The 288,358-nt window shown below is 33.6% G+C and overlaps 16 protein-coding genes and 1 long non-coding RNA gene across 47 annotated transcripts in view; 6 read left to right on the top strand and 11 right to left on the bottom strand.

Moving 5' to 3' along the window:
• Ec (ubiquitin specific peptidase echinus) overlaps positions 1-4,425 on the bottom strand; it is a 62,914-nt gene extending 58,489 nt beyond the window's left edge. For all 3 annotated transcript variants that reach the window (XM_070304097.1, XM_070304096.1, XM_070304095.1), the window contains exon 1: positions 3,887-4,425. The gene's annotated coding sequence lies outside the window, so the exon portion shown is untranslated. The remainder of the gene's footprint in view (positions 1-3,886) is intronic.
• A 4,054-nt stretch (positions 4,426-8,479) lies between these two features.
• Gint3 (GDI interacting protein 3) lies at positions 8,480-10,613 on the bottom strand. Its single transcript, XM_070304009.1, has 5 exons — positions 10,451-10,613; positions 10,195-10,341; positions 9,675-10,080; positions 9,218-9,513; positions 8,480-9,135 (listed from the first exon to the last, which is right to left on the bottom strand). The coding sequence occupies exons 1-5, from the start codon at positions 10,525-10,527 to the stop codon at positions 8,748-8,750; spliced, it is 1,314 nt and encodes a 437-aa protein (XP_070160110.1). The 5' UTR covers positions 10,528-10,613; the 3' UTR covers positions 8,480-8,747.
• On the bottom strand, positions 10,509-11,313 carry LOC138937602 (uncharacterized). Its single transcript, XM_070304010.1, has 2 exons — positions 10,728-11,313; positions 10,509-10,630 (listed from the first exon to the last, which is right to left on the bottom strand). The coding sequence occupies exons 1-2, from the start codon at positions 11,047-11,049 to the stop codon at positions 10,596-10,598; spliced, it is 357 nt and encodes a 118-aa protein (XP_070160111.1). The 5' UTR covers positions 11,050-11,313; the 3' UTR covers positions 10,509-10,595.
• Positions 11,314-11,503: 190 nt separating this feature from the next.
• On the top strand, positions 11,504-19,355 carry Retm (real-time). Of its 3 annotated transcripts, none has more exons than XM_070304006.1 (16): positions 11,504-11,965; positions 12,322-12,471; positions 12,804-12,935; positions 13,087-13,215; positions 13,333-13,436; positions 13,746-13,825; positions 13,915-14,217; positions 14,365-14,453; positions 14,535-14,672; positions 14,800-14,920; positions 15,006-15,130; positions 15,617-15,688; positions 16,431-16,677; positions 16,806-16,921; positions 17,292-17,434; positions 17,561-19,354. In XM_070304006.1, exons 1-16 carry the CDS (start codon positions 11,903-11,905, stop codon positions 17,628-17,630), a joined length of 2,082 nt encoding a protein of 693 aa, XP_070160107.1. In that variant the 5' UTR covers positions 11,504-11,902; the 3' UTR covers positions 17,631-19,354. The 3 variants fall into 3 exon arrangements, with proteins under 3 accessions (XP_070160107.1, XP_070160108.1, XP_070160109.1); XM_070304008.1 differs by lacking the exon at positions 11,504-11,965 and adding an exon at positions 12,036-12,114 and having other exon boundaries at positions 17,561-19,355; XM_070304007.1 differs by lacking the exon at positions 15,617-15,688 and having other exon boundaries at positions 11,507-11,965; positions 17,561-19,352.
• A 459-nt stretch (positions 19,356-19,814) lies between these two features.
• On the bottom strand, positions 19,815-22,581 carry LOC138937598 (tax1-binding protein 3 homolog). Its single transcript, XM_070304005.1, has 3 exons — positions 22,202-22,581; positions 21,821-21,949; positions 19,815-21,727 (listed from the first exon to the last, which is right to left on the bottom strand). The coding sequence occupies exons 1-3, from the start codon at positions 22,256-22,258 to the stop codon at positions 21,539-21,541; spliced, it is 375 nt and encodes a 124-aa protein (XP_070160106.1). The 5' UTR covers positions 22,259-22,581; the 3' UTR covers positions 19,815-21,538.
• A 351-nt stretch (positions 22,582-22,932) lies between these two features.
• Positions 22,933-25,912, top strand: Mrrf2 (mitochondrial ribosome recycling factor 2). Its single transcript, XM_070304541.1, has 4 exons — positions 22,933-23,359; positions 23,432-25,203; positions 25,511-25,657; positions 25,749-25,912. Exons 1-4 carry the CDS (start codon positions 23,206-23,208, stop codon positions 25,908-25,910), a joined length of 2,235 nt encoding a protein of 744 aa, XP_070160642.1. The 5' UTR covers positions 22,933-23,205; the 3' UTR covers positions 25,911-25,912.
• An 83-nt stretch (positions 25,913-25,995) lies between these two features.
• Kay (transcription factor kayak) lies at positions 25,996-59,153 on the bottom strand. 4 transcript variants are annotated; one of them, XM_070304543.1, is made up of 3 exons: positions 58,792-59,153; positions 28,202-28,633; positions 25,996-28,058 (listed from the first exon to the last, which is right to left on the bottom strand). In XM_070304543.1, the coding sequence occupies exons 1-3, from the start codon at positions 58,921-58,923 to the stop codon at positions 27,483-27,485; spliced, it is 1,140 nt and encodes a 379-aa protein (XP_070160644.1). In that variant the 5' UTR covers positions 58,924-59,153; the 3' UTR covers positions 25,996-27,482. The 4 variants fall into 4 exon arrangements, with proteins under 4 accessions (XP_070160644.1, XP_070160643.1, XP_070160645.1 ...); XM_070304542.1 differs by lacking the exon at positions 58,792-59,153 and adding an exon at positions 49,795-50,161; XM_070304544.1 differs by lacking the exon at positions 58,792-59,153 and adding an exon at positions 34,410-34,922.
• Positions 59,154-68,296: 9,143 nt separating this feature from the next.
• On the top strand, positions 68,297-190,733 carry Mtd (TLD domain-containing protein mustard). Of its 15 annotated transcripts, none has more exons than XM_070304115.1 (20): positions 80,714-80,934; positions 93,011-93,092; positions 93,370-93,682; positions 142,295-142,363; positions 143,673-143,779; positions 151,600-151,688; positions 156,777-157,005; positions 160,061-160,218; positions 160,308-160,697; positions 160,792-160,989; positions 161,106-161,462; positions 161,554-161,708; positions 162,378-162,536; positions 163,275-163,441; positions 165,275-165,437; positions 168,643-168,871; positions 169,638-169,724; positions 183,955-184,236; positions 184,856-185,025; positions 185,113-190,733. In XM_070304115.1, the coding sequence occupies exons 3-20, from the start codon at positions 93,537-93,539 to the stop codon at positions 185,246-185,248; spliced, it is 3,291 nt and encodes a 1,096-aa protein (XP_070160216.1). In that variant the 5' UTR covers positions 80,714-80,934; positions 93,011-93,092; positions 93,370-93,536; the 3' UTR covers positions 185,249-190,733. The 15 variants fall into 15 exon arrangements, with proteins under 15 accessions (XP_070160219.1, XP_070160223.1, XP_070160216.1 ...); XM_070304116.1 differs by having other exon boundaries at positions 80,718-80,802; XM_070304118.1 differs by lacking the exons at positions 80,714-80,934; positions 93,011-93,092; positions 93,370-93,682 and adding an exon at positions 68,297-68,909.
• LOC138937650 (uncharacterized) lies at positions 156,520-158,806 on the bottom strand. Of its 3 annotated transcripts, none has more exons than XR_011447545.1 (4): positions 158,511-158,806; positions 157,944-158,006; positions 157,422-157,790; positions 156,520-157,263 (listed from the first exon to the last, which is right to left on the bottom strand). It is a non-coding gene; the product is annotated as an uncharacterized lncRNA (long non-coding RNA). The 3 variants fall into 3 exon arrangements; XR_011447544.1 differs by having other exon boundaries at positions 156,520-157,080; positions 158,511-158,804; XR_011447546.1 differs by having other exon boundaries at positions 156,520-157,080; positions 158,528-158,804.
• A 1,524-nt stretch (positions 190,734-192,257) lies between the features above and the next one.
• Positions 192,258-194,126, bottom strand: Syx8 (syntaxin 8). 2 transcript variants are annotated; one of them, XM_070304108.1, is made up of 6 exons: positions 194,088-194,126; positions 193,773-193,840; positions 193,375-193,569; positions 193,010-193,269; positions 192,824-192,916; positions 192,258-192,734 (listed from the first exon to the last, which is right to left on the bottom strand). In XM_070304108.1, exons 2-6 carry the CDS (start codon positions 193,805-193,807, stop codon positions 192,574-192,576), a joined length of 744 nt encoding a protein of 247 aa, XP_070160209.1. In that variant the 5' UTR covers positions 193,808-193,840; positions 194,088-194,126; the 3' UTR covers positions 192,258-192,573. The 2 variants fall into 2 exon arrangements, with proteins under 2 accessions (XP_070160209.1, XP_070160210.1); XM_070304109.1 differs by having other exon boundaries at positions 194,073-194,091.
• Positions 194,127-194,413: 287 nt separating this feature from the next.
• On the bottom strand, positions 194,414-195,569 carry LOC138937860 (uncharacterized). Its single transcript, XM_070304508.1, has 2 exons — positions 194,930-195,569; positions 194,414-194,682 (listed from the first exon to the last, which is right to left on the bottom strand). The coding sequence occupies exons 1-2, from the start codon at positions 195,555-195,557 to the stop codon at positions 194,414-194,416; spliced, it is 897 nt and encodes a 298-aa protein (XP_070160609.1). The 5' UTR covers positions 195,558-195,569.
• Positions 195,570-196,129: 560 nt separating this feature from the next.
• On the bottom strand, positions 196,130-198,555 carry LOC138937634 (glucose dehydrogenase [FAD, quinone]-like). Its single transcript, XM_070304085.1, has 4 exons — positions 198,249-198,555; positions 198,005-198,175; positions 197,238-197,893; positions 196,130-197,064 (listed from the first exon to the last, which is right to left on the bottom strand). The coding sequence occupies exons 1-4, from the start codon at positions 198,442-198,444 to the stop codon at positions 196,204-196,206; spliced, it is 1,884 nt and encodes a 627-aa protein (XP_070160186.1). The 5' UTR covers positions 198,445-198,555; the 3' UTR covers positions 196,130-196,203.
• Positions 198,556-201,865: 3,310 nt separating this feature from the next.
• On the top strand, positions 201,866-203,763 carry LOC138937858 (uncharacterized protein PF3D7_1120600-like). The gene is made up of 2 exons (XM_070304507.1): positions 201,866-202,053; positions 202,457-203,763. The coding sequence occupies exons 1-2, from the start codon at positions 201,866-201,868 to the stop codon at positions 203,751-203,753; spliced, it is 1,485 nt and encodes a 494-aa protein (XP_070160608.1). The 3' UTR covers positions 203,754-203,763.
• Positions 203,764-203,800: 37 nt separating this feature from the next.
• Positions 203,801-207,488, top strand: LOC138937689 (RUS family member 1). Of its 2 annotated transcripts, XM_070304203.1 has the most exons (10): positions 203,801-203,991; positions 204,090-204,241; positions 204,406-204,566; positions 204,677-204,869; positions 204,937-205,052; positions 205,135-205,331; positions 205,410-205,672; positions 205,786-205,972; positions 206,046-206,135; positions 207,265-207,488. In XM_070304203.1, exons 1-9 carry the CDS (start codon positions 203,928-203,930, stop codon positions 206,114-206,116), a joined length of 1,404 nt encoding a protein of 467 aa, XP_070160304.1. In that variant the 5' UTR covers positions 203,801-203,927; the 3' UTR covers positions 206,117-206,135; positions 207,265-207,488. The 2 variants fall into 2 exon arrangements, with proteins under 2 accessions (XP_070160304.1, XP_070160303.1); XM_070304202.1 differs by lacking the exon at positions 207,265-207,488 and having other exon boundaries at positions 206,046-206,264.
• On the bottom strand, positions 205,789-207,517 carry LOC138937690 (RWD domain-containing protein 4). The gene is made up of 5 exons (XM_070304204.1): positions 207,330-207,517; positions 206,892-207,001; positions 206,618-206,813; positions 206,328-206,532; positions 205,789-205,959 (listed from the first exon to the last, which is right to left on the bottom strand). The coding sequence occupies exons 1-4, from the start codon at positions 207,432-207,434 to the stop codon at positions 206,365-206,367; spliced, it is 579 nt and encodes a 192-aa protein (XP_070160305.1). The 5' UTR covers positions 207,435-207,517; the 3' UTR covers positions 205,789-205,959; positions 206,328-206,364.
• Positions 207,518-219,579: 12,062 nt separating this feature from the next.
• LOC138937691 (uncharacterized) lies at positions 219,580-252,285 on the top strand. Its single transcript, XM_070304205.1, has 14 exons — positions 219,580-219,763; positions 240,603-240,806; positions 241,477-241,554; positions 242,927-243,112; positions 243,193-243,231; positions 245,113-245,304; positions 246,848-246,942; positions 247,972-248,205; positions 248,349-248,777; positions 249,049-249,305; positions 249,926-250,101; positions 250,438-250,566; positions 250,651-250,842; positions 251,212-252,285. The coding sequence occupies exons 1-14, from the start codon at positions 219,580-219,582 to the stop codon at positions 252,255-252,257; spliced, it is 3,441 nt and encodes a 1,146-aa protein (XP_070160306.1). The 3' UTR covers positions 252,258-252,285.
• Positions 252,286-255,599: 3,314 nt separating this feature from the next.
• The window catches only part of Rho-6 (rhomboid 6), a 154,552-nt gene continuing 121,793 nt past the window's right edge, over positions 255,600-288,358 (bottom strand). For 4 of the 6 annotated variants that reach the window (XM_070304234.1, XM_070304237.1, XM_070304235.1 and 1 more), the window contains 4 exons: positions 267,661-267,917; positions 260,343-260,513; positions 259,392-259,547; positions 255,600-258,333 (listed from right to left, as the gene is read on the bottom strand). In XM_070304234.1, the coding sequence (XP_070160335.1) occupies positions 258,013-258,333; positions 259,392-259,547; positions 260,343-260,513; positions 267,661-267,917 (905 nt within the window). In that variant the 3' untranslated portion in view covers positions 255,600-258,012. Of the gene's footprint in view, positions 258,334-259,391; positions 259,548-260,342; positions 260,514-267,660; positions 267,921-288,358 lie in introns of all 6 variants that reach the window. The other 2 variants (XM_070304240.1, XM_070304239.1) reach the window with 1 other exon arrangement.

Raw genomic sequence — 288,358 nt, 5'->3', positions numbered from 1 at the left:
CGAAATATCTGCATTATGTTCAATGCAGCGCGTCTTGCGACGAAACAACAGAATCGAGAAACGATTTATGCATTCAGTGGGAACTTGTATGAAGAAATGAATGGATCTTTCGTCGCTGGGACGACTAAGAAATTGATGTATGTCTCCGCCGTGCGTTGAAAGCAAGGCAAATATTCCGCTGTAATGCGATAAATGAGACAGGGGCTTTGTCAGTGAAGTATCTTCTAAATTGTTTCTAGCTATGTAAACTATGTGAAATAAAATAACTATGCGACAAAAGAGACCTTATAAAACTTCAACAATTGTAACTGCTGAATTGTATTTCAATATTAAATACATATAATTGTAAGAAATGAAAATGTGGGTCACAAAGAGAGAAAAGTTCCTTTCAATTTAAATAATTTTGCTTGTACTTTATTCTAGTTAAAACAACGCCGTTTTTGAAGAATTATGAAATCAACGAGCGTTAACGAAGAACTAAATCTTTAACATCGTCTCGTAAAAGACAGTAGCCTTCTGGGTGTCACTCCCGCGTCTAAAGCTCAACGATCAATGCACTCTCGTGACACCCTGTATATACCCATAGCCTAAGGCAATGCGTAGGTGGGCATTTCGCGACGAGGCAACGTATACAGAACCGAGGAACGCCAGCGTCTCTATGCAAACGCAAAGTGTGCACAGAATGGAGCGCCCTGTACAAATTCTTTACTTAAAAAAAAAAATGTTCAGCATGAGTCAGACTGCAGAGAACGGAGAGGATGCTGCGTGAATATTTCGACACACGACTATTTATACATGTACTTAGTTATAGTCATATGTAGGTCTGACTCAAAATTGCACTTGAACATTATTATCAAATAAATTTTAATAAATTTTTAATAGGATTTAGGACACACTCTTGATTAAAATCAGGTAATTCTTATAATACAGATAACTCTTATAAGACTTTTATAATATTTATCATTCTTAATGTATTTAGTAAGTACATTAAAAAAAAAAAAACCTACATCTTTTTAGTATCATAAAAATAGAGTAGATGTCAAAGTTTAATTATTAATTGAATAAATACAAAAAACATCAAATAATTTTAATTATCATGCCCTTTGATTATCAATTCCCGACTTCTTAGTAATTATCAATAACTCAACATCCGTAATCGCTTGTTATATAGAATAATTTAAGACTGAACCAAGCTTATCGACATCTAACGGTAAATATTGTATCACGATAAGAGCGATAAAGGCGCCACACACACGCTCGTTTGATTTAATTAGATTTTAACGAAGACGATATCTGGTATCGCCCTTGTAACCAAATGACTCTTCTTTATTCTCTATTCTGAAACGCTTCAATATCGTGACATCCTCACAAAAATTCTATTCGATACAATCTAGTATTCAGAAAGAAATAAAAAAATAAGCGAGAAACGAAGAAAATGGTAAATCGTAGCGATCGCATTAATATCGAATAATTACGGAGAGATTAAAGAGAAAAAGTCATTTCCGACAAAGTAGTTATATAATTTTTTCGTCCATATATTATGATTCGAAGAAATATTATAATAATATTACATAAAATAAAATGTTATAATAAATGCAAAAGATAATATACAAATTATATGATTCTAAAATCTGAAATGCATTTTTCGTAATTCAATATCTTAAATTCTTCCAAGAAAGCATCTCAAGATATCACCAAAAGCATAGTTTATATTTACAAAAAAAAAAAAAATACTATATCGGCAGTTTTACGATAAGCAGTAAAACAGAGAAATAAAAATATGTTGTTTAAAATGGAATGTTATTTGCAATCAATATGATTCAATGTATGGTTATTGAAATTTTCCATCTGCTTCAAAAGAATGTAAATGTAAATCGCTATATGTCTCTCAAAAACTTTCGCAATAATGGACTTTTGTGACGGTTTGTCAAACTTGCGATATATCGTGAAAGTATGAGAAAAGTTAGAAGCGAATATATATAGTTAAAAATATACCGAAGTAGATATTATTTTTAGATAGCAAAGCATCGTCTTTTCAAACTTATTTATGTCATAAATAAAAGATGTAAAAAAACGATGAAAAGTACAAAATTCAATCTGTATCTTTCTGAAAATTTACTGTAGAAAAGTTAGAAATCGCATATATCGATATAACGTTCTGAAATATAACGTTACGATAAAACGGAATTTATCGTATAATTGAACAGAATAGGTCATTTGCATATGATCTGAGGAACTGTCATCACCTCTATGCGAAGCAAATTCCATTCATCGCATTTCGTATGCGAACGACGAATAAAAGTACACGGTGGTACACGCTAAACGGCTCATTGTTTTCGAGAAGAAACAATGATGCGTGGGAAAATCACTGACTAAATTTTCTCGATGACAATGATTCAAAAGATTGAAAAGAGGTTTGTATTGCAAAAACGGTCGATTCGCGCGACGTGCTCATCTATCATAAGTACAATACATCGTAAAAAAAAAAGATACTATCCTTAATATTTATATCTTTGCTACCTTCGTTAAAGCGTTTAGAATACGTTTTTAATTGGATGTCTTAAATCACACTTATCTTTTCAACGGTATCTCAAGTTGCGCGTACAGTGCAATGGCAGTATCGTAAATTGGAATAAGATTATACGTTAACACAAATGATTTTACATCACGATAGAATTTCAGAGATTTCAGATTCATTTAATATCTTAGAAAATAATCTGCGCGCTTCTGTTTTAACATCGCTTGTTTTTCATTATATTTTTATATACTAAATAATTTTGAAAGCCAATATGTGGCTACTAATTATCCATCATTTATATTTAATAGTTGAACAAATAACTTATTTTTAGATATACTACAATTATACGCGTAGTTAGACTAAGCAATTACGGCATTAATTGCGCAGACCGCGGACTAATGGAGTTCTTTCCGCGCAATAAACCGGTTATAATCGCATTAACTATCTGACAGTAATCTTGAGGTTGAAAAATTGAAGTTTGAATTAGATATTTTCGATCGAAATGTGTGATGTTCTAAATCGTGAAAAAAAAAAGGATTTATAAATATATAAAAGTGTAAATAATATGATTTACAAATTAAAATATTATTTCTTAATTATTAATAAAATTAAATCTTTTTAAAATATCAAAACAGCTCTTTTACAAATATTATTTCCAAAAATAAATTCTAATCCTTAAATTCGTCAAGAATACTTTTTCTTATCAGATTTATACAAAGTATCAGTTTTCTTCATTGTTCATACAGCTATTCCGTATCGTATATTCAAACACGACATCGTATATGCAACAAATAAACGATGACAATTCACATGTTGCCGAAAATGCAAAATTAAATTGAATCAATCTTCCGTGCCGGACACGCAATGCAATTGCGTGCGACATGCTTTCTGCCCTGCGAGGATATCATTGTCGCACTACGCAATCAAGGTCGCTTATCATTGTGATAGGATCATGCAATTTAAATTCTTGTCATTTTCGCGCGCAGATGATCCTCGCTATTTACGCGGTTACGTCCTTATTAGCGCCTCTTCTTACGCAAGTATATAACGACGCAATCTTTTATTGCAAAATTACAGCCATTATACTTGTATAAACGATAATAACTTTCGCGTATTTCTTGTGTGCGTTACATACTTAAATATAAATATTTGAATCGAAGAATAATATTTTTAATTATTACATTCAAAATATAAATCTAAGAATTTACTCAATACATGAAAAAGTTGCTTCGCAAAATATAAATAAGCGTACGCGTGCTTATCAATATATAAGTAATACGTTTTCCTGAATTGTTCTCAAAATGATTCGAATATGCGAATTTTCTTGTACAATATTATATGTCAATTTGATGAAAACGACACGCTTACCTTTACTGAATTTTCATCCCGCGAATTCAACGGCTCTCGTTATCGAGCTTCTACGTTGCATCGATAATCACCGTTGATAAAGCGGTTGATTAACAAGCGGACACGTCGTGGACAAGCTGGACAAACTGGCTGGACCTCAATCGCAGTAGTACCGTTTCGCCGATAATTCAAACCACGACTAACTCGTGTCTTGCCGAATGATCGATAAAACCCGCGCGTCGATCGACGAATCGCGCGAATTCGCACACAGATCTTAAGGAAATGTCGCGAATTTTACGAACGTTAATATCGACTCTCGCGTCAATCGTCACTGTCACTAACAAGTAAACGACGCTTTCGCGATTAAAAGTTTCGATATCGAACTCCGAACGTTATCGTTGTTGTATCGCGATCGATTTTTCGCGTCGATTTTAATCCATTAAACGCGACAATCTGGAAAATCCAACTCATTCAATCCCTAACCATACGATCAGCCGCGGCAGTCGGCGCGCACTGATGCGGCCGCGGAGAGAGCCACGCGACTCGGCGCGAAAGCGAGGCCGCGCAAAATGGCCGCCGGCGGGCGCGCGCTCGCATTGGTCACATGCATATATATATATATATATATATATATATATATATATATATATATATATACAGAGTGTCCCAGATCATTTGGGATACTCGTGTGCAGATAGAGCGGATCAAACTGAGTCGAAAAGTCCTGTATAATTTTTTTCTATAACACTTAATAAAAGAGTTATTATTGAATAAAGTCTGGCCAATCAGCGCCAACCTTTAGCCGAGCGAACGTCGGTGAGTTGCGCGCACTGCTCTGCACACTTCACAGTGCGCGGCTAAAGATCGGCGCTGATTGGCCAGACTTCATAATGACTCCTTTATTAAGCATTATAAAAAAAAATGATAGAGCTCTTTTCGACTCACAAATTTAATCCACTCTATCTGCACACGAGTATTGTCCCAAATGATCTGGGACACCCTCTATATGCAAGCATACATTTTTAAACTTTTCACGAGCGTAAAATAAATAGGTAAAATTAAAATGTTAATGTTATACTGTTATCAATATTAACACATTGCGAATCAAAGTTGTGAATCGACGTTTTGAATTTTTGAAGCATTGACAATCGGAAACGATGATTCACGTCATTCGAACATTTTTATGGAGCTTTGTTTTGAAATTAAAAATATGTACGACGTGTGCAGCAGAGGATTTTTAACAAAATATTATATACCTTGCTCTTCTAGAAGGAATATTTTGAATAAAATATTCCAACTAATAATAAACTTAATTACAATTTTTTTAAATTAATGCGTGCACAATTTACGATGGGCTTTAAAAATGTGAAACTAGGATTTTACAATTAATATAAACTGCAGTGTGTTAATATAGTGAGAGACAGTTGAATCATAAATAAATCTTAAAAAAATATGCATCATTATCTTTTTCAAACATACAAAGGGATTTTCACGTGTATGCTCTTTTATTAATAATTATTCACGACTAACACCATTTTTGATCGACAAATCTACTTTCCCAATGAATGAAAATCATCTCTACAACGGAAAATCCCGTTCGCAGAAGCGATTAATGATCCTCACGGATCGGAGGCATTTCCGACGTTCGATCCTGCAAGGAATGCGAGTGTAAATTTCCGGTAGGCAAGATTCTAAACGGGATGGGCGTATACTCGTTCGAATTCACTCTATCTGTCTCTCTATCAATCTATCTCGCGTTCTTTTACTATCGCTCTCGCAATCGCCTCAGGCATCATTCGCTTCCGATATGCAGCTTCTGCTATTTTATTTCATTATTCGATTGCAATTACGCGGCGACGCCTTATGCGAGATTATCCTCTCTCATTTTCTTTCGCTTGCGTAAGCTAAATATCACCTTCGTTGGACTTCGTTTCGCACATTTCGATATCATCGTGCGTATAATCACAGTGTCGGAAACATTCCGTTATACGGAGTATCTCTAAAAAAAATCTTTCAAATCTTTAATTTTGATTGATTCAGACTTAAAATTAAGACGGATTATATTCAATTTATTTTTATATTATTCATAATTTTGCAATGATATTATAAATTTAAATTAGCGAAAACTAACTTTTAAGAATATAACTGAATAAAATAATTATTGTGCAATTAAAGGTTTTTTCTGTTTTTACGGGAGAGCGCAGAACATTTATTTTTCTTAATTTTATGATTTCTTGACAGAAATTCCACGCCCGCGATATCGCTCTTCCTTAATCGAGAAAAATTTGCTCGACATGATCATTACCATCTGTTTCTGCAACAGGTGTGCCAAGATCGTTAAGTGGGTTGCAAAAGGGCGACGATTCGCGGTATGCGAGATTATATGAACAAGTGCACGCTCGTGCACACGAGAGCATTTATATAAACGCATCCCCCGCGGCCATGTACGCATTCTAAATACGTGGCTATTATATCGCACAGTCGAACGGATGCTGAAAATCATAAACATATTACGTTCTGTCATTACGGATCGTGCTAAATCATGTTTTGCTCCGCAAACGGACAGAAAAATTAAATCATGTCCCTATATCTCCCCTAAACAAGAATACGATGAGATACAATTACGCTACGATATCTTTATAATCCTATTCATTATCAATCAAATTGTTGAACAATTAACTGACAAGAATATTATTTATACGGATAGGAATGATCGATAAAACAATTCTAGATAATATTTGAAATATGACAACATATATATATATATATATATATATATATATATATATATATATATGAGGGAAAAAAAAATATATTTACATCCTTCCCCACCTCTGTTTTGTAATAATTATTATAAAAATTAAGAAAGCACACATATAAATATGAATTGTTAAGAAAATATAAAATCTTGAAATAGCATTTTTTTGGTGTTAAACTCTCGTATGATAATAATATTCTAGTATATTTACATGTTGTAATAAATTCGTCGTATTCTCGAAATTGATAGCCATCCACACCTTTAAGATGAAAACAGATCAGAGAATCATCGACACATCCAACCACAATACGTGATGCCGATCGGCACGAGAAATTGACCACAAAGTTGCGGTAAATCGGAAGACAATGTAAAAAATATCGACAAAAAAGTCTATTGTTGCATACAGAAGTTTCTGCGGAAATTTATTTTGTATAAAAAGAAATATAATACAATGCAAAACCAGCCAATAGTTGTAGCATGAATTAAATACCTAAATGACAATAATGATTAATAATAAATCTTGAATAATAAAAATATGAGATAAAAAATTAGTAAATTCAATAGTAACAATATTCAGTTTACGGGTATCAGTTTCATAAGTAATCTGTAATAAATTTTTCTGACAATGCATCAGGAAATCTAAAGCGTAAAGATGCAAAAGAATATATATCGTCTGAATTCTGGCAAAGAGAAGAAATCTGATTGCAATACAATCATATATTACATATTTTCGATATTGCGAAATTTCTCGATTTCCACGTATCATGTATGCATGTGAAAGGCAAAAATTCCTTGTGCAGAATTGCACGCGCCTAAATGCAATGTTAAGCCCCATTCTTGCACGCAACAGGAAATGCGAGCAGTCCGCGGTTCAAACAATATGCTTGAAAAAGCGTAAATATAACAATAGGCGCGAGAGACAGCCGGTACGTATTGCGTTTTATGCGTTGCACGCATTTGGGAGTGTCAGTCGATTATTGTATACGACATGCGGGTCAACCCGTGAAATCGCGTGCGAATCGAGCAACTGGAGCGCTAAACTTGCGTATATTTCATTAGCCTCGTACGTTTTATATACATTTTCAATTTCAAATATTTTCTCTAGCAAGATAAATGCATTATTCGTTATATACTTGCTTGCCGCACATAAAAAGATACGAGTTTTTTCTCTATGATCGTAGATCGAAGCGACATACATATATACGTATATTCATATACTCTGTTTTTGTACGCGACATTACTGTCATGGTACCGTTACAAGAAAGAGAGAGATTATCATTCCATACACCTAAATACTATTGAGGGCGGTAGAGGAGATGTCCAAACTGGTTTTAAGTAATTGCCGAGGGGCACAAAACTCTGTGGTTTAGCATGGCTGTACGAACAACCGGTTTCCTCGAAAACAGAATAACATCTAATATTGTACATTTAAAAGCGCATAGCATGCTAAAATATGGATGGACTGTCAACGTGATATAAAATACAAAAAGATACAACAAATATAAAATTTGAACATAAAATCCGATACTTGATATTTACATGCGTAATCATATTTGTTCCAAATAAAAATCAATATATACTCATCATTTGTACTTTTTGTTCTCCGATTAAATAAATAACACAGTAGACATATTTCAAGTAAGGAAAAACATATTGCAAGAAAATATATAGAATTAAATGTTATTAATACTTATTTACAAATATTCTTTTTTTAATAACATTTTAAAACATACATTATATATACTAAAATTGTATAATAAAATAAAATGGTTTTTTACATTTTATTTACATGTAATAGATAATTTAATAGATAAATTTAGATAATTTAGATAATGTAATATAAGATAATATAAATTTATTTGCATTGAAGATCTAATCAATATACTTCGATCAATTTTTACATACATTGCATGGGGTTTTAATATAAATACTAGTACATGATAAATTGGTAAACTGGTCAATATCAGAAAAATCTTTCACAAAAATTGGAATAGTCACAAAACTATGTGTGACTATGATATAATCATATTTTTTCATTACTTGTCAAAGTGCTACAAGTGATAAGAAAATTTGTGTTAAAAAGATGCGTTTTTAATTGGTTGTTATCTGTACCAGAATATATTTTCAAACAGCTTGTATATAAGAAAGTACATCTTCTCTCAAATATCCCTTAGGCATATTTTCCTTATCAGTAGTATTCCATGAGAATTCCAATATAGCTGTGGGAATTAACCGTAATTCTAAAAGCGTTTTATCATAACACTCTTCTATTAGCTTAACCCCATCTGGTGTCACCAAGGAAAAGAACACTTTATCATCGATTAGATTTTCATCAACAAATTCCATTACATTTTGGAATTTCTCATGTACCGAAAAAGTACCTTGTAATATTATTCCATCTGGAAATTTAATACGAAGTATGGCAAACTTATATCTTCTAAGTACACGCTGCTCATCCTTCTCTCTCATAGCCTTTGTTCTTAGCATTTGATTTCTTTCTACAGCTTCCGATCTGATAATAATTCATTTAATTACATGTTACATCAATGTTTTTCTCATTTTGTTATATCAAAGATAATTATATGTATGCTTACCGCAATTGTTGCTCTCTTTTTATTTCTTCTGGAGTTATAGTGAAAAAACTAGGTGGCAATTCATTTTTCATGCGAGCTTGGCTAGGCATTAATACTTGCAGATTCCTATCCAATTCAAGAGGAATAGGTTCTGCAGATTTCAATGCTTCACTCAAGATTACAAGATTTTCAATATTACAATTATTAGGACTCCATACCAAAAAATCTTCTTCGTTCTCATTATGTAATAACTTCTTCTGCTCAAAACCAGCTGCTTTTAAGAAGTCTAGTGCTCCTTCAATAGGTAAAACTTTTTCCTGTAAAAATATGCATTTATGTATGTATGTACATAGATATACATTTTGTGTGTGTGTGTATGTGTATGTAAAAACTATTTTATATTAATTTATTAAAACTATATTTTATATTAATTTATCAAACTACTATAAATATTCTACTATTAATATAATATAATTACTTGGAATATTCTATTACACATCCTGATTTTCCAGTACTTCTCAACATCGAGATTATTAACGATATTGTCTAAATATTTGCCAAGTGTTTCTACACAGCTTTCAATCTTTTCTTTTCCAGTATTGCAATTTTGAATAATTAAACATGCTGTTAATCCTGCCTCTTCTCCCTTTATTTGCTCATATAAAAATTCTCTAATTTTCTTTTTCCATTCGTCTCGAAGCAATAATTCATCAGATAAATATGGACAACGAAAGAATACATCAGTAACTGCAAAAATGGAAGGATCTTCAACTCTATTTTTTTCATCTTTCAATGGTGTATTTTCTGTCTGTTGTAAATTTTGCTGTGCTTTTCTTTCCAATTCCAATTCACGTTTAACACATGCTTGAATGGCAGCGTATGATCTGTAAATAGTCATAAAATTTATCTTTAATAAACCAAAAATTTCATTAAACTTATTAATATTATATAAAGATACTAGAAATAACAAATAAAAAAATAATTTTGATATTACATACGTGTTAAATCTTGGTTTATCATTCTTTTTTGCTTCTAATCTTGCTAAGGCAGCTTGGCCTGCAGTTTTGGCTTCTTCTGTAGGTTCCGCTCTCTTAATTGGTTCTTTAGACTTTGTTGGGATGCAAGTGCTGGTAGAATCTGTCAATCTATATACAAAAAAAATGTCATAATTAGATATTATTAACTTATTAAAATTTTTGTTAAGTGTATTATCATTAAACTTGCTTTAAAAATTTATATTATTATTATAATTACTTGTATCCTTTTCCTGCTTTCATAAACTTTGCGCTTGTCTTCTTCTTTTGAAAAAAAGACTTGATTTTATCAGCCATATTTATCAGATATCAAATTGTTGCTGCTATTTATATGAATAAAGTCTAATAATCGAATATCCAATATATTATTCAGTTGATGTATTACAATCTTCAGCTGCACCTAAAATGACATTTCATCACATTACTTTAACCTGTTTAAATTACTTTTTGTGTTAATCTGTATAAAAAAAGATAAAATATTATTCAGGCGACCATACCTGCTTTCATAAATTGCTCCGTAATTCTAGCGCCGTAAATATGCCAAGCAACAAAGATCAATGCCACACTACTCAGGAGTGTCAACAGGAAGACTTTGAGTAGCTGAAGTTGAAAATCGTCGAACGCTAGCAACGCTATCAGTTCGTGAAAAAATTCGCGTAGCTTCGACGACGTCTCGTCATCGAAGATGACGATAGCGTCGGAATTAAAGGTTAGTCCAAAAGTCGACGAGAGTAACGATAACAAGTTGTGCACGCATTTATTGATCGCCTCTGACAAATAATTCGTCCAAGGACACGAATCCTCATATGCGCTGCTCATCACATAAGGGAAAGATATCCAAATATCCCGATATATAAAGTATTACTCTCAACTCGAACTTATTGAGCGATTCTGTCACACTCACGGGATTTATGAAAAATCAAGTTTATAGGACATTTATAACTATACACAAGTTTTCCCACAGTCATTACGCCGATCCATATACAGATGCGTTCATCTTGACGCTGTCAGTGATGAAGCATTTCATTGACCAATCGGAGCAAAGATTTCTTTATCCTGATTGGTCAATCAACGCTTTCATCACTTTAAACGTCAAGTAAATGCAGTGACAGTCGAGAATCTAAAAATTATAGCAAATCTCGATGGATTTTGCAAAATCGTAAATCGTTTCAGCATATCATGTAAAGAATATTATACATACACATATAATATATCTCTGAATGAATGTATAAATATATTAATGATTTTTCACACAATATTAGCAGATTTTTGCGCGTTCCGAAACTAATTGAAAGAGAACTTCTTCCTATCTGAATGACTGGAAGGATTCGAATTGAAAGAGGAGTGTTTCAGTCATAGTGTATAAATAGACAAGATGTATCGTATCGCGTAATATTTTAGTTGTGGCGTCACAAGATGGCACTAGGAGCAGCGTTCGCCACTTATGCTCGCAACCTTCTACTCTACCTGTTTCTCGATAAACAGTGACAGTACTTCTCTACCCCTAATTGGATAGCATTCCGTCTCCGTCAGTCACCGTCTGCTTCCGTCTGCCAATTGATTAGCTGTAATAGCTAAGTGTATATAGTGTGATCGAATTATCATAAATTTTGTGAATATATAATAGTGTAAATCCGAGATATACAAAAACGTGTAAAGAAAATAAACAAACATGGTTCAACAATATCAATCACCTGTGCGAGTTTACAAGCATCCGTTCGCTCTTGTTATGATGGTATGTTTATTATGTATTATACAACCTTCGAACTTGGCCGTCATAAATTATTTATTGAGCACTCCGTATTCTTATATCCTTCACAGCACATGTGTGCATATCCCAGATAATCCAATAACCGATCCAACAGCCGAATCAGGCGAATACCTGTATTAAATCATATATATACATATATATATATATATATATATATCCAGAGCAATTATCTTATAAATGTCATTCTTTTTTTTTTTTTACTTTAACAATAAATTTAAACATGCAAGTCATTTAATCGCTTTTAGAATTTTGTCTCATGAAGCGAATTAATAATCATGTAATGCACAAGGCAAACAAGAAAATATTTTATTTGTTCACAGGCATACGAACGTAGATTTCCAACATGTCCACAAATACCAGTTTTTATTGGATGTGAAATTATGCTAGATGAAGAGAGCGAGAACGGTGCTATTAGAACCACAGAAAGACGATGTAAATTAAATGTTGAAGCACCTTATATTTTAAAAAAGGTTTGTTCATATATATATATATATATATATATATATATATATATATATATCAGATATGCATCATATATATATATCAAATATATATAATTGGTCTTATACTTATTATGACATTTAATCTGTCATTTAGTTATTGTGAAAATTTATTATTTTTATTGTTATTAATAGATGGTTTATATTAGATCTAAGATACTTGATATTTCTAGTTTTATCTTATTTTATAGATTTTGAGGAGATATATATTAGTAGCTATGAAATTAAACATTTCTAATATTACTAAAATAGTTTCTGTTGTATTCAGGAAACAATGTTCAGTAATATATCGTTTATTTCAGATAATTGGTGTAGATTTTGTATACTTCATTCAAAGGAATGTTTTAGATAGACGGAATAATGTTTTAGAAATAGAAGCATTCAACGAAAGTTTTGCCAATAGAGTAACAGTTATTGAAAAATGTAGATATTTTGTAAGTATGACATAAATTCATTTACACATACATATACACAGATATTTTATAAAACTATACTTTTTCTCTATGTTAGAAATATTGTATTGCATATTTTCTAACTTAATATATAAAAAATAACTAGATTCTACTTTTGTTTGTCTTTCTTTAGATTCATCCTGAAAATTCAGAATGGACTTGTTTTGAACAAACGGCAAGTTTAGATATTAAAAATTTTTTTGGTTTTGAAAACTCGATGGAAAAATTAGCAATGAAGCAATATGCTCAAAATATTGCTAAGGTACTATGCACAGTAGAGTTTCTAAACTATTCTACAAATAATGAATGATTATAATACAGTAACAGTATATCAACTTTATTATCACATAAGATATAATTACATTATGTTTAATTAAAGGGTAAGGAAATTATTGAATACTTTGTAAATCAATTGAAAGAAGAAGGCATTACCTATGTTTCTCCTTGGAAAGATCCACAGGAAGAATCTTCTGAAGAAGAAAAGTAAGTATATTTGTGATAATATTAAATTTTAAATTATAAATATGTTAAAATCTATACCTCTTGACTGCATAAATTTTGCATTGCTTGTAAGAAAGCATCATCATGGATAAGCACTTCAGACATCAAGAGCACAAGTGATTGTCTGTATAAAAAAATAATATTCAGAATCTTCCTAATTGTGTGTAACATATTACAATTTTAATTCCAGCAGTAAACATTTAACACATTTTACCTAAAATTATAAATTCATACTAACAATTTATATTGAACAATTATTTTCGGTTTGCAATGGTTACTTTTTTTATATAGGAAAAATGTGGTTGAAAATAATGAGTTATATAATGACAAAGAATTATGTAATGCCGACAGCAAACTGCCCAGCAAAAGAGGTATGCATATTATCTTCTCTAATATATATTATTTTGATAAATAATAGAGTGCATATGTAATAACTTATTTTTATTTTTCTTATTCTCAGAGATGCAACTATCTTCGGATTATATAGAGAGATACTTAGGAAAACTAGACATGATACAGGAAAGCAAATTAGTGCAACTTAGACATAGTATAGAGGAGCTGAGAGGAAGCTCAGTACCTGGTTATGCAACGGTTCTACGATTCCTGAGGGCTACCGAATTTTCGGTCGAAAAGGCTAAAGAAATGTTAACACAATCCTTACATTGGAGAAAGAAACATCAAATCGATAAACTTCTTGATGAATATGAAATGCCACAAGTAATTAAAGATTATTTTCCTGGTGGTTGGCATCACTTTGATAAAGGTAATCACTCAATAAGAAAATTGCTACAAATGTCATACTATATTGGACTATGCTGTGGAAAATAATAATATTAATATATGTCATACATAAAAAGATGCATCAGAGATATACCATATTTTTTCTAATTATGCATCCTTTGATATATAGATGGACGACCTTTATATATTTTAAGACTGGGTCAAATGGATGTCAAAGGTCTACTTAAATCGATTGGGGAAGATGAATTGTTATTACTAGTAAGTTAGATTTATTTGGAAGTATCTAAAAAAAAAATCGTTTAAAGTGATATTTAATAGTTTCATCTTACTTTTTTGCAGGCTTTACATATCTGCGAAGAAGGTCTACACTTGATGGAAGAAGCTACTACTGCTTGGGGACATCCAGTCTCGCAATGGACTTTATTGATAGATTTAGAAGGTTTAAATATGCGTCATTTATGGAGACCTGGGATAAAAGTATGAGTGTTTTAATAAGAAACAAATATAATTTATAGCTAGAATATATTAATTTATATATTTCATATGTCACAAATGATGATATATTGCTTAATATAACAATTTAAATTTGCTTAATTTGTTCTAGGCATTATTGAGAATAATAGAAATAGTCGAAGCAAATTATCCAGAAACAATGGGAAGAGTTTTAATCATACGTGCTCCTAGGTGCTTCCCTATTTTATGGACACTTATCAGCACTTTTATTAGTGAGATTATATAATTATTAATTCAAATTATAAACTGATTATTGTAAATATTTTTTTACTAATTATATATTTATTAAAATTGCAGATGAAAATACTAGGAAAAAGTTTATTTTCTATTGCGGTTCAGACTATCAGGAACAGGGTTCCGGAGGTCTTAGTGAATACATTAATCAAGAGTTTATTCCTGAATTCCTTGGTGGTTCCTCAGAGGTAAGACTACAATAATATTAGCAAAAAATTGATATATTTATTATTGATATGTGGAGTTTATATAATAATATATATGCATTAATATACAATGTATATATATATATATATATATTGTAAATATTGCATATATTATTGAATTTCACATTTCAATAATATATTATTAATATTAATATTTTATATACAAATATTATACGTTATGTACTAACCAAACGCTTTTATATATGGCATCGTAAATAAGCATTTAACAGATTCTAATATAATTTATGTATTGTATAAACAAAATATAATACAATATATATTATAGTACACAATCATTAATACTAGATTATTATAATAATCTTATGGATATATTTTTACTTTATGGCAATTAAGTATTTAGTTTATAAAAAAGTTTCAATACTCTCTTTTTGGAAAAATACACATACAATAGCGTCGTTTCTTGAAATATACTCATACTGTTGTAATATATTGCATGTTGAACATTAGGAAATGAATATATGCGAAGTCTATAGTATGGTACCTCGAAGATTTTACATTTTCGACACAACTGCGAACAGTGTAAGAAAATGATAGAAAATTAATGTTCAATATATTGTAGAAATTATCCTTTGCAGCTAACTAGCTTTAGTGGAACAAAAAAATGTGACGTTCTCATATTTATTAATAATGCACATTATTATATTTTGGTATAACAAAGAAGCATTAATCGAAAATTATTAAATGTAATATCAGCAATTGCTAGATACATAAGCATTGTCTGTATCACATTTGTATGTCTCTTTATCTTTCTGTCATATGTCATTTATATCTGAGACCAGATTAGTTCATATACGAATCATTCACTCTCTCTGCTATAAAATTTTTACTTATTTCTAAATATATAAAAATTTGAAAAGTTCATTGAAACACAACATTATTTATGTGTATCATTAAACATGATCAGAAACCCATGTAATGCACGCAAGTTCAAGCACTAATTAAAGAATATAGAACATTAGTGGGAGGGGAGGGGGGGGCACGAAAAGTGAAGTAATTCTGCGTGCTTAAATTTTAGAATATTTTAAACAGTTTTCATCAAAGATGTATAACTAAATAATATAATTAGATAAATCTAGATTTTGAATGTTTAAAAACCATTAAGCAGCTAAAATTTGATTAGCTATTAATTAGAATAAAAATTTATTAAATATTTCATAGATTTATATGTATATATCCTCCCCCCCCCCCCCCACTCTATAACAAAGATATAATATAAAGTATAAATATATCTATAACTCTTTTATTTCTATTAAAATGTCAGACATACATAATGGAAGGTAGGGTAGTCCCGAAGAACTTATACAAAGTGGACTTGGAGGGTACCTCCGGTGAACATGAGCATAGTTTATATCACTCCATCAGTTTGAGTCGTGGCCAAACGCATCATGTGTTCATAGAATCAGATGATCCAGGTGCTGTTCTAACATGGGATTTTGATGTAATGCGGCATAATGTTGTATTTACAGTACTCCACAAATCACGAAATAATGAAAATGGTGATATAGCAGGTAAAATATTAGAAACACAGATTATAATGAAATCACATATATTACACATAAATAATATTTTTGAACGACTTAAAATAGAGGTATTATATACACATTACAGTGCTAAGAAAGCGTTGATTGTTTTGTAGAAATTCCAGAGCTTGCAATAGGTGGTGACCATGAAATCATTGCTGCAAAAGAATTAAAAGATAATTATGTTAAAGCCGAGCCTAGTATAGTTTGTCATGATGGTGAAAGCATTCAAGTATGTATTCTTTTACATAATTTATGTATTGATATTTGATATGAGAAAATATATCGATGGATTCATATATGCAATCACTGATGAAAATATTTGGGCAAAAAATATAAAAAAAATATATATATATATCTTTTTATATATTTTTTAATTTTATTATGCTAATTTAATTGTAATAATTTAAATTATATTTGTGTCCTGTATGTTAAAATACAAACACACAGATATATTTGTCATAAAGTAAAATTTCACATTTTTATCTTCCTGTGAGATTTATCTAAATATTTCCGTGAATGATTCTATATAGTGTATGTAGACATGCTAGTACAATTATATAATTATTGCTACTTTTATGGAATTATTAATCCTTGTATAGGGAACACATATCATGCAAGAAGCAGGCACCTACATATTACAATGGCAAAATCAAGAAGACCAAGCCGAATTTCTTCCATCTATCAGCTCTCACAAAGCTCAACTTATGTATTTTTATGAGACATTGCCATCTGCACATTACAGGTGCATAAAATATTTGAAATAAAATAAAATGAAAATCTTACATAAGATGCACATATAATACATATTTTTCACTTATCAGAATAAAATAACATTTTCTGTATTGACATTTTCATTGGTTTCTTTTAGAGGTTCAATGATGAGTTTGCAATCTGCTATGAGTGGAAGATCAGAGGCTAGCTCATCATTATCCAGATGAAAAGCGATGGAGGTGAACGTTGAATTGCAAGAGACATGAAGTCATTTCATTTTTAATGTTTTAGTGATATATGTTATAAAAACATGAATCTTTAATTTGTGTTTAAGGAAACTACAATGCAATTCAGATTTTAATTAATCTGATATTTTAATCTTTTTTTGACGCAGTTGCCTCTATGTACACATCACCAATCCAATTCTCAAGCCTAAAATACTCACGTTGACAATTACAAAGCCAATGATACATTATAGTTGTTAAACAATAATATAATATATAATAATGTTATTTACTTAAACTTTATTTTCATATAAAGATGAAATGTAGAGGAAATTTAGTACTCAAAATAAAAACTTGTACATTTAATATAGATCATATTGCAATATAAAGAATAAGGATACCGTTGGAAAAGCACATTATAATTTCCAGCTCTAAAGTAGACGGTAATACAAATTGTGCAATTGAATTGTGATTTAATATTAATTTATAAAAACACATATATTTACACATAAACAACACGGGTAACGAAAAATGTTCTTCCCTCATAAGATTACATTTTACTCAAATTATTATTAAGGAAAGTTGCATAAAAAAGATATATTTATAGTAATATACTATATTAAACAACATTCCATTGCTCTGAATAATGGAACATGTATCGTATTTAAATTATTTTTTATATATTTCCACAAATCTTTTAATGTAGTCAAGGAGATTAATAAGTTGTACGATCACAATATAAATTATTGTTTCTAGTATGTTAATTTATTATTAAATAAATTACCTGCGTTTTCTATCTATCTAAAAATTAATGAAAACATAATACATAATATGTTTTTAGTAATCTATTATGTGCCAATGATGAAAATACTTTCAAGTACAATGGACCGAATGATCAGAAATTAAACAGAGAGAAAATTAATTTTGAGAAATTATAGTATAATATATTAATACAGAATACAATTCATATTCACTAAAAAAATTGTGAATAAGTTTCGGCAACAAGATAATATTTTAAAATATTATTATTAATTTTTAGATATTTTACAAAAATTCATTAACTTTATACATAATATTTGTATAAATTATTTAATGACAAAATACTGTTAATATAATTAAAGTGTAATAATTAGGTAAGCTTAATTAATTCTCTCTCTCTCTCTCTCTCTACAATGCAGGATAAGAAAAAATAAAGAAGAATAAATATTATATAATAAAATAGTCACATAATTAGGATGAGAATAATATAAAAAATAGAGAAAGTGTGTTGAAAGAATATACTCATACTTTCTAAAACGATATAAAACATTCTATGAAAATACATAGAGAAAGCTTTATAAGAAATTATCTTTAATCATCAAGATATAATTTGTAAGATTACAAGCTCTATTTATTAATTAACTATATCACAATGAATAGAAATATTATTCCCATGTATTCTTAACAAATTCCATCTTGATGATGATTAATTGCAATTAGTAATAGTCCAGTTAAAGAAACAATGTATTTTTCAAATGAAGATTTTTAGAATGAACACAAAAAACAGATGTGTTTTTGCTAGAATAGTATATGGTGTAATAACATGATCAGTCAGTTATATTTGTTAAATAGTTGATTAAAAATATGTTTAACAGTTATTCATTTTAACAGCATCTACAAAAATTTTTAGAATGTAGTTGTATAACTAGTATGTATGAAGAATATATGTAGTATATTATTACAACAAAGAAATATAGAATATGTATAAATTTATCATTTGTGTGTATGTGAATATTAAGAAGATATTCATAAAATTTATTACTATTATTATCATTTGTATGTGAATATTAAGAAAATACTCGTAAAACTTATTACTATCTGATAATGCAATATGCATCTTTATTTATAACTAGGAATTATGATATTTACTTTTGAATTGAAAACAAAACGACATAATATGCTGCTGATTTGAAGTATTGTGTATCAAGTATTGCGACCTAACTAGTAGTTGTTATTTCTGTTGTCATCATACATTAATATTGGAGGCAATAAAGTTCAAACAAATTGATTCAGTTATTATTATTATTGAATATAAAAAAATCTGTTTCCAAGTTTTGACATTTACAAATAGTAATCATACATTTTGGGTAATCTTTTCAAATTAGATTAGGATAAATAAAATAACAAAAAGAGTGGTTTTAACAATTTCTTTGGCTTTTCATAACATTGTATTCTACAATTCGTACATATATATTCAAGTATATACATACACTTTGCAACTGTACATTTTACACGTCCATTGTACACATAAGGTATATATGAAACGTTTCAAGAGACATTTTACTAGACTAGGATATATATACGTAATAATAATGTTCCCAAAGCTATGTGTCTTTACATACATCATGCAAGAACTCTCGATTTTTCATCATATTTATTAAAATCCATCTTAAAAAAAGAAATAAGATATAAAATTATTTTTATCTTTTCATATTGTATCAAAAATTACAAAATACATAAAAATTCGTCCTTTGGATAAAAACAAAGAGACGAAGTACAAAAAAGAGATGTTTGCTATTTCTATTTACATATAGTATCGCATTATTTCGTAGCATGACTATTTGCTAAACAATGTTAAAAATGCAATTATAATCTCCTTTTATTTTCATAGAAAATTAGGAAAAATTATATGAATATATTATTTTTATCACTCCTCATGAAACATCTTGATATATCTCATAATAATTGAGACTGTGCTAAATAGATAAAAAAGACATGCGAAAAATACAAAATCTCATAAGTAAATTTAGTTTCTAATTGGTAAAGATTATTAATATTTAATAATACAATATTAAATCTATAAATGTGTTAGGCAGATAGCTTGGAATGTTTCACTCCACATTAATTTTAGATATACATATTAAGAAGAGTAGATTAATTTATCACACAATAATTTTATAATAATATGAATAAAAAATATAATAAAATAACTAATAATATAGATCTGAATTGTTCTAAAATTTTTCTAAGAAATATCATACTCTTTATAAAGAGAGAATAACTCTTATAGTATGAATATTTGGAAGGTTTCAGAATTTTCTCTTAAATATCTTTTTCTCACACACAAATATCAATTCTCTTTGCTCTGCAGTTGAACTTAAAGAATATATAGTTATAAAAGTGGATATTATGTATCTATTACGCATATCTTTGACTATGAAACTGTAAAGCAGTCATATTTAGATTTATTGACTAAACTGACTAAAGAAAGGATACATAAATTTATTTTTAAAATCCATAAAATATAACAAATAGACCTAAATCCTTAATAGTGCCCTCTTTTATAAGAAGAAAATCAGCAATTTATGTTTCTATAGTCAAAGATATATATAATTTAATGCAATTTTATTATACTTTGGCATTTCTCTTTTTAAACTTTTTTATAAAGATACTTTTCTAGTATTCCTCTGATCTCATTTTTTCTCTATTATAACTCAATTATTTTCTTCTAAAATAGAACTCTATTCTTGCGCCGTTTTTCTCGAAACGTTTGTCATATTGGAATGAAAGACAAAGCGCACATTTTCATTGTATATATTATTAGAATAAGAATGGAAATTAAAAAGAAATAGTGGATTAGAGGAAATACTCGATCTCGATAATTCCAAGTCAGAAGAAACTGACTATGTTAACAATATTAACTAACAATATCAGATTAGTTTGACTTCTTGTCTCAGTTTTAAAATAAACAGACAAACTTTAACTTCCTTAACTACATGATTTAACAATATCTTCATATTGATGTAATGGCTTAAGATTTTCCTAATATCTACTATAATATTTGGCAGAAAAAATAGATTGGATAGGCAAACACTTCCTTAAAGTATATTAAGAAATAAATATTGATCGGTAAAATTTCTTTTGGCATATCTTTAAGTACTGGTGACACCTTTACGAGCTACTAAAAGATTTAACACTGGATGCTTTCTTATATAAGAAACTGCTTTCTTGTGAGTTACCATTGTAAAGTCATACCCATTGCATTGTAAAATTTTATCATGCATTCTAAGACCACTTTTTGCAGCTGGTGATCCTTCGTGTACTTCTGTTACATATATACCCTGAAAAGAAAAATTGATGTCAAGTTCTTACGTTATCTTAAAATAATAAAAAACATATCTAAGCGATATATTTTCAATAATATAATATCTTACATTGTCCGTATAACCCTGTGGACTTTTTGTGAAATCTTGATCGATTCCACCACCAATTTTAAAACCACATTTCATTACTTCTTCGCCATTCTCATTAATTTCTGTTTCTTTGTGTAATGTAATTGGTATCTATAATTAAGTAATAAATATATACAATATAATATGATGCACAATAATGTCAAAAGCATTAACTATTTGAAGAATGTTGCCAGTTAAACTGTATTTAGGGAAAGTAATATTCCCTTAGTAACTCGGGTTTCCCGGGTTCGCTAAGCCCGTACTCACTATTGTGAGCTCTTGAGACGTCCTTATAGCAAAAGGTTTGTATACAGGACGTGAATAACACAATTACACATGACAAAATTAAAGAATAATACGTACGCTTAGGCACTCCATTGCGGTACCCGGCTGATGTTGAAAAGCCATTTTCGCGCACATAATAAGGAACTTGGGCTCTGCTACGCGTTTTCCTCTTAATAAATCTTTCCGATGATTCACGTGCAATCGCTCACACCAATAATGCACGAATAATAACAAATTTATATTATATCGCGATACGAGTTTCAACTTGGACTTGCGAATATAATATTCGAACAGACGAAAAAATTCGTTTCTCGTGCGAACGATCTAATGCGAGTGTTGAAGTAACAAAATTTTTTATAAATTTTGGAGTACGAACAGATGATTGCTAACTGGACTTTCTAAACGAGCAATGACGCTCTTGACAATCATGCGCGTTATCGAGATAGACGTATGAAAGTATGAATCGCATTGAAATCTACAGTTTGTTGAAATGAGCCTCTCCTATACGCCTATGTCCTATACCTATACTATACTATCTAACTATCCTTATCCTATAGAAAATTGGGGCCATAGAATTAGAAAGAGACATGTATATTCTTAATTTGATTTCTGTCTCTTTTATATTTTATTGGATATTTTTCAAATAAAAGGTGTCTTGTAAAACTGGAAAAAATGTGTGATGCTTTCTTTTTATTATCTAATAAATGCAACAGTCTATTCTAAACTTAATATATATCTATAATTTTTTCGATTCGAACAATATAAGTATTTTTAGGTTACAATATTATTAAATGTATTAATTCCATATATCTTTTTCTTTTATAACAATATTAATAAAATAACAAAAAGTGATTTTTAAATACACATTTGCTCTCGAAAAATAACAATTGTTTACAAAAAGAAAACTTATTTACATTATTAAAAATGTTTTTCTGATAGTAACAAATAAAATATAAATATAAGAAGCACAAAATATGAAAGAGGAAGAAATTGGATTTAAAAAAATGATTACGCTCAAATAGGGACAGAAAGGAAGTAATTTATAAAACATTGTCAGATTCTGTGAGTGCATCATTAAAAAAATGTTGAAGAATAATTTGTTAAAGACATCATGGTGTAAACTACGCGTCCGATATATGCACAAAAATGTGTCTATACCAAAGGAAGAATTTAAAAGGAAAGAACGTAATATTGCAAAGATACGAAACATTGGCATATTGGCGCACATAGATGCTGGTTCGTATTTCCACTATGCTAATTATCAATTTATTTGGTTTCTTTGAACACTAGTGTATTTTTTTTTTCCAGGGAAAACCACCACAACCGAGAGGATGTTATTCTACTCTGGTCTTATCAAAAATATGGGAGAAGTGCATCATGGCAATACAGTGACTGATTACATGGAACAGGAGCGGCAGCGTGGAATAACCATCACCTCAGCTGCTGTTACATTCAATTGGAAAGATTATCGCTTTAATTTGATAGATACTCCTGGTCATATTGATTTTACTATGGAAGTTGAACAAACTTTGCAAATATTAGATGGAGCAATTGTAGTCTTGGATGGTTCTGCTGGTGTAGAAGCCCAGACATTAACAGTTTCCAGACAAGCTGATAGGTATAATATTCCTCGAATAATTTATATTAACAAAATGGATAGAGCTGATGCTGACTTTGACATGAGTTTACAGTCTATTGAATCCAAATTAAATATAGAGACATTACCTATTCAAATCCCCATGAAGGAAGCAGGAGTCTTAGAAGGTATCATAGATATAATAACTATGGAAAAACTGACATTTGATAAGAAACATCAAGGTATAAACCTAATAAAAACAAAAATAACTGAAAAAGATAATGGAAGATTATGGGACATAGCCAGTGAGAAGCGACGAGTGTTGACTGATAAATTGTCAGGCTTGGATGACAAACTAGCTGATATTATTATAGAACAAGAGTCCCTGGAAAATGTGCAATCGCAAATATTGGTCGATTCGTTACGCAGAATCACCTTAAATAGGAAAGGTGTGCCTGTAATATTAGGGAGTTCCTATAAAAATATAGGAGTACAGCCTTTAATGGACAGTGTCATTCTTTATCTGCCATCGCCAGCAATTGTAAAAGATTTAAATCCATATCGATACTTCGAGAATAATCTGGCAGCCAGAGTCTTCAAGATTGTTCACGACAAGCAGAGAGGTCCGATCACTTTTTTCAGGATCTATTCTGGCAATATGAGAAAAGGCCAGAAGCTATACAACATGACACGCGAACAAAGCGAACAATGTACTCGCCTGTACATCGCCTGCGCCGATGATTACGAAGAGGTAGCCGAAGTGGGTTTTGGCAATATCGCGGCTGTAGGTGGATTAAAGGGCACCATCACAGGTGACCTAGTGACGACGAGCTTGTCCGTTGGCAGCCGCGCTAAAGACGTTATGCTGAAGGAGAATTTGAACCGACCGGGCTACGTGAACAATTTCTTCGCATCCGGAACAAACTTGCTCGATCCTGTCTTTTTCTGTTCCATAGAACCGCCCTCTTTGTCAGCGCAATCTGCCTTAGAAACCGCACTTCAGGAATTACAGAGAGAGGATCCTAGTTTGCGCGTAACAAATGATTCGGAAACGGACCAAATCGTACTTGCAGGAATGGGAGAGTTGCACATAGATATCATTAAAGAGCGAATCAAGAGAGAGTATAAGATTGACGTAGATTTAGGTCCTTTGCAAATTGCCTATAAAGAAACAATTCAGGAAGCCGTTAAAGATACATTAGTTGTGGAACACAGGGTAGGCCAGACGAGTCACCAGGTTAATATTACTATGTCCTTGATACCTAATTACGAAGGTAAAGAAAAACTGCTTCTGGACAGATCTCCAGATAACGCATCGAATATCGACAGCATTCATCCGCGAGTACTAAATGCAATTAAAAGTGGCGTGAAATCTGCTTTTTTACATGGCGTCAAGTTAAGCTGTCCAGTAATTAATGTTGGCGTCAAGTTGCACTGGCTAGAGGTGGCACGCGGTACTTCGGACACCATAGTTTCCGCCACTACTTCACAATGCATCCGAAAGGTCGGGATCTATACTTTAAATTATATATGTAAATTCTATTAGTTAATATATTGCTTGACAATATCAAAATCAAATTTATACTCTATTATCTTTAGTAAATGATACAATATATTTAAGATTCTAAGAGAGGTCAGTTATGTGTAGTATATAAGAATTGAAAATAAATAATATAGATATGGAAAAAGCTAGATATATCGTAAATTTATTATCACGAATAAACAGACATCAATCATTCTTGATTATCTATCTAGCAAAATACTTTGAAGATATCTTAATAATATATATATATATATTTTTACATATATAGTTGCTCCAAAATGGAAATAGTATGTTACTAGAGCCCATCATGCAATTGGAGATTGTTGCACCGGAGGAATATTCCCCAAGTATTAATGCTGATCTCACTCGTAGAAGAGCGGAAATACAACAAATCGACATGCGAGGCAATAATAAGGCGAGTATAAATTCTCTGCTTCTTACTCCTAATAAAATGTATAACTATTTAAATTACGCACATATTAAGATATTTGTATTACATTTTATAGGTGATTAGAACTCTTACACCATTATCAGAATTATTGGGATATTCAACAGCATTGAGAATTATCACGTCGGGTAGCGCTATGTTTTCATTGGAATTTAGCCATTATCAGCTCATGACTGCTGCTGTCGAAGACAAAGCAATTTATAAACTTAAAGGATTTTAAAATATATAATTACAAGTAATAATGTGAGAAAATATTACATACAGTCCAAATTGCTGTATATAATAATAATATTATATACACAGTACAATTTCACTTCGTTTTATTCAATCTAATCAAAATATATTGCAACATTATCATTGGTGCGTTACATCTCCATACACGATTCACAATAGCGACCACTAAGTATGATGGAAAGCTTTTAATCAAATTTTATTAATCAACCGGAGCAAAATAGTCACTCTGTAGCTGTAATTAAAATTATTATATATTATATAATTATATTTAATTAATATATATAATATATAATTAAATTAAATATTATATGATTATTATTATCATGATTTCCATATATCACACTAGTAGTCGCGCATAATATATTAATATTGCTTAAGATCATGCAAAAATGTCATATATCGTAAAATATATGTATGTGTATATATTATATCATATGGAGGGATTAAATGTTATAATATCGTGAGATTGACTGGAAAAAACGACAGTCGCGTATAAAAACTTATTCATGTCAACGCGGATAGCACAAAAGCGAGATAATAATCTTTCATTTTATACATACCAGTGTACAAAATATCAGTTTATAAATGTTGGACAAAATATAGAAATTCTCGCATTTGTGTAATTTTATTCGCTTTATAATATTAAATATATTTTTCAGAATTATGCGAACTGTGTTATTGATCAATGTTAAGCGCTCGATTCGAAGAACACTTACAATTCCTTAACATATTTAGAAGTTTTGAGCTAAACTTATTTTTTTCCTTACGATCTAAATTTCTATTCTCAGTATAATCATAGTATAAAATTTCATTCATCTTTTGTTGATTTGCTTACAAAATGACAAATCTTTATATTATATATATATATATTCCTAATGTATTATTTTACATATATTCATATCACTTGTATGCAGATAGCATTATTACTTATATCTGCGATAATTTTCTTTAAAGCGCAAATAGTTGGCGCTTTTTCTTTTCAAATGTATAATCTTATTCTTTTACAATTTATCTTCACAGTAAATAATCATTTCATCATAGATCAATACAAAGTTTCGAATTGGCTCATCTGTTGGCCTTTTCATCTACAAATGGGCAAAATACTGAGACTGCATCCATAGGATCATTAAAATCTAAATACAATAATTTTTTTCTTTTTTATTAAAGATCAATGCACTTGCAGAGTATCATATATAAACAATTGTCTCAATGACAAAAATTTTCTTGCTTTATTTCTTCTTCTAAGAACAAATTTGATTTATGTTTGTGTTTCTTTTTTACAAGAACAAATATGTAGAATTGTTTACAATTTCATAGAATTATGCCGATAAACTGTCAATAAAATGCTTTGAAAACTGCGCTTTCTAATAAGCAAAATTCACATGAAAGAGCTTTTAAGAGCGATCAAAAATTTCGTTACAAAGAGCACGCGCATAATACTTCTGCTTTCCCTTCTGTTTTCTAAAAAAATTAAACTTTTTTCGCGTCATGGTCACTTCCATTCTCATTCGGGATCGTTCTCCTCGTTCGATCCATGCTTTGCTATATCATCGTGGCGTCACAAGCTCACGAGTTTCGGTGGATTCGCGTCCGGGGAGCTGAGATCCACGGCTGACAGATTGTTCCTCTGTTGCGTCGAGCACGATGGTATCAGAGGCGTCGAGACCGGTGTGAGACCGGTGCCACCCTCCATCAGGGATTCAAAGTTAAATGGTATACCGCTGGTCGGGGTAGTAATTGGCATACCGGCCACGTCCATTGACGGCTTCATAAAGGCTGGTGTTTCCACTGTTTTAAAAGCAAGCGTATCCGGTCTCTCCTTGGGTTCGGCAAACATCGGCAAAGAATTCAGTCTGTTGTTATTATCCAACCCGACCGGCAGTGAATTAGGTCTGTTCGGTCTCGTTGCACCCACTGTCGTGTCGCTCTTCACGGGCTCGGTAGCGAAATGATTCTCAGCCGGAAGATCAGGCTTTATCACGGGTTTCACGTCTAACGGGGACGAAGAGCGCAGCGAATGGCGACAAACGGCTCTGTGAGTTTCTAAAATGTATTCCAGTTCTTCTTTAACCTGATTCAGGTGTTCTATTTCATCCTGCAAGCTCTGCTTCTTCTGTTCCAAACCCTCGGTCTCCTGCAAAACCGACATTTTTTTTAAATTTTTTGACGACAAGTGGAAATCCATAATTTGTGAAACGATGTTTCTCGCTAAGAACAAGATGAAACTGCGCAATGTTTCAATTGTCACCGCAGCTGTGTTTATAAATCAAAACTTACTTCAAGTAGGGCATTGGTATGATCCATTCTTCGCTTGCGGCATCTCGCCGCTGCCATCTTGTTCCTTTCGCGCCGGATTTGTCGCCTCTCCTCCTCCTCGGGGGTCATCCCGATCGTTCTGTTGGGCCTTCTACCGCCCATATTGCGTTTAACTGGCTGTTGCTGTTGCGGCTGCGTTTGCTGCTGGCTCTCGATAAGAGTGGTCGTCGTCGGTGCCGGAAGATGGGCCGCCGTCGTGTTTTGCGTCTGTGCCGGGGTCGGCTGTGACGGTTCGACCAGCGGTGGCACGAAGCCGGCCTCGCGACCGTGCGTCGTCGCTGACTCGCTCGTCAGCTCCAAGAACGTCTGCTCGATGCTGCGGAGGGTGGTCGGCGTCAACGTCGGCGTCGTTCTGGTCGGTACACCGCTATGCAATCCGTCCAAAGATACCAACTGTAACATAGAGATAACAAACGTGATATTGACTGACAAGAATATATAAAAAAAATCTTTTTTCATAAAAGTATTTATCTGTGTAATAAATGAAACAAATAAGAAAGAACCTGATTTTATATTAAAACTGTTTCAATAGTGAGATTAATAACATCGATTATAAAATTCTGCTCTATTTTTATGCATTCAGATCAAAAAACAAAATAACGAAGTTATACAGATTATTTGTATAAATATCAGTAAAAGTTGACGAAGAGACAAATTGTGAAAATCCTCTTTGTCTATAAAAACAGAAGATAACAAACTTTGATTCATAGAAATGTAAGATTTTCCGGCTGGCGTGATTTTGTGTTTGCGAGAAAGAAACTGTTACTAACATAGCAGAGGCATCGTTATCTTCGACTTTCCAGACCGATATCAGCCAGTCAATCTGGCCAAGATGACTCGATAAAAATATCCATGATCCAATAGTCGATAACATATCATCGCACCAATCAGATAAATCGTTAGAATTACCATTCCAGAGACGCGTATCACTTTGTTGAAATCATGACAATGTTTCGCGATTCGCGTAAATTTTCATATTTATTTTTTCGTTTGTCTTAGTTTGTTTTAAATAGCAATTTAAAAACACAGTGCAGCGCACGTGCGTCGAGTTACGCAATGCTGTAATGACGCTTCGAATTAAAAGCGTCGTTTCCACGCGGCGAGCGACTGCGATAAAAAAAAAAATCAAAAAAAAAATCAAAAAAAATCGCGGTCAACCGAACGTGATTTTATTACGAGAAAGAGAGAGAGAGAGAGAGAGAGAGAGAGAGAGAGAGAGAGAGAGAGAGAGAGAGAGAGAAACGGACTGTTCTCGAGTCAGTCTCGCTACGATGATATTTAACGAGCATCTCGAATCTCAGCTCACGTAGCGACAGTCTCGCGTACATTATCGCACCGTCCAATCGCCAGTCGGGGACGTAATCTATACGCGTTGCGCGTTTCCCAGAAAGCACAAAAGGACGCAGAAAGGAGAGGACAAGCCGCGTCCTTCGCTCTCTCGCGAGAAGACGCGCCGCGCGGCTTGCTATCATTTCTAAAATTACAAATCGCCATCGCTGCCGTTAACGAAAGCCTCTCCGCCGTCTTGGCCTCTCGGCGATGAAAAATGTCGAGTTATCGCACGATTAAATCTGTATTATATAATATAATGTAATGTATCGAGAGAGAAAGAGATAGATAAACGATACATCAACTACAATGAAAGGCCAGAGAATCCTGATGCGTCTTTTATTTTCAAACATACTGAGAACACAAAGTTATTTTCTTGCTTCTCATTTTTCAATATCTAGTACCTAGTCAATCAGAAATATACATTAATAAAATATACAAGTAATAATTTCTTACGAGAAATTTATATCTTAATATAAATCATAGCCACAAGTCACATTTCCTCAGACATCTTGAAAACAAAGCTATATAAAAACGGCCGCATTGAAGAGATATATTGTTTCTCGTCAATGTATACGAGCGCGCGTGCAGTATCGAATTAATGCATCTCTTTCGGTGAGATTAGACTCCGCGATGAAGGAAAATATCGTAGGCAAGCAGGCGCTCTAAGTGTCATCGCTAAAATTACTTTGTGTAGCTCCGAACGACCGATTTCGGCCACCCACCGACCGGCCGATGCTGCTCTCACCCATCGCGAACCATCGCGCGGGAACTTCAGGAATGTCCGGAGCGTTAAACTTAGGCGTTACCAAATCATGTCCATGCGCGTAGCAGCGTCACGGTCATCGGAATTTCTCGCCATACCGTGTGAGAAAACGTCGAAGGTGATCTTGAGAATTATAGAAATTTTCCGATCGATCAATAATGATCGTTTCTCGAATTTAATATCGGAGATATCTCTTAATTTGTTACGTTGTTATTTGACATTTCGCATAATGATATGAATTATCGTGCCAATCGTGTATTAGAGACTTGAAAGATTTTTTCAAGAAAGATGTTGCGGAGTAAAAAAAAAATGACTTAAAAGTGACAATTATAAATTCGACATGACAGAGTATGCACATAACATGTATTCTACCGGTTAATTAGTTTTATAGGCTTATTGGGAAATTATAAACATTAATATTATAAATACACATAATTATAATATTTTTTTTTTTTTTAATAAAAATTAACGTTTTTTCGATTCTGCTTTTCGCGATATAATTAAATAATTATGTTAATAATCAATCGTCTTACATGAAAATGGACGAAAATCGTCGATCACTTTTTTGCTGTTCCAGTCAAATTTTTCGGATCTTGATTAATTTTTTCGATCTCCGCAGGCTACAATCTTAATTTATTGCAGTATTCTTCTACGCGGTTAGTTCTCCCCTTCTCTTCTTACGATTTCGCACGGAAATTTACGATCACAGAAATAGATCCCGTTACATTGTATCGACAAAGTTATTACAGAAAAACAAATATATCTTGAGAAATTTCGAAAGCGATTGAATCCCTTATCGCTGGACGCTGTTTGCTTTCCCTGATCACCGAAAATGGAACAAGTATCGCGTGACGAGATCGATAGGTGTGGCATCGAACACGTGTCAATAGGATGATCGTAACTTTAGCGTGTGACCAGGGCCATAGTAGATGAAAAAATGAAGGAATTTTCACTCCATTAATTTTTTTATAAATAAAAGATAAATTTATAATAATAGAAAATGTAAAATATTACAAAATAGGATTAATATGTATAAAAATATCTTTTGCTAATGGCGAGAAAAAGAGAGAGAGAGGGGAGGGAGAAAGAAAAAGAGAGATAGAGAAATGTCTTCTATGATAGTCGCTGAATTGACAGTTTCTAGCCATTCTCCATGATCTTCGGGCCGTTCACCTTGCTTCGCATTGTTCATGAAATTACTTAATTCGAACAAGTCATATGCGCATATATCACACATGTTAACAAATCTTCCCTCGCTTAAAAGCACGTGAATCATTATCGTACACTACACGCGACGATCCCCCGTTTCGACAGTTTTATATCTTTTGTGTGTGTGTGTGTGGAATATATTTTAATATATATGATTGAAAAACAGAAAGTTTTAAAAATCCCTTGTTTAAAATCTTTACGTATTAACTACATCAAAAATATTGAAGTCTAAAAAAAACCAAACAGTAGTAAAATTTTGAGCGATAAAACAACTAATTTTAAATAACAAAATATGTTTACGAATGAGAGACTACAAACATAAATATTACAATATTTATATATATACATTAATAAAATGTTAATTTCTAAGCTGTTATATCGAAATATACGTTAAAATGTAATAGAAAAATATCGCATCTGATTAAAATATTTTTTAAGAAAAAGTCGGCTTCTCAAATTATAGAATCCTACATTCATGCAAATTTGCATACGATATAACGATTGATATTCAGCCGTCGCTATTATCACTGCCCCCCCCCCCCCAAAAAAAACTCATACATCAATTTCACGCAAAGTAAACAGAATTTCGCGAATCGCTATCAAACCGCGTTTCAATAAAATTTTCCCTTCTGCGACGGATCGAGACGCCGCGCTTTTTTTCACAAAGCTGTTGGCACGCAAACGCGTCTTCCGTTTTGCGATACTGTTGCTCGCACGTTCGTTCGTTCGTTTTCCTCCTCCACGTAGCGTTGCACACATGTGCGCACACATACACGCATATATACGACGATCGCAACGAGACACACGCACGTGTATGCCGGACACGTACGGCGCACGCGGTTCGCGGTTCTATAAATAAATGTGTATTCGCCGTTCTCTCTAATCTGCCCTGAGTGCGCGTCGCGAGTCTGCGGACAAAGGGCGATATGAGCCACCAGAAAATCGTTGCGAAACGCACATCCAGATAATAAGCCGCGATCGTTCCTGCTCGATTTGTTCCGAAAGACGATGAGAATCGTCGCCGGCGTAATTCTATACCACGGAAAATAGATCCTCGCTTAGAGCTTCCAAATCAAGGACTAATTACGCGATCGAATCCGAAAAACATATCCATTCGCGATCGAAATATCGTGCGACTTTATGGTGTTTGAGATTGTTTTGACAAAACAAGCTTTATAGTTCTATTTTACAATATAATTCCTTTTTTTCTTTTATGAAAGAATATAATTTTTGATTATGTGTGCTAAATATAATATGTACATTAAAAATTCAACACATTAAGTTAACACACACGTCCATTCTGTTACCTGTGCTCTGAAATTTAAATATAAAATATAATTTTATGTATATAGTTATGGAAAAAGTAAGACTTAAAATCTGTTAGAATTTATTACTGTTATAATTTGTAACCATGCCAACGTCAGATTAATTGGCGATATTTGTTAGGAATGTCCCGTCGTGCAGATTAATGGCCCTCACATGTGTGGGTCTAATAATAATTGAAACGTTTTGCAATTTTGAATCCTTAACATATTATCTCCAGTTAGATAGTCTTGAGAAAATTCGAACATTAATAACTTGGATCGTATTTCGCCTATTCGAGACTAAATATTTTACTAAATAGTTGATTCGAATTTTATTAAAAATCAAAATCACATATGATTTCTTACTTGAAATCATAATGTGTGCTATGTATGCAAACATTCAATATATTTCTATAAAAATTAATATATTTCCATTTTTCCATACGATCGAGATGATCAGTATCAAACAATGATTTCGAATACTCGACAGTTTATAGAATCCGAACGTAATGGGACAGAGTTCGTCTAAATTCGTCCCAAAATCGACCACGAACGACTCAATCACGATACAATTCGAATCGCCATCAAATAGTCGCGTAAACGATACGCTTGCGATAGTTTCACCGAGGCAGGTGAACTTGCAACGATATTACACAATATTGCACAACTGCCCGCTCCTTCACATCGCAATCATCATCCCGCATAAGCCGAGCCGGACTTGGCCGAACGTTTGTGCGCTCCGAAAAGCGGGCTTTCTCTCCTTCAAATACGCAGAAATTGCGCGAATAGATTCGCCGGTAGATTCCGCTTACTCGCGACCGGGTGATTCGCGATTACACGACGACGGACGAATCGGTCTATCTTTTCGAAGAGAGCTTTGCCGCGATCCGCCGAAATTAATCGACCCGCTCTATATGAATGAAACGCTCTCTCATCGCGCTTCTCAAACGTCCGCCAGCCGACGCGTTTATTTTCAGATTAGAAACGATCCTCCTTTGAGAGAGGAAGAAGATCCTTCTCTGTCTCTTTGGAGATCTCTTTTTTTCGAGTCGACAAAGAGCCATTTTATTCGCGCCACATGATCACAATGAAATCGAATGTCGATCAACGTCCACGGGAAAGAGCTTGCACGGATCGTCAATGTAGAAAAAAAAAATATTTTTCGAATACATCGCGATGTATCGGGATCATCTACAAAATAAATATTAACGTTAAATATGAAAACATATGGAGATCTTAAGGAATAAAATCATTGATTTCTAATTTCTTTGATTATTTTCAGTTGAAATGGATCAAAATTGCATCTCATTAAATAATGAAAAAAATCTTTTATTTATTGCATGGAGAATAAAAATACTATGAAAAATTTAAATGCGACTCTGCGACTCTTGCTTTATGTAATCGTAACACATTCCATGTGTTAATGGTAATAATTTAATTATTATCTAATGTATTCATTCACAATGCGTTTCGCTTTCGTTTATTTTTCCAAAATAATTTTACAATTCGTTTCGCGTAGAAATTGGGAAGATCTCCGTGCTCCGAGAGATAATTTTCTCACCATTACCTGCTGATAAAGCAATTCTTGCGCGAGTATATTCGCAATGTCGACTGGGTCCATAGCGGTGGCTGCCATAGCTCGAAGGATCGGTTATTTATTCGTTCAGTTCGTTTGTTCGACGTCGAAAATATTGACGGTGAGATATAGCGGAGGGTAGAAAAGATATCGGGAAATTCGAGAAAGGAAATATAGGAGGATGGGAGAGGGGAGGACGAGAAATAACGAGAATAACGAGATCGGAAAAGTAACGGAATCAAGAGAATAAATGAAGATTAAATGATATCTCAGTCGATCGTTCGTTCGTAAGATCGTTAGGGCGTCGGTGTGTATGCTTCGTGTTCCTATCTTTATCTCCCTTCGCGTGCTCCCTCCTTTATATCCGCACCGCACTCGCATAAAAGCTCGTTTCTTCTCACTTGTCGGAAAGTTCGTCGTCACCACTGCGTCCTCCACCGACGCCTCTTTAATACTGAGCGAGCGACGTCGACGTCGCTCGTCGTTCGTGGCCTTACGCGACGACCAAACTTATCCTAAAAATAACCTTCGAATTTCGAGTATGTGCGCCCCGCGATGAACACGAGATGAGAGAAAAAGAGAGAGAAGTGAATGTATGGGGGGGAAATAACATTTGCAGCCTTGTGCATGGACCATTGACCGCTAGAAAAAATCATCACGCTTGTAAAAGTGTTGAATATCGAGTTTGAAAATATCGAGTCGATTGCAATTTACATTTATAATTACAGATTATAGAAGAGAAGAGATAATTCGTTATATCGTCACAATATAAATAATTATAATCATGTTTTTCAAATTAAATATTTAATCATTAATAATTGTTATATATAAAAATTAATTTATATATTTTACGATCAAATTATATTTGTTTTAAATTTTGTACATATTTTAGTAATACATAATTATATCGATCGTCAGGCGCGCGTTCTATGTAAAATAATAGAAATTTTCATTCTTTATAATCTAAATTAGAACATTTCGAAAATGAGATGACGTTTCTTGTTGATGCTGTTTCCCATCAGAGGTTTTCCCAGTACGCAAAATTCCCTATTACGCGGTTGCTGTTTAGAGAGCCTTAATTAGTCCGAGTTCTAAGTTTAACACCTGTGTAAAGTCATTTGTCGTCGGTGCCGGCACTCGCGGGTTCGTCGACTTGGATTTGCGCCAAAAGATCTCTCACCTCGACGACAATCTCGAGCATGAAACGCTTCAATCTCGAGAGATTAGAAAGAGATATTAATTAATAACCAATACATTTATCCTGTATTCGCATCAATACTCGCATAAGAGAGAGAGAGAGAGAGAGAGAGAGAGAGAGAGAGAGAGAGAGAGAGAGAGAGAGAGAGAGAGAGAGAGATTGGCTACATCATATTAATGATTTCAATCAAATATTTATTTATCAGATTTATAAGTAGTATGCAATTAATGCAAACATTACGTAGTGTTCGACATCTTTGATTAATATTTAAAAGAAATATATAATGTAAAAAAAAAGAGATATACATATCTCAAAAAAGCTACATATGTATACAAAGAATATAAAATTTTTATCTTTGATTAGAATTATAATTGCAAATAGTTGCAAATTTTCCTGGGCGAACTACTACTCTCTTTTGATTTATATGCTGCTTTTAATGCTGCGGAGAAACCAACGAAGAAACGAAGGCTTAAAACGGTCACGTCGTGTTGGATGAAGTTGTTTATCTGTCATGCTGGACATTTCCAGGATGTGGCTCTTTGTATCGCGTCGTTAAGAAATTGATGTAGCACCACCACGTGTGTGTGATGTTGATAGCGAGTTTTATTTTAGAACTATATATATTTTTTCGAACTCTATTGTTTTTTCCCTCTTTTCTCTCTCTCTCTCTCTCTCTCTCTCTCTCTCTCTCTCTCTCTCTCTACACTGTTTTCAAAAATTATTTTAATATTATAAATGTCGATAAGCAATTCAATAAAATCTATTAAAATTATTTGTCCACGATTCATTTTTAAGTATTATAATGATCGGAAAATCAATAAGTCTCGTCAAAAATCTATTCGCTTCTATTCACAAGGGAAACTCTATGAACACTATATGGGGACATTTAAAACCGGCTTATCGTGCCTTGATATGAAAACACGTGGCAACCAGGTTATGATAAACAATCCCTGTGTTTGACCAGCCGAGCCTGTCACAGGCTTCGCCAACACTAAACACTCGTCACCGTAACGATCATTTTTCTACGCGAGGGATTACTATCCTATACTATGTTAACAAAAAAATTCAACGGCACGTATGTCAACAATTTTTCAGATCGCTTTAGGAAAAACAGACAAACTTTCAAGATACTTGTACACATTTATGATACACTTATATAATTTGTAAAATTAAATTTTATTATCTTTCGGAACTTTATATGAAAGAAATTATTATTCACAGATTTTTTTTTAATTTTTAAATATTGCATTTCCTTTTCCTTTACGTTTGAAATAACAACATGCAAAATATTGAATTTATTTAAAAACAGATGCATACAAAAAATATGATCCATTCTAGGCGTAAACCTGGCTCTGTTATCGGATCAGTTTTTTTTTCTTTTTTTTTTTATCGGATCGTGTTTGCAACCGAAGATTGCGCTTATTTCGATATAATATAGCACGAGCGCGGTTGCGTAACGAACAGTTCGAGTAAATCGACATGGACCGAGAACCGTGTCGTATATATTATTTATTTGTACGTACGTCTGTCTAATGCATTCTCTTTTTCCTCCTCCTTCTCTTTCCATCGCTCTTCGCACATGCGAAGTTAATCATGCGACTGGATATTACGCGGTAAATAATAACGCAATTATGTCAGAATAGCACGAGCTCTATACAATTGCCGGAAAAAATGCGGTCGAAAGTCGCCGCAAGAGAGCGCAACCTTGGATAACAAAGAAAATCTTTATCTTTACCTCCTTTTTTACTGTTCTTAACGCTTCCGTCTGCTTTTGTGCCATCTTAAAAATTCGCTAATAAGTTCCCAATGAAAGATAATGAGAAGCGATAAGTGAAATAAAAACGTATTTTTCTGTTGTTTGTATTGTGTACGACGTATTAATTATCCGCCTCGCGTAAAGAAAAATATTTTTCTTATTCAAGCGTCAAAATTACGCACTAGTAAATTCATTAACTTTTATCGATGGAAGAAAAATTTCAAGTTTCGTACCAATAAATACATTATTTTAATCGTAAATATACACGCGCGTATGTATTGTGTAACGTGTTTGTGTCGGAGTTTCCGCCAGTTGAGAGAACAATTTTCTTTCGACGGCGCGAACGTGTCGATGCCAGTGGCACGCCGGGAACAAAGAATGTAAACATGATAACGGTCGTACATGTTCCGAATGCATCGCAATGGCGCGGCCATCTTTTTTTCTTTTTTTTTTTGCACGCGCAAATTGCTGCGTATGCAAATAGAGAAAAAGTGCGTGTCGCGCAGAAGAAAATTCAATCATTTTGTACGATATGACACGAAAATTAAAGTACACGATCGAAAAAATATATAATTAGAACGAGAAAGAAAAAGAGGGAGAGAGAGGGGGGGGGGGAGGAGAATACAAATTTATATCAGAATTGTTTAAAAACGAATGAAAGATACTGAGAAAAGTGCTATATTCAACATATTAGAAAAAAAAAGGAAGCGACAGATACTGCGCTAAATTTCTGTGAAAAATCTGACGTCCATTCTAGTTGCTTTATCGTGTTCAGGGCAGGAAGGGACTGTTGTGTCGAGAGTAGTTTACGTGATAATCAGCAAAATATAGATCCACAACACGATTGGAATTTCCCGGAAAACCTTGTCGGGCTGCTCGACATCTACGAACGTTACGATTCAAAGTAGCCGAATGTTATCGCGAGATAATTTTTTCAAAAAATTAAACCGTTGCACCAATGTTTCGTGCAATTTATGAGAAATATCTCGTGATAGTAGTCGCGCAGATGTACGTGAGATATATCATTATGCGCGATGCGATTATCTAGCGTGATGTGACGTCAATCAGCGCGGCGATGTCATCATAAGGCTGTTTTTCAAATCGACAGTAAATGTTATATCGCGGAACCGCATGTCTGTCTGCACTGTCGAACAAATATTAGTGTATAAATTCGATGTATAATTCATTTGTTCCATCGATAAATAAACTGTAACGACCATTTTACATTAATAACACAAACGATTAAAAATTAGATTTTTATATATAAGTAAATAATAAAAATATATAATGGAAAAATATTTTTCTATTTATATTATATTTTTTTCTTACACACGTGTTTTAGTATGCTGTTATTTGTCGGCAACTGCAAAATTCTTAATGGTCAAAATGGTTAAAAGCAATGGTCTAAAAAGCACGTTTACATACACGGACATGCGCGAAATCGAGCTAAGTGAGTCTAAAGTGCGAACCGCCCGCACAAGAAAACGGAGAGGAACAAAAGCGGGAAACAGGCAATGGAAAATACAAACGCGCAATAATTATCTTTTTCGCCGATGCACGGACGGAGATTGATCGGGCGTGCTTGGAATTTCCCCGACATACGTAATAATTTTCTGCCGCGGTTGAAGCGCGAAATGACGGCAGTGGTTAAAGAGCGAATCGCTTTCGGCGCGAGACAAAAACCCGCGCCGCGCGAATTGCAACGATCTGGAATCGAATTTGTGTCGTGATGGAAAGCCGCTGCTAAACAGCCGAGAAATAAAGCTTCATTATCGGCACTCCGCTAAGAGCGTAGTAGCGACCGAGTCGCGCAAGGACGTGCCGTTAAAGCACTTTTTATTTCGCAACGACCTAAAATGGGAATGATTTTCGACTCACCTTGCGCGAAGAACGGATGGACGACCTCGCGTTTCGCGAAACTATCGTCGGGGATCCCGGACGCTTAACCCGAACCGATCGCGTTTTCTTTCACAGAAACGAAGCGAGGCACGTTCCTTGCGCGTTTTCCGACAATCGTCTTGACGTCACACGCGAGCGCGTGCGAGAAAACGTCGCCACCGTTGTCGACCTTGCGATGAATTCGATAGGCCGTCCTCGAGAGCGAGGCGAGACAGAGAGAGAGAGAGAGACAGAGAGAGAGAGGAAAGCAGGGAGGAACGAAAAAAAAAAAAAAAAGAGGGACACGAAAAGAATTCAGCGGCGAACACGCGACATAAAATTTCCGCGCGACCACGTCGGACGGCAGTCGCAGTGACACTGACAGTACTTCTGCCATCGTGCTATCGCCACATGGTCGCACCGCTTCGGCTGTTCTCGGCCACGCTCGGTTCTCTCTATCGAGAGAACTTTGCGCGCCGGAGAATCTTCGATTGTGCAGCGTGTTGGGATACGGGAGCCACGGGAGGGCGGAGGAGAAGTGCACGGCTGGTAGGAGATACAAGGGATGACTTCATTGGAGTCTCATTGTGTCGCGCTTAACTCGCTACCAAACGACACGATGACAGCTATTTTGCCGATCGACTTTGCATACGCGTGGAAAAACGCGTTTCTCGCGCGTACCACAATCCGGGAGATTAGGAGACATCCGCTCGATATATGTACATCCGCGATCCGATTGGCGCCAGTAGCGTGAATGATTCACGTTTCTTCGTGTCAGAACGAATCATCGGTACCGAGAAATGCAAAATTGAACGCGAGACGTTGCGTCACATACACCGACTACTTCCTGTGTAACTATCCTACTATCAGTCGAGGCTAACATTTCATGAATTTATTTCGTAGATAATTGCTGGATACGAGATGCGTTTCGGAGTAAAACTAGTTTCTTGCGTGCGACAGTTTTATTTCTTACAAGAAAAATGCATTAAGCGATAAATTCAAACGCTATAGAACAATATATTAACTAATATGAATAATTTATAAGAGAGATCAAAGATATAAGATGAAAGAAGAGCTTATACTATCAAATAAAGAAAACGTCACACTGTAGAATCAATGGATATTGAATTTCCATCTTTTCAGTATTTTCAAATCACGTTTAAATCATCTCGACGTAACGAATTCTTGAGATTGTGCCTAGATTGCCTAATTTAAATCTGGCCTTTCCTGAGTCTCGATTAATAACTATCATTGAGAACAGTGACTCGTTGTAGGTCACACGCCGCTCTTCTGTCATAACGATATAGTTTAAAAGTTTTTTCGAACATGCATTTTTATATCGCCCCAAAAGACATTTATCACGTTATTCTTAGCAAAAATACTGAAAGTAAAAAAAAAAAAAAGGGAGAAAATTCGGAAAAATTCTGTAAATCTATCGGATATTGTAATATGCATAAGAAGATTGCATATAAAATTTTAATATTAAAACAACAACTGATTTCTGATATTGATTCTGAAGTTTCCAATATAATCCCTTTTTCTCATCCTTTATTTTCAAATAACTTTTCATACTATAAAAGTTTTAATTGCAGATAGATATAGAAATCTCGTAATCGGAAAAACTAATTTTAAAAAGCCCGACTAGTTTCTATATGTTTCTACGCAACACTCACGGCGAACGAAATTGTAACCTGAACTATTCCGTCGGCACTCAATAAACACCGAGATAAGCCCGGAATGGTTCGACACCGACTGTTTTTAGCACTAAAGTCCGAGAACAAAGGCCGGCAGAGTGCTGCGACGTTGCAGCGTCACGATCGAAGGTGAACGACACTGAAGAGTGAGTCGCTTGTTCGGCGTAATTTTGGAAATTCCGCGAGCGACGCGCCACGACGACCTTGTCTGTGCCGATGAAATCTTGCGCCAAGATTTCGCCATCTCGCTAAAGATGTCACGATTTCACTAAACGGATCCGTCAAAAAATTCCAGAGATCACAACCAAGGTGGTCTCTCTGTATGAAAATTTTGCGTTTCCAATTCATGATTGACGAGCCAGGCGTGTCTCGGCTATTTCAGATGAAATTATTAATCCTGACAGTTTTCGTTATAATTTTCAAGCATGAATTTGATCTTAACAATACCTGTATCAATCAATTTCACTATAATTCAAATTAAAACAATTCCAAATGTTGCGATTCTTTAGTACTTAATTTAGTGCTTTAGTACTTAAATTAGTGCTTGTCCATAAACGAACATCTCCCATCATTTCCCACACATGACATGATTCAAACTTGATCGCCATGCTTCTAGAAATGATTTGTGCACCAATTAATATGAATAAAGTATTTTTATAGCATAGAATATGATTTTCTCGAGAAAAATTTAATAAATATTATAGATCGACATGATTCTTATATATGTATATGGCGACGATTCTCGTCTCTCATTATCGTTTTACCTTGTTTGCTGTCGCGGATAATATGCATGTAATCGATCTCTCGCGATGTAAAAGATATAGAGGTCTGAGGAAACCCGATGCTTTGATTCAAGGTCGCATGATCGCTCACTTTTCACCGAGGATGATCGATTAGCTTAGATTCGCTAACGTCGACATACGTCGCGTAATATAGAGTAATTGACTGTTTTGCTAAATTATACTGCGATTATCATAATATCTCTCAAGATTACGATAAATCTATCATTTTCCACAATACTCTCGATTATCGCAATTTTCAATTCTCGCATCGTAGGTAATAATAATGCTGGGAATAAATCATCAATGGCATTAGCAATAAATAATGGAATAGTAGAAATTGTACGAGAGTTAATAAAAAAATAATATTGAATTGTTTTTAATAATTGAAAAGAACCAATATAGAATTTTGATGAATCCAATTTTCAATTCCATTGCGAATAAGGTATAAATTAGCCAAATGTCGTTTCAGAGACGGATAAATGTAGAATTTTCGCTTTATTTATAGTATCAAAAATTATATTTAACAATATTGCATCAATTTCAATTCTATGAAGCATCCGTTTAAGAAAATAATCTACAAAGTAAAAGGAAAGTTTGGGAACAGATCGATTATCGTAATGACTATTTTAACAATAATAATAATAATAATAATAATAATAATAAAAAAATCAATTAATGTTATTTCTCGGAAATTCCATTATCAGTCCTCGTACTGAAAAAGACTTCGGAAATATCCTTAGAACAATGAGCATTAAGGACGATGGAGATGGAGTAAAAAAAAAGGGGGGGGGGGAGAGGGCGACCTCCTATATAAAAGGAGAAACTTTGAGGGCACAACGGTCTGTGAATTCCTGACTAGTGACGTAATCATAAAGGCATTTCCGACTGGTTGCACTCTTCGACAGCCTCTCTTGAGAAAGGAATACCTACATAATCGCGTACATAATGCGAGATGGACCTCGTCTTCCTCTTTCTTAGAAATCTGATGTAAAAGATGTATTTAATCGAACCACAGCCTGATCTCTTATCTATCTCGTTTGAAGCTCACCTATAATCTTGAAAATCACACGCTTAGATTTCACACGTCATATGTTATATATAAATACGCATTTTTGCGTATCTGTATTTTCAGTCGCGGAGTTAAGTAACATGTTATCCAGCCTAATTTCGAACTATGTTTCGTTATTACATCTCTGTTTTCGCTTATCGAATCGTTCTCGTTTCTCACGAACTACATATCTCATATCTCTTGTCACGTGTATTGACTTTATCTCCTTTGTCTCCCAGGAACAACCGGTAACATTATGTATCGATTAGTCTTGAAAAATGGGACGACAGTAATGTGTTTTATATGCGACAATTTCTGTATTTAGTATATCGTAATTATAACTATTATTTTTTTTTTATAGAATCTTATCTTATTATTATATTTCTATTAACTCTCAAGTTTCTCGAACTTTGATTACATACAATTATATTTTGTTATATTTAGAAGGAGAAAGAAATAGAGAGAGAGAGAGAGAGAGAGAGAGAAAAGAAACAGATTTAATTCTGCTGTATATATTTTCATTATCTTCCTTTTTAATCAATAACAGAATTGTCACAGAAATATGACATTATGAAGAAATTAAAAATGATAACAATGAACAAAAAACTAAAAAAAAAAAAGTAAATTATCCTCTGTTATTTTATAAAATATTCTCATTTTGGTTAAGAATTTAATATCATAATTCTAATTATAATGTCATAAAATTATACATAAAATTCCTAAACGCCTTAGTGACACTATAGAATTAAATTTCCACCGTATTGTAATCCTCTCCCACGTCGCGTGTTTCTTTCGGTTTTTATACTAATCCATTTGACGATATCCGGACAGGTCGGCCCTTTGTGTCGCCTTTCGAGCTTTTTGTAACCTTCGTGTCCGTCGCGAGCGCGGACAATAGTTCCACGAAATTGGATACGTTTATCCCACGCGTCATAACGCACTCTTTAAAAAAGGGGGCCCGCAGAGTTCTACGACCTCTCGAACTCGCGAGCGCATCGCCCTGAATAGCCGGGGGCCAGTTTATCATGCCATCATACTCGGGAGAGCTCGCTTTGAATTATGGGCCCGCGGTCTCCAACTCCTCGATTCACCTATTTCTTTCTCAGGAAGTGTTATGAATGTTCCTCGATTCTCGACACAATGTAAAGTTCTCTCTCCCTCTCCTTCTATCTCTTTTAAAGAATCCAGATCTTATCGCTTCGAAATATACCACGTTTTCACGTACAAAAGAGAATCCATTAGACAGCGAATAATGGCCGGTCGTTTCTACGCGACGGATTATTATGTGGAAACGACCGCATTAGATATTCATTAGTAAATCGTCATCCGAGTAAGAAGCGTAACGTTGGAAAATTTTTGAATATCACGTTGTGGAGGATAATATGAGAACATATATTAAATATTCGTATCTCGATCAATGTTAGTTAATTTTAACCGCCCTTTAATTATTAAAAAAATTTGTTTGAATAATCGACTGATAAAATCATCTCATTATGTTCATATGAAATTTTTAATTCAACACATCTAGAGAGTTTAAATTAATTATATTTTTAGAGAGAGAGTTACGACTATTATATTTATATTTTAAGTTTCTTGAACATATTTCAACAATGTATACGTATAATAAAACATACATCCAATATTTTGCCTTTTGCCGATAGTATTTAAAATCTAATGTCCATCAGAAATTTTTAATCTTTATCTTATGTTCATGATATTTCTCTGGTATTACGACTCGCGTGGTATTAAAGCGGTACTCGTTCGTACCAGAAACGATGAGAGAAACGGCGGGCTTTCGTTTGACGTTATTATAAGCAGATATAATTCCGAGTGAGCACGACGCACGACGAGCACTATCACGTCAATCAGCCATATACTATAAGTCTTCATCGGTCTCAAGTAAACCAAGACGCAGTTAACGGGCATTATTATTACGTTTAATATAAATGACGTATTATCGATGGTGTTATGATCTTACATCGCAGAAATTCGCTCGCCAAGCAAGAATCGTGAGCGATAACTTGATCGACGCATAATATAAAATATACCAACTTCCGCGTGTCTTTTGAAACTATTCATTCGGCCGATATTGATGAAATAATTAAAAGAATGAAAAGATTTTAAAATACTATGGATATATAATTTGAAAGAATTTAAATGTTAGTAAAAAATCTAAAGATATATATTTAATACTTAATTCGAGATACTTTAAAATAGTGTATTAATTTGCTAAATGATGTTGAAATATTGAGATCAAATTGCATGTTTCTCAATATATATATATAATATATAAAATTACATTTAAACATGAATTTTTATATTATTTAAGGCGTTCGCTATCTATTCCAATAACACTGTATGATTTATTCAGTACATATGAAAGCAATTGTATGGATCCTTCATTAAAGCAGAAAAATAGTCAATTAATACGTTTAATGCGAGACAATTTGCCAAAGTATTTTAACATCTGGACAATATTTTGCAAGACAAGAAAGCACTCTTCGAGAATATAGGAAAGTACGCAAGATTACGCAAAGAGGTCCAGCGCTCACTCGGGGGAAAGTGTTAAGCCAATTGACGTCATTCATCATATGTAAGATATCATTCTGCGGAATCGAGACCTCCTTTCGAGGTCGACCACACCGGATCACTAGTTCGTTACGCGCCACAAGAAAAAATCCTTACAAGAGACTTAAAAGATATATACACACGCGCCGTTTCCTGTTTCGCAATCGGCGTCATAAAACATAGAGTATTGCGATGAAGAACGTAAAAGAATCTCGATAGATCAAAATGAATCGTTAAAAAATCTTTTTTTCTCGAAAAAAAAAAGAGATCACGCGAGTTCTCTTTCTATATATATATTTTTTTTCTATATTTGAAATAAATCTTTAAAATAAGTTCTCCCTACGCGAATGTTTTAGAGGGGCAAAAAAAACCGCAGTTTTTTTAAAAAGAATTGATTTCGTGATTTATTTTTGTGTGATTAATCTTGATGTCAAAGTAGTAGGTTGAATTTAATTGAGAGAGAGAGAGATATATTACTTCGAGACTTAATAAAAAACAAAGAAACTACTTTGGCAAGAACCTTGAACAAGTTTTCCTCCTTGATGGAGCGATCGACTTCCCGGAATGCGAAGGCGAACTTACGATACATCCTCCTTCCCGGTATCGGTATATCTCGCGCTCGGGCACAATCGACATGTTTATGACTCGCGAATAATCATGGCGGGCGTCGCATGTCACTACTACGAGGCGGCAACGTGCACGCGACACGTGCGGCGTGGATTTTCATTCATAAATCGCCGGCGGACTACGCGCGATGACTCATCCTCGCCCCGCCTCTCGCGAGACTGAGGTAAGCACGGCAAAAATGAAAAATAAAGCAAAGGAATAATGAATACCGGAAATTTCCATGCGCGGCATCGTTTCTTGAACGCTGTCGTCGTCAGTTTGCACGATCCATATTAAAGAGAAAACAAAAAATGTCAGATACATAAATGGTCATGCATGAAACATTAATCTCGAAAGAATAGTATTTCGTAAAAATTGATATAAAATAAATGTGAACAAATTCTTTATTCATCGATTATTTTCGATGTATAAGCAAAAAAATACCGTTGAGAGACAAGAAATACTTATAGTAACGAAAACAGGAGTTTTTCGAACCATGTGACTTTTTTGAGTTTCAAAGTGAATAAAATAAGCTTAGTAGTTTACTAGAGAAACGATTTGTAATAAATGATAAATGTAATAATCTCAATGAATGTCTTTATAAAGTTTATGACGGAAAATATAAAGTATGTATTTTTAAAGGCATAGAAAACTCATCTACATATATTTAGATTTACGGGTTGTCACTTGAAATAACGCGCTCTCTCTCTCTCTCTCTCTCTCTCTATCTCTGGTGATTATATCTTACGGAAGAGATAAATAATAAGGAAACACGTCTAAAAAGTATCCCCTTAATATTGAGAGCAGAATGACACCTCTTGCCTTATGACCTATCCGTATTGCTCTCGCTAGACTTAAGCCTGCCTTCAACGAAACCTTCTAATTGGCGGGTTAACGAGCGTTAACTGTTCGCTTCCTGTCAGATTTAACTGCTTTTCTTCAATTTCTTGCAGACAACATATGCAAGAATTCTTATAGGAAGTTTTTCTCTTAATGACTTATTAAAAGCGAAAATATTTTCATCTACTTATATGTCGATTTCTACAATCATTTTATAATATAATTTTACAAATTATTTTATTTTGATTAATATCTAACGATATACATCAAAATTTAATAAAAAGATAACACACACTTTGAATTTCTATTTAATATTATCTAACTAGAAATCAGATGACATTTAAGTAAGTTCATAAAAGTGAAATGATTCTTAAAAATTAACCCCTAATAAATCAGTTAATTTTATTATTTAAATAAATAATGCCATGATTGTTCTGAAATATTTAAACAGGAATATGTTAAATGTGTTAAATTCTTGCGTTCAAGGATCAAAGACTGAAATACGTTTTCCTCAAAAGGCGGAAATCATTTTCGAAAGCTTGGGCAGACCTCTTATATAATAGACTTTGATAAACATCAATTTCGAGGAAGACCTTCGCTTACTTTTTAGTCGTAGAAAATGCTATTACAGCAAAAATATATTCAGCGATAAGAAATATTCTACAATACTCAGACAACATTCCAAAGACTATTTCTTTAAGTAACTTAAAAATTCCTTTGAAAGTGAAATAAATTAAGGAACGGAAAATATTTTAAGAAAGAAAAAAATGTGTGATTTTCCAAATCCTTTTCCTCCTAATTTTTGCTATTATTATTTTCAGAATTTCGCTAAATTTCTTTATAATCGCTGTAAATATAAATTAAAATCACTATATCTATCTACACATCTTTATTTCCTCCAATATAAATAACTTTTATTAAAATATCTATTTTTTTTTTCTATATTGTTATATTCGAAATATTCATATTTTTATACATAGTCAGTCTAACTGTGCAAAAGTATCAAGTTATTTTGAAAGATTATGAACACATCCTTTATATGCTTTCTTTCTTTCACGTACGTTGAAATTCTTTTTTTTTTTTCCCGTTATTATCGTAAAATGTCAATTTAAATACACAATTCTTTATTATATATTGTGTTATTTTCCTTTATAAATTATTAATTATTTATCAAGGCGAATAAGAAATTAGCGATAAAGCGAGCGAATAATACGTACGCCGAATCAAAATTCGTAGAAATCGGAGTGGAATAAAATCGGTGGGATCGGCAGGTGAGAGCCGTCGAGTCGCGCGCGCATTAAATGCGATAATTCTCTCTATCTCTATCTCTTTATCTCGCTTCTTGGAAAATTTAAAATAAACATGTCATCACACGAACATGGCCTCGATTATTAACTTAATCGTAAACCGTCATTATATAAAGCTCTGTTTCTTTCTCTCTCTCTCTCTCTCTTTTTTTTCCTTCCTTTATCTGTTTTTGTGATATTATTCGTCGACATGAAAAGCACGCAATTATTAACCGTTTCTTATGATTGTCCATATTGTCCACTCGTGCATATTAAGCGGTGGATTATTCGTAGAAAGAGTATAGAGTCGGTTTAAATAATGAGTTCACAGAATATAGAACGATAGATTACAAATTGCGATTAGTCGCACGTATCTTTGAATTTAAAGCCAAACTTATGATATGCATAACATTAAATACGTAAATATATCATCATGTATGTGTTGCTTATGTTTTTATTATTTTTTACTACTTTATACAATATAGAAGACAAACTTTTATAAGAATTGTGTTTCTGTAAAAATGAAACGTTCAAAATTATTTTCGTCAGACTATCGTCATTTGTGACAATTAATTTTCAGCTTTACTCGTTTCTTTGTTCAAATGTAGGATTACAATGTAAAGAATATATAGATTTCCTCATCCTCGACACGCGTTTTCACTTACGAGTGACTATATATCCATCGGTATATCATCTCTAACAATACAACTACATTTATCTAATCAGTGCGTTATTTTTGTCGATGTCGAGCACCGTAGATTGCCTCGCAGTCACGCCTAAAGCTAGCGCCAGACTATACGCGTATTCGCAATTCGTGAAGAAATCTGATTGGTTGAATTTGACGAATCATCTCTATCCACGCTATTCATAAATTAAAAGCAAATCGCTAATAGTCTGGTGCTAGCTTCATAAATGTTCAGGAAGAGAATCGCACACGTTTAACGGTACTTTAGAACATTCGATATGAATCGCCAAACGAACTTCTCAGACAAAGACATTTGAGGAACAATCATTTTTGTTTAGCTAGTTAATTTTTTTTTTCCCCCCAAGTCCAGGGAGCATCGACCTGTATAACTCGCCTAATCGCGATTCAAGTTTTGGAGCGCAGCCATAGTTTTAGCATTATCGAGCCAACCTTGAACTGTGACACCTGCACGAGGAGCGCGTAATCGATGATTTTTGTGCGTCAAAAATCGATCGTATTTTCTTTTACATGCCGTTACTGACGCGCAGCATGATAATGCATTTCATACAATCGTAATATTATATTAAACATACTAAGATTATTCAATTTAAACATCATATATAATATTTTCATAAATATATATAAAATTCAAATAATTCGAATAGTTTTATTACAACGAGATGTGAAAATGTAAAATATTTAAAACGTTCCTATATACATATCGAGAAATATCGATCCAAGCATTTTATACATTATATATATTTCAATATATCAATATTTTGCGGAAGAAAGACACGCTTGTTTTTGCACGAAAACATAAAATAATGTGTCTAAGATATCCAAATCACACTTTCGGTACTGTATCAATTTAAAAAAAAATGATAAAGATAATAACCAAAATAATCGTCGCGCAATAAGCCGAGATAGACAATGCCGCGCGCGCGCGAGAAAGAGAGAAAGAGAGAAAGCAAGAGAGAGAATCTAATTCCCTGCCCGAAATTCTACCGCGATCGATAGCATCCTTCTTACCATGGCATTCTCCTCCTTCGTGAGCTGCCAGTGATCCGCGATGGTCATGGTCGGCGGATACATGGAAAACATCGTGTAGCTGTGATCCTCGATGATATTGTCGCAATAGCCAGCGCTGGGCACCCGTTGCGTCATCATATGATTTTGCGATTCAATTAATTTCACTCAGAATCAAAGTTCAAAATTGTTTTCGAACGAACTGTTGACTATCTCGGATCGAGAAAAAAAAACTCCGTCCGAGAAGGAAAGTGTCACGCTCGGAGATCTCGTCGCGAAGCGATCTTGACGCGACGACGGAGAACTAGACACTGTCACAAAGAGCTCGGTATGTATCAACGAGCCTGTCTAATCGCTCGCTTAGCGTTACGCGCGCTTACGTATTGCCTGTCGACTGAGCCCGCCAACGTGACTGAGTAACTATATAGGAAAGCCGACCGTCGTTCTCCCCCCACCAATTCGCATACGGGCGCGCTCCGCCGTGACGTCATCGCCATCTTGATTGCTGATTCGCGCGATAGCGACCGGCCAATCAACGCAGCCTTGCGCGTCGCTGCTCGCTGCTCGCTGCTCGTTTCGACGACGATTTCACAGAATCGAGGAACGCACGGAGAACCAGATCCCCCTTTCTAGGTAGCGCGATTATACCGCGCGGCTAACTTGCATAATCCGATAAATCGAGGGGATTCATAGGGGATTAGGGGGAATTTTTTGACGGTACGCCGGAAGCGTGCAAATTACGGATGTTCAATTCGCACGTTCAGGATATGCGTTCAAGTTGGTGAAATTGATTGAATCGATGAGGGCGATACGAAATTTAAGGTTTCGATATGGCCGGAAAAAAAAAAAAAAAAGAAAAAGTAACCAGGCATTAACGCTGAACAATCAAATTTTATCATTGGGATAAATTTTATTAGACCTTGTCTCTCGGCGAACGTGCGTGATACGAGTACTCCCTACGTCAAATAACGTATTACGCGATGATTAGCGATGATTCACTGATGCTGACTGCAATTTTTAAAATAGGCGTGCGAATGCATTATATCGCAGAAACCACATTTAACAATAACAATGCGCCGCGCACGTGCGCAACTCTTCTCTCTCTCTCTCTCTCTCTCTCTCTCTCTCTCTCTCTCTCTCTCTCTCTCTCTCTCTTCGTTCTCTGCCGCGTTTCGCGAATGCTTATTGCACTCTCTCCGTGCAACGAACCCTCATGAATGCAATAAGGTACGCGTTTTCTCCATCGTATTCTACGCTGTAATTTACAAGCTGTTTGTACGCGATCGGTGGATATTTGCCCAACGAGTTATACATATACATCCGTTCTTAAAATCACAAACCAATCAACGGAGGTGGAGGGAAAAAATTATTTATCCGGGGCAACATATCGCCAGATCTGTTTATGCAACAAACGAGTGCTCTTGCGCTGCAACGCAAGCGAGGAACGTCTAATGTTTGGGACATACTGAAAACAATTCGAATGCTCCACGTGTTCTTCGAAATGTTAATTCGATTAATCCCTTTGCAAATATGAGACTATCGTATGAAATAAAATAAACGATTACATGTATCTACACGCAGCGCGAAAATAACATGTTTCACGCGATACAGTTTTTATATTATTAAAATTTAACACTTTTTTTATTTGTTAGTCACGAGATATATATATATATTTTTTTTTATAATCCAAATATTTAGGACGTACTAATAACAAGATTTTTTTATGAAAGACTGTAGAAATCAATTCGTCTTCGACAATTTAATTTATCTTGGTTGTCTGAGAGAATAAAAATAATAAATTCTAGAACTGTAAGCTCTCTTGTGTTGTATAATGATTAATTTACTCTTTATATATATACTGTGTTATAAATTATATTAATGATAATTTTTTCATTTCATTACAAAAACATTTAATTGCAAATTATATGCAAGTCGGAACACACACACACAAAGATTCTCGTTTCTGATATATTATTCTCGAAAAATATTTCAAATAATTAAATCACAAAATAAAAAAAATTCTATTTTACATACTTCTATACGCTTTCAAATGGTTCCTCCAGATAAGAGATCCCGATAGAAAATCTTTCGGTTTGTTTAAAAATTGATACGGCTTCCGAAAGAGATTTATCGTTTCTAAACAATGATAAAAAATGCGCTTGTAAATGTCGTGATGTATCAATTCACGTAATTGTTTTTAACGAACAATAGCGCGGTCTCGACCTAGTCACCTTACGATACCTTTACTTTTCCTGATTGCATTTTAATTGTCCGCCTAATAAAGACAGCTCCGAGTAATGGAAATTCGATTTCACCCCAGACAAATATAACATCTCAATATTGCCTATGTTTAAGAATAAAATATGAAAAATCTTTTAAAGGAGGGGAAAAAGATTTCTAATAAATTATCTGAATAAGAAATCGGAAGCACCATATTATATATATTATGACCATGCTTTTAAAAGAGAATGCTATTTGATTTAGCTGTTAAAATTATCTGGAGTCTATATCGATTAAGATAATGTGAAGAGATAAGAGTTTTTCTTATTATTCCCTTTAAGATAACAGACAAAAGAGTAAATTTCAAACAAACTGATAAAGGCTAAAAATTTCTTTAATATAGAGTAAATAAGTAAGATCTTTTATCGAGGCCATCGACGAATAACTTTAGATGTACTATTTTTTGCAATAGAAAAAAATCCAATGAGTTTAATTTAAAATAAAAATCAATCTAATTCGTAAAATCAATTTGGATATGGTAGTAATGTAGAGATTTGAGAAGAATCGCTTTGAATCCGAGCAACCTACTGTTCGAATAATCCCTATCACGTTTCAAACTTACACAATAATATTCGATCAGTTATCTATCCCATGACCCCTATAAAGTCTCTCTGATTTATTTACTTTGAATTTAAAAACATCTGAGCATATACTTGATTGAAATAGTGTTCATCAAAATAGTATGCATCAAAATTTCATTAATTTTTAAATATTTATTATGTTATAATTAAGATCATACATATGTAATTGTGCAGGGATAACGATATATTATTGTTATTTATTATTAAAATAAACGAGAATTTATTCTTGTTTGCTCGTTTGCTTTGTGGAACGGAAAGTTCATTGTCTTGGCGCGAGTTGATAAACGGAGACCTAACGCGCCTTAACGAGCACAACGGGGTAACGAGAACGAGGATCCACCGTGTACCGGAGAATCGGCTTTGTTCACGCGCGACAAAGAGACATTTTAATGAGGAGGGAGATTGCGGCTTGGTCGTTCAAGCTGCCGATGTTCGCGCGCGTGCGCGGATAACAAACGATGCCGAAATTCGTGCGAGGAAAAAAGTTACAATCTCACCGCACTACCCGGGAAAGTCCTGTAGACATTTTCGATATTTAAAGCGGGACAATGCGGAATAAATTATATGGCGAAAGGCCATGAATTAGTAAGTTTTTTTTTGTGCGGCGCGAGTGCCTGTATTTTAATTATTACTCGCACGAAGAAAAATCCACGATGTACACGTATGTATTGAATCTTTATGATCTCGCGAATATTGATCATTCGGAAGTCTAAAAATCAATCGATTTTTCAAACTTTCTCTCAGAGGTGAGAATTTTTACACGAATTTGTCAGATTTTACGAAATATAATAATATAAATTTTTTTCAATACGAGAATAAAAAGAGAAAAGATTAGTACTAGTCTAACACAGCCAGATGTACTTTCGTTCTCCCGTAATCATTATAAATATTATTTGCATTTTATCGCTCAACTTTTCCTACGAACCCTGTAATTAATAAGAGAGATAATTAGGTGATAACAGCTGGCGCGGGAGTTACTATCTGGCAATATAAGCGTTATTGCGCAGCGGTAGAATGTGATCCGTGTCGCGCGCGCCGAGTGCGTATGCGTGCTGGCCACACGCGTGTTTTTAAATGGTCAAGCTGTCACAAGGCGCGCGCGGCGGCTCTTTATAAAACAGCTGTTGAAGGCAGCCAAAGCCGAGCACGCCGAGCGAAATGCTAGATCAATACACCACCGCCATCCTGTTTACACGCGGGGAATGTATAGGGTGTCTTATACAATTAGTGGACGTAAGATTTTATTCTTTTCAAGTTTAAAGTTTTATCTTATCAAAGGAATTTCGAAGAACGATTATCGTTCTGTATAATATTTCAAATTAGAAATTTTGTTGTTATAGTATCTTGCAATTGACTTACACTGAGAATAAAAGGTCATTAACTTGACTAAATAGATATATCTTTAGTTAGTTATCATTTCTTTATTTCTAATGTTTAAGTATTTGAAACTTAAATATTTCAACTCAAGAAATAATAATCCACACATAAACGCATTTATAGTTATGTTAATGACTTTTTTTTCTCAGTCTAACAATCGCCACAAAATAAGTTTTGTAAAATAAAATTCGGTTCAAGTTAAATTATAAATAATGCAATAGTCATGTGTGCTTTTGATACTTAATCAAGAAAAGTCCCTAAATTTCGATATTTATGATAGAATTGTCTAACTTGCGAGAAGTTGAGCGAAGAGAAAAACACAAGCGTCCAGTTAAATAATTCTAAAACTGTTTTTATAGTTATAAAAAAATTAATTAGCGCTTCAACATTTTAGCGAGAGAATTTCAAATTTTAAGGAATATATATATATATAGATTTCTTTTCCGTCCAATTTGGAACACCCTATGTAAGGGAGAGACAAACGCACTGGCACTAACCCCCGTCGATGCCATAGAGATATTGTCTGTCGCGACAAAGAGAATTTTCTACTTCCTGTCTACATCTATAAATATACATGTCACGACGTCGTAATAAATCACGACGAAGATAGACGCAAATACTGTTATTATTAAATAAGTATATGTTATACGGAACGATAATGGCGCGATTGACATGCTTAATAAACATTTTTACATAGAACCGAGTCCTGAACTCGCGTGCAATTTTGCTGAAGCCTAGATATCATAAAAAATAAAATAAATAAAGGGAGCAAAATAGTTATCTCAATATATATTATAATCGTGAATCAAGGAGCTATAATAAAATTTTCTATCTAATCTTATCTTTTTTATAATGCCTACAAGTGTTTATATTATATAGATTATATAGAAAAATTATGTATTTATATGTGATTTTAATAATATAATAAATATGCGTTCTCTGAAAAATAAAAAATGCTATACAAAAATTACATATACATATAAAATATAAAATATAAATTATGAAATATAAAATATAAAAATACAATATAAAAAATTAAAATTCAGAAAAAGTGATAACATGACGAATGTAGTATATATATATATATATATATATATTTTTTTTTTACATAAAAAATATATATTATAAACAAATATGAACATAATTTTCTCTATTCTAATATTACAAGAAAATTCATAAGTACCAATCTTGGATGCTCTCGTATATTGATAAATAATTTATTATATTATAATTAATTATCTTTCTGTTCTCCCGATAGAAATATTACTATATATAAAATACTGTATTTTTTATTGGAAACAATCAAAATTCCTTTTGATGAAACTCTAAAGCTTTGACGCATGTCTAGACACCAGAAAAGCAAACAAATTCGTTATCCGCAGTTCAAGATCAAAGTCGCACACTCCTTTGTATAATGTCAAGACTGATCATCGAACCACGTCGTATCAATGACACGACATTCATAAAACGCAGCTCGATAATTTACGGAATAATTCGCGGAAAAGAGAATAATCTTTCATCGACATCTCACGTTTTAAAGTTCGCGCGAAGGCACGTTCGTAAATGCAAACACTCGGCGATCTGGAAAGACCATTGATCTCTCCCGATCGGTGAATGGACGCAGCAATAAGAAAGATAACGCCCGATTGGATCGTTCCGTAGTAACTCGGAGGTTTGGCATGATGCACGTAGTATGCATCTCAAAAGGACATGTATGCAGAACCGGAATGAAAGTTGTATTTTATCTATGCACAGGGGCGTGTTTAATTTATTTGCGAGATACTATATAGATTGGAAATAGAGTATGATAATAAGAATTCAAGATATTTACAAACATATTTTTCAAATTTTTTTTTTTAAATAATAAATTATTATATTTATATATAATAAATAATAAATTATTAGACATTTCAAGTATTCCAAATTTTTATAGATAGTTAGAGTCTTATAAGAGCTGTAGTGTTTTGACTTTATGGATCATTAGATAATAAAATATTCCTGTATCTATGTATATAGATATCGCATGCGTCTTATAACGTGTAGTAAGCAGTAAGATGCAGTTTGCTTTTGATAACGTTGGTGAGATTTTCACGCGACTCGTTCGTGGCACACGAAAATGTCTTTTTCATTCCAACTCGAGTTCAGTTTATAGCGATGACGGCACGCGCTTTATAAATTTAGCAGCAGGCTACTTCTAATATTCTCGGATAAAGAAGCTCTTTGAATGCAAACAAGAATCATGGTTGACACGTTGTATTGCATTGTAATGCATTATGTGTGTGTATGTGTGCCATGTTGAAGGATAATTTAACTCTTTGTACTCAAATGTAATGATGTTGATAAACGCAATGTATTATATGAAATTTTGTATTAAATCATAGGAATATAAATAAATTAAATGTTAATTAAATTAAACGATATAAAAGTAGGATGATGTAAATTTTCACAAGATAAAAACGATAGCGTTAATAAAATTCTCGAGAGATTAAATTTTATGAATTCTTTAAATGGTTTTAAATAGAGCAAATATAGTTAAAATATTTTATAATGTCTTTCATAATTGTTATATGTCAAATATCGCAGAGACTAACCAAATCCAAGCACGAATATAAAATAATACTAGGTTGAGCGGAAAGATCGTTCCGTTTTTTACTAACAAGAGACAAAGACCGAAAAAACGGCACAAACTTTTCGTACAATCCAATGCAATAACTTTGATCTCATTTGAAAGATAATTTAATTCTCTACAACTTTTGTTTCGGTACTTTTTGTTAAAAGATGTATACTTTCCCTGATATTTGTAAAAAATGTAAAAAATAACCGCGATTTCAGAGGTTTTTGGGCGCTAGCTTTTTAAGGAAGTATTTTTCCCGACCCATCTTTATAGAAAACTTTTTGTTCGATATTAAATTATCTTTCAAATGAGATCAAAATGATTGTAGTTCGTTCCATAGGTTTTGAAATAAATCAGTTAATAACCAATTTCAAATGTACCGAAAAGTGTTTTTTCGGTTATTGACGATTATTCGAAAACCTACACTGAGAAAAAAAAGTTGTTAATTTGACTAAATTCGTCCAACTAATTACTATTTCTTTGTATTTCTTTAATTGAAATATTCAACTATTTAAATCAAATATACCTCATGTTAGATTTAATTATTTAATATGTCGTATTTGACTTAAAATATTAAAATATTTCAATTAAAGAAATAGTAATTAGTTGGACGAATTTAGTCAAGTTAACAATTTTTTTTTCTCGGCGTATAGAACGAACTATTGGATTGAACGGAAAGTTCGTTCCATTTTTTATTAATTGTAAGAGATGAAGACTGAAAAAAGGCACGAACTTTCCGTTCAACCAATATAATAATTAATTGATAATAAATAAATTGAATATAAATAACATAATAATTAATTTATTATATTTCATAACATGATCCTGTTGCATAATAAATATTAATAATTTATTTGATTTTATATATATTCGTGTTTAATGTAAACGTTTGTTGAAATCGATCTCGAGAGAGCATGCATACATGATATTATAAAGCTACTAATGTGACGAATCATCATAACAAGCACTTGTATATCTTGTCTAAGAATTTATGTTTCTGTGAAATAGTATGCATTTTCCAGACGTGCTCCCGCTATTAATATGCGTCATAATAATAGCTTATAAGCAATAAACCATTAACTTTACGTAACTTTAAACGATTTTGCTACAACATTTAACAAACACACACACACACACAATCATGTGTTTATATAATCGTATGCATTGTTTTCGATCGATTTATAAAAATAACATTTGATCGACCATTCACGATTTATATAATATCAATAAATACTTCAAATTTAAAAATTGCGATTATGCATGCAAGTTATTGATAAAATCTTATCGTTCAGTATATTTGATCAGATGAATTTTAATTTTTGAATTTTATGTTAGCAAAAGTTTGTGGCTATATTTTCGATGATGAGCTAATTTAACTCGGTATACAGTTGTTAAATTAAAAATGATATAATATTTCGAATGTTTCGCTGCTCGAATGAGTTGAACAATAATTATCGCAAGCTTTATTTATCCGTGACATACGTGTTAGCGAAACGTTTCAAGAAACATTAAATTGCTTTTTATCTCTGTAAACGAGATAAGATGCGTCTATATTTTTCTTGAGTTTCATATATATCTGTGAGATATCTATTATTTATAAGAAATAAAAGTGAAGTTAATATGAATTTATGTGCATGGGTATATTTCAAAAATATAAATATGCATTCTATTATATTAAACACAGATATATATCTACTTAGCTATGCGAAATTTTTATTTTATTGAAAAATTTAAATTATAATATTCTTTCTTATATATTCTATCTCCCTCGACATACATCCTTTTTTTTTATCGCAATTCAGTTTGCGCAATAGAAATTATTTATAATTCGTGAAGATTAGAATAGAGAAAAGTATAAATCGCGCACGCGAGTCGTCTATCTTCTCTTCCATTCGAATATCGAAACTCATCCTTTCTTGAGACACTTTGATCAGGTGCGATGATAAAGGCGGATAGCAGTTTTAAAACATTAACGCATTATTGTCGCGCCGTGCAACGTTACGTAACGCGAGCCGCGATGAGGCGTCGATCGTTTCGATGGAATTCAACGCTACGTAATCGACGATACACGATCGATGCAGCATCGCATTTGCATTGACGCGAAAGACAAAGACACGTACAACGGCACATTTCACGCACGGTACTCACGTTATTAGGCAGCACGGCCGCATTCGCGATGCTGGAAAGAAAATCATGGCTGACGCGGGAGCTCTGCGAAGTCCCGCTGTCGCTGGACACGCTGGAGCTGTCATAAAGCACATCGGAAACGTCCAGTTTCATCTTGCCGTTCACTTCTACGAACCCGCGTCAAAACCGAGAATCAGAGTACGTTGCGTTTATAACCTCTCTATGCTCTCTTATGACGAAGATGCGGAGAGTGGCGTAGTCTGTGTGTGTGAGTGAGAGAGAGAGTGAGAGAAAGAGAGGAGGAGGTAAAACGAACGCGAAGATCTTGCACAGGATCTTAGCTAATGTACGCGGAACTCGAAGACGGCGCGCACGAATCGCAGGTCCCTTTGCTCGAAACTGTGTAAAACTGCACCCGATGACTCATACCGTGGGGGAATACCTCGCGCGCGCGTTCGGTAATCCGCGTTCGAACAGCGGAGAGAGTCGAGGCTGCTCGAGGTCTCTCGAGCGCGGATGACGTCATGGGCTATTCCCAATCGGCCAATCCCCGTTCGAGCGCGACAGTACCGTGCCATAATGTTCGATAACGAGGCGCTATCTGCACACGCGGCGCCCGGATTATTATTAAAACGCGTTTTTTAATCACTTCTTATCTCCGTTCCTTAGTCCATATAATTATTCACGACTCTATGTTTTAATTACATAAAAGTCTACATATAAGGACATTAATGTGACATACGACACGGTTGCCTTTGAATACGTAATACGTAAATTGCTGAACGAAGATGAAAAATTGATTTTATTCATACAAGAATTTGATTTTGTCGTTGTGAGTTTTCTCTTTTTAAAAGAGTTCGTATAAAATATATTTCACACGTTTATCTTTGTTAATTATAAAAAAGATTTCATATATACAAACATATCGAATAAATATAGTTAAAAAAAAATTCTAGCTAATGAACCGTATTTTTGTAACTTGACGTCTCTGTCGAATACCTAATAAAGATGAAAGTTGCGCATCACTTTGTATCGGTATGACCAAGCAGACGTTCTATATTTTTTTTTTTTTTTCGAAACAGGTTGAATTCCAAGAAATCTTTACATCCCGCGTTAATACTTTATTACTTTCTCCAATCATCGAACGAATAGTATCTTAATCTTTTTTTCACAAAGATAGAGAGATAATAAAAAAACGATAGATGTCAATTTTTGTTACAAAAAGAAATTTATATGAAAATGAAATTAAAATAATAATAATAAAAAAAAATTTCTCTTTAATATTTCTTACGAATGCATCGAATACTCAATCAATCAATTCTATTCAGAGTTGTGTCATTTCACACAGGATAATCTTATTACACTTTCAGCATTCCCGCGAAGGACGCATTAAGAGGTCGTACGCGTGAACGTCGTGATTTATTCGCGCGATCCAACATTTCATTGGCCTTCCTTTTCGCGAATAAAAATAATGCCACCTGTGTTTGTTCGATGCTCGTCGACTAAAATCGAAGGAACGGCGCGTGATCGCGTCTTGAGATAGATCGACTAGAAGTGACATAGATTTTATTAGAGAACTATGTGAAGTATGTAAACTATGCGATTAGATCCATTACATTTAATAAATCAATAATAATTAGATAATATTGCAATTATTTACAGATTGGTATTATTACATTTTTTTCTTATTCTTATCAGTACAAAATATATGATTGTTGTGTAATGATTTATTAACGCATCTCTCTCTTTCTTTCACACATACATATATATTTAATTTTTTGCGATAAAAAATCCAATATTTTACTCGCAATTTCGTCGATGCTTGACTGAAAATGACGGATAGTTCGTACTTGCGAGCTTCGAATGGATTGAAAAGAATTTCTAGCTAACGGTTAAAACCGGTAAAACTCGGCGAAAATCTCGAGCGAGATTCCAAGAATGGCGGCGCGTTTCCGAGAATGACAGATGAGTCACTCAGTGGTCGCGTGGGCGCGAGCGTTGCGAATGGGGTAGCCGGAACATATATCGAACTAGATGCGTGACTCAACGATCTGATATGTGGAATATTCGTGCTCGTAACCTGCTGCCTAGATCAAGGGTGACCAACCTGTTCGCGAGCTACCGCAAACCGCTATATAACACCCTCTAGGCATAGAAAAAGCAATAGATTGTAATATCGTAAGTTTCTCCTCTTCTTCTTCCGTATGGCTGATTAGGCTTGTATACAGAATTCGCCTATACGCCAGTTGATATATTTTTATTTATAAAAACGAGCTAAAGACACATAGCAATGCAACGAAAGAGACGGCGGCGGTACTACATATTTTTCTTCTCTTTTTTTAAAAATAGAAAAATCAAACGTTTCTAAAATCAACGTCCGTTAGAAAAGAATAGCGAAATCTGTTAAATAGTATTATCCTTGTCGTTCACGATGCAGATTGAATAACGACAGTTTACGTTTCTCTCTTATATCTATAATCTATAATCGACGAAAATTTCACCAGCGAAAACTTTCGGGGAAAGAGGGTCGCTCGCGGTTGGTATCCGTGACGCGAGCGACAACTAGGCAACGATCCACGTATCAGGCATCGGTGTGAAATTTGTCGCGCGTTTCAAATTTTTCGCTGGAAAAATTCTGTATCACTTCGCGCGTAACGGACATCGGGTGTATCGTGCGACGCAACAGAGGATCCGGTCGTGTTTCGCGTGATTTATTCACGCCCGGCGACGTGTATCGTGTATCTCGCGAGTGAAGTGATTATCGGGAATGTCGCGCGAACTGGCGTACCGTTATCGTGTCGCATTAATTCGTTTCGTATCCGCGTGTGAAGAGGTGTACGTACGGAAACGATGGAGCGAGCCGAGAATGGCAGCGGCGGTACATTGGCCGGTAAGTAAAACGGCATCGCGGCAATTAATTCGTATTGTAATTAGCCATGTTTGCCATTGTCTCGCCGATCAATGCATATATGTGTGTGTTAAATATATGATTGTGTCAGAGCGACGCAAAGATGGCGGGAAACGATGGGGGGGGGGGTGGAGTCAAAAAGTATCGAGCTCCGTTAAGTAGTTCTATCTTTCTCACTCGCGCAGATATTTTTTACTTAAGCTAACGGCGTCAGAAGAAGTGAGTAAGAAGAAAATACGCGACAGGCGAATAATATATAGCAATAATAAGATAGATCTCATATATATATATATATATAAATTATAAATTATATAGATCATAAATTTCAAAAAAATTGGAAAGCAGAGAAGAAAGAATTTTTTAGATACATCTTAATAATCCTTATAGTTAGTCTATTTTAGCATGATTAAAAATTTTATGAATTGTGCTTTTTGTACAATTATAAATAATATTGATAAAGCAATTTATTTTCGCGTAGTCTCCCTCTCTCTCTCTCTCTCTCTCTCTTAAAAAATGGAGGGACACGCTCTTAAATTACAGAAATTAAAATTTGATAATTTAGTTTAATTATCGCAAGTATATTTTCGCGCACGATCGACTTTAATCGGCTAAAAAATCCTTCCAGCTCTGCTTGAAATAATTAGTATACACACATATATACATTTACATATATATACATACTTGTTTGGTAATTCAAGCATGTAAACAGAGTATGTAATAGCCATGTTTTGATAGTAACCGTGAAATGCACGAGCTTCCTTTATAGAAGTGTTCGTAATTGTATCTCTCGATATCGCAGATATCATACGAGGATTAAAGTTGAGGAAACGGTAGATCGAGGAAAACGTGTAACACGCGGGTTTCTAATCTACTCAAGGTCTCGTGTAATTCTGGAAAACATCTAACGACGACTTTTAAAATAACTATTTTTCTTACAATAGATAAGAAGAATATTTTTTTTTATTTATATAATATATCGATACATCCACTTTTTCCAATACAAAACTTCTATATTTCTTAATGAAAAATTTCTAGCATACATAATCATTAACTGTTATCTTATTATTTTTAGTATAAGTTCAAATGTTCGTTGTTGTTTTGTTTTTTTCTCGAACGGATCAAGTTCCTCTCTCTAAAGTTATTACTTTTCAACTATCTTTATAACATATTAAATTCTGTTAAAACACAATCGATACATTAGCGTCGAATATTTTTTATATTACTTTCCATTTTCCCTTTTTTAACATGAAACATGTTTTCGAGAGGATCAGCAAATTCGCGCGTACAAGCTATCTAAAATTAAAGTCATCTAAACAAGCAGTGGTGGGACATTATACAGTAAAGATAATACGTCTCGTTACGGGCGCGTAATGAAACTCATGAGACTCTGACATTCACCCGTTTAGCTTTGTACCATGATGAAATTCGAATAGAAGGCAGCCGTCATCCTTGAGCTAGCTTCTGCTTGCAGCCAAGGTCGCCTCGGCTTAAGCTACCCGGTATCACATCTCAAACATTGGTCCGATTGGAAAAAAACAGACGACGCTACGGAATGTCATTGCCGTTTAGTATATTGTACGTATATATGCGTATCGTACGCGATCGCAAAACACATGCAAGAACCCGCCAGGAGGGAGGGAGTCAGCTGCAAAAATAGAGAGCGCGAACTCGCGCCACTTGCGAAACATACGCGGCAATGTGCAAATTTCACTGGGAAACTCTTTGTGCATCCAAGTGTATGCTGTACTCATACACCTGCATATTGCACTTACGCTGAAATCGCATTATCGCGATCGAATCTAATTGTAAGCTAGTAAAAACTCCCGTTATATACACAATATACTCGCTTTGAATATAATCCTCTCAAAGTATTATTTATAATTTCTTTTAAACATTTCAATAAGAGAGAACGTAGAGTAAGCGAAGAAAAAGTCGACGATATAATTTTTATTTAAAAAAAAAAAAAAAAAAAGTTTTTTGTTTCGATTGTTTTCAGTAATGATCAAAAAAAAAATTTTTTTATTTTATGTATAATAATTATTAAATTTACGTGCCAAATTATTCTGAAATATAAAGAAAAAAAAAAAAAAAACAAAGTTCAGATTTATAAACGGATTAAATATATAAAAAGTTTAGATTAAATTATAAAAAGTTTAAATTAAATTATAAAAAATATATATATATATATAAATCTAAACTTTTTAATAATCCGTTTATAAAATCTAATTTTTCATTAATTTTAAAAAATTACCTTTTCTTTATATTTCAGAATAATTTTATCTTTAATAATTTTTTTTTATTATATATATATATAGTAAAGTTATATCAAGATTTATAAAAATATATATTTTTATATATTAAAATTTAAAAGTTTAAAATTTCATTTAATTTAAAATCTTATTATTTTAATTAAAATGGTAATTAATAATATTGTAAGTAATATTCATATATATTCATGAACATAGAAAGACTAGCTTTTAATTGCTCAATATGAAACTTTTGTCTAAACGCGCGCAAGTTTATGATATTAATCTTCAATAATATATATATATATATATATATAATCGCCGATCCAGATACAAAGAACTCTATATTATATGGAAATGTTTTTTTAGCGACGACAACCTCGCGTCATCGGTGGTATATCGCACACAGATTCGCGATGTTATCTTATCGACATTTGATTTGGATAAAAGAGTTCTGTCGCTCATACACACACACACCAACTGCATCTAATAATAACGAAACAGCGCAGTATGACAAAGTGAAATATAAATCAATGTCCATTTCTTCTTTTTAATATATACGTACACTCGGTGATATAAATTTAATTATCTATTAGCAACAATTTGTGTACGTATACACTTCATAAAAAAAGATAATTTTTTTCTAAATAATTAATTTAATTCAGATATTTATTCATTTATACATCATTTATTTATTTAATATGCAATACAATTTTGAGTATCTAGACTTGTAAAATATACAAATTGAATTATATAAACAGGCAAATAATTTAAATAAATAGAGAAAAATATTACTTGTCGATAAAAAGTATAAACAACCGGTGCAATGTCAATGTGAGATTGCTTACGTAATAAATAAATATCGCTGGTTGCTGCTAGTCTTTGTTTCGCAAAGTCACGTGCGTGCTCATCTCTTGCTGCGCACGATCGTTCTTAACGATTATTCCATTGGATGGGACTTGTCACTTTTTTTCTACTGTTTATGTCGATCGAGTCACGTGTCTGCTGATTTTGCAATGTTTTTTCGAACAAAGCGGGACAAAGAAGGAAGCAGAGCGATATGTGCCAAGTTGCACTCTCGAGTCTCGAGCGGACTCTGCTCTCACAGCTGCGAGAGCTAACCGCATTTTACGCGGAAATTACGCGAAATGTGACTCAAGCGACACTCCTTGTCTCCGAAAATACGCACGTGTGTATTCGGTTCACTACGCGGCGAATGCGCTAGATATAAAATGGACCGGATAACATTACATATATATTTACGTATATAATATATTTGGAATATTTATTACTAAACTTTATCGTTGCATCGTATGATAGTATAATAAAAAGATTTAAAAGTTTCTCAGATAATATCTCGCTATAAAAAGATTTTTGAAAAACAAATTTTTAAAATTATACTATATGTGCAATCTCTCTTAAGAGCTGAAAAGAGTTGCCTTATTATTTGCATATTAAACTAATTAAATGTATGTATGTATATATATATATATATATATATAATATTTTTTTATCTCATTGTGTTTAAAAAAAGATCAAAACTCGAAAACCTGTATGACACAGACGAAAAATTGCACCAGACGGCGTAATATTATTATTCGTAAACAAATAAAAAAAAAAGAGCTCGCATCTCATTTCAAATTCTGCAAATCCTACGTACCATGTGAACATGTGACAGCATTGACGAGTAGTTTAATGCGTTCGTCGCTATGTATGTTTTATTAACAGTCTGCGACAATGTCACAATTTCTCGCGTATAGATGGGAATATTAAATTATTGTCGGCAAGTATTTTACATACAATGGGCCTCCCCTATTGTGTGATTAGGCCCTGAGCCGCACAAAGAGCCGCGGCTCCATTGTTTTCTCAGCTTCGTCTTTTCTGAATAATAAAGCAGGCCGACGAAATTTTGGACGTGTCATCTTATATTTATTAATTCTGTGATGGAGCATGTTACTTGCGTTTATGGGGATGTACTTGATTCATAAACGTTGTAATATTTTACACGCAAGAGAATGCTATTTCATTTTTATCATAATTAAATAAGCAATTAGCGAGTTAAACAAATTTACATGATATCGTATGCTAAATTGCCACAAGATTTCTTTTTAATTAAAAATTTATAATAATAATATAATAAAAGTATGTATATATTTGAAGATGGTTATAAAATTTCGACTTTTAAAGAATTGTGAAATTTTGTAAAGAAGGAAAGGATTTATATTTTACGATAAACGACCATTTTCACTTTAAAATCATTTCGACTTTAGTTAATCGAGAAAACCTTGAAAAATCTGCATTCCTGCGTTCACTTTCAAAGGCGAAGTATTTTCCCAGGTACAAACAATATCTTTGTTCTCTTTTTCCGTCGACCACTCGACAGTTCCATTGTCTTCCGCCTGCAACCTTGATGACAACTTGTTACAAACCGGGACAATATCGAGATTCGTTTTTTCCATTTACCGCGTAGTAACAAAAAATTTTTATTATTGAGAAGCATATACGGAAATAAAATGCAGCTGCCTGATACTAATATTTGCATATATTGTTATAATGGTATTGACAGGTTTCACATAAGCGACATGGTAAACATGAGTAGTACTAAAAAAAAAAAAAAAGTTTTTATCTTCTATTCTAACTGTGAAAAATAAAATAATTTATCAAATATAGCGTATAGTTTTAAATAAAGTTTAAAATATAAGATTTTATATTATTAATTAAGCTACGTATATATATATATAATTTTTTTCATTTTTCTTTATATTATGTTCCATTATGTACTAATATTGATTTTTCAATCGATATACTATTAATTTTGGTTATTGAAAATGGGACCTACAGATTCCATTAATTGTAGCTATGATTGTATATTTTTATCTATCATAATTTTTTCAAGTTTTATTTGAGAAGGAGAAAAAAGAGAAAGAAAAGAGTATAGAGTACAAATATACAAATATATATATATATATATATATATATAATTTTTTTTTTAAATTGTAAAATATATAACTTCTTTTAGGATGTATTTTATTACTCTTGCAACTTTTTCTTTCTAATTTCGATTCTAATTTGAATAAATAAATTACATTAATAAACTAGATATATGGGAAGTGTAATCACTCACGTAATTATCACGTAAGGATGAGTAAGATTTGTTTATAAGTGATGAGATAAGGCACGGTCTATTACGTTTTACATTATACTCTCTTCTTTTCTGACAAGACTATCGAAGACTATCGTCAGATGAGCGAATAAATCATCCTTTTAAATGCAAATCAAACGCGTCTTATGATGACAGAAAAATCCATGATGCAAAGGTAATCCAATATGTTCTTATACGTGAGCACTAATTATCATAATACTTAGAAATAATAGCGGCCTTGGACTAATTAAAACAATTTGACTCGTTTGCATCCACCTACCACGTACTATCGCTAATTTTAATTTTTTGTGATACATATAATATCCCCACACACATCCCAGATATTTAAATATTTTATTTTTACCAAATTGGTTCATTTAAATCCATAATTAAATCTTTTGTATTTAACATTAGTTTTGTATAAAGAAATTTTGTCAAAATAATTTTTAAAAATTTATCTATCTATTTCAGAATATACATAGTCATAAAATGGTCTATAAATAATATGGAAAGTTATGTAATAAAAATTTTATACATTTTATTTAATAGATTAAAGAATACAAAAATGTGAGTCGAAAATTAACAACAGGATTTTTTGGAAAAAACACATTTGTTCTTATAAAAATTGTTTAAGATGTTGATTCGTTTATCACAAATTGATAACTACATTCTGATTAATGCAGGATTTAATTATCAACTGTAAATACTCATAATGTTACCGATATTTCACTTTATGTTTCGCATCAATTTAGTTTATCATGACAATGTTTATGTTGGATTTTTGTTTCTTTCTCTGAACATAAATTACTTATTATTATTTAATGTCATCCATACTAACTCTTTTCTATTTTCAGTAAAAATCTTTTTTCGTTTCTTGTCGCAATAAGCGCTTTAAGCTTGTGTATATTGATACATGTGTATATGTATGTGTTTGATTATATTACATATATTTTATCGTAAAAGAATATATATATATATACGTACTTATTGTTAAAAAATAATTTTTAAATAATTGTTAATATTAATTACAAATATTTATCAAGCAATTAATATTGATCGTTATATATTTATTTATTTACAATACGAGTATATATCATGTGATATTTATGTCTTTCGTTTTCCTTACAGACTTTATCGACTCGTCCGTCATTAGCTTCTGTCGCTGTGGACAGATGTCGGCAGCGTTGCAGGCGAGCCGCTCGTCAACAATCGATGATGGTTCGTGCCGCGCGAGTCGCGAGTGGTCGCGAAGCGTCCCGTGTAATCGCATTTTAACCGGTGCGTAAACGCGTTTCGGTTTCCGCTGAATTGCGTGCATCGCCTAGTGCCGGGATAGTAGTTGTCTTCCGTGATATTTCGATCGCGTGTTACGAGTCGTCAGGCGAATTTTCGAGCCGTGAGAGCGTGAGAAATTTCGCCACACGCGGCGCGTTCCTGTCACTTTTCGCCGCCGTCCCGTCTACTCCCCCCTCCCTCCTACCCCTCTTCCCGCCTTCCTACCTTCCCACCCCTTTTCCGCCCGCTCTCCCTCATTATTCGCGTCGCGCGGTGTTTCGTGTGTGTAACCGGCTCGATGCAACCGCGTCGCGATCTTACCGCGTGATCATTGCGGGTTTTTATCGCGTCCTCGGAGGACGGGATCCTCGAACGTACGTCGTATCAGACGCGACTGTCTGGAAGAGGTTTGTCGTCGGGGTGTTCGCCGAAAGGCACCGAAGCTCCCTCGAAAGAGGCGGAAGAGGAAAAGAAGGAGGTGAAGGTGGCTCTCGACATCGTCAAGAGGGCTCGGGAGGACGATCGGCAGAGGATACGGCTAATCGGGCATGGCAGACCATAGCAAAATGTGAGTCTGTCTTTCTCTTCGCTCTCTTTTGCGTTTCTTGCATTGCGACAGGCAAAACGTTGCCGTAAAAGACATGCTAATACATGCGATTTGAATTTCATCGAAAGCTTATGCTCGCGATATCGACCACATGGGTCTTCTCTTGATTGATGCTAATGGTCGATGCCAGCACCCACACATACATTAACGTCGGTTTCGGCGCATTAATCAGTATGAATTAATCTGCAAGTCACTCTAAAATGTTGGAAATTATGTCTCATGATTACCCTTCATATTATCTCCTTTTTTATTTTATCAAACGTTCTATTTATGACACCAGGAGATGAAAGCCTTATATTTTTAAATTAAATTTCTTTGCTGAAGTAATCTTTGTTAAAATAGTTTATTAAAATAATAAAAATAGTTATTTTTGTTAAAATAATTAAAACTAAAAAAAATTTCTTACAATCAACATACTTATAGAAATTTGAAACACCCTAATGTCATTCAATGGAAATATATAAAACGATTTAAAAATTAATTGATATTCCATATGTTCATTTAATTTTAGCTTAGTAGAAAGAGACGAAAATTTCCTTAAATATTGATTAAGCTTAACCGACATTGGTGAAATAGATTGTAAAATGAGCTTCCAAATTCGTAATGTATGTGTGTTCCGTTGAGATGTATGTTATTATCCCTGACAACGAAGAAATGTCAAGGAAATAATAGACAAGATAATAAAGTTGAGTTTGTCAATTTTGCATCGGACATTTAATTCTTCTACCATTATTTTTTTTAATGCTTTTGATTTAATTTATCCGCGACCGGAAGTGAATATTTATTTCAGTCATTTCGATTTCTTTTATATAAAAATATGTTATGATCGATGTTATCGAATTAATTTCGAGGAGTGAAATATTTCCTGTTTCGTGTTGAAACCCTGACACTTCGCTTCGATAGAAAAGTTAAGCTGTCATCCGATTAATGAATTTGATTACGTAACTACGTGATTCCACAAGTGTGCAAATGTATACAGATGAAATTTTGTTATATGTAATTTTGTCTGACATTTCATTATATCTCAAGTAATGACGCAATTCAAAACAAAAATTATTCCATTGAAACGATTTACCCTGCTCGATAATTCTAAAACAGAGAAATTCTACAGAGATATAAATAACAATACCATAAAATGTGCAGCTAATGGCATAAGGATCTAACAACAGTATAAAATATTAAGTATATGGAGTTAACAGTATTGAGATATATCATGTTTATATTCGGAACGCGAGTATATTAATCAATACAGATTATCATTACATTAACTAGTGACAATTTATTTTTAACTACACATGTTTGTACGATTGTAACGTAATGCTCTCTGCTTACGAAACTATTTCTAACTAATAAGTTTTTGCTATTCTATTCAATGAAAAATAATAAAAATTGTTAAATGAGACATTTTGTTGTGATATTTTTTTCGTAACGGCAAGTATCGTAATAAAAATAATGCAAAGTATCAATAAAATGAAAGTAATGTCCAGTATCAATAACATTTTACGATTATTTAATTGAGTAAATTTTATAGGAATTTCCTGTCCGTCAAATTATTATTCCGAATTCATGGCTTATTAGAGACAAACTAAAAAAAAAATTTATTTTTGTTAATTTTAATTGACGTCATTAGAAAATATTTTTATATATATATATATATATATATATATATAAAAACGTCACATATATAAAATTAGTAATCTTTTGCGCGCGGAATGTCATTATTTATCACTTATCATTGTAATATAATTCCATTTGTAAATTACAACGAGAATAACTCGATTGCGGATTGAAAAGCGCTTCGGATTTGTACAGACGCCTCTTGTTGAAAGCTGGTTGGAAGCGTCTTCCGTGCAAGGATCACCGTTTTCCTACGCCCACGTAATGAGCGCGAAATTATAGGTATTCGCTCACGCAGGATCGGTTGCAAAAAGTTTGAGCCCGAGGCAATAGTGCATGATATAAAAATAGATATCACACACAGAAAAGAAAAGTTCAAAAGATATTGTACGTATTATTAGAAATATAATGTTCAATGTCATGGTAATAATACGAATTTTATATAAATGAAATAGAGTGGGCTTTATTTAATTTTTTTTTTTTTTTATAGCAAAAGCAAAAATTATATTAAAGAATTCTGTGTGCGTGTGCGCGTGTGTGTATATATACGTAATTTTCAATTTTTACTTAATTTATTAATATAATGATGATTAACACATACACATGATCGTATTTCTCTCTATTAAATTTAAAATAAACTTTATAGTCATTTAATTTCTCTGTTTTACAAATTCTATGTCATCAAAAGTTTTAATCGTTATTCTTATTGTTAATAATAAGTTATAAATTGTGATAGTGGAAAGGGTATAATATACAGATGTGTGGAAAACATATATATCTATCTTTTGCTATGGTCATGGTGATCATGCGCGTTTTATTAGTTCGTACGCGTGCATTTTTCTGCATTTCGCGTATATACGCGATAATGTAGTATCTGAAACGACATTTTGTTATGAATGTCGTTCTCTAGGTAGTTCCAGCACTTTACATTTTGTTAAACATTTACATCTCCGGTAGTGATACACGGTACCATGTTTATTGACATACGTTTTTCTGCAACGTATAATGCATCAAATAAAAAACCGATCTTTATTCCTCGAGAGAAAGAAAGAGATTTTCAATATACTTGAAAAAAGTTTCAATCCATTGACGACTCGATTATTTGATTACTAAGTCATTAGATTATGCGATATATTTTGTTTGTGATAATCAATAAGAGTTTTCGTAGTCGCGTAGACAGGTACATCATTGATTGATTTAGTAAATCAGATTTCTACTTCGCAAATTTGAAAGAAATCACAACGATCGTTAAATCTTACGATATATGTCGTTATAATCGAATCGCATTACATATTACGCTCTGCAAGTATGGACTTATAGCGATCGATGTTTGGGCTAGATTTCTCGGAAGATGTGTATGATACCGAGACCGAGACGATACTATACGGAAATGTATAGTATACCGGGTGTCTCGCGATGAAATATTGAGAGTCAAGGGGATGTTTCGTGTTTGATTCCTGTATGTTGAACAAATTTTAGAAATTCGTCATCGCGAACATACATATACATATATAATAATCGCGTCAGAAATAACGTAATTAATAATAAAAATCATCTTATTTTATATGATCCTTCGAATATTTTTTTGTGAAATTTTATATAATATTTTTAATGTACATCTTTCTAAAATCTAATCTCTGGTTTACTTTATAAATATATTAAAAATATACATTTGCCTAGCGAATTTTATGTTATTCATTACATCGATTTTGTTAATATAGATATAATTAATATTTTTCTACTTGATAATTAGCGAGACTCAATTCTGAAAACATATTTCCGAAACTACGTGTAGCCCTGGCCTATATCATCATAAGTCGTAATAATTAAATATTAAGATAATGTTTATTCTGGCATTATCTCCTTTTCTTAGTTTTTATAATTAAAAATTTTTATTTGCATATATTTATTTATACAGATGATACTTTATCAAAGCAGTTTCTGTTGAAGATTAAATTGTTTTTTGTTTTTTTTCGCGGAATTTAGCACGTGTGTACCAGAGAAAAGATGTCAAAATTGTGGATAAATTTTGCCTTTCTGTTCACGCCACTTATCTTGCTGTACAGCTATTATATGATACCTTAATTACGGGCGCCGTTTTGTGATTCTGCTATCGCTTATCAGTGAATTTTCAAGTATATATGCGCTAAAGTTCGTCCTCTGATTACAAAGACTGATAAGTCCCAATTTAGGAAGCTATCAAAAATACACATCAGTAACTCTGTCCATCTAGAACATCCCCGCTATTTTTAGAGATACAAAAATATTGTAAATTGTAATTACGAAAATTGTACGGTGTCAAGAGAGCCATAATATTCAGACGTTTCAGAGATTTCAAAGTCACTTCCATTTTTTTAAACCTCCATTTTTATTAAGAATAATCTGATTCTGCTCATTTCACGGTCACATCCTTTACTTCATTTACAGCGAAGATATTCCAAGGTACACAGAGTTACTGATTCACCCTGTATATGTTAGAACAATTAGTTGCTCAATTCGCAAAAAAAAAAAAAAGAGAGGAGAACGACGTACTTAACAATGTATCGGTCACATTTTGTATTTTATTTTCTGTAGAAACGAGTATTTATTGCGGGAAGAAAGTTTGCGCGAAAGAAAGTTTACGTTATATTTTAAATTTTTCGAAAGGGAGGATATTTCTTTTTGTCCAGGCTTGTATTGCGTTTCTTATCTAAAATATTGCATCGTCCATGTTTCGTGTAATGATGGCGTGAGAAAAAAGAAGAGACATAGGCATAGACTTAATGGATATTTAAATGTATATGTAACACGCGATCTCGTGCGCGCAACGAGTGAAGATGCATATTAATGATTTTGTCGCTTAGCTACGCTCATGGAAATAATTGTTTTTAATGCGCTAGCTACGTGTATTATATTGCCCGAACATTATTCGAATTATGGAGTTTTTAATTAGAAGCATCGTTGAAATTTATTTGTTTTGTACGTTTGACGAAAATGAAGAATGATGAGGCGAGAAATAATTTCTCCGTAAATGACGTGATTAAGTCATGATTCTATTTGATAATTTGCTTTCATAGAATTTTCCTAGTTGCTACAGCGAACCGAGAGATCATTAAGATTTATGGCGAATTAATTTAGAATAAAATAAATCGAAGGAAAAAATAATTGAATTTATAAAAATATAAAAATAATAATAAATTTATATTAATCTTTTCTAAATATATAAAATTAAATTTGAGAATAATTCTCTTTTACTGTACGTCTTTTTTTTTTTAAATCTTATTCAATAATTAGTAAAAGGAACAAAAAGATCAATTAATTCGTGTACTTTATTTTGGACGGAATTTATTAAATTAGTTGTTGCCTGCATGCATTGTTGCACGCAGATGCAAAAGAATTAATATTATCGTTACATTATAATAGAGATATATGATTTTAATCGCATATATACGAAATGATCTCTATGTTTCATTCGCGACAATAAAATAGCGTAAGATCTAATTTCCCGTATCTAGCGTTGAAAATTGAATTCACCGAGATTATATTGTTTTTTATGGCACGCTATGAGATTGCCTAATTCGATTCCTTTGATTTATCGACATTGGAATGGATAAATATACTTTTCTATCGCGCCTACAAGCGACGCGACACGGATGTAGGACAAAGCGTAAGCGATTTTTCGTTTCGCGGTCATTCCGCTTGATTTATGCAAGGGCGAACCGTGTGTTCATCGCATACAGTGTATCAATGTGTGTAACAGTTATTAATGCCAGGTTACTGGAACCAACCTAACGCGAGTGCGGCCGCAACGATCAAACGGCCAACCTATCCCGACTTTCGAGCAATACTGGGGTTTGTCATCGCGATATATGTACCATGTGACAAAGTGATCTAGATTACATTACCTTCTGCCACTCGGTCTCCAGAGTAACAATCTTCGTATCAAAGATTCGCCACGGCGAGAACTTCCAATCTGGGGGAAATTTGACGCGCTCGATAAATCGATATTGGTAAATAACGTGTGTCATTGAAACATATCGCTTCTTTAAATATATAAAATTTAAAAAGGTTTTAAAGTAAAGTTTTGAAATAAAAATAATGAGATGTAATATAGAAATATCTTTTCTTTTTCTTCTTCTTTACACTTAATTTATTACTTTTATTATTTTTGACTGGAAATTTTTAATAATTATTATGGAAAACATAATGATAAGTTTGTGACGAAAGACGAGTCGCGACAAAAAGAGGCCGAGAGATAAGACACGGCATGTTTTGTTTGCGGCGTTCATTAAGCTCAGGCATTCGCCGTGAAAACGATGGGGGGGGGGGGGTTTCAATTCATTTGCTTAGGTACGCGCGTGGCTGATTATGTGCAACCGCAAAGAGCCGCACGTGTCGCGTATGGGATGTGTATATGTTTTCACAGTCGGATAAGCTATCGTATCAGCTTCCCTGTAAATCGGTTCTTCTCGTTATATAATTCTTATCGGTCGATCTCGTCGGCGATGATCTGCATACGACATGAGACGAACGACATTTTATCACCGTTAATTTTCCGCAATTAACTATTAATTGTTTGCAGTAACAATTCGATCGACATTATATGAGATATTCTGAGCTAAACTGGATCAAGTTTATAAGTTGTAAATTCTACTTTAAATATGAAATTATATCGAACGTGTTTCAAATTACAAATAATTCTAGCTTTGTACGACTCTCATTATAAACAAAACAAGATCATGCGGAACAATGTAAATAAAGATAGGTAAATTATAATTAATTGATAAAGTCTCAGTAATATCTCGATGAGCTTATTCTACTTCAGTAGATATTATATCAACGTTATATTAATTATTTTTTAATAATTACAATTTTTCGGGATTTTTCCTCAATTTTGAAATAAATACCAATGGAAAATCTTAAATCTTTCGTTAATTATCATAAGAAATCATATGCGAATGTATAGTATAATTAGGTACTAATTTATTGCTAATTTATTGATTTAAGCCGAAATTTAATTTTATAAGAAACAATTAAATTAATAAAATTTTGATTTGCTTACCACATGGTTTCCATGCCGTTGTCCAATGCGTCCAATGGGTCTCTTTTTCTTTTTCTTGTCTTCAGTAATTCTTTATGGCACTCACATGCGAAAATACTTAATTTTGATCGCAAGCGTACTAATCAGAATACGATTGCTCAACAATTTACATAGCATTCTTGATTTAATTACGTATGATATGTATGTTATTTCATGTTGGAACGGATGAATGCGAAAATCATAATTACACGAAGCTTACGATTCGCCTGGTATTGAAAAATGCTATCTCTGTTGCTAATGAATAATATAGCATCCATTTCTTATTGTAATACAATTAAATAAATGTATACTAATTAAAATTGAAGATAGATATTTGCAGAAAATGAAATATACAAGAATATTTTATCACTTTGTTGATTCACCCGATTGATTTTCGATCAAATAAAAAATAAATCATCGCGCCGAATTTATGATACGCAGTTAATATTAAAATACGATTAGGTCAATAACGATTATACTTATCAATTAAAAGCGTTTCAATAACGCTCGAATCAATTCATTTTATGCGCGATATTATTTTGTTAATGAGTGAGGAATTCGAAAATGACATCGACAATTTTATCCCGATACCGGGCGATACTATACGGGTTAATGGTTAGTTGAAACACGATAATCGTGAAAACTAATTAAACGCACGAGTTGATAATTGCTAATTGTAATAATCGTAGCGAAGGATCGTATTTGATATCTTTTACGATTACTTCTGTATGATGTATAGTTGTTGCGATCGTACTTTCAGGGATAATAGGATGACACACGGAACGCACAATTATTAATAGTATCGCAATAGCGTATTATTTTATTAATTAAATGCGTTTCAATAATATTCGCGTTATTTCGTTTTACACATATTTTATTAATAACGGAAAAATTCGAAAACAATATCTGTAACTTTCTGATATTATGCGAGTTAAAACGCGATAGTCGCAAAAATTAATTAATCACGCGAGTTGCTAATCTTTAATTGCAATACTCGGAGAAAATAACCGCGTTTAATATCTTCTTTGAGAGATAATATAACGAAATAATACGTATTGAACACACGCGACATTTCCTTCTCGTTCGGGTCTCGTCGCGCGAATGACAACAAGATCATCGTATGTAAACAGTAGCGTGCTATACGACGCCGAATTTTTCCGACATAGCACGATGTTTATATCCATGAGCGGCAATGTTGTTGTCATTCACGCGTCGAGACCCTAGGTAGCAGGAATTATCTCTGCTCCATATATTGTATATTATTTCGTCGTATTATTTCTCGAAGAAGATGTTAACTTGTATTACATATACGATTATTGAAACGCGTTTAATTAATAAAATATCGTAAAACACATGCGTATGCTATTTGTTAGTAACAAATATAGCATTATGTGAATTTGGCTGCGCGAGTTTTTAATACCGAGCGAATTGTAACTTTGTCTGTTATTTTTACGTTCTCTCGTTGCAATTAATACGCCCGAAATCGAAATTAACGTGTTTTTACGAATGCCGTGTGAGTTTCATAAAGGAATAACAAGATAGGATAAACAAGAAAAGAGTATGTCATCTAAAAGGTAAGAAATTTGTACTATTTTAAATTTATTATTTGTTATAGTTTTAAACATTAAATAAAATTGCTCGCTTATCTTCACTTATCAATTCTCTGCTATCTAATAGAATAAAATTGAGATTAAAACAATAAATGAACAAAAAATCGCATTTAATTCCGCCATATATACGCATTTGATTACTTATGATGAAAACAGTCAGATTAACAGAGTAATCTTATATACTTAAATGTATATTTTGAATATTGTTGATAATATGAGAAGTTCATGAATCGAACGTTTATCGATCTATGAAATAATATTTGTTCATAAACTTTATCAAAGATTTATATACATTGAGAAAGTTGTGGGATAAAGCAATAATTTCACAAGCAAGCATTTAAGAAAATAATAATCAATTAATCTTCGGATTGAATTCTGTTTTCGAACTTTAGTTACAATTTCGAGATACGGATCGAAAAAATCGCTCGAGTTCTCATTAAAAATGGCCTTGTCATTTCATGACACGCCCCCTTCCCCCCCTTTTTTTTTCAAGTTCGCCGAGTTTCACATTTTCATTATATCCCCTGCTTGCGCTGATGTCTCAAGGTCTTTTATGAAACACGAGATACGCTTTTATATAAAACTCACGCGAGATATTCAATGGTATGATTATAATTAGTCGTTCGTCGGCTAATGGCAGATCGATAAACGATCAATAGCAGCGCGCAGCTGTTTTCAATCGGAACGTCGAATGTATAAAAGTATATATATATACCGGCTTACTCATTCTGATGCAAAGGACACATACGTTAATATATGTTAACTTATTTTTATTAGGTATTTACTGATATAGGTATTCAGCAAGAAATATATCTAGGCAGAGATATTTATATACTGCGAACTACACGAAGAAAAAGAATTTTGCCATCGTAAACATTTGCAAAACATTTCGCTGCGTATTTGATGTAAAAGCGAGAAAACTTTGCTGTTCGATATTATAATAAAATTGATTTTAGAACGCAAACATCTTATTGAATAAATTTTTATTTGTTCAAATGCGAAATATTTGCTGTTGATGCAAAATAATCTAACAAATATATATATATATATATATTTTTTTTTTTCTTAAAATTGTATTTTTTGCTGCTTTGATGATACAACAGAAACTCATTTGTTTTTATAGTGAAATTATTTTTTTGCAAATTTTGCAAAATTAGTTTTAACAAATAAAATTAATATTTTTGACAAGTTTTCTTTTTGCTGTTTATATGTATAATAATTGACGAAATTTGTGAGTATAAATATATATATATATATATATATATATATATATATATATATATATATATATAGAGAGAGAGAGAGAGAGAGAGAGAGAGAGAGAAATACAGAAATTAGCTTTCCTATATGCATGCATCTATTATACATACATTTATTTATATCATTTTGATTAATTGCTAATTCATTATTCGCCGCTATATATATATATATTTTTTTTTTTTTTTTTTTTTATTGTGCATCAATAATATTCGCGGTGAGAGGTCATGGATAAGCTGACATTGACAGATGTGTATGCACACCGGTACGATAATGATGCGAGAGTATCATCGCAATTCCACTATTAATAGACAGTAGAGCATGACTGTTACTGGTTAGATATGTGAACGATACCGGCGAATGTTTTAAATTATAACTTTTTAATCACAATTATATAATATAATGACGCGTGCTATCGATTAGCTAATGAGCTTTCTAACATCGAGCTCTATGAAACATCAAATTCGAAATTGATTCTATAACAGGTACCTATGTCGATTATAATAACGGGAATATTAGGATTAACTCTCTCTTATCAGGGGGAAAGTCTTGAAAATTTCAATTAAAGATCTGTATTAAATTATTAGCTTGAAATTTAAATTTTTTTCAGTTATATTGTTTTTTCTTCTTAAACATCTTTATAATACACGAATTCTCTGTTAAATAGGAAATTGCATTAAATGAAGGAAAAATGCAATATTTTATATTAAGGTTTTAAAATATATTTTATATAATTGCGTTAATTTGATATTTTTTTAAATGATATAATTGGCAATTAATATTTTTTGCGATATAAAATCTGTATTTAAAAAATTAATTATAATTATTAATTATATTTTTTAATATTTTTGTAACGATTATTGGATTTATATTTCGTTGAAAAATATCGTGCGGTCGCAATTATCTCTGATTAAACATTGGATATGTCAATACCTTGGCTTCGGAATAAAAAGAGAATGATAAGATAGCGGACGTAGTCGCACCTTTGGGAGCATCGTGCGTACTTTATGCCGATAGTTAAAAATGTCTGTCATACACGCCGGTCCTCCATGAATCGTAGTGGAGTAACAAAACGTCGATTGGATCGGGACACCCTGGGTTAGGAAGGGGATCGGAGAAAATCGTCGATACCGAACGACCTTGCGGCATCGACCAACCCTCCGCTTTTCTCTTGGCTTTTCAAGTCTATGTACAGTGCTTCTTCGTTTACTACGCCCTCTTATCGCCTCTCCACTTTCTCGGTTTCCTTGTCCCTACCGCCTTCCCACGCTGTTTGACTCGTCTACATCGAAATAATTCGTCTACTTGATTTGCGCATTATCAAGAATAAATCGAATATTTATTTGCTTCAGTCAGATGACATAGCTTCGCTTCTGTTATTGCATCATTTATGGTATGCCGTTTTTATCGTTGATGTGCATGGGCGTACGTTTGTTGATCGTTGAATCAATACGGGAAGTTTGATTGATTATTCAATACATTTGCTAATGTAGGAAATTATAGCTTGAATGACGATTATTTATCGTAAGCGTTGAGAATATTATATGTTTGACATAGGATTTAATGCTGAAAAATCGTTTATTTATCGCCATGTCAGAAGCGTACTGGTGCATATTTTTCGTTAATGGAAAACATCTTGACTTTGAATCATTTATTTCTCGATTTTGAATTCAATATACTATTTTTACAATCCAAGTTCTTCCTCTTAAAGCGTTCTGCAATTTCATTTTTTCATCGCAAGCTAATGCGTTTTATAAAGCCGTTGAAAATATAACGATAGTAACGGCGAAGAGTTTTTCACGATGAAATAAAGGTTGGAGCAATCCATGAATGTTCAAGAATTAACAACGTCCTTTTTTTCTCCATGCTATTTTTCCATGCAACGTCGCGACGACAGTGACGAGTAAGATAATGGCGGGTAGACGAGGAGGAGTCCATTCGGTTGGCAACTCGACAACAGATCCCGTCTATCTGCGTCGTTGAGGGACGGATGGACGAGACATACGAGCAACGAAGGGGGGGGTGGAGTCTCTACAAGGTGGGGTGGCTACAGACCTGGGGTCGCCGAGGGTGGGTTAGGCCGTGACGCGTTCGATCTGAGGGGTGGGAAAGGTTACCGCGTTGGTAGAGCGGGAGGGTGCCCCCGAAGCGCGGAGGGTGTGCGCTTCCGTTTAAACATCGGTGAAACGTCAGTTACCTCGCGACGATCCTTCCGCGAGGACTTTGCCCGAAACGCGCATCACATCCGTATTATCTCGGTCGCGCACGTCGGGCGCGATTATAACTCTTCTCGTCGGAGGGTTAACTTTATGTAAATTGATTAATCTTACCTCTCAGTGTGCTACGATCTTGAAACAGATCGCAAAGTCATTTATCTCTCCGATAACTTTATTCCATCTCCAGTATTAATTAATACAGATATGAGGGAAGGGTTATACTGAATGTGCGTATGTTTTTCTCAGAGTCGATTAACTATGTCCGTATATTAATTAAAGCTTAATTTTCAATGTTATAATTTCGAAAGAAACAGAAATTTGCCATTTTATGCACGTAACCTTATTGAAAGTTAAATAAAAGAGAATATGCACAAAAGCATGAATTACGCTGAATGCATATGGTTTTCTACAACTTGGAAATATCTATAATAGATGATTTAAACATGAAGAAATCGTGATGTTATCGAGAATATTAAATATCGAATAGAATATTAAATATATATATAATATATAAATTTAAATATCGAGAATATTATTATCTATAAATATAATTTCGTTTCGTTGTTTTTACGGATTTAGATAGCGGAATTATTCATATTATCTTTTTCGGTGCAAACATGAGATTTATTTATTTTACCCATGAAGCGAGTAAATCTTTACATTACAGATTTGCATTTTCTCGTGACCAGCGAATATTTTGCGAGAATTTCGGAGCTTTGATATTTTAATTGAAAATTTAAATTGGCTAAAGAGTTTTGTCATTAAAATTCACATTCTCGCATTTACGATTGCAATTTTCTGTTGGTTAATAGCGTAGCGCATATAATAGTAGACAAAATATTATTATATTAGCACATTTTTTATTTCATGCTGATTATTCGATAAAATTGAAATAAAAACAGATTTCTTTAGTAATTTAGATTAAATATCATCTACGTATTAATCATATATATTAGAGGAAAATAAAATATTTAATAATATCTCAAGAACTACATATCGGGAGTGCCCGTTGAAATGTTAAAGGCGAAGGGACGTATTTGCATGTAAAGAATGATATTAGAGAATTGATACGTTATTAACATATACCATTGATGCGGTTATCATTGACGCGCCCGCGAATAAATCTGAAAAGGATCGGTTTAAACACGGCTTTTGTTGAGAAACGAAGTATTTCTTGATTAAATAGGCGTTAACAAGCTGTTAACACGCGTGCGTGGGCGATGGCGGGACCGATAAAAACGATTTCCACGCCGACACGACGGGCAATTACGGCGACGATAATCACTCACGCGCGCGAGCGCGCGTAGACTTTTGTTCATTGACTTTTAAGCCTCATCGGTAAAATACTTGAAAAAATACACGTCGCTAGTGAGAAATTTCGTGGTGAGCGAGCTAGGCCTGCAAATGCTCTGCGATTGTAATCGCGAAACCGGAGATCGTTAATCCTTTCGAGCCATTTCATTTTGTAGTTATTCGACTACATATTATACGTATATATATTATCTTATTTCATGCCAAAAGAAAGACGTAAGCATATTACTTTAAATTAAAAATGAGGCAAATATTTTTGCAATTATCAATTTATGTATTTATTAATAATTTAATTTAATTAATCAGTTGATTAATTTTTTTCTGCGTGTAATGTATTAATATATGCTCGCTAAAAATTAAAAAATTACCAAAACACTTTTTCTCTAGCTTTAATATATAAATTTATAGATATCTTTTCTTCTTTTCAATAATGTTGTTTGGAAAAAGAGTTTCACGAAATATATAAGTATTTTTGCGATACGATTATCATATATCTTGATAAAAATATTTTTATGAGCACATAAAGATACTTTACTAAAGAAGATAAACTAAAGCTTTATTTTTATCGCGAGAATAAAAATTAGAAGAAGAAGAATAATAAATATAATTTTGAGAATCCACAGTTTATTCATTTTTTTTTTTTTTTTTTGATCGAGTAAATTAACTTTTTAATTTACAATTAAACTAATGAAATTATTTTTATTAATAGAATTAAATAAAAGTCTATATTGCAAACATGCTAGATATTGATGAGACATTGATAGTATTATATGAATTGTCTCTCTACCCTTATTTATTCGATGTGTGGATCTCTCAAAAGCATAAGTCTCAGCTATATACTTTTGAAAGATTCGCAAATAAAAATAAAAGTAAGCAAAGTCAGTACATTGCATCCAATGTGTTTACCTTGGTGTAAAGTATTATCTGTATTTACGATATTTGTGGAGATTTATCCCGACAATCTTGGACTTGGTTTTCTTTCTTAATCTATTCTCTTTCTTTTTTTCTCTTTCTCTCTCTTTCTCTCGTTCTCTCGTTGAATAAGTTAACGACAAGATATGACGTAGTAGTGGAAAGATTTTATTATGAGCGGTCACGGTGCAGAGATAAAGAACCGAGTCGATCTATCCAAGATTGAATAACAAGATTCATTGAGGCGCGCATTGTTGTGACGAGCGTTGAAGGGAAAGGATGAGCTTTATCGTTCTTCAATCTACCGAGGGTTAAGTATGTTGGGAAAGTACTCTTCTCGAATGCACTCGGTTGTTGGAATCCTGCCAACGAAGGATAATAATCTTCACCCTCGTCGGGGATCACTCAAACGCTTTGCGTTTAACGTCGAATCAAAATAGTGCGTCACATCGTATCGCGTGGCGTCAATTTAAGACGTGTGCTTTCACTTTCCTTTTCGCGCGATGATATCGTATTCTTTAAGCACAGAAAAAATATTTTCTGAGTTTCTTTCTCATATATATTTTAACAACGAGAATTAATATTATAATTAAAAATGGGTCGTTATTTTTATTATATAATTTCTAAATTTGTTTTGTTTAGGAAATTGATTCTGCAATACGCTATATCGAAGAAATTAATACTTTATTACAATAATTTTAATATGTATATATATATAATTTAGAATCTAATTTGTTTCGTCTAATTTAATTTCATACATGCTTAGATATGCTTAAAGGTTACATTCGCCCTATTAAAACTGCGCATTGCAATTTCCTATTCTAATCCACCTAGAAACAGATTTGTTCCGAATTAACGTCGCAATTTCGAGAAAGCGAAATGACGAATTCAACGTTAATTGGAAGGCGAGTTAAACTGCTTTTACGCAACGCAGATGGTATACGTGATTCTCGTTAATAGTTTTCGACTGTCAAGGGCTAAGTGTGCACCAAGTGGAAGCTCGCGAGATTCTAAGGCATATATATATATATATATATATATATATATATATATATATATATATATAAAATATACAAATAATATTATATGTTAAATAAGTTTTAATACGTATGTTGTTCTGACCTTGATTTTTGCACCGATGAAATAAAACATATTTTCTTTCTGCGCGTAAGTTATTAAGTTACAAAATATTCCATTACTAGCAGCAAATCATTTTTCTCGTTGCGGTCTTTGCTCGTGTCGCTTTGCATCCTTGTATATGTCGATAACGAGAGCCATCCAGATCCAACTAATTAAATTCATTAAATCGAGATATAATGTCGAGATAATCTCGAGTGATATTCAAAAGGAGCTTAACGCGTTTATTTCGATGTTCAGCTATCGAAATTTCTTTGGAAAAAAAAAAAAGATTGACGTTATCAAAGATATTATCCAGCTGATAGCATTGCATAATATCGCGCGAAAAAGCGAAAAGAACTGGTGCATGAAATGAGATACATTTGAAATACTTAATGGCAGAAAGCATTGAAGATTTTAATTTTTTTATTTTTACGATTGATTTATAACGAAATGTTAAATTTATACAAGGGCAGAGTTGTAAATAGTGGCATCAAGATTGATCTAAATTTTTAATTGATAGTTCTATAATTCTTGTACATATTATGTCGTTCGATTTGTCTCGTGGTCTATATCGTATGTCTTCTAATTAATGGGATTCTCCACCGGATGAGAAATACACCGGCTGTGGAAATTGGCGTAGGCGCGGTCGTTTGCGAAATTATCGCGATTAATGAAGCCGCCCTATCCAGGCGATTAATCCGTCCAGATGTTTCTAAGTGAGATACTGCTCGCGACTCTGTTGGAAATAACACACGAACGTAGAATTTATTTTTAATAATGTACAACGTCTGAATTTTTATTTCTATGATTGTATAACGCGTTGTTTTAAGTATTTTATTTTTAATCTGAGTGCCGACGATTTTATATATATTGAATGTTAATAGAATTTAAAATAGAAGAAAATAATGATCTCGAGAAATTTAATTTATACACTGCGCAAAGATAATTAACGCTTAATATGAATTGTCTAAGGATAAATCTGTCGTCAAATACGAGTAGCATGAAAAAATAGATACTGCAAAGTCTCAAAGCAGCGCTTTGTAAAACATTATTTTTCAGACAAATAATAATTTTTTGAATTTGCGAACTTTTACATATCGAATATACATTGCTCTAAGATTTATCTATTGTGAAAAATGCATATGTGATGTCAGAGAGAAAACGAGAAACTGACAGTCATGTTTAGCGCGAGATGCGTGGTGGAAATATACGGGACTCCATCTCGTTGTTTTCCCCCTTTCGATACCAATTAAAACGCGAACGAAATGGGTATCTTCTCTATCTTTTTTGGATATTTTTATTTATTTATTTATTTATTTTTTTTTATCGAAACGAGCATTGATATAAATGAATGAGACTTTCACGCAGAGCTGTTTTGATGTTATTTGTAAAGTCCTTGTGCACACTACAGCTATACATCGTATTGATCGATGGGAGAGATAATAATAGCGACTCGGGGCACGATGCTGTTCTGATTTGATAAGGAAATTCATTAACGCGTCCCACTTTGTCCGCATTCACTGTCTCTTTTTTTTCTTATCGACCGCAGACAAAAGAATCGATATTGCGGCGCGTTGCATCGCAGCGATTAATGTATGTAAATTTGGTCGATGAAAAATGAGTTGTCAAGCGTGTGACGGTCAGAATAAGAGTAAAAATATAACGTTCTTTTTTTCATGAGCATTAAATTTTATATACAATGTCAGGATAGAAACGCAAATTCTTGTAATAGTTTACATCGCCATTAAATTTACAATTTGCCTTTCGTTATTAACTCTCCGAATATTGTATGTGAAAAATTTTATGATATTATACAATACAGCAATATTATTGAATATTACTAAATCTATACTATATTATGGAGAAAGAGAAAAAGCCAAATTTCTACTAAGATTTCTACTAACTAAATATAGTAATAATATGGCAGAACTTATTTCAAAATTAACGAGAAAAAAGATCTTTGGGATATTGCCGATAATACAACTTCTCATTCGTAATAACGATCTCGAAAATTTTCTGTTTGAAAGATTAATTTCCGCTATTTATTAGAATCAATTTTTTATATTAAATTTATTTAATATAAAAAATAAATATTAAATTTTCATTTTTGAAACACATCTTCTGTGTGTGAAAAAAAAAGTTTAAAATATGTATAACGCACATGGATTTTTTACATTTGGCTCGACAACATGCAAATATATTTCTGTAAATGTTAGTGTAACAGTGACTTTTTTTTTTTTTTTTGTTTACCGATGCGTCTAGCATGGATACGAAAGATTTTACGGACGCAGCTGCGTCACATTTTTATATTGTCGCGACATCTCGTATAATAACGAGGGGCATTTACATATAAACCTTGTCCGCCTGCAAGCAGATGCAGCTGTAGGAACGTTCGTTGCATATTTCGTTACAAGTCGACTCGCGCATCGCGTAAAATCGACTATGCTGTTTCACTTATTATTTTTTTCCCGCGAATAATGCGACGAATCCGACGAATCCGACACGTCAGAGATAAAAAGGAAATATACTTAAAATTTTAGTCGCGACCGATAAAAACAAATACTTTCAAATTAGCGTGGCATTGATGAATGTATTGTAAATTGACCTTTCATTCGTATATTATTCAAACTATGATTGATAACTGATGATACAGATAAAAAGACTTAGTATGCGAAGCGCATAATTAATATAATAATAATTTAATAATAATATACTAAGAAAAATTATGATAAGTGATAAATATATAATAATAATAATATAAATTGCACTATAATATAATATGAACAATACTTATCGTTTGCATTGATATTTGTGCTTGTACATGAGTTGTTATATTAACGGTCGTAAGTAAACTCGTCTATGCAACATTTTGGAATATATATTCGCAGTGCACCGAGTTGGAATAAAGTGAGAAACGCGAAGGAAGGTGCCAAAGTTTCGAGGATTTCTCGCAACCGAGTTGCATAGAGAGGGCTTATCTTTTCGGAATTCTTTGTTGATAATGGCAAAGGTCATGATGCAACCTTGAGAGCTTTTCACCACGTCGTAAGAGGATTCATTGTAATCCAATATGTGCTACGTGCTATGAAACATTGCACTGCGCCCGTATATTCGCGATACGTTTGTGTTATGTAGGCACGAGATAGGATGATAGGCAGTTGTGCATGATAGGGATGCCAACGATCGAATTATTTAATCCTATATGTATATATTTCTGTAATCTATTTTTTTCCTATATTTCACGAATCCTATATTTCACGAGAAGTTTATCCTTGCGATAAAAGCATCCGATTTCACTTCTATCTCTTTCTCTTTCTAAATATTACATATATATAATAATATTTATTATTATTATTATGTATACTGTTAGATTATTGATATATATTACTATGATATATACGGAAGTATAATTGAAAAAGATATGAAACTAGGCGTTGAGAAATGTTTGAAAAATCTTGAGGAATTCGCTTCACATATCGGCCTTCAATGCGAGGCAACTAGCATTTCGATTTTGACACGAAAGCTTCGGTGAACTGTATTGGCCAGCTGTATTTCTTTATGGGTTTTTATACGAATACGTTGTGTGCCAAAAATTGTCGACGTAATCTGTATATATTTTGCGATCATATCGTTATACTTTGCTCAATAGTGAATCGTAGTACATAGGCGCTGCTTCTTATCTAAAATTGGTCGATGCTTAAAAAATTTAGTTTTCTCTATTTCTTTTTTAAATTTTTGTAACGAGAGAGAATCATAGAGAGAAAAAGCTTAAAATGTTAATCAAATCTATTTGCAGAAAAATATATATGTTTAAATATATATATATGTCTTTTTTGCAATTATGTCATTATTGAAACGTTATTTTTAATCAGATATTTAACACTCTTTTTTTAACACGCTTTTTAATCAATAAATTATTTTAAAATTTTATTCCTATTTTTTATAAATATTTTATTAATATAATAAAAAATAATACTAAATACTCTTTTTCGGAACTTAAATTAAAAATTTTTTTATTTTTACCATCTCAGAGAATAAATCGCGCCTAGTACTTTTAGAAACTTAATTCGTCACTGAATTATGAGACGGGTTTGTATACGCGCGTAGGCATTTTTTTTTTCTTCCCCAAGGATAGCTTTGCGTGTGATTTACTCGCAGGATAGAATACTTGTGGGCTTGATACGAAACCGAGACACGAGATAGGCCACTAGAATACTGTTACATGATAACTACGAAAAGTTCTTATCTGTACTGACGTAGCGCAAAGTCTACTCAATTCTGTTGCGCTTTGATGTGCCATATACGATAGGATACATAGATGTGACTTTAAAACAAAGAGAAAATTGCATAAAATCATATAAAATTGCAACAGCAAAAAAAGTTGAACAATAGTAAAAATGTTGTTTAATGGAATGAAGGGATAGATATCGTTTTTTTTTTTTTTTTTTTTTTTTTATTCTCAGCAGTAGAAGTTTACAACTTCATACATGCATTTGTGAAGTTTTCAATATGCACTACATATTTTAATATAATGCAACATGCATATTGCATGATATTTCCATTTATCTTTTTCAATTGTGTGAATATATACATAATTATACAATTGAAATGGAACTATGGTGGTTTTTTATAGTGTACAGAGAGCTTAGTGTATGTGTATTCATATTTATCAAATTTACGATGCGTACATTTTTATTTTCTTTTTTGTATATAATATACACTTATACGTAAAGACAGAGAGAGAGAGAGAGAGAGAGAGAGAGAGAGAGAGAGAGAGAGAGAGAGAGAAATATTTATTTAAATATTATTTATATAATAGTAGATATTGCGCGGAAATGGAGTTTAAGTGATCTTAACTTATAAAAAAATATTTTTTGATATTATCAGTAAAATGAGCAAATTATTTGTTACGAATTAGACTTTGATTTTATACTTCTCATAGCGTTATTACCGACACGAAACGGTTATTCATTGCGTATCGGATATTGTGCGAAATAGATGTTTTCGCGTAATATTCGTTTGTCGCATTATATGTCCGCATAAATCAGCGTAAAAAATTATTTAAGCCGAAAATCTTTTATTGATCTTCATTTAAGTAGCGATTAAATGAAAAATTTTATGTTGACAAAAAATACAAATCATGCTCAAAATTGTTGACAATTATTATTGTTTTTAATATGCAACCGATTAATAAATATTACAAAATTTTGGTTCAATAAAATCTTGCTATCAGAGGGTGCGAGCATCCTCAACAGCTGCACACGAAACTGCGACGCGCGGTGTTCTTACGATTGCAGTAGACCGAGTATGGCCTACTTTCAGAAACAATCGCACAATGTCTAGAAGATCTTGATGGGCCAATCGTAAGTGTTGGGAGCTTGAAGAGGGTGCGTGAGAATGACCCGCTTTCGGTGTTCCAGATGCCGTCAAGGTCACGCTTTGTCTCGTTGTTTCGCCTAATACGAAACTTTACACGCGCATCTTTTTATATATCATCACTTGTATAAAAGATGATACTGCGGGTTTGAATATTTTTACGCTGTTTTGATCATTAAAAAAGCTAGAATTTTAAAATCTGCTTATCTTTTAAATTAATCAAATAATTAATTTATCGTATTTATATTTCGGACTTTATGCATATTTCAATTATCTTTATTCAAACTCTACTAACGTCATCATATTAAGATTTTTACATAATTTTTACTTTTTCGAGTATTTCTATCTTTTCTACAACTAATAATAATATTGTACCTAATTATTGTAGAATATATTTGTATATTATACATAATACATATATTATACATAATAATTTTTTAGCTCTAATTAAATTACTAATTAAATTACTAAATAAAAAATTAAATAACAGTTGTAAAAAGTAATAAATAATTGAACAAACAATATTTGTACATATATGTGTACCGAACGTAAATTGAAAATCTTTTTAACGGTGATCGCTACGCGATTTTAGCGAAAGTCGACGACGCCCGGGAATACGCATGAGGAGAAAAGCGCGGCCTTAGTATCGGTTATCGCGGAATTTTTCGGATGTTCAGATAGTAGTAGGGACATGAGGGACGGTTGTTGGTTCTTCGGAAAACGTGGCGGACCGTGTTGGTTACCATGCAATGCCAGCTGGGATTGGTCGACTTTGGTGGGCGAAGGGAGATCAATACTGGGAGGCTTTCGACATGGAGAGGCGTAGGCCGGTGTGTTCTCCACGAGGAACGAGAACCGGGATTAACCGACATGACCTTGATCGTGACCTTAACCTTGATAACGCCCCCTGAGCGAGATACAATAGGCTTGTCGTTGTCGTGGTATCGGCAACGACGGGAATTTCCGCGCCGGAAAATTTGTAGCCACATTTAACTCCCTGTAGAGTCGAGTATTCGCTGTAACGTCGGCGGATTTTATAGGTCGCCCTTTGTATATATTACAAGGCCATTGAAGCGGCTCTCGAAACGCTGACGTACAATAGATACCCTGGAATAGGGTAGACAAACGTACGATGATTCTGAAAGCAGATAGTTACCTTGAAACTTTTCATTTTATAATTCATCGAGCATTCTTAATAAACTTTCTTTAGAAATTAGCAGCGCGTCACGAAATTAACGTTTTCAAAATGCCCTAGACATTTTAATCATTAACTCTTGGGTTCTAATTTTTTTTTTTACGTAGTATGTTATATACATACATATAGGTATCTTAAATTGCGCAAAGTGCAATCCAAATTTTAAATTATGGGTATCATAAGTATCTCTAAACAAATAATTTTTTAAATTTTATATTACATATTTCCTCTCTCTCTCAGAACTAACAACGGAATTATTGTTAAAACATGATGTCATTGAACTAATAACATGATTGTAACAATTCCTCTGATAAACATGTGTTTTTAAATTTTAAGATCAGATATTTAAAATTATTTTAATAAGCACATTTTTAATATTTGAATGAATCAAATATTATTTTATTGTCAAATTCAAGTCATTATTCTTGTTGAATAATGATTCGAATTTGACAATAAAATAATATTGGTCCAGAACGAAATTGGTCCAGTGAGAATTGTTGTACATCAACGATAATAAGACTCCGCTTGATTTCCATATAATTAAGATCAACCGTTATCATTGTCGCGGCCTTGACTATGTGCGCAGCTCGACGTAATAAAGTTTAAGCGAAGTCGTTATGCTCGATTTTATCACCGTGCCTTTAGAATCGAGATGGTCGTGTATATGTCGATGCATCGAAAATTATCCCGCTCTTCATATGAAATGCCCAAAGCAAGAGAGAAATCTATAATTGATACGTTTAATTAAAACAATCCACACAAGATAACTTTATATAATTCATAAGGAACTTCATATTTAAAGAACGCATTGTATTACATAATACACAGATTATCGATTCAATCGTAAACTCAATTCACTCTCGCCTTGAAAAAGCCTCATATCGTAGTTGTAAGAACATCTGTAGATCGTTATGTTATCCCGCGAGTGTAAAGCTATTCATCGATAGGATCGGTTGATTGATCATCGCGAATGTTCGCGATGTAGCTTCGTTTACACAAGGGTGTTCGATCCATCTTCAGCGATCAATTACCCTTGACAGGTTCTCCCTTTTCTTCTGTCTCTTCTTCTCTGTCTCGACACTTCTTTTATGCATTACTCCTTGGCCATCGTTTTTTTTTTCTCCAATTCTTCGAACGCTTGTATATTCTTACGAAGAATCGACGATATCGATAATAAAAAACGAATATATGCGTTTTAACAACCATATGGTGAATCATATTTGTAAAAACGATTAGCTTTCTTGGAATTTGCGAATACATATCTGAAAACTATTTAAAAATACTTATGAAACAGCGCTCCTTTTTTTTTTAAAACGTCGGATTGTTCAGTGAATGCAATGTTTCGAGAAACAATGTGTTTTGTAACCGTACCTATGGATTTCTGACCGTGATGATTAATGCATTTTTCGACACACGTTTAATATTTTGGTGAGTGCGCAGTTTTTGCGTGGCGTCGACGACGCGAGATAGCGCAAAGATTAGAATACATGGTGATATGCGAGTATTATACGACGCCGGTATTTTCAATATCGCTGTAACATCTCGCGCTATTATTTTTTTATACAGACCCCCAATTCATGTGTATCGTACATATGCGTCCTTCTCGCGATTGCTTCCGATTTTTTATTTTTAAACGTTATAATAACCATCAATGCTATAGAATAAACATATTGCATCACGATGGAATAAAAAGGATTGCTTAATAAATTCTATTCAGCAATTTTCTTCTCAATTGTTGGAGCGAAAAACGGAAGAAAGAGAGGGAGAGGGATGCGAATACTTTTTCAACGTAAAATAGTTTTTTTATTTTATGCGAGTAAGAGAATAAATTTTGCGAGAGAAAGAGAGAGAGAGAGAGAGAGAGATTATAATCTTAAGCCTTTTATGAAATTTTTTATAAAAGAGAAAATCTCATCTGGTTTAAAATATGCATCAACAAATTTCTTATTTTCTAATTATACTATAATTTATTAAGTAAGATATATTTAATTAAAGAAATAATGCTCCAAAATTATCATTGATGATAATAGATTAAAATATATAAATAGATCTATAAAATATACTACCGAGGAAAAAAGCTTTAAATCAAGAATATTATTATATAATACTTGAAGAGACGCTAATTTTAATATAATTAATACGTAAAAAATTTTTTCGTACATATCCATTTGAGATAATTTCTTATCGCTAAACGTTTATTATTATTTACGCGAAATGTCAAAATATTTCATTGTCAAAGGAATAATAACGGTTTGTGGTTTTCTTCGACAATTTTACTAGTTGAATTAAAACGAGACTCGTGCTCGTCCTTGTATGGGACGATATGAAACGATTCCGCTATCTGGCTTACTCTGATTAAGTAGTTAAGCGAATTTGGTCCCTCCTCGTAGACTCGTGGTGTGCCGTGGGGTTCGCGGCAATTGGCACGATGTCAGAGGCACCGGCGACGCGGCGGAGGGAAACGTGAGAGAGGTGAGTGACGTCGTTTGCCAACGGTCATCATCGGATGCCGTCTTGGCCGCGATTAGTTCGCGCTCGCTCGTGCCTGTCTGTGCCGCCGATACACTTGTCATCGTCGTCGGCGAGATCAGTGAGATTCGATCGATCCGTCGATCGTCACGGATCGATTGATGCTCGCGTATGATTCTTCTGGTGCGCGCGCGACAATTCGCTATTCGTGAAAATCGGAAAACCGATTTCCCCGACGTGATTGAACCCAAGTATCAAACACTTGAATCTCTGAATATAGAGAGAACGGGTCTTGAATAAACTTGACGATTGATCGGGACAGTGTCTTCGATCATGATCGTTCGATGCGCGATATGATGAAATTATCAACGTAGGGAGGTCAAGAAGATCGCGAGTGTCCGTCGCGGGTGTCATTTAGATTCGAGAATCAACGGTTATCAGGATAGAATGGCGTTATTCTCCGGTGGTGGAAGTGGTGCCGGCGGCGGTGGCAGTACCCCGCCCATCAAACCGGAAGAGCCGACCGTCCCTTCCAGACAACGGAGTCTCAAGGATCGGTTGCGGGAAGGCATCACTGGCGGATTCGCTTGGCAGTGAGTATTTTCACCGGCGTGATTTATGAAATTTGCGGATCGCCGGGGATTTGGGTTTATTTTTGCATCCCTCGTATTGTATTTTGCCTGTCACTTGTAACGGACCTAGAATGTTAATAAAAAGATACTACCGATCGCATTACACTATTAAAAAAACTGGCATCGCTACATAAAATTACAAGAATTATAACGTTAAACGTTAGATAAAAGAAGTGTATGATTTATATATTTCTTTTATTCTTTGATGGCAGAGAGAAAGAGAGAGAGAGAGAGAACAATGAAGTTATTCTACAGGAGAATTAATAGATGTTATTTGAATCACAATTTCATCGTAATATATCACGTTGAATAGCAGCTTGATTGAAACTTGTTTGTTTCTTCTATTCGAATAAATTAGTAGATTATATTTCGCATTCGATAAGAGCATTTTACAAAGTATGTGATATTTAATATATAATTCTCGCAATGCAATGTTGTATTATTTGCAGAAAATATTGATTGTCGCATCGAAAAAAGAAGCACAATTATAATACCGTAGAAAGTTTTATAAGCTCAATTTGCGGCGTACAATTTTTATCCAAGAATTTTCATTGATACATTTTCAAGACAGACTATCGTATCCGATTCAGTGTATGGCGTATTTATATTAAAAAGTAAGAATTATCGATCATTTTAATAAATGAACGGTGTAAAATCGCCGTTACCACATAAGACGGGATAAACCGCACATTGTATAGTATAAAGTATGCTCAGCAGATGGCAGTCGTAGATACTCCGATTATCTCATTCACTTTTTATTTACATCAGCACTCTTATTGTTAGAGAAGAGACGACGATATCTAATAAATCAGGATATTTCACATTAAAACGGCTTAAATGACAGAAACAATGAAAATATTATTTCAGAAAAAAATACGCGCGCTCGTTAAGGACGATGCGGAAATAAAAGTAGATCTCTCGTATATAAACTCGAAAATTTATATTACAATTATTCCTCAGGGATTTTTCAAGTCTTACTTTTATTGCATAAATATTGTGGCGACGTGATAATTTCAAAATAATGATTTATCTTCCGGGCCCGTATAATCATATTCGACGCGCGCGTGCGCGCGCGGCTCGCGGGCTCGTTATTCAATCTTCCTCGCGATCTGTTTTTTTTTTTCACCATACAAAATGAGAGGGAAAGTTATTAAATAGCCGTCACCCATATAGCGGCCGGCGAACTCGTTCCTCCGCACGACCCTGACCCCTCACTGTAAATCGCCGGATTTGGGCCAGTTTCGCGTTCTGACACCATAAATTATCCAGCGTTCGAGTTCCAGACTCGCATTTATTTGCTTTATCACCGGGACCCGTACGCTTTTTTTCTTTCATTTTCGCTGTCTCCGACAGCGCATTTCCACCTTGTAGACTTTGTAGAGCGTCGGATTTATTTTTCCACTTCAAAATTCCACGCGGATAAATTGATCGGGTATCTGACTTTTATATTAATTCGCTCTGTTCTTAGACGTTGATTATAAGAATTAATTAGCCTGCTAATCCATGATGTAGCCCGTGTCTTCTTTATTTTCATCATTATTGTTGTCGAATATTGTGTGTGTAGTTTTATCTTGCTTCAAGTTACGGTATCTTCTTTTTTTCTCTTTTAAGCATTACATAATATTATAAATATTAATTTTGCAATATTACATTTGTCATTAATTGCTGTTTTTCGTAAAGATAGCCTCATGCTATCTATTTATTTAATCTATCTATTTAAAAATATAATAAAATATTGCATGATCTTTTTTTTCTTTTGCAAATATATTATACTCATTGAAATGAAATGTTGGCGTATTTTATTACGTAATAAGCCGTGATCTAACGACCGTTTATAATACGATACATTATGGATTTCCGAATCGTCTCATGGATACGATAGATTCGGGGAACAAACGACCGAGGCGTCATATCCGTATCCTAATTTCGATCAACAAAATAGTCGCTTTGAATAGACGATTGATGTCGATGTGACGCACTTATCGCCCGTATGAATGGAGACATTCGGTAAATGTACAGGTGAAATAATTCGACGCATGTCTTAGCGCAGAATAATTATCCGATGGCCCAATTTCACTTTTTGACGTATACACATATGCCAGAAATGAATTATCGCATGTTTGAAATCTCTAAATCTAGAAACTTAGTTCTTTGTTTCTATAGGTTTTATTTTAATCAATCTTTCTCGATTGAAGATTTTTTTTTTTTAACAAACGAAAAAGATTTTAGAAAAATAACTATTTATTAAAGCTTTCTCTTGAGATCGCGATTTTAAATTTCACGACTTGAAGTTTGCTCTCGATATATTTAAGTATCTTAATTTGCCACTGACAATATGTATCGCGTATTCCTATAAGCCATTTAGAAGAAGAAATAGTTCATAATTTTTGCAAAAACTTCACTTTATATACATAAATTTGATATCTGTAAAAACGGCCAAGTTATATGGATTTGCATTATTTTTATTTCGAACGGATGTGCGTTTTATATATAAATCGTTCGCGTGTACCTCTTATAAGATACGAAATCGTCGAGAGAAAAAGTTTCTTTACTTTAGTAAAGTTGCGATTCTATTTACTTTACTAATGCGTGCAATAAACTTTTATTGTACGCATCGAGCACTTTGCAGGATTACCACATGGAACATGTCAAAGATTACAGTGATTCACAAAGATTTGACTGCAGAAAAGAACAGAGATTGCTTTTATTTATTTATCATTTTGTTGTAATTTTAAGAAAATGGACAGACTTTACACGCAATCGTTTTACTATATAAAAGAATTAAAAATATTTTCTCACGTAATCAAAATAGAGAAAAACGACTTTTTGCTCTTATTCAACTCGCGAGGAAAAGTTTACCGCGATGGCGATCAAGGTTACGAACAATCTCGAGTTCGAATCGATAACGAACATATCGATTGTTCCGGTAGACCCTCTCTTATATCGAGGGAAAACAAAGGAGCAGCCGCCGCCGCCGCCCTTTATGCACTCGAATGTATGCATAGCAACGGCGACCGGGATGTGCATCTATGCTATCGAGTAGTTGCCGTCTGCTATCGGATACGTATGTATACATACGTACGTTACATACCGTGGATACATATCGGCGCACATATTCTCCACAATATACACGATGATGCATACAAGATGACCGCAAATTTAGATCACATTCCCGAGATCCTCACCTTCGCGAAAACATTCGGACGACCGATCTGGAAATAATGTCGCTATTGTATCTTCTTGTGGCATTACTCCTAAAATTCTTCCTATGAAATGACGATATTAAGAAACAAATGGAACGGAATGGTATCTATTTCAATATGTTTCATCTCCCTCTTTGCCCCTTTTTTTTTTTACCGATTGATTATTTTCTTTCTTTAATAAATCGTAATCGATTTAATAAAAATTTAATACATGTTAATTTTTTAACGGTAACATGAATAACGCATTAGCATATGATAGATTGCACACCTCGCGCTTTATTAGCATTATTTATCATGTTATTAATATTTAAAAGTGAATAATCTTATGATGCGTTATCTATAATACTTTTTTTTATAAAATTCTGTAAGGTGACCAATTATTATTTTTTTTTTCTAGCAAAAAAATTGAATTAGAAGACAAGAAATATTTTTTTTATAGAAACAGTTTGTAACTAAGCGTCCGTAAACACATGTCGAATCGCAGATTTTTGATAGAAAAATCTTTATCGTAATCTTACTTGTATCAAATCTAAGACATTTGCTCCCGGTGCATATCTACGGAATTATAGTACAGATACGTGTCCAAGATCTCCGTGAAAATTTCTTCCAAGCACGTTTCTTCGGGACGTGGTGCTTTTTTGTAAGAAATGCATAGTTCGCTGCTGGCAGAAGTTTCTTGATTAAATTATCGGATGCGCGTTCGTTTCATACTTCCTGCTCGAACGTATCCCTAAGCTAGAACGTTCCTCGGACACGTGAAATCGATTTGCCTGACCGATTTACTAAGGGACAGTAAGAAAGATATGACATCGCCGTATCCTACTTCCCTTATTTCTAACAGATTTATCAAGAATTTATCTATCCCCAACGGTATTAAGAGGCTCGAATATAAGAAATGTCGAGGATATCTCGCAAGTGACTTTAAAGTCTACGCGAATTTGCACTTAATTTTATAAGTTCCGGCGCTGACAAACTTTGAGGTCGACTTTAGATGGAAACTTATGTACATCTATATTCATACAATACGATATAATTTCTAATGACACATTTTAATTTGAAAATAATATGTTTTATATGAACATTCAAATCCCGATTTTTTTGTCTTTATATTTTTATTAAACTTACTAATTTTCTTATACTTATTATATCTCCTTTTAAATTTTTTTTTTTTTTGTTTAAAAAAATTATTTTTCTAGATCTATCGAGGGAAACTTTCGCGTTATTATTACGCGTAAAATTATAGACTTTTCGTTATAAATTTTTTATGTAACCTTTACTGTGTAAACTTTTTTGCTTTATAATTCAAGTGACGTCGCGTTGGCGAAATATAGAATACATGTATAATACATAATTCTGAAGCGCATTGTCTCGTTCGCCGTGAATCTGTAGCATTGTTTCTTAAAATGTGGGAGAAAAAGGCGGGATAATCGGCTGGAGTTCTTGACTCGGAGAGGAACAAGATCGGCCGCGCCATTAGGTAGATATTATTCTCTTCAGGGATTTCCTCGTCTGCGACGAGGTCATCGGGTAAATGGGTCAAGTAGGTTTACAAGCACTCGCCGCGTGTACTTAGATATGCAGATTGCACGAGGCAGTCGCGTTTGTGAAGCATCACTGTGTGCACGCAGTTGTATTTACGTCCATTTACGAATTTACGCCTGGCTTTGCTCAAGTCCCCTTAATTCTAATAGCGACCTACGTTATCGTGATATATACAGACCCAAAGAGCATATATATCGTAATTCAACGTAAATCGGCGGAAACTTGAAAGAGAATCGAGAATGTCGAAATATACAGAAGTTCGAATCGCGTAAAAAGTACGCAAATTTTTTATTCACGTTTCTTTACATTTATTCTAGACATTTTTCTCGAGTTTTATATTCTTATTTCGGATATTTACTAAATTACACAAGATTAGATAATTGATATCTTTAACCTAAGGGAGAGATTATATTGATGATCTACAAAATGATTCAAATATTTCTTCTCTCTTGAAAAGTATTTAATTTGTGTCGAGAGCAAATTATATTATTTCTGAAAGTGATGATAATAACATGATTATATTAAGAGATAGAAAATTCACTGAAATTAAAATATAATTATTATACACATAATTATGAAATTGTTGATATTTTTATTTTTTTTTATTTCGCGATATACGGATATTCTCGATAATTAATCTTCAAGTGTTTACATGTCACGGATAGCGTGGTTAGTAATACCGTTCCGTATTACGTAAAGCGGCGCTCGTACAGGACAAATAATGAGCGGGCATGATTACATTAATTGGACATATTAAACTAGTTTATTGCATTGCATCCCGCGTTGCGTAGCTTTATGTCGCGCCGATTCGCGAAACAATTCTAGCGTTGCGCCAACTCCCTTGGATCGTGCGACGAAAACCGCAAGAAATAAGATAAAGTAAGAGCTATTCCGAAATCATTTTCGAGTAAAAACTTTTCGGAGTGAGATCTCGTATTGCTTGGTGTGGTGACTCGAGCCTTTTTTTTTTTCTATAATACCGAGATATTGATCATTATGTATTATAAAATTATTAATCGTTATAATTAATCATTAATAATTATAATTTATATATAATTGATTATAAATAAAAACTAATTAATTTCTAACAAATTATAATAACGGTTAATATGTATATCTCATGACATATAATAATTAATTAATATCTCAGCATTATAGAAACGAAACTTTTCGAGTTATTGAATCAATCAATAGATCTCGCTTAGAAAAGTTTCTTTAAAATTATTAATATATCTTAATAATTAATATAACATGGTTAATTAATTGTAAAGAATATTATAAAGCGCTAATGATAAGTGTTTACATATCATTATGAGCGTTGCATAATTATTGGTATTTTAAGAGATTTACTTTGCTTCTACAGAATTCTTACAGATAATAAAACTAGATTATTTATTTATCAAGAGGAAGAGAGAGAGAGAGAGAGAGAGAGAGAGAGAGAAGGTTAACAATTTATTATTCATTATTTAATTATATATAAACCATTATTATTCGTGACGATCAAAAATTTCGCGATAGAACAGGAGACCGGTCCTTAGAGATCCAGAAGAAGGTCGATTTGGCCGATCAGTGTAAGATTCAAGGATTCAAAGACTGGACGTACTTGCTCTGCTCTCGGTGTGCTTTGTTATTATTAACTTTCGAAACATCTCGGCCTTCCACGCGGCGTCGACCTTCCTCTTGTCACACAGGAGCGACGTTCGTCGCGATACTTCATCTCTTACGGCGCCTGTCGTCTCGGCACGAAAAGATTATTAAGAGAGCAATGCCCGCCGCGAATGTCCTCGTATTTTATCAGGTGCCCAGTCATTCGAGGAGGGATGGGGGGAGGATGGTGGGTGGAATCTGGCTTGCGCGAGAAGGAGAGCTCGCACGAATAAAAATTCGTATCACACCCATAATTGAAACGCGCGTGAAATGTAATGGTTATTTATAATTTAAGGAACGATGCGGGAAACAATGTGTGTGGCAAATTATTGTTTTATTATAAAATAAAATAATTTGTGCATTTAAAAATATACATACATATATTATACATATAATTATATTATTATATAAATATAAATATAATTATAAATATTATATTATTGCATTATAACTTGCCGTTCTTTAAAAAGATTTACCTAAGACGTCGACGATTTTGAGAAAAACAACTTATAACGTATAACTTGATTATACACTTATATTAATCGGAGTGTTGTTTACATCATCAATATATTTATCGCGAATTTGTATGGGAGAATCTCTTTTATTCTATTTGCGCCGTCGAAAATTAAGCTTGTTATATCAGTTCAATTCCTAATTAAAAGACGATCGCATTTAGCGGACGTCTTTCTATCGGTTCTCTTCCCCGTCCCAATCAAATACGTACTCTGATCAACGTTCCCGAATCTCGCTAGGGATTGTAAAGAACGCCATTTGCCCTGAACAGAAGTAGAACGATAGAACGTCCATGTCCCGAAGGATAATCCCGGATAGTCGTCGGCTGTTTTATGGTCGCGTGTAAAAAAGGAGAGACGCTTCTACTACTTTTACGAGATACACCATTTTAACGGCCCATTGACGTATCGATGGGCGTTGCTTCATTTTGTGAACAAATATATGATGCGTAACTTTACGCATTTTTCTTTCTTCCATTATACAATTAGGCACAGAAACTAATTGACTAATTAAAATATAAATAAAGATAAGATAAAATAAAATTTCATTGATTTTCTTGGAAAGATTAAAATGATGATGTCAATACGAACTATTGATATAATAATAATAACAATAATAATACTCAAAGTAGAGTTATTACATTGTTTTTCATAGCGAACTGTTCCCCGTAGTGTGATATATTACCCTATTCAGATTCTCCTTAATTAAAGGAGTTGGTGTGACTAACTAATTCATTAAAATATAATTATCCAATAAAAAATAAATATGCGCGTTGCGAAATTAATTGCTTCTTTTTCTTATTTTTATTAAAATAATCTGAATTCTATTTTGATACATCGTGTATCAAATATTTTATTCAAGACTTATATATGTAACTTGAATATGGATGCTGGTCACGTGTTATCTGCAACGCTTCTGTCGTTTTCGATTATGTCCTAAATTTTTTATATTGGAATAGCGTGAAAATTGAGGAAGCTGGAAGAGTGTTCGCGCACGTGTGTCTACCACGTAATCTGTAGAGTCTACAGTTGATCGTGGGAAGATAATGGGTCAATGGCATATTATGCCGTGCCTATGCATTTGCATATAAAATTGTTTCTCGGCAATGCGTTTGTGTAGGTTTATTAACAAAACTACATAATTTACTTGCCGATGTAATAACAGTATTCTCTCGCGCGAATATATTTACCGTAATTAAAAGTTTCATTAATAACGTAAAATATATATTTAATGGGATTTATAAAATAGAAGAAATTATATATACTTTAATAACACATCTCAATACAATGATAAATACATTCTATCAATGTATCTTTTTTACAGTTACATGAATATAAAATAACGGTAATGGAATGCAAGAGCGTAAATATTTTATTATGAATAAATAAAGTTGTCAAATTTTTATTATAGATATAAATACGCGCCTCCGTAAAAACGATTTTATTTTTAGTCCCACTTTAGAAATGTGACATACATATACAGAGTGGCCCCGAACAATCCAGCCAGACTTTGAGATCTTATAGGAAATTTAAGTCTGAACAAAAAAATTTCTATAAACATGGGTCGAAAAATGCTTCCTTAAGAAGTTATCGCTCAAAAACCTCTCTAATGCAAAGGAAGAGCAAAAGATGAAAAGAAAATGAAACTTAATAAATTTCTTGAAAAAACGATAAAAATAAAAATCTTTTTCTTTTATGAAAATAAAATAATTTTGCTTAAACTAAAATAGCACGTAATAGTAGAAAATGAATAAAAATGTGAAAAAACTAACTGTTCTCAAAATGTCCCCCCCTAGCTCCAATATACTTTCGGCATCGAGTAATGACCGATCTAGTCGCTTTACGGATTTCCTCCTGATTCAACTTTAATCGATCTAACAATAAGTAACAAAAGCACTTTTTGTATGTTTGAAACTGGTTATATCAAAATCTATGGAACGTACAACAATCATTCTGATCTCATTTGAAAGATAATTTAATTTTTTACAACTTTTGTTTCGGTACTTTTTGTTAAAAGACGCACATTTTCCATGATATTTGGAAAAACGTGTAAAATAATTACGATTTCAGAGATTTTTGAGCGATAACTTCTTAAGAAAGCATTTTTCGATCCATGTTTATAAGAAATTTTTTGTTAAGAATTAAATTTCCTATAAGATCTCAAAGTCTGGTTGGAACGTTCGGGGCCATCCTGTATAGTAAATTACTCGGCGAGAATTCCTGCATAATTTGAATCGCGTGAAGAAATTTCGTTCAATATGTCAGTCTCGCTTTGACGACAAGGCCGCATCTGCTGTTATCAATTGATACAACTGTGTCTGATAAATATGTAGATGTACAACGTGAAATTCGATTCTGTTACGGCTTTCTCGATCGGTCGTATTCGCATAGAAAGAGACTCTTCGTCATCAACGCGTTCGAATCGATTCGTTTTTCTTGCTTTATAACATAGACACGGAGCGCTTTTAAGACCTTCGTGAATTCCACGGTAACATTATTTCATCATTGATTGGCCGGAAATGAGATGAGATCCTCAGGCATTTAAGTCACGATCGAGTCTCGTTGAGGTCGAGTACTCGACTTAACATTGAACTAGACAAAAGTGATCGATATCGTTACAATGAGAACGCGCTGTTTCTCGAGATGGTATTTAACTCTTTTAGCTACATCTTTATAAATATGTAATATTAAAATCTAATTAAAATTATTTATAAAGATATTTATATCGAATAGGACAAAATAAGCAATATAAAAATTATTTTATCGTATGTTTTTGTTCACAATATTGTTTTTTACATCGATAGAAATCGCGAATGGCGCGGATTTCTTGCATCGAGATGGAGCGAGGGCAAGTTGCGGCGTTCAGTTGGACGCGTGTCTTGCAATTTGCAATAAACTCTTATATAAGTGAGTTAAGACCGACACACACTGATGTGACGGAAACGTTTAGATCCTATCTACTAGTCGGACAATGCAAGCTCTCTTTTACGACAGTTTAATCGTTTAACGAGGATAATTAGCCTCGTTGAAACACGGCCGAATTGCCATCTTACGTGACGTGCGATTGATTTTATAGCGAGCGCGAATTCGAGGTACAAATTTACCGACGTGAAAAAAAAAAAAAAATTAAATACTGAACGCATCGCCATTAAAAATAATAAAATTATAAAGCAGTTTATATATAGTTTATAATATTATGTTTTATATTATTGAGATTCCTATAATATTATATTTCCCATTTGGTGGCATGCAATTAATTTAATGGAATAATAATTTGATAGATTACAATCTCTCTTTCGTCTTCATATATGAAAAATTTCTATCTCTTCTTGCTTACGAGATAATGTTTTATCGATATAAATTTTATGACGTTTAGTGTTTAAAACGTGTCTATGCGGGATTAAGAGAAATAAAAGAAAAGATTACGAAAATAAAGACGATAGGTAACAAAAAAAAAAATCAAGTACTAAATAAGAAGGATTGAAATGAATTTAATCGAAACAATTTTTTTCGCGCGATACAAGTTTATTCTACCTAGTCTATCTGTTTTCGTGAATTAACTATCCGACGCAATTAACGCGGCGCACACATGTCGTTCGCGACACGAGCGCAAATGGCATGCGACGCGAGCTGCGACGCACGTTGCATATAATAATACACATGCGTACGCACGCACACATATACATATAGGACATGCAGCTGCATAATTTGCTGATATTGTCGAATGCCAATTCGCAAGCGTCGCGAGCTCGTAAACAAATTAAACGCGCCCTCGCGCGTGATCTATTCATGTCCGTGAACTTGTAAGATAGGACGATGAAAACGTATGCAATGCATAGAAAGATCATTACGAATATATATACAGGGTATTTACGAAATACTTGGGCAAATTTCTAGGACGTATTCCTCACATCGAAATAAAGAAAAAAAGTTTATATAAACTCATAGTCAAATATCAGTGGTCGCGAAATAATCAAAGTTTATGTTAATGTTACTATTAAATAATTATAGGTAAATATTTAAATTATAGCGAATGTTCAAAATGATCGCCGTTTGATCGAAGACAGACAAGGCGAAGTAAGAATTGTCAAAACATTTCAAAGGTTCGCGAACGATTCCCTATAATCTCACAAGCATTAATAATGTCTTGGCGAAGCATCTCTTCGTTATCAATAGGTTGCGAATACACTAAATGCTTTAAATGCATTAAAAGTATAAAATAATGGTTTTGATAACTCTTATGCCACATCATAATAACGTTAACATACTTTATTTTATAACTTCGCAACCATTCATATTTGACTATGAAATTTGATTATATAAACTTTTTTCTTTATTTCGACGCGAGGAACACGTCCTAGAAGTTTGTTCAAGTATTTCGTAAACACTTTATATATTATAATAGATGGAATGACATTATACGGCCGATGTAACAACGGATAATTTTAGACCTTTGTACTACATATGTTTCTTTTTCTCGAGAATAATTATATGTGTAACTTGAGCAATTATACAAAGTATTTTAAATGCGCTTCTAGATTGATTATTTCTCTTAATAACAGAGTTGACAGAAATAATCTAAAAATATCTTTCTTTAAATATACGAAAATGTTAATATCTCGTAATATTTTACGATTTAGAAATTTAATTCTTATCCAAGTAGGCCATCTCTCTACAAAATTTCGCGCACGGAGCTACGCGCTTCGCAACTATGATTTATCTATGCGATATTCTCTGCGTTAGCAGCGAGATAAAGGATTGTTGCTTTATTTATTCAAAAAATACGAATGCGAAACGGGAAGGCGCCGACCAAATCGCGCTATAAATAAAATATAAGCGAGAGCCGCGGTACCGACCAGTGAATATTTAGCGTGTGGGCAAAAATTAAAATTCATAAACCGTACATTGCATTCTAACATCGTGTCCTGTCCGCGAAATCAAAATTGTCGACGCGATTTATCTGCCGAAAGATCTATCCTCGCGAAACGAAAAGTGTCGCAATTTTCATCTTCTCGATTCAACTCGCGGATCGGATATTTGATTTCGGAATTTTCTATCTGAATATGAGAATGCAATAGGAGGGGTGGAAACGGTTGACACGTGAAAAATGTAATTGACTGTCAATCAATTGATCCGCGAATTAATTCGATCGTGTTATATCGATACACAATCTCATTTCCTTCATTAACGGTATGTCAAATATATAGATGATCAACGAATCGGCGAATAAGAATACCGCCTGTCATAATGCAAGCGCCTAACAATAACGCAGCTGCACGCGGACGTGTGTTGCGATGTTCGATCTCGCTTCTATTGAACGGGCATATCCTTGAAACGTGACATGCTCCAATTTCTCGTCGCAAAAGCGTGCCGTTACGGGCTCGGCAAAAATACTTTTCCCGAGGAGGAGAGTCCTCGTTATCTCGGGACGAGTTGGGACGAGTTTGGGCGAGGCTCGCTCGTGGTCTTACAACCGATCTTACAACAGGATACAACAAAGGGGATGCTGCGCCGACGACAATCTTGTGGAAATTCTCTGGAATGCGGTTGTTCTTGAGCGGTTCGACCGGTTCGACGTACATCGTATTCTACGCCTCCGGTTTCCCGCTTTTTACGTATCTTTCTCGTCTCTCTTTTTGTTTAAACTTTTTTATACTTTTTGATTAAAATTTCTTTTTTAAACAAACATATTTTGTCTACCTATATATTTCATGTTACTGCTATATATTATATTTATTCTACATAATCCGCGAATTATTTAAGTGATATTTTCTTAGTATTGTTTTTCCGATACAAATTATATTCTAATACTATTTTTGTACCATCGAGTTCACATTATCGCAATGTTATTTCGTGTTTATCGCCGCGCTTAAAAGAAATTGTGTCCAGAGCGCGCGAGATGAATCTATACTTCTCTCTCTCTCTCTTCTTTTTTCCATTTTTCAAGGAACAACATTTGTGCATTTCTTGAAAGGAAAATACGTTTTTATTTTGAAATGGAATTTTTGTCAGAAAAATGGGATTTTCTTCTACGCCAATATTTTCTCTCCGATTTTCGCATGATCGATTTCTTATCGACAGCTCTCGATTCGTCGGCCAAGCACAAATGAACCACGGTCGCGATTAATAATCGTTGATTTCATCCGATTTTAATGCGAGAATACATACCGTGTGATTTCTCTAAATGTGGTTTACAAGCGATTACTTAGTTGCCCCTCTTATCATATCATATTCTTCTCTGAGATCGCAGATTTTGTTTGTACGCAACGCGCGAATGTTTTACACGATTTGTCGTACTACTACGGTGATTTTCGCTAATACGATAATCGCGTGCAACGATTTTATATCCGTAGGAACTATAATAATGCAATGCATTTTTACCTCACATGATATCGCATGCAGTTAAAAAATAATGCGTGCAACGTATATAACGCGGCACGGAATTATCGCGTCGTTTAATATAAATAAGGTAAGTTTTTCTTTTGTTTCTTTTCGTTTCTTTGTGAGCGGCTAATTAAGATTTGTTCAGTTTCCTTAATCGAAATGAGTATTATTTTAAAAATTTTGATATCATAAACACGCATGTTTGTTCGATCTCGAAACAAATACAATTTCTATCGAATAAAACATTTTCATTATCAAAAGTAATATAGAGACTACTTTTACACGGCTAAAACCTCGAAATATCAAAGTTCTATCGCTGTCAATGAGTTACGATCTTTGATCGAGCGTCATGTACGAGCGTAAAATCATGTCGTTTGAAAAGCGCTTTGCTTTAAGGCAAGGAGAAGAAGATCGGCTGTTGCAGCCGCCTTCCGGGAATTCTATTTACAGCCAGACACACCTGAATGAACGAGTCTCTCTTTCTCTTTCTCTCCCCCTCCCTCCCCCCTCCTCCTCCTTCTCTCTTTCTTTGATTCGCGTCCATGGGGTTTCAAACAGGTTTTACAAGCCTCGTCTAATCATGCATGCGAGAAAGCTCTGTCTCGCGCCGGTCGGTCGTTGCTTCGAAACCCCGATGAGTTTCTTCGTTCACGCTCGTCGATCGTCTCTCCACCGACTTCGCCACAAATTCTCACTCGTCGTCAATATAATCGATAATTATCCCGTACTAGGTTGCCGAGATAATCGCGAAAATCCGCGATCTTTCCGTAGTCGGTTTGACAAAGTACTCCAATTTCGAACAGCCCTTCCCATCCGGCGCGGCGAGTGAGACTCGCGTTCAAGGATACTCTCGCGACAAACAAGTCTACCAGCAGATCTTCGTGCAATTCGTCGTGCATACTACACGGTGCTGTATCGTGTATCAGCGCGACTTTTGCCGCATAAGAAAACCGGAATAACATTATCTCTTCTGTATTGTTAGAATTTGCAATCTCCTTCTCTTTCTCTCGCCGTTTCATTTTCATTCTTCGCGAAGGATATTAAAATGCTTGATGGAAAGATAAGCGTTTCGCACATTTATACAAGACAGGAGACGTAAAAGCTGTACGGGATTACTATCGTTAAGGGAATATCTAATTGGCGCCTATGTAATAATGCTCATTTTTCGTTAAGCGAGATGAGTTTAATCTAGCAGTGATATATAAAAGAAGCTTATTTTTATTATAAATTACACATTTATCGATGAATTTTTATCGGATGAGAATTTATTTTAAAAATCTAAAGATAAAGCATTTATCGAGATGACTAAAAGATCTTTTATATAAAAAAATTTTAATGATGTAATATATTTAACACTTTTTCAAACTACATTTTAAAATTTCTCACAGCATATATTTAAATATAGGATCTCGAAGAATCAGTTTGTGGCCTGGGTATTCAATATTATTTTCTTCCATCCGTGATTCCATTACATTATCATTTCTATCGCATTATCGTTTCTATCATGCCAATGAATCGAAGTCGTGGTCCTTCGACCACGGTCTCGTGGAATTCGTCACGTTTCCTTGCGCCGAACGGAAGCGACCAAAAAACGGCGGGCAATGCGCTATGAATACAAAGTGACGAGATAACGATGGCGACTATTGCGCTTTTATCCGCGCGATCGGAAGCGTTTATCGCGCAGTCGAGCCTTGCGATGAGAGAGAGGACGATCGAATATCTCTTCTTTCGGGAGAAAAAAAAAAAAGAGAGATTTCGCGCTTCATCCTCGTTCGGTTTCCCGGCTCATTCGTATCGAATCGTGGGAGATTGAATGGTGGACGCGAATAACTTTCCTGCATATCTCTGGTGCGAAAGCACCGACAGAAATAAAGCTAACACGCGCGCGAGATAATCGCGCTTGTGAGACACGCGTCCGATACCTCGCAGGAGACAATAATGTACATTCTGCGCTCATGTTTTGCACGCTTAAAACGAATGAGAAAACCGCGTTTCATTGAAGCGCAAACATATTCTTGAATATCGCATAAGCAATAAACAATTGCTCTGCGATTTATCGATTTACCATTGCAAGCGTTTCTGAAAATTTTGTTGTTGCGCATGAAATACGCAAGAGTTGCAATAATATGCAACGCATCTTTTTCTCTTTTCTGGTAATAATAATCGATAAATAATATAACATTTAAATCACGTAGAATTTGAAAAAAAAAGAAGTGAAGAATTACATTGTAAGAAACGTGTGGAAAACATGTAGAATTCAAACGGTGGGGAAAAAATTTCAAGTCTCTCGTAAAACTTCGTTTTATGAGTTTTCAATAAGAGCTAAATATACTTTACATATTTTGTTCTATTTAACTTTTTCAATTAACCTTTTGCCTTGGAAAAGCGCTGAATGTATAAACTTTTATAGGAAATTTTCAATGCTACTACGCACGGTGACTTTAAATCCTTTCAAGTGCCAAGAGTTAAAAAAATAAACCATCTATTTTAGGAAAGTTTTGTGATTGAGAAAATGAAGAAAATCACAATATTTCTATTTCACAATTAAAAATTTACGTATATATATTAGGTGTGAAAAAAAAAATTAACAAAATAGCAATTATCAATTTATTTATTTAAAAAAAATATCAAATATTTTCTTATGTATAATTATGTATAACTATTTAATTCATTTTTCTTATTTTTACAGGTGAGTAATCTTCATGCCATTGTTTCTTTCATATATCTGTAAACAGAACGACTTCTTGCATGTGAGTACCATTACAATTGAAATCTATGCATTTTCACGTAGTAAAACTGATTTCTCTTCAACTATGAGGTAATTATTGTGATAAAAAACGCACGTAGTGCACGTATTTAAAATCAATTAGTTAAAAGCATACATTTGAATTTATAAAAAATACTTTTTTTTTTTTTTAATATAAAATTGATATTAAGTAAGATAGTCAAATTGGATTAATCACGTTAAAAAAAAAAAGACAACTTTTATAATCAGTTTTATAATTTACAAAGGTTTTTATTTCTTAAATCATAAATTCTTATTGTGTGTACATGAAAAGTTTGTTTTATACAACAATGAAATTGCGATGTATAAATAAATGTTGCTTTTAGAAACGAAAGATAATATTTAGACAATAGACATAAATTCCAATATATAGAGGATATAAATAATTTATATTACATAAATAGCTTGTTTTCACTTGTGTAGATCTGTGTAGATTTGTAATACATTTTTATGACGTATTTCGTAAGTTCAATCCCGAAAAGTATAAACGTATGTTGTTTTAATATTCAACCAAAACTTTTCGATGAAGGATCGAATTGCATTTTTCTTGAGGATAACATAAACAAAGATCGATGGCTTTTATATCACGCCGAGTTTTCTTCATGTTTACGAGATGTTTTCGCCTCTTTGGCGAAAACGTGCGTAAACATTAAACATCTTCGATCAAGCGGGCAATTTCGCTTGCACACGCAAACGAAACCGAAAAAGACATACGAGCGAATTTGCAACGACCGAACAAACCGTTTCCACAGATAAACTGTTTGCGTTTTCGTCTACCAGGTATCGTTTCTGCAAATCGTCCGCGGCGATATATTTTCGGCGCGATAGGAATCTGCGCGGATCGCGTAATTCGCGAGCAATCGGATATTTTCGTTATAACGTATACGGAAAATCATGCAGGCTAGTTGAGTTTTCATAAATTCAATTTTGGCAGATTGCGTCGATCTATTCCCGATTCTCCGCGTTCTCATTGCTTCTCGATGCTTTTCCATTCAACAGCTGATACCGCTACGTTAAGTGATGAGATCACTTGGTATTACGATCACAAGCTCGGAACCTTTTACTGTCTCGTACAAGCGTCTATTGACGGAAGGAATGCGGAGAATAGTAGTATCTAGGCCAAAGCAATGTCGTCTCACTTTAGCCTACCGGAAACCGGCTGTAAGACACGATAACTTCTCAATTTCTCTTATGATATGTGTTCGTGAAGTATTTCTTTCATAAATATAAATATATAATCTTTTTATCTATTTTTTTTAATACAAAAGTGCAAGCATGTTTATAGTAATTAAATAATTACGCTTACAAATACGAGAAAGAATTAGAATAAAGCAGTACTATTAGTATAGATATCTGATATTCTTAGAGCAAAAATGAAAGGCTAGATATTTGTACCATATAAGATTTACTTTAAGTAGTCGTATTCGAAATAGATTTTACGAATTTTAGACGCGTTTAATTCATTTCTTTACTCTGAATTTTATTTATTTTATATATTTTATAAAGTTTGTAATTTTTACAAGGTTTATCTAAAATATAAGATCAGATCTAAGATAGAACTTACGAATCGCGAACGTGATCGACCGTTGTTTTCTTTCAATCTTTCAACTTGGGGAGTGTCCGAGATATTCGAGAAATCTTTGATACTCTATAGGAGATCGCTAAAAGCGCAATCCGATAGTATATGGTCCAAGAATTCTGATGGCCTGTCTTAAGGCCATAAAGAATCGAAACAACGAAAATGAAAGAAGCAAAGGGGGAAGGGTGGCGGCATTTATCTTTCTTGACCGATAGTTCATTTCCTCGACACAGTGGAAGAAACGCTTTCGCTTTCGAATCGAAGAACAATGATTTCAGTCATTGGCGCTTCGTGAAAACTACAAGAGATCGCGGACAGGGATGAGCTCCTTGTTAAAGTCTGTGAATGCCGGACGGACGTTAATATCGTCGATGTTTATCAACATCCGGAAAGGTGCGCTCGATATTTTAAAATTGCAAGCAGCTAATGCAACTGAACGAGTCCGCCTTGAGTCCGACAAATAGGTCAGAAGGAAATCGAAAGTTTTATTTCATCGTAAAAGTCCATTGAAGATTAAGATTAATTCCCGATGTCTGTCTATGTCGGTTCCGTCGAGTTTGCTAATTAATTTTTTTTTATCTTAAAATTTTGACAAAAAGATTATATATTTATATTTATAAAAGAAATATTTTACGAATATACCATAAGAGAAATTTGAAGATTATCGTGTCTTACAGCCGGTCTCCGGTAGGCTAGAGTGAGATAAATTTTTTTTCCTACATTCCTATCGTCGAATATTTCTAACAAAATTATTTCTAACGAAAGATCGATATTGTATTAGATCGTAAATTACATCATAAAGCTCGCGTTCGATAATAAAGTTGAGAAAGGAGCGATCACGTCGACTGGGAATTAGAAAGTCGATGATAATGCATAACTGGCACGCACAATATGCATTTTTTTTCTTTTTTTTTTCATACTTACGTTCCCCTTGTCGGCTCACAGCAACCTCGAAACTGCACGTTGCTCGTTGGTGTTTTTCAAACAATGGAAAAGTAGCGCGAATCATACTGAATGATAAGGAAGGCCTTGATCCAAAAATTCGTGTAGTGTTTATATGCTTACATAATTACTACATAATTTACTATCAAACGTGCTCCTTTTGACATCTCGTTATCGGAGAAGTGGCTGCGAATCATCATCCATATTTCACTAAAAGCGATTTTATCCGCGCCAAACTTTCCTTTCTGCATCATTTTGTCGGTTTGTGAATACTTTAGACATTATCGGCAGGATGACATATAGCAAGGCGATCTAAAAATTTTAACGCGAATGCATTTTCTGAGAAATAATAGAAATCGATTTAATATCTATATGATGCGTATTCATCTTCGAGATGCATGATACATTTTACCGAATGCATGCTTGGATTGACTTGTTTATTTTACGCGGTGGAGAATAAAATTATTTTTCTATTATAATATTTTTTTAAACGTATATACATATATATATATAACTGAACACATTACAATATATTCTATTGAACATATATATTTTTACAGTTAATACTTTCTGTTGCTTTCTTTTTCTCTCTTTTAGGAATTGTATATATCTTATATTTTCCATATGCTTGTATTTCGAGAACGTTTCTCAAACGTCTTACATAGAAATAATGTGTTTCTTTTTTTAAATAATAAATTTTTTGGTCACTGTATAATCGAGTATTTCGAGGTTCTGAGTTATCGTTCTCGTGGAAGAGAAGGAGAATTTTCGTTGCATACTAATGCAAATTCCATCTGCCAATCTTCTTCACACTCGACCAAGCATACTGAGCGATAATCGATTCAGGCAAGTGCTATCAACCTTGAAAGGAAAGCAAGAGAGCATCGCTATCGGCCAGTTATAAAATTACATTCTGTCAAGCGATATTCGTGATCGATTTACGATTGAAACCAATTCGTATTGTTTGTTGTGGAAGTTTCTCGTGTTTAATATCTCGTCTCTCGATCAATCCTTCTTTTATAGGCTGTCAAAACAAGAAACGTTTCAGAGATCTATCTCGTCAAGCTTATGCGAAAGTTATTCGAGTTAGTTTATTGTTAGATTTTTTTTAGCTCCAGTGAATCAACGTGAAAAAATTACAGAGGAAATTAATCAAGGTCTATATTTTGAATTCTGTTAATTTTTAATTTAATTACTTCGAGTTATTTATTAATTAAAGATTATTGATTTAAGAGTACATTGTTCTCGTAGTTATTTTTACATCATGTTTAGCGAAATTTTATAACTATAGCCGATACACATCAACGTTTATGCAGCAATTTAAACGCCATAATAATTACAGTTCAGCGATATCGACTTAATAACGAAGTCGGCGTCGCTGATTATTGTTACATAACTGTTTGAGTACAAATACGTTATTTAATTGGCTTTTATTCGATTCTGGCATTAAAGATGCAATCAAGGCAAATTGTGAAATAACAATTAAACGCGCGCAGCTTGATATTTGTGTTTAATTAGCTGACGGGAAAGTAGCGGTCGGGGAAAAGAATCGTCGTGACGGAAACGAGAAAATCCTTTCTGAAAAATTGGCTCTTACAATTATAAATTATATTTAATTACGCGCAAAGTTTTCATTAGCGTGTTATTAATTGGGGACCGAAATTGCGAGTATCTCTTTTGTTGGCGATTTTGATGCACGCGTGAAAAGGTGAAAGTTTACGGTACGGTACGAATAATTATAATGGTCAGTTTCAATTATATTTTAATTAGCTCGTAACACGATAATTAAACTAACACAAGTTTAGATTGTATCTCATACGGTAGCATGATATACGATATATTGTATATAATGTGCTATTAAAATGATTTTTTTGCATATAACGTCCGCACTATCCGTGTCGGATGTTGCTTTATTTCTTTATAAGAGTTAATACTGTTTATTCGTCACGTAGTTTTTATCGGTAATCATATTTATAGTTAGAAAAAATCAATATTAAAAAAAAAAGAAAAAATTGGTCAGTAAAAAAAAATTCCAACGATCAAGAATTTTTGATATATCAATAGTGTTTTCTTTATAAAAATCATGAAAATTTTGCGTATTATACTTACATATATGTACTCTCTATCATTTATATATTTATTGAACACATAAAATTTGTATATTTCTATATATTTATATATATCTATATAAAAATCTATGAGACAAATTATTTTACATATCTTTTCAATCAATTTAATATATTCGATATAATTCTTTACAAATTGATTTTAAAAGATAAATAAATATTTGTTTTAAAATTAATATTGAGAAAAATCGATATAGATTCTTCAGTAAAGTCTATTCCTACTTATATATAGAACGACTTTATTGGATAATTTGTTCTAATGTATGTAAAAGATAATTTCACAGTGGTTTTGAAAACAGCATACTATGCATATATAATGTTGCAATTAGGATTTTCCGACTATGCGCGTTGCTAATTAGTATTAGCTTGTGCTCGCGTCGCATCCGCGCCGGCAATTAAAATCCGTGGAAGGTAAAACCGGCGAAATATTTTGGATCGAAATAAATCACGTCGACATTAAAATCGTATAAAACAATCGGCGCAGCTAGTGGGGTCATCAATTATGCGAAGCATAATAAATAACGTCGAAAGATTCGATTGTGTTGTTACACACGCAATGCGAACACCGTGCGTTCGTCTGATATAGGCTGTGGTTAGAATACTTTATGAAATATTCTGTGACTAGCATACATATTATAATCAGGTGTTTAAAGAGGAGATGGAAATTGAATATCCTAAACAGTTGCATGCTCGTCAAACAATAGATATTTTTTCGGACGTGATGGTATGCAAAAACAAAAAATTGCAAACTACTTTGTAAGATGTTTGAAAATCACACGTTAAACAACATATATGCACACGCTAAATACATATAAATTTTGAAAAATACTCGAGAATTTGAAACATTACTTCTTTAAAAATCTTTTCTATTCGGAAGATTTCTGATATTCTCAATCCTTATAGAAATAGAGCAATTTTTTTTTATGATTTTAAACATTATTTTGAAATTTGTACATGTTTGTGTATGTAATGTGTTGTATGTGCTGTTGAAAAAATATATACTTGACTTGCTTTAATGTGACAACCATAATGAGAGAAATTTATCGTAATAATCGTACATGAATTGCCTAAATGAATTGTCGGTTCATTACACAAATAATACGTAAATGAAGATATAAATCATGTGAGTAAGAAAATCTGTTCATATTTGTCTCTAGCAATTTTCTGTAATTACAGAGGATATATATATATATATATATATAATTTTTTTATATATCACGAAACGTAGAAAAAAGAGGACAACTTAAACTCATTTTTGTTAGATTAATTATCAATAACAAGCGCGATAAGAAGTGCTGAAGTAATCGCTATAAATATCTAGATGAAATCTTGATTGTGAATTTAGATTGTAGGATATCTATTTTTTAAGAATACGGAGAGTTTACTAAGAATTACACATATTATTATATACATCAATATTATACTGAAACGGAGTTCCAGTTATTTTAAGAACGTAGTGTCTCTGCGATAAGAACAATGCTTATAACTTTTGAAGAGTAGAATGCTTTGATGTTCTATATGAGTTTTAATTTTTGAGTTTGTATTATATTTGAACAATCTTTACGAAATGAATTATTTTCTGCCCGTCGCTAAAGTACATATGTAAATCATATTATGATGAAATTGTAGGAAAATATTTAGTCACACATTATTAGAAAGATCTAACATATATATATTGATACAGATTGGTACAATTACTTATACAAACGATTGATCAAGATTAAACTTATTAATATCTGTAATTATAATGACAGTTGATAATTGTGAAATTTGCGATAGATTATTAAAATTAGCAGATATCGACATTTTAAAAACATTTTTTCTTTATCATGTAGAGTCACATCAATGAGCGTTATATTGATACTGCTAACGATTACAAGGTCTTGCTCGACGTTTTTGTTATGCAACATTAATGCACGCCTTTCATACTTTTATATGATGCGTTGCCATTAATATTCCTCGACAGGTGTTGCACGTGCGGAATGTCAAGCAGAAAGCGATGCTGGTTGGTACAGGCTTTCTCAAGCAGCTGGTCGCGATACACTTCTTTGTCTTTATCTCGTTATCGACTAACGCAAGGACTCTGAATAATCCGAACGAGGAATCGAGGTCTCCGGGAAGTGTTAGACGAATCGTTTTTTTGCACGTACACGAACGAGCAGCCGTTAGCTGTAAATACGCGGACGGATTTCACCCCTCGTTTATCGCAAATAGCGCATCATCCGCGATATGGGCAATATCTTAATGAGAATTGTCGTCCGATGTTTACAAGTCGCTTTTCATTATGTGAAGTGATATCATACAGGGAATGACACATTAGTCTTTATCATATGAATCAGAGGACACATTTTGATCTAATAAGATAACTATATATATGTTAAACGATAAAGAACGTTGGACAGATTCTTGTTATTATATATTTAACTTTTTATAGATAATTGATTTTAAGTTCGTGCAATACGTAACGTTTTTTTATTTTATATTTATTTATTTATTTAATGTGTAAGTTTAAACCAAGAATCAGATATTATATTTACTGAGTGAGAAGAGAGAAAACGTATATAGGTATATAATAATATATTAGTATTATTTATTTTTCTAATCTTGTTCTCTTTGACAATTAATATAATAATAGCATGTATAATATACTCAATTGACAATAATATTATTTAAATAAAATACAATTCTTTAAAAATAGTTATTAAATAACCATGTACAAGAAAAATTGTGTCGAAAGAGAACGGATTTTAAACATTCGATTATGCGAATTACTAGAGCATAATTATGGATGACATCGTGTGACGAAAAATTCAACAATCAATCAACAAAGCAATTTTAAATCTTTTTATTGATCGGTGGCTTTCACTAACTCTTACGCGTCTTTCATCAATTTTCAATTATTTGATTGATAGTAAGCATTATAATCTCTATTATTGTATTGATTTATTGCACTCTTTCTTCTTCTCTCTTTCTCTCTTTATCTGTATCGACACTAATGATTAAAATCGATATAATTTCCATGACCTTAGACTTTTGCAATATAAATAGGCGAGCATTATAAAATTAAATTTTTATATATACGTCTTTTACATTTTTGAAAATACTTTACTAGATATACTGATAAAAAAAGTATGTATATATAAATATATTTGAAACACATGAACTAACAATTATATCAGAATTATCATATATTTGAATGTCGATTGGAAATGTAAGATTTACGAAAGAATTACGAAAAGCTATAGGAAAAAATATCCTTTTATCCGACCATACATATACTCGCGCAAATTTTAAAGATGAACGTTTATAATCCCTTCGAGCGCCGTTAAAATCGCCGTTTTACGACGAGATGCATCGAGCAGATACGTTACGAGTTTTACCGATTTTTTTTTATCCTACCTACATACGGAGTTTACGAAGATCTACCCAATAATATTCCCAGAATGACGTTTAATACGTAGGCACAATAACGGAGAATATAATTTTTTAGTTTTCCGTTACTCTATTCTTCAAAAACGCATTATAATATGTGAAAATATTGTATATTTACCTTTTATAGTTATATATATATATATAAAAAAATACACTTTTTACAAATCCGATTAAATTCATAATGAAAAAAAGTATAAATAGTATAAATTCCAGAGATAATATCTAAATTACTTTATTACCGGAATCTGTAATAATTTCTATGGTTGTAAAAAATTGTATCATAAAGTCAATAATTTTTTTGCAATTGGCAAATATTAAAAGTTTGATGTTTCTTTTTAATGAATTTAAATACAAAATCTAATCTGAATAATTAAATATATTTTTAAATGTATATATGTACAATTTGTGACATTGTGAAGAGATTTTAACATAAAGATCATTTTGTCTTCGTCATTCTCGTCAGCTTATTTCTTTATATTCAATCGTGGTACGTTTATTGAATATGCCGATGGTCACGTAGAAAGATACAATTTGCAATTTCGAGTTGCTATGTTTCAATTTGTGAAACGGTGAACGTGGAGGTAACGTATTGCGGTAAAAAATAAGCGATTTTTATCACGACGCTCCGCCAAAATATACGTGTGACTTATCGGCTGAAATTGACACGTGACACTGTTGCTTCCAGCAAATTTGACATAACCGATTTATGTATTGCTTTTTAATTCGATCAGATATCTTCACCAAGGACACATCTGCTACGACTTTTCTGTTTCTTGATCGACATAGTGATTATGCTGAATTGCGATTAAATAAGAGAAGTTTGAATAAGTAAGGAGAAATTTTATTCGATTTATCCTATAATACAAATGTAATTTATGAATAATTTTATTTGTAGAATGTGATACAGATAATTCTTAACAATTAATAATACTTTGATAATTGAATTAAATTATATTATTTAAATCGTTAATGTCTTTTCAAGGAAAAACATTTCAAGTCAAATTTATATTATATGAACCAAAGTTATTTTTATAATTTTGTTTGCGATAAATTCTATGTTTAGAGAGAAAAAAAGAGATAAAAATCTTTTAATCTAAATATAAAAAGAAGAAGCGTCGTGTTTTCCGTCATGTCTCGAATGGAAACAGATAGTCTCGTTTATGATTTCAGTAGCTGTATCGTAAATCTGTCTTTGTTTTGTGCGATACGCGATGTGAGTATACATATACGCCTGATAAGGTGCGTTCGGTTGACAGAGGTTTAGCTTTGTAATGCGCGAAATCATTCCCTCACCGTGAAGTACTTTTCTACGAGTAATCTCAATGAATGCATTTAGCAAAGATAACATTCTGTGTATTTTCCACTAGACCTGATTATGTCTGGGAAAGAGAAAGAGAGAGAGAGAGAGAGAGAGAGAGAGAGAAAGAGACTCGCGTAAAAGCTAAGTTATTAATTATTGCAAAAATATCGGCAAATTGAATATTTTACACATAGAAGTATAATTCACTTAATGCTAAGAAACTTTTACTCCATTTTCTATACATAATCTTAATATGTTATATTAATAAATTTTTATTTTTTATTTTTTATAGATATTTCATTGTAAGCTTTTTTGTTCCATTTTATTGAAATAATTAAAAAATTGTAACAATTTATGGAAATTTTTATCTTAAACCCAAATAAGATATTTACTTTTAATCGGTATTAATTATATATTTTATTATGTGAGAAAAAACGAAAAGTTTAAACATTATACTAAATAAAATTATAACTAAATAGAATTATAATTTATAATTTTTTTTTGCAAATAAATTTGTTGAAAAATAATTTTCGAGTATTCTTTCTTTCTCTCACTCTCACTCTCTCTCTCTCTCTCTCTCTTTCTCTTTTTCTCTGTTCGTCTTTCGCTTTCGCTAGCGAGTTAACATCGCGATTTCGCACGCGCATGGCGATCGATCGTCAAGCGTGGGAATGTCACTGCGCGATCAGCTGTCTAGCTGCAAGGCCGCCACAAGAAGATATAGAACATTTTCACGACATTTCCGCTCGTTGCTCTGCCATCGAAGCGAAATTTTCGTCGTGCGTCCGCGTATTTTCCTAACGAAGGCTCCGTTTAACTAGAGAGATCGGATAGATGTCCAGCGCGGTGTAAACAATTGGTCAATTCAACCGCGTGTCCAATTACGAAATTGGCAACGATGAAAATACCGGGCCGGACTCTTAATTCGATTCAGCCAATTAGAATCTTCTCATTGTCCGTCCGTAAAGGGTTGAATGAATACGACGCTTCTTGCTCGTTGAGAGTAAATTTCTGCGGCAAACAGCATCGCTCGCTTTGTTCGAGAGATGACGTCTCTCTCGCATCCTGCAAGTTCTTCCGGAGCACTGAATATATGGAACTGTTATCGCCGAAATATAATAGTTGATTAACAAAGTTTCCCGCAACTTGAATCCTTTCTCGGGAACAGATCTGAGTTGCAATTAAAAAGTAATAGACACGGGATATATAGAATGAAATAAGAGCAAGTAATACATGGCGAACTCGTAATTTTGCGCAAAGATCTTTGCAAAATGCTTCCTCGTTGCGCAATTGAAAATTTAATGTAGTAAGAAAAAAGATCTGACGTTTACTTAAAGTTTATTTTTAATATGACAGAGAAGCTACGTCAAAGTTTTTTGTAATTAGTACAGTGAGAAACGTGTAATTTGTCCGTCAAACCGTCAAGTCCACTGGTACTTTTACGAAATTTCTTTTTCTTGTCCTACTCTCTTTCGAAATTTAACCCTACAAAATAAGAGTAAACTAAAAGAGTTGCTGCGCGATAATATCATTAATGTAAATAATTATTTATAAAATTAGCTAAATTTACCGATACATTTATATGTGTAATACATTTGTTAATTTTATTAACAACATTTATTTAGCAGACATTTATTAAGATTACAGTTGCATTTTTACTCATAATAAAGTTATAAAATAATATAATAATAAATTGATATAATTAAATAATAAAATTAATATTATAATAGATAAAGTATCAGTCAATAAAATAAAATAATGATAAAACTAACAAAATAAATACTAAAATTGTTTTATGTTTTTGAAGAAGTACGCATATAGAACGGAAATAAATTGTTTAAACACAGAATGTTGCTCTCGTTTAATTACCATGTGATGGTTTGCAAGATGCAGCAGACGAAAATAAATTTAATAAAGTATCGAATAAACAAACGGCGGGTGTAGTCATTTTCTTGTCGGTCCGGAAACGGGTCAAGATCACGCGGGATGCCGAGATGTATTATGGGCGGTTCGCCGGAAAAAAATATCTCGCAGCCGACCATGAATTTAAAACGGCTGCCCGATATCACACAAATTGCGTAATTAATCTAATTGTAAGTGGTGGTGCTCGAACGTGATATCTGGAATATCGAGTCTTGAGTCTCGATACTTGGATGCACAATCGAGGTTCTCAGAATTCATTTTATTTTTATTCGCGATCTTATCCCGTGATAGATCAATCGCAATTAATGACACATTGTTGCGATCTTTCTTGCTTTAATCTTTTTTTTCCACTTACATATATATCACACGGGGCATTATTTATCTGTTTATCAGTGAGCTCACGTGCTCCTAAACATCGATAAATAGTGAATTTTACGAACGTTATCGATTAATAGACTTATCAATTCTAGAGATAATAAAAATCTGTATTGTTTTTTTAACACGCGATGACAGTACCTACTCAGGATGTTACAATTATCTATTTATAAGTATTTATAATCAATCTATTTCTAGATATTTATTTATCTTTTATAATTTTGCAATCTAAAATTGAATTTCTTTTCAAGTCTCTTTAAGCTTACAAAAGTCGAGTAATGCGTTATAAAATAACCTAAATGATGCACAATCAGAACCTTTACATTTTCCCTTGGAAATCAATGATATTACTTGCGCAACAATGATTTCCATGAAATTATCGATGGCTCGTTACCGAATGATCGCCGTTATTATCTCTTGCCTTGTCCTATCGTTGGGTGGATTATTATTGAATTGATTAACTCGATTATAGATTACCTTGTTAAAGCGAACTCGCAACGTGATCTCGAGACTTTCGATGTACGTTGAGAGTTTAAGGTCGGTTGGGAAAGGTTATAAAAAAAGTACTCGACACTGCAGGATGTAACAATGCTAGAAATTGAAGTTTGAAATATGTCTACAGATAGACCAGAAATTAAAGTCGATTTGAATATAACTATTGCTTATATCGAGTGGTATATATATATATATATATATTTTATAATTCTTTTATTTTTTTAATTTAAGTTTTTCTCTTTGTACCCTTTCTTCTTTCTTTCATAATATAAATAATGCGTGATTAATACATAGGTAATACATAGGTAATGATGCAGAAAAATAAAATCTTAAAACAAGCTATTTTAATGATTCTGGATATATATTGTACTTGCAAAAAATAATTTATTTTAAATTTAATTTAAAGATATCAATGAATTTTTGGTTGATTTTGTTTAACCTTTGGCATATGTATTTGCGTTCTATTTTAAGCGCTGGAGGTACAAGCTGGAAAACAATTGCATTCTTAATAATCTCGTTATTTTTCTCGAAATGCAATACTTGAAGAATTAACATTTGTATCATAGCACTAAAATGACCGTTTGCATCCCAAGTTAACATCCTTCGCGATTCTCTCATACGAGGAAAATAATATCTTGAGTTAGACGTTTATCGTTTAATTAAAAATTTATCGTTTCAACGCACGATGGGATATTAATATCCCGGCGCGCGTTAAAAGCTAAGAGGACACGCGTGAAAGATATTTGCGGAGCAGATGGAAAAATTTTACGGGATGTTTTTGCGTGGTATTTTTAAAACGGTATCGCGTAAACGTCGGGATCAAGGAATCGCGTAAACGCGATATATCCGGGCTTCTTCTGGTCCAACGACGATTGAACCGCGGGATCAGCGAGATCTTGTGCGTATTCTCCCGTCCGTGTACGCGTCTTCATCGCGACATTGAGTGGGGGATGCGGCGCGAAAGAGAGAGAGAGAGAGAGGGAGGGGGGGAGAGAAAGAGAAAGACAGACTGTGAGTACGCGTATAAATACAAGCGGTCGCGTTCATACGCGCTTAGTTGCTGCGATACTCGATCCACGTGACAGCCGTCGATCGAACGTGCCTTTCGTTCGACGCTATCTTGCGGCTTTCAACGTGCGAATTCGAACTCGTGTATACGTGTGCGTGATGTACGTGCGTGCGTGCGTGCGTGCGTGTTCGTTCGCCCGATAACGAGAGCGAAACGAGAAAGGAATAGAAAAAAAGGGGACGCGAGAAAGAGCCCGCTCTTGGTCGCCCGGCCTCATCATTCAACCTATTTGCGTGCGTGCTCGAAGAAAGAAAAGAGCGGAGAAAAGGGATTATATTGAATCAGAGAAGAAGCAGAGAATCAACTAGCGAAGATTTGCTTATACTTAAAAATTTCTCGACACTATTTATAAAAAATAGAACGGGACTTGTTGATGACCGATTAGATCGATAGATGATGAGAAGCGGAATTTGTACGCCTTAAGATTAGATATACGTAAAGAGTGAATATATAAATAAAAACAGCTGATTGTCTCTGTGGGGCGGACGATCGCGTATAGAGATTCCCCTACGCGCTCTCCTCTCTACGGGCGTATCCGCCGATCGGAGCGAACATGCGTACACGCACATAAACGCGGTAAGGCGTTTTCACGAGAGTGACCGCGTCGTCGGCGTCGCCGGCGTCGGCAGTGAAAAGGCGGTCGACCGCTTTGGCTGCTTTCACCGACGAGCCGCGCCAGGTGGAATTAACGTTGCCGATCTCGCGCTTTAACGTTCCATTTCGTCATCCGTGCCTTCTTTCTTTTTATCTCTCTCTTTTTTTTATCTACGTGAAAAATGACGCTCGCCCGTGATCGATAATCGTCGTGGAATAATTTCTCCGTTCGAACAATGTCAATGTGGTTCGACGTGAAGAGTCGATTATCGAAACGCCAGGATCAGAATTGTGAATTTTACTTATGTTAGTCCGCGAATCGTTCGGTACGCACGACGTTAAATCGACAGTGATCGCGAGAGATTCCTTCGGTGTTTTGAAGTTTGCGGACACGGCAACGCAACCTTCGGTAACCTCGTCGATGTATAATATCGAATTGTACAATATTGAAACACGCAACCGCAAAACATTCGTAGCGAATACTCTTGTGGAGTATATTCGTTCGCGTATACTTAAATTCCCTTAAATTTGGTACACTCTCGACGTGGATATCTAATCTACGAGTAGCGTTGTCTTCGGCGATTAAATCCGGTCAACGCCATCGCGGGATAATCGAAGCGATTCTTCGCAGAACTGATTTATAAAATCAATGAAGATATATATATATTCCTGTATCTCTTTCCGATTCTGCTAGTGTGTAAGATATATTAACGAAATTTCGCGGAAAAGATCGATCCTTTCGACGCGGATTTATCTTCCCCTCGTCTGATCCTCGACGATCTCGCTGTCGTAAGACGTTAACCCGGCATTAACGATATCAACGGGGGAAATCAACGTCTCTCATCGCCGGTCGATGTATAAGCCGAGTAAATACTTAATCTAGACGCGAGCTGACCTTCGACGTGATCCCGATACAAGATACGAGAGAGCTCGACGCTCTCCGCGATGCGTAGTAGGCGATTGTGAACTACTGGTCATACGGGCGACGTGGACGTTAGAATGGAAACAGCCAAGATGTACATCAGCAACGAGCCGCGGAATGGTCATACGACTACCAAATTCGCCTCGACGAACTCCATCCCGGCGATGATGGAGCAGGAATCGTCGTTGGCGAGAATCCTTGGCGCAGTCGGCAGGCAACGCGAGAACGCGACGATTCTGCGGGATTCGAAGAGTCGCCGGCACAGCGTCCTCGAGGATCTGAAGGCTCGACGAGACAGCCTCTTTCAGAGGGCTCGTCGGGCCAGCGTATTCGACGAGAAGGATAACAATGCTAAGGACAACGTCAAGAACAACGCCAAGGACAATAATGCGAAGGATAAGCCGAAGGACATGAGGAGGAGCAGCGACACCGGCAGAAGAAGCTCCGTGTTTTACGTATCCGAGGATTTATTAGAGGAGAATCAAGAGGTGACGGAGAACGAGGATTGCGACCGCGCGATCCAGGAAGCCAAGAAGGGACGCCGCAAGTCCTGGCATCCGCTCGTTAAGCCGCCCAAGTTGGATCGAAAGAGGAGGAAGGGCGTAGCCGGTATTTCCTCGCAGACCGGCAGCACGGAAGGGCTTTATTCACAGAATTACGCGCGTCAAAAGAGACCGTCCTGGTGGAACATCTTCGTACCGGATTCGGTCGTCAGGTATTTATTTATCTCGCGATTACCGTATCATTATTGCGCGAACGTGAGTACCCGTTGCTTTACGAACAATCGCGGAATAATCATTGGAATGATCCTCGGAAGATAATCAAATCGGTGTAATTTCGTTTTAGAAGGATAATTGGGGTCAAAAAATTAAGCGCATGAATTTTTCTGGATAAATGTTATTTAAATTTTATAATTAAAAGTATGAACTTATGAACATTATATTTTTTTAACATATACGTATTTGATAATAACAGAAAATAAGGGGAGAAAAGAATTTGCAACCCACATGAATAATATTACTTTCTGAATAATTTATTTTATATTTACATGGCTTTTAATTATTTGATAAATAAATGTCACGGTTAATTTTAACGAATGATTTACGTTACTCATTTATAAGCGATAATCTATAAACGATTAATTCGTGGCGTAATTTGCGTAAAAACATTTTTCGCAATAGCCAAAAAGAATTGCCCGATAAAATATAAGTAAGCGATACTTCGAAATGCTATAAACGACCGATACACGCGATAATCTCCAATATTTAATACCCAATAACATTTATATCGATATATTTGTATGTATTTCTATCTCCAATTCTGATAATTAAGATAGCGGTGCAGTCTCGATATTGAATTAATTCTCAATAATTTTCAATAATTTCATGAAAATTATCTTCCACAATTTCATGTCGATGTAATTTTAAACCGTGATATTACAATCAATTTGTATTGCCGAATAATTTCAGATTATCATCGTATTATAATAATTGTATCGTCAATAACGCCAAATCGTCATTATATTTTACGCAGATATAGATAATTTACAATTCATTTTTTAACTTGTATCTCTTTATCAGTGTTTTGATATTATTGCGTGTTGATATAAATATATAATCGGACCATCTAATTTTAAAGGAAAAGGAGTGTTGTTTAGGTAAATATTTGGAAATGTCGCTCGAAATTATTATCTGAGCTAGAGGAAATCTTTTGTCGTCGTCATCGTTACCAGACGATGAGAAAGCATCACCGTTTCAGATAACGGCATGTTCGTCGTAACGGTATTTTGCGAGAATAACGACAAATCATAGGTGTTTGCGTGACGCAGAAACGGCGCACAAGAAAATTTCGAAAATTTCGAAAATATTAAAAATGATACTTGCCAGAAGAAGAAATATTACAGTATAAGATTTTTTTTTTTTTTTTTTTTTTTTTAAGTTCAAATAGCCGAACCAATATCCAAAATTTGAATATAAATGTTTAAACGTTCAATTTGTTTTTCCGTCAAACACACTCTTCTCGATACCGGGTAGAGAATTTATTGGTTTTAAAGTTAGAGTGAAAAGTAAAAATATTATTAGCAAAAGCAACGAATATTTCGAATGAGAAATGCCACAGAGATTCATCGTAAAACAAAAGTAAATAAAATTTTCGAGATTCCAATTAGGTCGAGATTAAAATCTGGCGTCATCCTGTTTTCATTCAGTATTCCAAAACTAATGTGTGACGTTTTTATTACGAGGAAATGGAATTTTCGACACTTTAATATTTCCACGCACATGGTGTCTCGAGAAAATTTCACGAAAGTTTCCTCGTTGCGTTGCGATCTCGCGATTTCTCTACGAGAGACTTATTCGCGGAAGTCATCGTGAAAAGTACCGCCGATTTGCCTTCACAATTCGCTATAAAATCTATCTAAACTGGCGGAACCGAACGATTACTCCGATGAACATGCTTGGCGAATAATCGAACGTAGAAAGTTTCGATTTTAATTGTATTACATAACTTACGTGCGATTTCTCGAGTATTATGCAAATCTGAAAAAAAAAAAAAAAATAGATCTTATTCTATTTCTTGAGTTAATTGCAGGTGTATTTGAGAAATGGTCCAAACCACTCTTTTGAAAAAGAGAAGATTAATCAAATAAATTAACTTTTTATGTGAAATATTACATAAAAAGTTTAGCAATTAATTTCTGTCTCATAAAAATGAATTTGATTATTATTATATTTTCAGATTATTTTTTTATGTTACAGCAAAACAAGTATTAATCAAAAATAATTCCAAGATTTTCTTTAAAGATATAATTGCACATAATGATCTATGTATCCGTAAAGTTTTGTACATATTTATTTATTGTATTTATTTATTTATTATAAAGTGGTTTTAAATTTCTAGCGAAACACTGAAATATAAAAGCGATATATTTCATGCGATAACTGTTTTCAGAAATCATAAACAATTCTTGTTTGCAAATAGCATTCGATATTTTCTCTGTATATTAAAACCGGAAACAATAATCATTTTTAAATATTTCGTCATCGTACTTTGAATCGTTAACACCCCGCAATTGCGTTATTGACATCGTTTGATAACAAAGTTTACATTATTTAATCAGCATAATGCTGATAACCTTTGTCATATATATGATTCATTACGGTTCTTATTGTCAACGCTACCGTCGTTAAAATTTCACGTTAAAAAATCAGTTTAAACTTCGAAAATTCGGTCGTGATCTTTTCAACTCTCTCTCTCTAATAGATTTTTTTTTTTGTAATTTTTATATAGAGGAATTAATTTTATTTGTTATAATAATAACATGATTCATGCATCTTTTTAATTTTCTAAAACTATTCTTCGGTTGGTACACTGATTAAAAGCTAAAAATGAATTGTCTAAACTGTCTAAAGAATTAAGTGTATGTCTGTTTATTATACATTGAATTCGAAACAAAGAAACATTAGTCTCGACGCGATCATTTAGTACGTTTTTTTTTTTGCGACATTTTTCTTGCGTGAATGAAAGTCGGACAACCCAAAAAATTCCGATTCGTCAGGATGTCAGGATGGATCACTCGAAACAAGGATACAGACAGACGAGCCTCTTTATGATTCGCACAAACCGGTCGCGAACCTCTTAAAATAGCCTTCCCTTTTGTTATCTTTTTGTTTTTTTTTCGCGGCTTCTCATCGCTTCTCTCCTTCTTTCACAGGCAAAGAAATGCTTCAAATACGAAATATTTTATGAGATTATATTATGCTTCAATACTTTCTCATTAATTAAATTATCTCGGTGCATGTAATTATACTTTATATAATCTTTTTTTTTTTCTTTTCTTTGATATAATATAATTCAATATTTTTTTGAGATAATAATATAATCAGGTTTCTGAGGTCGTTATCTTATCATATGCAAATGTTCTTTTATTTTTGGATTCATTATTATTTTAATTAAAACTGTCGCGGAACATTTGGTCGTACAATAACGGTAATTTACACAGACACTTCTTTTCGTGAAATTTTGTTTACATTTTGTTCGCAATGTATATCAAAGGTATCATGAATGCATCGCATATTTATACAGCGATTATTTGTACACAAAAGCCAATGCGATATTGATCCTTGAAGGCAGATGTTACACATGTATTCAAATACGATCTTATATAATTCGCAAGCTTCTCCGACTGTCTTTTTATAGACGGACACGAAATTACCGGGTGTCATATCCTGTTCGCATTTTATAGAAAAGATTTTGCATTATTGTGTTTGCGCGATTATTACTTTTCTTTCTCTAGTCCCTTTAGATGCAATAGCAGTTATGTATTTTATTCGAGGACCTTATCGCGCTTTGGCCACATGTTATGCAAACGACAACGATTATTGTCATACGGAGTATCAGTGCTGTGCTCGATGAAGCAACTAGCCGTTTCGATAAGAGAGAAAATGAGGCATTTCGTAGGATTGACATAAAACCTCGATAGAATATTTTATGGCGAATTTGAAAACAATGTTTTCTCTTTAGCAATCTTTATATTATTCTGGAATTTTTTTAATTTAATTTTCTTATTAAAATTGAGAGTGTGTTAACTTAAAGTTTATTTGAGATTAAATAAAGGGGATAGTTTTCTACTTACGTTTAGTAACACACATACAATTATATAGTCTAATAAAATATATAGTCTAATAAAATTGCAAAACCCTTTTGTTCACTTGTTTCTTTTTTACTGTAATTTATTGAAAAGCAAATTCTGCTGTTAATAATAGTGCGTATAATTCAAAACCTAGCTCAACGTATAATCGATGAAACTTAAAATTATTAAAAAAAAGCGTCAAAAAATTTAAATCATTGTAAAAGAATTGATAGAGAGAAGAGAGAGCTAAGTATCTAAAAAATATTGTGTTAAATAATTTTTCTTACATTTGTATTTTAAAACGTTCACAATGTTGTTATTTCATAATATTTTATAATAAGAAATACGAATTGTGTATTCTTGATCGACGGATAGACAAGCGAATTGACAATGCTACCTTAAGCAGTTGTCCCATTTATCACGAGACTGTCGTCTTTAAGCACGCAAGGTGTGTCCTTATGCGCCGGTCGCTTGCGTAAAGTGCGTGCGACGCAATTGAGTGAGACGGGACACGCCGTTACGCTCTGATTCCGCCATTTCTGATCGTTCCGATATCTTTTATGGCGATCCGAGCAAGTACAAGGCATCCGATAACGGCTTTTAAGTTGATGGCCTCTCCAGCTATTTTTCCTCCTTTTTTATTTCACCGGATATGAATTTCATAGCGTCGCGGAATCGCACAAAGAGCGTTACATATCATGAACGGATTAAACTTTCCATACGGAAGTTACCCTATATATATTAGACCGCGGTTTCCCTAATATTTATACATATCAGAATTGAAGAGCACATAATTCTTAATAAATTTCGATAATTGTTTCACATTTATAATTATTATAATTTATAATAAAATTAATATATTTCTATTATATATATATTTTTTTTAATAATAAATTTTTTCAATAAAAGCTCACAGTGGCTTTAATAGCGATATAGAATTTTTTTTTGAGTTGAATATACAAAGATAAACACGTACGCAGCATTCACTTTCGTTCCGTGCAGTTTTCAAATTTAACAGTTTATCGAACCGGAACATTTCACAACGATAAATAAATATCGCAGCGGCAATAAAACAATTTAATAATTTCGGCATTTTCTCGAATCCACGCTCTAATATGAGTTTCTATATTGGGAAAAAAAAAAAAAAAAATCCTCGAGATATCTGGTGAAATTGTCATCAAGTTTAGTGGCGGACGTAAGAAAGAAAATTATTTTTCATCGAGAAATTGATAATTTAGGTCAGAGCGCCGCAATGTGTTTGCGCGAGCACGGAAGTAAAATCGTTCTTAAGTACCGCTTCGCTTAATCATTAGAGATGAGAGAAAGAGCCTCGCGTGCGTTTAAACTTGGTTAACGGCATCTGCATCCTAGAAACGGGCAGATGCTTTCGGTCGACGACAGAAAATAAGTCAGGGAAAGAAGTAGCAAAGAACCATCGAGGATCGACAAGTCTGAATATCTCACTGTGATAAACCGCAGTTATATTAAAAAATTCTATATAATTTTTTAAATTATTTATAATATATTATTAATTTATATTTTTTTAATTTAAATATAGTTTTCCCACATGCCCCCTAGCTTGTGTACCTATATGGTTATTTTTGGAAATTTTATTTATGTTTTTCCTTTAAATGGCTTATTTTCAATCTTGTCAAAGTCATTATCACTTCCTGTACGTACAATTAACCTCACTGAATTTTCGATGAGCCTTTTTTTGCCTCGTTCTTTTACGAGTCGGCTCGAAACCGGTCTTCGACTGCGGTAAATGCGCGAAATGCGGTTGCATTTGCATCGAGCGCGGTTGAAAAGATGCCGAAGACGCGAGGTAACGAAATACATAAGCTCTCTCACGTATTGCGACCGGCAGAGCGAGCGGTAAGAAGAGATTACGCGATATCTCATTTTTACACGTTGGACGTAGACCGACTTTCTCAGGGACGGGCGTAAGTCTCGCGACGCATCCTCGCGCGACGTGATTCTCGACTCAGCGTTTTATCATTTAAAAAAATGCAGTCGTGATGAGGGAGAGCTTTTATAACGGCGTGTAACAATGTGCATCTTTACATAACGACAAACTCAGAGAGAGATAGATTATAGATGGTACAACACAATCGATCAATTTAATAAAATAGGAAGTGTATAGGGAAAGCGTAAGTAAAAAGAAGCCAAGTCACCCAGCAAATATTATATTACAGAGGCCACGTGCGGCTATGGTGTGTAAATATAATTTCTCACCTACTGGATATAGTTTATATATTTTATATTATTCAAATCACTCGAGCGTTCTATTTGCGACACAGCACATTAACGCTTATAATAATAATTCGTGAATGTTTTGTCGAAAAGATTGAAGCGTATCGTTAGGTCACGGATTGAATATTAATTAATCGCAGAAGGTATCGCGAAATTCCACTACTTACCGTGACTTTTTAATAGAATCCTTAATACGAATCGTTAGAAACGTTAATACGATTTCTTTATCATTACTTAATTTCGACTCTTCTATTATGTATCCTATCAGGTACATATAATGGATGAAACGGTGATAAAAACGCGGATTTTTATTTAGATTAAAGCGCGATGGAAAAAACGCTTCGTTGGCGTATACTCGGTATATCGACGTCAATAATCGAATGAGATTATCGTCGACGATAGTCTGGCGTCAGAGCTTCGGCCCTGCGTTTGCACCGGCATGATTCCGATGGCGGAGACTATTAGAAAGTCAAGCCGCGCGCGTGTTACGAATGCGGCGAAATACACGGGTCTCCGAGCAGTGAATTTCATAACGAATGGCAGCTCGGGAAAACGGATCCGCATCGTCGCCACGAAAATCGTTCGCACTTCTGCAGTAAAAGAGTGGGGGTGGGGGGGGTGGGGGGCAGGAGGAAAAAAAAGCTACAGTAGGAGATATGTGTTAACTCGCGCAAAGATATTTTTTATTTGTCCCTACTTGCTCGTGCGTTTTTTTTTTTTTTTTTTTTTTATTCAATATATCGTCGTCGTTTTTCGAAAATTGATGCGTGATAAAAAATGCAAAGTTACGATGAAGAAGATGAGAAATTAATTTCCAACTATTTGCTTGCGAATAATATGAGAGAAATATTTTTACAAAATCTATTTCAAACGTCGCGATCTAAATATTTATATATGTATAATAAATATTTGTTGAATGTAGTTATATACACAAATGAGATATTTTAACAAGGATATATCAAATTGAAATTTAATATATCGCTTACAATCGAACCTAACAATAAGATGAGAATTTTCATGTATATATACAATATATATATATATATATATTGCTATTATTAGTACTATTTGCAGCGACTGTTTTATTCGCAACAATTGGTTTCGCGAGTTCTAAGAAGAACAATGAGACCGCGTGTATACACCGCGAGTGTATTGTAATAATCGAATAATGACGACGGATGACGTCATGGGTAACAAACACGCACGTTCGTTTGACAGCGCGTGAATTTCGCATTTACCGGTGCGCGACTATAAATATAAATGAGAACGGCGATGGAATTTTTTCCATCGCCGGTTGATTAACTGGTGGCACTTGGGTAGAGAACACGAAACTGATGACGTCAATTATGACGTTATCACGAATGTAAAACTCGCGTTGGAATTTTTACCTTCTTTCTGACAACGCGCCAAGAACAATTTATGAAGAAAGTGTGAAATATTGTAAATGCATTATGAACGCGCATAAGAATACAATGGACTCTCTTGTGTTTCACGTTTTACCTGAACAATAGCTGATAACTGCTAACGACTAACGGTACTTACTCGATCGTTTTGCTATCTCTTGCGAAAATATTGAAAGTCGAACCGAGTAAATCTTGGATCGAATAAATCTCACCGTTTAATAATAAGAATGAAGCAATCTAGCTTTTGCAACACTTTTAGAAATTTATATATGTTGAAATGTAACTTTTTATATCTTAAAATTTATTCTATGTTTTATATGTTTTTCACGCTGGCAATTTATTTTTTCGGATTAATCAGAGAGCTTGCCAGCAAAAAACAAGATGAGAATGCTCGATAAAATGTCGATTATATGCAAGGCGGATGATAAACGATTTGGTCAATTAAGAACAACGGGAAACTGTTGAAGGCCGAAGGGATCGAAAGACGACATTGACTATGAGTTAATGACCGATCTCAGTAATTAATCTAAACACTATCATTGTCGCACTCGCGCGAGCGATAATTCGCGCCATCCGCAGATTATAAATAAAAATAGCCACTGTAAAACTGCAGTAGGGCGTGCCTTTATATATCTTATTTCTATATCACACTTGTATGAGTGTCCGTTCTGTCTTTCTTTTCATTCTAGCTTTGTTTTCTAAAACGTTCATTAAACCTGGCCGCGACCCAGACTATAATTCTATATCTTTCCTTGTATCTCGCGAATACTTGGCAGCCGATACCTCGATCGGGAGACGGCACGTCGAGAATAAGGCGCCAAACAACGCAACAGCTGCTGTTTGTTACTGTTGCTTAATAGCCAAGCCAGGCTTGTCGATGGGATGGCTATACCTCCAACGCGATATAAGTTTATTGTCGCTATGACGTGAGTGCATTTTTGCGTCGTGATGCAGTTAGTCTCGAGATTTAATCAATTTTTTATTCTCGTTGCCGTCATTTTTTAAACGCGCGCGAGAAATAGATTTTTTTCCTCGTGAAGGGTATTTGCCTCGACATAAGATTTTTTTTTTTTTTTTTTTTTTTTTTAAATCTCTCGATATATAATAAAAAATGCAAACTGAAATTCTATTTAGTATCGATATTTATATTTTGGAATTTGAGATAATTTTAAATTATATATATATAATATTTTGTTAAACTAATTGTGAAATGATATATATCTTGGAATCGACGTTTTGTGTGTGTATAACACTGTATATATAAAGAATTCCAGATTTATCATTTTTTAGAATTATCTCTTCTTTCACTTGCCAAATTCTTAATTTATAATTCGACATTCGATTTTCGTTTAACGGAAATATCTCGCGATATAAATTTCTGAATAATCAGATAACAAAAAATTGAGTGCGTTTCTACGGATTAAGATCTAAAAAAATATAAACGGATATGAAAAGCTGACTCTTTCTTCCGGATATCCGCGAATAAAAAACGAAAGCGAATAGCAGTAACTTCATTATGTCTCGTAATACATTCACTTTTCGCTCGCCGCGAATCGTTTATTTTGCACGCGGAAGTTACGGTTAAACGTCGATTAGTAAGATAGAAAGTGAGTCAGCGATTGATAACAATGATTATCTATCTAATAATGTCCAACTAATTGTCAAAGAAGTGATTAAAAGATTGTCGCTTGGCGAATGATAGGATTGATACACGGCACGGGAGGTGACAACACGGGAGTAATAAATATTATATATACATGTAAAAAATTATATATTATATATTAAAATTATATATTGTCGTATAAACATATTAAATTTTTTGCTTTATTATTGATGCAGTAAAAAGTACAATTTAACTCTGATCATTGAACTTTTCGCATCGTAAGAATAATGAGAAATTGCAATTGATTAGCGTTAAAATAACATTATATTATTATTAAATAATAATATAATTATATAGTTTTTAATTATAGTTCAAGCTATATATACCTTATGTTTTGTAGCAATATTGCTAATTCATTATAAATAAATATTATGTAATTATATAACAGTTAATATTAAAATTAATTAATATCACTTTGTTTATGTATAATCAATCTTATATATGGTGAATATTATATGTCGAAATATATTTATATATTTTTTTAAAATATATATATGGTACAGGATTTGATAAAAATAAAAATAAAAATTATATGTTCGAAAACGAATCATCAGATATGAAAAGTCAAATATTAGATCACATTATGCCTCAAAATAGGATATTCAACTCATAGAAAAGATACGACATCGTTTTTATGGCTATATAACAATATTATAACGCACAAACGCACCGCATATTATTTACGATTTATTAATTTGTAATTATCACATAATGATTATCGCGGCGCGACTTGGCTCGTGTTATGTGCGCCGTAAAACGCAGCCGGAAAATTAATCCCTGTTTAATTTCAGTTTAATGGCCTACTTGTCTCTCTCTCTCTCTCTCTCTCATCGATGAAGGTCGCGATTTCGGCGGGTGGGCTTTAATTCATGGAATCGATATACATAGAGCCGTTTGTTTGCCCACCGGAAATCATGCGTGCCAAATAAGTCGATCACCTCGAAGAATCGCTCGTTGCAAATGGTATTACGGATCGATAAAACGCGTCAGTTAAAGATACGTATAATGAGACGTGCGTTTAAATTGCGCAGCGATGTCGACGTACGCGCTACGAATACGTATATGTTTGTTTCAAATTATATCGTCGACTTTGATCACAGGATATTGCAAAAAGGCTAAGAATATTTCAATAGACTTTTTAAAAATTCCCTTAAAATATATGAAATACTACGATTTGTAACTTTGATAATTTTCAAATTTAAAAAAAAATTTTTATTTTAATTTAATAAATTTTGAATTTTTATTTTATAGTATTAATAAATAATGTACCGAAAAGCTGATAATCAATAGTGCGTTTATATCTTTCATTTTAAGAGTTTAATTAATTATCTGAATTATCTATGAACTTTATTCATTTATATAATGATGCAGTAATTAATTAAATTAATTATTATATTTAATCTCTCGTCTGATCATTTTCTAGAAAATATATAACAATTATAGCTCTAAAAAAATCAATGGCGGAACAGTTTCATTAATGATATTTACCTTCAACCTTCGCACAATCTTCCGATGGAAACAGTAGAGTGTTGCTTCGATCTCGTTTGCCAGTTTCTTCCTGAATTAATTGAACTGCTGTCGATTAGACGGAAGCTAAGATGTCCTCGGTTCATGTTGTTTTTCGAAGCGGAAATTTATATTTTCATCGAGAAAAAAACTCACACCAACAATACGCGATTTGAATAATTTATTTTCTCTCTTTGTTTATTTATATTGAACATTCCATTCGCATCCAACTCGTATAAGGATTTATTGCAGAGAAAAATCAAATTTATACAAGAAGAGAAAGAGAGAGAATATTTAATTAAATAAATATTTATTTTATATATGTGCATTCTACCTTTTTCGAGACTTATCTTGAAGTATTCGGAAAATATTTATTTGGAAATCTATAATTTATACAATTATTAAGAAAGAGTAACGTACGCGCATATGATTGAAGACAATTAATAAAATATTGACAATCACGCTGACGTATTATACGTAGAATGTAGATTGTGCAAATGTCAAGTTTCCAATGTAAGAAGATCTTTGGTATCTCCGTGAGAACGAAAACAATTTCTTGTCGCGTTTTTCGTTTATCTCCTCTTCTTCCGTTTACTATTATCGGCAATTCCGCTTAATTTGTAAGACGATAACACGAAGAATACATTGTACGCCTGGACATTCCGTTTACAACGGAATTTCCACGTTACTTTTGAATCACAGCGGATAATCAACAAGGAATCCTGTGCAGTATTATTTAAAAGCGATTAGAATGTTAATTCTAGACAGAAGAATTGTCTGACGAGAGAATAATAGCTACATAAGAATACATTGCATTCTAGAATAGAATTGATCGATTAGAAAGCAATTTGATATTATGATGTGAACTTGGAATATTTATTCCGTCAAATATTCTGTAAAAATGTTATTATTATTTAGAAATAATTAACTGATTTCTCTTTATTACATTATCTCTTTAATTATGAGATAGCCTTTTTTTTTTTTTTTTTTACTAATTCGTTTAATGGATATTTATAATATATGTAATATAATTATATATATGGATATTTAGATTTTTTCTAGCGATATTTTATATCGTATCCTTCTCTTTCTATTTTTATCAGCCGTGCGTGATTAGGCTATTTGCTTAAAAAAATAATAATATTTGCGTCGTACATGTGATACCCTATAATCACATTTTTTGTTTCTAAAACAATGGATATTTCGAATAGCATTTCCGCGACGGTACCGTACAATACATTACGTCGATTAAATTATACGGGCGCGGTTATGTCATAAAGTAACGCGGTTGGCGGTATACGAAGCGGCACAAATCGAGTTTATCCTTTGCGAATTCTCGAAACCCCGCCTCGTTAAAACAACAAGCCAACAGCCGGCGGAATTTTCGTCTCGGCGGACAACGTTGTCCTGAACAACTCGATTGCTCCACACACATATATGTACCCACACACATACACACGCATCTATACATTTCGCATTCTCTCTCTCTCTCTCTCTCTCTAAAGTTTGTCTTCCGCTAACGAAGTTTGGTGTATATATCGATCCGTCGTCGTTGAAGACGACGAGTTTCATCTTTGCGGTTCCGGAATGATCGTTAAACGAGTCGGACACGAAGGGTAAGAACATCTTGCCGCGTTGTTGCTCGATGGAAACACACGGTATTTGCTTTGCTGGCTCGTTAGCCGAACAACTCCTCGGCGGGAAATTCTCGGCTTTATTTTTAATCGAGTTTCCTTCGTTTATACCAGTGACGAATTTCGAACCTCCCAAGCGCATCACGACTACGTGTGATTAATGAAATTTTCCTTTACGAAGATATTTTCCATTTTATTTTTAAAATATGAACGATTTATCTTTTCGATATGATAATCATAATAATTAAACACATACAATAACGTATTCAAGACAATGATGGAGAAACGGATAAGCGGACGCGCAATAATACGAGTCGTTTCACGAGGTATGTAAAATATGGGCAACTACAATATATTGATTAATTCGCGCGCTACAAAGGTACATTACGAAGTCCCGTATTATTTAGAAAAGAAAAACACAATAACCGTATGATAACAACGGTATTATCGCTCCCGTCTATCGTCGGGAACGTCGTTATTATCACGTCCACGGTGTAATATTGTTTATCGCCTATAAATCTTACGAGAAACACTTTCGAGTTCTCCCTCGGAAAATAATAACGCGCGTCTGTGAAATTAAGATTTTTTGCGATTGCTCGTATTTGCGGAATAAGCGTGCATAATGAAGTCTCGTCAAATGATGAATTTTATTTCGAATCGCACGTTCAATTCGAGATTCACGGGAAAGGAAATCATTTTGGCACGATGCCCCGGTCTTGCCAATTTGGCGACGCGGCGGTTTATGAAATATGGTAATAGGGGAAAATAAAGTCAATTCGCGCGTAAAACTTCGTGATTTAACGGCGTATTTATTACATAGTTGAATGAGAAAATACACCGTTCACCAGTCGCGTTATTTCATACGCTTCGGTAAGAACTTGAAACGCGTAATTTCGATAAATTTAATTCTTCCACACATTCTCTTTCTCTCTCCATCTCTGAGCGATGCGTTTTAGCGCAAATCGATTATTCTACTTTGATTATTCATTCATAATTTGTATATTTTCTCGAAAAAGAGAAAGATTAAATTGTCTATCAATTTTAAACACTACGCAAATATGAGTAAAGTGTCATAATGCCCAATATTATTGCGCTTTCTTCCTCTTCTTAATAGAAATGATGTGACGCGTCTCATCGAAACGAGCGCGGTTACATCGTAAAAACGTATTGTGAAATAATTCCTCTGCGATTCCCCGCTCAAACAAATGGCTTAAATCTAATTGCGATTATCATCATTTAACGTCACTCAATTAATATCCGCCGACAGTGAGTCGTCTTGGCGATTTCCTCATACGAGGTATAGCCGTAGAAAGGAATCCCGTGTTTATTGCGTATTTAATAACATTCAAAACATCGTGAGTCACCCGGAGAATACGGCGGACGCAGATGAGAGAGAATTCGCAAGAAATGTTGAAATGTAAGACACGCGTTCGCGTTCGTATACTATCTTTCTCCCTTTCGATGGAAGCTTAAAATTCCATCGCGTGTAGAGGAGGCGCCTCGTTTCTTTTTCCACTAGTTGCCGCGCGTGATCTCGGTCACGTAGTACTCGACGCAACCGATACTTGGCTCAAGAAGTTGCTCGCCAGTGAACGTATCGTCTGTTACTACTGCGTTCAGCAGTGGCGGATTATCGCACGTACACGAGAGTTGTTTGATGAACGCATCTCGGGATAAGGAGGTTATCTTGAGACTCCTGGCTGACGGTAATATTAAATTATGACACGAGAGGATGAAAGAAACGCGATATTTATGAATTATGAAATTTTTTGAGAAAATATTTGACTAGCGAAAAGAGATGTGCGCGATTAAAAATTATCAAGAAATTGTATCTTATTGTTGCTCTCCTTTATAATATCAGTATGACAGATACAATGCATATTGTCATCGATCTGTCTTTCATCATCGCCACGGTACACGAATAAAATTGTATGAAGCTGGAAAAATTTTAACGGAGAACGCCTGCAAAATTATCGCTCCGTTGCTTACATTGTACATGCATTTGTTTGCGGTTGCCTATTTTTAGGCGCGATTATTCAGTTGTGATAATCGAAATAAGATAAATGAAGATGTATTTTTCAAATACATCGATCGAGATTTATCGCATAATTTTTTCGAATAGATATTTACATTATTTAATCTTTTTATTATCATTCGATTTATACAGCTACATAGAGTTTTAACAAATTATGCCATCTCATCGATAAAAGGAGATTTTTATAGAGAAATATTGTATCTTGAGATTTTATACAAATTTTTATAAAATAAACAGCACTCTGAAGAAATATCTCAAATTTCCGGCTTTTCATGCTTAAAAGGAGAGTTAGAATTTACGTGTCGGCGAGTAAATATTTCCGAACGCGATTGCGCCTTAATCGTTATGTTTTCGTTGGAAGTCTGGTCGATTGGAAGGCTTGGCCTTGGTGCTTTTATTATTTATATCTCCGATGGTCGAGAATTCGCAACAGCGGTTTATTCATTGTCGGTTTCTCGACTCCCACATCGATTTTCACGAGTGAATTACGCGGTATCTCATCGCGCGTGTACGAGATACAATCTCGCCGTACATCTTGGCGTCGACTTTTAATTCCTGCGAAAAATCGCGAACATTATCCGCGTGCGACGTCGCCAAGTATTACGCAAATATTTGTTTTTTGGCGAAGTAACGCGGCGAGCGTGAAAGCGGCGAGCGCGTAAACAAGAATCGTCGAGAAATTGTGCCAAAGCTATTTATACCCGTCCACCTATATATATATTTATGCGGATCGGCGAAAACGTCGCACCGTTAGGTCGCCTAATTAAATATCGTTCGATAATTCATTTTCATTCCCATTCTCGAAATTTTGCGCGATAAATTAATTTCCCTGGCCCTCAGATTGTTTCGACGACTAATTATTGGCACATGGTGCGACCAAATGCAGTAACGTAATTTACATCATGCCGAATTGCATCAATGAAATGTATCTTTCTTTTTTTTTTTTTTTTGCACACGAGTCATAGAAGTTCATGCAACTTTTGTGCGATTAAAATGAAATCTACATCCAAAGGTACAACATTATATTATGTACGTTATTATTCTTGGTTCGCCTCTGTATTCGGATATACATCATGTAAAATTCCTATACTTGTATTTTCCAAAACATGAACCATTTCCTCAATTTTATTTGACGCCCACATGCGCATCTTCTTGGCGCGTTTATGTTTTGTTACCGAGTTGTTACTGAGAAGGTAAATACTGCACTAGCGCTAAGTGCTGAGATGACCGCAATTTTGAAAGCTTTCTTAATTTTTTGCACAAATTTGCTGTTTGAAAAGATACAAATTTTCACCGCTCGATTTGTCATCGGTAAATAAGTTGATCCCTTGCCTGATATAGAGAGAGACAATACATTTCATTTCACATTTTTTGTTCGCAATATAATTTTATTGACGAAAGACAGAAGAATCTGTCAGTTGCATATCTCGAGTTACGCAGTTATATCTGAAGCTTTTTTTTTTTTTTTTAATCGAACATTGATAAAATCATTCATTTCTTATTTATTTCTTTTTGTTTAATATCTTTAGGAATAATTATCTTAAATCGTAATTCTAAAAAAGAAAAGGAGAATTCCTTTTTATTAATTAAAACTCAGTCCGAATTTATCATGAATAGAAAATTTACACCAATTCTAAGATTTTTGTAAGTTACATTTTATTGCGAGAAATATTGTAAATATTGTTTCGAGGAGAGAGTGAATTTTCTAGCATTTCATAATTGGGAGAGACGCTGTTTCGAAGCGTGTCCCCGATAACGAGCAAACTCGCTAGACCGCGCCAATGTAATCAAATTAAAATGTCGGATGCAATTAGCGCGGGCAGAGACATAGGCACCACCCATGGGCGCACGCAAGGGCACGCAGTTGCTACTTCTCTCAAATTGACCGAATCGAGTGCAGTGGCCGTCGTTCGAAGTGACTGCATTTTCGAGTTCGTTCCCCTCAGGAACGAAGCCTAATGAAGCTGCATGTGCATCCAATGGAATGTTGCACTGTTACCATTCGATCGATATTTCTCTCGCGATTATAATTTGATTTACATATGCCTCGTTATTAAGTATGATTTTTTTATTTTTTTTTTAACGGCAAATGCTTTTTACGCAATCCTTGCTTATTTTTAATTTAATTTTACGATTTCTGCGTATGTTGTTGACGTTTTTATTTAAATGATAATGTTTTCACGCTAAAGCGAGCATTTTAGAGAGTTACGGTATTAATGCGCATTTCTACTTGATTATGAAAATAATAAAAAAGGGAAAATATCGAATTATTAGATAATTTAGTAAAATTTGTACAAAGAAATAGAGATCTGTTTTTCAAGGAAATTAAATTTTTTTATACTATAAAAAACATGTTACGCTTATAATCGCATGTTTGCACATTACAAATTAAAATATTACGCATGCAAAGTCGTTTATTAAATTTCGCGAGAAGTTAAAATATTTTTAAATACTCTATGCGGAAGATTGTTTCTTCGGGGAAAAAAAATTGCTTTTTAAGCATACGCAAGCTTCTTTTTTCGATTTAATTATAATTTAATTTTTCTTTTAAGCTGTGCCGCGCATGTAGATTGCATGTATTCTCACCCTCCTTGTTTTGGATTGTTTGTTGCATCTCAGGTCCAGGCGAATGTCCCAGGATGTCACCACTTCGAAATCGACGGAGAACCTCTCAATGTCTTATTACAGGTATGCGAAACACATTCATCGTCATTTTATTTCATTTTCCTCGGACTTGGACAGTATGAGCTAATTGTAAGTATCGTAGATAGTTGTGATCCCATTATTGTCGTTGATGTTCAGTAGTTACGGATTTCTTTTACATCTAAAAGAAATATAAATTGTACATAAAAAATACCGAGAATTAAGATGTGCATTTTAATATTCTTCTTTTTGAAATATTTAATAATAGATAATTGAAAGAAATATTAATAAATAAATAAATAAATAAAAATATTAATGAGTGTTTTGAGAACATTTTTTTTTTTTTTTTTTTTTCATCGATGTTAAATAATCTAATGGTAAGAAATCTATTTAGCGGTTATTATACTGATATGTACGTGTATCTCTTGACAATTTATTAAAGTATACGTGTTTTTGGAAAATAATAATTTGTACGCGTTTTTAAATACTTAATAAATATGAATCGACAAACGGTTTCAGAGGAAATCACACAATTGAAATATTTCGACGAATTTGACGAATGAGTTATTGCTATGACACGATACAATTTCATTCACCGACTATTTCATTCATGTTCGTTTTCCTTTTATCTTCCTTTTTTTCTTTCGCCAGGCGTTACGTTATGTCGTGTTATTTAGATCTATTCGCAGAAATTTCAGCAGATTTTATCTTTGTCGGCCACGCGTCCGCAGACTATTCGACTTATGGAGGTAATTCGCATACGATTCGCATGGTTCGTTGCATCGTGAAATTGCGCGAATCGCGTTTTGTTATGGCTCAAGCGAAATTGCCTTTACACTTGAGTATTTTACAAATAGCGCCGCGCCAAACTATTAACGTCTACCTATCTACCTACGTATATGTCCCGCAATATGTTCTGCGAGAATAAATCGCAACGACTATGGACTCTCTCAACTTTATTTACGAATGTACTAGAGACTTGATTCCGCATTTCAGACACATAAATTATGAATAGAAATATATTTCCATTGTATATGATATTGCATGTATAATATAACACTTTGTGCGTTTGTTTCTATTGCACTAAATTCATTTACGATTTTTTAAATTACTGTAATTTCTATAAAGTGTATATATATATATATAAAATTAATATTTTGTGATTTTGTGGAAATAATAAGAAACTAATTATTAAAAAATGTTTGGAATAAAATACTTATATCTCGATTTATTCAATTTTTTTTTTCGATCTATTTCTGCAAATTTCTCTTTGCTTAATCAAATTTGTTGCACAACGAGCTCAGCTTATAAACAAGAGCGAAGTTAATTAACGATCATGTTTACTCTATTACAGGAGCAAGAGCCGTAGCGTGGATCATGGATTTACGCCACCCTTCGATTTGGATTCTTTGCGGAACAAGGTCGAAGGACGCTTCGAGTCTGTGGATAAGCTCGCGAAAGGTGAGCATGCGTTATTTTTTATTAAATAATTGAAATATATAATGCCATTGGTTTTTTATATAAAATCTTATCGGGTTACATATGTTATCCCATCAGCGTCATTATAATGATGGAATCGTTTTACCATGGATATTAATTAATCTTTCTGTAAATAAATTATAAAAGTTAATTAGATTTTTATTAGAAAAATATATCTAAGCTAAGAACTATCTAGATCGTATTTTATCTACCGTATATTTTCTATTACACGGTGGATTTAATATTAAGCAGCTGCGACAGCTTTTTATTATGTTTGAACGATATGTCATCTCATGAAATATATGCTCTTGCCATAATAAATTCAAGTCAATGTGCCGCTCTATCGAAAGGGGAGATCTTTTAATAAAATACGAGATATCCGTCAATGTCACCTATAGAAGATTTGCGCGTCCAATGATCCGCGATAGATCCGATACGAAAGTTTCGAAGACACATACGAATCGAATAGGCTGACCATGATGGCCACGTAACGTGAACCAGACGAAGGTCTCGATAATCCGGGCTGTTTCGGGCCGCGTGCAACCTTACTCGAGCGAGTTACATTGACTTACTTTCCCAAAGTGGTACAACGTGCCACGTGTTATCGATCGCCCTATCTCGCGCGTACTTCGAATCGACGCATTACCAACACCGGCGAACCTAACGGAGAACCTAACGAACGCTAATTGACGCTCGGGATTAAGGATAAAGTGGTACGGTAATTAATGAAACATTGTTTCGGCGATCGGTACGCCGTGATCCGTGAGAAATCGACAAAATTACAAGCGAGCAGCGAAACACAGGCGTGTTGATTGTCATCCGTAAATAATTTTTAATCGGGATGAATAATTCAGGAACAATGAATAATTTATTTATTCATTTGTTCAATGTAACTGGACAAGATGCGGAATGTATATATTATTAATCTTTGAAAGTGTATTTCTATAATGATTGTCTATCGAAGTATGCGCATTTATCGATCAATATTATATTATAATCATTACGTGAGAAAGACATCGTAAAAGAATGCGATTTTGCAATAATTTATCTTTGTAATAGTTTATCTAAGTTTATCATGATAATTAGTTTAATTAAATATTAATATTTATTTATGTATGTATATATATTTGTATTATGAGGTTTATGATATTGATTTGATTTATTTAGAATATTATATTTATATTTGTGGCAGAAATAAGAGAAATTTCTATGTTTGGAATCAACTCATCGCGCTACGCTCTATTTCTCATATATGAAATTGCCATGAAAAAATTTAGATTCTGTCTCGATAGCCCCGCAATCAGTTTATTAAATTTGCTTCAAGCATGCGAATAACGCAGATAGCAGTGCGAACATTTAAATCATTCACCGTACATAATGCGCACGCGCGGGCGTAGCTTTGATAGGAGCCGAGGGTTCGCCAAGAGGGGGACAATTGTTTTCAACTATCGCTAGAAATTTATCTCATTACCTGCGCCAGCCGTTTGCGGAATCGCACATCTGAGAAATAATACAGTCGACAGTCTAGTTTTCCACGCTCAAAATAATACAATTGTGCTCGCAACGATATTATGGAATAAATATCGCGGAGAATAATTCTTATCGTATAAATTTATTATTATTATTATTATTATTATTGTATATTTTATTTCGCGAAATTAAATTAATCCGATTTTAGCAACTCAAGGTAAATTACCAATTATTAATTATTTCGTGTTACATTTAATATTATTAAATTAATATATCATTAACATTTTAATTAAATCATTTAATTGTGATAATGCTTTAATGCTACAATATCGATTACATATTTAATTTTAAAGACGATTATAGGCAAAAATTGTCCCTTAGGAGAAAAAAAATTAAGAAGAGCTCGAGAATAGCGATATTCCAAGCTGTCAATTATATTGACGTTTTTATTGGAATCATCTCTGGGAATATGTATGCACATGTGTGCAACTTGTGTTTACGCTGTAACGACACTAGTTGCGTATAAACTGTACAAATATTTATTTGCGATTATTAGGCTGTACACGAATATCAAATCCGCGAACAAGCGAGGCTATGAAAAGTTTCTTTTTGGAAACCGGAACTGCGAAGAAATAACACCGACGGATATTTATTCGTATGAACACATTCGCCATGATTAACAAGCACATTCGCCGAATATATAGTGTTAACCTTCATCTAAACGCGTTTAAAATATTCCATTTTGTTTCTTTTTCCTCTAGCTTTCAAACTTCAAACAGCAGGATCTGACTGTTTTATGACTAGACGAAATATCCGATTATTTTTAGCAATGTTCAGACGTCATTGCGAAGATGATAATAATTTGATACTATTAACAAATTAATCTAACAATTTCTATTCTATTTCTATTTTAATTCGAGAATATAATTATATATTTAATATATGGTATTTGTAAGAATATAACTCAAATATAATATTTCAAGAAAGTCACCTCGCATATACTATATAATATCGTAATATCAATAATAATTTTACATCTGATGACAATATCTTAATTATATTAATATTACTAATGTAGACTAACATAGCCATGCATGACATTTCATTCTGTAAAAAAAATTGTACGGTTGTTATTACAAATTGTCTCGTAAAGTTATTATTGATTATTATTCATTCATGGATGAAGTGAAGTGATATTAAAATCTAATTTGTTTTTTATCCTCTCATATGGTATATTGTCATTAAAACTCAGTAATTTATTTGACGACGACTGATGACTGTATTGAACGATTTAAAAGCAATTTATAGGACACTAAAATTTTCATGTTTGTTACATAATAACTATATTAGGTATGTTTGCGCGAAAATTTGATTAGTTAACAAAAAATAGGATTACCATCTCTCCGAAGTATTTTATCATAATCTGCATTTAATTATTGATAGATTATCATTTATGCAATTCATTGTAATAATAATATCCGGAAATATTGATTCGCAAGAATTGAACAAAGCCAGTTTGGCCATTTCGCAATGTGATCTGACCTATTCTATCTGTTTGGAATAAATCTCGCAATCAATTACGCAATTTATCGGCGCCGAGAAGCGCGATCGAATAGTCCCGCCAAAAGTGACGTCAACGCGATCTATCATGGCGATCAGCTGCGCGGAATTGTTGGAGTCGCGACCGTGAGTTTATCGTCGTATTCGTAAATTGTGAAGCGTCTGTTGTCGTGTACCGGTCATCATCAGCATCGCTCGGACTCGGACAACTAGTTACATCGCGATCGTTCCTCTCGTATGTCGATCGGCGACACCGAATGGCTTTCCCGAGTACGCGCGCGTTTATTAATCATTCACGTGATCCCGTTTGACCTTTTGCACAGTTTCAGCCGCGCGTATATAACGTTTTGCACGTCCGAAAGTCGTAAGATCATCGTAAACAACCGATGTCAGAATTCTTATCTTGTCTTGATTATTATTTTCGTGATGAGTGTCACCTGTTAAATCAACTACCGATTCTCTTCGCGTAGTGCCATTTTTATTACATTATCAGTCGTATAATTTTATTCTCAAGCAGTTTATGATTCTATAAATGGACAATGCGTATAATGATAAATATGCAATGACGATTATGTCGTTCTAATTGACATTCAAAGTTTTGAATGAATCATTGAGTCCAACGGGTAAACAAGAGATTTTTGAATTATATAAATTTATTATTAAAATTATTAAATTCTCTATTCTCAGATTAATGGTTTGGTGCAAAAATGTATCTATTATTTATAAACTACATTTTCTGCGTATAATTTTATATTTAGAATATACCTTATAAATTTTATGATTTTTGCGCTCTATTTTTGCACTCTGAGCTCGTTAATTATAAAATATATGAAAATAGTAAAATTGGAAAAAAGAGCAAGAGAAAGATATTTTATCTACACTCAAAATAGATATAGAAATGTAAGAAAGAATACAAATACAGCAATGAATTTTATGATTTTGATAAATCCGAATCAATCTAAACGAAAAAGTTGATAAAATTCCTGAATGAATATTTCCACTTTCTTTATCGCACACATTTAGTCTATTGAACGAGAAAGTTTTGACACAGTTTTTTTCACCGTAAAACATATCGAGTTTTTTTACATACTGTCAGTGACAAGGTCGACTATGTGCCGATAAGAGAAAGTGTTTCCTGTTTGAAACTTCGATTGTCAATCCGTGTAAGAGACTCTTATCATATGATAGGTCAATTTTGCCAAAAACCTATTTAAAAAAAAAAACAAAAAAAAACTTTTAGTAAAATTTTCTGTGTTATGCGAATATATCAATTTTAGGAAAAAAAGTACAGGAATATGTTCTAAAATAAAAAAAATACACCTGAGTAAAACTCGTAAATGTTAGGAGATAATTGTTTAAATAAAATTGTTGTGGGGTATATAGGGGATAAGCTGTGGGTATGATATTATTACCCCATTACACTACACACACACACTTTATATTTTGGCGTAATATATCCGACAGTTTTTTTTTTTAAACGGAACCATCATAATTTTTTCTATAAATCGATTCCTCGCAATATTCGACGTAAAAAGTTATGAGGACAGAATGATTAAAAAAATTGAATAGTTTATAAAATATTTTATACTTTAATTTGACATAACTTTACATAAAATATGAAATATCTTGTGTAAACTATTTAATTTTCGGCCATCCTACTCTTATAACTTTTCACTTCGAATATTGCGAGGAATCGATTTATATAAAAAAAATTAGTGAGTTCATTAAAAAAAATTGAGTTGGATAGATATACGCCGAAATATGAAATGGTGGGATGGTGATGACATCATACTCAGCTTGTCCCCTATATGTCCCATAATTTTTATTTGAAAAATTATTTGCTAACAGCTACTATTTTCGAATTATTCAGGTATATTATTTTATTTAGGACACATTCCCTGTATATTATATTATATTTTCTTGTATTTAAAATATATAATTATAATATTTACATACACATTTAATTTATGAAATATTTAAATTTATTTTCTATTTGAATTGTGTATTAGTGTATGCATTAGAGAGTGTATTAGTATACTAGTTAATGAGCGAGATAACATTGAGTGTAGGTAGAATTCGCGAGAAGCGAATAAATCAACAATTTCCAATAATCTGCAATTTTGATTCCGACAATTGACATTTATCAATTACGAAAGTAAAGAATATATATCCACCGATACTGGTTAATCGAGGCATATTAAACGAAGTATTAAGCGCGCTCGCGCAAAACAGATCGAGTGAGAAACAAAAAGTCTTCCGAGGATCCTAAAAAGAGACGAAAAATGTTTCGGAGATATTGATGACGATGGAATTTAACATTCCGGTCATGACAGACTCACAGTGGGAATATACGGACTACGAGCCGAGTAACATTCATATTTACGAGAAGGAGTTCAACGACTATGTCGTATATTACGTGGCACAAGAAGATTCACAGCTCTATTTAAGCAGTTTGCAGAATTTTTCAGGTACAGGTATTCGAAAAATATAAAAAAAAAAATCTAAAGAAAAATACTTTTAAAACGAGTATGGCGCGTATAAGGTATTTCACGTTATGACTGTGTTTCTCATGTTTGTCCGTACAATAAAAGTATCGTTAACTTTAACTTTTCGAATTATTTTATATCGAAGATGATCTTTCGTATAAATTTTGTTTTATCTTTTAACTTAAAAAGATACAAACTAATTTATTTATATTAGTTAGCGAATACGGGAAAAATACTTTAAAGAGACATACTTGATGAATTATTTGTTATTTGATTAAAACGCATATTTATTTCATTATGCAATTAATATAAATATGTAATTGAGATATAAAAGAAAAAATGTATATGACAGTAGTATATATTTTTTTTCCAAAAATCTGATAGAATGAAATAAACGCATTTCTCGTTGAATTCAAATAGCTTTAAATGAAAAATAATTATTTTCAGTTGAAAATTTCCTTTAAGATAAAATATATTGGATTTGCGAGGAATAAAAGAAGTTTTTTTAAGAAATATTTATTGAAAAAGTTATTCAGGTTTATGCGCGTATGTCCTATTTCTGTCAACCGCTTTAATCAATATTAATTAATCTCACATGTGCGAATTGAAATTATATTTGCGCTGTCTGCGCAGAGGGAAAGAGAGAAAAAGAGAGACAGCGAGAGACGCAATGAAATATGCAAATCTGTAAAAGTGTCAAGTCCATGTGTCGGATCATTAGGCCGGATAAAATAACATTCCGTAGTTATCTCAGACATTATTACGCAATAGCAGGAATTGAATGCCAGTTGAAATTGAGTAAAGTGTCTGAATCATTTATCGAAGGCCACGAAGAAAAACAAATCTTCGTTACTCTTGTCACGTTTGCTTGTGGAACACAATAGAGAAAACCTATTATTCCCCACGACCGTCGCAGGGAATAATAGGAAACGCGATCGTTTAATTATAATATGTGAGTAATTTGACATTGACGTTTTTAATAGCTCTTGTAATTATATTAATTACACGCTCGCGAAGTACCATGTGAAACACACATTCTACCATGTATTTATTTTTTTTAAAATAATTATTTCGATTTTACTAAAATACTTTGCGGTCTCAAGCTACGTATATTTTATTTCAATAGGAATATATAGTTTAATATGGTATACATATATAATGAAAATAAAAATATATTAGACTCATTGCCGATATTACCGATTTTTTTTCTTTTTTTTTTTTTTTTTGTGCTATTAGTATTATATTTATGGTATATATAATGGCTACATTAAATCGAGAGAATACGATAATTCCGCTCATTTTTATCTCAATAAAATAAATTTTAAAAGCAATGTGTAAAACGACAGAAGCGTCATGCTTCGTTATTTTTTTATCGCGCGTATTCTGGTCGCGATGCTCTGATATTGAACCGAGCATTTAAATTGACAATGATTAACCGCGTTTGTCTGGCGTGCAAGCTAGTTCACCCCCCGGAATGATTCTTGCATTAATTGACACGTGTTTGCCATTTCGTTTATCATTGAGTCGCTGCGGTGCACCGGCGCTGACAATGAGTAATGCAATTAGATAGGCGGACCACAAATTAAATTTAACCAATACATCTTATCTCTGTAAAATATGTTAAGTAACTCATTATCTCGCGTTTCGCTTTTTTTTTCGTTTTTTTTTTCGTTTTTTTTTTTCTCGTTTTCTTATGAGCATATATCGATATCGATGATTGGCTCTGACACCCCAAGACTCGAGAAAAATTTATCGTTCTATCTGCTAAGGAAAAATTTCACTTTTATAATGGCGTATATATATATATATATTTTTTTTTTTTCGTATTATTATTATTTCATATTATTATTATACATTTTGTCAAAGTGAACTTTATTCATTATATACCTTGTGACTATGATATTATCATAGTATGCCAATAATATATTATGTTTGACACAATAATTATCTCAAAATTATCGGAACTTTCTGGAAAAATAAGATAAATATAAACAGGTTATATATTTCCTTGGATATTTTTAAGCTTAATATAGTGAAATAACTTAAAGCAATTTGAATTTTAAGTTTCTTATAAGACTATCTAGTGTCTTTTTATAAAATAAAGTAATTTTTATAAGTAAATTTAATTTTAGACGTAAAGGAGAGGGAGAGAGACATATTTATGATGAAGGTATCTACCCGATTTAAACTAGTCAAGATAAATGCGTATATTACATCCAGAGACATTTTGTTTATCAACGCACTGTTCAAGGATGTAACGTGATTAAATCTGCCTTTTATGCACAGATTTCGATAACGAGAGCAAAGATGGTTCCACGTCGCAGGAGAAGAAGCACGGTCGCGTCTCGCAGCCCATCAACACCATTGTCTATACGGTAAGTGTGTCTATCTATACATATATTCATGTTAAACGCCATAATTGAGTGCGTATTAAGCTTTGGTACGCAACCATGCACTTGCACTATTTCAACGGGCAATCGAGTGTCGAGACAAGATGATTAGATGCCAAGGAGAACAAATGTAACCTTTGCTCGAATGAATAAATATTCGTTTTATTCTTTTAGTATGTGAACATGTAGCTTAACATACTTGTTTCCACGTCATTTCAAAGAAAGATACTTCAAGATTCAGAGCGACTTTCTAATGTATTTTATATTCCAATTATAAAAGTTTATTATATAAAATTATTATTATAAATAATATAAAGATTAATATAAAAAACTGTTTAAATATACTTACGATAAGGTCGATAATCCAAACGTGAATAAGAATACAGTTTTAACATGGAATAACAAGTGTTGCATAATACCGTAAATCTTTCGAAGAACATAATCTTCTTTATGCAAACTAAAGTTCCCTCTATCTCTAACATGGTATTTTTTGGGAACCGTTATGTGACTATGAAGGAATAATTTTTCGAAAACTTTCCTATGTTACATCGATAAAGATACCGTTTCGTTCGAAGAAATATTTTTTCATGCTAAACATATTTAAAAATGACGTGTAGAACTTGCGCAGAATTTTGCGTCTATCGAAACTGTTCCAAAAGAACCTGTACAAGATGTTAACGAGAGAATCCGAATTAACCGCACCTATCACTCGCGCGCTGCTACGTTTATCAACCGCAGTTATCAGCGCGTACGTATTTCTTGAAACGAGGTACTTTGGTATGAATTCCAATTACTTCGCCGTGCCTGGAGCCAGCTCACTCGCACACTCTCGCTAGCGGAATAGTTTCTTCCACGTCGGTCGTATTCGTGGCGAAAAGTCGCCCCGAGAGTTCGCAAGGATCCTGGACATCCGCTATACGTTCCCTTGGAACTTCGTAGACACGGGACGACACGAGATTACACAACTTATCCGCATCGCTGGAATTCTAGAGCCACGTATACATATGCAAAGATCTCAGTCCGCACACGTTTACAGATCGGACACCTTGTATAGGATAAGTTTATAATGTTGAGTCTCGATTCTCGAATCTTTCCCATCCCTGTAACAGGTCTGATGTTTAGATCTTTGGTTCTTATTTTAAAGAACGTGAATCTTGATTATCTCTTTTACTTATCGAAGCTTTTCTGTAATCGAATAATGGATAAAAACAATAATAATAATCAGTCGCATGGTGCATGAAAAAAAATGAAGCATAAAACATATATTAACAAGTTTCGATATCCTTCTTCTTGTTTTCTTATATTATATTATATTTTTTTTCTGCTCGCGGGATAATCGTACATTGTGTTCTCCACTCTGTTACTATCATGTCGATTGTCGATTTTGCGCGGATATATAAGTCCCCAGAGAAATTTCTTGATCGTACAGCACTCTAGAAAGAAAGCATCCATCTCTTTCCTTCTACCTTTCTCTCTCCTCTAATCCTAATCCTAATCTTTTTTTAATGCGGCGCTTGCGAAAGGCTCGCTCCAGGGAACCGGAAGTCCGCGCGACATTCATCCGATGAGGAAATGAAGTCGCTGCACAAACTGCACTTTCTGATTCCCTTTGGAGCGGATAGAGCGAAGCGGAGCTTCGTGAGATCGGTCTAGCTTGTGATGTCATGGTGCATTCCACATTCCATTCTCTTCCAACTTAAATGGAAATTCTGTTTTTCTCCTGATGGTGAACGAAATATTATTAGTTATTTAATTTGATCGGAACTAAATTAACTATTATTACCATTTCGAAATAAGTTCTACAGAAACTTGATTAATTATCATACCTATAACAGTAAATATACACAAATGTTCTGCAAATATACATCTCGTTTAATTTGCTCTCTCTATTGATTCAACTGATGATTATCTCTAAATACAGTCGGTTGTGTTTTATATCGATGAAATTTATCAATATCTCTTTTAATGTTGCATATATTAACATTTTTTGATAATTAACACAAATTAATGTAACGGTGGAAAATGAAAATATTTCAGAACTTGAAAGAAACAAATTTATATTAATTTTTAAGAACAAATTATATCGAGAATTATTTAAAAATTAATGATTTCTATCTTTATATATATATACACATGATATTAGCGACGCACTTTTCGTGAGCCACGTAATGTTAATTTGTTGGTTGGTCATCCGCCAGTCTTGGCAGCTGTTTGGCGTTATTCTGTTTGACGGTAGCGAAATCACTAACGTCGTAACGTAATCCCCGTATCCTGATAATCACGGTGGCTGTAATCCCCGCTCTAATAGAACCCAGCTTATGTCGTCTATTTCGGCTGCCTTGCATCCAGTTGATCGATTAACGTCTGTAATCTGACAATCCCTCTTATCTTCCTCGAACTAGCGACCTTAATGACGCTCGCGTACATGTTGAACAACAACACTTTCCAAGTTTTCGCTTATCATTTTATCAATTTTCAAGCGAAGTTCTAAAATGTGTGTTTGCCCTCGTATTAATATTACTGCAACTTTGAATTATAATAGGATTAATGTGGAGAATTAGTTCTGCAGAAATTTCCTAAAGACTTTGTAGAAACGCATTTTGTGTGCCTTCGTTTAACTTATCGACATAAATTTTCTTACTTAAAAGTTAGATGATAGTTTTTAAGTTAGATGGAACTTTTTAATCAAAATTATCACGCTTAACACAGTGCTATTTAGCACAGTAAAGTATATTGAAACGTGAATGGCAAAAATCTAACAGAATTAATAGAAATATTTTATCTCGGCGTAATTAATATATGTGTATATAGTTTGTATGTGATGTTATCATGTAGACGAGATTAAATGAAAAGTTTCATAATTACGAAAGATATTAATTTCGATGGCAAAATATTAATTGCAACGTTAAGATTAATTGTTGCATAAAAAGATTACTTTTCGATCACGAATGCAGAAATGCGCCATCAGAGGCAGACTATTCAGTATTTTTCTAACTGTCAAGATAGGTAAACGGACGAGGGAGATCGGCGAGCACGAAAGAAGATAGAAAGAGAGAGAGAGAGAGAGTTAAAATGAGAAGAGTAGAAAAATAGGGGCACACGAAGATGAGCTTCTCCCGCGCGAGAGACCTTTTGTGGTCTGGCAGTTCTCGTTCAACGAAAACGATGATGAAGATTATAAAGCCGCGGCTAAAAGACGCGGAAGTGGAAACAATAGCTATCTCTCACTCGCCTTCCTGCTCTTCTCGGTTTTAGAAAGCATCCCTCCTCTATCTCGTCTCCCTTTTTTCTTTGCCTTTCTCGGCAGTTTCATCATTGCGATTTTCGCTTTTTGCCCGTTTTAATCGATCTCTCTTTTTTAATCGTTTCCTCTTCCCATCGCCACCCACGCGTCTAATCTCTGCCAGAAGAATAGTCGCTTTTTTTTGTTTGGTTGCACTACTATTAATGAGATACGAACTAAAGGAGAGGTCTTGAAAGGCTTTCCCCATCACTCGCCTGATATCGATTTTTCTATATTTATTTAAAATAAAAAATGTCAAAAATAAAATGTAAGAAACGAAAACATTACATATTCCGTTTTATTGTTGGAAACCTTAGTTTTTAATTAATCGTTTGTTTATAAGTCATAAATAATCAAGATAAAAATTACAAAAGTGAATTTTTATTTTGAATAATCTCGGACAGAATTTGTTTTAATAAAAGTTTTTTTTTTTTTTTTTATGGGAAAATATTGAGATTTGGAGACTGAAGATAGAGAACGATAGAGAATGAAAATTTTCCGAGATATTTTTGAGACGTAATAAATGTCACGTCAAGAAAGGAAATAAAAATCACGTTTAAAAACTACTCTCATTTAAGACAGTAAAGAAAATAGAAAATTGCCACATACGATGGCAATATATATATATATATATATATATATATATATATGAGTTTTCTTATAACATTATATATTTGAAATGCTTTGGAAATAAATTATTATTTAATTGTTTGAGCGCGAGTAGCTTAAGCTCCGGGGAATTTCGCTGAAAAATGATAATAGCGAGGCAAGATTCCCGTGTCATGGTATCTAATGGAATTACGAGAGCACTAGGGAAGACAAGGCGCAATTGGAGAGAGAGTTGAAGTGTCGCAGAATAATTAACGAATTTCCCGGTGGGACATAAATCGCGTTTTAAGCGTCGGAAACCCTATTTTCCGCCGATGTTCGTGGAAAATTGCGAACTTTCCGACCGCGAGGTGAGATTAGCGTCCGCTCGCGCGGCAAGAGACGAGCATTTTAATTGATTTATGCCGATTATCCTTTTCCCGGCGCTATTGTTCAAAGAGAAAGCGATCGCGACAAATAGCCCGATTAGTTCGCGCAACAGTATTACATCGCTCGTGTGCAGATCGTTGCACACGGATTTGCATAAGAGACGTACAAGCGAGCGTGACCTCCGCAATCGCGCAACCAAGGCTGTTTTTCCGGGAATTTAGTTTTCTGTCGTCTGATACTCTCTCGAGCGCGTTTCTGTCGGCTTATGTAAATGAGGCTGATGGCCTCATGCGCACTATTGCGGACACATGTGCACGAAAAAATGCATAGAGGACTCAGATGCATCCAGTAACAGAGATTTTTATCAAGTGATTCTCTCATAGCGTCGTCTCGAGTATCTATATATGTATATATTTAAATACATTCCCGCGAATCTTCGTGAATGCGTGGTAGAAAAGTGATAAACGGGGATTTATTTAGAGATCAATGGTTAAATAAATACACGAATTTTTTTTATACTTTATACATATTATATTTCATTAGAAATACCGTAGATATTTTCGTTCGGCGTACAATAATAAATCTATCTTCTTAATCATTATACGCTTGCCGACCATTCATTTTAATTATTATTCCATTAAAAACATCGAATTAGCTTTGTAAACGCGGCGAAGAAGGGACATTTTTTCGTTGCTTGCACGAGAAAAACGTATAAAAAAAAAAAACATTAGATGCGCAAAGAAACTAATTCTTTCGAAGGATCACGTTTCCTATCGAGATACTTAATGACATGTTTGCCTTCGTAATTACAGGTGGGCGACAGAGACACACTTACGTCAGTGGCGGCGCGATTCGATACGACACCGTCCGAGCTGAGCAAATTGAACAGGCTCGGAAGTACTTTCATTTATTCCGGTCAGCAATTATGGGTCCCGACGAAAGGAGAAGGACGCCCGGGAGGCGAATCGATCACCAATGCGCCCAGCCCTGATCCTTGTCACGATCATGAGTCCCAGGACGATTTACCACCCGAAGAAAAAGGTAAGCGTCATTTTATTCAGTCTCTTCCGACATCGTTGAAGTATCATAGACTGTTTAGTCAAGCTCTCGAAATCTCTTTGAGTTCATATTTAACAAATAATTACATTTATAAATCTCGTTTTCTGTCGCAAATTTTAATTTGTAAGATGTTATAGTTTAGAGATTTAGGGCTCTGGAGAGGGAGAGGGAGAGATCTTAATTTTTAAACGCCTTTTGAAAATTTTAGAAAGACTTTTTCCGAGGAAGTAACATAAATCTCTAGAAAAGATATATTATTGTTTAGTGCGAGAAAATAAAATAAAGCAAAATATTATCTACGAATTATTATATACGTGCGATACATATCTCATAATTATTTACTAATAGAAACGAACTTTTGAAAGGGACAAAGAATATGTTAATGATTCCGCACTTACCGCTCAATTAACGCTGGATTGCTTTTGCGAAGCAAAACAAGAGATTTGTTGATGACCTTTAAAGTGGCCATTTAAATTAGGTACAGGGTTGACATATAGCTGTCCAGCTGTTGAGTTGTCGAAGGACGATACGCTCTTTTTTCCCCGTTTATGACGCAACGCACGAGGGCGTGCGATTAATGGCGATTTTATTCTTTTCCGTTTAGCTTAACTGTTTCATCGACCCGTCGATATCCGTCCGAGATTCTGTATCCTGTTGCGCATTATGCTAATGCGCAAGACAGATTTAATATACGCGTAGCGACGCGGCATGAATAATGTAGCAGGATCCGGAGAACAGCGATAGGCGTTAGAGATTGACTCACACGACTAGACACATAGAGAGAAAAGAATTGGGATATCGGTTATATTACCTTATGTATAAACGAAGTCGACCGCTCGAATGAATATTGATGCGTTATCACATCGCACTACGTGTCTCCGAAAAATCGATACGTAGTGGTATTGTAAGTTAACACTTGCCTTTTCACGTTGTTTGCATTATGTCTCTTCCGGGAACGTGGCTCTTTCGTACCTTTATTATCGCTGAAAATAGATATTAGAGGCCATTCATTCATTATCATATATCCGTGTGAACTAATCAGCTTAATTTAGAGCTTGAAACTGTGCAAATAATTTGTCAGACTAGTGCGCATTATTTCTCATATTTTAAAGATTATCACACTTTATTTTCAACTGAATTCTGAACAGAGAGAGAAAGAGATAGAGGTAATAGTTTTTTTAGAGATAAGAGAGAGAATCAATTGTTTAGAGAAATTATTTAATGTACATTTTAAACTAATAAGAATTTGCATAAAAATAAATAATGCAATAATAAATGATTTAAATAGAATCTTAAGACGTAAATTTTTAAAATATGATTTAATATATGAAAAGAACTTTTCAGAGGCGACGTAAATAATTGTAATAAACATTTACGTAAAAAGTATTTTCTGATGCCTAATTATTTATAAATGATAGACAATTAATATTTATATTAACCCTTCCTCTTTCTCTCTCTCTCTTTCTCTATTTAATGCGATATGAAACTCAATTCCCGACGTTACACAATTTTGCGATTTATTGTTTGGCTGTTGGTCCGTTTAGCGGGAATAATAGAGCAAATTGTTGCGCACACTTGCTCCAACTTGAGGTTTATTTATGTCTTCTTCGGGCGGAATTGCGCTTTGTCACCGCTGCTGCATCGCACTACTTAATACCGCAGCACGAAACATACACACGCGATCGCAGCATTTGTGCAATGTATGCACGGGTCGTCATGTTTTGCAACGTCGACGGGGTCGGAGGGAAGAGGACAGTGTCGAGCGCGATCGCGGTCTCTTACATCGTGGACTCACATCTTTTGTAATCTGCGACTCGAATGGTCGACACGACGCGCACTACGAAAAACGCAATTACATCATAAAGATAGTTTAATGTTACATATGCGTGCGCGTTACACAATGCATATTATATATAAGAATTATCGTTATCTCGAAATATGGTATATTCTTCCAAAAAAGGCTGAATGACTCATTTTATTCAGATTGATAAAATTGTCAAAAAGAGTAAGAACATTTATTTATATATCGTTGAAGCCATGTTTTTAATGTTATTATAAATATTATTTTTTATTAAAAATTTTCTTGTTTATTTCTTTAGTTTTTATATAAGAATATCTTACATTATCGATTTTGCATATAAAAGAAGAAAAAAAAACAGAGAAGAAATATTTTTAGTATAATCTTAAAAAGAGAATTAAAAGATAATTATTTTAAATTATATTTTTTTATTTTAATTTATATTATTTTTCATTATTTTAAATGTTACCTTTAAATTAAGCCAGAGATTGCTTTTAATTCTTCAATTTTAGTACTATCGATTTCTCGCTTATTACTTTATTTTTTTATTTTTTTCATTGTCATAAATATTTATCGTAACTCGCGGACTTCGAAAATCCGACAAAAATATAGGTCATCTGATATATGATGCTCAATCAGCTGATCGCCCGCAGCGCAAAGCGCGCGCATACATATGTTTCGCATTGCTCTACCTACGAACATAACATAAACTATAAGCTAGTATCATAATGTCCAACTGCGATGTCATGGCGGATGAAACAGATGTTGAAATTACTGATTCCGTCGAAATTATACATGCATATGCCTTGCGGCGAGTAACGAGTCATGTCGGAATTTTCTGGATATGAGGTTAGGTTGAGCTTTCTCTGACGTGTGCAGGCGGGATTTGATTTAAGGAAGCATCATGACATACAAGTCTCTGCGAAAACATTGTTAGATAATTGACATTGTGTCTCTCTTAAAAACCGCAAGACTTTGGATCTCTCTTTCTCTCTTTTAAAATTGTTATTGTCACATTGCTTGAAAATCAAGATACTGAAATATGCTTGTTATTATAATTTTTTTGTGTTTACGAATGTCTTAAGATGTACAACTGTTGCACTATAGATTATCAAAATATCAATATCACTCTTTTCATGTACAATAAATATATTTAAAAAAATTTTTTTTTATATGAATTTTATAAAATGCATATTTTTACTTTACACTTATTTTCTGTAATGTTATTTGATTTTGCAGAACTTTTGGACAATCTAAGACCAGTATCACCAAAGCCAGGCCATATGGAACGTGTAAAGACACCTCTCGGAACTTCCAGTAGAACTACAGATGAAGATGAGCAACCATTTAGAGAAAGATTTCTGAAAATCAATGTTAGGCATATCACAGATGGCCAGGTATGCCTTTAGTTTTTTAAAATATCTATGAATTTGATAGTTTTAATAACTCTGAATATTTCTATATATATATAATATATTTTTTTTAGGGTGTAGTTGGCGGTGTATTGTTAGTCACGCCAAATGCAGTCATGTTTGATCCTAATGTATCTGATCCTCTTGTTATTGAGCATGGTGCTGAATCTTATGGAGTGATTGCTCCAATGGAGTTTGTAGTTAACGCTGCGATTTATTATGATATTGCGCATATGAGAGTCTCGCATACCGAGTCCGGCCATTTGGACAAAAAACCCGAAATTTATTACATGAAGAAATCCCAAATAGATAATCGTAAATGCCAATCTCCAGGAAAAGATGAGAATTTTCCTGAATTAGCGGGTGATGATAGTGAGAGTGTATGTAGCTGCGCAGAGAGAGATGGCGATGCTTTTCCAAAGGCCTTTGAGAGAGAACTTGTTACTCCCACCAATCTCCAAAGCGTAAGTATTCTTATGCAATAGTATTGATATTTATTATATAAGAGGCAAAGTATCAAAATTTTATTTTAATAAATAAATACATTGGTTATTGTAGGAGGAGAATTCAAATTCTACCAAAGATAAAGAAAAGGAGAAAGATAGTAGTGACAAAGAATTTTGCAGTGGCGGCCAAGCTAGTAGAACATTAGAAGAACGCAGACGTTCCATGCTTGATCATCATTGGGCAGTTCCTAGTAAAGATCGGACATTTTCCGTTGATGACGAGCAACAAGATTCATTAAATTCTGACAAGGTGCTCATAGTTTTAATGTAACAGAATTAATATACAGAATTAGTCAAGTATAAATAATTACAATTATATAGACAACTACAATTAAATAAAATCAATATAAACAATTATTGCAACAGATGGAACCAGCTAAATCAAATGCCATTCCCGAGGACGAAGAAGGATCTCTAGTCAAATTGTCGTGCCATGATTCTGGTATCGATATCCGTGATCCCAATCCACCTATTCCGGTAGTTCAGCCTATACCATCGAAAAAAGTGTACTCAGATGCAGACATTGTCTTATCTTCGGACTGGGTCCCTCCGATAACGATAGCGCCAACGAATGTTACGAGCTCGTTAGAAACCGGTCCAACTCCTATTAATGGCAGAAAGAAAGCCAGCTCGGTATCTTTTAGTTTGGAGAGTAATGCAGAGGAGCCTGAAAAAGACGAAGAACATAAGGAAGATGATAAACAAGAAACTCGAAGGAACAAGGTATACATTCAAATTTAACATTTCCATCGTGTGACAACGCAAAATAATATTTTCTATAGATATATTTATTTAATTCGATACTTTTTTAAAGATGTTAAAACGTCTATCATATCCATTGTCCTGGATGGAAGGTTTAACCGGAGAGAAAGAAGATGAAAGTAGCAAATCCATCTCTGATAAGGTATCGAGCCTTCCGAACAGTGCGGATTCCCATCACTCTTCTGTTTTCAGCAAAGTTTTCTCAAGGTGAATAAAATTATATCGCATTACATTGACATTTATTAATAAAAAGATCTTGCATTACTCTTCGGAAGTTACTTTAAATATATGATACTTTTACAACTGCTTTTATCTTTTCACTCTTTTATTTATCTGTGTTAAGAATGAGTAATGTTCCTGCAAGAAAGCGCATTTACTGAAGAAAAGACTACCTTATTCTCGCGCTAATTTTTATTTTAACTTGCTTTTTGCCAACTTTTAGAATAATATATAGAATACAAATGAGGTTACTCATACAGAACTCAAGCAGAAAGTTGTACCTTATATACATTATATGTTATGTTTTTTTGCTATAAATAAAATTAATTTTAAAAGTTTATCTTTATGGCACAAGTAACAATAGCCTCATTTGTTGTACATAGCATATTAGTTTATAGAGAAAGAGTTTCTCATATGAAAAGCATTACGGGATACAAAACTCGTGGAAGGAATATATATAAGTATAAAGGTATATTAAGAGATAATTAGTTTAGTTTTTCAAAAACTGACAATTATTGCGTAGTCAATCATGACGAGAGAGAAACTTCAAAATATTTATGCTTACATTGCTTGCGATACAAATATAGATATTTATTAACGCTTTAATATCATTTCTGATATAACTAACAAAAAATATGTAATGGTGGTGGAAAAAAGCTCGCCGATCAACCTGGTGAGTGACTTTAGCTCCGGCCTGTTTGCTAAAACCCCCAGCGAAGAGAGTGGCGGTAGAGCGGGTGGAACTCCTCCGCTTACCGCCTCCTCTCTCTCTCAAGACTTCAGCAATTTTTCACCTGGTCCAGGAGGCCTTATTGGGTGAGTCTAGACCCGACATGACCTTACATTGTTGTAACCCCTTCTTCCTGCATTCCTTTCCAATTTTATTCAATCTTCTTGATCAATTTCATATCTGTACTTATCTATTCGTGAATGTTTTATTTCTGTAGAATTCTCTCAATATTATAATTGTTAAACAAATACTTTGCATTGATTAAAGTTATTAATATTATAGATATTAGAGGAGAAATTATATATATGTATATATGTACAGCAATTATTTAAATTTTACAAATATTTCGAGGATTCTACAGTTAAAATGCTTTTACCCCTCACACACTTTCTTTTTTTCCATTGTTTCTTAAGTTTCAAGATACTCTGGGATTGAGGGCTCCTGCTTTCAGGTAAATTATACTGTTTGCCAAAGATTCAGCGATAGACAATGCTGTTGCTACTCCCCAGATCACTTATAGCCAACACATAATCAATTTAACACAGTGTATAGTACCCTCAAGCAGCCATATAACTTATTATTTTCTATGTATATTGAATACACTTTATGATTGTTAATTCCCATTGTTATTAATGTGTATTACATATGTATATATATTACTTCTGAACTACAAGAATGTGTAAATTAAATATATAATAGCGCAATAGGATATTTTTGATAGCTGTCTAACATGTACTTGTCGTTCAAAAGTTTTTGTAATGTTATTCCATGAGAAAAATTTTTTTTTCTTTTCTATAACGTCATCTTTTATGAATTTTTTTCAGACGCTCTTCCGTAGGTACCTTTATTAGACAGCAACCTTTAACATCCTCCGGCAGTAGCAGCGTCGACAGCAGTCGAGGTAGTAAAACTTCAACAATGGCGCCGCGATTGGATTACCGCAGTATGGTCTCGGTCGAGGATATGCCAGAATTATTTGTGAGTTTCGACAGTAAGTATCGCTATTGCACATATAGAGACATATCCATAATCTATTTCATGTCCTTATTGGAATGGATAGTCTAATTATCGTGAAGACATACTTCAACAGAATTTTCTTTCATACAAAATACATTCATTATTGTTACATTTCCATATATCATTGATATTAGTATCGATTAGTTATATACGATGCAAAGAAATTAATAAATGATAAGGATGATAAACGGGATTAGTAGGTGTATCATGCACTGCACTCGCCCGAAAACGCATAGATAGCTTTTTAAACAGTTGTTTTGCCAGTTTATTGCTCCCGTCTCAAGATTTCGAGCGCTTTTGGCTATAAATTATTATAGAATTGTGCAAAAAATGATTTTTCAGATTTTCTAAATTCTAAATTTCATTTTATATCGCCAGATAGATTTGGAATTGATAACCAAATGCGCTTTCCTTGGTGTACGTTAAAGTAGTTTATCATTGTTTTAGATTATCATTGTTTATCATTGTCAATTCTATATGCCATTTCACTGAAACTATAACTAAACTATATATCGCTTTTCTTCGATATATAGGACATTTTATCGTATATTTATGGACAGAATAATATTAAGTAAAATGGCGCGGTGTTTTATTTTATATGAATTAATTCTCCATTTGATAGTCAACAATCTTAATTTATACATACATACATACATACATACATACATACATATATATATATATATCAATAAACAATTCTCTCTCTCTCTCTTTCTCTCTCTTAATGGAAAAATTTCACTCAACAAGCATTTTTTAACATCTTTTTACAAACAACATATAAATACATTTTTAGAATTTTGAAACCCTTTGTGCCGCATTGCATGTAACGAACGCATCTTGTTTGTACTATTTAAATAATAACTTTTTAATTGCAACTTAAAATGCGTGTACTTACATGTTAATCTCTTTTAATAAACTGATAATCGGATAATCGTTTTAAATCAAACTTTCTTTGCAAAATGTGATATGCTCGATTATTATAGACGTTAGTAGTAATCATTATATATTTCTCTGCATTAATTGCTCAAATATCTCTTTATCTTTTTCTCTCCAATATTTTATCCATTTCAGATTAGCACAACGGGTTTCATTATTTAGATAGCAATAGGTTCATACTAATGCAGTAATGTCATTTGTTTCTGTTGTCCCTCTAGTCCAAGCACCTAATTTTCCCGAACTCGAAGGCCTGGGTAGGTTCATACAGTATTAGCTTGCTCTTTTCCTCGTGTCACAAATTCCCATTTTTTTATTTGCCTCTTTGTTTCGTCAAATATCCAAATGTTTCTGTCTATTGGCGATTTTATTTCCTGTCATGCATTGAATATGATTTGCGCAACTTTACACATGGCGGTTACACACTATGTGATAACCGTTATTATATCACTGTAATGGTTATTCTATTTCGTCACCATTTTTCGCTGCACGTATATTTTGTATAAATATAATCGGACTTTTCTACAATATATCTATACAATTGCTGTTCATGCATTATGTCTATCATCCTTGTTCTTTTCACAGAATAATTCTTACTCTGACACTGTCTTTTCATCTTGTTTGTGATAATGTGCTTGCCTCGTTTTCCAAGACTTATTCGTGTTTTTGACCTATTTGTGTATTTGCGTATGTGATTCTCTCACAATTCGGACTTCTTATCGTAACAAAACTTGTTTATTATGATGAATCGCACATATGTTGTTTAGATTCGCGGACTATATCGAATGTATAAAGATAAATCCGTCAATTATGCAACTCTTATAAATTAATAAGTACTCGACTTACATTGATAAACGCTTCTCGCATTATACAGAGCTGATCCCACGGCCTGCACGTTCTTGCGAAGATCCACCGTTGTACCTGAGGCTACGAACCGGTAGACCGAAGGATAAGAAAATACCGCGATCGACGCCAATTATGAGCTATGGCAAAAAGAAATTGCGTCCCGAATATTGGTTCAGCGTACCACGTAACAGGTAATAATTTTTTACATTATGATATCTCGATACATCGTCTTAGTTATTGTAATTCGATATGTAAGATACAGAGGAGAGAAGCGAAGAAATGCCAGAGTATTATTAGTGAAGGAGCCATTCGAGTTTAAAGTTCTGACTTTAATCATTTAAAATGTTTATAGCCTCTTTCAAATAGTACATAATGAATTTTACAATCTTAAGAGATGTAAAAAATTAAACAATATCTTAAAATAATATTTGATTGTTTGAATAAATTAATTATTGAAAATTTTTCTGAGATAAGATTTGTTATGTTTGTGTTTAATAGTTATAATTTTATCCTAAAAATTTAAATGTATAAAGATAAATTCTAAAAATCTTTAATAACTTGGAAAAAGTCAATTTTAAAAATCATAGTATAACACTTTTGACATTATCATGATTTTTCGATGTTTCTCTCATTCTGATTATTATCAAGGCTATCATGTGTAAACCAGGAGAACCAGAGTTCTCTTTGGCATTTATACATTTCTGAAATCTGTATTTATATTAGGACTGGTGTTTTCTTTCTTTTTTAACAACTAACGAGTTGTCGCCGAAAAACGAGTTACAGACGCTGCATTGTTCGCGATAAGTTATGATCATTTGATCATACCAGAATCAATATTCGCCGAATGCTGTTTTTTCGGGCAGAAACGCACCGGTAATTTTCCTTGCGAAAAATCTCGCCGCGTATTATTTTTGTCGACTCATGCATACACATCTACGAAGAGCGGCATCCAGAATGCGTTATGACCGGACACATGTTTCACGTCGCAAAATAGCTTTTCGCCTCCGCCGCCAGATTTTCTATTTATACGCTTGTTGACGCTTGATCGAGCTTTACCGAGCTTTGACTGCCAGTGTTTTTCTTGCTTCATACTTGTTAGACGTATCTTTAAAAATCATTAGCATATGTATTTTGTGTTAGAAATATACACTTACATTTAGTAAAATACATATGCTACATGAAAAGTAAAGGAATATAATAATTTCTGGACAAATAATATGTAACTTACCTTAAATTTTTTTTATAATCTCCCTATTTTATATCTTAAAAAAAATTAAGTGAAGATGTTTAATTTGGAAAAAAAATATGTGTCTCTCGTTTATATAGTCTGAAAGTTGTTGCTTAATTAAGGTAGTGATCCCCAGTTTTGAGAATTTCGAATCAATCATCTACATATATATATCATGATATCATGGTAAATCTCGTTGACAGCCGTTTTGAAATGCCACTTGTTTACAAATATTAATCGCTTCCCAGTATTACGATTGTATCGAGTTGCAAATAATTAAGATCATTCTTGGTTGAGCACTTAACTGGATTAAGATTTATCGAGAGCGATCTCGTTTCCACATGCCAATCTATATTCTCCGTAACCGCATTTTAATATCTTATTTTCCTCAGATAAATTATAAAGTTGCCAAAAATAATAATCTCCTTAACATTTACAAGAAGATTTTCGAGAATAAAATCGACACATTGATATCGGCTAATGTGATAGACTAAATGGAAATCTTTCAAGCTGTTTTGTTTAATATCTAATTTTATATAAAGCGACGTTGATGTACCTCTTTGTATATATCATATTACTCGTTTTTAAAACATTTATTTTTAATATTTTTTATTAACTTATTAAATTAGTAATTGTAAAATAACTGATTATTATTGTATGAGAGAGAGAGAGAGAGAGAGATTATCTTTTCTGAAATTTTATTAATTTTTTCCACCAAAAGAATAACAAAAATATTTTTAAACAGAATTAACAAGTTTCATATTAAGTATATTTTTTGTATTTTTATATATGTATTTATTATAATTATTAATATAAAAACATGTTATATCTGTCTATTAATTTTTTAATTTTTTTACAACGTCGTGGTGTCATCTTTGTTAATTAAAATATCTTTCTCATATCTCTTTTGTACATAGAATGTGAGGAAATTTTAAAATAAAATGAAGATAAGTATTTTATAAATAAAAAACTTAATAGTGTGATAAAAATCAAATAAAAAAAATATTAAAGTAAGAAAACAGATTATCGAGATTAAGGCTTTAGATATGGTGAATATATTTACTACATAATACTATTACGTGCCATATACGTTTGACATTTTGATTTGCATAATAAATCGTTTACAATAATGAGATTTAATAATAAATTTTAACAGAATGTTAAAATTTACTATTAAACGTTTTTGTATCGAACTATTTTAATAATTGATATAATCAGGGACTAACTCTTCGTATCGATTCAAAATCGGATTAAAGAGAGATTTTTTTTTTTATGTATGATGAAGTAGTGAAAATAGAATTTGTTTTTATCGCATTTTTGTTTTGACAATTTTTACAAAAAAAAGTTTTCGAACGGTAAAGACTGAAACATGCTCAGTCAGCGCGATACGTGCGAGTGTGAAACAATGATATATGTTCTGCGTTCCGCAGCGCATATATACGGAACAAGAGTGCAGGTGTACCAAGCGAATCAGCACGTGACATGTATAACGAGTCTCGACATTCATGACGTACCTGGTAGTTTTGTTCCGCGTTTTTTGCACGTTCTCCGTATTCCTATGTATTCGCATACATCGCGAGTGCCGCGTATGTATTCTGTCAAAATGAGAGGAAGAGATTTTCTTATAAATGTCTAACATACGGTGCGCGGAGTTAAACAAAAAAAAATCGGATGACAGCGGGGATTTTTGAAAAAAATTCTCAGGAGGTTAGAATTGGTATCTGATAAGCTGATAACGACTGCTACTCCGATATTTTAAGCGAATTGCGAATAATTCTCGCGTTCCGTTGTGCGATCAGCTGGCCGTGTTGTTCGGAGCCGCTGACGCGCATCGTCTGTCGCGTCCTCGAGAAATTATATCTCTCTCGTGTCGCGCGTTATCGTTCCTTTCGCCTTTAACGATAGTCTACCGTGCGGTTGCGTGGCTATGAATTGAATGAACGCGGTCGTGATGAATACATTTAGCGGTATGATGGATTTTATTTACAACCGACACGTGAGAAGAGCGATGACGAACGTGATGCCCATCGTGCATCGCAGGTAATGCTCCGCGTTTGACAAGTTTACGCTTGATGTCGAAGGACGCTAATTTGCGTAGCATAAACGACAGTTCCCTTTTCTTTTTTTGATAACACGATTGACATATTCTCTTTGTTTTTTTTTTACAGAGTGGACGATCTGTATAGGTTTATTCACGCGTGGGTGCCGAATCTCTACGGCGAACTGGATGAGAATTATTGGCGGGAACGCGGTTACATTCTGTCTGACACCGACACGGACCTGTCGCCGGAATTGTCGCCCCACGAGAGCAGCGAGGGCGCGGATTCTACGGAGGAGAGTAAAGCTCGCGACGGACAAGGCGATGACATCACCGAATTGACAAGGGAGTCCTGGGAGGTGAGTACTTTGTACTCTTTATATCTTAGCTGTCCCAATAAGCGAATTGTACGCGATATTGATGGGATAGAGTGACGGAAATTATTCATAAAAAGAATTTCTTTTTATGACTTTTTTTAGATAACATTTAGGTAGACCTTGTTATAAAGTCGTTTAAGTGAAGATTAAAAACTCTGGACTTTTGTCTGTGATAAAAATGAATATATAATAGATTTTTGATTGTACTTATCTTTTCGAACTTTGATGCGATTTATAAGACACTATTATTATATAACTTACCGTTTAAAAAATTTCTATATTAATTAGAAATTAGAATCTACATCTCTCACGTTAACGAAGATATATAAAGCGAAAAATTTTGGAGTTACCGCAAATATTTTGTCGGCTTTCATCTAAAATTTTTACAGAGAAACTTTTATTGAAGAAAGAAAAATTATATGACTTCCGATGTTTTCTTTGAATTGCAATGGTCTGCATTTTTACAACTCTTGCAACACCATTCGTATTTATTTTTTTGATAACTCGATCCTCGTGTCGACTGGCTATCAAATATCGTGCTGAGATACGCCAAATATTTCGCGGAATTCATCGTTGATAACATCAAAGTCCGCTTGATTTGGCCCTCGATATTGGTTACGTCGCGTTGAAATGCGCTGTTTCTACCAATTTTCGACGCGAGGATCGTGAGGTTCTTAAAACCTCGACCTCGACGATGTCGCTACCGAGAACATCTCCTAAAGACGGCCGATTGTTGATTGGCCGACAGTTGATCAAGGCCCCCTACGTAAAGCTGTACAGCATCCTGAAGACTTCGAGCACATCGGCCGATTCCGAGCAGATCCAGGATTCGGAGGTATCGATTAATCCCTACCTCCTGCCCGGTGATCGATATCTATTATAGGCACCTTAATTGCTCGATGTTGAACAATGCACCTTTTAGATAACATTGCCGCACCTTAGACCCTCGTTAAAACTCTCGGATACACCTGACGCGATGTTGCGACCGTGTCTACTATTTTGTCTTTTTTCTTTTCCCCCCCTTTTTTTTTTAACCGCTTTACCCGCTTCGATGGTTCGTATATCAGTGCATTCGACCACGATTTATATTATATGCATTAATTGTCACGAGAAAATAGTTTGTAGAGAATTCCTTAAAACCTCTTTATTCACATTCTCAATAATGTATGGACATTGATAAATAGATAATACGAGAGAAATTTTCTCCTCTTTAATAACGATTTCGCATTAATAACGATTAACTCTTTGCGGTTGAACCTTATTTGAAATAGATTTACTTTACGGTTCTAAATAAATCGTACATTACTGTCGAAAATAGATTGCATGCATCTGTCTCTCTTCGGCGTAGAATATACTTGACCGAAGAATCTAGATGAATGTGCAGCATGCACTCATTCGACACTCTCTAACTCGCGCATGCACTTAAGATATTTATCGTATCGCATTGTTATTACCGTTTCTCTTTCCTTCTCTCTCTCTCTCTCTCTCTGTTTCTCTTACCGTTCTAGTATTTCCTTTTACGACTTCTCATGGGCTTCTATCATGACTTGATTAAATACTTGCAGAACGCACTTTCCATATTCAGCCGATTCTCACGACGGGGAACGGTTTCATGCAAATCGATATCGCGTTGAAGACGATGAGAATTATCGATTTCAAGGCGAAATGCTAATTATGATAGAGAACAGCATCGCATTATCGATGCGTCTGGACTCGAGACGGAAAACTTTGTTAGCATAAATGTAGAAGTGAAAAGCGCATTTTTATTCTCTTAAACAAGATATATCCGGATAATAAAAGTTGAGATTTCTATCTATTATTAAAAGATCATTAATATTAATGCTTACAGAACGATATATGATAAATATTGCAAATTTGCGTACGCGAAAGAATGAAGTTTGGACATACATATCCCTTGCGAAATATAATAATATGTATATTATAGATCAACTTGTGTCGCAGGAATCATACTCTATGAACTGCTCCGGCGCTTGCATAATGGTGCGATACATTATTGACGAGGATTGACACAGTCGGTGTAAATTGACACAGATGAGGAGACGGCAAAATTAATCTTATCCGGACATATTACGGATGATGACTAACTGAGAAAATGTCACATCTTTTTTATTTTTTACATATTATGGTATTTTGCGAAAAAGATAAATAGAAGAAATTAATAAATGTTTAAATTCCGATAGAAAAGAAAATAAATAATTACATTTTCTCCTACGTTCATAAATATCTCAGGATAAAAGCAATTTATTATTGGTCGAAGAAAACTATGACGTATACTGATCATAATCACATATCGATTTCAGATAACAAAAATTGATTTCCTAAGATTTATTGTAAAATGAAGGCGTAAAAATAAATAATAGAAATTGCGTCAGAATATGCAATATTGGCGTAAAAATAATTTTTAAATGCAGCAAAAAATACAAATATTAGAAATAATTCATACAAAAATTAGAAATAATTAAAGAATTGATAAAAATATTAAAAATGAATGCAAAAAGTTAATGAACTTTGAAGTCGTTCAACATTTTTTGGAAAATGCAAAAAAAATAACGTTACTATTGACATAACAAAAGCGAATAATCCAGGGGTATCCACAATTAGAGAAATATTTTGCCTTCAAATTCTTTGCGATCTCATCGTTCAAAAATAAAATACTAGATGCCAAACGTGCATGCTCTCTTTTATTTTTAGATGCTCACGCGACATTCATCATTTAAAGCACGACATAATTCACCATTAAAAATTCGGCTCAACTCAAATTTCGCTTAATTATTGTTATACACAAAATACACACAGTATATTGCGTACAAAACTTTCCACACCCGCAAACATACACGCTTGAAAAAGTCATTAATTTTGCACATCGAATAATTCAAGATGAATAATTTTACACTTTCAAAATTAAAGGAAAAAATTGAAAGAAATTTTACAACCGATCAAAAAAAAAAAAAATAAATAAATAAATAAAAAGAATGATGAATAATCTAGGTCTGCAACATTTTTTTCGGTACTTTTTGTGAAAAGACGCATATTTTCCCTGATATTTGTAAAAATGTAAAAAATAACCGTGACTTCAGAGGTTTTTGGGCGCTAAGTTTTTAAGGAAGTATTTGTGGACTCATGTATATAGGACATTTTGTTCGGTATTAAATTATCTTTCGAATGAGATCAAAATGATAGTGGTTCGCTCCATAGGTTTTGAAATGAAGCAGTTAATAACCAATTTCAAATGTACCGAAAGTGCTTTTTCGGCTTTTGACGGTTTGCTCCAAAACCTATGGAACGAACTACAATAAATTTGATCTCATTTGAAAGATAATTTAATTCAGATCTAGGTACACGGTTTAACATAGAATAAATATAATAACATTTCAAATAAAAAGATATAGCGAATCTCTTGATTTTTATTGATAAGAAGGATCAATTCTATTTAACATTTTGAATGTTCTTTTTTTCTTTTAAAAAGTTCAAGTTTCTAAGTGGATGTTTTATGTCATAGAAGATACTTTCCAAAGTGAAATTTTTTTTTATTAGACAGACTTTGTTTAAGATATTTATGATCACGAAAAATTTAGAACGGCTGCTAGAGCACGTGCTGCGCAATCTCGATTGCGCAGTCGTCCGAAAAGCCTCTGCCCAAGAATATGCGTCGCTCATTTTCTTCTCCCCCTTCTCTTGCTCTTCGTCGCTTATATGAATGTATTAGATTTACATCGAAAGCTCCAGTCTTACTGTGGTCCTCGCAAAGTAAAACTCGTATTATCGAATGAGTTGTATAAAAAAGATACATAAATAATATCGGTTGACATCACGATGCGCGGTAATTACATTAAACTACTAATACATTTTTAATTAATTTATTGATTAATAAAAATTGATCAAGGAGTTAAAGAGTTTGTAAAAACGAATGCTGACAGTGGTAATTTTTCAAAGAATATTGTAATTACATATATAAAGGTGAAAATATATTATTTCTTTTTTAGTAAGTGGCTTGTACGTGCCGGATTTTTCGTTTCTTCGGAAGAGTTTCCGATAGTTTGAGGAATTTATAATTTATGCGTTGAAACATAATGTAAACAAATTTCACGGTTTTCTATTTGTGAACGAAAAATAAGAACAGCGAGAAAAAGTGCATCGACCCGATTTTTCGTGCTCATCGAAGATAACAGAGATGCCTAGATCAAAAATGCCGAATCCGATCTCCAAGATCATCAAGAGATTCTTGAAAAAGCAAACGAAGGTAAAGGTCAGAGTTGAGATGAACATACTCGCGCTTTTTAATCGCGCTCACTTCTGTACGCGAAGCGAATGTGTCTGATTATGGAATTGTCAGGAATGCAGTTTAGAGTTACGTAATATGTAAACATGTTTCTTTCTGAAAGCCCGATCGTATCGGAATATTGGATTTACGTTGACCCGTATCAGGCGTTATAAAATCACAACTTAACATCTAAATTGTTGGCGCGAAAGTTTTCTAAATCGAGATTTTATAGCACGCTTATTCTCGAATGAAAATTATTATATATATAAGTAATAATTATTATTATCGCAGAATAATAATAATTCGATTCAAATATATCGCAGAATATGCAATATATTTGAACCGAATCGTTATTGCCAAGAAGAAAGATATATAGAATAAAATGTGTCAAGATAAATAAATGTTTGTTTATGATATTTTTCTTGCCCGCATAATGTTTAAGTCATAAATGATATAAATGATTCGCGAACACATATTTGCATGCATCTATTTCACATAATTTACACACTAATAGTTCGAAATAACAACTATTTATATAAGGTGTGTATTTACAACCGGTCTTTAATTGAGTCTGTATAAGCTCACTTTCACTGAACTAAAGAAACCGTCACTGCAAAATATGCCGGAATCAGCTTCTATTTAAGCTTCGAAATATGACAAATTAATAATATTTATCATTGACTAACAGTATAATGGTATAATTTGCATTTTAAGGAGGAACTGAACGGATCAACTACATTGAAAGTTATAATAAATATAATACATTTCGAGATATTTATGAATTTAACATTGCGCACACACAAAGCACTTCTAGACTTTCAAAATATAAAATTAATAATTAATTTGTGAGTTAAAGAGTTAAAGATTTCCTCTATGAAATATAATCTCATAGGGGAATATAATCTCAAAATCATAAATATTATCTTATATCAAACAAATTTTTTTATAGTGACTGTACCACGAAAATTTTATAGTGATTATTTGATACATCCAGTTCTTTAAATAGGTAGACGGAATTTCGAGACGGAATATTTTTTGAACGAAAAAAAGGAGAAATGTACAAAAGTAGAAACAAAAGCAAATGATTTAAAAAGTTTTCTCTTTTTCTTTCGTGAGATCAGTTCTTCACAATATGATATATTTTCACAATAGGATATATTTTCATAATAGGAAATCAATTCTTCACAATACATCATTTAAACAAATTCGAAAAATTTGAGAGAGAGAGAGAAAGAAAATGGGTGCTTGGCAAAATATTTGTAATTTATGTTAGAAAAAGATTTAGATACAGTAAATAAATTTAAAATGTGAAAGTGAGAGAAAAGGGGAAAGAAAGAGAAAGACCGATATAATTGTTAAAATTGATGTTGAGAAAAAAAATTATAAAATTTGATAGATACTAATTATTTAAATATGCAGAGATTTTTTTATTCTATAAAACAACAAATAGGGTGAATAATTCTTCAGTTTTAAATTATATTTTTTTTCAACTTTTTAGACAAATGGGAATATAAAGAATACATTTGAAGAAAGTATAGGCTATTTGGGAGGGAAAGGTGAAAAATAGAGGGATATTTGGGAAAAGAGGAAAAGAAAATCTTTATAAATATAAGAAATATTTATATTCATTTTTTTTCTTTTTACATCAGTCTCCACCAGTATTTATGCACTTTAGCACTATGTTTAACAAGTTTTATAAATTTTATTTTGAAAAAAAAATTTCGATTTATTACAAAGCTGTCTCAACACTCTCCTTAATCGAATAAACTTACTATTTCATCAGTTGTGATATGATTATTTCGAATCAAATTTTGAGCTATCTAAAATTGACTTTGAAATTGAACATCTTTCTCATCATCATATATATATATATATATATACTCGTTTTTAAAACTTTGGTCTTATTTATAAATATGAGAGACTCGAGTAGTTGTTACTACTTGTTGCTGCATTTAGCAAATAATCAAAATAGCAAGTGTCATCCCCTGCAATTAAAAAACCGAATAACTATTTATTTCTTTTTTTGCTGTGAATAAATAATGGAATATTCACTTAAAAAATATTGAATAATTCACAAAAGAGAAAGTTAAGACTTGAAAGTTATACCGACAATGAGCATACGCTATGATTTTGAAATCGTTTTTCCTTGTAGCAAATGTTGCCATTCTATTAAATTAGAAAACAAAAATATTCTTTTAATTTACTTTTGACTTTTTGTTCTTTTAGTATTATTTCGCGAAGTTTCTTGAATTAGATCGTAACAATATGTATGTGTGAAGTTTATGATCACCGCTGGTTGTAAGTTTCATACAAAATTTAAAGTTTATTTTTTGCTTCTTTTATTCATTGATATGCAGCTAAATTGATGATTGAAATGATATCTGACATATATGATATAAACAGTCATCGCGCGTAAGAGCAGGTCTAAATAAGAAATTGGCACAGTGTTAAAGAAATGAATCTACCGTGAAAACAAAATTGGATATATTTATCTGATAAATTTAATCTCGAAACTCTCTTTTTGGACAAAGATTATATGCGTATAATCACAAATGCCATTACTGCTTATATCATAAAAGATGGATGGTTTTTCGTGGAAAAAATTTATTTCAAAATATTAATCTTTTTCTTGTTGCATATGAATGACAGAATAACGCGAAAGTAAATAATAAATTTTGTCATCAACTTACATCTCAAATGAGAATCAATTTTTCTTTGGGTTGCTATCTTAATAAATGCATTAGAACATGTGACTTTATTTAATATTATTAAAATTAGAATAACGCATCCTATTATTATTATTTTTGATAGATCTACATAAATTTGGGAATCAATAATTGCGATGAAAATGCTGCTTTAACCGAATTATCGAAACAATCCAACAAAACTGCTAATTCTGATCAACTTAATGAATTATTCTGTTTTTTTTTTAATTTTTATATATATATATATATTTTTTTTTTATCTGTAATCCTATCTATAATATAGACGGAAAAAAGTTAATTACAATTTTGGACTAATACTAATTACATTGATTTTTTTTATGTTTCTTTCAAATGTTGCGTTCGAAGTAGGATGAGTGCGTATTTTCGGATTTATACATCATATATTTTACTCTACATTGGCTTAATTAACAGCTCGTAAACTGGTCTTTCATTTAGCGTGAGTATGACAATTATCCGTGATGTTCTCATTTGATCACCGCTTTGAGCATTCTTTTTGTAGACTGAAAATTTTTATTTAACTTTTCTTTTTAAAATCTCGACGACTTGTGACACGTGCTCTCTACATTATATATAGACAATCGTATATAACACACTTTTTACACTTTTTAGATTATATGTGTATTATTATAAATGTATCATTATGTTTAAAATCCCCTCCGAAGATTATTTTTGTTCATGAATCAAGATAGTTTTTTGATATGTCTTCAATTTAACGAAATTATATTACATATATTTTGCGTACGTATATAAGAATCTATTTTATATATATTTTTCTTAGGCTATCGCGGAAAAGAAAAATATTGGAAAATTTAATTAAAATTGTGAATTTTTATTTAATATTCTAGATAATATTTAATATTTTTTTCAACGATATTCTATGAATCATCACTTGTGTTTTTCTTCGTGCAATAAGAAAACGCGATTACTATTGTTTTTATTTTTTCATGAAAGATAGTCATGTAGACATATAACGATTTAAACATTCTATATTTATGGCTGGACAAACTTTTAAAACATAAATTTTATTTCTCTTCATAAAAATATCTATATTTTTTTTATTTATGAGTATAAAGCAGAAAAATAAAATGTAATACTTATCTTAATATATACAATGTTATAGGAAAGATTATATATGATTTCGATCTAATTGTATTTGATATAGAACAATAAAATGACGTAAGCTATATAATTAAATCTCATAATAGCTGTGTTCTGTTCAGGAATGTTGTGGCATAATAAAAACATTAGGCTCAACGTGAAGCGGCATTCGAGAATTGCAGACTCATTAACTATCATATTTATTTCCCGTCCGTTATCGCGGTATTATAAAGGAAATCGACGGACGTTTTCACGCTGCGCGTTTGTCAATAACGATCGCAGTCACCCTTCGCGATCTTTTGATAGTCGTTTCTCGATCGCCTTGAATAACTAACATTCGCGACTGGCTTTTATTGCCTTTTACGAACTTTCCGTATGAAATATGATCAATTTTTTATAAAGAATTTCAGATCGTCCAATAGCGCAATTTATTCGTAAAAGACGTTTTATATTGTATTTTATGATAATTATATGATAACACGAAAGAAATGAAATTTTTATCGATTATATCGCATAACTGAAATAATCTTGTGATATTAAAATATTTTAACATATATATAAGGGTTGAGTCCGAATGACGATTCACAATTTATATTTAAGTTTCAATAGAATTATTACATTTTGCAAAAATATACAATTTAACAGATAAATAAATATAATAAAAAAATGATATATATGTACTACAATATAATGTATCTAAATATTTTGATATATACATTTTCATGCATAGAGAGAGAAATTGACACATATTTGAATATTGGACTTATATAATATCTTGCAGTCATAATATTAAGCAACATTGTGCGAAATTATATAATTTTTTTCAACTACACTTATGACATAAACGTCCGCTGTACCCACGCGTTATGTCCCGCGATGACACTCCTCGCTTAACAAACTGCCAGGAAATTTCGATTAGCGGATAGCGTTGATAGCCGGTTCGCAATTGAAATCAATTTATAGATTCGTTCCGTAACGAGTGATCTATATTTCGCAATTATTGCGTAGCCACTGGATTCCGTTTCCGCTTCGCTTTGATTTTAATTAAAATACGATTAAAAAACTATTAGATACACATGAGCCAGTCAGATTTTTTTCGCCTATAATAATAAATAACGAAGAATACATAATGTATGAGATTGAAATCGTCATCAACAGATACGAAAATTGGCATTCAATGTTTTTTCTCATCGCTGATTGATGGCGACTTGTCTCGCCTGGTACAAAGAGAATTACGCATAAGATTAGCATATGTAAACGTGGTTCGACACAATCATGTTTGTATCACAATAATCGAAATGAGTATATAGTTACAAATACTCGTTAGACCATCGTTTTAATTTTTAATCCACCTTAAGTTAATATTCATCCTTTTTAATCGCGGAAAATCTTCATCCAGAGAGATAAAAGCACACACGAAATGGAAACACACACAAGATAAGCGATTGTATTTAATGATGAAATGTTTATAATTATCCATCAATGTAATATTTTCTCTTTTCTGAATTGCTAATCTAGATCGTACAATTTTGATATGGATAAGACAACATCAAACTTGTATTTAAGCTTATTTTTTGTCCATTTTTTAAAAATTATTAGAAGAAAACAGTGTTGCTTACTTGCTACTTCCTACTTTGACAAAATTTTCTTCAGGTTTATTACATGAAATATCGCCAAGTAATAATAATTACATAAGTAGATACGCGCGCACTATTATCTCATTGTACAATATTATATTTTATTTTATATTTTTGATTTTTCATAAAAAGATATTACTAGGTTATATATCTCAAAAATAATATTATTATACATTTTTCATTAAATTAACTGCAACCCTGGCATATATTTACAATTTTTAATTATGATAATATATTGATAACAAAAATATCATATTTTTACTTAAGAGAAAACAATTCCCAAAGAACAAGTTATGTCCTTGCATAAGAAAAGAAAAGAATTATCTGAAACTTGCAAGATAAGTATACGGAAATTCATCGGAAACCTCATAACGGCATACGGAAGTTGATTATTATGAATGTTGTTAAAACACCGGCGTCATTAAAAGCGTTTTTGGCAAATCGAATGGCATCGTCGGCGTCTCTCTTTTTCTACCTTTGGTTTGTTAACAGTCGACCCGTCATTATCAAAGTCGCATCAGGACGGTTGATCGAAGGACAATCGCGTTTGAGAATAATGCACTCGAGGCCGACGCGGGCATTCGATGGGAATTTATGTGCTCTTGGCATTAAGTAGGAAGAAGGGAGGGAGGGAGGGACGGGCCCGAATGAAAGGTTTTTTGCGAAGTTTCTCGCGCGATGGAAGAAATTGGTTTCGATGTTATTTAGTCGCAATCGATTCGTCCTGCCGATCGTACAAGCGATCACGAGATTGCCACGTGTGTCATCTTCTGACGCACAACGAAAATAGCAACAGAAATACAGTAATACATAAATAGAAGTAGAATCGCGTATATAGAGTTTTATATGAAAACGTGACTCCTACGTGAATCTCTTCTTTACCGAGTTTTTTTTTTTTTTTTTTTTTTTTCTTTAGAGAAAGTTTTTTTATATGTGAAATATTCAATATCATCAATTTCAGCGCCTTTAATCAAAATAAGAGTGTGTTTTGTAACGTTTGGTCTTAAATTATGACTAAGGATTGAGTACATATACTTTATCGACGATATCTAAGAGTTCAAGGCTTAGTGATTAATCATTTAGTGATAATACGTATCTAGACGTTGTTACATTGATCATGACCGTGGATCCATGCCCTATTCTGAATTATGTTTTTCAGCATTCGTCAAGAATGCTTACGGTGAGCATCTAATTCTTAATAATTATATAATCATTTATTTTTCACTTCTAATTTTTATAATAAAAAATATTTATGTATTATATTATATATTATATATTATATATTATATATTATGTATTATATATATATATATATATATATATATATGTGTGTGTGTGTGTAGAAAACTAATATGCTCTCTTTCTCTCTTTTTACACAATATAGAAACAATATTAAGAAAATATATTAAAACAATGTGACGCTTATTTTTAAGCTTTGATTATTTAGAATTCATAGCTCAGAGATTCTTTATAAAGTCGAACACATCGATATGTATCGAAAGATTTCATGATTATTTTTACAATCGTAATAATGATAATATAAAGTACTGCTTTTAATTACAGTAAGATGAGTGCTGCAATAAAAATAATTTGTTATCGTAATTTTTTTATTATCATGCAGATTAAATTCTGCTAAATAATTAATGTGATTAGCTTCACAATTTAACGTTTTTCTCGATCTTACGTCAATCAAATCAATTTGTGTCCAAATCAGCTGAATCGAAGATATATCGCGTGCGTGTGGCTTAAAAAAATAAAAAAAAAAAAAAAAAAATAAAAAAAAACTACGCATTTAGATGTTTCCTTCGAGTTAAAAGCAGTCGCTGTAAACGTACAATCATTCTCACAAGTCTGCAAATTTAGCTAGATGTTATTCTTCGCGTTTTGTTAGCAAGTAATTCACAACGAAATACATTAGATTATTTTTATTTTTAGGATCTTGACCCTTTTTATATCTTTCAGTTATTTCATCTAATCACGATTAACGCTTTACTAATGGGTTTTCCATGATCGTCAAACTATCGAAGGAATGTTTTTATACATTCTATTTTGGTACTTGGTTTGTTTAAAAAGAAAAATTAAAGATGATCTCTTGTAATTTTATTTTGGAAAATTCCGCCTTTTATGTGATGTACCATATACAATATCTGTTTATAAAATTGTTTTCCTCGCTATTATCTTTAATGAAGAATAAAAAAATAAAAATAAAAAAATATTTGTTTATTAAATTTTTATTAATAGAATATATATATATATATATATATATATATATATATATATATATATATATATTTAATAATGTATACATATCATATATGTACATTATATAAGATTATATTAATAAAAATATAATAAATAAATATTTTTTGTCTTATCTTTTATGTTTCATTAAAGACACGTAATATCGAGGAAAATAATTTCATAAAGAAGATATTGTATATGGTATATTATAAGATGCAGAATTTGATTTAATTAATCCTTCATCTCAGATTTTATTGATTAGTTCTAATATTAAATGTCCCTATGTAAATATAATTTGATTCTTAATTCGTTTAAGATGCTAAATAGTAATATGGTTTTGGGATATTTTGTAGATATATATATATATATATCCAGAGAAGTTCTTTTAATTTATTTTATCTCACGATGAGAGTGATCTTTCTCGCGAAGATCGAGCGCAAGAAGCACTTCTCGGATTATCAAATATGTGCTCATCGCATCGTTTCAGTGTTCGCATCGTTACACTGCTTGATATAAGATTTGCAGACGAGTATTAATAGCGAAACGTCTTAATTGATATTATGTATTATGGATTTGAACGTACAATAAGGACGCGCGACCTATCATTTTGTTTGTTCATATATTCTTCTTGAGAACTTAAGTAATAATTTGCAGTAGCACAGATTGCGAAAACAGACCGATTATATTTTAATTTGAAAAAGCCACTTTGTATCTTTTTATACCTAAGACATTTTTACATTGATTGAACTTGCAATTTCCTGGGTTGCTTGGTTATTGATACGATTGTTTTTGTTCTTCTGATTTTTTATATTCTGATTAACTATTACTTTCAAAGCCCAAAATATTTCAATATGTTCATTTTTTAGAGCTAGAAAAATTAAAAAAAAAAAAAGTCATATTTTAGCTTACGATGTCTGAACACGAACTGAGAAAATCATTATGTTTAATGTAAAATTCAATCGTTAATTTTCACCTAAAATGCAGTACGATATATCTTTTCGCGATACTTCATATGAATAACAGTTCAGAAATTGTTTACCACGAGATACGATCCTCTCCCGGCTAATTTATTAGAAAGCTGATAATTGCACAAGCTGTTTGCGCGGAACATCTGGAAGAGTATCGCTATCAAATTAACGCAATGCATTCAATAAAGTAGTCGATAAACTCGAAAAAAACTTCCTAGCATGACTAAAGGATCATCGATCGACAATGACTATACTTTTATATCTGTCTGTATGAAAGGGACGAATGTCAAAAGCACGATAGGCTCGTCGTTGCGATATAGTACAATCTTTGCGTATAAATAAATTACTTGGCTCCTCTTCCAGCATGCGCGCAGGAATATACATATAGAAATAGCAGGTCCGAGAGATTTTGTGTTGCTTCCTTTCTCCTCTCCCGCAGACTGAGAGGAAAGTGATTTATTTGATGTCATTAACTTGCATCTACAGATTTTTAAATTTTATTTTGCATAAGACTCTGGAAAGTTAGAATAACAACAGTTGATGAAGTTAAGGCAGTTGTTGATTAATAACAAACGCATATGAAAACTAAAATTCTTCCAACGATGGGATCAGAGGTTATCGGAATCGCTTTCTTTATCTCCTTTTTTTACACAAATCTCTTTTTTACAAAGAAGACGAGTTTACTTGATAATGGTTAATAATATTTTGACAGATGGTGTCTTTCTTGCGCATGATTTTTCAGTCTATATGTAGATAATATACAATGAACAAATTATAATAACAATGGCCATTTAACCCAGAAACACCCTGTATATGTCATTATTTTTTATTTTCTTCTATTAATAAAAATTTTATTATAGAGCGAAGGGATAATGTGGAGTTAAAAATATCTGTTAATAGTATTGAAAATATTAGCGTAATCATGTTTTATAATTTTGGATAATAATTATGTAATTTAATTATATATTTTAGTTTATCTGTAATTTTCATTAGTAATTTAGTGCAATATCTCTCGTTTGTCTTGATAGTCGTGATTATTCTATCTTTTAAATTTCTATTATAATATCTTCACAGATATTTTTTACATAGATATTTCTACTTAACAATTTGCGCATCAATTTTCGGGTTTAATGTCTATGATTTCGGGATGGAGATGAAATTCAATCGTTATGATACGATTTATCACAAGATCGTTCATCATGATGTCAGCTTCTACGGTTCTCGGGTTCTACAATCGAACTTCTCGTATCGATGTACCATGCGAGGAATTTGCATTTTCTCTCACGCGTCTATCGCATTATGCAAAGTCATTCTGTGACAGTCGATGAACAAAAGTAATTCAATATCGGTACATATTTCACACGATACGGTCTCCCACGTTAGTAATTATCCAGCAATTTACTTGAATAAACGCAACGCCCATTGCGGTTAACAAGGTATAACACGACACACACTTGGATGTGCCCTAAATGTGCTTAGATGCTAGTTGAGCTGAGGAGGTCAAAAGCAGAAGGAATGTTAGAGTAGTGTTCTTTTTTTATATTGATACTATATTTTGCTCTATGTTAATAAGAAGTGAGAAATTGAAGTTTTTCAAGATTTTGAATTGGACAGAACAACGACTTCAAGTTGAAGTAATATTTTATTATTTAATGGATATATCATTAAATTATTGTGAGAAACGATGACTTCAATTATACTTGGTTGGAAACCGCGATATTACATTGTTTTATTGTAAAATTAATTGTTACGCTAATTATAATAATTTTTTCCTAATAGACACTTTCAGAAAACATTTTAAAATATTTTATTGAATATATCTAACAATATGATTTTTGTTTCTAATTGATATTACGAGAGTTTTCCATTTCATATACATTTTTAATATCAACGAAAATTTTGAGTAGAATTTGTACACGTTTATATAGATGATAGAGCACACACATAGCATCCGTTTGTGCTATGATCACTTTTCGATCATGGAATCGTGAGATATTGATAGAAAAAAACTTTGCTCTTTACCTCCTCGATTAAAATTAGCGATTAGTATACGTATCATTGTCGAAAATTGTATTATAGAGATATATCACTAACACGCAACCAATTTTCACAGGTACTCTCTATGAGCGAGGAAGTGAGGCGAGTCCTCTACGCGAACAGTGCCATCTCCCTGGATAACGAAATCATCGTGCCCGATCTCATTGGTACGACCGAAATACTCAGCGACGAGCATAGGGAACAGCTCTGTCGTCATCTACCTGCGAGGGCGGAGGGCTATCATTGGACTCTCGTCTTCAGCACCAGCCAGCATGGCTTCAGCCTCAACAGCATGTATCGAAAAATGGCGAAAATCGAGAGTCCGATTCTATTAGTCATCGAGGACACCGAAGGCAACGTGAGTCTCTTATTTGTTAATTTAAACTATAGAAATAGGAGGAATGGAGATCGATTGGTTTTAATTTGATAGAGAGATGCAGTTTTGAAAAATTAGCTTTGGCACGAGAGTAATACATACGTTGGCGATTCTACGAGAGAGCACTTATTTGTATATTGTATTTTATGCTATATAATAACGTTAGAACGCGCATATACGATGTTCTACACGTATCATGTATTAAAAATTTGCAATATAAGATACTTTGTACAAATATAATTAACAGAAATAATTTCTTGTTTTTCTATTAAAAAGATTACAGTAAAAATTAATTATATATATATTAGAAAAATCGACATATTCAGAGAGTATAGTGAAACGTTGAGACTAGTCGAGTCGCTTAATTAAAAAGTTTTGCGGTCATCATAATTAACTTAAACGAAACATTAACATGCGTTCACATACAAAGTCGTATGCTTGCGCATTTATTCGCTTTGTGAACGTCTTGCATCCATTTGAATTGGTTTTCTACTGGCTTGTTCACTTAAGCTTTTTATATAGAACAAACACGCAATTTATTTATTAATCGTACGATATTTATTTCTTCGATTTTATAGTTTGTAACTTTATTTTATTACAGGTGTTTGGTGCATTAACATCGTGCGCCCTACACGTGAGCGATCACTTTTATGGTACCGGCGAATCCCTGCTCTTCAGGTTTACGCCAAGGTTCCAATGTTTCAACTGGAGCGGCGACAATCTATACTTCATCAAGGGCAACAACGAGAGCTTAGCAATCGGTGCCGGAGAGTAAGTGTTTTTTATCTTTCGCTTTTTGTCACTTTTTTCTGTCGATCGAGAGCTTCACGGAGTTATTTGTTTTATCGGTTTTTTTAGTGGCAAGTTCGGACTCTGGTTGGACGGTGACTTGTACCAGGGCAGAACGCAGTCCTGCAGCACGTATAGCAACGATCCGTTGGCACCGCGCGAAGACTTCGTCGTCAAGACACTGGAATGTTGGGCATTTATATAGGACACGGCCTCATGCCCCCAGCCCGTCATTCCTTCGCCCTCTCCACAACCTAATTTAACCTGAACTCGTGAACCTTATGAAGGTTTCGTTCCCCTTTCCTTTGTCTAGGAGAGATTAGAGGAAGACTAATGATCTAAGAAATTGTCAGACAAGTTAAATCGTATTGATGTTGCCACGATACTAATTACCTCGTCATTTGGGAATTCCTCGCCCAATATTAGACACGGTCATTTTCCCAGAAGAAAAGAATGAATCGTCAATGTCGACATGAAAGGACAATGATGACATTGCCTGAAGATGGTGAAATTGACGAGATGCAGCCTCGAAAGGGATGCGGACGATAAAAAGAAAGAGGTCATCCAAAATTATGCTATTGTAGCGCGTTCCATTTACACGCGGATTTATGTAGGTATCACGTAGCTACTGATTATCGTTAATTGTCTCTCACTCCTCTGTTTTTTTAAGTTGGCATATTTATTCTATTTTTTATATTTTATTGAATGATCTTTGTTCGTTAATTTGATTTTGTAAGTTGGCCGAAAGTCGAAGAATTATTATTACTTTATACGATAATCGTTACTTCGAACTAGTCGTGAGTTTATGACACCTCTAACGCCGATATAAAGATAATGATTAAGATGATGATTAAGATGATGATGATGATGATGATGATGATGATGATAATATTGATGATAATTAAAATGATAATGATGATGATGATAATGATTATAATAATGATGATGATGATGATGAAAGAATGAAAGTGTGAATGATTGAAAACAATATGGATGGTAAATGCGCAAGGCGAGATATATAATGTTTGAAAGAAAATAATTTACGATTCAACATGATGAAAAACTAACAGTTGATGTGTAGATAATGTAGATAGTAAATGTAAATATAAATATATATATATATATATATATATATATATATATATATATATATATATATATATATACACACTATGATTGTACTACTACGAATAATTTCGACGGTACAATAGTAGAGAGAACTCTGCCAAACACTGTATAGCTCGTCATGTATAAAGCAGATGTTTATTAACACGAAGAACGTACACAATACGCATATATATACATATTACATGCATACACATGGATTGATACACAGATTAGGGGAAGTGTACTCTTGTGCGACCGGATGATCTATGATCTGAAAATATAAAATAGTCTTAATAGAGAAAGAGATTCCTCGTGCTAATCTTACATTTATGAGAGAAAAATTAAGAGAAACCGGTAGACAAAAAAGTCAATGATGTGCAAATTGAATCGAGTCGAAGCGTATTCGTGAATCTTGTCGTCAGTAATTAGTAAATATGCTTTGGAATCACGAGTGACTACAACGAACACTCATACCTGTGCCTGCTTCGCTCTCTTTGTCTCCCTCCGTTAAACATACACGCGATTACTGAAGCGAGTTTCGACTTTCGAGTATGAATCCATCTTAGTACCAACGTACAAATTCCCTGATGTAAAAAAAAGATCGATCATCATAAAGATAGCGTATCTCGAACAAATAAGGAATCGTCGCGTTCGTTTAAATTTAGATTGACTTTGTATGACCCTATACTATACACGCAATCGTACACTGTCCGAGCTTATAATCTCTATCGCGCGAGTATCACGAAGAAGCGCAAGCGTTTTTTGAGATAATCGAACATGTGTATACTCGTTCGTCACTATTTAACGCGCCTCGTCGATTTGCAAAGAAAGAAGGAACAAAATTTTGTACACGCGCGAGATCGGACAAAATCTAGAACGTTAGATCACAAGTTATTGTGCTGAATTGCAATCATTTGAGAAGGTCCACTTTGATGCGTGCCACATTGTAATCCACATTATGACAACTTTGAATGAATTACGACACGTTTTATACCACGTAGACCTAATAACAATACCGCCATATCTCCCTCCCCTCCCCCCCGCCCCTCCTATAATTACTTTAGATAAAATTTGTACTTCGCAGTCACGCGTTGTATCGTTTCTATAAACTTCGGATTTCGGATCTTTGTAATCTTAACAAAGCGTTACTCTGTTGATTGATTGCCGTGTAACAGAGGCGCTTAACGACGACCAAGAGTGCTTATTATATTAAACAACACATGTGAGCACAATAAAATACAAAACTTCTGATCTATCTTTACCTATTTTTCTCTCTCTCTCTCACATACACACACACACACACACACACACCTTTTCTCTCGATGTAAGAACCATCAAAGAACTGAGTTCGAAAGACTGAACAGCCGATCCAAAATATCACGAAAGAAGGATGACCCAAATGTTCGCGCACTGGTTACAAGACGAATTAAAAGGAAAGAAACGACAAGCATGTAATCAAAGTTGTCAATTGGGCGACTGATGGAGCACTTGATGAAAAATTCTTAGATTGAGACCGATACGGTTCTGATAAATCTAGAGTCTGTTCTTTACAGCTGAACTGACTGTACTGCATTCAAAGTTTATCTTTTTTCTTCCAATATAGAGAGAAAAATATAAATTCTAAATTTTAGTGCAGTCAGTTCAATTATAAAAAACAAACCCCTAATTTTCTGTATTAATGTATGTATGAAACAGATATGATGAAAGAACGTTAAAAGAGTAAACTATTATGCCAATCAAATTGTGAGAGAGAGAGAGTTCACAATAAATACAAAAATCATTTCGCGTGCGCTAGATCTAATAAAATCTCTCGAGTTATCGAGATTGCAGTTTCGATCCTCGCGAATTCGTCGAAGCACGAACAAAATATTCTACGGCTTACTAGGGTGATAATTTTGAATCTTAATCGTACTTTTTAACGTGCGACACACGATAATACGTTATATACGATTAGCGTTGCTTAGAGCACAAATTAGAATTTAGACGTAACCTTGTGATATTAAGTAAAACAAGGAAAAACAGAATTGTGCTTTCGTAGATGATTTGTTGAATCGATGGTACACACAATTGCACGTGCGACATCATCACATGCGTGCGCTCACATATATATATACACATGCAAACATATCCCTCAAGGTAGAGGTCCTTCCTCTTCCACTTCCTTGATTGCGAAGCGCGCGTGCGGCAGCGGGAATATTACTCGAGAAATTTATAGAGCAGTTTTTTTTTTCACCGGGGATTTGAAATAGTACGAAAAGGGTAATAGTATTACATACGCGAAAGCGAGAAAGAGCGAAGTATGTGCATCTGCGACGGCAGATAACAATAATGATAAGCCAAATGAGATGCTTGAGAAAAAAAAGAGTATTTACGTGACCCTCGCCTTAATGTAAAAAATCAAGATGTTAATGTGCATTGTAAAAAAAAATAAAATTAAGTATAATATATCTGGGGGAAATAAATTTTCTGTTGATTATTTATTTTTGTTTTCACACGCGTCTTTTATGTGTTTTGTTTATTGCATTCGTAATGTCTAATTGTAAATACAACTATTATAACAATAATGTATGCACGAGATTCTTCAGGAGAGTAATACAAATATTTATAAGTTTTATCTTACACTCACAGATACCAGATCTGTTAATTAATAGCCGTATTAGTATATTTGATCATGTGCCATATTATTATAAACACGCGTCGATATCGTATATTGCCATGTATTAATGGGTGTGACACTTCTCGCTATCATTCTCGGATGAGATTTGATACTTTTCTCTTTCCACGAAGTGTCTCTTGTGTATCGAATTTAGAAATATGACAAATACAAATACACTATCTGAAGAGGCAAGCATTGCCTCTGTAGAAATAAATTAAAATGTACCCAGTGGCGGATTATTTATTAGACACAGTAATTATCTGTAATCTCGTATACATCTCGCAAATGTACACACTTACTAAATTTATCCTTGTAATAATTCAATTTCACAAACCAAAAGTTAGTAAATTAATACACGATATTTCAGTTTTAAACGAAAAACTTTTTATGTTTTTTTAAATAATATATGATTTTTGATATATAATATCAAATAAAAAAAAATATATATATATATATAAAAGAGAAATATTGAGATTCCTGAATCATGCGGCATTCTCAGAAATGTCGCTTTTGATCCGCTACTGAATGTACCAAACGGGACTTTAAAAAGTGCTAATTGTAGCGAAAGATTTTGACATTTTCCACATATGTATACATATATATTTCGCATATATTTCTAAGATATTTCTAGCAAGAAATCGCTAAAAGAATTATACAATTTCGCTGCGTATTATATCTTCCGATAGCAAAAAATAAACGACACTATTTCGTTGAATTGAACAGTGTGACGAATTTCTGCATAAGAGAAATGTCACGGCGCATTATGCATATCTTTTTCATAAATGCGTCCCGATGAATTATTGTTATAAATATTTTAAAGATGAAATATATATATATATATATACGCAACATCATTTTATTTACTTGAAGATAAAAAGAAGAAAAAAAATATCATGCATTCTAAGAGGTAGGATACATTGCTTCTGTGTCCAAACTGCAGAATGATAAACTAGCCTGGTATACAAGGATATACAGGATGTTCCATTTCACTCGCCATCTTACTTGTTTTTGATAATCGTCGTATCCGAATTAGAAAATGGTTTTAGCTTAATAAAGATTTAATGGAAAATTCAATTACGGAAATAATCAATAGAAGTATGACGCATATAAACAGATACACATAAAATTTATGTTTTTTTTAATTACTTTAAATGTGACTTTATCTAAAGTCATAAAGAGACTTTAGACTTTTGAAATGTATTTTTTCATTAAGAAAATATTGTTATCTGTTCTTTTTTTAATTGTATTTTTTTCTATGATATATCCTCTACATTTAAAATAAAATGAAAATTTATATTCGAATATTAAGTATAAAAAATAGAAAAAAGAGATAGTATGTGAATGTTAACCAATTTTTGTAATAACAAATAACATATTATGGAATATCCTGGATATATTTATACTCTATAAAACTATACGAATGCATATAGAGTTTAGAGTATATGTATATATATATAAGAGATATAGATGAGAGAGACTAGCGCGGGATTCTTTCACGCTAAAAATCGTACGCTCGGTATCGGCATAATATGTATCTATTTACTTACAAAACACATACGTGTAGTCGATATTAACAGTCGTTAATAAACTAAATATGAAAAAAGAGATTGAAAATAGAAAAAAGAAGGAAGGGACAAATTCAAGCAAGCAGCACAACAAGGAGACACATACCCTCGGTATACACATTGTCAATTAGATTCAGACTGACTGCAGGGAGACTTGACACTCATAAACAGTTCGATGTTCTTCGATGTTTAGCTAGATAAAGTTATCGTCCTCGTTAAAATGAGCACGTCATTGAGAACACGAGTCGACGTATCCAATACGGGCCAGTGGCGTAAATATGAAGTGATTAGCGGCTAATGGGACCCATTTGACACATTACAAAAAAAATATTCTAATATATATATATATATATATACATATATATATTATCAATTACAGAGAGAGAGAGAGAGAGAGAGAGAGAGAAAGTAGAGAGCATCAGAGATTTATTTGAGATAAGACAAAAGCCAATGGTTGGTTTTAATGCAGTTGTCAGCGCACAAGCCACTTTGGTCTCGCTACGGAACCACATAATTAACGCTGTGTACGCTACGTTATCAATGTGTGCGTCTATTCACAATAGAATTATACACAGCTACTTGTAAAGAAAAATCTCGTGTTTCTTGTTGAGAAATTCTGAATGTTTTTAACCGATGCTTTGGGGAAAATTCTATTGCGTTTGCTTTTCACTGTCGTGTGTGAACCAGCTATCGTAAAGATTAATTGAAGTTAACTAAGATTTAACTGCGTGATTTATTATCTTTTTTTTTTTTTGCTTGCCATCTGTCTTTAGGAAAGGCAAAACGTTGCCTTGAACGTCAGTTAACTTCAATTAATGTTTAGCGAAACGATCTCCTGTTGCATAAATGTTTAATCGGCTGTTAATGTAGACAAATATTCGTAGAAACTGTTCTTATATACGATCAGGAAGTTGTTTGGTTCACAAAAATTCGCATAATTGATGTAACGTTCGTAGCGATTTCTGTGTTGAGATCCCAAGTTCTAGTGACAAGCTAGCTAGCGCAGCGAAATTTGTTGTAAACCAGAAATATAGACAGAGCAGAGTTTTATTGAACTCGATGGCAATGTTCCAAGATATGCATGAGCATTTCGATGTAAGGAAATTTCCAGTACAATATCAGAGATTTTCGACGCGGTGCGTTGTAACGAGATCTCATTGTATGTTATGAAAGAGAGAGCGATATATACTCGGCGCGACTAGTAAAACTATTAAAAATAAGTTTTGCGAGACAGGAAAATTTGACAGTCTTGTAAAATCCAAAACAATGTGACATATCCGCTAAAAAGGAGAACAATTTTACGCTAATATATATACATATACATAATCCAATTAAATATCATGTCTCGTATATATTAGATAACCGCTAAACAACACGTTTATTGTAATAATAATTCAATGCTGTTTTTTTGCGTCGGATTCACAGAGAAAAGAAAGAGTCACGGCATTTCTTTCAATTGTATCAAAACAAGCGCTGAAATACTATCTGTTATAAATGTTGGTGAAACCGAGAAAGCGGATATATGGTACATAAAAAGCAATTCTTTGATATATTTAATTTAAACGCGGATTATGTGCAGAGAAACAATAATAAATTTTTCTTTATATCCCTAGCGCCGGGAAAGTTCGCATAGAGAGAGAGAGAGAGAGAGAGGGAGAACCAGAGATTCAGGATAGATATTTATGATATAAAAAAGAAAAATGCATAATATGTAATAACATACTTCTGAGACTGTTGATTTTTATTTCCCATTTCCAACATCTAACAAGTTTTCCTTGGTCATTCATATTTCTATATTCTTATAAAATTCTACGTGACTAATATTATTTTTAATATTAATTGGAAACTTTTTAATTAGGTAATATTTTATAGAATTAAAATAATATTATCAGTATATAACATATAAAAAATGGACGTCTCGAATAAAATGCTAAAATGTTCTAATATTAATAAATGATACAAATATGAATATTTAATTAACATTTTGCTTTTATATTTTATTATTTGTAATATATAAAAAGCGTAGCATATTAAAAATTTCGTACGCAATATTAAATACCCGATTGAGAAATTGAGAAAAGTGAGATTGTTATTTTACAACTAAGATTACATTACTTTATTTATAAATATTTAAGCTTCTAATTCATAAACTTTAGATATAGACAATTAAACAAAATTAAAATAATCTATTAAATATCTAATTTATACTAAAGCAACAACAATGATACCAATAAAAAGTATAATTATCACTATCCAATAACCACATGTACTGTCTTTGGAATGGATATTACGAACCTGTTGAGTTTTATTAATCAAAGATTCATCAGTCCTGTCCATATGATCAGCCAGATCATCAATTATTTCTATATTACAAAGGAAATAAGTTTAAGGAAGATTTATTTTTACATGGAAAAATGTATTATCTCAATACAAAATCTATTATACTACTTACCATTTTGATGATCCACCTCATTGCTAATAGTTTGTCCAATCTCCTTTTGACGAACAATCACTTTACATAACTCTTCTAAGCCTTTGTCTTGTTCTATAAGAAATTATACAATTATAAATTATGAAAAGTGTGTAGTGGTTAATTCTTTCTCTAAGAATTGTGTGTATATATATATAAAATTATTACCTTTCAATATTTGCTCTTGATGATTCATAATATCACCAACAGATACTTGTACATTTAATGGTTTGTCATCATCATCATAATCATCAATAGCCCAAGAAGTAGTACCACCATCAGCAAAAACTGATGAACCTGCTCTTAATAAACTAGCACGCGATGATACGTAATCAATTGTATGCGGCTCATACAATTTTTGTAGCTGAATGTTTTTACTTTGTAATTGTTCCACTTGCCTTGTCCTCCGTTCAGCTTCCTCAAATGTTCTACCATATAATTGCATTTAAGGAATTTATCAATCCAAAATTATTTGAAAACACTCTAAAGTGTAAAAATATTAATATATATTACATGTAGAGATTAAAGGATACATTGTTCTTAATTTGGATGCTTCTTCCACTTTGCTCTTTAATTGCTGAACTTCTCGTGTATATTGTTTCATACGCAATCTTATATTGGCAGACAGGCTAGCATAAACCTTTGATGCCTTTGGTTCTCCTTCGCGCAGAGTAAGCTGCTCCATAATCTCACGGAACAACTTTTCACATGCGTCATATTCAGTAAGCCTAATAACACATGAATTTAATCAAATTTTTAAGTGCAGGGGATAATTATAAATTAAATTGGTTAATATATAATAACTAGTTACAAAATATATAGAGATAATTATCATCTAAAACTTGTAAACAAAAATATGATATATATAGGTTATAAATAGCTAAATATATGTATATAAGAGAGAATAAAGAGTACATATATTATAAATTACCAAGGGTCGATTCCTTCGATATTGACAAGTGCCATTTTCGTTGACGCAAATGCAGTTATATTGTTACTCTACAGAATATAAGAAATATTTTAAAAGATGTCCGTTAAGGAAAAAACATTATCTTCTTGATATTCAACGAATGCATTGTAGCTATATTATTTTTGGATAGCTATACTCAAAAAATTATTCAAAAAAGTAATAATAATAACATCTACGTTATATGACACAATATAATAAAACACGATTTTGTAAGTAATATGACTTGAATGAGATGATTTAGAGTTTAGAGATTTAAATAACCTCAAAGTCACATACTGTCAAACTTTCAAAGCTATATGTCAATAGTCACGATGTATGAATATCTAGATACGATGCGTTCAACCTGATTTAGGCATAGACGATATACTATTAAGATCGTATCCAACTACGTGTATACAATATCAATGCAATCGCAATTTTTTGAACGTTATTATAATTTTTAATATTTGCCCTACACCTCCTGATCACAAAGTGAGACATTTTTACATTATGACCGATCGTTGAAAAGTTTAAAATTATACACCATAGTATAATATTTTATTTTGCAACATGTATTATTTCACATCTTTAATCGATTTTTTTATATAAATGATTATAATTTTTTAATCGACGTAACTCGCCGCGGACAACCGCATTGCATTTGTTCCTTGTACTCTTCTGGGTTTTCTGTTCCCCGGATAATGGTACGGAACGATCAATCTGTTATCATCGACGAAACAATAATTCAACTTCTTCATAATTCGCTCGATAAGCGTTGATATTTCTTTTCTATCACGACTCCGTCTTCTTCTTAGGCATGATCGTACGTCTCGCGGTTTCGCCGTTTCTGCCGCGTGAATTTGAATGGCGGATGTCTGCACAGATGAGGGTACTGTGAATGCAGGAATTGGAAGAAACTAAGAAAAATTAATAATGCTAGTCGAGAAAAGCGTTGAAATTTATATTTTAATTTTTTTTCTCATTATATTGCGATATAATTATTTATTTAATATTATTTATTATATATTAGAGAGAGAGAGAGAGAGAGAGAGAGAAAGAGAGAAAGAGAGTTAATATAATTTACATATACGAATAATTACGGAAATAATAAAAATTAATGAATTAATGGATGCTAATACACTTATTTAAATTCATGCCATTTTTATTTTCGGATAGCCGCATGCTCGATCTCTCGCCAGTTATGCGCTGCGTTTTCTCTCTAGCTAAGATTTTCGATGCCCTGCTCCTTAATTCATTTCTAATTACTTCTTGCGAATCCTTGATCGCGCGATTTGCGACAATGCCTTTCGTCGGCGTTATCGATGCCTTTGAACTCGCTATGGAAGTCGAGGCGAAAGAATTTCCAGCACGCGATCTCGCAACGCCTTTATCGGTACTCTTTAACAGATTCTTAAAGATATTTGTCTCTCTTGCGGATGATGATTCGCGTTGAGAAGATCCCCGTGTACTTTTCTGATTCATTGTCGAGGATCGATTACCAGTCGGCAATTTGTCGTTAAGGCTCAATTGCGCGACTGACTTTTGCACTCGCTCGTTTCTGATGGATGACGTAAAGTTCGAAATGACGGGGAACGTGAAAAGGGATGGGAAACGTATTGATGCGGACGTATCGCGGGATGAATCCTGATGTCTGACATGTCTGGATGAGTTACTCGTGACTCGTGGTACCAAATGTCGAAGTTCCGCCTGTAGCTTCTCGACTTCGTCGAGACGCACCAGGATACCGTCGATACTATCTTTGGCCATTTCGGAGCTTCGATAATTACACAATTACATCTTGAATGTTATTTTTATTGGATATTATTTTCCTTGAAAATTTAGTTTCTTTCACAAAATACGATTGAATGATCTTCAACGTGAAGATCATTCACGTTTTGACACTAAGCGATGCGATGTTATTTGCCGGCGAGGCATATCGTCGATTAGTAATCTCTACTGTTTCTATATTTATAATTTTGAAGATATTGAAAAAATAGATGATTTCAATATTTTATAGTTATCAATATTCTAATTTACGGTATATTTAACATAATGTATAATTGAAAAGAAAATTTTTTCGCATACTTTAAGTTATGTAAAAAAGATTTAAGACCAAGGCAAAAGTATAAAAACTTGTCTTACACGTGCTTGCTTATTCCCTCTCTCTTATTTTTTTATCTCTATAGCATTTTATATATTTAACATGTTAAGTGTACAAAGATTTTACAACAATCCGAGAGCAAATATTATAAAAATCCTGAGTACCCCTCGTAACTGAAATATCCATAAGCAGCTTTAAGTTATTCTTGATTGTTGTTTATCGATCTTTTTATTGCAAATATATTACTGATTTCTTTAACATTTTCATTGACAATTTTATGTACAAACATTTGATATATAATCTCAAGATATCTTATCGTTTATTCGTCATAGACATATCGTTCTGTTTCAACCAATATTCTTTAATCATATCGGCGCCTTTCTCGCCGATCATGATTGTCGGCGCGTTTGTATTTCCGCTCACAATATTCGGCATGATCGAGGCGTCGATCACGCGAAGCCCAGCCACACCGTAGACCCTGAGCTGTGGATCGACAACGGCCTCGGGATCCGAATAAGCTCCCATTTTACAAGTCCCTACAGGATGATAAATCGTGACACTATAATGCCTAATCATGCATTCCCAATAATCATCAGTAAAAATCGGAATATGTTCGCATCCTGGAAACTGTTGCGAGTTTAATTCGCTTCCGAATCGTTTGAAAGCACTGGTTCTACTCAGGGCCACGCTGATCTTTACTCCTTCGATCAATGTGGCAATATCTTCCCGTTCTGTAAAATAGTTCGGATAAATGACGGGATGATCAAACGGATCCGTGCTGCGTAGTTTGATCATACCGCGACTCTTTGGTCGCAGCAGCATAGGAATCACGCTCCAAGCATCCTTGTTGTTGATCGGCCCGAAGACCACATCATAAAAGCGCTTCGTTAATCCGTGTATCTTTCTTATTTGGGCACCGCTGTCCGAATTAGTCGAGCCAGAGACGAAATGCAGTTCGATATCGGGAAAGTCTAACGAGGCGTTTGTATATTTAGTGTTGACGAAAGCAACACCTTCCACACCACCTAATATTGTCAAGGGTCCATCACCTAGCACAGCGTACTGCATCGCTGTTTGTATATTTTGCAACCGATCTTGTATTATAGATATTTCCTGGTTGATCAGGAACGCGAGTCCGCCTAAGCCAACATGATCCTGGAGATTGTAGCCGACCTGGAAGTGCAAGAATTTTCTAATAAATAAAATGGAAATTGCTAGAAAAATTTGGGGGAGGATTTTTTAAATACCATCTAGAGTATTATATACATATATATATATATAATGTAAAGTTATAATAAATATTTAAAAGTGTAGATTTAGAAAGACACTAAAATTCTTGCACTAACCCTGCTATCTTGAATCACGGGAATTCCGAGCTTCTGCAAATGTTCCTTTGGCCCAATTCCGCTTAGCATTAAGAGTTGTGGGGAATTAACCGCACCGGCAGATAATATTACCTCTTTGTTCGCGCGTATCCGAAACACCTTACCATCTCTGACGAATTCTACTCCGTAAGTACGCTTTGATTGGGGATGCACCAGCACTTTAGTCACGTGCGTGTGCATTGCCACGTGCAAATTCTTTCTGAGTCTGGCTGGTCTGAGAAACGCTTTCGCACTTGAACAACGACTACCGCGCCTGATGGTGCCTTGAGCGATCATGAAACCAGTCTGATATTTTCCATTAATATCGCGATTCTCGTATCCCATCTCTTGGCCGGCCTGAACAAAGGCTGCGGCCAGAGGTGTGTGCCATGGTGCCTCCTGAACTGTCAAGTGTCCGCCACTCGCGTGATATGGGGTGCGAATTAAATACGGATTTTTGTTGTCCTCGGATTTTTTGAAGTAGTGCAGGACGTCGCGCGAACTCCAGCCGGTACAACCTTGCTGCTCCCATATGTCATAGTCACGCTTGTTACCTCTAATATAGAGCATGTAATTTAATACACTCGATCCTCCAATCACTTTGCCACGAGGCCAATTGCAACGATTATTCTCCATCGCTAGAAATATTTAATAATATATAGAAAAGGAAAAGTGAGAGAGAGGGGGAAGGGGAAGGAATACTTGCTAAATAAAAAAAAAAGATATAATAAAAGTACTATAAAAATTACCTAAACAAACACCATCCTGTGGTTCCGTCTTGTATTGCCAATCAAGTTGACTCAGTTGCAGATAACCAGCAAGTAAAGGGACGTCTGAGATCTCCGTTTCGTCACCGCCTGCTTCCAATAATAATATGTTCCAATCTTCGATCTCAGATAGACGGCTCGCAACTACAGCTCCTAATGCCATAAAAAAGAAGAGATATTTATATCAGAATTATTAGTCAATAACGAAAATTTCTAATGAACATACCTGCACTACCACCGCCTACCACTATAAAATGGTACGTAGGCAGTAGCACCTCCGATGGCATGTCGATCGGCGACGCTTCATTGTCTAAAGCTTCATATTGGAAGTAGACAAGCGCTGCGGCAAGAATCGGAAAGAACCATGACAGCCCGCTGGAGGCTGAAGTCAAACCTCCTGCTAAAATGCTTTCGACACCCATATTTTATTTTGCTGTACTGTTTTTTTACTAGTGCACTGGACTAGTGAACTGAAATTTAAAATTGTATAACACGTATAAGTAAATATTTATTCCATCACACAATAGAACTCGGATAAGTTTGTTTCGGATAATTTTAGTATCTTTTCGCATGTACTTTTATCAACGTATCTATTTCATATCATAACGAGTAGATCACGACACAAACCAACTTATTGTACTGCTGAAATGAAACTAATACTTGCGCAACCATCACATTAGAAATTGACGAAGAGCCAGCTCACCTGGTTCTTCAATCTGAACGATTTCGATGCGAACTGAATATCAATTACTCGTGAAACTTTCAACTGTTAAATAATTTTAAACAATGCATATGAGATCCGTGTTTAAAAAATTATCTAATTTATTTAAATTTTGCTACTGATAAAAAATACGTTTAATAATTTCATAATATTTTTGAATTTGATGACTGATTAACATACATATCGAGTATTAAGTAATCCTTCGTCATCTTTTAAAGATGAATTTTATTCAAATAATCTTTAACACACATTTGATAATTGTTTCTTAATTATATCAATCACAACGCTTTACAATCAATAAATTTAGATTTTTATATTTTAGTGATGATTAATATTAAGATAATGCATGTTCATTTGAAAATTTTATCTGTTTTAGGCTGCTGATATAAGAAAATACGTAATATTTTTTTTTTTTTCTAACATATTAAAAGTTAATTTAAATCAGAGAGGGGAAGCATTATTAAGATGTAAATAAAGATAAAAAAAATCACATTAAGAAATAAAAATATGAAGCATTGCTCGTATCAGATTGAACAGGTTTCTAACACGAATTAAACGATTTGAAAAGAACAATTGGTTTACTTGCTTCCTGATAAAAGGTTGTTTTATTATATACGAGTACAATGTAATTGCTATTTATATAATTAATTCCTTTCATAAAATAGAAAATATATGAGAGTGGAAATTTTGTAAATTATTGTGCGGATAACTTTATAAAGCTATATTTTAGAATTACAATCATTATTATATATAAATGATTATTTGTGTGTGCACTAGTGTGTTGTGTGTGTGATTTATATATATATGAAATAAATTATGATATGTATATTTCCAAAATCATTAATGAAATTCGTATTTTTAATCTCCTTTCGATAATTTTTTTGGAAGAAAAATATAGTTTTAATACAAGTTTAAAATAAAAGTATTTATTAAATGTGAAGATGACAAAATAAAAATGATAATTTTTTTGCTTTTTTTTATTACTGAAAGTATCAAGTTACATTTTTTAATTAATTAAATTGCAGAAATTAAAACATGTCGAAAAAATTATTAAGAAGTATATTATAATTTTAATATGAATAATGTGTTACCATATATGCTTAAAAAGATCATGTCTGAAATGTAATGCAAAATACTTATATTAAATAGATCACACATACAGATATAAACAAATACACACACATACATCGCATTTACCATAATTATATCTTTGCTTACCTTTTTCCTGTCCTCATTCAAGCTATGTCAAGATTAATCCGCTCTTTTTATTCGTATTTTGGCAGACTAAAGTAAATGTAACGATATCAACACGGACATTATTACATTAACTTAGTACTTGTTACACTATCAACATATTCACACAAAAAAATTGACAAGCAAAGATGTGATTGTTCGAAGAGAGAAATGATTCTTCCGTTCCATAATTGTATCAACTTAAATCATAAAATTTCTTCGCGAGATGATATTGATGGATACGAAATTTATAAACGATCGATAAACAAGGAGACAAAATGCCTGAATCATTTAACTCGAAGAAGAGAGTAACACTGACCATGACTTTGCTTCAGCCTTGACTACTTGCCTGTACCTCATTGCGAATGGTATACACAGACAGGTTTCCGGACTCTTCCATAGATGTGACGTATAACGGTCATCGACTCGCCTCTCTCTTTCTCTTTCGATTTTTCTCTTTGTCCATACCAGTGAACCAATCTTCCTTCTGATCACCTACTTGGTCCCGTTTTCCATTGCTGTTTCCCACTCGCCTTCTTTGAGAACCACAGTTTCAGCTGGAAAATAACACGTGGGAAATATCGAAACGCAAAAGCTTAATTAATAATAAAATAATTCGAATAAATTGGTAGTTACCATCCTTAGTTAACAAACTTTTTTTCTTGGAACATTTTTCCTTCAGTCTTCTTGAGATTTTTGCTACACGTAATGTGTTTGCGCATCCACACATAACAAAAATTAAAGAAACTAGAAGATTTTTTTTTTTTCCAAAAAAGAAGCTTGTGTATATATATGTTTATATATATATAATTATGTTTGTAATATAATATTAATGAAAAAGTTACATCAGACATTTTAAAATTGGTGGTCATACGTGACAGTTCTCACGTTTACTGAATAGATTCGGAGAATTCTGTGACGTGTACGGACTTACGGTAAAGAATCATTCATCCGGTATTAATAGGGCCGACCTATTTATTGTTGCAACACAAGCGTTTGACAATCATTCAGGATTATAAGCTAATCGATGATATTAGAACGAGGTGCATTGTCTAAAAAAATCCTATATGAGAAAAAAGATTGTTAGGGAATGCATTCATGGTGATTCGATGCTGATGTGCAGGGGCTGTCGCTAGAGATGATCCTGAATCCAATATGCGAGAGCATAAAAATGATGCAAGGCAATCATCCGGATGACGCAATGCAAAATTATGAAGGATGACAAGTTATTACATAATGTCAATGAACAATTTACTGAGAAAAGCGTCCATGTACATTTAATCATTCTCAACATTTACCTTCAATTGTAAATATATGAGAATGATAAATGTATACATATAATTTAGCCTTTTTTTTTCTTAATATTTTATTTTCTAATGATGAAATTCACGATTTAATTAGAATTACAAAATCATAATAATTTAAAGCGAAAAGATGATCTATGTATCGCAAAATTTCTAACAAAATAAGAATTTTATATTTGACGAATATATTAGAATAAAACATGTAACGATTTCGCAATTTGGACCTCAAAAAATTTATAACTAAACTAAAATGTTATACATATATAAAACTTGCGTTAAACTATAACTTTGAAAAGTTTACTCTTTATTTTGGCCATAATTTATAGGAAACAAATCTTCAGCTATATTAATAGAAGTCTCCATGGTCTCTCCTGTCAATTCTCAAAATTAATAACAATTTCTGAAATATATTTAAGTATACCTATTACTAATCTAGTTTCATTTAGATATATTATTAAAAATATAGAAGTTTATATATTACTATATATACACGCATATACATTAAAATATTGAATATTATATTGACATTATTTATTTTCTTTCTTTCAATATATTGCATAATAAGCAGCCGTAAAAAGATAATTGATGGATGCATGTTGCAATACAGCTCCCAACCTGTATCATTGCTCGTTTGACAACACGGAGATTAATATTGATACTATCCTAGTCGCTGTAGCCGAATTGAACAAGAGGATCTTACAATTACAAAAAGAAATCGTTGCATTTAAAAACGAAAATGAACTTTATTTAAGAGTGACATGTAACTTTTCGAGGTAATGAATGAGAAAGTAAAATATTCTTGTCAACAAAACTTTTTGTAAATATATGAATAAATAAGCATATAGAAAAAAATATAAATGTAGTATTAACAATATAAAATATAAATAAATATAAAAATATAATAATAATTATACATGTAACGCGTGTAAATATTAAATATAAATTTAAGATTGGTTATATTTTGTCTATGTAAAATATAAAATCAACTTCAAACTTATTGAAGAATCAATCTGTAAAATATCATTCGCTAATTTTATTATTAAAATGTGATTAATTTTTTATCCTGCAGAATTTTTACATTTAAAATCATCGAGGCAAACTAATTTATATGTTCGCGCGTGTGTGTTTTATCGTTTATTTGATATTTCATCTGTGAAAAACGTTTTGATTCTCTAGTCCGACACCATCGGAATTAAATGGTTCAACGAAAAACGTGGAGAAACGAACGGGTGCACAGTACGAGCAGCAAAGGAATTTTAAAGGAGACGATTCGCCAAACGGCACTGATTTATCCGCTCGTTTATCATTCACGAAACGTGCACTGGAAGTAAAAGCGACGAACGAGGCGGTCGTATTTAAAAAGGATTATCCGCGTGATCATAAATCAATCGAAGATGATAAACGGCCAAATAGATCGCGGGTATTTGAAGCGTCGAGGATGTATCGAAGGTCCATTTCAGATGTTGAAAAATTTGAAAAAGAAATCAGCGAGAGGTCAGGAAATGTAAGAGATATCGGAGATATAAGATTTTCATGTGTTGCCGATGAAAAATTGAAGAGTCACAACAAGTATCAAAATGAAGTCGTTAATAATATGTACTGCGATTATGATCCTCCGAATGTTACTACGTCAAAAATTAAAAGGAAGAGGATCTCCAGAGGCGTACAATATTCCTTGATCGGATGTCAAAGCCACACCAAGCGATTTTTCCTGGGCTATTTCGGGTCGAAATCGAGTGCGAAGAAATATAATTTGACGCAAAAAATGGAGAAGAAAGAAGCTTTAACAGATAAAAAGAAATTTTATATCGGATCACGAAACAAAATGAACGAATCGTTAGATGCGACAACAATTTGCAACGAATCTCATAACGTAAAATTGAATAATACAGATATGAAAGAAGAAGAGTTTGAAAATGATACGAAGAAAATAGGAAAAATTATTTATGACCGTGGAATGAAGCATACAAAATTATTCGTACGATTAAAAAATAAAAATGACAATGAAAAGCGCAAAAAAGATAACAACTCGAGCAATCGTAAAATGAAAATAAATCCTTTCGAAAAATTGTGGCCGATTAAAGCTTTAACGCGTAATGATAATCTAAAAGCGCAACAAGACAGATCGCTACGTAATTTCAATATCGCTGATAATTCTAAAGATAATAAAAAAGGGACTACTAAATCCAATTTCGAAAATAATCGAAAGAATGGCGCTCGTAAACGCGAGCATGACTCACAAGATGAACAGAATGTAAATATTTTTAATTGTAAGATAGATTCGAATAATGCACAGGATGTAAGCGCAATTACAAATTCTGATAGAGAAAGCATGACGAATAAAGTGAAAGAAAGATTAGATTCGTGCATCATCGAATTAAATGGAATTATCGGTGATGCCTATGTAGTATTTGGTAGTGGAAAAAGCTCAGCGAGAAGAACAGCTGATCGGGTGTTGCGTACTTTAGTATGAGCTGCGAAGAATTTTCAAGCGAAAGATAATTTACATTGATTTATCCGCTTTTGTGTTCATCATCTTCGCGAAGAGAATAATAATAATATTAATAATAAACAACGATTATTTAAATAGTGATTGGCAAAAGCGTAAATAAACGAATTTTTATCGTGGTGAATTCCCTTGGTGAATATGCGTGTCTTATTTCGAGAAAGCTATGGAAATGAGAAAGAAACGATTTACGTAAAATCAGAAGGTAAAATTTTTCTCTCCTTTTTCTTTCCAGACATTTAAACAAATTATTGTTGTTTATTAACTAGTCATATATTAATCTGCATGACATCTGTTGGTTAGATGGCGTGAACGAGATGAGATTTAATTCAACCGAAACGCAACCCATTTGTTCCCGGATTGTGTCCATCATTAAAGACATATTTCTGCCGCAAGGATATCCAGATAGTGTGCATTCCGATTACACAGCGTATCAGATATGGGACACAGTGCAAGTTAGTTTAAATAATCAAGTAAACTTTTGACATATGTTTCATTGCGCCAATAATACAGTGACAAAATTTTATCATGAAGAAATTTATAAAAAATCTCTTTCTCTTATATTATCCAGCGAAGAATGTGAACAATGATTTATAAGGACTGAATTTATATTTTACAGGCATCTGCGAGTACTATAATGAACACACTTGCAACCCATTCTATAATGATAGGAATAGGAGTTGGAGAATCAAATGCTACACCCTTGGCAGCAGCTATAACATGGGTTTTAAAAAGTGGTGCAGGAATGGTCGGTAGTATAACGTTTGCATGGTGGAATGGGTAATAAAGAAATTCATGGATATTCTTTAGTACATATTTTTATCACACATTTGTATAATTAAAATTTGATGTCAAGATTTGATTGTAACAAGTTTCTTTCTCCATTATAGAACCAAATTAGATGGGCAATGCAAGAAATGGAGGCTATTTGCTGATATTCTGAATGACATGGCAGCAGGAATGGAATTACTTGTGTCATATTTCTCATCATATTCTGTTATAATTCTGTGCATTTCTACCATTATGAAGTCTCTTGTCGGTGTTGCTGGTGGAGCTACAAGAGTAGCACTGACTCAACACCAGGTGAATAATTATTAATCCACATTATATAGTTTTAACTAATTTTACTAATATTACTTTCTTATCATAGGCAATAAAAAATAATCTGGCTGATGTCGCTGCAAAAGATGGGAGTCAAGAGATGTGTGTAAATCTAATCGCATCATTCATTGGAGTCTTTATATTGTCTTTGTTCCATGATGGACAGTATGTATCTAATATATTTAATGTATTTTACTATTGTATCATTATGAATGCTATTATTAATGATGAAGTCATATACATATAGATACTTAATAGAATTGTATCTCTTCCTGGTGGCAGTCCATCTCTATGCGAATTATTCGGCAGTTAAAGTACTGTGTTTAGATACACTCAATGAAGATCGTCTGGCCTTAATCATCAAAAATTATATGCTAAACGACCAAATTCCTGAACCAAAAAGATTAAATAAAGAAGAATCGGTATTTTTATTTGGCAATCCTAGTAAGATATTATTACAACTATACACTTTCACTATGTAAGAAATAAGAAACAAGAATGAATTGTGAATATTATTTTCAGCCAAAAGCATATGTGGGTTTGATATTAAAATTGGTGTTTCATTTGTAAATGTCCTGAAGTGTCATCCTGAAGTATCATCCATAGAAGTGGAGTTCTTGTTAAAATTCTTTGAGAACAAAAAATATTTGATAATAATAGATATCAAAAAAAGGGATATATTTATAATTCTTAAAAAAGATATACAACCTGCTGAAATACTGGAAGCTTACTTTTATGCTTCTATGTGTGGATTTTATATTTGTATGGCAAAAGAAATTCCAATTGTGAGTAGCGAAAGCTTTTCTACTTGAATAATAGAGAATTTAGCTTTTTTACATGTTTTGTTATTAAAATATAATAATGTAATTTATTATATAAATATTTTAATATTACACAGGATTTATTGTTGAGATCTGAAACATCTGAGCCATCATATCAGTTGTTGAATGTATATATTTTTTGTAAAAAATTTATGGATTTAAATATAAATTTACAATTATCGATTCCTGTCCAAAGTATCTGTGCTACAGATTTAATTGTCTCTAATGAATATAAAATATTCCTTGAGAGTCTGGAAATAAATGGTATTATATAATTGCATATCTCAATATTTATTTGCTATTATAAGCACTAATATATAACTATAAATAATTCTAGGATGGAAAACAATATCAAATTTCTTGACAGTTGGCGTATGGAGATTTTCCATGGGAGTTGATGGAGAATAAAGTCGAAAATTTATTAAAGGTAATAAAAACTTTCTAATAACCAACTATTTGAAAGGTATATTGTTTATATTAAAATAATATTTCTTTTATATAATATTGTAATAAAAAAATATAAAATATATGACACGGCCATAAGAATAAAATCTCTTTGGGGAATATATAAGTAAGGAAATTGATTTTATTCCCAACAATTTATAAAAATATAACATGCCTTTTATTGCTGTACAAAATGATATAGATGACTCAAACTAAGACTCCTGCTCTGATCTTGGTCCAGTCTGTGATAAATGTTTTACTATGTCCACCCAATTCCATCCTCGTGGTCTTTCTCCTTTGCCATCTGCTTTATTCCATTGTCTGCGTTTTTGTGCTTTACTTAAATGTTCTTTTTTAGGTTTTTTTACTGTTTCCTCGACCTTAGATCACATATTTTTACTCTATCTTACTTGATTGTTTCTAATAATAGTATACTAACATGTTGTGCAATATATATTTATATACCTGTTGATTGTCCTCTGTTATCTTCAGTTTACTAGTATGCGAATTTATATCGATAGTTAAGTTTGGTTGCATAGACACTAAATCTGTGTAATGTTCTTGGACAGATTGAAATAATGTATACGTCATAGCGCTACCTAACCACTGTTCAGCCTCTGCTTCTATGTGACTCACCACCTTGTCCTTTACTTCTTCCACACTGCATATTCCAATTATTCATCTTTAATCAAAGTAATTAAATGTAAGAATAATCGAGCAGTTGCTTGATTGCACTTACATATGTTTATTGTAAAATGTGTTCATATTGATAGTTGGTTTCTCTGTAGGATATGTTGCACCCCATGATATTTCCAGTAGAAATGATTTCATATCATTATCCTCACCATACTGTGTAAGAAATTATTGTCATTGTATGAACAATCTATATATAACAATATTTAATTTGGTGCGACTAATTAAACGTGTAAATAAGTCACATTTGTGTATTTTACAATTGTTTCTTATTTTTTATAATTAAATTGGAGCAAGCAAATAGTCAAATTATGAATAAAGAAAGAGGAATGAAGAGATATCGTTGAGTGAAAATAACAGCTGCAAAGGATAAAACTTTTATATTCATCTTTTTATATATATGCTGAATTATTTCTCAGGATATAAAAATATTTAATCATGACAAAGTTATCGGAACCAAGAAATGCGAAAGTGATTCTTGCACCTTGTATTGAAATGTCGTGGGTGTCAACTGTTTAAAAGCCGGATCGCCGTCATATATCGAGAGTAACACTTCTCTTTCCTCCTCCTGGAGTTCAGCATCACTCATCGCTCTGTCCTTGTGAACTAGATGCCGAACAATCGTTGAACTATTTGGAATATACTATTGCCCGATCACATATCACACATGCGAATTTTAGGTTAAAAAATTATATATTGATTTACACTAATCACAGCCAGATGGCGTATAATTTGCTGTTTTATTTACGCGGTAGTTCCATGTACTCTCCTCCAGATGACAGCGTTCAAACAATAATTCAAAGTGCAAATTTTCTTAGATTCCCGCCAGTATATTCTGCGGGACATGTTACACTGAACGTTATACATCACGTATCTCTTATCAATTTGGCCGTATATCTGATAACAAAGCTTACAGATCCATCGTAAAGTTTGCACTCACGCAATTATGCGATATTGTTGAAGTTTCATACAGATTGATCCTACATTTCAAGCGATTTCACGATTTAACAGCGCAAAATAAATAGGTGGGTACATACACATTGTCCTCATACACATTGTGTTGATCGATTTTGTTTTATTGACTAGCACATTTCCACGATAAAACGAGGATGAAAAAGATTAACAATTACGGAGAACGTATGATATTTTTTATATATATGGTAAACCGTTGATAAATATTTGTTTGTGCTTCAAATATTATACAGTATTTATAAATATTTAAATAATGCAAAGTTTTATATTGTATTTGTAAATGCGTAGTGTTGCATATATTATAACGGCGATGTATGAAATAATATTGAAAATATTTTTGACTAAATGATGACTTATGTAATAATGACTTATGTATTTTTTATGATACATAAATACATTGCAATTTTTATTACAGTTAATGCGAGCTGATAAGTGATCAAGACAATGCAATCATGGATAAAGAAAAATATTTTAAGAACGCCAAAATAAAAGAGGAAGTCTCGTCCTTGATTGCAGACCTTTTCCAATTGAATAAATTGAGGGATGGCGCGACGATGGCGGGACATGCGTGCAAGGTAAAATTATTTCCTCGGGAATTTAATCGCACGAATTATATATACCTATAAGCGAGAAGAGAATCACGTTGAAGTCGCATTTAGAGTTATATGTATCATTTAAACGGGAGATGCACGATCACTTTTCGCATTTCCGATGTCCGGCCGATGTGGTACAACGAGCAAAAATGGGCAAGTAGGAGTAGAGACCCTCCCATCGCTTGGCTATATGCCATCCCGGTAAATACTGCTGTTATCATAACGCGAGCTGGAGAAATGAAGCGAAAAGAGGATAGTGGACCGATGAGGAAGGCGGCGGCAAACGAAAAGCACACAATGTCGCGGATTAATGCGAATTTCCGTTCGTCTCGTTTTCCGTTCAAATCTCCCCTGCAGTTTCCGTACGTGCGTCGCAATGACGACAATGTCGTTTAATTATATCTCGTTCATGTATTCTAATTTTTTTTTTATCCTTACTTATCTAACAGTGAACAAACTTATCCGTGCTATTTATATAGCTCTAACATATTTTTTACTACATAAATTATATCATAAATATTTGTAAATAATACTTGGATCGTTTACGTCAAAAGCGGAATTTTCTTCAGTAAGTGTCTACTGTTAAATTCCGGTTTTGACACGAGTAATAATAAATCATTTTTGTAGCAATGCGCGCATGTAAGTATATCCATATTACATGGCAATTCGCTACCGTTGTTAGAATTTTGAAAGATATGTTGTTTTAGTATTGAAAAAAAGAGGCTTTTATATATATTATATATTATAATTTATCATCCTTAAGTGATGTTTTTTTGCTGCAAGAGAAGCTCTTTCTAACATTCTAATTTATATTTTTATTTCATCATTACATATACTATAGTGATATATACTCAAATCATTTGTAGTTTTCATTATATATTAAATAATCGTGAAAGTAATTGGAAACTAGTTTATTTCTAGTTCATTTCAGCAGCAAATTTGAAATTTGAGATAATTGAAAATAAATTGCGGTAAATAAATGAAAAAATAAAACAGTAATAACAATGGAATGCGGACAACAATAATTTATAAAAGTTATATTTTGTGTTTGGAACGGTCGATAATTAGTCTTTAATAATGTAAAATATAGAGAGAAAACTTTTGTACCGGTTTAAATAAACAAGATTACATCAAACACAAATTTCTCAAGCGAAAATATTGCCTTTATATGTATTATTTATGGAAATCAAGTCTTACATATTTATTATACAATTTTATATATTTAATGAGCACACATCCTTCTCTTTCTCTAAAACAAAGTTCATTGAAAATGTTAAAATTACGACAGTGAGTAAATATTTTTTAAATATATTTGATATATACTAAACAGCTATATATCAGATATACTAAATAATATTCAATGCAGTAATTTCAATATTTTCGACGAAATTTTCGTTTTGGAGAAACATGGATGGATGTGTACTCACACACATTAAATATAGAAGATTATATGATAAATATGTAAAACTAGATTTACATAAATGTTACATTTAAAAGCGACATATTCGCTGAAAAAATTTGTGTGTTCGTCGTAATCTTATTTATTTAAACTAGTACAAGAGAGAATTTTGTACTTTATATTTCCGTGCTTTATATTATTAAAGATCCGTTTTATAATTAATACAGATAAATCGCATTTATTCAATTATTTTACAATCCTCAATGATGCATTTTATCATCGATTGTTTTAATTTTAATTAATTTAATTATTCGCAACTGTATATGAAGCATAAAATTACATCGTTACCTAAGTATTATAACTTGCCATTATTATATTATATTATCGAAATATTATTCGCGTAATATATATTATCGAAGAGTTTTAATGCACGCAACAAGCTCATAAGCCACTTGTCACATTGTATTTTCCACAAAGCAAATTCGGCCCCAATAAAATGTGCGAGTAATTACGTGGTAATTAATAATTATGTCGGCTGGCTGTCAATATTTATGAGTGTACGCGCTCAGAAGTTTATTATATCGCAACTGGTGTATTTTCTCTAGCAGCAGCATTTTGACGGGCGGAACAATGCCGACGTCATGTGGTATCAAAACGTCTATTAAATCTGCTACACTAGAAATCCATTATGGAAAACTGGGATAGTAAATGGTTAGAGGCAAATTTAATATGTCACGTATATTCTCTCTATACATATCATTATTTCTATTATTTTGTTTCTTCTTTTTCTTTCATTGTTACAGTTACATAACACGATATTAACATTGTATCTATATTTTTAATATATATTTATCGCTATATCTTTTTAATTCTAATCAATATTGATAATTAATGTTTCGAAATTACGCGACCGTTTCCATTTCATTGCCGTATCCAATCTCGCGAATTTTCTCTCCATTATTTCGTCTCGATATATATTTTTAATTCTAATCGAAAAAGGGTGTTTTAAGACGCTGTTCCATATACTTGTCGTCGAAAATTCGCTTTAACGAATACGCTATACGCGCTCAATTTTCGATTCCAATTTCGCGAATATCCCTCGTGTACGCGTTCCCTCATATACATCCCACCTCGTCCGATCTCTCTACTTGCGCGTAAAAACAACGAGATCTCCATTTCTCGATCGATCGACCGACCAACCGACGCGCGTTGAATCCGATCGTCATCAGTGCTACTCCGGTGGTTTTCTCCGGCGCGCGGTTTTCGCTCGAAATGCCGGGCGTGTATTTGAAAGAACGGACTGCAGGCGCCGTATCGTCGCGAGCGCATCGATCAGAAAGAATATCGCCGTGTGCTGCCAGTGATTCAGAGTAGCAGTACTTTCCTCGGTAAGTGCCGAGCTTAAAGCTTGCCGCACACCGACGACTTACGATACGAGAATATAGCGTACAAGATAAGCATGAGATATTACATTAGACGATCCCTTTCCATCGCGGACATTTGTATTTATAGGAAGAATCCGAAATTTCGAATATTTGCGTCCTCTTAAATTTGCAGGATTTTCAATAGTTCGAGAAGGACCGTTCACTTCATATAGGGAAAGATATAATTTTGCATGGATCTTCAAAAATTATTCGCGCGTTTGATTCTCTTTAATTTAAAAAACTTTTATTTCTGTATTTTCGTTTCTATGCATATTTTATTTAAAAAGTTTGTTCTTAGTTTCGTCTCTAAAAAGTCCCAGAGATTCAAAATGAAATCTCGTATTAATTTTACAATAAATGTTTATGGGAATGATTTATAATTAAAAGATATTGCCAAGGCTTTGTTACGCCAGAAAAAATATCACCGAGGAATTTTCATGTAAAAGGTTTTCTATTTAGCATAATTCCAAGTTAATCTACACGGAATTATGCGATTTAAATGACTTTAAAATATATATTCAACGTTTGTTGCTTATTTAGGTTTTACTTGGCGGTGTTTTATATAAAATGTATTTCAGTGAGGTAACCGAAACTACCCGCGACCCAATTTCGCAGAAGCTTAAATATGATTTCGTTTCGTTGCGAGCGAATTCTAAAGAGCGTGTCTGACCTTCTTTCGTTTTAATTTAAAATTCCTTTGAAGTTTATCATCTTTGAAATCCCGTACGCACTAGAATGACACCAGTGCTACGGTATGCGACATCCTTAATCTTTGCTAACCCGCGGCACTGTCAAACTTTGTCATATTTCGTCTTGACAAAATTCGCTAAGTGGGTAGACATTAGAGATATGTAATTTAGATATACTATCCTCCGCTACATCTAATTCGCCATTATTACGTGCATACTTTACTTTATAAGTAAATATCGAGAGAATTATAAAATTTCCAATTTCTTTTTTAATTTTTCTATAATAGGAACATAGAAATATCGAATAAAATCTCAATACTGTACTTATAAAATTTTCGTCACAATTTAATACGCGTTATTGATAATTATTGAAGTTGACATAAATCAATTTAAATAATTTCATTCAAACCAGATATACAATATATAATAAATGATAATAAAAGAATAAAAGAATGTCAAAAGTCTGTGTTTTTAAGAGAGGAAGAAAAACTTGATATCTTCTTATAATAATAAATAGATATTAAAATAATAATATACAATAGAAATATGTATCATTTAAGAAAAATGAACACAGAATAAATATTCTTAATGAATTTTTTTATACAGAATTAAGTAATTATAAGCATTATTGGCAACAATCTTGGCAATATTTATAAAAATTTCATCGTCAAATATAAAAGTTCCATCGAGATTGGTTTTCCTTTCTCGCATTACGATGGATTCTCATACATATTTGGAAACGTCTCGATAGGATTCCGTGAAATTTTCAATTTTTCCCCGTCACGAAAGGGTAAATCCTAGGAGTCACGTAGATCGTGGCTTTCGCTCCGCGGTGGCCTTAACCCTCTCCGGTCTTATCCCTCTCTACGCGAAGTAACTCATGAAACATGGATCTGGAGTCGTCCTCGAAGAAGTTATACGCGGAAAGAAGCAGACCGCCTGCCGCGTCGTCTTCTTCGGCGGTGATCACCGACGTTACTATCTGTACGGAATTCTCCGTGTCTCCCCACCTATTACTTGATTTCGCGCCGCAACAAGAAATCGTTTTCTTAGCGCTGGTGCATTCACGGAAATTAGCGCACTTGCCCCTGATGCGCGCTCTGCACTCGATTAAGGATCGTACTTATGCTCTCGCACGGATTTCGGCTCAAATAATACAATAATAATTATATAACACATACATATAATTATTTTAATGCACATCTCGGATCATTCGAGCGAGAAAATTTATTGTAAAATTTCCCGCAAAATTTTGCATTTTATTATTTAGCATTATTATTATTTTTTATTATTATTTTGATATCGTATTATTATATTATTAATGCTAATCATAATTATTAATATTAGATGACCTATGAGCAATATCTGTGAATAATAATAATATATATATATATTTCAATATTGCAATATTACACTTGCAATTTATAGATATTACTGGAATAATTTTTAGTAAAAGCTTATTATATTTCTTGCGAGATAATCAATTCATACATTTATGTTGTAAAAATATTCCTATATATTTCTGATAGTTGAATAGCTATTACTTTTTGTCATGCTGTTGATTTTCATTCGAAACATAATTTCTTCGACTGTCCTTTTTTTTTTTTTTTATATATATAAAAAGCAACTTTCGAAGCTGTTACTTTTCGAAACTATATGCGTCGCTCATTTAACTTCCGCTTTCGCACACTCCATACGTTAATGACACGTAGGCAGAGAATGAAGTAAAGTACTATCCGCAAACGCGCGGGAGCGACGTCAAAAATCAGCGGGCCGACTTCCAACTATTGCGAGAAGCGTGAGAAGTTTCTAATTTCAGAATCGGAAATCTAGTCGTTTCGTCGTGGAGTTGGGCTCTTTCGTTCTCTCTCTCTCTCTCTCTCTCTCTCTCTCGCCAAAGTTCTTCATTCAGTCAATGAATTCTCGTTCGGTGCCCCGTGCATAGATCAATGGACACCTACTTCGGCGGGAAACGACGAGATTGCGAAAGTTATTCGCATCTTTGACATTCCGAAAACAACGACCCGGAACGTCGAACAGAACCAATTACGGAAGGTCTGCATCCGTTGTTCGATCGATAAGAATCGATGTCAGGGAGACTTTTTAAAGCACATGAAACAAACATTCATAAAATAATAATTTTACTGATTTAATCATTATTATCGCGCGTTCCACATTGCACATTTATATCTCTTTTTCTCATCAATGAAGAGAGGAATCGACTTCAAAACATGAAGATATTTTAAATATAATCATTTTGGAAGGACATTAAATAAAATTCTATATAGATGTTAAGGTGTAAATATTAATTGTTTTTTCTGACATATGATAACATTTATATGATATTTCCCTTAATGGTTACACAGAAATTTTGATAATTGAATATTTTTCTACAAATATGATATATTTATATGTTAAATATACGATCTCGATAGTTATTAAATGAGAAAAATTCAAATTTTATTAAGATTTAATATTTATAAAATGCTTCCGAACGGATGATAAAAAACGATGAAAGTTATTCGCAATTAACTCTATTCTTTGCTATAATTTTTTATAATGAAAAACTATTTAAACATTGCTTTGTTTCTTTATTGACAGTTACATCTAATAATATTTAACAATAATGTGTATATATATGTATATTTTATTACCCAACAAATTGTTATCTTTTAAGATTTTTTTATTTAATGATTATTAATTGCCGGTATCTCTTCATCCATCTTAAAGTTTAATGACTACAAAGTATATAAAATATATATATTTGTAGAAAAAAAAAAGTAGTATATTTCGTAGCAAGAGATGATATTGGAGAAACAAAAAGAATAGTAGAATACTGAAAAAGAACGGAGAGGAGAAAAAGATGAAGAAGGAGAAGGAGAAATTAATCGTAATCTCCATCAAAACTCGACGAACCTCCATCTCATTATAAAATACTCGATACTCACGGGAGGTCAGCTTTCATTTGAAACGGCTCTATCTTCATGTGAAGCTGGACGACCAGATGGCTACGCGGCCATAAATGGATGATCTACGATGTAACGATCTCTTCACTCTTCTCCCGACATCACAATTAGCCTCATAGGTAGACGCAATTGCAAGTCGAGGAGTCGTGCAAGGGTGCGAACACATGTAATCAATGTTCGCGTTTATTCTTGCGTTCGAATAGAAATTTTAAATACATTGGAAACATATTCATACACATAAATATAAAATAAATATTTATGCAAAAATAAAAGTAATCGTAAAAATACTTATAATTAAATATAATATGCATATAGAAAAAAATAAGTAAAATATATAACAATTATTCACAAAATTTATTATACTTGAATAATATATCGTAGACACATTAATACGATTATAAATATTATAATAATTATAATATAAATTCTAACCCACGGTACATTTCATGATAAATGTTTGCCGTTATGTTATACCGCTTGACGATCGATATCATTAATTCGCAGCACAAGCTGAAGTTTAAAAGAAGAGGAAATCTCAACATTGCAACATTCTCATTTGCACAAAGTTGCCCGTTGCTCTGTTTTGCGACAAGAGCTACGATGGTCGTTGATTGCACGAGCAGGAATCTCGCGACTTCCGGATTTACAAGTGAAGCTGCGTTTTTTTTTTTTTTTTTTTTTTTTGTGCTATTAAGCCCCATGAGAGGCTTCGTGCGTTCGAGACTCCATTTCCCCAGATTTGTCGGGCGAGCAAGATGGATAGACTTGTCCATGGCACGTTTTTCTCTTGTATTATGGTCTCAAGTTCTCCTCTCATTGGTCATCCTACGAGTGCGAGTGTTCGCGTCACAATTGTTCGGCGTAATGATCGCCGAAAGCGATTTCCGATAAATCAAATTTTTTTCTTTTCTTTTGATTAAAACAGTGAGCGATGTTAAAATATTCAATAATAATAAATATTCAACGATTTTTAGCAAATATATTTTTCACGATACTTCTTTGGAATGACAAATTATTTTAAGAAAGATATTCAGTTTATTGGCCAACTCGAAATGATAATAAATTAACTGTATTTAACTTTATATCATTGATTGCTGTAAAAAAAATTTTTTTATAATATTGAACGCCATATATATTATAATTCTGTAACATTTTTTATGTTTTTATGATTATTCCGTAAGTTTTTAAATGCACTTAACATTTTTTTTTTTATATATTTATATATTCAATGCATTCAAACTTTCGGATAAACAAGTATCGTGTGTCCGATTTTATAGCATTCAAAAATATTTTCGTTATATTTCGTTAAATATTTAGTTACGAAATGAAGGAAGTGAATATTCTCGTGGTAATTTCTTCCAATAAATTATTTACAATATATTTCGATTTTCAATCGTCAACCACCAGTTGCCTGTTCCTATCGGTTTATATTGTTGGAAGTGATCTGTTTTGGTCGAGCGAGTAAACGAAAAGCTATGTGGAAGCGATTCTAGTTAATGCATTTTATTCACAATAGCTTTTCCCGACGCGGGAGGAAAAGGCACTGGCGCGCCATTCCGACGCATTGTGCCATCCATTATAGAAAATTTGTGAAAATGCGTGCGCCGCCGTTACCGCGTTCGCCGGAAAAGCGTATCCGCGCTCCCGTGCATGGTCTCAGCTGCGTGCAAACTGCTTTCAGCAGGAATCAATATTTCGCGAATGCCTCGAGCGAAAAGTTTTACGGCTGACAGTGCGGCCTTTACAACGCAATGTAGTTTGTCGCGGTATTGCAGCCAAGAGGAAAACGTCGAATACACTTATATTTGGACGGGAGCCAAAGCACGTGTAAAATATTGCAACATCTATTACGGAGGAGTCTTCGGAAAATATAAGCGACATATTAGATATGCGAAATGATATTTGAAGTGCTATTCCGCTTCACGCTCTTATTTTCATTGATATTTGCTTTTCTCTTAAATAATTTTCTAATATATTATATATTATTATGTGTATATCACATTATTGTACATATTAATTTTATTATATTGGAAAAATGTTGTATTTATTTAAAGATTCATATTACTTCACCTCAATTAATCTTATAGAGAAACAATCAATGTTTTTACATTTCTAATAGTTTTAATTACTACAGTGGCGTAATTACGAGAAAGAAATATCGTGCAATGTTTAGCGAAAGGAGACGGAATACTTATATAAATTAAGTAGTGGAAAATGAGTTCGAGATCTTTGCATCGAAAGGATAGACGGCGACGTTTTGCGGGAATTGTGCCGAGAAATGCGAGAGGGAAAGCAAGGGAAATAAATGACAAAGGCGACGTCTTGGGTTTGCATTTGCATCGTGGAAAAGACAAAGCGAACGGCAAAGGACGACAGGAGAAGAGGAGAAGAACTCGTTTCCTCGTTCTTTTTCAGTGAAATTTCAATAAATTCGCGAAGGGGAGGAATCTCGGTTGCACGGAGGACGGGAACAAGGTGGCGGAGATCGCGAAAGGATGAGACGGCACGGGGTGTTGTTTTCGTCCGAGAGAAAATAACGAAGCTATTTTTAGAGGTAGCGCCGGAATAAAATTATCGCGTGTCGCCCGCACGTGCGAGAGCCGTGGCACGAATGGAGCGAGGATGTTTGCACGCGAAGGATTATCCGGCGCGATGCACTATGCGGAGAGATGCTGGATAAACGGAGGGGGCCGGTGAGGTTTAAATGTGTGGGAACACATCTCGCGGCGGATGCTAAGAAACATACAACGCGGTGGAGATAGGTGGGTAAACGAGGGGGCCGGAACAAAAAGGCCAATGTGCGAAGGAATATTATCCGCTAGTGTCAAAAAATACGGCTCATCCGTCTTCTTTAAATTTCTTTCACTTGTAATTAACCAGTTCCCTCTGAGAACTTATTTCTGTAGATAATTGACTGGAAAATCTCAACTCTTATCATTACTAAATTTTCTTTTACTATTTTAATGATAATTAAAATATATGAATTTCTTAAAATAAAATATGTGTTCTTGTAGAAGATATATATATATATATATATATTTGTATATTTCTTTCTTTTTTGTGTAACAAATATTTTGCCTTATATTTTTATCATTTTCGTAGAAATATGAATGTTCTTTAAATGTATATGCGTGTCATGTAAATATGAATAAAATTGAACGTATGTAAATATTTAAGAAATGCGGAATTAATTAAAAAAGTAGCAAGTTAGTTTGTAAGCTTAAATATATCTTTAAGAAATTTCTCTTGCAATAATATATGTAATACGCAGTTTATCTTTTTAATTGATTTTATTTTAATTAATGATATATATATATATATGTTTCTTTATTATTAATATATTACTATTCTTCTATTTATGTCAGGAATTATTTATGACAAAAGAATATATAACATTACATTCGTTAACATGCATAATATTCTACATATGATATGAACCAAAATAAAATTATTTTTCATTGTTTAATATCATACATAATTTTTATATGTATAAATATAAATGCTATTTAAAAGATAATAATCGAATTGTGCACTGTAGAATTAATAATGTTGCACTCTTTGTCGCCCAAGAAGTTTGCTAATTACTCCTAAGATTCTTGACTCGTGATAAAAGTGGGTGTCAAGGCGACACTGTGCAGAAGCTGTCGAGATTGGAACTCTTTGTGTTGCGCTTTTACGAAAACTTCGCGCTGATAGTCGTGCGATCTATGTAACTTAAACGAAATAAAGAGACTATGGGGACATAAGAGGCTAACGATTCACTGCGCAATTACGATATACAGTTTGATATTAAATTGATACAAAATATTAGAGAAGAAAATAATCTTGTGTGCGAATTTATAACAAATATAATTCCTAAGATTCTTCAAACGTCAATTCATTTTTCCAATCAGAAATTAATATTTAATTGTGTTATTTCGAAAAATAAAATTTTATTTAAGACATTGTGAATTGTCCGATCAAACGGATTATGTTATGTCGTTAAAAATTAAATTTTTCGTAAGAATGTTCGCCAATTAACGGTAAATCGAATGTAAGGCAAGAAAGGGAGAGGAAAGCGAAGGAGGTGAGGAACAAGAGACACGGGTGGCGGAGGAGAAGACGATGGAAGAGAAGGAGGAGAAGGACAAAGAGGAGGAGGAGGAGGAGGAAGTGAGCGGTAGTAGGAGAAAGATGAGGAAGAATAAGATAGAAAAAAGAAAACGAGTAGGAAGAGAGACGATGGAGAAGAGAGCCAGGTATACAAGAAGCGAAAGAGAAGCGTGCGTGTGAGAGAAGCGAAGCGGGATGAAGAGAGGTGAAGTGGTCCGAGTTGGATAAGGTGAGGGCTCCTATACGGATAAGTAACCACTCACTTCATTGATTCGTGCGTACGCCCGCACATCTGTCAGTCCATTCTCACTCACTCGATCCTCACTCATCAGTTCGGCCCGGTTGCCGCAGACATTCGTGTTGTACCGAGAGTACAACCGAGAGTATAAACAGCATCAAATCTCGCCGTCGCCGCCGCCGCCGCCGACGACGACTTTAGAGGTCTCGAGGTCGCAGGCAGCGCGCGGTGCAACCAACGCGTGACCTCTGTACGAAGATCTGGGAGGGTCATCACTCGCGTCTCTCACGGCACGGTATCGGGTTCTGATTTGTCGATTGTCCCGATCCCCCTACGGGCGCCGTAGGGCCTCGCCTCGGCGATGATCAGTGCGTGCCCGGACCCTTCGCAGTACCGGAGAACACAGAGCTCGATCGGCGCCGGGACCAAGAAGATGACCTTGACGCGCGTCGTTAGGATCTCGATGGTCCTCGTGTTGCCGCCGTTGCTGCTACTCGTCGCGGATGAATCGCGGGCGCAGGCTTATCCCCGCGAGATCAAGCCAGGTGAGCGGTGCGGTGACGGGTGTGCATGCTTTTATCTCATTAGAGACCCCATTAGCGACTCCAGTCGCCACTATTTTTCCCGCTTCTCTAATTGAATCAGACTTGTTTTCGTGTATCAACTTAAATATGAAGCTTTCACAAACTAGGTTCACTTTTGATTACGCGACAATTGAAAATAATTATTATAATACTGTGGGCGCGAACATTTTAAATTATCCATGATTATCGAATAAATTATAAAGAAATATAATCATCGCATAAATATAGTCTTGAAATATTTTTGAGAATAACGAAAAATATTTATAGTGGCAATTTGAAATATTTATTTTAAATGACATACATTTGATGTAACAAGATTTGCATTGCGCTTTCTGTCATCGCGTTGGATGCTATCGTTATTGCGTGTCTATAATTTTATAATGCTCCCCTCATGTATCATAGGTATCATTATAATTTTAAAGACTTCAGTCTCAAGCGATACTTTTTCCCATGTGTCGTGAGAGTATCTATCTTAACGACTATTGTTTTCGATCGAGAGATCTATGGATCATCTCTTACGTAATTATAGGACCAGAGTTAATATACGATGAACGGTAGTTTCTATCAAAGTACAATTAATTATGAATATTATTTTTTTATTCTGCTTCAAAAAATTATTTGTATATATATCATCAATTTTATTAATATTATTACATAAAATCAATATTATTATATATATATATATATAATATCAATTGTATATAATAATATTAATAAAATTTAAGCTACATATATTATAATGAGAATAATTCATATAATGGTCTATTTTTGATTGTCTGGTATTAATTTCATAAAAGCTGAAAGAGAGAGAGAGAGAGAGAGAGAGAGAAATATATATATTTATTCAACTAGCTATCATTATTCTCATAAAAATGTTCAACTCAACATTTCCATTATTGTATTAAAATGTGCATTTACCATTCAAGTATTTAAAAAATCTTTCGTTCGATTTAATTACATCCTTTACTTACTTACCTTTAAAGTCGCGCGGCTTTGATTAATCGTATCGCCAAAGTGAGTGGACGGATTTTCCTGGATTCTCATTCGGTCGCGGCCACCCGGCCGAATTTCCATCCTTGTTCGGCTTTTTCCTGCCTTACATCTATTATCTCGCGTCACTTTAGTGGTCTCGGAACTCGTTCCCTTTCTCTTTAAGCCGACCTTCCACCCGTAAGAAAAAAGGAAACCAATAACCTTCTCTGCAGTAACATTATGTCTCTTGCTTAATTACTGTCAAGAAAGAGACACTTCTCTGTTTATCATAAAAAATATGCAATTATATTACGAAAAGTAATAAAAGTGTTTTCCTATTATAATTTGTAAGTTTTCTCTCAATTTATGTGTGTGTAAATGCACATATATAAATATTGAAATAATTGGACATAGAAAGAAATTTTTTTTTTAAATTTTATAATCCTTTAGAAAAAAATTAATTAGATCCTAAAAATCCTAAAAATTATATATATATATATATATAGTTTGATATACAGTTTGTTTAATATAGATCACAACTATAGATAAAATAGCTAATTTTTAGTTATTTCTATTGATAAAATACGATTACTTGAAATTTCTCCCAATTTTCGTTTTTTTTTTTTTTTTAATTCAATCGCTCGGACCTTTCTTTCCTTCTCTTTCTCTTTCTCATTCTCACATCAGATCATTTAAGTGATTCTTTTTTCCACTTACTTTGCGCGGAATGGATGTTATTATACGGATGCCCAGGCTTGAGATAGCTCTATAATATCATCCCTCTTAGAAAATTCCACGCCCTTCGCCGACGTGACCTCGTGCCAGATCCTTGATATCTCGCGCGTGGAGTTTCTTGGCAAGACGAAATAATATTGATACAATGCCATTAGGTGTGCCAAAATGTTTGGCTCATCTTGAACCATGACGGAGAAGAATCTTTAAACGATCTTTAGCTGCGAGCGCCTGCCATCCCGATGAAGATTGTTCGTTAGATTGCACATTGTAGGATGCAAACTCTATTAGATTTTCTGCATTAGATTTTCCCTATGCGTTTATCACCACACTGACAAATTTTACAATTTTTGAAATAAATTATTTAGGTATACAAGAAATAATTTTGTGAATTGTATAGTGCCACTGTCGTTTATTAAAACTTAATGAGGAGAGATGGTAAAGATTTCTTTGCAAGTATATCGCATTTAATATTTTTCATATGTATTTCGGTGCTTTTTTCGTCCGTACGTCATTTTTTATTCTTATTATTTAAAAAATAGATTTCCAGAATATATTACAATTACAATCAAATTATAATGATATTAATTGCTATATGATATACGACTAAAGCGAAAGAACACGAAGAATACATTACTCGATATTTTCGACATAAACGCCTTAATATAATATTACACCACGTGTATATTAATAAGAAATTAGTAGAGAGAGAGAGAGAGAGAGAGAGAGATAATAAAAAATCTTTATGATATGAGACAAGCGACACGATAGATAGAAGAAATCATCATTGTTTAACAAGCGAAATGTGACAGTATCGTAAGAGTGAAAGGATCAGTGAATATCAGTGAGATAGCAATAGCGAAAGCCACAATCTTAGAATGTCACGGATCCGTCATTCGGGAGAAACTATGCGAGCTATCGAACGTCACGTTTCGTCCGTTAGAGAAGGATAAATCTGTTGAGACGTCAACGAAGAATCATCACGAATGAGTGTAATCGACAAACTCGATCCGGCACTCGCGGCGACACACGCGAGTCTGTAACCGATTGCCGATTGTAATGTGTCGTAACGCAACACGCGTGATCATTTGTCACGTGTCGATTGGAAAGATAATTCCAATCGGTGGCAGTGGCGTCCCTCAATTTTTCCACCTCCCCCGTCCCTTCGGAAAACGATAAAGACGATGCTGCAGTTTTGTCGTTGTCATTGCTAAATTACATCCCGTTGGCGTTTCGTGTAACTCCTGGCTACGTAGGGTCGTGCCGCACTTCGATATGAGAACTGTCCTGGTTTATTGGACGTCGCATATGCGACCAAGCAGCTGTTCTAATATCTCGATCTCTCTCTCTCTCTCTCTCTCTCTCTCTCTCTCTTTCTCTCATCTCATGCCAAAGTGGATACGTTGCTGTCGCGTTCGATGAAGTTACCGGGCCGGAAGTGTGAACGGATAGATTCGCATCGTCAGTTATTGCGTATCGCGTTGGCCAGCTTCGAAAGGAGTCGAGATTGCGTTTACGCGCGTGGCTCGAGAAAATTAATCTTCCTCTGCGGAAAAATATTTTTCGTGTCGATACTGATAATATTCATCCAATGTAGCGCACTCGTAATGATTTCCGTGAGAACAATGATTCGACATTCGGCTCCTTCGTCTTAAAATATAATTATTGCGAAGGAAACTCATTCAACGCCGAAATCGAGAGACGAAAGAGACAAGTCGCAAATAATTCTATTCGCCTTAAGGCATCCGATCTCGCCGCGGCAGTGAAATTGCACAGCGTGTGCAAAGTACATCGACACGCTGGGAAATAATACCGGAGGAGTATCAAAAGGGTCATCACAATTTCCCTCGTATTTAATCCAGCGCAACAGTAATTATACGTTACCGATGCGATGCCGCGCGAACCGTCGATGCATAAATCACGAAAAACATTAAGATAAATAACGTTTCGATCCCACGGCGGCGACATGCAATGCGATTGCGTGATAAATTACTTGTGGCAATGGTCGCGATCGCGATTGAATCCGGAGTTTCAGTGAAATAACAGTGATTCAATTATCCTGCTTTCTGTTTATTATCTTCTCGAAATATACATTGCCAGTGTTTGTTAATACATCGCGATACGATTCTCTCTTCCTTTTAGTATTCTCTCTCTCTCTCTCTTTGCTCCGCACAAAAATATCTCTTAAAATATTTCCAACTATAAATATAAATATATATATATATATATATATATTATATAATATTATTTGATCGAAAAAGAGAAAGTTGGAAGAATGAAAATTTGTATTGATAATTGCGAGATTACATACTTTATATGACGTCATACGCTTTTAGCGTATGATCGCAAGGGATTTTAATTTCGAATAATAAATATCTAAAATTTAAGTACTCGAGAAAGAAGCTTAATTCGTAAAGACCTTCCATTCACGTTCCCATGCTAATAACTCGAAAATGATTGATGCCGTAGTATTTTCGTTACGAGAAATTCAACTGCGATATCGTCGAAGAATCTGTCATGAAAGATTGATGCCCGTTGGGGGCCACGCTGTACATTTTTCTCGATATGCCTTCTATACTCGCGTTCGCCACAAAAGTCTCGCGTCATTGGCATCAACATCGTCGATCCCGATGTACGTTCGCCGTAAACTCGGGCAATTTCCTCGTGTCGCGATCACTCGCTATGCGCTCTCTCGATGTCCACCCTAATTACGCGTACTGAGAAAACATAATAATGTCAGAGGATCGACTTGGAAAAACTAGTACAAAGTATCCGTTGTCGTGCCTCCCGGGCGAACGCTCGTCGTGTCGTTCGACGAGCTCTGCGCAGGGGCGGACTTTACGATAGATTATTATCGGGAAAAATTTGTATAAGATCTTTTATGTAAAGAATCCCATGCAACCTTCTACGGCGGAAGGAAAGAAAAAGATAATGGGACGAAAGATTCTTCGATAGGAAAAGAAATTACGTAATTATATTTTTAGGCATATTTTACACAAATCAAACATACGTCTGAGATTAAAATAATTTTAAATAGATCGGGATGTTATATAAAGACAGAGAGAATGATTTATTATTTAAACAATATGAAACTCTCGTGATCAACGCAAAAAATAATTTCTCATGCCTATAATATCGGAGATAATTAAAGGGTATCCGTAATATACGTATATCCCAATCCCTCGAGCAATCAGGGCTTTCGATTTTCCCAGAATTTCGTTAAACTCCAGGCAACTCCGCCCCTGCTTGCGCGGCGAATAGTTTCTTCTGGTCCATGTCTGACTAAATGTTGGCAGCTGCCATAGGCGTCGATGGTCGAGTGCTCACCTCCGCTATTCGCATCCGGTAATGTTTGGTAGCAGCTTGCCGGGTTACTTCAAGGAGTAATTGCCCGTAATTGCACGTCCCAAGGTGTAATGCACTTTGAGTTATTACTTGTCGTGGTTGCTGCTGCTACTGCTGCTCCTATGAGAAGTGAGGTGATTGAACTATCGTAGCAAAGCAACAAGCATTTATTGCGGCGAGTTACAAACGTGAAAACTGCGACAAATTGAAATTACGGAATGTAGAATTATGATATACACAATAATTTCTTCGACTAATGCAAGATTTAATAAAGTCATTCAACGAATAACATATTCGTCGTATATAAAAAGCGTAAATGCGGGATGAACAATTTTGATAGTATTTTTGATGAAGGTAATAGATAAAATGAATTAAAAAAGTTGAATCATGGAGCTCGTTGCATCTCTTTCTCTTTGCGAAATATGATTTAAATTAGTTAAATACGGGTCGCGTGTTTTATTGTATTTTAAAACAAGCCTTTGTAAAAAAACGTGCACTGCTATAATTATATTAATAAAGGCAGATTGATGAATACATTAGCGTCTATCGATATCATTTTTATTATTATTTTATGTGCTTTAGATTTTCATTTTCGTGTTTTCTAGCAAGAGTTAATTTTCTCTACGTAAATGAAGAAGCAAAAATTACATAACCATATGCCGTAATACAAGCATAATTAATATTGTTATAACACACTGTATCATATTTTCGTGAAAATAATGATGCCTGCGCGCATAATGCACTGAAGCTAAAGTTAATGAAAATTCGTCGTGATATTGTTATTTTGGATTAGCCATACATTATGTCACATTGTGCTCGTTTCTTTGTGTTTTTTTTTTACACAGTAGAGGTATCGTCTATGCTACAATTTTCGTAATATGCATCGACAACAGGTGGGAAGGGTTCGCTAATCGCTCTTTGAAAGATTATTTTCTTGAAAGCTTCCGATAAAAATGATGAAAATGTATCTTCCTTTCAATAAGAGTTTGTATTATTTTTCGGCCTATAGAAAAACCTTGGATTTTTGAAATCTCGTTATACGTAACATTGTCGTATTTTCGTATAATTTTGTTGACGCGAGACAAACATGCTATGCGTTATTGTAACGGAATCCCTCTCCCCTCTTCCCCCCGGCGGAATTCAATGAAAATTCATAGCAATCTTGCATCGATGTTATTGAAATTACTACGTATTCTTTTCCCCCCCCCCCCTCTCTCTCTCTCTCTCTCTCTTTCTCTTTCCTCGTGACTTTTTTTCCGATGAAAAGAATACGTTTCCCTCGGCATCGGCGCAACGGTAGAATGGAAATGCTAGTGGATCACGTTAGTGGAAATTTTACGGTACGCCTTCGGAGGAAGAGTGTATATAACGTCGGGTGTGAATATTCATAAAGTCTTCGCTTACATTGTTTACCCGGCTCATTGTGATGGAGAGAATTCCGCGACGGTTGCCTAACCTTTCGCTCGCAGGATCGGAATTTTTCTTCAATATTCATAATGACTTAATAGAGACGACACTATTTTTTTACGGCGAGGAAAATTGTGTAATTTCTACAGGGAGCGTGGGCGATGAATTTATTTGTGCAATTTCAGCTATTATGCAATTACAAAATACGTTGCACGTTTTTCATTTTTATATCTCTCTCTTTCATTATTATTATTATTATTATTATCAACTCTTATTGTTTGTGTCTAATAATAGAATAATCTCATAAATAATAGTACATGCAATGGAATAGAGATTGAAGAATACAAATTGATTATTTTCTTAGTATTATCCATTTATTTTTACTAATCATTATTTATTATATATATATTTATTATTAACAGTCATTTTTTTCTCAAATTTATGTGAACATTTTTTTATTTCACTGCTCTGATTATTGTTGTATAATTTTGATATTATAATAAAATAATATATATATATATATATATATATATATATATATAATATTATTTATATACAATAGTATATAATACTAAGTAATTGCAGTGCATGTAGTGCATACATATTTACACGTAAAAAATCGTTGTTACCTGCTTAGCGCGTCAATACACGGACAAATAGTTTTACTGTACTCGTTAATGACTCTTCATTGAAGAATATAGTTTAATAGGTTAAATCGACCAATCTGGGACGCGTACGTGCAAAGAATTGATTTATATTTAATTTGGCATTATTAAAGCGTATCGCGTGACGCGAGCCAACGAAAAACGGTCTCTTTTTATTGAAAACTTTAAGACGTTAATTAACGGCGTCATTAGATGGAATCATTGTAAGTAATTCGCGCAAGTAATGACAAAACTATTCACCGTCGTAAAATCGCGCAACGAGAATTATTCTTGCTACTCGAGATAATTTGTAACGGCGGTTCTTTTAGATACATGTGCGAATGGTACACAAGCATCTATCGCGCATCCGTACACGTACAAAGACACGCATAGGTACATATACGCAGTGTACACGTAATACAAAATTTTCGTGAGAAATCCGAGGAGAGAGTATAATCCTCGCGCAGTAACTGTTAATGCTTACCGTAAATTGTGCGCACACAAGAAGATAGACGGCGTCTAATATGCAAATGACTGTGTTCTTTGAAACTTAATTAGGTGTTAATTTGGTATTCACGATACGTAGACGGAACACTCGGCGAAACGCCTCGGTATGAAGGATCCGCACTCGCATTAAGCTGCAATTATCCTTATAAGTGTTGGCCGCCGTCCGTGCTCATTAAGAGCGCGCAATATGTAAATAAAGCTAAGTGCATCGACGCTGGATTTAAATTCACTTAATTTTCAAAAATTTATTTTACCTTTTGAAATATGTATATGTATATTTTATGTCAAATTATATAATTACTCATAATGATAAGATGTATAATTATTGTCGTGACCTTTTTTTATCCAATTAAAATTTATTCTCCAAATCTCGAAGAATCTAATCCCTTAAAAAACACATCCGGTCGGTTCGGGGTACCCTGTAGAGATAGAAATCCATGCTGTAAGTACACGTATCGCGCACGTCGCCCGATTGTTTATCTCGTCGTGTCGTTTTCGTGGGTCACCAACTCGGACGAAGATTTCTTTCCGGCTTTATCTTCTGCCGGACGGCGGTTACGGCTTCGTGAATAGTCACGGGACGTCCATAGGATGGCCGTCGTATAATTTCAAAGACCTTAAGGCTGACCTGAGTCAACAAGTCGTGGCATTCGTGGAACGTGGGAAGCAGAATGCGCCTGTAGACACAGATACGCTGAAATACTTTGCTTGAAATATTTCAAGACTCATCTGCGCGCTTCTCCTTCACAATATTGTCATTATTCGCTCTCTCTCTCTCTCTCTCTCTCTCTCTCTCTCTCTCTCTCTCTCTCTCTCTCTCTCTCTCTCTCTCTCTCTTTCTCTTTATCTTCCTTCATAATATACTATGCAATATTATGCAATTTTAGATCCAGATTGTTCGTTCGAGATATTAGGCATAAAAATAATAAATGAACCAATTTAAATATTTCGAATTTAATCCGATCTATATTTCAAAAGGCATTTATATATTATGGAAGAGAAGGTAGATTTTTTTTTTTTTTTTTTTTTTTTTTATGGATGAGAAACTGATTCTCTCTAAATATCGTTTTGTGCCATTATTTTGCAAATACAAATAAAGATTTATGAGATATGTTTAATTTTTTCCTCTTTGTAATTTGTTAAGAAGTGCATATATATATATAATCCAAAAATTTTTTTTTGATCTTTTCACTCGTGACATCTTATTTAAATTAACATGTACATTCATCCGAAATACCGCAATACTTCAAACATGACAGAGAATACTTTTTATAATGAAAAAATTGCAGAAACGTATATAGTGACATCCATAGAAAAACTAAGGATGTAGAAAAATGTTGAAATAACGCTTGTTAGCGTTTGTAATCTCATAAAATATCAAGAAACAATAGTTTACGATTTTTGTGCGGGTGAGAAATTCAAAGTTGGTCGGTTAATGAAGAAATAAAGAGGCGGTTATGACACGCTACTTATGAGAGTACGGTAGATTCCGGACGGTCGCGGTAGTTAAAAGGATCGGCAAGAACTCTATTAAGGTCGATTAGAAAAATGTTTAACTACTTTAGAAACGCTTAAACCGCCACGCGAACTTTCCCACTTCGTGTCGCTCGGCTACGCTGATAATCCTGACATTAACATGTAATTAAGGCAGGCAAAAAAAAAAAAAGACAAGGACGATGGGGATGTGGTATTAGGGAGGAGAGGCAAGGAGAGAAAGAAAGTTTAACACCGTCGGAACGAGGCTCTCGATCGTCGATCGTTTGTTATGCCGTCTAGAGTTCGGAACGGAAGGAAGTTTGGCCTCGCGAGTCCCATTTACCGACTTGAAAATTATGGTTGCTTCGCCCGTAACGAGTGCGAGATGTCTATGCTCGGTTAATCCATCAACCCTGTTTTTACTATCGATTGTTGTACAACAACTAGCACTCACAATGCCTAGAGTTATCCTTGTAAATATCGGGTCCTGACAATGCGATATCCTAGACTGTAGATTAATGAAAAATGTTTTAATTATTCCTGTAAGAGAAATATACAACATATTTATATTGTGTATGGATTTTATTGTGTATAATTATCCTTACAATAATTTAGAATGATCATATTCTCTCAATATTGTAAGGGCAAAGCGAGACGGATTAAGAAAGTGTAAACAAATACTAGGTGAAGGAAGGACGTGACTATAAGCAGTCAGTCCCGAACCCTCGCCGCGGCAAGACGAGTAAATCTATCAATACTAGACACGCGTTTAAAAGTTAATGGCCTCTCCTGACTTCCATCGACTCTCGTCTTATAATATATAATATTGCCTTAATTATTAAATTATCGATTTCAAAAAATTCTTCTTAAATTCCATTACACTTGAAAATCTAAAATTTCAAATATCTGTATTGCGTATGTCTCTCCGTCACTTGTTTTTCACGATTTATAGAATATGAAATTTATGTTTTACAATTTAATAATGAAATATAAATTTATCAATAATTAATTATTAAATGATTATTATTAATAATAAATTTTATTTTCTGAGATTGCGAGATGAAGCATCAATCGGGATGAAATATCATTTGAAGTAAATCATTTTCTCGTTGACAATTCGATCGTATAATTAGATATTCACAAATTAATAACCGGTATTTTAATTATGGTCCATGAATATATTCCTATAGCTAGATTGTAAGATTGATGTTGCTGCAGCAATTCGCGAAGGTATAAAGGACACGAACAAGAATTGAATGAAACTCCCTCCAGCATCTCGTCTCGTCTGATCGAAATCGCCCATCGCGAGCGGCACAATGCGAATTTAAGCGCGAATATGGATGCACTATTCTGTTGCAAGCAGTTATTCAGATCCCGCGTCACGTGTTGGTATAAAGCGTCTAATTATTCGTCGCATGAATAATTCACCTTGCAACTTAACCGAGGTCGAAGATCGCGTTCAGCGGCAAAGAAGGAGGCCAAAGGGAGACTTTCCAGCTGTGGGAAGGGAGGAGGGAACGAAAGCTACTATTAGCTGCTCCGTTACATGGCGATGTGAAAAATCAACGGCCTCGTCGACGAGTTTCCGTTCTTTCTCCCGTACGTTGTGTCATTCTTTCGAAGAATATTGTTTCTCTCTTTCTCTCTCTCTCTCTCTCTCTCTCTCTCTCTCTCTCTCTCTTTCTATGTCTGTTTTTTTTATTTTTTTTTTTATAAATGCTGCACGACAGATGTACGTGTATTTTCGTGAAATGCGAAACCTGTCATACGACAGCGGAAGAAAAGAGAACCAGCGATGAAAATTAGGAATAAAAATGTATCATCTGAGAATATATTGACAGACAGCGCAAAATAACGGAAATATTTTGCGAAATTTCTTTTGCCATCAGATAAAATAATTTCAGATACATTTGATGAATAATTCGATGATTAATTTATATGTTTGTAGATTTTGTTAATTGACGTATTATCGGCCGATTATAATGAAATAAGTATCTTCTAATTAATTTAATATTGCGTTGGATTCGCGAGAAAAAAATACGAATAATTTAATACAAATAATAATAAAGAAAAAGAATTTTATCCTGTTAGGCTTAAATCATCGGAAAGAGAAAGGACTTTTTCAAGTATCGACAATTGTCATCGTAGAGAGAAATCTTTAATAGTTACATACGCATACAATTATGAGTTATGAGATAATGTTAGTCGAGAAGATGAAGAGATAGGGATCATCAGGTAAAATTGCAGACAAAGTTTCGCAAGAGTGCACTTAATAAAAACAAAAGTCTGATTAATAATCACGAATATACAATTAAATCGCGCCGAACGATTGGAAGAAGGTGCGTTTTTTCGTTCGCCGACGTGATTCATTCAGTGATGCCGGGGCCATTTTCAGCGGGGGGGGGGGGGGCGTCACACGCTCATGAACACGATCACGCGTTCCCCCATCCGCGACTGATGTGAGTCTGCCTCATCCAGGTGTGCAGGTGAAGCCGACATGCCGTAAGGTCACTCATTTATCATTGCATAAGATTCAGAACCTGTTCTGGTCCATTCATCGCCGCTCGCTCGTATATACCTTCGAAAGTGACTCGTGGGACGGGCTATGAGAGATGTAGCTACGTACGTGCGCAATGGCGTAAGTGCGAATGTACATTTGCTCGTCAGAAAATGATCCTCCTGTCTATATTCGTGACAGACGAAGTGAATCAAACGATTTTATTTAAAAAAAAAAAAAAAAAAAAAATGTAATGGTCGAATCAAATTAAGAACTTGAGAGAAATGTAAACGGTTAATAATTTATTATTTATCATTATAAAATTTTGCATCTGCTTTATACTTTATTATATTATATAGAGACATGAAATATAATAAAAGATTTGATACTATATACTGATATTCCCAAAGCAATAAAAATTTTCTTTTTTTCTTTTACACGCATTTACAATTCATATGATTTTTTAAATACTTTCTAAACTAAACAACGGTCAATTTTTTTTAAACAGAAGTGATGAAACAACCGTTTGTGAGCTATGATTGTTCGTGCTTATCTCGCGATAAAATATTTTGCGATATACATGAACGCGCTATATATACACTATTTATATATGGTATATGCTATATGTGACTGTGGTAAATAGCTACAATTCCTGTTTGGACAGTTTGGATTATGCGACAAGGTATTCGTTAACCACCAGCTTCGAAGGCCAACGTTTCATGGTTGTCTCAATCAGTTTACAATAATGTCTGTTTGTCAGCTAGTGAATGATCGAAATGCTACAATGTAATTTCGAAAATGAAAATGAAAAATCGTATATTTTAAATCTGCATTAACATATCTGTTGTACCGTGGTATCTATATTTTCAAGACATACAAATTGTAAGGGCCTCTTTAGACACTTTGTAATTTTGTGATAAAATTAACGACAGGAATTCTATTTATAAATTTTATACATTATGTAATATATAGAAAATATTTAAACACGTAAAATTTACACACAAATCAAAATATATATCAGGATATACATACATGTATACATTCAAATATGGAACGCACAAAATTATAAATAGAATTTTGTCGTGAATTTTATCATGAATTATAAATTGTTTAAAAACGCTTTAAAGAGATATAATTAATATATTAATAAGAAAATAATGAGAGAGATATAATCATCAAATATGATATTATTGGAAAAACTAATTTTATTATTGATTACTATTATTGATTTCGCAAGAGGCAATTAATAATATAATTTATGCTGTATTGTTACATTATATATAATTTAAATTTGCAAATATATTTGAATAACAATAAAATATTACTTGTATAATCATATAAATGATAACAAAGTAATGTATAAATGCAAATTTATAACGCGATCGCGCGCGACGCCAGTGAATATGCGCGTCCCCTTTAATCCTCGAAATGAACGATATTGTTCCATATGCGTGTGTTATTTTCGTCCCGATTTTGTTCGAGGTGTATAACAAAAAGTCCAATCCCCACGATCTAGATATATCGATCCATTGGCGATCTCTTCCGTTTCTACGGTCAATGAAACAAGAGTAACGTTCATCGGAGCGATATTTCATCTCATAGATCGCAACAAAGATGCAGGTGGTATCACACACACAGCAGACCATGCACGTTTAGATGACGATAATGACGAAAGTTCGTAGTTTAGATTTCATGTTCTTCTTTCGGTCAGCATTTCTCCGAAGTAACGCTCGGATTTGTAATCAGAATTCTTACCCAGATTCAATCTCTGTTTATTTCACTATCTTAAATTCAAATTTTAAAATCAATAATAAAGAGAATCAATAATAAAGAATTAATCTTTCGAGGTAGCAAAAGAAAAAACAGATTAAATAAAAAATTTATGAAAAAAAAAAAATTATCTTTTAATTAGCTTTGTCTTTTACAATTATGTAGTATTTATCAAATAAGGGAATGTATATAAATTTACAATTTATTTTTAATCGTGCCCTGTTTATTACATTTATTCGATAAGGAACACTAAAGAAATAAAGCTATGAATAAAGCAACAAGCCTATTAAACATTCTTTTTTATCAGTCTTTCACAGTATCGCGTGTTCGTACTCAAACGATGTGTCTTGCCTAGGTTATCTTTGAAATTTATCTTGTGTAAGCATCTGTTTTGATTAAGGATGCTTCATCGTCGCTCTGGCGACGAACGATTTGTCACTGTCACGTGTTCGTTGCAGTGACAGATCCATTTTGCAATAAATTTTACAAATTTTTCTATCGCTTGAATTAAATATTTTTAATCCTTTTTAATCCTTTATTTCTAATAAGTTTGATATGTTAGAAATTGTTTTCATATATTGATATATATTTTTTTACATAAGTAAAGCTCTTATATATATATACATATATAATCTTTCTCGCTTTCTCAAAAAGAAATAAAAATTAAAGTAAGCGAAACAATAATTGAGGCAACTCCAAAAAATATTTTTTAAATTACATATAAATTGTATACCTTCCGAAATTTTAATTCCTTTGAATATTCCTGATTATTATATAGCAATAGACAGAATTCTCAGTTCGAATATAGTTAACAATGCAATGCAAACATTTTAAAAGCCGATTTACGTGCCTCGTAGTCGTTCGTAACACATTTTAAGCTTCGAGATGCAAGTAGTAAGTCAACAAAGTCTGCAATGCCTGAGAACTTGGAAACGTGAACATTAATCCTTAATGTTCACGATTCTATGAAGGAATCCTCTCCGCGCGATCAGAATTTTTATCAAGTTGGTCACATAAGTTATAAACCATTATCTGCAAATTGTCTATTATTATACATATTACTCATATAATTAATAAAACAACAACACAGCACTTTTTTTGTTTTTGTTTAAGACATATTTAAGATATATTTAAATTCATGTTTTTCCTTATAAATATATGTTATTAATAAATATTTCGATTGCGCATTATTATTCTGCTAATATTCCGCAAACTTTTCATTTTTCATTTTAATACTACAAGTTTACGAATGTATATATTGTAGTATGTTTCTTATATTTAAAGTCGAAATATTTGAATTATCAAACATTATTATTTTGTACAGATGTGCTCGGAGGGATAGAAGGTAAAGGAAGAAGAGATAGAGAGAAAGATCTCGAATTAAATTGTGGTAACGGGCAATACAATTTCATCGCGGAGGTGGTTCGGTTCGTTGCTTTATTCGCGTGTAACGTATCGCGGATTCGTTAATTATAGGTTGCCCTCTTATTTAACTACTCGAAAGCCCTCTCGCCGTCGTTCAACGTTTTCCAACGGTAAGAATCTCGGTATCCGATTGCCAGGTGGCTTTAAGCAGAGTCAAAAGTCGTGGGTAGGCCGCGGCTCATCTCTCCCCTCTTCCTGGCCCGATCTTTTTCTTCCTGCACGGTTCACCGCCTTTCGCCGTTTCGTCCTATCAAACAATCTCCTCGGCTTCCTATAAGGCCAAGGTCTTTTATCAGGGAGATCGTACCGTAAAAAAAAAAAAAAAAAAAGTATCGCCGCGCTGGTATATCCTTTCTCGAATCGCTATTTGCGATCGTGACTCAACAGGATAATTGCTTGCGGGAGAAGTTTGTTTTGACATTCGTAAATTTCTTCGCACGTCGATTTCTTTTTTAAATGTGTCATATATACTAAATACATACTAAATTTTTTAATGTATCTGTATAATAAGTTGTAAAGTAAACGCGCGTGTCATGTAATATTTTTTATGAAGCAAACACGCTTTATGACGACTCGCGATTTATTATTGTTTCATTATAGCTTTATATGACATACATATGTATATAGAAATATAATGAAACAATAATCAATCGCGAATCATATATATATATTTAAAATAAAATTTATAATTTTTTTTTTTTTTTTTTTTCTTATATATCTGACAGCTTCAAAAAGACTTGGAATATCATATTTTCAGTATAACATCATATTTTCTAATACAGTCTTGCATGTACAATTTTCTTCAGGTGTTCCGTATTTGTCGTTATTAAAACATGTGGCATCCGCTTTAAAGAATGTCGGAGAGCTGTGCGGTTATTAATTGCACGCAATCACGCGATATTTGCTCGCGATACGTCGACCCACCGCGAATTTATGGTCGCGCACGAGCTGATTTATCAGAGAGGACCCGATTTATCAGTGTGTCCCAGGCACGGGCCCGAATGGAGATCGACACGATTCAGAAGCCGATTGGCCAATTTCACTCGCGCAATATTCCGAAAGAACGAGATTGCGAGCGCAGCGATGCACTCTGTTTGCGGTACACGATGGATTCGTAGACTCTATTTGTGGTCAATTTATATTGACCGTATTTAGTCGCTTTCATATCTGATGCATTCTTTGCGCGGTTTTATTTAAAATTTTAAAAACGTATGATCCAAACGATCGGTTTACAATAACAGCATCGTCTATAAAGCTATTTAAATATCGATTAAACTGTAAAAATATAAAAACTGAGAAAAATATCGAGTACTTGGATGGTTTCGTGCATTTCATATTTTAATTCCTATTTTAATAATTTTTAATTTTATATGTTTATTATTTAATATTGTATAACAAATGGTTCAAAGGATTAATGATTTCTGTCTCGCGAGATAATCGAGTTGTCGTTAAAATATTTTTCTCACATATATATATGTTTTCACATTATAATTATTATATTTGAAAAATCGTGTTAAGGACTAATTGGCCATTTCGAGAGAAATAAAGTATTTAAGAGACTATCAGCTTTCGTTCCGATCACAATTGCTTACCTAAGGCGAATAGTCACGTCTAGTGCGTTTTTCGAAAGAGAAGAGGTTCAACAAATAAATAAATAAATGTCCGGCCGGTTGAAAGAAACAAAAGCTGCCGCGCAAGCACACCGAATGCTTACGTTTGCTACGTTTCTCAAGAACAACGAATCGGATAAAACCGGTGCTGTTATTACTTTCGACAGACATCGACGATCTTTGTCAAGTACGCGTAATAAATTCTTAAGTTATTGATATTTTTCTTCAAAGGATAACGAATAAATTATCTTTATAATTATATCTCTCGTCTGTTACCATAATTTAATTCGAGGCTTTCTCCTTTATTCTTTTTCTCTCCCTTTGTATTATCCTTCGGGCACATCTGTGCGAAATAATAATTTCCGATATCGTCATTTAAGTATTCCGGCTTTAAATATGTATGGGAAATATGTCTTGTACATTTGTAGAATAATACATGGCGATTAAATATGTGAAACGTTTGCGTAAATATTGCTCAATCTCGGATATACAGAAAGAAGAGGAAACACCATCCCTAAATATCGATCTATTGACTATTAGATGGAATTTTAAAGCACAGGTTCGAGCCCGAATTTCCAGCTCGAAATAAATTAAATTCTTCGAATCCCTCGAAATGGGAGATGTATTAGAGAAAAATTAGATTTTCTTTAACTAATCTTCAAGCAATATATTTTTTCTATTGTAAACATGGGGGGAAAAAAAAATAAAAGTTTATTAATTCGCAATGAATACTATTTTCATTTATAAATTTTCTTTGATAATCCCACTATTCGAACAATCGAATCTTCGTTTCGTTCGAACAGATCGATCACACATTTCTTTCGAATCTTTTATTTAAATTCCGTCCGACTGGAACAAGGATTGTCCAGTACGATAGACAGCAACCTCTGCGACGTTCGCCAATTCTTTCGTCCACGTTCGCTGTTTACCGTGGACCGAGTGCGCGCGTATAATGATTACCTTGTTACGGCTTATGTTATTCCGTAGAATCGGGCGAGGAGAGTCACGGGCGGAGGGAGAGATATGGATTTGAGGAAAGAGGGAAGAGAGTTGTAAGGCCACAGTTCGCTCCATTCATACCGTTGCACTCGGCAGTGAGTGCAGAGAGGAAGAAAGAGGGAGAGAGGGGGGGAGAGGGAGAGAGAGAGAGAGAGAGAGAGAGAGACGGTGAGATGTCTGGATGCAGTGATGCAGTGACCCTCAGTGACCCTTTCTCTCGCACGCTCAGGAATAGATGAGTCTCTCTGTTCAAGAGTGCAATCGACTAAGTACGTTTCTTTACGCTACTTACAAGAGATTGTAAGATGTTCGTTAAAAATGTGTTTTAATAAAATATAATTTTCACGCAATAAAATAATTTTCAGTATTAAAATGAACATCTTTTAAATTACGTATAAAAGACAAATTTCTCGTAGGGATTACGAGAAAATATTGTACATATGAATATGACAAAGATTTATAATTTAGTAAATCGATTCGAATGGATTAACACGAGAAATATAATATTAAGGGAGAAGTGTCTATTTTGTAAATTACAGAGACTAAGAGACATAAAAAAAAAATGTGAACGAAAGAACCGATGAATCACTTTTATACACGCGTTAATTGTAAACATTTATATCGATACTTATTTCTCACACTTTCGACTCTATAACGGCTAATGTACGTACACGTCAACTTGTATTTCGGCTGATGTCACGATACGTATACACCACGCGCTAATTAAATTTGCAGAAACACTCGCACACAAGGGCGGCTTATGGTCGCATCCTACGACACGCGTCTCTCCCACGTTCGCTTAGAAGTGTCCGTAACAAAATCTTGGCGCTGCAGTATCTCCTTGTCCGGTGTAGCGGGATTAAAATCCTCTCGGAGAAGCGTTCATCTCGCTGCTTCGGCGACGAGGACTTCCGGTTTTGCGCCATTAACTAACTTGGCTTGTTTCCCCGCCTGGTGCGAGCTTCCGCTGGCCAAGACTGGAGTGTCCTTTACTGCCGCGGCTCTCGTACTTAGGTTCCCGGGACTAATGACGGCTCCAGCATCGCGCATGCTGCATCCATCCGCATTACGATCCTCGAGAATACAACGAGAGGGTTAAAGACATAAGCGAGAAGATAGGGGAGGCTCGGTTATTAAGCGCGTTCTTGTCTTTGACGCATGCACGATGCAGAAATAACGGCGGAATAATGGACGCGGACGCGGAGATTAACGGCCAAAATTAATTTTGACGTATCCCATCAATTATAAAATGTTATATTACGATTTTTTAAATCTTATGCATGAGAAGAAACGCATTGTTATCTTTAAAATTAATGCCTTTTTAAACAGAGAATTTTTTACATTTTTAGACAATACACGAATACACGTCGATGAGTAAATGGTGGTAATTGGCAGGTCACGAATTGAAATAATCGATCTTTCGAGAAAGTGGAAAATCGAGCTTTCGGATATCATTATGATAATTTGACATTTCCATGAAATGCAGGGTATGCACAGGAATTACGTAATACAAGAACGTGTTTTTGATATGCAATCACGTTGTAATTTTTGTTTGTTACTGGAAACGAATATGATTGTAGAATAAAAGATAAATTCTATTAATATTCTGTCATAATATAATTAATTTGATCTTTTTCTTTTACATTTACTATAAAAAAATAAGAAAAATAAAAAAATAAAATAAAAAAAAATGAAAAAGAAAAGGATAAAAATAAAGAGATACACGTACGTGCAGAAGAACATTTCAATAGTAAGTTGTGAACTTTCCAAGGCAACCAATTCGGATCGATGATAACTCTTCTACGACACTCTCGCGAATTTCTAGCACATCGCTATTCTGTCTTTTGTCATTAATTTGCTTAAGATTAATCAATTACGCGCAATATACATATATTTCTTGTCTTGAAAATTTCTACAGATTAAACGTCGCTTGTTTTTTTTTTTTTTTTTTTTTAAACATTGTTAGGATGATATCAATGTCAATCTTGACTGATGACCCTCGGGCACTTTCGTTGCGAAATGAGTGCACGGTGGAATTTATATTGAAAATTCTATTTTCGGAAGGGCTGTCCTCCCACTCACGGCCGAACGTGCAAATATTTTCGACGTTTAAGTTCACGTGTAGCGATTTTTTCGTAGCGTTTTCGACGCGCGCGCTTGGAATTGAAGTGAAGCTTTTCCGACATTTTCCACACGTTTCGTTTAAATCAGAATCAGATTGTCACGGTTAAAATTGTTACTTCCCACCGCGGTTTAAAATACTTATTATTTAAGCTTCTTGAAATTGCTTACGGAAAACAAATAAGAAAAAAAGGATAATTAAATTAATTAATTACAGTATTAATCTAATCTAATCTCGCTCTATAAACCCTTGTGTAAATCCAGCAACGGATTTCAAATTTTCTTAAGAAATTTTAATGCAAGATTTTTCAACTTTCTGTGTCTTCAACAAATCGAGGAGAATCAATTGATGAATTTAAAAAGTATCCGTATAATTGTAATACTCCGATAAGATAAGATTGAAGTTTATGCGTCTAAAACCCTGTAAATTTTTGTTTCCGAACGTTTTGCTTCGAAGGGATATCGTTTTCTACTGAAAACTTAAACGCTTGTTCGATTAAGGCTTTTCGATAATTATTTTAGCCGACGTAACTTTCGATAATTGCGTTCTGCATCGTGCACTAAGATTTTGCGATCGTTAATTAATTACTAATTGGATCTTATTAATCGGGATTCTATCGTACATTCGTTGCGCATTCACCGGGTGCTGCTTTGTCTATGTTAATAGAGGATACACGTAGCCTGTGCGGATCGCTGTGCATCCTCTCGGATTAATGTAATGCATTACATAAGACACGATTTGACCGCCGAGACGGTAGAGAGAATCGAGTAAAAAAGAAATTCAATCAGCTTGATTTGATGTTGTTACCAAGCCACAAATTTATACGTACATCACGAATAGCGCCAAATAAAAAACGCCCTAATTTTTTCTGCGCGAATATATTTTTTAGATATTTAAATCTATGTATTCAATTTTATTGTTAACTTTTCAAATTAAATTTTGCTAATGCGTCTACGAAGAGCAATATAAATCGTTCATTTTCTATCATCCCGATTAAAGATCGGCACGAAAATTTGGTTTTTATTAGAAACGAAATAAAAAAGCGCGATGAGTATAATAAAAATTGAAAAAAAAAAAAAAATCAATTTCTTTTTATCAAGCATGTATCAGCATCGCATATTTTCCGTTATAGAAATCATTTAACAAATTATTTAATAATTTATTGTGTAAGAGAAGACAAGCGTAAGAGCCAAAATTTCGAGGATACCTTATATACGCGCGTTTCGATAACCTGGCCGAAACACTATAATTAAAGTTTCGTTACGTAACGAGAAATTTATACTCGCGATCACAGGATGCAGATATCAGGGTCGCCGATATCAGGAAGGGACGGCTGTGGATACGTCCGAGCCCTGTCTACGGTGCCGATGCATCGAAGGCGCATTGAGATGCCGGCTACGTGTGTGCCCGCGATTGCCGAACCCACCGCCGACGGGCTGTCACGTTCGTTCACCGACCGAGGATGCGTGTTGCACGGAGTTGGTATGCGGCGAGCAACGTTAGTAAGATAATATCTCACTTATCGCTACTGGATTATCTTGTCGATAGAAAGATTTTTTCGCTTCACCAAGAGAAACAAAGTTGTCCCTCTTCCGACATCTGCCGCTCAAGCCTCGCTGCCGGAAATCATTATTCGTTCTTATTCTTTCTCCTTCGTTCTTGTATATTTCCCGTCTTGTTTTCACTCTTGAAACTACCGGGAATATTTACGGAGAAAAAAACGGATTCGCTGTTTCAGTGACCAGTTTCGAACATTTCTCTATTAATGAGAAAATATTGTAAATCGTTTACGGCCAATAACTGTTATAGAACCAAAAAGTCTTTCTGTGAACGAAGAATTCAAGAGATCATTGAAAGATATTATACCTCACATGATCTTTTTTATATTGGTACTTACATTTTTTTTTTGTTTTTGTTTTAAATATATATATTTTTTTAAATAATTTTTATATGAATTATCTGAATTATAATTTAATTATTCAGAATATTAAATGATTATTATATTAAAAGTTGCGCAAGAGATGTTTATGTTAATACATAAACTTATCTCTTGTCCCTTTTATAGAATCCGTTGCATTAAAACGTATAAAAGTTTCGGCTCTGCGGTAAAGCAGATTAAAGAGTTAATTGTGATGAGCTAGGGTTTAAATTTATTATTTGGCGTGCAGGCGATGTCGAGAATATGTTGCGGAGAGCCAATATACCAACGAACATAGAAGCTGAGAAGCATGCTCAACCTCACGAAGGTATTTCTCTCTATTCTGTTCATTTTATATTTTGTTATTTTATCTTTTTCGGGAAAAAAATGTCCTATATTTATCGTACAAATAATTTCTTTTTTCTTTTTAAATTATACTCGCGCGTGTAAACATATACACGCACAACATATAAGTGATATTTATTTCATAAACCGGCAATTTGACTCAACTTATTACAATATATAGCTTAAGTAATAATTTATTTTTTATCTAATTGAATGTAATGTATCCTTGGTTAAATTAGTAGCGTTCTGTGTGCGCGCGCTATTATTTTTAATAATTTCCATTCTCTAACTTCATCTCTGGGAAGAGCGTCTTGGTTACTTCTGCGGTAAATAAACGAGCCTCGTTACGCCCGAGTAAACTTGGGTAAATAAATCGAGGTAGGTGGAGAACACTCGGGCATAACACAGAAGAGAGGGGTTAAAATGGCTCGTTTAATGCTGAAACAAAAGTAATTTTAAATTAATTCGGAATTTCTTTGCTGTCGCAAGGTTTATGTCAAGTACATTCTTTCATCTCTTACATACATGTTATATGTATCGCAATTAAATCGATATATGCGTGATTTTTTTTTGTTACTTTAACTTTATTTATTTTAAATAATATAGATGATTATTATCTCTATTAGCTGATAATCTGTAAATTTCTATTTAATATCTCGCGATATTCTTGTTCGTGTCAATGAATCGAGCACTTCTTTACTTTGGATTGTAAAGTTTACAAAGTTCCTTTCCTGTTCATAAAATATAATAAAAAAAGAAATGCCGAGTTAATGAAGTTAAACATATTGAATAATAAAATACAAGAGAGCATTCGTCGGAGTTGCATTTTCCCTCGAAACAACAACATTACTTACATTACTTTATAAATGTATAGAGCCTGTGCGTCTTTCTTGAAAGCGTTGTTAAATAAATTATCGGGCACCGAGAACTTTGCCGAACTTCGACGAGAAGTTCATGTGCTATCTCACAGACAGGAACGATCTTAACGAGAGCAATTTAACGTGAATTACAAAAAACTCCATTCAGTGTTCGATCGCAATTAAAGATTAACTGTTATATATATAGATATATAGTTTCCTTTCTTTTTAAGATCAACGATTGATTATCGTTATAAATCGTTATATCGCGAAATAAAATAATTGCAGCATTACAGAAGCGCAAGTTAACGTAACGGAGTTGAAGATTTTATCCGACAAATGATAGATGATAATATAAAAAGAAAGAAGTCTCGGGTAAAATAAAAAGAAATGTATTTCTGATATATAGATGGACTTGTACGGTATTACTAAAATTCTTGTAGTATATTTGGATTAAAAAAAAAAAAAAAAAAGCGAACTACATTCGGAATACACTAGGATGTCTGCACGAGGGCGTTCGATACGGCTCGGGATCGGCGATGATGGGTTCGCGACGATGCGAGTACTGTTACTGCATATCCGGCTCAAGGAGATGCGTCCGTCCCAAGTGTCTGCTGCCGCTGCCCGGATGTATCCCGCTGTACGCGCCCCATTCCTGCTGTCCGGTCGCCTATAACTGCACTTGTGAGTGTATTTTTATCACGTCGAGACGCCCGAGTTACTTTAAATCACTTTACCAATGGTCCTCTTTATTTCTTTTCAAGACCACCATCCGTCCACAATGGAGCCGCTATCGGGAAACGGTGAGTTTGAATTGTTGTCGCACTTACGAGGCAGTTCTCTTAACTGAATTCTAAAAAGGCGGATGATGCTAGGCGAGAGATTTTCTGGAAACTCGATAGAGTGACTCGATCAAGCTTTATCGCTTACGCGAGAGAATCTTTGTATTTTTTTTTTCCGATCTGTCATTTCAGCGAGAAGAAAGAGATATTTTGAAATTTGAGATATTTTGATATTTTGCAATTTTTCCGATACTGAATTAAGAGTTTCGCTTTGCGAAAATTTCGATCTATAATATAAATTCAACGCTAGTAGAGATAGCTTAATATGATAAATGCGATGCAGCGCGAGCAAACAGAGATTGTTCTACATATATTGGCATTGTGTGTACGAGCGGATAACTTATCAAAGTTCGCCCCCGGGAATAGAAAACTTCAAGAAAATCGGGCTATTAGGGATTATTCCGAAATTCACCGCCGTGCGACTAAAGCTTTCCGCCGAAGCGCGCTCTCGAAAGTTGTGATGAAATGTGTAAGTTAATAACGAAGAGTTACCGCTAACGTTATATCACCTCACGACACAAGGATTCTACCTCCGGATAACCGACGCGGTTCATTTAATGCTCGGTAGTCTCATCGGTATGGTTTAAACTATAAGTTTTAAGGAAATACTATAACAATACTATAATAATGTGTATTATTTAAATTAAACGCGGTGTTAATTTTTTGAAATCAAGAAATTAGAAGATATTCTTATAGATATATTTTAATTAAGAACTATGCAATTAGAGATTTTTTTTTATAAATTCGAAATATCGATCTCTTACCGCAAGTGTTTAATCTCTATCAACAAACAGGGCGCTAACGAGCCTCGTATTAAAATTTTCCGTTAAAGTAAAATTCACTAGAGGGACTAACTAGGGGGATTAAAAGTTTCTTATTTTTTAATTCTCTTAGTTCGCTCATAACTCGCTTGAAAACTGTAAACGCCTCGTCGTTTTTCTCAATTTCTCTATCGATATTTGCGGTCCGGGTGCGCGACTTTAAAACACGTTTTGTACACCGCGACGCGACGGGGTCCTGGATTCTCTCGTTAAGAGATCCGACATCCGTGAAGGAACGTGTATAACGCGATAAAGAGGATGGCGCCCGATACTCTTTGCTCCGGAACGGAAGCTGCAAGCTGCGCCGCTTCGAATTGCCGAGATTGTCGAGGTTCATTTAACGCCCGCTTTCTACGTGGCCGCTTAAATTTAAGCCGGGCTTAAAATCTCGGCCGCTACAACGCGACGGCTGTCACTGGCTGCCGGGACATTCGGGAACGGGCTTAATTTTAAACGAGCACACGGGAAACCATCCCCGTCAAATGGGCGATTGCGAGCCTCTGACGCGACTGACAATGAAAAGTCGGTAAATAAATATTTCGAACCGTATACAAGCGCTCGTTAATTTCTCCCGGGACGAGCAAATATCCTCGAGATCGTCTCATTTGCTTGTCAGAAGGAGGCTATTACGGGCTAATAGGACGATACCATCGAAAGAGCAAAGTTATTATCACAGGAATATAATTTTATTGAAATAAAATATCCAAAAAATATAGAAATATGTGCGAAGAATTGAAATCGAAATTAAAAAATTAGATTTTATAATAATTATGATTACGATTTTATAAGATTATTTTACAATTTTATGCGCATTCCGGTAAAATATACAAAATTCCCTCCCTTTTCTTGTACCATAAGATCTCTAAAAATCCGTATGTACATTCGGGAGATATGTCGATATTAGAGGGACATGCTCCTTTAATATCCGGATATACGCGCGGGCGGAGATAAGTCGAGAACGGAATCGCGCCGTCTGCGGGGGCCAGATTTTCGCGTTCTCACGGTTCGGACGTTCATCCAGGATGTCGCGTGGGCGATCGCGTTTACGCCGAGGGCGAGATGGTCCGCGACATCGAGTGGAAGGCCGCATGCGACAATTGTTTCTGCGCGATGGGCGCCATACGGTGCGTTCCGCTTGCGTGCGCGCCACCACTTCAAGGCTGCAGCCCGATCGTGCGGGAAGGACAATGCTGCCCGTCCACCTATAACTGCAGTAAGTACACGCAAAAGTTTTCGTTGCATCGAGCCTGCTGAGCGTACGCGGCATATCCGGTGCATTCATGCACAATTCACACGACCGGATTGTCTTTTCCGCTAAATTAATCGCGAAATTCTTGGGAATATCTTCCCAAGAATCCTCCTTCCATTTTATTTTTTAAAAATGCTATTCAATATTGAAATATAAAAAAGGGCGATTAATAGCGAAATTAGCGAAAATAGCGCGAAAAATACGGGACTATTAATGCATCGTATAAATAATATTATTTCGAATAATATTCCGATAAATCTTTTTCCTTAAAAAATATGTTGGAATAAATAAAAGAACGTGACAAATATATATATATATATACAGTAATATTGTAATTAAAAAATATTTTGAAAAGAAGTTTTTATAAAAATATATATCTTTGTTACACAGATTTAAATTTCTGCGAATTTTAGTTCTTTCAATTCCCTATTTTCCGTTAAAATTCTGCATAAAAAACTTTTTGTTAATTATATGTAAGATCAGTCTTTTAATTTATCTAACGAGAAATTGAAATGTTTTTCTTTATCTCTTTATTTTCGAAACACGCACACAGTTTTCAACATCCCGCGTGGTAGTAACGGAAGCCAGTCGTAATTAACGCGAAGGATCGGAGTCTCGCTCGATTAAATTTAAAAATATTTTACGGAAAGCGAAAATATTTATTCGATGCCGTTGCGAGAGAATAACGAACGTTGCTGTCAACAAACAGAGCGTTTCGTCTCCGTATTTAAAAATATTTCACCGGATATCTCGTCGTTCGCGAAAGGAAAATAAAATATTTTGTTGGGTTTTCCACGAGCGTAAGCGAATCAAACGCGTCGATCCTTGGAAGCGAGAAACATCTGCGAATTAAAATGGGATTTAATTTCCGCACGAGAGAGCGTTTATTCGAGATAGTCAATATGGCGTCTCCGCGAATGTGATAGCCATCGATATTAATGTCGCGGCAAATAGAAACATACATCTATCGAATAAAATTGGCCACATATAACTTAAAAGCACGTTTCACACACTGCCGTTAACAAATCTGCCGCGTCGCGTTTAAAAAAATTCATTACGTTAAAAAATTTGATTTTATATTATTTTTTATAGCTATATTTATACGTAATTACACGAGCAGTTCTTTTCAAACATTTCACTCATTCAGACCTTATTATTTTGACCGATGTACAATATTTATTTGTATATAATATATATCGATTCTCTATTACTTGATTTCTTATATTTAATGCCCGTATATTTTTATAGTTACGTATGTAATAATAAAGAAAAAATAATAGCAGAGACAACAGATTTTTCTTTAAATTTACAAGCATATTTTTGATACGATACGATGTTTGTGATTTTTCTCCGACTAGAGAAATTCCGACTGTTTCGATAAGGAAAACACAAGCGGGATCTATCTTTTCTTAAAAAAATAGCATTCTCTATCTTGATTTTATAAGCATGATTTTACGATTCAAATGTTCTATTTTGAGTAAGAAACTGAGAGATTTATACATTCAAGGCGGCAACATCGAAGTAAAGGCCACCCAAAACTACGCATCCTACGCCTTTATCAGCAAGGACTACGCCAAATTTCGCAAGGAGACCAACTTTTTCGTACGTTTTTATGTTTTCTTACGCTTTATGTTGTAAATTATCTAAATTATCATCTTTCTCCCTATCTCGAACTATAAAACTAATTAATTGTAACTAACTATTCTAAATAAGTTTATATGCTATTCTCCAAATCCCAAAGTTACCAAATAGTAGGAACAAACTCGCGGGGGATCGAAGTTAAGGGGCGGTGATTTATGTAGTCGGCGGAATTTAATCAATGAAATCTACCCGAAACATTGGTTATAAACGCGTTAGACATTCGACTTAGTTTAGGAATTTGGGAACGAGGCATACCTTATTGGATCACGTAACGCGATACGAGTTGTCGATTAGGAGACGATGTATCTATTATGGACGTGTTGCGTTATTATTAATGGGTGTAGCGTCGTTAGTACAGAATGCCATTTATGTAGGAGAATTTGAATCTCGCGAGATACACGGGAATCTACTCAGACAATGGAGACGACTGCGGCGGATCCCGATGAGGTTCGTCGCAATTCTTGAATATGCGGGTACGTCAATCGCGTGTTAATCTTAAAGAACATGACGAGATCTGACAATTCTTATCTAGGAATTACAAAGTCTATTATTATAATGCTATGTAATATGTAATAAATTTGTTAAGAATTGTATCTCATAAACAATAAAAAATTTTATACACGTGTTTAATTTATTAAATTTTGCAATTTATTAAAATTCTGCATTATTTAATTTGCACGTTTGTGGCATAAAATTCGTGCTTTTTAACAATTTATGACGTTCATATTGTCATCGATTTCTATATAATTGTCCGTTGTCAAAAAATTGGATTTTACATGTAATGGAAATTGAGTTCTGATATTTAACGCGAGCTAAGCAGGATCGTTAAATTGATTCAATCGATTGACAATCGAGGAAAAGGTTTGAAGCCAGCGTAAATAAAATTTTATAAAAAATCTCTCTCTCTCTCTCTCTCTTTCTATAAAATAATTTTAATAAAATTAAATAATTTTAATTAAAATACGAATTCTATTATTATTAATTATTTAGCCTGCGATTGATCAATCCACGAGTCTGCCCGTCGAAGGACGAGGTCACAGAGTGGTGGATGAAGGAATTAGCACTAGTACGATCGATCTCGAGGAGGACTCGTTAGTCACCACTTATTCTACTGCTTGGCCCTCAACCATGGAGACCGACATGATGGACAATGAAATCTTGATAGGGACGATGGAATACAAATCGACCTTGGAAGTGACAACCACGGCGACTTCGACAAACGAGGTTTCAATCTCATGATGTATATAATTCACATAACAAAAATTTTCAATTTTTAATATTTTAACATACTGTTTCTTTTTTCCGACAAATCCGATATATAATAAATCAATTTATGCATTAATTATTATTTTGTACTCATTCGACAGTTATCGAGTAACATTGAATCAACAACAGCATTCGAGTCGACGCTGGCATCCACTAAAGACGCTGATTCTGTCACTGATTCCTGCACGACGTGTTCTACGAACACGTTTACGGATTCTACGATCGCGTCAACGGAGGATCCATCCAGCACGGATGGCTCGACGATCTCATCACCGGAATGGGCGACGGAATTATCGCTCGATAATGGAAACGATGAAAACGAAGGTACCGACGGGAATGAAAATAAAAACGCGAGAGAAAACGAGGAGCGGAACGAGGACAAGACTACCAAGGCGGGGACGAAGATGGGGGAAAAGGTGGATATAATTGAGAAAAACAAAGCTACGACGCATCCCTCCGCGATTTCCACGGATGTAGGGAATGCGCTTATACCGGACGAGAAATTATCCAAGAACACTTCGCTCGCTAAGGTAACGATGAGGGGGGAGAAGTAATGATTGAAATTTTCATAAAAAAATAATGCATACCAATGAGATATTTTTCTTAAAGTCAAGTAAAAAAAAAATCAGAGATTTTTATAAGCTCGAATTATTTTATAGATATAGATTTATGGCGAATATTTATATGATTTTTAGATTAAATGTTGTAAATTATGTCCAAATATTTTCACGAGATTATCTTGAAATATTTTTGCGAAGAGAGGGCAAGTAAATTTGTTACGATTAAGCACCTATGGCGTAGAGAACGGAGGCCGTTGATAAGAGACCCGTCAACAGTCCATCGTCGACGATACTCATGCCAGACGACATCCTCGTGATGAACGTGACAGTCAAGACGAATGTCTCGGTGAGTCATATACAAGGTGTCACGATAAATCCAATTAGATCCATCCCGCCGGACGTTGAGGCCATTCTGAACATCACTCATCGAGAAAAGGGCGAGGATTATGATTACGACTACAGCGAGCAGACTTTGCCGCCATCATTGCCAAACGTCAGGTGAGATTGTTATCACATCTCGATCCATCATTCACTCTCTATCCCGTTCGTCATTTGACATCAGGACTTCCGCGAACACGTGCGAGCGGCGCGAAGGAAGAACGTTTTTTTTTTTTTTTTTTAATGAGTTTCATAATTGTGATATACTTTTAGAATACATGGAAATATCGGCAGGTCGATGTAATCGATAGTGTTTTATTTTATTTTATTTTATTTTTTTATTAATCAGCGTGATGCGCAATCAATTTTTCACGCTTATAATGGAACTGCTTTTTTTGAGTTTTTTTGGCCGGAGAATATTGCCATTTAATTAAATTGAAAACAACTAATTGATACCGATTTATAGCGGTTACCGCTTCAACGGCAGAAAATATACAACGCCAACCCGGTGTTCGCATCTCTAACAGTTTTTAAAATTTATTTGTGTCACATTTTTACGCAAACGATTTTAATACGAAAAATAACTGATAGATCTTTAAAGAAAACTGATTACTTTCTTACTATAAATCTATTATTTTCCTCTTAACTTCTCCTCGTGACAATAATTCCAAAATATAATTAAAATTATTTCAGAGATTGTTTCTATCACTTTAATAGAAAATTAAATATCGCTATTGTAGGATAATACCCTTCGTGGCGGCAGATGCATTAGTGAAAAGCAAGGACGTACCTTCGCCTGTGACTGGATATCCGCCTGGTTCAGTAGTGGTGTCCCCTGAGTTACGACCGACCGACACTTCCGGTTTTTACGATATCGCCCAGGAGAACCGATTTAGCCCACCGGTAGAGACCGAAGGTATTTTATGATTTTTTTACATGAAATCTCAAATGAATGAGGAGAACGCAAAAATATAAGAGTGTAATAAGAGTAAATATACGAGTTATAATAAGAGTGAGAGATTGTAAAAGAGAGAACTAGATATATGGATATTAGAAAATAAATTCAAAAAATCTACATTGCTTTCATATATCTATTCCCTTGCTTTTCTAGGAGATTTATTTATTTTTGATTAAACTATGTTCTGTGTTATATTTGGAAAAAAGTAGGATGCTGTAGCCATTGATTTGCTGTTTTAAGATTAATCGCGCGTCTTTATAAATCTCAAAGAGTAATAGAACTTCGTTTATGTAGGTGGTTTTGTGCCTAGAGAGCCGCCGTATTTCGATGTTCCCTATCGCTCCACAGACTTAAATCTTGAAATTGGTACTGGAGTTACGGTGGTTCCAGCTCAGATTACGAAGCCGTATCGAAAAAACCACGGTATATATACGATATTTTTTATTAATCTATCAAATTTTTACAGCAGTGCTTTATATCCCTAATTGACATGTTTTGCCTGATCAGACTTGTCTAGTGAATGTCATTTCGAAACTATGGAATACCGTCACGGTGAGATCTTGCCACGGACTGCTCTCTGCGTAATTTGCATGTGTTATTACGGGGAAATTGTATGTTCCTCAGAGAAATGTCCCCCATTGAAAATTAGTTGTCATAGGATCAAGTCCGAGAAGACGTGTTGCGGAAAAATTATTTGCGGTATATATTTCATTATTCTTCTTTTCTATTGTTATAAAATAATCGATTTTGATATATGAACTCTCGTATAAGTTAATTATTACGCGCGTGTGAACTAGATATAAGTTATTAATTTATCAACAAGATATTCTCTTATAAATATATAAATAATAATTCTCTTTAACGAAACGTTAATGATGATCATACTTTTCAAATATATTACACAGGAGATAGAATGTGTGTATTAAGTTGTCGTAACTTATTAAGTCTTGTTTAAAAATTTGCATTATACACGAATCACGAGAATAATTTTTCTTTTCAAGAATATAGATTTGAAATATATATCTTCTCTTCGTATTTTTTTATGATATACTTTATCCACTGTCACAGTTGAAGACGGCGAATCGCCAACGGTGGTGCTCGATCGTGCCGATGCCACGGCGCCTTCTCAACGACAGTCTACAGTGTCTCCGGATCCCTTTCGCGACGTCATCAAGACCGAGCCAGCCCCAGACTTACCTTCCCTAATCGAAGACATGATCCCCTATCTGGTTGAACGCGGCATCACAACGCCCAGGCCGACGTCTATGACGGCGTCGGTCCAGAACTCGGCGGATCGATTGCAACCCTCGCCGAACTTTGACTTTACGGAGCAAGTGTCGCTCATACGGCCGTTCTTCGATTACAGGGAGGAAACGGTCGATTCCTCTTTCTTGTCGAAAACGAAGTACGGAGCGAATCGTGAAGTACCTTCAATGGATATCGTCTCGTTAACGTACGATTCCAAGAATCACATCATGGATCGTAAGCCCGTCGAAAATCCCGTAGCAGGAGTCTTCAGCTACGATGGAACGCGCTTGACCAAGTTAAATCGCACGAGCAACGATTCGAAGAACGATTTCCGTCGGAGTAACATCACGGAGCAGAAGCTCGTGAAACAAAACGTAACCAACGTCGACGATAGAAACTTCACCAGCAAAATGAACAATCGTACCACGAAGTACGACAATCATACCGAATCGGGTAATACGCTGAACGAAGACGAGAGGACCACCGAGGACACTATCTTTTCATTGGACAGTATCCTTGAGTTGCTATTCTCCTCAAATAGCAGTTCTAGCAACAAGCTGCTCGAAACCACGAAGACGCCACATGTTTCCTCCGTGGATGGTGAACGAGAGGATCAGGAGGAGACTCTTGTCGCTTCATCGACGAGTGCGGAGAGGTTAACCGAAGAGACGGAAACCGTCGAGACGTCCTCGAAAGTCCTCGACAACGAGATACCAATGTCCGTGGGCAGTTTGCTGAAGCTGGCGGGTTGCAATATATACGGCCGAATGTATCGGGTCGGTAGAATCATCACGGAGCTCTCGAGTTCCTGCATGGAGTGCAGGTGCACGGAAATTGGTGTCCAGTGCAAACAGTTAGAATGTTGATCGGACACCGATTTCTTTCGTGCGTCAAATACCGATTTAACATTATCGTAAGAAAACATCTCGCGAATATTCGAGAATGAAATAAGACTGTTCTGTGGAAAAGATTGAAAGTGCATATATATTGCGTGGGATATTTCCGAGAAAGAATAAAAAAGCTATTTTATGATTTAGTGCGGACAATAGTTCCGTCTTTTAAATTTTGTTTTTTTTCGTTGAAATCTATAAAGTTTACGACAATAATGAAAAATCCACAATACATTTTTGGGATTAAAATAATCTGAGATATTCTAATTGTATACGTACGTGTGTGTGTAAAAAATGTAATCTTTATAGATAATTATATTAAGATTTCGAAAGAGAGAAACGATATTTAAATATAAATAATTTTATATAATAGATATTTACAAAAAAAATTTTTTAAGTTCAAAAATATTAATGTCTAAAAAATCTATCACGATAAATCTTGTTAGATGAAATCAATGGCCTTAGAAACACGGGTTGACAAAAAATCATTGCAATATTTATTTTTATATCTTACGTTTATGAAATTTGCTGGAGAAAGGTAGTTGATAAAAATTTTTCTCGCGGTTTCTCTCCCGCAATTTTTGATATCTTTACTGCAATCGTAGAATTTGATATAATTTACTATCGGTATAATTAGAGATACTGTCCGAAAGCACGAATATCTGAAACTATCAAGACTGCTCACCGTTGTATCTTCCGCCAAGACATTCTGACAGTGCGATGAATCTTCGCCCAAAACTTCGGACAACTTGGACCACGTAATTATCCAGGTAGAACCGATATACTCGGTCTCGATGACCCTCGATAACGAGACACCGACGTTCGTGGTCAGATTACTACTCTAACCGAATGTAATATCTACGCTCGTATTTGTATCGCGTTGGTCGGATCATTATGTAGTCTCCGTAATCTTCGTAGTCCCCGAGTTTTCGTCTCGAATGTGCACAGGCGAGTTTACGTATAGAAACTAATGAAGCTCAAGCATCGGATCCGAAATTGTTAATGGAAGGGTATAATTTTCTTCGGGGATAAAATATTTTTCAAAGATATATTTAACGAGGAATAGTTTGCGTTCCGACATAAAACCTATTTCGAATCATCAACAATTCTATTGATAAAGATAGAATTTTATATGTTGCATATCTCTTAATGTAACTCCGGATATATATTTTTCGTATGCATATATATTTTACTTTTTTCAAATCTATTTTGTGTATTAATTCTGTTGTGAATTATATAGGTAATTTGAAGCAAAGTTTAAAAGAGAATAAAAGTATAATATTGCGCGAGAGATTTAGTGAGCTTTCAAAGTTTTAATACGCACATAGCACTCTTCTCGGGAGATAGTAATAAAACTTGGATATTACACTCGAAAGTAGAGAATACGTTTCCTTTAATAATCGCGGTTTTTTATCAATTGATTAATATCAATTTGTGATTTTCCTTCGTCTTCTTCTCCGCGCACATAATCGATCCTTCCCTCGATTAGAGGTATCACCGGTAATCCGGCTCGTAGTTCACCGCGATCATCGTCTTATCCCAAGATTCTCAGATTCTTCTTTCTAATTTCCCTCGTATCTGTCGTTTTCTCTCCCTTGTATCGGCGAACATTATTCCGGGGATGTCGCCCGACGGTCATAAACGCGAGCCTTAGGAGAATCCACGTTCTGACCGGATCGATCACAGGATGTAATTGTAAAGAATAGTTCTTCCGTGCCTCGAAGAATAAGTGGATGAAGGCGGAAGTTAGCGCGGTATTCGCCCGCCCCGACCGCCTTTCCTCTTTAATGGGAATTATTCGTCTATATCGCGAGTCGAGAGAGACGACAAGGAAGCGGGGTGTCGTTTTGATTTATCTTTGTAATTTATCTCACTAAACCGAATGCAAAAGATACCCGGTTGTGGAATATTACGGCGGGATGGGGAGAAGGGAAAATAATCATTTGAGACGCGGAGACGCTCTTGCAATATTCAAATTATCTCGCTAAATTACTACATATCTTTTGTAGACTAATGAGATTTGTGACGTGTACTATTGTACACTAGCTATTGATTAATTTTTGTAAACATTTATATAACAGATTAAAATGTTGACAAAAGAGAAATGAATTTGCACGAGGTTGCGAATCTACTTCGAATCAAATAATCTTTCCTTTTCCCTTTCAACACAAATCAATATTCAAGCCTAAGTAAAAATGTTATTTGATATTAGAAGAGCTAACTTATGGAGAATTTTGCCAATCTTCTGTAAATGTGAACATGAATAACAATATAAGAGATAATACTTATGTTAGTTTTTAAGTTATGATAACGATCTCAATAGCAACACCGATTCAACAATTATATTAATGTCTATTATATATACATATATAAATATACGTCGACTTGATTAATGTTATATGCATTATTTTTAGTTTTATTTGTTGAATCGGCGCCATAGATAAAGAGAGAGAGAGAGAGAGAGAGAGAGAAGTACGTTAAAAATAATAATAGACGTTATGAAACGCAAGCACACATTAAATTTCGTATTCTGTTGCAACTATTATATTATATCGAGAGTCGTATAAGGAATGCTTTGTGTGTTGTAATTTATATAAAACGTTGCGTTTATTAAATATTTCGAGAGTTTTCTTCTCTTTTATATGTGTGTCGCGACATATTTTTGCAAGCCTTCACGAAGCCTTTCGAAGAGAAAATTCGCGATTTTCTTATATTATCCTTATATATTCGTTTTGAACAAGAGCGTAAAAAATTTTATCACATACTTTATCAAATAATAAAATCTTTCGCTCTTCTTGAAGAAAAACAGATAGCGCGTTATATTTATCCATAATATATTATTTACTTAAATCAATTTTAAAATTAACAGACTCCATTTTGAATGCCGCATAGAGGCTCTTGTACTATATACATATATAACCCGTTGTAATAAACTTTTATATCATCCCACTTTAATTTTCTGTTTCTTATTCTCTTCTTTTCATTCTTATTTATTTCATAGAGAGTGTATATATATATATATATATATATATATAGCACATAGTTTCACTTTGGTTTTGAAAAAAAAAAAATATAATATTTTTGAAAGAAATAAGTTTTATGAAGATATTATTTTAATATAGAAAACGCGCGTGTATAATATTGAGTAACAATTACATTATTAAAATATGTAATCAGTATACACATCGGAAATTGCCTAGGAAGATGAATATCTCTGTTAAAAGGGGCGATGTGCTGTTTAATCGTAATTAACGCAAAATAATTGTCAACCTAATTAACTTTAATCTTTGAAACATCATGCTTTCGAAATTAAACGGAATAATAATGGCGGATATTGAATGGGAACAGTTTTAATAATGCGAACACAGAGAGAGGAGAATATTTCGATGGAGGTCGTATCAGTTTGTATTATGAAACATCATACGATTCACTCGACTTTATTGCAGGCAATCGGTTGTTTTGACATACAGTGGAAATAACGGGGGAGAAGAGGGGAGGGGGGGGAGGGAGAGAGAGAGAGAGAGGGAGGCTCATTACATGTACTCGCGGCGAATCACAATACTATTGTGTGTGTGTGTGTATGTATGTACGTATACGTAATCATATATTTAATAATTTCTATTTACATGGTACCATAATGTAATTGTGTCGACGATAACACTAACATAATCACAGCCAGTTTGCCTCGTAACATTGATAAATAAGTAGGTATACTACTAATTGCCTGAAGGAGAACACGTTATTTTTCTCCGCGCACATATATGATTCTTTTTATTCTATATCATTACATGCTTGCGTGTATTACACGCCATGATTCATTTCGGCACCAATAAATCTCTTTAATAGCGCGCGCAATAAAAATTGTTCTAGTAATATCCGAAATATATGAACGAAATCTCTTTAAAAATGTGTGACACTACACGCATTAGAAATTATATTCGATTAAAAATCAAGTACTTCGAATAAAAATAATAGATTAGATCGCTTAAATATGATTTTTATGTCGAAAGAAACGAGACACGACGCGTCATCGCAGGTTCCTCACTTTCGTTGATTTGTTTGTTAAAAAATTCTGACAAGCGCGAGTTTAATCGAGCGGTGTATTAGTTCAAGCTGTAACGATGATATCTATTATTATCGCTTTCGGTACGATGCGTTAATCGTTAAATTTAAGCGGAGAGAAACAGCACGGGGTGTCGAAAATTGATGAACGTTTCTGAATCTGAACACACACGAACTCTTAACGACCGCTGCACATCGCGATTACAAAGACACTACGCTGCTAGAAATATTCTGCAAGTTTTACAGCTTCGTAGATAGAAACGCGATTATCTTTACTTTATGGTTATCGTTATAAAAGAGATTGGCTCTCGCTGTTGGACATCTATCGGGAAATATGGCAGGACTGTGGGTTAATGTGAAGAAATTTATTTTGCACATCCCGTTACCCTCTCTCGTTCTACATTAGCTGATAACGTCAAAAGATAATTCAAGATTACGATGTCATATCTCTACAATAGCGAAATTAGTTGGTTTAAAATTGACGTAGTTTCGCTTCGAAGTCAGTCGCATGTTGTTAAACTTTGCTTTATTAACGATCGATACATTTATCTTGCCATTATTAAAATCTTCGTTATATCATAACACGTTTACGTTAATAATATTGTGATGGCTTTATTTTTTTTATACACCTTCTTACATATCTCGTATACGCTAAATCGTTAATATGAATAATAGAAAGAATTAAAGTATTCCATTGTCGTCTCAACATTGTTAGCGATGTACTAACGTTAACATACTCGAAATCGTGATTCTTATCACGCGAGCTATAACAATATTCCGTCTGTTTCCTTATTTTTATTTAAATAAATTTACTTTTCACATTCTATTAATAAAATTTCATTCGTTCTCGTCGCTGGATCACTTACCTGCGTGCGCCGTCAATACAAATCGTTTCAGCCACCTTAAATTGTGTATTATAATTTTTCTCGTTTTTATTATATACACACGTCACACTTTCATAGTCTCTTTATTCGCCAATGCGGCGAGATTGACATAACGAGAAGTCATTATGAATTGTATCGTTAAATATTAATCATGTGCAATTCGATCCTATTAAAAAGTTGTAATCGGCAGTTATATCTTCTCTTATCTGTCCATAAAAAAGTCGCGACGTTTACCTTCGTAATGTCTGTAATATCAAATTTGTCAAAGTATCAGACACGAAGAGAGTCACAATTTATATTCACTTTAAAGTATTCCTATCATTCTACCGCACATTTCATTCGAACGACTCTCGGAGAGTTTAGAGATTCTATTGGCAGCATGAACGAGTTCGACGAATTGTCGATCTTTGGTATTTGCTCTCCTATCGACTTACTGAGCGAGAATTTTCAAGTTTCTTTACAAGCATCTTGGCGTATCGATCATACGATTCCCTTCCGGAGTAAAAACTTTCACGCGCGTTTGTCGAAATCGCGATCGCGTTTTTCCGTAATAGACGACGAGATTTGATCGCGCGAGATCCCTGCGTGATTCGAAAGCGAAAAGATTCACCTGGCAGATCGATGCTCAGATCCCAAGATACGAGTCCGCGTTTCGCTTCCCGCGTTATCTGTTCTTCTTCCGACCCACACACGAGCCTCTACTCGAACACACTTTCCGCGGCCTCTCGAATCTTGACGATCAGAAAGGACCGTCTGCAGAGCTTGACGAGCATCTCGATCCTCTGTCAGGACGGCTTCCTCAGCTGCGGCAGAGCGATCAGGTAGACGTTGCCAAGGACGGCGCCGACGATCAGCAGCATCACGCTCACGGCGGACAGCAATCGCGCGTATCGCACGAATCTGCGGCCGCGGGCGTCCTTCTTACTCTGGTTCGGGAACACGGCCAGACCCAGAAGCGGACCCGCCAGAGCGCCTGCGACATGTGCCGCCCAGCCGACCCGGCCGCATCCGAGCAACGCCGGGATGGGCAGAGACGCGACGTCCGCGCCGGCTAACAGCAACACGGCGCCGAGACGCCAACCGGCATATCGCAGCTCGCCGTGACACTGAAACGAACGAGAAACAAAAGGTTGCCACACTATCGGCTCTTGCTTTAGGGCCCAATCTTATTTTAGCAGTATTCGTGATTTTTAGACAAATTCATGATCCTTACGGATTACATAACGTTTTACATACGTTTTTATTGGTGTTTATATAGTATATTAGTGTTTTTAAATCTTGGATATTTAGCTTTTCTTTTTGTTTAATAAGCATAGTATGTTACGATAATATGATATGCTACTCTTCGTGTAATTGTCTGAAATAAAAAAACTCGGGCTAATTTTATACCGTAGGATCTTTTTGAGACATTAAACTTAATTTCATTAAAAAAAAGTTCAAAATTAACAAAGTATTGTCATTTAAAAATCAGATCATTTAATTTTGTTGAAATTTCTTAAAAATCAGAAAATTATTTAATATTAATTTTTTTTCTATTTTATTCAGGTTTAGTATCCCAAAAGTATCCTATTTGATAAAGACCGAGTTTTTTCATTTCAGATAATTACGTGGAGCAGTATGTCGCACCGTCACTTTCGAACACGTTACGCACCCCAAAGCTCATTAAAAAAAAAAAAAAAAAAAAAAAAACAGTAATATTTAAAAATACTGATGTACTATTTAATCTAATATTAAAAGAAATATATTTCAATGTCTAATAAATTTGAATAAAAGAAAGATGTTAAATATTTATTAAATTCTTATTAAATTCTCTTAAAAGAATAGATAATTCCAATGTTTTCTTGAAACACTTAATATAATCGAAAATCATGATCTTATGTACGTGTAGATATTTTATCAAAAATTTTTATTATACACATTTTTCACAATTCGCTACTATTAAATAAGATTCACGAGAATATCTCAAGCGAAAACTGGCTTTTTCTGGCTGTGCTAAACAACGCTTTTTAATGTAGCATCTTTTGTCATTTTTTCTTTTCTTTATACCGTGGGTGCATGGATTTTAACGTTGCGCGGGCTTTTAGCGGGCAAAGTCGTTGACGGACGGTTTATGTCAGTTGAGATTCGCGTTCTTAGAAATTGAGAAACTTTTTGTCGCGTTTACCAGGTAAAGGTGAGCAAGATGACTCGTGAGCAGTGCATAAACGCCTGCCGAAGCGCCGACCAAGTAAAGACTGGGTTGCAGAAGCGAGGCTCCCAAAGCACCGCAAACTCCGCCGCCCAAATAGATTGTCGCTACCCCTATTCGTCCTTGCTCTACCTGCAATCATGAGTTTTTCACGTCCTTTATTTGCTTGTATTTACACCCTCTTGTCCATTTACAAGCGTGCGAAATTATGACAATCTCGGTTATTTAATTGTCATAAGAATAATTTGTTGTTGAATTGATGGCAAAAATATATTTTCAGACGCAATAAAATAACAGAAATTTTATTTGACAATTTTATTTATATGTAACAGATTGTGATGCGCATTAACTAACAACATAAAACATAATAATATATATATATATATATATATATATATGTTTAATTTATCAAAACAATTTTTCATAAAATTAATTAATATTTCATCAATATTTGTATTGATAAGAGTAAAAGATAGATATAAACTTTTCAGAAGCCAAACTAATCTATTCCATTTTTTGTAAATTTCTTAATTTTTAATATTCTGAAATACCTAATAAGAAAATTTATAAAAAGTATAATTGATCAGTTTGGCTTTCAAAAGGTTCATTCATAAAATAAAATATTATCCTTATCGTAATCGTACAACTATATCCGAGTGAATGCCATTATGTAACACAATGTCGATTAACATATTTTTTTTTAAATCTTCTAAAAATATACTTGCGCGTATATAAATATATATATATATATATATATATTTAGCTGCTTCTAATATATATTTTTCATACGATAAAAACGATTTTATCTGTCAATATGCGACTGTTATCTGGTCTAATCGAGAAAAGAGGTTTCCTCTTTTCCTTAAACGCGCTATATCCATATCAGTCAGCTGAACGACGTTCCCGCAATTTACTTGATTGGCTCACCTCGAGTGGAGTAGCCAAGACCAGCTGAATGACCACGTTGAGTGCGAGGTGAAGTGCGTTCGAGTGCAGTAGCATGTAGGAGGCGAACCTCCAGCCCTGCACCCTCTGACGTGGATCATAGACCAGCCATCTCCGTAACGTCGCCTCGTCTCCCAGGCAGTGGACGGTTATCTGTTACGAGTGAAAGCACGTTTAATGTGCGTTTCTCGCCTCTGTCGTGGAACATTATACGGCGAAAGAACATAATATTCAAAAACATGGAAATAATTATACGCCGCCGTAGCTAGACATGCCAGAGATGCCAGAGATGAAATTAATTGTAATTGGCGATGTCTTAAATATTACTTATAAGTGTATTGAATAATAATCACTTTATCGCTAAAATAATTTTAATTTTTAAATTACAGTTTTGTGGTATTATTCATATTATATTAAATTGTGTTTTAGATATTGCATTATATATGCTTTGAATAGATTTATTGTATATTAGAAGCTAAATAAAGATACAGTAGCATATAAATTGAGCACATTATCTCAGATTCCATAAAAGCGCTGGTACGCCAGATATTTCTGTAACAAAACTTAATTCTTTAGGAAGTAAAGTGATCTTCTCTAGTTTTCTCATATCAGATAGAAAACGTGTTACACGCGTTTTTATCGTCGGAAGACCTTGAAAAGAAGTATGAAAAGAATATGGGGGGGAAAAAAAAAATTTGTGCTTTCAATTAAACCAAGTTGCATAAAATCTAAAATAACTTGATTCGACGTGTGATATTCTCTTCATTTAATTCTATGAATATAATATACTTCTAGAGAAAGAGTATATCAATACTCTTTTTTAATAAAGAAAAAAAGATTATAAAGTTTATATCTCTATTTATAAATGATATATAAAAATACTGATTAATTAATATAATTATTGATTAATATAATTAAACTATTTCCAACTATTCGCAATTTTCTAAAAAATACACAATACAAATTAATTTTGCTTAATTAATATTTTCTTATAGATAAAAAATGAACCCTCCCTCTCTTTTAAATATTGAATTATAATTTAATAAATTTGTCTGAACGATAAACTCTCCAAAGAATCATAAATTCATATCGATTACTATATCACCGTTATTATACGTGATAAACTGTACAATAACGCATAATATAATATTGTATAATACTTTGCGATTGAGCCATACCAGAGCAAAATACCAGATCAATCGCATTATCGATCAAAATGATTTACGAAGATCCAACGAGCCTATTAAGCGGCCCATGTGTATGTTCACCATCGATATCGGGTGTTCTGTTCAATATTAATCGCGCAGCTCGCAAAATATTTGTCACGTGGACGTAGTCGGGGCGTGCAATTTATCAGCACGTTTGATAACTTGCTCATTCAATTACATCCGGAATTTATCGTAATCGTAATAAAGAGCGGCGATTGCATATATACGATATACGCGCGGGAGTGACCGGAAATAATACCTTAACAATTGTCGCTTTTTTTTTTCTCTCGCATCACGACGAAATTGCGCAAAGTGCACGCGCTCACGGGGACATTCCCGCCGGTAAATCACACGTGTCAGCAGGTGCCCTGCTCTTTCGGGTAGAGTGCCCGGTTGGATCCCTCTCCGTGCTCGGCTACTCCAGTTTTTACGACTTTTCCGTCTAGATTTCGACGCCGTTCGTGCTTAATGCGCTTTTACGCTCTCCATTTCTGGACCGAGTATGTCTCACGGGCGCTTAAAACGCAGCAGCGCTTTACTCGCGGCGGATGATCATTTCCCGCGTCACATCTGTCGCGCGACAATATTTTAATTGGACAATGTGTCCCCTCCATTAATCCCATTCATTCGGCAGAGTAGAAGAAGGTTAATCAAAAATTTTGTCGTTTGTGAATGTGAAATTATGGTGCCCGATTTTATTAACTCTGGGATTCACAATTTGCTTTTATGATATTTTATTTATAAGCAATAAATAATACAAGAATCTAGAAACTAACACACGTTATTCAAATATCTATTTATATGGCGCTTTATTTTTTAGGAAATAACGTGGTGCTAATATGCTTGAAATAAACAAATTTATTTAAAAATTTTGAATATTTTTCTCTAAAATATTTGATCTACGATGTTTTGAGATCCAATATACCATGCGGGTATGGAATAGTTAACGCTATTAAATAAATAGGATAATACAATTTTTCCACGATAAAATTATCAATTACGTTATAGATTATGATTATCATAAACATGAAAAATATGTGATAGATATTTAAAAATAATATATATAATTGTAAAATTTTCAAGAAAAATTATAGCTATTTATTTTATTATTTATTTCAAATATATTTTAATGATAACTATTTTTTTATTTGAAACCCACTGCGTTATTCCAGTTGTCCAATGACGATTCAATTGTGTCACTCCAAATTTCCTTGCAAATGAGAATGAAGGAGGATTATTCGAGCGAGGGGCGAACAACATCCGGATGGTTATTGTCAAATGCGCCACGTGTCAGCCTGGCGCGGCCACAGTCAGTGATTTCGTCCAATATGGCGTTCTAATTCTGAATTCTAAGCAAATGTTTGCAGCAGCCCGTATAATTGGTTGTATGACATGTGCATGTATTTATCTGTGTATATGTGTGTAGAGCGCACTCGGAACTCTGATCGAAGTTCGTAATTATAGAGATGTCCGTATCCCCTATAACGTAGGAATTTCATTTTCCTAAGGTGCGAGAGAAGAAGAACGTAATATTGCCGTAGTATTCACGTAACGCGGTGCGAATATCGACATTCGCGGCACGTTGAAATATATCGTGTAAAGAAATTTGATTAGAGTATCTCAAAGATAGTTTTGCATTATTTGCGATATTAATTAATCCAAGCATAACATAAGTTTGATATGATATTTCTAAAATATATTAAATAAATATATTAAATAAATTAAATTTATTCAGAATTGTATAAATTGATCTATATTTTTAAATATATTAAATATTATATACAATATATAAAATGTTTATAAAATTGTTTGTATAATTGTATACATTCGACGCAATTAATTATCTGCAAAATTAAAAAGTTTCTCAAGATATAAAAAAATAAAAGAAATACGAGAATGTTAGTTATGCAAGAAAGCTTACAATTATCTTTTACTCTCTATTTTTACTATTTCTTTTATTCAAATACTACGACATATTACAATATTGAAGAGAGAGAGAGAGAGAGAGAGAAAATGCGCACAAATATCAACGGTTTACCAACAAGTTTGATTGAACCTGGATAACTTGTTTGGAATGATCGCCGTGTCAGACAGCAAGCGTCGTACACAAATCACAGAGGTTCGTTTTACGAGTTTCAGATATCATCTACTCGGGGTGCAATAAAGTGGCTGGATACAAGGGAGGTTCCAAGTTGAATCTCGATATTTCTCGTAAAAGCGAAAAATACGTTCGCGTCGCCTAAAGTTAAATATAAAAAAGACTTTGTTTCATATGGAATCGAATTCGAGAAACCGCGAAACCTGCGCTTGCTTCACGATCCGACGATTTTCGTCGTCAAATCGTGTCCCATATATTCTTTTTACGCAAGAACAATCATATTGTCAATCTGAATTGATCATACGATCTATTATTATTATCCGATGCGTTTTTCCTTTGACAAAAATCTCGAGACGTGTCATCCTTTGATCTTGTTATAAACCTGGAATAAGCAATATACACACATGTAAGTGTGTTCAATATTTCAAGTAATATCAATTTAGTTATTTGAATGTGTATTTTGAGTATTTAACATCATATATATTTTAAGTAGTAATGCCACGTATATATCTCCTATGTCCTCCTTGTATCCTTCTTTCTTCTTCAGAAAATATTTTTCTCCGAGTGTTTTTCTTCTTCTTCTTCTTCTTCTTTTTTTTTTATTTAAAAATTAACAAAAACCCAACATTATCCGAATATATTCCTATCCTCGTTCATACCACTGTACATTATCGTGTTAATCGTGACGCTAAACATTTATTTCCGGTGATCTGGAGAACGTTATAAAATGAAATCCACTGTTCACATTCTCTCATTTTGCTTCTCACTTCGAGGTCATTACACATTGACAATCACATCCATCTATCCATTTTCATTCTCCTCGTGCCATCTTCCTTTAGCAATACTCGGTGGTCTTCTTGTCATGTTAAGAGCAGAAGTTTCTGCAGACTCGTATAAGGAATATACGCGTATAAGAAATTTAATTTTAAGTCTATGCATTTAAAGCGCCAATTAATGTTCCGCCATATCATTACAGAACTTGTATGAAATTTATGAAAGCATCATTCTTCTACATAACTATGTTACACACTAATAGTTACATATAATCATACAATTATATTACTTAGATTTCGATTGTGTCTTAATTATTTGGCGCCAAAATAAAATAAAAGTCATTAACTCTCTCTATAATTTAAAAGACATCTAAACCTTCCCCCCCCCCTCCCCATAAAAGATAAATATTTTAAATATATATACAGGATCTTACAATTTTTCTGTTATATTATACACATGCACATCGAAATGCGCATAAAATCTTTTATTCATAGGCATTTAATTTTATAGGCGTATTATTTATAAATCCTGTTAAAGATGAAATGTAATGGCTTTATCATTTTTCATCTATTTGCTCTACACTTGCTGCTGCGTTTCGGACGCAAAGTCTTTTAAATTTCAAGAAACGATTCGCGGAGGCGAATCGCGTCGAGGCGATAAATATTGCGATTCGTTCCTTTTTATCGCGCAAAACGTTGCCGATGCTCTTCGTTTCCACCCTTAGTGCAAAGCACCTCGGCGTATATTCTCAAACGTGTGTTTACACACGCTGTCTCGTATATTACAAATTATATCCTCCACTTGCAGCGAATTTTCACCAGACAATACTGCCGCGTTAAAGTTGAAATTCACCGACTGCGGCTGTGAATTAATAGCCGCCTTTAATTCCGCGGTTTTAGGTTTACATACTTTAGCGCACGTGTTCATCCGTTTGCAAATGATTCTTCCGCGAGTAAAATTTCACGACTCGAATATTGTTATATATGCGAGTCAGAAAAAAATTATTTAATAATTTTTCTCGAATATCGTTACTTTCTGAGTATTTCATTAAATTAAAAAATGTACAATTTAATTCTCTCTCTACCTCATTTCTCTATCTATACAAGTATACATAAAGAAGACTTCGCTGTGTGAGTCATTTCAAAAATCATTGTTTATCGTTAAGATAACACATATTTCAAACACATATATGTATAATTATTGAATTAGAAATTATTTAATACTTAAAATATTTTTATCCAAAAATTTTTCTAGTATGTACATTTTATTCTAATAATGACAATTTTATTTTTTATGAATCCATATTAAATTTTCTTTTATGGCAAATCGTTAAAATTTTGAGAGATTTAATAATACTTTTTGGCATAAAACAAAATTTGTACGTCTATATCGTTTTTATACTTTTGTTTCTACAAGTTTTCTTCTCTACAACTTTTCTATAATTTCTACAAGTTAAAAAAAAATTTTTATTCAGGATTATCTGATTATGAGAATCTGGTATAGCATCTAATTTTATTATATAAATATTCCCAACCAAATGTCTGAGAATTAATATTATCGCGCGCGAAAATTGATATATATGTTTTCAATTAATGGTAACTATCATGTTACTTTATGAAGCGTCGTATTATGTGATATATTTATCAAGACTTGTTTAAAAAAATACGTATATAAATTTTTTGTAATGCAATTATATCCTATATCTTCCATAAATCATGCACTAATATTATCTTATCAAGTTTCTCACCGACTTTAGCTTTAATTAAGTTCAAATATTTAAATTTTTTTAGGATTGGTTCAGTAATCCGAGAATCATTAATTTCAAATGAATTCCCTTTTTCAAATGCCACTTACGGAATTACATTCGCTTTTCACTTCGAGCGAAATTTCAGCGTTTTATATCTGTACGATATTAATTTTGAAATTAAATTTATCGCTTTTACAGAAGAATTAATTGTTCATCAAATCCGAAATTATAATGTTACTGTTTGAATAATACTAATTAAAATTAAAAATTACATTTATGATACATGTGCAGTATATTTAAAGGTCTATTCTATAACTTTTAACGATATCGTTAAGTATCATTGCGCAGTTATTTTCCGATATGTTTTAAATTGCGCAATGACACGTAACGCATACTTTTTGATAAAAAAAACATATACTTTATAATCTAATATTTATAAAAATGCATAAAATAACCGCGATTTCTCAGGAATTTTTGGACGCTAATTTTTTAAGGAAGCATTTTTCGACCTATGTTTAAAAAAAACTTTTTGTTTAGAATAAAATTTCCTATAAAATCTCAAAGAGTCCGGAACGTTTCGGCCCACCGTGTATATACTTAATTTTCATATCTTTTTGCAAAATGAGCTTAGACTGAAAGAAGCATCTGTAATGGACATTCTCTTTGATCTCGTTTCGCGGCAACGACTAAAAAAAAAAAGAAAGGGGGGGGAGAATGAAACTAAGTGATTAACTTTCGTCGTATTCCGTGGTAAACGAGTAAGAAATTACGGTATAACTTTGCGGTTTTAAATTCGCGCATTTTTATTGCGCGTATCCGTCGCTGCTTATTCATTTTCCGGCTGAAATGCAAAATAAAGCGCGCGCGGAGCTTCCGAGATTATTATCGAGCGAAAAAGACACGGAGAGATTCCGCACTTTTTGGAGTTTTCACCGTCAGACATCTCTCGGGGTATCGTTCTTGGATATTCTCTGGTGAATTCACGCGTATAATTGGGAAGGATTCCCATTACGCTTTCCTTTCGTCCTCTCGCTCGAGAACTCAACACGACACGGTTGGTTCTGTTAATGAGAAATCCTCAAGCTTACGCTTCGTGACCATTTTTTTCCGCTCGACTTACGTCCGCCGGAATGTCTGTAATATATTTCGCGTCCTATCCGATGAGAGAGTTTTATTTTCTAGCAAGAACAGCAGTCGGTTCGAATAGAAATATAGAAATATGAATATGAAGACGTTGTAAAAAAATAACAAAGTGCATGTGAGAGAGACGACCTAACGCAAAAGAAAAAGTACCGCGACATTTTTGTAAATAACAGCTGTTACTGTCAAGTATAATGATTTAAAGATACAAGATGGTCTTGTATTACATCGTTAATTATTATGTCATCTCGTAATTACATAACTATTTATCACATCCGGCATTCACTCATTTCAACGATGTTGATGCAGCTCATATATCGATCATTCACTCACCTCGATGATGCTTATGCAGATCATGAGGTATGGCGGTCGTATCCGGAAGCTTGGCTTGCTGGATAGATGCCTGGGCGTTGGTCTAGGCGTGACTTCATTGTCACGCTTTTTTTTATAAGAGGACGTGACAATGATCGGCGATTCTGGGGAATAGGGCGAGCCGGGTCCGGAATACGTTGCATCCGTGGAATCCGACGAGATCGTCGACAAAGTCGGCGAATTTTCCAACAACGCTGCCTCGGCGTCCATTTTGGTACCTGCTTAAACAGATAAAAAAAATCAAAATCATTAATGCAAATCGATATATCTCGCATAAAATACGAATAAAAAGAATTATATTTTAGGTAAAATATGTATCATACGCTGCGCGTGACAAGGATTAAACGCAGAATATAATAAATATAAAAAATGTATATGTTAAAACGCCTATTCAAAGACTTATTTCGAGAGATTATTATTTCTATGAAAATGTAGAGATTTATTCGAAATAATAGAATCCGTGAAATATTTTCTTAAGTAAATAGAAAATTGCGTATGTCGCAATTTTATGTTATAAAGAAAAAAATATCCTGATTTAATATAATTTTAATTTAACAACACTTAAAACTGCATGTTTTGCGATAGAGAACGTTCACGTAATAGAATGAAAGAAGTGCGTTACACGTGTTGTTTATCCGGACAAAAGAATCTGCGGGAATGCGGCAGGAAGTTCTCTGGCAGAAGTATAAGACGAGGGAAAAGGGGAAAAAGGGATAGGGAGAGCGGAAGTACTCAAGTAAATGGGGAAAGTAGGAGTTCAATCGGACAACTCTACGAAAAGAGAACTCGTTTTTATAAAGTTCCTCTTCCATCTAACGACAATCACCGAGCCGTGACACGTCGTTCTACGATCCAAAGATTACGATTCTCGTTCTCCTACAGCTTCCGCGCTATTGTAATAAAATGGCCTTTCGGCAGTTCACAGTTTGCAGATATCGCCGGCTTTCCTCGGCTCCTTCTGTAGAAGCCTCCTTCTCTATAATTCAGCCGCAAATCCCGTAACGACGCGAAAGACGTGTTTCGCGGAGCAATTTGCAGAATGCCATGTACGCCTGAATACATTTACACGTGCAGATTAATCTTGAAACGATACGTTTCTATTGGAGACTTGTCACGTATAGGATGTTGTATAAACTGAGTTAATGATAAAACTGATCGATTTTATCATGAAAGGAAGAGAAAGATATTTGTGGAGTATCAATAATTAATAAATAAAATAATGATAATATATTTTTATTATACAAGTTATTATATATATTATTTCACATTTTTAATAGAGAATAATTTGTATGTGTATGAAACATAATATCTGTATGCACGGGGCTTAATTATCAAAATTGTTTTATTGTTTTATCTCACTGGTCTATTTTTTGATAAGAAATATAAATGTACGATACATAAAATTATTATCTTTTCTAAAACTTTTTCAATCTGTTTTCATATCAGTCATAGTTTTCATCATCAATTCTAACTTTCAAATAAATTTATAACTTAATAGAAATAAAAGAAAGAAATGCAAATTCATTCCTTTATTAATTTCATGCCAGCATTATCTCATCAATGCTTCGAGTATGCTTCGATGATGGTTTAAGATTTATTTATTTATTTATTTATTTTTTTTTTGTTATTATTAATGATTCGTGTTTTATTGTGCTTTCAATTATTATTTTCGCGAACATGAGCAATATTTTTTTGCGTGTAACATTCGCATATACATATATTAAATCTTATATAGTTGCACAAAACTTAAAAAGAAAAAAAGAACACGTGAGAGAAGATTAATCCGAAGATTAATTCTTCGGAGTTGTACACCGCAATCAAACTAAAGCCATCTACTATTCCCATCGACTATTCCCATAGCTGACCCATGGTTTAAAACTCTATCTCGCGCGTTTCTGGACCGAGACGACCGATGAACGGGAGGAGAGAGCAAACGGCATTGCACGAAATCGTTGGTTTTCGTGGGCATCCGCCGGTTTCGTGGTGTGGCACAGGAACCGAAACTCGGCGTGCCAACAATTCAGCGGCAAATTCTAGGATGACCCGAAAACACGAATCGAACAAAGGAGCACTAACCATCGGACAAAGAGATCATGAGAAGTGAACGCAGAAGAGAAGAGGGTGGCGCACGTTCTCTTATAGTCCGTATTTTAGTCCGGTGATCCAAACCGCGTTGCATATCGCGCCCGTGTTCGTCTCTTCAATTACATCGCTTCTCTGTCTCTGTCGAACGAACTCATTTACTGATGCATCCCGAATGCAATGTTCGCCTAACGAATGCATATCTAACTACATTCGCGTACTTTGCGTCATATCATAAATGCATACAAGCTTGTTGAAACATATTAAAAATGTTTCATTTTCATTGGGGTGCGCCAAGATATTTTTATCACAACATTCTTCGTACTTTGAATCAAATCTTTTTTTTTAATCCTTTTAGTTAATCGTTAAACTATAATAAGATAATAATTTTATCTCTCTCTCTCTCTCTCTCTCTCTCTCTCTCTCTCTCTCACTTCCTTTTCGTTATAAGATCATGCACTAAATTTTTCGTATAAAAATATATCGTGAGAACCATAGCCGTAGTTTTCGTCTACCTTTTTTTTCTTTTTTGTATAGCAGCCATAATTTACGTCTTTTTTTCCCCCCTTTTTTTCTATAATATTTTCCGTATCTTATATCAAACTTTTTTTATCTTCCCCCCCCTCTCTCTCTACAGATAATTTCTATATTATAATAAGATAAATAGCCTTTTTACTTTACATCATCTTTGAAATTCTATCTTTAAATTATTAAATTATAAATTTACTGCGTGTGAATAAAACTTTTAGAAATAATTTATCTAATTATCTTATTATCTTATTACTTCGTCATTATTTTTATGTACCTTTTTCATTATAAATTCGCACATCAAATTTTTGGTGCAAATATTTTGCAAGCTAAAAAAAGAAAGAGTAAGAGGGAGAGAGAGAGAAGGAGACAGTCGTTTATAGGAAGTTTATCTCCTTTCCTTTAATGCAGTAGTGTTGCTGCTCGAGCCAACTGTATACTACTCGGAGTAGTTTCTGGCGAGGGTATTATTAGCCCCTTGCATTATTGCCTTGGATTAACTTGCGCGGAGCGCCCACAAAAGCTGTAATTTCTAATTAAGTCGCGTGCACACGCTTTCCACAGCTATTCGAATGATTTGAATAACTATGAATCTAAATCTGTTTTAATGTCGTATTGTGCCGAAAAGATAATTCGTAATTTTTCATATTACGAGTTAAAAGTTATCGCCAAAAATCATTGTTTCTTCTTTTCTCAGAATAAAATATCTCATTAATACAAGTACAAATTGTATAGATCATTGCACAACTATTGATATTTTTTTCCCCCTCCCCCCCCCCCCCCCCCCGAAAAAGATTAAAATTCCAAAGCGTCAGATTTTAATCCTCTTTATATCGTTTTTCTTATTTCTCTGTCATTTTTCTTTTTACAAAGACGGTTTTGTTTATAAGCTGCAACGTTGTTTCTTGAACAATTTGTCGGCAAATTTTTAAGTTGTTTCTTTAAATAAAAAATAAAAAAAATAAAAAAAAAATGTTTACTAATTTGATCTATTTCTATTCTTATTTCTGGATCAAATAATTTGAAGCGTCACGATTAAAAAAAAATATGAATTAAATAAAACATATCTTTTAAACTGTTATCATCATTTAAATTATAATCTCGTGTACTTCAATTTTCGCAAATATAAAAGAATATAATTATGCGCTCTCTCTTACTCTCTTCCATTAATCTGCAGCCGATTCTCGGAACTTTACATTCTTACGAATTGCGAAATCCTTTACTTATATCTATCCTTTGAAGTCTGTTTCTCGACAAAGATTATATCAGCCGCATATTATTCAGGAAGAACGCAAACAACTCGGGTCAAAGCCGCGGAAACGGAAGCGCGTGATGCACTTTCGACCGCAGGTCAATGAATGTTCGTCCGCGGTTATCTGCCTGCGTGAACGCATGCGGTGAGCGTGCGTGCGTGCGTGCGTGCGTGCGTGCGTGCACGGCACCGGCGTGTCCGTATAATATGTACGACGGTCGTATTTCCATGTTTACAGCCACAGCGAAAACGACATCGTAAATGATAATTCGCCCGCCGCCGAGTATAATTCAGAAATATCAATTCTGAATGGGGAAATAGATCGTCGTGCCAGAGCCCGATGATATTAACTCGTTGTTCTCCGTGTTGCGAATGGTGCTTTGTGCGCTGCACTTCCGCCGTTTCGTTAAATTTACGCGATATTGCGTGGTGCGAGATAAAATAAGATTCTACCGACTATAAATAATCCGGATAATAATAACTGCATAATATTAGATCATCACGAGCGAAAGTATATTGAAAATCTAAGATATTATTTCCGTGAATGTTTTTAAATATCTTGAGATTATATCTTTAAAATATATTGTAAATGAATCTTAAGACTAATTTGCATTTTTATTGAAACGAATATTAATATTTTCCACGATTATCTCTTTTCATTGCATTATTTTTTCCTCCTTATACCCCCGTATTATCATATTAAAATGTTTAAACTCTTTCAGCTTACGATATGAAAAACGCATTAGATTATTTATTTTTCAAAATAAGATCATTCATTTTTTTATAAAATAAAATAAAATAAAATTTTTTTCCATAATTATTGAATTGCCTGCTACCGCGGAAAGGTAAAATTATACGTATATAAACGCGATACGTATTGTCGATTTCGACCATTGTCAGACATGCGAAAATTCGCGTTAGTACGCGCGCTCGTTGAATCTGAAGTATATTTTCGCAACGACGTAGTTTGGCAAGTTGGGTTGTGCGGTGGGCGTTAATCGCCGACGAAACTTGGACTTCGTCGGAATACGCTCGTGCGGCAGCCGAGGGATCCGAGGTACGGCTTAATGAAGCATTGACGTGTCCGGCAAAACCATGTACCTGTCCGCGTGTAATTAACGTAACGCCACCATCGGTCCGTGGACCGCGCAAATCAAGCGGTACGCCGAGAGCGAACCCCCGGCGCCGTAATTAGAAGCTCGCGCGGCGCAAAGAACAATGAAGCGGAGGTGTGTGCTCGCGTTATCTCCGTACCTGTCGATATTTGTGGCCGCCCAAGACGCGCCTCGAATATCGATGGGCTTGGATGACCTGGGTAGAACGTATAGAACCTCCGGAATTATCGCTCGTATAATGGAGGAGAGAAATCCACCACCGTAGCTCGATCCCACGTCGCGCTTAGCACAAATTCTCTCTTGTACTAACATCCCTTTGAAGAGCTTTTTATTTTGCTCCCAAAGTCCCTTTCAAAATCTCTTTCACATCTTGAGTAAAATTCTCGATAAATAATAATATTTTCGAAAATAATTCGTCGAAAAGCTAATAATAAAAATATCTCTTTCTATAAGAGATTATATTTTCATATCTCTTTTATTTATAACGGATACATATTTTACACGAACAGAATTATTGTGTCTTGGATTGTATATATATATATATATATATATATATATATATATAAAATATTCTAGACATCTAATAGTTATCTGTCTCAGAATATTTTGGCGTGAAATACTTTGGTTATCAATAGTGCTCGTTCGTCTTGATTGTAGAAATATCGCAGTTTTCTAAGGATTAATGTTTAGTCGGTAAAGAACGTAGATAATTTAACAAATCGTCACAACATATATGCACATACCAAATGTTCTCTTAGGGAATATTTAATTACAACAGGAATGACATAAATGCACACATTGGAAGGCATTGTTTATCATACTGATAGCTAAAACGCAGGCATTGTCGGAGATAGAAACGGGATTTCATTAATCCATCAGATCACACTACATATTAGGGAGATAATATTGATTAATTAATTTGGCATTATTGACGATTCTCCTTCGTGTCTGTGATAATTGTAAATTACGCAGAGAGATCTAATTGAATTGCGCAATGATTTCTCGAAGCCATTGATCGCCGCGAAAATGTGTCTCTTTCATCAAATATATCGCGTATCCTCGTTTAAAAAATCACCGAATTCATTCAACGTACCTTATACCCTCTTTCACACGTTCTCTATCAATTGATACACCTTGTATGAGAGAAATATTTGAATATGTACTCGTCAGCGGGGATTGGGAGTGACTTCCTTTCGCGAATTTGCGACGTCGAAAGTTTCGCGAGGAGTCGAGCTCACATCATTAATTATTCCACGGTAGCGCGAGTACCAGTTACATACCTACGATTGGCTCATTAATTTTCAGCGACATCCTATCGACTTTCTGTCGAGAAGCCTTGATATTCCGAAATCCCGGCGACATTACCGGCGATCGTACGGTGAACGTGTGTCAAAATGCCGCGTCGCTGTCTGGCCGGCCACAAATCAAAATCGCAACCGTGTTTGAGTGCATACGTTGTATATGTGTGTGTGTCCTAAAATAATCTCTAAATTTACGGTGAATATGCAATGTCGTTCGGGAAAAACATTACGAGATGATCGATTGTTTCAAGTAGCCGGAAACGAGAAACGCACCCACATCGTCATATGGGAATTTTCGAAAAGTTCACGATCTCACTCGGAATCAGTTACATTGCTACGTATATGTATGTAATATAATATCACGTGATTACAAAATCATGGTAAAGTGTGATGTACACAGGGTATTCCAGGTAAAGCTACGGTGTGCAAATAAAATTTGATATATTATAAAACTTTATATATGCGAAACTGCGTATCTCAAGCATGAATAAAATTTGCACGAGAGAATAATTTCGTCATTTTACAACGAGATACTCGAAACGTAGCACGCCTTGTTATTTCACGATAAAAATCGCGTTGAAATTGTTAAAGCCAAATTATCAAATCTAGATATTTTATTAATTCTCTGTCAAATTCAAATAATGATTAAATACGTTATAATTTAATTGTTATCGTTTATATTATTATCAATTTGTGACGTTTGATTATAATTTTCCTTCCAATCGTTATTTTATTAACAGGTATTTTTTTGTACTCGTATAATTAGCAGAATGTCTTTGTAATTTCCTGAAAATAAATATTATTGCCAGAATGTATATAAATGTAAAAATATGACACAAATACAAGAAACTGACTATAAAATTATAATTAACCATCGAATTATCTAATTTAAATATAATCTTGAGTATTAAATTGACGAAAAAGTCATTGAACGCACGTGTCTTCGTTTAAGCGTAATAAAGCTGAAAATTAATTGCTAAACGCAAAACTGGTCAAAGACGGCAAAGTTGCACCCTTTGTCGTTCCACTTATGTGAACATTTTGAAAGTGATCGACTTTGTTTGAAGCGAGGTTTAATTACGTTAAATCAACTTCACACACATGGAAAAAATTACCTACGTTACCCTTAAACCGTCTACAATATGCTAAAGCTGATTAAGAGGGTTGTGTGTTCATATGTTCAATATATTTTAAAAGTTTTCTCAAAATCTTGTTTGCACAATATAATAAAAATATATTAATATATATTAAGATAAATATCTTCGTATATAATCGTTAATTAAATTATTTCGATTAATAACCGATAAACAAATAATAACGTACGATATTAAAACTGATAGATATCATATATTATAGACTGTCACAAGTAGCAAAGAAGATGAAAACATTTGCTTTGCGCGTTAATAAAATTAAGGTCGTATATTAATTATTATTTATAATAATAAATCTATATAACAATATCTCTTATAATAAATAATATATATTATTTATATATAGTAGTAAACTGTAACTATATATATATAAAATTAAATAATAATTGCGCATTAGAAAAGAGTTAAATTAACCTTCAATGCAATTCTTATTGAAGCTAAAACAAAGTAATATTATACTCGTTTATATATGTCTGTTCATTAGTTTCCTGCACTGAATAATTTACCTGCAGTGTCAAAGATATTACAGAAAATAGTTCTTGTTTCGACATAAAGTATAAATTAGTCCGTAAATTAATCCGTAAATTTCTGCAAAATAACTCTGCGTATTGCTGCGACGCATACAGAAGTAAATTAAATTTTGCTCTGTTTGTGTGCTATCTGCTTAATTGCATGTTTAGGCTCGAGAACGTGAGATGTAATAATAAAAAAATCTTAATATGGATTCTTCCTCGCGTTAATTCGCATTGAACAAACCCGATTAATATAGCGTAATTAATTGTTCCGTTTCTGAGTTTTCAATTGAATGCATTGTGTTGCTTCCCAAACGGCGGATTAAATTTTAATAACTATTTACAATCGGTCATTCGATACGGAGATATAATTTTGATAAATTTTCTTTTAAATATTCGTGTATGAAAAAAAGATATGTACATAATTATAATTGTTTCTTTGAAAAAGCTAACAAAAAAGTTTTATGATATAATTGAATGTATATAAATAATATTATCTTACACACATTTTTTTTTGTATAAATATAATATTATAATATATAATATTTTTTTAATAAAATTTTGATATATAATAAAATCCAGTATATGTATATAATTTTATCAAATGCACCGAAATATATATTAATATCTTTATAATATTAAAAAAATAGTTCTCTCTCGATATAATTTCTAACGAGGCATATTCCTAAAGAGACACGCATATAATGCGGATTTTCACGTTGTGTTATATCGTGATTCATCATTATGAATGAATGTCCGAAGTAAATCGTTAACAATTTTACTACGTCAAGCCATGTTGCAACAACATTGATTTTATTCTCTCGGAAGTATATATGTGAAACGTACCTATTGGATTTAGATGATGCAGTGTATGAAAGTTTGCAAGGTACCTGTTAGGTATCTCATTAAAAAGCTGTCGAAATTTATAGAAATATTTCATCCCATTTTTTTATTTAAAAAAAAAAAAGAGAGAGAGAGAGAGAGATTTGACGTAATATAATTATATCTGACGATTGTTATAAGTAAAATGGACGAACTTTCATATAATTTATTTACTTGCAGTTTTTTATAATCTATCTTTTCTTTTCTTGTGCTATTCCCCTAATACAATATTTCATATTTGCCACATAAGCATGTATATGGAATTGAGTAAAACAAAAGTTTGATTGTATAGCTACATTATATTATGCAATATGCAAATTACATATTGCAAACTTAATATTATAAATATATATATATATATATTAGATTCTAATTATATATTATTATATAATCATATAAAGCTTTATAAATTGATTATATTATTATGATAAAGTTTATATGAAAATTTCATAATAATTAAATCGCGAAATATTATCTCAAAATGATTCTAATTATTCTGTTAAAAACAAATCGTTTATTCTTTACATTACCAATTATCTATTCGTCAAATTAACCTAGGAACAAAAATAAATATAAATATGTATATTTTTCTGTGAGTTGGTATAATCTCATGATAACAAAAAAATTTTAATTTTCCACGACGAAAAGGAGTAAAAGATCGTAAAAATATTCCTCTTTTCATTAAATACTAAAATTTTCTGAACCTTGTACAGTTAGTCGTTACAATTGTGTAAGACTGCTCTTCCGGCGTTTATGGAGTCATGTTGCCTTGAAATTAATCTATGCATAATTGCATGAAATCGCGTACAGACATTGTGTGCTCGTCAAAGCTATTTCGAATAAGTTAGAGCGACAAAAGGAAAAGCCATTATATTTATAACGAGATCGAACGTCCTTCGTTGGACAAACAATGATTGTTTTCAAATGTTTTCCTCGGGGCATTCCTTATATAAAAATTGCATAATTGGACTAGTGAAAAATTAGTAAATTGTTCCAAAAAGTTTAAAGAGTTTCATTAATTCTTCCATATCTTATATATAACACAAAATTTTTCTTAATAATTGTTTCTTTTTTTTATATATAAAAAATTATTCTTATATATATTACACATATACTAATAAAGCTTTGAAAACTGCATTATAACATAAAATTGTGATTAATAAATATAAGAACAATTTTATGAAGATAAAAATTAATAATAAGAATAAACATTTTTAAGACTATCTTGAAATGTTATTTAATCGTTTTTCGAATATCTCTTGAATTGTTGCGTTCTATATATATTCGATTTATCTGTTGTTTTTCACGGAAGAAAGACGTAAGCGTGAGCATTTCAAACTTTTGTCACACATTTTCAAGTCGCACTCGTAATATTCAAAAATTCATGCATTCACCGGGAATGAAATTTGCCGACATACGACTATCGTCTACGGCGATTTAGAACGGAAACTCTATTCGAGCCGAGTTGTAGAATTCGTCCATAAAGAAGCTTGACAAACGTCTGCGTCGAGGACGAGGCGATTAATTATGAAATCTAACTGCTACAGACGACGCGTACATGTGAAGATTCGGTGTCTCGATTACGTCGTTATTTCGAGCACCAAACAGTTTTCCGTCTACGTCGGTGTTGTTATATAGCGGTCTCAACGACTGTTACATGGAATTACACAGCATCCGTCCTCGTGGGATTTTTTCGGTCTCGCGTGTTTTCTGATTCGCGGCACGTGACAACGTGATTACATTCGATCTGTCATCGTCGACGCGACGAAAAGTCTATTATAGTGTCCGGGACATTTTCCTTATTTACTGGATATTTTTTCCGCGTCATTTTTCTTCTTTTTTTTTATTTTAAGTTGAATTTTTTTTTAATTATTATTATTATTATTCAAAGCTAAGCGAGTAACGTAAGTCAGTAATTTGTAAAATTAATTTTCTTAACATCGCCTTACTCGTGCTATTTAATTAAATAAAAAAAAATTTCGATTTAAAAAGAGAAAGATTTAGAAGACGATAAAAGTCCACACTTTTCACGCTATATTATTTGCCATATTATGAAAAAAAAAAAAAGAGATATTGAATCCGGCTGTAGAAATTCAGAAAGGAATCGGAAACGGGAAGAAGAGGAAGAACGGAGAGACATTGACGAACCCGGAAACGGAAATATGAAAAAGCTTCCCGTTCCGTGCAAGAACAGATCGTCGCGCAAACATGTAAATCGTGCCAGAATATTTCAAGATGATTTTCCGCGGAGCTAGTTTCCGATTTAAATGAATTCTCATGAATTTCGTGGTCGGAGAGAACCGGGGCTTATGAGCGGGCTTCTTCACCGTCATCATCGTCGTCTCCGGGAAAAGAACTTCCGTTTCGAAATGGGAAGATACGCTAGCAGAATCAAGTTGAGCCAAGTCTGATAAAAAGTCCTAGGTATTAGTCGTTCAAAACAACTAACACAATGCAATTCCGCCCAAGTTCGAAAGACAGAGAAAAGCCGGAGTTCGCGTGTTTTCTGTTTCTTTCTTAATCTTTGATCTTATTTTCTCCTATTGGTGATTTAAAATTGTACAAACTATTACACAATTAATGAGTATTTTCTTAATATAATACATAGATATCATTAAAGAAATATGAATACTTCATTTTTCATGCTCAACTTAACAGTTTTTAAAAGATTAAAAAAAAAATATATATATATATATTTTTCATTGCGATTGAATAAAGATATACGTGCACATTAACGTGGTTTAATTAAATAAAATTTAAGATTTTTCTATGTACAATAAAATACGACATCTGATATTCTAATATTTAAAACTACCATCTGTCTTACTTACGTAACTGCGGTTTTCTAAAGAGAATATTATGGAATAATTACATCATATAAAATTTATGAAATAAAATTTACGTGAATCTTTGTGTACATTTTTCTATCCGCGATAACATAATATTTAAAATTTCAATATTCATTGCGATGTCTCTTATACAGCTGCAATTTTATAGAGTGTTTTTTCTTCAAGCGAAACGCAAGAAAGCAAATAAAAACCTTTATCCGAGGCTCTGTGCGACGCGGAATAATCCGATGCTTACGTTTCGGCAGTGTGACAGAGATCAGAAAAATCTTATTTACGTAAGCAAACGGCATCCGAAACAACGACGAATCCCAGTGACGGAATATTTAGATCGCGTTTCTCCTCGCCGACACGACGCATATCCCGCTTAAGCCGTCTCAGGGCTTCAAAATTAATGCAATTACCGCAAGATTGCTGTTTCGCCACCGCCTTGTGTCGTGCCGCACCGTGATGGCGGGCTCTCATTTGTTTCATTTGCTTGTAACATTTGCATTTAGTATTCATGACTGTGCTACATTATTGTGCGCGCGGTCGCGGCACAAGCGCTAAAGGCAGGCGTTGTTATTACGCGAGCCGTTACGTTGTTTAGCTTTAATGCACGTAATTTCCGAACGCGCGTCTGCCCGCCGCCGGCGCATTGATGCGCACGGCCGTATAAAATGGCTAAACACTTTATACGCGATTAATATTACCGGAGGGGGAGAACGCGCTCGACGCACGATATAATCGCCGAGAGGGGAGCCGGGCTGACGCGCGCGTTTACCTCGTGTCAAGGCAGCGATTTCGGCCTTTATTTCTGTCATTCGCAGCGGCGACCACCAACATCAATGCGGAAATGCGCGCGTCGCGTTTAATTATGCCGTTTAAAAGCGTATCTAATGCGCGTCCGCGCACACAGGTTCGGTTCGATTCCCTTCGGAGGGTTAATCTTTACAATAATCCACGCGCAAAATTGATTAATCAGGCGTACATTAAACAAATAAGTGGATAAGTGGATTGTGAAAATATATGTAGATATTTATATAATGTTCGGGGAATCATTCGTAGATTCAAATATCTCTTTAATAATAAAATAATTAAATTGTCATCGTTCAAGTTAAAAATGGCAAAATTAAGGGCATAGTCTACTCTAATAATATGAAAAATTAATGATTTTCAGAAATATCTTTTTAAGAATATTAAAAATTAATCTTTTTAAATATGTTTTTATTAATGTTTAAAAATATTACGGTATCAAATTAGACCGACTTTTTTCATTTCAGACAATTACGCGAGGAGTAGAAGACACACCGTCATTTTTGAACATTTACTACACAGGTTCGTATAAAAAAAAAAAAAAAAAAAAATCGAAAATACTGATATATTATTTAAACATCAATAAAAATATAAATAAAACACCAAAAAGAGAGATCAATTTCTTCCGTAAATATTCTTTAAAAAAATTCCTAAAAATCATAAATTTTTCATAATGCTAGAGTAGATTGGGCCCTGAAAATATTATTACAATGTACATTATTAATATGTCATTAAGTGAAGAATGCACATTGTAAAATGTATTAATTTGCACGAACCGTTCGCGCATCTTAAAAATATATAATATTAATCAAAAATATTAAGTATTGAACTTTAAATTATTTCCGACATAATGCTATGAAAATGCCATCAGACGCTACTCGATCGCTGGCACAGCTCTTGCCAAAGTGGTACTACTAACGAAGGGTCAATTACGATGCTCGGCAATATTTCAAACGACGATCGATATGGAACCATCAGAATGGCGGTGGAACGGAGAAATTTACGTTCGAAAACTTTACATTCCAACTTGTAAGCAGTGCCGGGATATCGTCGATCCTGATTTATTCTGAAATTTGAATAACATGAAAGCAACACGATACTTACATCGCGATACATACTCGTGAGTTTCCGCGTTCTATATCCGAGAAACGAAAAACGGCAATACGTCTCGTAAATACTATCAATCTGATCCCGCTAGTGAATTCTCACTCTGTTTTAATTGTCCCTTTTCATTAAGTATTCGCAATACATACACACATAATATTTCTTGTAAGAATAAAAAATAATAAATAAATATGTAAATCTACGACACAGTTGTTCATTTACGATGGATCAACTCGTTGATAGAAAATAATGTTTCAAAATAAAATTAAAAAAAAAAAAAAACCACGAAAACGAATTTTTTATACAAATTATTACGCAATCAAAATTTTTGTATTAAGCTACTTTCCAAATTTCTATTTTATTAATATATACGTTGGTAGTACGTCTGGGGTGTTTTAAAGTTTATTTATCGATTGTAAAAATTAACTTAATCGCAGGAGAAAATGTACAGGGTACACTTACAGTTAACCTAAACGTCCGCGTGCAAAGAAAATATTTCTAAGAACGGCGATGACATCGTCCTGTGGAAAATTGCGAGACATTAATACTCTTTCTCTTAGAGGCACTCTCCTTACATTTATCGACGATGCGCCCGGTGACATTCACGTGATCTCCCGGGATGGTTTTTCATAACGGCGAACTTACGAGTGCCATTAAAGGCCTTTAGAGAACCGACGGGGAAAATATCGAGGCCGGTTTACGATCATCGATGGTGGGTTGATACACGTTGCTGACGGGCGAAACGGGCTCCGCGCTTCAAAAATATTCTCACAGCAGATCTAAAACGCGTTTCAAAACGGGACTTTACACGCAGATGCGAGCGAAGCGTAAGATTTACGGTGGGGGGTCGGTGGCGATTCGATATGAAAATTATACGAATTATGCCTCTCGGGAGATGGAAACTCTAACAAACGAGACACGTGCATCTCTCGCACAAACAAGACCAGTTAATGGTATTTCTCTCGGGCAAGAAATCAACCGCGGAAATGCATTTCAATATTGCATATTAAAGATTGTATATGTATATATTTCACATATATTATATATTTATATCATATGTTTATATTTGTAAAATTAAAACGAATGTTTTAAAACTATATCTTGTTAGATAAAATAGGCAGTTCTTTTTCTTCACATTTGTTCTAAATAACAGAAATAACATAATAATAAAAATGTATATTAAACGTACATGTAACACATACATGTATATTAATGTGTATATATGTGTAAATAATAAATCGCGCGAATTCGCGCATAAAATGCAACACGATAATACGTGCGACTGTGCGCGGCGTAAATTTGTATAGATTGATTATTGATAAATAGTAAACATAAATATCGCTTTACGCAGATTTGTTAAGCGGCATGTATAATAAATTGAAATCAAAATTGTACCGATTTGTGTAACCGTCACAATATTTGCCGCATTCAATATTTCTAGCCGCTTAATACGACGCGATAAATCCGGACGCGGTCGCATTGTTCGCGACTTACGATGATTTGACAACAAGAAACTGTCGCGTGAGAGAATACGAACAATGTGTGATCCAGTTTACTATCCTCAACTTTCGCCATTGATTAACGGGAAAGTGGAGCGACGCATTTGCCGCAATTTATAGCGAGTGGCATTTTCCGGAGTTCGACAGAGCTCTTTCAGCGTGATATACTTTTTGTTGCATTGTTTGTAAAGCGTCGTATAACTACGTTACGCCTTTATCTAGTGAGTCTCCCGTAGAACGTTTTCGAAACGCGACGCAATCGATGTCGCGATTCCTGAAACTCCAGAGGAGAATTTCATACCAAGCAATTCAATTCGAGGTAAAAATCATTAAAATATTCTAAACGATAGCCTTTACATTTCATCTGGTGATTCAATAGCGCGATCATCCATCGCATACGTTAAATTTAGATATTATTATTATTATTATTTTTTTTTTTCCAATTTTGATCCCTCAAAAATCATCAGTAGCCCAATACATTTTGATTAGGAAGAAGAATCGATTCAAAATCGAAGAAATTCATAAAAGTCATAAAATAATCGCGATAAAATTTTATGTGTATTTATATATATATATATTTTATGCAAATTTTTCATCAATATATTTTATCTCGCGATGCTTATCGTCTGCACTTTATCGCAATTGTTAATCGTTGCTGGCGGTGCGGTAAAGCGAATCGTCATTTAAATTTCCTGCCACTAAGCCCTAAAGTAAGAGAAGCTCCCCATCTGGCGACGCGTGCGCTTACGATCTTTCCTTCTCTTGGCAGCTTCCCAAACTTATTAATTTACTCGACTTTCTCTCTCGGGAAGAAGATACTCGCTCCGCCGAGTCGCGCTGTTAATTCTCGCAAACTTTCTATGGCTTTTGTACCGTAAATTGACTATGGTCGCGAGGCACGCGCGGATCGTCGGCGAGTTTGATTATATTATCCATGGGACGCAGACGATACTTGCACGATGTATCGTAATCGCTCTTTAATTTGATCTGCGAATGCAATATCGCGAGAAGTCCGTTCGACTAATTGCTGAAGCTCGATATGTTTTAGCGGTTAAAGCTGCACGAACAAACGGTAATTAACTCAATAGATCCGCTAATGACTGTAACAAAGTGCGCGCGCTAATTCATTCGATTCGCAGTAATTCCACTGTCGTTGCGGATCTCATGCGGGATGCCTCTCGTATACGTGATTTTCATATATTGTAATTCTGCTCGGAAAGAATATAAACGCGGGATAAAACATTAAACATCAATAAAAATTGTTTCGAGAAAAGAATCGGAAGCACGCAAACGGATAACTCAAATTTATACGAAAGTAAGATATGATATGGATAAAGCGGGAATTTTTTATATATAGCTTCATTTGATCAGTAAAGTTGTAATGAAATATAAAAATATATTTCCCGGATATAATAGCTTCGCTGTCACAGATTTATAGACGTTTCCTGTAAAGATTAAATTTCACGATAAAACGCGTATCATAAGGTCGCCAAAGAAATTTGCCGGCAAGGATCAGATTCGAGGATAATGATATCAAGCGCGTTTTATTAATCGTGAACGTTACGATTTTTCCTTCGATTTTCCCCGCTTCTAACGCTCTCCTTCACTCTCTATCCAGCGGATCTTTCGGAAAGTCCCGTTGATAGCGGTAGTAGTTCGAATAAAAATGGGATTCGAGTGCGCGACAGTCCTGTTTGTCCGGGATCCTCGCGAATCGATAATTATCTCGGATGTCCGACGCGTGAGAAAAATCGACGACATTTTCGGTCTTCGCTTGCAGCGCGAAAAATATTTTCCATAAATTTTCTGCAACGTGCCGCAGAGACGCATACGCGAATCTTTACAAACGTGCGGAGCTTTTTGGCAATACTGCACATCTTCTCATTAGTGAGAATGACAAATGGACCGATTTCTCCGACGTTGATTAATTTTAATCGTAGTTCCATTTTATTTGTTCTTCTAAATCTAAAACTTTCGTCTTAAAAGAAAAAAAAAACATTACGACACACTATAGTAAAAGATAATCGATATAGAAAGAATTAATCTTAAGGCTTGCTGAGAAAATTGTAAATAATAAAATGGAAAAAAAAACTTTTATATATTGAAAGAATTTAAATATTCAAAACTTATCTGAGATAATTATTGATTATTGTATTACACTTGAGAAAGTTATAATATAACATAAAACTAAAAATATTTAATAAAATAAAATATCAACTTAGATATTCTTTTACGACAAAAAAAAATGTTTTAATGTATAAAGAGAGAGAAAGAGAGAAAGAGTGAGATGGATTTATATAAATTATTTTATATCTAACATTATGACTTTTAAAAAATATAAAAAAGTCCACAAATTTTATCCATCGACATATTAAATACCCAAGTTATATTATCGCATTATCGACAAAGTACACAAAAATGCAATGGTTATCGATATTTACCATATTACTACATACGCAGGGATAGTACGTATAGATGCAATTATATACGTTGTATCGCAACAAAATATACGCTATTTTTTTTATAGATGCTTTTTTGAAAACTGTGACGATAGAGAGATATTTGTTACACCGACTAAAAGCATCCTAGCCAAACCGAAGATCCAGTTTACATTTACGGTTTTTAGTGCGCTTTTTTTTTTCCCCCTGTGTACTCTGAATGTTGCATGATACGTCAAACTGAAAAAATAGTATGCGCAAAGCTTCTATTTCACAAAATTTCAACAATGAGATTTATATATGTCCATGTGATGAGATACGATAGCATTACACTATAATATTATTTGATATTATATATATTAATATATATATATATATATATATATATCATTGATAAAAATAAATCGAAAAATCGACGTTCCATTTCGGCATTAACATTACATTAGCAAGAGATCGAAATGAAAAATTCTTTCTGCTCATTTGTCCCGCTTAATAGATCTCTCCTCGCTGCAAATAACGTAATTGAAGCGCAAACGCGTTCCGAGACGAGCACTTGAGCTTCGTCGGCATTTTTAATTAATTTCGCCGGTTAATTTGCACGAAGTGAAGTATCCTCGCGCCCCTGATAAATGATATAACGCGGCGGGCGCGAGAAGAAAACGGGGGAGAGGCGAGAGTGAGGCGGTGGCGCGGTGCAACGCAGCCTTGTCCCGGACGTGTTCATCGGTCAGTGAAATGCACCAGCCACTAGCATGTGGTCATTAGTACGGACGGCTGGACGGAAATCTATAGACGTTCGGTTTCCGCCAGCGGGCTCGTTGTTTTCACGCCTTACGCATACTCGCGTTAATTATCCACTTTTATCCTTCCCACCGCCGGCCTTCTCTCTCATATTGCCGCCATTTTGGATTACGTCTCTAAAATAGCCTCTCGAATAGAGGAGCGATCCTTGAATGACGTTGAAACGTATTGCCATTGATTATTTTCGTATACTCTTGATATATTAATTATGGAATCTAAATGTTGTCAACTATTAAAAATCTTATTGTTTTTAACACGTCGTTAATCGCGAATAATATAGACATTTTTAAAGAATACAGAATTTATCCTATAGTACTCCTATGTGTAAAAAGATTTCTTTTATTCTGTGCCTACATATGTTTATTTTTATTTACAATTTGTAAAAATATTTATTTTTATATTTATAGAAATATAAGAATGTATTTTTGTTTTATATATTTTTATCAGAAAAATTTACTGTTATTTTAACAATTATAAAATCTATCCCAATGTTTCGAGATCGTAAAGCCAGTAACAATTACAATTATTCGATTTGTTGATATAACACAAGCGTGTTATCGAGTTGAAAATGATAATGTAGGCTAAATAGATATATCGAAGATATCCGAATGTCATAGTGTCTCATGCGACGAGTTCCTTCACTTCCTCGGAACTCAGTGATGCTGCGAAACGCTTTGGTCCACCCGATCGAACCGCCATGTATCTCGTATAATCATGTTAATTAGTTAGCTCCCGTATCACCCCGTCTAGCCTAGCAAATAATATTTCTCGCTTGGACGAGCAGCTGCCAATCTCAGTCTCAATTTCACTTGAAATATTATAGAACGATTTTATTTATATTAAAAACAGGAGAGTAATATATTAGAAAAATTTATCACAACATTTAATATTTAATTTATTTTAAAATAAGATATTTTATTTTTACTTTTTTTTCCTTCTAATTTTTAATTCGTTAATAATAAAAATATATATCGTATAATATTAAAAGATATAACTTTATTTAGTTCTCGAACGAATGAGTTTTAGCGAATTTATTTTTTATTTTTATAATTCTCATAAATCTGCATAAAATATTTTTGTTCGTTATCAATTATTTTACGTATTTAATAAGACGTAAATATTGTTTGTAGTATATCACTCATCTTTTCTATTTATATCATCCTATATATTTCTTATTATTACAATAAGATGTGTATTCTATTACTGCTATTTTATTGTTCGCTTATCCTTTTTTATTTTTAATGTCGTTTGAAAATAATACGCAAATTGCGATTAAAAAAATGTGAATAAGAAGGCTTAATTCGATAAAGCGTTAGATATAATTTTGTCTCGTTTTGTAACGAAATCATCGACGTTTAACGAACGGAAACGAATACGGAAACACTGTCGTGGAACTTCGATATCGTTGCTGACAAGTATCGACCATTCACGTGACCCGTGTGAGAATTTCGACACAGCGGATATCAATTTGTAGTATAGATTTAGATGAGGAGTATCGGAATTCAAAGCATTTGTATCTTTTAATTTGATATCTCTGTCGTGTCTCGCTATTATCGCAAAATGCCATTCGCAGGTAACGAAACCGATTCATTTCGTAGAGCAAAAAGGTCATAAGTGTCATTATCTACGAGGTAATGAAATACCCTCGACACGTGGCGAAATATTGTAGTAAAGATCACGATTTCACAATCGCAATACGAACTGAATGTAAAATCGCGATCGATAAATAATTCGCAAGTTTAACGAAACGTCCGTGACATGTGTATACGTTTAAAATAATGATTACTTTTCACAACACTTCGTATGTCGCGATTCCGTATTAATATAGAAATTGCGATCAATTAACAAGCGCAAAATTAACACAGATATATAAAAGATCAACAATCGCGAATGTTTTCATACGTCTTCGCTAATATTATCACGAATTACATGCCCAATTGACGCGATACGTGAAGACACGCGCGTCGATGATGCTTGTTCGTCGCGGTTATAGTTCAAGAGTTAAATGAAATTTTCTCACACGTGGAATGATATTCTGGTACGATCGGATTTTATGAACGTGCTACCAGCGTTTCCGGATATCGAGAGACGTAAATAACGGATGGTACCGCGATATACAATTGTCAATCGTTCCTCGATCGATCATTCTCTCCGATCGAGAGAGATCGGAGAGAACGGCGTTTAAGCGGAGGCGAATTTATCGGATGCGGCGCGTTAACGTCGCGAGAAATTAAACAAATTTGACTGATAGCGTCCCGCTGCGTTTAATGGCGAACGGATAATTTGACTGCGCAGGTATATTTGGTAATTCGGTCCTGTCGAACCATTATTAATACCGTGCAGACGCACATCA

This window comes from Polyergus mexicanus, unplaced genomic scaffold (genome assembly GCF_030449975.1).
Source record: "Polyergus mexicanus isolate NDT 795.1 unplaced genomic scaffold, iyPolMexi1.0 SCAF_11, whole genome shotgun sequence".
Taxonomy (NCBI): Eukaryota; Metazoa; Arthropoda; class Insecta; order Hymenoptera; family Formicidae; genus Polyergus; species Polyergus mexicanus.
The sequence above is the reverse complement of the archived record's forward strand: the minus strand, read 5'-3'. Positions and strand labels throughout refer to the sequence as shown.

Bases quoted from the DNA above. Each gene is read 5' to 3' on its own strand.
- Gint3 (XM_070304009.1), bottom strand. From the start codon at position 10,527: ATGGCTGATAAAATCAAGTCTTTTTTTCAAAAGAAGAAGACAAGCGCA. The intron at 10,342-10,450 runs GTAATTATAATA...TTTTGTATATAG, and splicing joins AAAGCAGGAAAAGGATACAA to ATTGACAGATTCTACCAGCA. The intron at 10,081-10,194 runs GTATGTAATATC...GACTATTTACAG, and splicing joins GATAAACCAAGATTTAACAC to ATCATACGCTGCCATTCAAG.
- LOC138937602 (XM_070304010.1), bottom strand. From the start codon at position 11,049: ATGAGCAGCGCATATGAGGATTCGTGTCCTTGGACGAATTATTTGTCA. The intron at 10,631-10,727 runs GTATGGTCGCCT...ATGTCATTTTAG, and splicing joins GGAGCAATTTATGAAAGCAG to GTGCAGCTGAAGATTGTAAT.
- Retm (XM_070304006.1), top strand. From the start codon at position 11,903: ATGGTTCAACAATATCAATCACCTGTGCGAGTTTACAAGCATCCGTTC. The intron at 12,936-13,086 runs GTAAGTATGACA...GTCTTTCTTTAG, and splicing joins TTGAAAAATGTAGATATTTT to ATTCATCCTGAAAATTCAGA. The intron at 13,437-13,745 runs GTAAGTATATTT...TTTTTTATATAG, and splicing joins GAATCTTCTGAAGAAGAAAA to GAAAAATGTGGTTGAAAATA.
- LOC138937598 (XM_070304005.1), bottom strand. From the start codon at position 22,258: ATGTGCGCGAAAATGGCTTTTCAACATCAGCCGGGTACCGCAATGGAG. The intron at 21,950-22,201 runs GTACGTATTATT...ACTTAATTATAG, and splicing joins CCGCAATGGAGTGCCTAAGC to ATACCAATTACATTACACAA. The intron at 21,728-21,820 runs GTAAGATATTAT...TTTTCTTTTCAG, and splicing joins CACAGGGTTATACGGACAAT to GGTATATATGTAACAGAAGT.
- Mrrf2 (XM_070304541.1), top strand. From the start codon at position 23,206: ATGTTGAAGAATAATTTGTTAAAGACATCATGGTGTAAACTACGCGTC. The intron at 25,204-25,510 runs GTCGGGATCTAT...TTACATATATAG, and splicing joins CTTCACAATGCATCCGAAAG to TTGCTCCAAAATGGAAATAG. The intron at 25,658-25,748 runs GCGAGTATAAAT...TACATTTTATAG, and splicing joins ACATGCGAGGCAATAATAAG to GTGATTAGAACTCTTACACC.
- Kay (XM_070304542.1), bottom strand. From the start codon at position 49,932: ATGATGACGCAACGGGTGCCCAGCGCTGGCTATTGCGACAATATCATC. The intron at 28,634-49,794 runs GTAAGAAGGATG...TCTATGTTACAG, and splicing joins CGAAGGAGGAGAATGCCATG to TTGGTATCTTTGGACGGATT. The intron at 28,059-28,201 runs GTAAGTTTTGAT...TCGGTTTTGCAG, and splicing joins ATACCAATGCCCTACTTGAA to GAGACCGAGGGTTTGGAACA.
- Mtd (XM_070304110.1), top strand. From the start codon at position 124,629: ATGGAAACAGCCAAGATGTACATCAGCAACGAGCCGCGGAATGGTCAT. The intron at 160,698-160,791 runs GTAAGTATTCTT...TGGTTATTGTAG, and splicing joins CTCCCACCAATCTCCAAAGC to GAGGAGAATTCAAATTCTAC. The intron at 161,709-162,377 runs GTGAATAAAATT...GGTGGAAAAAAG, and splicing joins TTCAGCAAAGTTTTCTCAAG to CTCGCCGATCAACCTGGTGA.
- Syx8 (XM_070304108.1), bottom strand. From the start codon at position 193,807: ATGGCACTTGTCAATATCGAAGGAATCGACCCTTG. The intron at 193,270-193,374 runs GTATCCTTTAAT...ATTATATGGTAG, and splicing joins GCATCCAAATTAAGAACAAT to AACATTTGAGGAAGCTGAAC. The intron at 192,735-192,823 runs GTAAGTAGTATA...TTTGTAATATAG, and splicing joins TGAGGTGGATCATCAAAATG to AAATAATTGATGATCTGGCT.
- LOC138937860 (XM_070304508.1), bottom strand. From the start codon at position 195,557: ATGGCCAAAGATAGTATCGACGGTATCCTGGTGCGTCTCGACGAAGTC. The intron at 194,683-194,929 runs GTATTAGCATCC...CTGCATTCACAG, and splicing joins TGGCATGAATTTAAATAAGT to TACCCTCATCTGTGCAGACA.
- LOC138937634 (XM_070304085.1), bottom strand. From the start codon at position 198,444: ATGGGTGTCGAAAGCATTTTAGCAGGAGGTTTGACTTCAGCCTCCAGC. The intron at 198,176-198,248 runs GTATGTTCATTA...TTATGGCATTAG, and splicing joins GGTAGGCGGTGGTAGTGCAG to GAGCTGTAGTTGCGAGCCGT. The intron at 197,894-198,004 runs GTAATTTTTATA...AAATATTTCTAG, and splicing joins ACAGGATGGTGTTTGTTTAG to CGATGGAGAATAATCGTTGC.
- LOC138937858 (XM_070304507.1), top strand. From the start codon at position 201,866: ATGGATGCATGTTGCAATACAGCTCCCAACCTGTATCATTGCTCGTTT. The intron at 202,054-202,456 runs GTAATGAATGAG...TTGATTCTCTAG, and splicing joins GTGACATGTAACTTTTCGAG to TCCGACACCATCGGAATTAA.
- LOC138937689 (XM_070304203.1), top strand. From the start codon at position 203,928: ATGCGTGTCTTATTTCGAGAAAGCTATGGAAATGAGAAAGAAACGATT. The intron at 203,992-204,089 runs GTAAAATTTTTC...TCTGTTGGTTAG, and splicing joins GATTTACGTAAAATCAGAAG to ATGGCGTGAACGAGATGAGA. The intron at 204,242-204,405 runs GTTAGTTTAAAT...TATATTTTACAG, and splicing joins AGATATGGGACACAGTGCAA to GCATCTGCGAGTACTATAAT.
- LOC138937690 (XM_070304204.1), bottom strand. From the start codon at position 207,434: ATGAGTGATGCTGAACTCCAGGAGGAGGAAAGAGAAGTGTTACTCTCG. The intron at 207,002-207,329 runs GTGCAAGAATCA...TTTCTTACACAG, and splicing joins CCACGACATTTCAATACAAG to TATGGTGAGGATAATGATAT. The intron at 206,533-206,617 runs GTATATAAATAT...ATGTGATCTAAG, and splicing joins TAACAGAGGACAATCAACAG to GTCGAGGAAACAGTAAAAAA.
- LOC138937691 (XM_070304205.1), top strand. From the start codon at position 219,580: ATGATCAGTGCGTGCCCGGACCCTTCGCAGTACCGGAGAACACAGAGC. The intron at 219,764-240,602 runs GTGAGCGGTGCG...TCGCGATCACAG, and splicing joins TCCCCGCGAGATCAAGCCAG to GATGCAGATATCAGGGTCGC. The intron at 250,843-251,211 runs GTATATATTTCA...CCACTGTCACAG, and splicing joins TTGCGGAAAAATTATTTGCG to TTGAAGACGGCGAATCGCCA.